Source organism: Parasteatoda tepidariorum, chromosome 10, assembly GCF_982258835.1.
Source record: "Parasteatoda tepidariorum strain Cologne lab strain chromosome 10, Ptep-v5.0, whole genome shotgun sequence".
Lineage (NCBI taxonomy): Eukaryota > Metazoa > Arthropoda > Arachnida > Araneae > Theridiidae > Parasteatoda > Parasteatoda tepidariorum.
The window spans coordinates 85,900,139-86,188,496 of NC_141764.1; the positions used below are offsets into that span (position 1 = coordinate 85,900,139).

Below are 288,358 nucleotides of genomic sequence, written 5' to 3' on the forward strand. Positions count from 1 at the left end.
CTAATTTAATTTAGCTATATAAACCATTTTGCTTTATTATCTCCCTAATTCTTATAGTTTTTGAATATTTTCTGTTGTGTTGTATAATATATGGTAAATATGTAAGGATCTAAAATATTTCTATTTATACCAGAACTATATTTTAGAGGAATTATGATTATACACTAAAAAATTAAAGAGAATTATAATAAGACTTTGAAGTTTATAGGTAAACGCCAATTTACAAATAACTGTCCTACCACAAGTGATCTTTTTTTATTTTAAGCATAAAATGCTAAAAAAGTTTTTTTGTATTTTAGGTTCATTTTGATGATGACCAGTGGGAGCTCGACACAAAAAATGACAAAAGAAAGCTAAAAAGGAATGCTGTTCCGACACTTTTTAGTTATTCTCCTTTGCATGTGAAAAGGAAGCTTCCCATTGTAAGACCACTCCCTCAAATTTTCACAGAAACTGTTGTTTCACCAAATGACACGATAAGTGGGCTGAAAACTGAGCTGCATAAGTCTCAATCTGAAAATAAAAAATTGAAGACTGCAAATTTACTCTTAAAAGCTAGACTGAAAAAAAAATCCCTAGAGCTATTTAAACTTAAAAGAAAACTAAAACAAAACTTCCAGCCTCTGGAAAAAGTTTTTAACGTAGACCAAATAGAAGCTCTTGGTCAATCAAAAGTATCGAAATGGTCTAATACAACCATTCAAACTGCTTTGGGCCTAAAATTTTCTTGTGGAACTAGTGGCTATGACGCTTTGTTGGCGAATAATCTTCCCTATCCGTCAAAGCGCACGCTCCAAAGGAGGATTGAAAGCATAAAGTTTCCTTCTGGAATTTTGAAAGAAGTTTTGCAGCTCTTGGAAGTAAAAGTGAAAAACTTTAAGTATAGCCAGGAAAAGCTGAGTAATTTAGCCATTGATGAGATGGCTATAACTCCTAGCGTTGAATATGACCCTTCTTCGGGAACATACTTTGGGGATGTGACATACCCCTCTCAAGAAGGAAAAGCCAAAAATGCTTTGGTTTTTATGCTAGGAGGAATTAGCACGCGCTGGAAGCAGGTTATTGCTTATTATTTTAGCAATGGTAAAGGGCTGGGTATTGATTTTAAAAACATCATCATAGAAATCATACAAGAATGTCACAAGATAGGTATCTGTGTTGTTAATGTTACAACAGACATGGGGTCCTCAAATAGAGCCACTTGGAAAGACTTCGGCATAAAGTGCAGCCGAAACGGTGTTGATAAATCATCCATACCCCATCCTTGTGATTCCACAAAGATGTTGACTTTTATGGCTGATGTGCCTCACCTTATAAAGAACATCAACTCGTGCCTTCTAGCAAATAAGTATTTTCTTCTACCTGAATATTTTTTAAACAAGTATGATTTGTCCTATCCTAAGGTACAATCAAGGCATTTGCCACAATATAAAATTAAAGATAATTCAACGTTTTGTCAGCTTCAGATTAAAAATATTTGGAATGAAGAAAAATAGGGATTTGAAAAAAATAGTTAGAATGAGCAGTAAAAGTTGTGCTATGCGTGATATAGTTGGTAACTTATAAAAATTTTATTATTAATTTTTTTTACTATTCATTTTTATTTTTAATTTCTGAAAACATTTATTATTAATTTTTTTTCCAAATACTTTTTTTTATGAGAAATTTATGTGCTACTGATTTTTCTGCAATCTTCTATTCAAAATAAATTTGAATTAATTAAATTAATAAAATTATTTAAATTCAAATAAATTTAAGTTGAGTAGTATCCTGTGGTTTATACTTCAGGTTGGTTGAAATTAATATATATGTCTTCTTTTTTAAATGTGACTTCTCTTTGGTACTTTTAATTAAATTACTTGTGAAATATAACTGTTTTGAATCTGCTTCTCTTGTGGTAATTAAGGTTAACTGACTTTAAAATGTTTTACTAGTAACAAAATTATTATTTTTTTCGAAATATAGAATTTCTTTGAATTGGAAATTATGTTTTTTATAATAAGCTTTCCCAATGAGTTTTAGAGAATTAATTAGTATTTCAGAGGGAAAATGTCAGCTGGAGAATTAGGTTTTATATAAATTTTAAAAACTATTTTTTACTATTATTAATTATTAAATTTGTCATTTTTCTTTGCCCTCCATTGTGCGAGACTGAAACATATTTCTAAATCTTAAAACAAAGGTAGAAGTAAATACTTATTTGAACAATTTTCATTTTACTTTTCACTTAAAAATACATTGAAGTAAAAGGTCAAGCTATTGATTGTACTGAATTAATTATTTTGTAAATAATGTAAATACTTTGTACCATTTCTTTAATATGTTATTAATATGTAATAAACTTTGATTTTATTTATATAATTTCACTTCATAATATTTCAATATTGTTACTTGCTATTTCAATAAATGTGTAAATACTGGTAGTTGTAATAAATATAGTTTTCGAAATATAGAATTTCTTTAAATTGGAAATTATGTTTTTTATAATAAGCTTTCCCAATGAGTTTTGGAGAATTAATTAATATTTCAGAGGGAAAATGTCAGCTGGAGAATTAGATTTTATATAAATTTTAAAAACTATTTTTTACTATTATTAATTATTAAATTTGTCATTTTTCTTTGCCCTCCATTGTGCGAGACTGAAACATATTTCTAAATCTTAAAACAAAGGTAGAAGTAAATACTTATTTGAACAATTTTCATTTTACTTTTCACTTAAAAATACATTGAAGTAAAAGGTCAAGCTATTGATTGTACTGAATTAATTATTTTGTAAATAATGTAAATACTTTGTACCATTTCTTTAATATGTTATTAATATGTAATAAACTTTGATTTTATTTATATAATTTCACTTCATAATATTTCAATATTGTTACTTGCTATTTCAATAAATGTGTAAATACTGGTAGTTGTAATAAATATAGTTTTCGAAATATAGAATTTCTTTAAATTGGAAATTATGTTTTTTATAATAAGCTTTCCCAATGAGTTTTGGAGAATTAATTAATATTTCAGAGGGAAAATGTCAGCTGGAGAATTAGGTTTTATATAAATTTTAAAAACTATTTTTTACTATTATTAATTATTAAATTTGTCATTTTTCTTTGCCCTCCATTGTGTGAGACTGAAACATATATATATTTCTAAATCTTAAAACAAAGGTAGAAGTAAATACTTATTTGAATAATTTTCATTTTACTTTTCACTTAAAAATACATTGAAGTAAAAGGTCAAGCTATTGATTGTACTGAATTAATTATTTTGTAAATAATGTAAATAATTTGTACCATTTCTTTAATATGTTATTAATATGTAATAAACTTTGATTTTATTTATATAATTTCACTTCATAAATATCAATATTGTTGCTTGCTATTTCAATAAATGTGTAAATACAAGTAGTTGTAATACCAATTTAAATAAATACTTATTTCTATAGTTTTCTCTTCACTTGAAAATACATTGATGTAAAAGGCCAAATTATTTTGTAAATAATGTAAATACCTTGTGCTGTTTGTTTAAAATGTTATTAAACTTTGATTTTAATGATAAAATTTCACTTCATAAGTATCAATCTTGTAGCTCGTTATTTCAAAGAATGTGTAATTACGAGCAATTAGGCTTGCATACTATGAACTATGTAATAAAGTTTACTAGAATAAAAATTTGTGCTGATTTTTTTTTCCACTTATAAATTTGGAGCTTCATCATAGAAGGTAATGTTTTATATAAGATAAAGTAAGTTATCATTTATTAAAATATGTCTTTTTTTGTCCTGAAAAACCCAGATGCAAATATCGCTAAATAATTTTTGTATGAAAATATTAAAAAAAAATTTATATTTAAAGAAACATTTCATAAGAAAAAATTATGGTATCGAATTGCATTACAGCTCAATTATTTTTCAATAATAAAATGCAATTAGGCTATCAAAACTAGATCATTGCATTTGGGAATAAAATTTTTAAAAAAAATAGTGAAAATCATATGTGTTATATTTGATATGAACCCTACAGTACAGATTGCAGTGCTATTAAATTTAATTTCTTAAACTAATACAGTTAACAGGTTATAGATCTAGCTCTTCATTAAAATGCTTAACTTTGATTTCTAATTGAGTTGTAAAGTAACTTTTTTTTCACTCAAATATAAAAGAATGACTTTACATTATATTTTGTAGAATTTATTTTTAAAAACATTTGATAGAAAGTTTCAGAAGGAGACTTTCTTTTCATTCATTTATCTTTTGATAAATTTTACTTATTTTAGCATGATTATTAACTTAGGTGAAATTTGAAATACTTAAGTGGAATGCTCGCTTTTTTTTAACTCAATAAATCAAATCAATATATTTTTTTTACCTGAATATATTTTCTAAATACAAACATATTTAAAAATACTTCTTCTCAGATTAAGGTTCCTATGCTCCATAAGTTATATCTCTTAACTTTTTAATGAAATGTGTTTTTAATATCAAAATTTCATGCATGTCATTAATAATAATGTATTATCCATTTTGTATTACAATTCAGTTCAATTCTTCACACACTGTATTTTTTTCCCTCTGAAATGTTTCAATACAAAATGAAAGTAAATTAAAACAAAAATATTTATCTCTTCTATGTTTTTAATTCTCCAAAATTTATTTCTGCATAAAAAAAGTCAGGAAACTTAAATGTAAAACTATTTGTCAGTATATATCAAGCCATAGTTAAAATTTAAGGTCTAATTTTTTTCTTTCTATTAATAAGAATTAGAAGTTCTATAAAAAAAATTTTTATCTTGTATCATTTATACAGAAAAATAGAAAAAGGGGTGTGTAATGTGGGTTTATGATACCTTCAAATAATTTTTCACAGTTTGTTTTTATCAAAATTTAAAATTTTAAAAGTCCTTCGGAATAACACCAAATAAGCGAATGGCGCCAATTGCGGTGTATCATCTGGCAACCCCCTTGGACAAAAATATGACGGCGGCGCATGCGCTCTTGGGTATTGTCATCACTCTTTTCAATACAGGCACTCTAACTATAGCCTACGTCACAGGTTGTGTTATTCCTACTAAATTTAACCCATGAACGGCATTTTCTGCGAGCCTAACTTCAAGCCACAAATAAACAAACGAAGTGTTTGATCGTTTAAATAGCTGCTCGCCAGATTTTATTGCATTATAAAGAAAAGTAATTGATATTCGATTTTTGATTAATAATTGATTTATCTGGATAGTGGCATTTATGTGGATAGTGGCATTGCGTCATGGTAAATGTTATTCCTACTAAGTGGAAGTAGTTGTGTTTTTTTTATATTATACCCAATTTAACATATTTCAATGAATAAAGTGTAGCAGAAAATAGTCGAAAATATTACTTAATTACTTAATAAATAAGGGAATAGCGTTCACACACGCACATAATGCTCCGCAAGTTAACATGGAAGTAGAGTTCCTTTTTTGTCTGAAAGAGACCCTTAAAAACAAGAAGCATCTAATGAAAATAAACGTTTATTTAATGTAAATTTCAAGATGGCGGCTAAAGAGAGCTCTTCAGTTCTTCCATTTATTCTTCAAACAAATATTACTCACCGTTAAAAAAAAATCAAAATTCTCAATTTTCAAAAACCAATAAGAGCTACACAGGAGGAATATTTTTTATCGTTCATATTTGCATTTAAATTGCTTTTGATCAACATTTTTCGACAAAATTCTCCAATTTTTAAAAAAAAAATTAAGAACATCTTTGCATACCACAATTATGAAACCATTTACATTTTTTAAGAAAATAAGTTTTTTCTAATAAATATTTTTAACATTTCTATCAAGCTTTTATTCTAATGACCACGAGAAAAAAGTCTCCCCATTTAAATTAACGGTGACTTCATAAAGTGGATTTAAATTTCCGCATTATATTACACTTTCCGCGCAATGAACATGCATGAAAATATCCATTTGGATAATATTTTTCAACCTCTTCACAACTCTTAATAACTGTAAAAGCAATTTACTAATGACTTGGAACGGGGCAAAAGTAATTCGAAAGAAAAAAAAAAGTGTCGAGTTTCACTTTTCTATGGACATTATCTAAATAGCTTGAGAACTCATAGAATAAAGCATATTGCTTTTCTGTTTACAAAAACCAATTGCTGCAAAACAGCGATAAACTTTAATTTAAATATATTTACTTACTCTGGATTTAATAGTATGAACTGAAAATAATTGCCTTAAACATTATCAAGTATTCCATATACAATTAATTTAATAAAATCCTTCGCGAAATTTGAAAAGTTCTTGAAATTTGATTACTTCTTCTCTGTAAGAAATAGAAATAAAATGCTTAAAATTCATTTGAAGGAATGTTTAAGAAGATTATTTCAAAATAATGAGTATTTTTTCCTTTACATTTAATCAGTTTAAAGGATTGAATAAAATAAGTTATAGATGAATAAATACATAAAAAATTGTTTTACTTATTTCCTTCACAAGATGTACGGCTGTTGTTTGATTTTTAACTCTGGCGGGAAATTTTCTGGTAAAACCTAACCAATAGAATAGCTCTTGATTTTCTAAAATGATTAATTATAAATTATATCAGGAATTCAAAAATAAATAAGAAATAAGGAAAGGTTTTAATCAAATTATTACTTTTTGTTAAACTTGAACTTTTATATGTATATGCGACAATTATTGTTGTAACTTTCTTAATTAATGTACAGTGCATAAAAAATAAATGGACCACCCCCAAAATAACTTTTGATCTAACAATCCGATCTTCACGTTCTAGGACTCAATCTTGAAGGTTTGAGAGGGTGACCACAAACATACTAATTATTTAGTGCAGACGATATTTTAAGTTATGAAATCAGACACTAAAACGTACTTTAGCTTAATAAACATACCTTTTTTAGTACTGATTTGGATTTCTGAACTCCAAAATATAAGGGGTAGCCGCAATCGGGGAAATATGGTTCCTATTGTTTGGTCGAGAAAACATTAACATTAAGGTGTCCAAACATTAACAATTAACATTAAAGTGCTCAACAATTAACATTAAGGAGTCCAAAGTTTGAAGACCTTAATGTTAATTTTACTTTTTGTGTTGTTTACCATATCTTGAATATTTTTTAAGCGAATAGCGCATCATTATAAAATTTATTTATTCAAAGATTCTGCGCAAAAGATAACTTTTAATAAATATTTATTATTTTCGATTATTTTATTTAATATTAGTCGAAAAAAATTTTGAATTGTAAGGTATATAATTTTTTACATCATTTTAAAGAGTATAATATTACATGGCATATAATATTATATTCTAATATAATATAATATATAGAATATAATATAATATAGAGAATATAATATTATAGGTTGAATAGATCCTAAGAAATCGAATATAAAAAAAGTCATGTTTTATTAAAATTAGTGTGTCACATCACTATCCTGACTCAATTATTGGGACCATATTTCCCCGATTGCGACTAACTCCCCTATATTGGAGTCAAAAATCCGAATCCTTCGAACAGAAAGTCATGTTTATTTGAAGAAAGTTCGTTTTTGTGACTGATTTCTTAACTTAAAATATCTTCTGCGCTATTTAATTAGTGCATTTAAAGTTAACCTTTCGAAACTGTAAAGTTGTGTCCTATAACGTGAAGATCCGATCATTAGATCAAAAGTTATTCAGGCCGGGCCGTTTTTTAGTTTGCGCACTATACTCAAGAGAAAATTGTTAAGATCATCTTTATCCAATGCTGGGGAAAAAGTTTTTTCAAAACTACTCAATATGGTAAAATTTAACGCGTTTATGGCTCTATGGGGACACCAAAATGCTCGGAAACTTGTATCCAAGAGCTTTGGTGAAATTTTACTTAAATAATATTATTATTTTCTTAACATTATGTTATAGTATAATTTATATTATGCGAAGTTGAAACGGAGTAAATTAATGATTGTTTCTTTTTCTTCTCTTTCTTTTTTTTTTTTTTTTTTTTTTTTTTTGAATTTACCGAATATCTATAAATGAGAATTTAAAGAGTTCGTGAGTTCGGTCCCCGCCGGTCGATACTCCCCGCGTAGTAAATGGTGACTGATGCACGTTAAAACTGTCGAGTCTCAAAGTCCTCCATGTTCCCATAACAAATCAATACCTCTGGGGGTACTGATCCCGGAATTTCCTTGTCTTCTGGATTGGTTCAAAATTACAAGGCTACGGCGTTGAGCATTAGTAGTCGTAAACCCAAAAGTTGGTTCGGCTGTTCAACGGCGAACATAAAAATAAAAAAAATTAGAATTTAAGGAAGATAAAGCTTATTTTTAATAATATTTAAATTACGTCAATAGCTTTTTAACCAAATATACTACTTGAATACGACATATATTTATTATAAAAAGTAAAATAACTAAAAAACATTATGTGAAATTGTATTTAAATGATTTTTATCAGCATTCAATGATTTACAACGAATCGAAAATACAGCGACGAAAGATCGATTAAGTTTGAGACATAATAAAACGTGCTCTCGGGAATGCATGACTTTATACGCCTACTAACCTTTTGCAGAATAAAAGTTGTACTAGAAAATAGAATGTAATTAAAGCAGCAAAACTTACATGGAATAGAGCATAAGACATGCATTTATATGCATGTCTTATTTGCAACCCACCTTATTATAAACCCACTTATTATAAACCCACCATGGGGCTCCACCTTTGCACAAAAATATCAAGTTTTTTAAAGCTTATTCTCTTTTAATCATTCAGAAAATTTACAGTTTAGTTTTTATGAATTAAAGAAATATATAAGTAATATCATGGTACTATTTAAAATAAAATACATGAATTTAAATATGAAAAATAGCTCATACTTATAAGAAAACACATGTTTGAAACCGCACTTTGTGTTGACATCAAATAATTAAGAATAAAAAATTTGTAGCTCGTCTTACTTTCAAAAAATCGATAGAAGCAATGTAAAATTAAAAATATCACTTTGAATTCAATCATTCTAAGTAAATTAACAATGATGGGGGACCAATTTTACTCTCCATTTCAGCTTTCTTATGGAAATTTTTTTTTTTAAATTATTTATGATTTCAGAGTTTTTATTTGTAAATACTAAATTAACTTAAGATTCGAAATCACAAAATTAAAAGTATTAAGTCAAGATTAACAAAAAACTATTCTAATAACAATAGAAAAGGATTACTATTTAATTAAAAAGAGTAGTTTTTACAATTCAAAGATGATCCTTTGCTGGTTTTTTAAGAAATGGCAATAAATAATATTATTTTGCTCAACAAAAATATACAATAATCATTATAATTTATAACAGTTATTTTTTGCATATTTTTTAAATGAGGGCGTTCAAGATTAGTTATAGTTACTATTTGAGTTGAATAGTTAAGAACAGCATTATTTTAGATTTAATACTGGTTGTTTATTTTTTTATCTCTTCTAAAATGATATTTTCATCTTTATGATTATATTTTTTTTTCCATTTTTTAAACTATATTGATTGACAAAAAATATTCTTCTTTTGTACTTGTGAATCAATTCTTTTTTTTGTTATTATTTAAAGTAGATAAAATATAAATAAAAACGTTCGAAATATTTTAAATTAATTTTTTTTCAGTTATTGAGGTACGAACCATTCTCAGCACAAATCAATTAACTCGAACTGTACGTGCAAGAAATTAAGATTCCGATTAGCTCCTATTCAATTTATTGAACACACATTAAATAGAGCACAGATAACAGTTACAAAAAGAAACCCATAACACCTTAACATATACTTAAAAATGAAATGGAACATTAACCGTTCTGAGGAACACGAGCATTGGACAAACTCAAAATTTAGCGGTTGGAGATGGACTGGCTAATATATCGCCAGATGGCGCTCTGTAACAAAGTATATTTGAGGTATGAATAATTTCACCCGATTTCAGCTAAAATTGTTACTAGCTTATATATGAGATGTTGAGTTTCAGAAGTGTAAATGAGGTTAAAATTGAGATTTATTAATGAGGTTATTATCGGTTCCAAATATAACTAAATTTTGAAAAAATATATTTTTTAATAAAATAAAAATAATAATAATAATAATAGAAATGATAATAATAATTTTATTCATCTTCAATATAAGCGTATCCTAAGATTGATTGTGCTCTATAATACGGGCGTTATTTCATTTACTTTTATATTTTTTTATCACTGCCATAAGATTCAGAGACCAACTCTTGACAAAACCAAATTAAAATCTCTTATTATAGTTTCTATTTCCAATTAGATGAACCGGGTTCGAATCCCAGCGAGGACTGGTCGATACGAATTCTGCAGCCGGCTTGCACCAACCTCAGTGCTAACGTAAAATATCCTCAGTGGTAGACGGATCATGGGTAAGAGTCCCCTTGCCGTCTCCCGACGGCATGGGAGGTTTTTGTGGTATTCCTCTCCACGTAACACAAATGCGGGTTAGTTCCATCAAAAAGTCCTCCACGTAGTTTCTAATAAATAAAAACTTTAGCAATATATTTATTCTTCGCTAGTTTTGCGTGAAAACAATAGTGATGAAAAGTATGATCTTAAAACCTATAATCATATTATGTATTATTGTTTTTATTATTTTATTTTATAACCAGCGTTAAACGGCCAACCTAATTCTGAGTTTACGACTTTCAATGTTCAACTCCATGATCTTGTATTTTGAATCCAACCCAGAAGACAAGGGATCTCCTGAATTAAGTATTGGGACAAACTTGTTTTCATGGAGAACTTTGTAATGGAACTAACCAACAGTTACGTTACATGGAGATGAAAATCACGAAAACCTCCCACTGTCAGGCCGATGGCAAGGGGATGCTAACGGCGAACGTTGTACCCCCTGATCCACCACAACTCTATTATTATTATTATTATCACTATTATTATTATTATTATTATTATTTTATAATTAAGAATTTAGTAGCATGCGATACGATCATACTAATCTGTATAAAACAATTTCGTAAAAATTTTTATTCCTTAGCAATTGAAAGCAATATATATTCTATTTTTATTCCTAACTAGCTGAATCTGCCTTCTTCATACATAGAGAGTGAGAAAAAGTAAACCATCAATATATTAGAACTGAACAGCACTACGAAATCCTGCACAAGATTAATAGACCTATACCAACAGAGTGAATAAGCTATGATAATTACTTTTTTTATTTTATTACTACGTTATTAGATTAAGCAAAACACATTTTCAGTACTTCATCCCATCTAAATTAAGATTAACTGTATTCAATATCATTTGTCATGATGCCTACTAATTATAGTCTAAATTTACCACATAATTAAGTGACTTTCATTGGCACTTATTTCTCTAGAAAGACCATAAGAAACCTCTTTCCATAATATCTATATTTTAGCTTCTATGTATTAATGAAGTTTTAATCTATGTCAAATATTCTAGTACAATACATTGTACCTGTATTAGCATGTTTGGTACACATTAAAACTGGACCAATTAACTTAATACCTATAACCAGAATTAATAAATCATCACTGGTGTCAGTAATAGTTAGGTGATTTTTTACGCTTCTCAAAAACGAATTAGAACTTTTTTACCATTAATTCTTCTTTTTATAGTACATAGAGTACTAGCTTGATCTTTCTCTTTTAATAAGTACTTATTACCAAAATTAATAAGGCATCATTGGCATTAAAAATAGAACATGGTGATTTTTTACTTTCCTCCTAAAAAAATTAGCACCGTTTCTCCAGTCACATTGCTTCCTAGTGCATAGCTTATTTTTTTATTTCAATGATTACTTATTACCGAAACTAATTAAGCGTCAATAGCGTCAAATCAATGGCAACAGCATTGTGATTTTTTAAGATCCTCCTAAACAAATTACCACTTCTTTATTAATTTTGCTTTTTAGCAAATAGTTTTTTTTTTTAATTTCTATTTACCAAAATTAATTAAGCATCATTGGTGTCGATAATAGTATAGCGATTTTCCTTACTCCTCCTAAATAAATAAGTTACATTTCTCCATTAATTTTGCTTTTTAGCCTACATGGTTTATTTCAATTTGTATCTATCACCAAAATTAATCAAGAATCATTTTCGTCAATATTATTATGATGATATTTTAAGTTTCTTCTAAATGAATTATTAGCATTATTTCTCTGATAATTTGGCTTATCAGTATATAACTTATTCTTTTTATTTCAATAACTGTTGATTTTATATTACTTAGTTTTATAGAAGCGATTTTAAAAACGTAACTATAAACGAGATAAAAACACGGATTAATTAAATTCAGGAGTACTAGTTTAGTGACGTAGCACACCTATACTATGGCGTTCGCGTTGATCATTGAGTTAATTTGAAACAACGAATAAAAAATAATTTAATATTAAAGGATGTGCAGGAAATTTCTTTTCTTTTTAATATATATATATATATATATATATATATATACCTAAAAACTTCGTATTTTTAAATGAGTGGAATTCCGTATGTTACAAAATAATTTTAACAAAAACAAATTGAATTTTAATAAAGCAAGTTTAAATAAAATTTTAATACATTTTTGTAACAAAATAATGTGTAATTAACTAATTTTATTTTACATTACACATGGAAGTCATTTAAATCAATGCGAAATAAAAATGACTTTATTTTTTTTTTCTAATAATTTATTGAAAAATATACCATTTGAAACTAATATAAAATATCATTATCTCTAAGTCGAAATCTAAAGAACTTTGATATGTTCTTTTCCTATTTATAAAAATTAAAACGAAAGGAAGAAAAAAATATCTGAGTAATATCGATAAAAATTTAAAGCCATTAGACAGGAGCACGTAAAGGAAAAGCCTCTAAAAACCGTTGCAATATAGGGTTCGAGTCCCTTTGGGGCCCCTTTATCCTCCCCCCGATCAACGTTCTCTCGTTTGGCTAGCGTTGCGAATACGCTCGAAATATCACATGTCACAGAGAAAAGCCGAAGAAGGGCTCTCACTCTTTCCCCCACTACCCATGCAGAAGGAATTCGTTACCATGGTGACTGATTCAAAACTCTATGTGCAATAGAAAGACTGTATCTCTTTCTTTATGCAGAGAAAATTGTTTTATTTCAATGCATGAAAACTTATCTTTTGTTCAAATAATATTTGAACCCATATGATTATTAGAAATATTTTTGGTATTGTTAGACAATAAATTGAGGGTTGTAAATCGAGCATCGAATTCTAAACTGAAAATATATTAAACGGAATGTTTTAATCAATACATATTTCTAAATGAATTGATTAACACATTTTGTTTTTTCGTGGTTTAATTTCGAACAAATTATTATTTATAATTAAAAAAAAATTTCAAATATTTGAACCCAGATGATTATTAGAAATATTTTTCATATTGTTAGACAACAAATTGAGGGCTATAAATCGAGCATCAAATTCTGACCTGAAAATATGTTTAACGGAATGTTTTAATCAATGTTTCTAAATGCATAACATTTTGCTTTTTCGTGGTTTATTTCGAACAAATTATTATTAATAATAAAAAAAAAAAATTCAAATAATATTTGAACCTAGATGATTATTAGAAATATTTTTGATATTGTTAGACAACAAATTGAGGGTTGTAAATCGAGCATCGAATTCTAAACTAAAAATATATTAAACGGAATGTTTTAATCAATACATATTTCTAAATGAATTGATTAACACATTTTGTTTTTTCGTGGTTTAATTTCGTACAAATTATTATTTATAATTTAAAAAAAATTTCAAATATTTGAGCCCAGATGATTATTAGAAATATTTTTCATATTGTTAGACAACAAATTGAGGGCTATAAATCGAGCATCAAATTCTGACCTGAAAATATGTTTAACGGAATGTTTTAATCAATGTTTCTAAATGCATAACATTTTGCTTTTTCGTGGTTTATTTCGAACAAATTATTATTAATAATAAAAAAAAAATTTTCAAATAATATTTGAACCTAGATGATTATTAGAAATATTTTTGATATTGTTAGACAACAAATTGAGGACTATAAATGCAGCATCAAATACTGAACTGAAAATATATTTAACGGAATGTTTTAATCAATATTTCTAAATGCAAAACATTTTGCTTTTTCGTGGTTTATTTCGAACAAATTATTATTAGTAATAAAAATTTTTGTTCAAATAATATTTGAACCCAGATGATAATTGGAAATATTTTTGATAACGCTAGACAACAAATTGAGGGCTATAAATCGAGCATCAAACTCTGAACTGAAAATATTTTTAACGGAATGTTTTAATCAATGTTTCTAAATGCTAAACATTTTGCTTTTACGTGGTTTATTTCGAACAAATTATTATTAATAATAATAAAAAAATTTGTTCAAATAATATTTGACCTCAGATGATTATTAGAAATATTTTTGATATTGTTTGACAACAAATTGAGGGTTGTAAATCGAGCATCAAATTCTAAACTGAAAATATATTAAATGAAATGTTTTAATCAATATTTCTAAATGAATTGATTAATACATTTTGCTTTTTCGTGGTTTAATTTCGACCAAATTATTATTAATAATACAATTTTTTGCTCAAATAATATTTGAACCCAGATGATTATCAGAAATATTTTTGATTTTTGATATGTTTAGACAACAAATTTAGGATCATAAATTGAGCATCAAATTCTGAACTGAAAATATATTTAACGGAATTTTTTAACCAATATTTCTAAATTAATTGGTTAATACATTTCGCTTTCTTCATGGTTTAATTTCGGGCAAATTATTATTAATAATACGATCGAGCCTCGGTCATTTTTTCCTGCATATTTCGTTTTCCCGTATGCGTCGTCTGATTTAAATGTCACAAATGCTTTTCTTATAATTTTAAAAGTACCCGTTTTGGATCGTTTTTAAGACTAGCAGATTCGTTTATCTCTTAGAAATTCTACTGACATTGAAAAAAAAAATATTTCGTTTGAGAAACAATGTCTCCTGGTAAAATAAAATTAATGATTGTTGAAACTTTGGCCGATTCAAGACAATTACAGGAGCTTAAGAGAATAGTGATCCGGATAAAGATAGCAAAATAGAACCAAAATCAGGCCCATAATCTACTGAAAGCCTTGAAGCAACAAATTTCGAAACAAATATCGAAATACTGTTACAAATATCGACAATTTATTGTTTGCTGTGAGATTAAAAAGAATGTTAAAAACCAAAATTTCTATAAATAAATGAGTTTATTCGTTCTTCTTTTGCATAGTAATATATCTGCATACTATTAAATAATCGTTTTCAATTTAAATGTTTATGTATTAGGGGGACCGGAAAGTAATGTCGTTTCGGCGCATTAAATATTCCTTATTTTAAAAACTAATTCAGTTTTTCGAACCATTTCGATTCATTTTCTATCTGGCATTGAAAGGTTGTTGCTAACGAGGGTGAATACATTATTGATTAAAAATAAAATATTGATAGCAAATGTCAAGTGCACCGAGGCATTACTTTCTGGTCCCCCTAATACTTGCTATATATTTATTAATTTTTATGTCCATCACTTGTTTATTAGTTCTTGTTAGATATAGTTATACGGACCCCATTCGTCGTTTTTCCGTATTTCTTGAGAAGCGATCGGTCCAGGATTTTCTGAAATAATTAATTTAATTTATTTAGAAATATTATAGACATATAATATCGTGAAAAAATGAATTTAATATTATAAATTTAGTATTAAATTTCATACTAACTTTATTTAGTGGAATGTTTTTTTCGATGATAATTGCATAAAAGAAATTGTATATTCCATTTATTTGTCATTGTTATTAGTAGTAGTAGGCGAAGTATAGTGAAAGTTTGGTTTAGTTTTTTTAGTATAAAAAAAAAATAAACTTAGCATTTATTCGCGAAGCACTAAAAATATGTATTTTAAAATTTTTCGTTAATTTTCTAAATAAATAATCTATTAATAATCTGCATACTTAACATTTTTGATTTTATTAAAATTTTTGAGACATGTTTTTTATATAAATTATTAGACACGCGCATTTTTTTCTTTTTTTAATTCCACAAAAGAAAAAAAAAATTCAAAGATTTGGGGGGTCGAAACTCCAGATCATATGAAATTTTCAGTAAAACACATCAACTTACAAGGGGTAATGCTTTTTGTGAAGCATTAATCACAACACTGGCCATTATTTTATTACTTACCACATTATTTCAGAACAATGGCCATTACGTGCACATTAACTATTAAGACACAAATACTTCAATGAACCTTTATATCGACAGACAAAGTTGACAAAGTGACAGACAGATAGAAAAGTTGGATTTTTTTTAAGATGTCCTTTGGCATTTGATGCAAAGGTCCACTGAAAGTACTTAGGTTCTAAAAGTTAGCGTCAGCGTAGTACAGGGCTCTCCAACTGGCGGCCCCGCCAACTTCTTATTCAGGCTGATCGGCCTCAGTTTTCCCATTAAAATGTAAGCAATTTGTTTTATAATCGTTCTGTTCTATTGCTTTGTAATTAAGAATTCAACTATTAATTGCTATTGTATAAGAGGTAAGAGGTTATTGTTCAACTTTTTCAAACAGTGGCCCGCCAGGTGATCAGTGACAGGAATTCTGGCCCGTGGGCTCTTTGCAGTTGGGCAGCCCAGGCGTAGTAGAACATAAAATAGTGATCAATGTCATGATTCACTCCTCGAGCAAAAAGTCTTGCATTCAATGTTAGTTTGTTTTGGTTTTTTATTTATTTATTTATTTATTTATTTATTTTTTTCAAAATTTCAGACTATTTTCAGTTTTGCCTCCTCACCCTCACAAAAAAACTGGCACTTAACATTGAATTGAATTGCAATATTTTTTATCATAATTAGAATTTTATATTCCTAACTTCGTTAGAATCATTTAAAGCTGCATTGATCTTAGCCAAAATTTGAAGAAATGTATGTTATGAGATCAATTATACACGGCATTTATATTTCATATGAAAAAAAAATACTTCTTGTTAGGAAGGTGTACTTGCTAGTAAGGATTTTTCTGCATCACGATTTGCAACCACTGAATCAATATTGAATTCATGTCGAATAAATTACTTTTTTTGCAAATGAAATGTCAACATGGATTCATCAGACAAACAGAAGAAATTTTAAAGGAATGCTCGACAAAAGTTCATTATCTCCTTTCTTCTCGCTATTCTCCTGTATTATATTCACATTTTTAATACTCTTAGCATAAAATTATATGCGTACTGTAACTCGATTAAAAACTGAAGTTATCTTTATTTACTTTTTCTTTAAAGTTGCGAAAGAAAGAAATATATATGTTCCTTTTTGCAATTATTTAATTTAAGAAAATAAAAATAATAATTAGATTTTGATGAGCATAAGTTTTTTTTAAGCCAAAATTTATAAACTAATTGTTGCATAGGTAAATTATTGTATAAAAAATATAACCAATATAATTGTTGATTAAATTAATAATCCCAAGAAATTGAAACGGATATTACCTGATTAAAGGCTTCATTCTCTTCAAAAACATATAAATAGGAAATTACAATAGGTTTTCCAGCGTTCAAAAACATACACCCATTTTCAGGCTTAAATGAGAAGAAAAAGTAATTTGAAATGTAAAAAATATTCATTGGCATTGGCGAAAACATTCATTTTCGTTTCAGATTTCAAATCACTTTTGTTTTATTCATTCACATCTGGTCTTTGTTTCTTCTCATTCAAGCCCTTTTCAAGATCTTGAAAATGGGTACCTGTTTTTGAGTGATTGAAACATGTCGACTTTTACTTCCTACTTATATATTTTTTAAGAGAATGAAGTTTTTAATTTGGAAGTAATTCTTAGTTATTATCTTTAATGACCTATTAAACCTAATCTCAAGTTATACAAATTAGAGAATAGTTAGACTAGAATAAAATATTAAAAGAATAGAATTTACTTTCCGAGATTTGACGATATCATTTTTTTCCAATACCAACATTTTTTTAATACAATCTTGTAAACATTGCTAAAATTATTAAAATTTATCTTTATTTTTAGTATTTTGATGATAACAAACATCAAAATACTTGTCTCTAAATCCATTAAAAACACAAGAAGCAACAGAACTTAGAAGAATTTAATTACATACATTAACATTACATTACATAACATTAATTACATACTTTAATAAGATATAAAAAACTATTTGAAATTACAGACAAAGAAAAGATGAGAATTAATTTTACAGTTTTATTTTACAATGTTAACATAATTGAATTATTTTTCAATTTAAGTCATTTCAATTCTACTTTCGAAAATTAATGAACACAATATTAAAAAAAAACTGGACGAAATATTAAAATTTGCAATATTTTTCATCAGTATTGATCAATAGCTTTTTCTTTGTTGCAGATTCATATAAGTATACGAAGAAAAAGAATTCTGACAAAATCACTGTACTATATGGTTAAAAAAATCTTAATTCTGGTAATAAAGCCCAAAATATGTGGTATTTAAATCATTCATTTCATAAATTTTCCGTTAATGTGTTAACGGTTTATCAGAAATTCTGATTTTTAGATTTAAATTCTTATTATTACACATTTAGCGAAAAATGCAAAACCAAAAAGCAAATTCAACCGAATAAATGGTTATTAGGCAATGCTCTTAGGTATCATGATAAAACCAAACAGAGTTATCATAAGGTATTATGATTACCTAATTTTTTCACATTTACCAAATTTTCTCACATGTTAAAAAAACATGTTTTATAGTTAATTTAATCAAAATCATTGCCAAAGCCCTTTAGTAGAAACTACCAAGTGTTTTGATGTTTCCATAGAGCCAGAAACACGGTAAAATTTACCATATTCTGGTAGTTGTGACCATGATTTTTTTCTCGGTGTAAGAAGTCTCCGGCTTATAGAGTTTGGAATAAAAGAAGACCTGAAACGTTTTCATTAATCATGCTACATGAATGCATATCATAAATTTCTAGTTTGAGTAACAATTAGTAATTTATCTTAATCATCATTGATTCAGCATTAAACCACTATTCTGAAATTTATGAAACCGAAACTCACTTTCAACCTCAATAAACCATGTAAACTTTTATCGAATCCGTCTACTTTCTAAACATTTTGTATTTATTTCTAATTTGATTCAGCATTAAAAAGCAACCACAATTCTAAAATTTATGAAACTCTACCGAAACCCACTTTCAACCTCAATCAACCATGTAAACATTCATCGAATCCGTCTACTTCCTAAACACTTTATATTTGTTTCTTATCTGAGTCAGCATTAAAAAGTAACCACATTTCTAAAATTTATGAAACTCAACCGAAACCCACTTTCAACCTCAATCAACCATACCAAAATACTGCTAAAGATAAGGTGTAAACAAGTTAATGAATTTCGAAATCTTTCTTTTACTTATTCTTAAAGTTAAATTACATAATTTTAAAACGAAAAGGTTTTTGGTTTATGCATGTTTGTTGTTGTGCTTTTGTTTTGTTTTGAACAGAAAAATATCTACTAAAAATATTCTAATCTTCACAGTACGAGATAAGTGCACCAAATTGTATGTGGCATTAAACTAAAATAGGATAGAGTATGGTACAAAATGCAGACTAACTTATTTAGAACTTAGAAATAAAGAAAAAAATTTATTTAATTTCGACCAATAACAGGTTGATTCTTTTACTATCATTCTATTTACAAACGTATTGCACACGACCAGCAGATACTTGCTGTCCAATTTGTCCAATGATTTGATCAAATATTTTATGTACAAACTCTCGTGAAGATTGGTATGTGTTGTTCTCGATGACTTACTCCACCCTACCAAAAGATAAATAAATAAATAAAATTTTAAAAAATTGGTTTAAAGTTAATGACGTTTGGTACAATTTTTTCATGAGGATTCAGAATTAGGAATTACACAACGATACTATTCTTTGACATTTTGATCTTATGAGCGAGAACAGGATCTTACTGAAAACATCAGTGACTTATCTCTGGAAGATTCTTCCATTATTGTCTTGATTTTTGACTGTAAGATTTTAAACCTCGAAATATTTGAAATTCTACTTACTTAAATAGGCGAACCAGGTTGCCGCCCGCTGCTAGTAGAATATAAACAAAAAATTTATGTGTTTAAGTTTTTTTACCTATTTATTCATGAAATCAAAATCACTTGTTCATGGAAAAATATTTTATGAATATCATTTCTGATAATCCGCATTTTGTCTTGTTATAAAATTATCTATGAAACTAATCATCGAGTTATGGAATAAGCTCAATTGAAATAACTTTAATTTCCTCAGATTCGACTATATCATTTCCATTAACACACTGTATTGCAATATAATCTTAAAGATATCCCTCCATGACTAACATATTAAATGCAATTGCATTTCCCTTTGTGAATATCAAAATACTTTTACATAACTCATCTAGCCTTCTATTTAGCTTATAACAAGCCGATAATATGTCATTCCTACTCAGATGAACTAGTTCAATTAGGAACGATAACAGCCTTCGTCAAAATTTATTCTGGCTCTCGTTCTATTCGATCAATTAGACACGCAGGAGACATCTCATTAGTGATAGAACTCTATATCAAAACACATTTCCAATAGTACCCCGAAATATAGACAGGGAACTAGATGGACTAGAGTTTGCACATCGAGAGAGAAGAAACTGTCGCGGTCATTTTAGAGTACGTGTAACTAATGTGAGATAGTTGTAATTGAAAAAGAGCTTTTCTTGGTTTTTATCATGTAATAAGTTAATTGAGGATAGTGTTGAACAAATTGGCGGGAAAGGATTAGAATTCTCATAAGTCATTTAGACAGTATACTTTCGATACTTTAAGTCATTTTTTAATGTAGACAAATTAAAATTAGTTTTATTTATACATATACCAACTAAATACCAGTTTTCACAAAAGTCAATAATTAAAAAGACTGTAAAACATTAATTAATTAATAAAAACTTATAACTAATTAATGAAAACTTATTAATTAATTAATAAAAACTTATTAACTAATTGATAAAATTTATTAAGTATTATTAATGCAAACGTAATTACAAATTAATAAAACTTATTAATTAGTTAATGAAACTTATTAATTAATTAATTGATTAATTAAACTTATTAATTAATTAATGAAACTTATTCATTAATAAGTTTGCACTTCGAGAGAGAAAAAACTACCGAGGACATTTTAGAGTACAATCAACCAATGTGAGATTTTTGCAATTGAAAAAGAGCTTTTCTTCATTTTTACCATGTAATGAATTAATTAAGGATAGTGTCGAACAAGCTGATTTGAAAGAATTAGAATTCACAAAAGTCATTTAGACAGTATATTTTCGATACTTAGCGTCATTTTTTAATGTAGACAAATTAAAATTAGTTTTATTTATTAATATACTAGCTAAATACCAGTTTTTGCAAAAGTGAATAATTAAAACAGACATTAATTAATTAATAAAAACTTATAACTAATTAACAAAAATGTATTAACTAATAAATAAAAACTTATTAACCAATTGATAAAACTTATTAATTGTTATTAATACAAACTTAATTATTAATTAATAAAACTTAATCATTAATTAATAAAACTTAATTATTAATTAATAAAACTAATGAATTAATTAATAAGTTTGCACTTCGAGAGAAAAGAAACTACAGAGGACATTTTAGAGTACAATCAACCAATGTGAGATTTTTGTAATTGAAAAAGAGCTTTTTTTCATTTTTACCATGTAATTAGTTAATTAAGGATAGTTTCGAACAAGCTAGTTTGAAAGGATTAGAATTCACAAAAGTCATTTAGACGGTATATTTTAAATACTTTACGACGTTTTTAATAAAGACAAATCAAAATTAGTAAATAAATTAAAATAATTTCATTTATTAATATTTTATTAATATACTAGCTAAACACCAGTTCCTACAGGAAAGTCAATAGTTAAAAAGACGATCAGACATTAATTATTTAATAAAAAAGTCAATAATTAATTATTATAATAATTCAGTCAAGCACAAAACTGAAAGCCATACATTCTCTCAATTAAAACAAATAGTACTAATTTCTTTGCATTATTATTTGTTGCCCTTCTCGGAGACTTTACGTTATTAGATTAAGCAAAAACTATTTTAAGAAGTAGTACTCATGAAAATAAAAAATAATAATGCTTGGTATAATCAAATAATTTCAAAAGCACAATATCCTTCTGTACAACATCAAAATCCAGTATGCTATTTTAAGATCGCTAATGAAGCTTAATACACAATATACAAGCAAAACAAATGACAGATCTTTATTTTCCACAAAAATACATGCAGTTAAAACAATGCCCTTCCTAACATTAAAATATCAATTAAATTAAATACAAAAAAATATTATTTCAATATTTTGCTGCTAAGGCAACTAAAATACGTTTCCAGAGGACATAGTTTAATATGTTATGAAACGTAAACGACATTTTTTTTTTTTTTTTTTTTTTGGTAATTGTTGATAACCCCTAAATTGTTAGAGCTGAGATGTTAAAACTGGCTAAACTTATGTAATGCGCAAACATTTATACAAACGATTGCAATCAAATTACGCCTTAACCTGACATAAGGAATCAAAAATGAAATTTCAAGAACGTGCAATAGAATCCCAATGAAACTCGTTTTTAACCAAACAGAGCTGAAAGCTAGCAGACAACACTGATGTTACCTTTATTCAGAAGATTTTTTAAAAAAATGAAATTTTTGAACGGTTTTTAGAGTCGGCAGCTGAAATTTCTTCTTACACTTTAAATATTGGAGGAAAAAAATTGTCTACGGTTAAATCTAAAACAATGTCTAATGTTTAACCAATGAAAAAAAAAATCCCTTTTCAAACTGGATAAATGGGATTTTTAGAAATTAAATTCCTTCTTGTCTGAGATTCGAAATTTCAACAGACATCAATTCAAATTCAATTAATATTCAATAAATTAATTAAATTTAAATTGATATTTATTAACCTTATCACGAATGGTTCTAGAATTATGAAAGAAAGACACAGCACAAACTCTTACCTTTATTGTAAGTTCAAATCAAAATAGGACTGCATAACACATGAAACATATTTAACATATTTTATTGTTATATATAGATAAATGTGTGTAAATAAAAATATGGAATATTTGTGTTTTCAAAAATAAGCAATGACATTTTCTTCTAAGTTCAATGATATTGTACAACTGTTAAAAATGTACTACCTGTATACAAATAGGAAATTATTGTTTAAGCTATAACTATTCAGTAAATAATAAGAAAAGCATCATTATTTGTGGACTCTTTTCTTAAAAATTATCTAAAATATAAATGAAATTAGCCAAAGGAATGAAGTTTTTAACAAGTTTGCCTCTTCATTGCCTCATTAATTTATCTATTTACTGATTAGATCCTCCTTTCTACTTTTTTATTCCATAACTTTACTCTTATATTCACTTTATCAAGAATTAATATATTATTTGTTAAACTATATAAGAATCAAACAGTTGTTTTAATAACAAAAAATAACACTAAATTTTAGCCTGATTTTTGATATTCCCGCCTTTAGACTAATTCCTCCATTTATAGAATTTACCTCAATAAAGCTTCGTATTCTTACGATAACGTTTCGATTTTTGCTTTTCAAATAAATATTGATGACAAGGATTTTATAAATATACACTGTTAAAAGCATTTTGGAAAAGATGGTTAAATAACAATTTATTCCATTGTTATTTTACCGCAATTCAGACAGTCAAATAACCATAAATAAGATGGTATTTACACTGTTAACTGTGAGAAAAACCGTTTATTTAATGCTCTCGCCTAATATGCTAAGCAACCAGAGTTTTATCGCAGCAACTAGGCCCACTTAATGAAGCCACTTAGTACCTTGCAACTGGGTATATATTATAGCAGAGAGGGCTAATCTGTCAATCTCATGACTGACAAAACAAGGGTTCGAGTCCCGGCGTTCACACCACAATATTTCTTCCATTTCCTTCAACAACTGAAAAGTTCTCAGTGTCCTGCACTCCCCAATTTCTGAAACATGACTATTAGAATACGATACTCTCATACACGCATAGGTGACAGCACCCTAAATCTGCTTAACACAAAAAGTTTATTTACTCACATCTCTTGCGGTTGGTGAAACAATCAAATAAACTAATTTAACTAACCTCCACGGTTCATTTGAGAAAACACAACTCAACCACAACCTAACTCCAATGCCCAGTAAAGAAAAGCCTTGCTCCAATGTCCAGTTAAATATCTTTTTTACGGTTTTTTAACTATGCTAGTCGCAAATGGTTAAAAAATCATATAGTTTTGTATTCATGGTTTTTTAACTATACTAGCTGAAAAAGGTTTCAAAATCGTAAAAGGTAAACTTTAGGTTAGTTAGATGGAGAGATTGCTTCAGGTGGATAATTATTAGATGGAGTTAATTAGATGGAGAGATTGTTTCAGGTGGATAATTATTAGATGGAGTTAATTAGATGGAGAGATTGCTTCAAGTGGATAATTATTAGATGGAGAGATTGTTTCAGGTGGATAATTATCAGATGGGGTTAACTAGATGGAGAGATTGCTTCAGGTGGATAATTATTAGATGGAGTTAATTAGATGGAGGGATTGTTTCAGGTGGATAATTATTAGATGGAGTTAATTAGATGGAGAGATTGCTTCAGGTGGATAATTATTAGATGGAGTTAATTAGATGGAGAGATTGTTTCAGGTGGATAATTATTAGATGGAGTTAATTGGATGGAGTTAATTAGATGGAGAGATTGCTTCAAGTGAATAATTATTAGATGGAGTTAATTAGATGGAGAGATTGCTTCAGGTGGATAATTATTAGATGGAGTTAATTGGATGGAGTTAATTAGATGGAGAGATTGCTTCAAGTGAATAATTATTAGATGGAGTTAATTAGATAGAGAGATTGTTTCAGGTGGATAATTATTAGATGGAGTTAATTAGGTCGAGAGATTTTAGAACGAAAATTCTGACAGTGCATATTAAAGTAGGTTACTGCAGAACATGCTTTACATCGATTGAGAACACAAACTGCATCCGAATTAAAATTCATTATTTTATGAATGGCAACAAAATATTTCAGCTTATCATATTCCTATCAGCCTAAAACGTTTTGGCCAAAAGCACAATCACAATCGATAATTGAACTGGCTTTTACCACTTTGTAACGAGTTAATAAGGCGATGAATAAATTGTAACAGCTAACTTAATTCACTTTAAACTGAAACATTACTTAAAACATACAACATACTAGAAATCTTCTATTAATCTGCTTTTATTATGTGCCATATTGTTATTAAATCAAAAACTTGCAACGAATTTTTATACTTTGCTTAAAACAAAAAGCCATTTATCAACTGCTCAAAAATAACTTTGAAAAAAGTCAATTATCAATTCAGGAGTAAAGAAAAATAAATTATTGGTTAAAGAATGAGTAAAACTTTCTTACATTTTTACAAATTTGCCTCGCCTTTCCAAAGAAAGAATAACACCAGATTTAATCTTCTGTTAAACCTAATGTTGTTGCAAACCTTCTTTTTAATAAAATCATGAAAGGAAAAACAAGCTTATTTAATCTCTTCAACTTCTCAAGTTTTAATGAAGTCTGGAAGTAAAAGTCAGTCAAATTAAACAGCCCTTAGGACTAGAGTTCAACTTATTAATTTCTGTCGCCATTTTTTTTTTCGTTTTACCGTTAAAATTCTTTTTCTTAGATAAAAAAAAAGAGGAGAATTAATTATCAAAATATAATCTATCTGCGTCTTTTAATGCATTACCAATGCAAACCAAATGAAGAAATTTAATTTTTATCAAATTAACGGAATTAATAAGAATTCAATGGAATTCGAGGTTTGCTTTTTTTTTAACAAATTCCTCGAGTGAAAAAAGCTGAAATTAATTCTATATTTTTTTAAGGAAAAATTAAAGTGAAAAATTTAAATTATTCTGGTATTTCATTGTGGTATTTTGGTTTAATCTTGCTAATTAAAATGAATAGCATCTTTTTAATTAGAAAACTAAGTTAGTTGATTTTCTATATTAATGTGATAAAAATATATTATAAAAAAAATTCAATTAAAAGTAGGAATAATAACTGTTGTAAAATTAAAAAAATAGGTGTATGAATAAAGTAATGTCTAAAACTGCTTAAAGATTGATCAAGAACAAAGAAAAACTTCATTTTCGTCAATGTTTTACTTTTAACTTTTTCACTAAGCATCATTTAATTTATGCCTATAGAATATTTTTATTGCAAAAACTAGGATGGAGATTTTTGATCAATTCCAAAGATTAAAGGAAATTCTTTTTTTTTTTCTTTTAAATGGAGTATTTATGTCTTAGTTTACGCATTCAGGAAACTGCGAAATAGTGTAAACTTTTTTATGTTTTACAATTTTTAAACAACAAAATACCCAATATTTTTAGCTAATTTATAAAGTTTGTTGAGCTGTACAGTTATTAAATTCTATAAATTTAAATGCGAATCATAGGGTTTAGAAAAATGAAGTTTTTATTTTTTCCCTAGTGAATAATAAAGGATGTTATTTAAGGCTTCTCTAAATATATATTTTAGAATCCTTTTTTAACATTAAAACGAAAAACATATTCATACTATTTATACACAGCGATACATTTCAATGCTTATCAAAAAGCACTAATGGAATCTATCTAATCCTTACACTGTAAAAAATTCCTTACCAAATTACAGTGAAAAATACTGGCACCTTGAGTTCAACATTCGTAAAATCCCTTCTACCATGAAATCCATTTTTACTGTTAAATTTTATACCATAACTTTTACAGTAATATTTATTTCAATAAAGTGTTTCAGTGATTTTAACGTAAATATTATGGTAAAATGTATTTTATGATAAGATGTACTGGCACTCTGAGTGCCGGTACTTTTTACCGTGATTTGATCGACATTTTTTACAGTGTAATACTTAAGACGAGTAGAAAAGTTTTAAAACCAGTTTCATTGCATGATGAAGTTCTTAGTGTAACGGTAAAAAAAAAATGTATTCCTCTCTTCTTCCGTCGGAGCTTAAGCAAGTTTTGATATTTCAGCCCCAATTTCCTCAATAGTATTTCCTTAGATTCCGTTAACAATTTTGTTCTTTTAGGGCTTAAATAATAATAAATAATTCTCAGTGTATGCACTTTTTTCTATTTCTCATTCGACAAGGGTTCTAAAAAACTTACACTTCACCTTGTAAAGTATACATTAGACTTCTCAATGTGAAGCTGGGTACATTATAGACCATACTTCAATTTTCCATTCATAGTTTCTGAAAAAATAATCCTTTCAACAGTTTCCCTTTTTATTTTCTGTTCGTAATTGTATTTTTATTATTCCGAGAACTATCATTACACCCCAAAACATATTTCAAAATTTAAAGTTTTGTTATCACCTGGAATTTTTGTGGGGAAAAAATGCTTTTACTTCGTTATCTGCCTATTCCGTTTCATTACTATCTACGCATCTTAGAACAATAAGAACATATTAGGAAAGCTAACTCTTAAAAATAATGGCGGGATATGAATAGAAATTTTATACTTATTCAAGAAATGAAATATGTATTCAAAAAATGAAGTTCATATTAGACCCCAGTACATTCTGCGAAATGCAATTTAGTAGCTGTTTGGATAATTTCGATTATATTAATTTATATTTACATCAAATGAAAAATTATTTTTCAACTAAGTCACTTTGGATCTATCAGATAACTGCAAGTGACGCCATATTAGGTAAATCGTCGATTCAGAAGCCAATCAGTTTCGACACTCACGCGTGACGTCACTTGCAGGTATCCAATTAATCCGATTTAAATCTCATGATTTGGTATAATCACTTCACTTGTTCTTGAGTTGCAAGTACCCGATTAATGATTTACTACATTATTTTTATGGTCGCATAACAGAAAAATATTGAACCTTTTTCGGGTTGACACTTAACTTTGAGTTTAAAGGACTATCTATCATTACGAAGCATCTTGCCTATTTTTTCTAATAAACACTGTTTTAATTCTTTAAGAGAGTTTTGTGAGAAACTAATCACCTTAACATATCAAAAATCTCTCAGTGGTATATGTATTATGTACCGTATATTCTTAGAAATAAATATTTTCTAATTTTAAAAAAAACACTTGTTTTCTGGCTACTTTTCTTTATCGGTTAGTGTTGTACAGTGCGCAAACTTAAAAACTGGCCTGCCTGAATAACTTTTGATCTAATGATCGGATCTTCACGTTCTAGTACTCAATATCAATAGTTCGAGGGGGTGACCTCAAATATTCTAATTAATTTGTGTAAATGATATTTTAAGTTACGAAATCAGACACAAAAATGTATTTTCTCTGAATGAACGAACTTTCTTCTTCGACTGATTTAGATTATGTATACAGGGGAAAGTCGCAATCTAGGAAATATGTTAGATCAGGAGACGGTCCAAAGATTGCACCCATTAATTTTACTTTTTGCGTATTTCACTCAATCTAAGGAACTTTTTAAGCGAATTGGAGAATTTTTGCACACAATTATTAAATTCCCTTATCCAAAGATAATTATGTGCAAAATATAACACTTTTAGTAAATATTTATTACTTTTATTATTTTATTTAACAATAGTTGTGAAAATTTCAACTGTAAGGTATACAAACTTTAACATTATTTTAAATAATGCAAATTTTAGTTGGCAAAATACAGCATTTGAGGAATATCAGTCTAATAGTTCTTGAGAAATTGAATTTTGAAAAAGTTGTAATTTTAAAAGCCGTAAATGTTTTAAATTACAATATTACAAACTCAAAAAAAAACGTGAAAATCAAGTTGCCGTAATTGTAAAAACAAAATTTAATTACACCTGATTTAGATAGATGGTATGACAATTTTTACACTGATAATATTTTTTATAATACTGCTAAATTAGACATATTATAGACATTTTCATATGAAATACATAACAATATGCATAACATCCCCCTGCATTATGTTAAAAATCTTGCAAAAAATTATCAAATGTTAAATCTAAAAAGCAAAATTCGAAACAAGCAATTTCGTAGATAATTTATTAAAATAAAGTAATCAAAATATCTAACTTTGAATAATTCTTTTTTATCATGAAGTAAGCTAATTTACTAATTCCATTAAATGGAAACTAGACTAGACTCAAACTTAATCTTCTTTAATAAAATGGAATAGTAAAAATGGGGTTAACCTCGGTGAACATATTCAAGATATTAAGATGAAACATTTGAGATATTAAAATTTCAAACAAAAGGAAAACTTGAAACTGTGACTAAAATTTTAAATAATTGATTATAGTAACAGCACGTTTGTTTGCCTACTGCATTGTAAGTTTTAATTATAGGCATTATTAGTGTTTTATTTTTCTTATCTCTTAAAGGTGAACAAAAAATGATCGCCGAAACGTGAATATCAAAACAATTCAAATATATTTTTTATCTGCCTCCGGAAATAAAGAGAATGTCCTTGCTCGGAACCTTATCGCCATCTATCGGCCTTTTTAAAAGATAATCTTTTTGCATGAATAACGGAAATCGAACATTTTTGTCTAAATTTAATCCTAAAACCTTTTCAAACCGACAAAAATTAGATGTTAATTTAATTTTACTCTTCTGTGCTTTTAAATATTAAGTAAATATCAGGAAGGATGCGTATTTAAAACGGTTTTTCCCTACTGAAAAATCTGTTATTTAGCAGCTCTCATGTTCTTTTTTTAATTAAAAATAAATTGTTGCATAAGTCAGCAAACCATAAATAAATTGATCAGTGATTCGTCATATTTCGATTGCATTTATTTTTTATTTTTTAAATATCAATTTGCAATCCCTCATGCGCTTTTTTTTTGGGGGGGGGGGGTTATTTTTGAAAAGGATTGTAACAATATATTAATAAAGGTTATCATTACAAAACACCCTGTATTGACAGCGCAATATGAAAAAATTAACTTATTCAACTCTTATATAAAATTTAATCGTAACTGCGTTTTTGTACTTGCTGATACATTAACATGATAACTCATTCAGAATTCGTAAGATTTAATAAAAAATTAAACATTAGATAAAAAAAACAACAAAAAAAAACTTGGTGTAGTGACTACAAAAATAAAGGGCAAAGGCGTTTAACCCTTAAAAAAACGTATCAGAATACCGGGTAATGGCTAACAGAAAAAAAATTTCATCTATCATTATCGAACTAAATAAAACAAGGAAGATATTAATCACTTTATAGATGTTCAGCAGATTTCAATTTTTTTTCTTTTTTGTTATGAATGAAATTAAGAAAACTAGTGTGACAAAGTGTTTTAATTTCACCCTCCTTAAAAAAAAGTGGGATATAATCGCCGTCCAACTCTTTTCTGTTTCTTTCAGCAATCAAACAAGTTTTGGTGTTTTCCTTTTCGCCCTCTTCATTGGTTATTAAAAATATTTCGGTAGCATTTTATTTGTTTTGTTTGTTTAAATGTGAATTTGCGATCCCTAATGCAGAGGCTTTTTTTTTTACTTCAATTCAGACAAGAAACTAAAAAAATATGGATTAAGAGCAATCATTATGGAACAACCAGTAACAGCGTATAAAAAAATGGAAAAAGAAACCTGCGCAAGTTAGGCGTCTCAAATTTAAGAAAGAAAAGAGAAAAAAATCTTCTGAACTCTGACTCATCTTAATCAATATAAACAAAAGAGGGATCAAAATCAACTAAAACCAGTTTATTTGAGGATCAAGCTAAGGGTTCAAAAGGCAAATAAACCGGTTTTTGAAAATTTTAATCCTTCCTTCACGTTTCCCGTTCTCAGTATTAATTGGTTATAGTTTGAATTTTTTTTTTTTTTAATTATTTGAATAATCATTATTTGAGGACTCCTAATATGCATACTTTCTTAACATAATTTTTACATAGATTCTAAACACATGTTTTAAGGACAGTCATTACGAAAATTGTTTATGTGAATTAAAAAAAAAATCAGAAGATAGCTATTTCTCCCGCCCCCCCCCCCTTCCCTTTTTTACACTTTCATTTAAAAATTATCATTATTATTATTTGCCTTATGGAAGACTTCAATAAGAAAAAATACAAAAGTGAAAAAATAAAAATAAAAATTTACTGACTATGAATATAAAATAAATTGATATGATATTCATATTACTTATAATTCTTTCTGGTAGATATTGCAGCTAATGTGAGTAGGCAAACTTTTTTTTAAGTTTATATAAGGTTTTTCGAATATCTTATCGCAAAACTCGACTCAAATTAAATTTTTTCGACTGTCTGAGAACCTTTTATTCAAATATATTTATTGATTCCTTTTTCCCCGTTCTTTTTAGGAACGGGAACAGAAAAAAAAAATCTTCCCCTCGCATGTGATCATCTCTATCAAATTCTAGCTAGAAAAGGGATCAGTAGTATGGCAGCGCTTGCATCATCAATCACTCGGGCCTACTCAGCTTCTAGCTCTATAGTCCTTCCTTTGTGCAAAACCTCTTCTTTTGAATTCAAATATGCAAATGACAATCATGTAACAGTAAAAGCATTTATTTATTTACTGTGTTTTTTGCAGTTTAAAGACATGCTCTGAATATTCTATCATTTCATTAGTCATTTCAATGAATATTTGCATTTGGGGCACCTAAATGTAAATAAAAAATATGCCTATTTCATAATAAATTTTTGTATCCACATCCAAGTTTGGATGAATCAAATTTCGTGAAAAGAATATGCATCGGGAGAAAATTTCGGAATGCAAGAATTTTATTTCAAGAAACATTTAATCTTCTCTCTACTTAAGAATGACAAGCAGTTCCCTGTAATGTGATTGATGTATGATATTTTTACCATGATATATTTGTTTAATTGTAAGCAATAGTGTTATTACCGCTTTAGACTATAGACTCTGAATATTCTATCATTTCATTAGTCAATTCAGTTAATATTTGCATTTGGGATACCTAAATGTAAATAAAAAATATGCCTATTTCGTTATAAATTTTTGTATCCACATCCATATTTGGATTAATCAAATTTCGTAAAAAGAATATGCATAAACAGAAAATATAGGATTTTTTTTTTTTTTTTTTTTTAGGAACATTATTTTTTACTTTCTAATTACTAAATAATGACAAACATTTTCCTGCAATATGATTGATATATAATATTTTTACCATGATATATTAATTTAATTGTAAGTAATTGTATTACTACAGCTTTAAACTATAGGTAAATTTCTTGGATAGGTTTAGAAAGTCTGCCATAATTACTGTCCTAAATCAATGTTGTTAATAATTTATCACATGTCCATCGAGATAAATATTTATTACGGATTACTGTATTCATAATTTACAAATCAGGTTCAAATACTCTTGATTTGTAATGTAAGTCCGACATATTTGTTAATACGGATATTAGCTAGTGATCCATTAGTGTTGGAATCAATTTTACATTACTTTTGAAACATTACATTGGAAGTTTGATAGGAAATTTAAAATCACTTGGGATCTCTTTTTAAATGATCAGTGTTTCTCAACCCGATTTGCAAGAAGGAACCCGTAAAATATTTCAGTATTTTATCACGGACCGATAAAATTAGTAATTTGTATTAAAATGGTATAATTTTTACATAGGGAATGCTCAGAATAGCTGACCATAATTTCTTAAAATCTAAAGAAAAATACTAAGAATAGAGATGGAATAAACGTTTTCGTGAATTTTAAATTCTCATAAAATTATTGCAAAAATATTCGGAAAAATTTTTCAAAAATTTTGTCCTTACCTCTTCTTAAAAACCTCTCCATAATGTCGAGGAGAGTTGGCCATAAAATACAATAAAGGAAAAAAAATGGATTGGAAAAAATTTTCATACATTGTAGTACATGTCTTATAGAACCATCATACGCCTTATACAGTATACCTTTTTAGTTGTGATATTTTATTCTTTTCTCCAAAACCAACGCAGTGGTCTTAACCAAATTCTGCGTCTGCAGAAAGGGATAATTTCAAATATTTTTCCTGTTTTTCGCTGATTAAAGTGTCTATCTTTTCTTTTTGTTTTTCTCAAGTTAAGACTTTTTTACGTTTTTAGACTTACTTACTTCTTTTGTCTTTGGTTGCACATATTTTTAATTATAGTTTACATATTAACAGCAGAAAATATTACAAATATGCAATATTACGAAGAATTTTTGTAGGTATGTGTGCAATATCTATTTGTGATGCGTTTCCTTCCATAATTTTGGACGGTTGCGGCCACCCCTTAATTCACCGATCCAACTTTTCCCAGAAATTTTCTATAGGGCTCATATCTGGATTCTGGGCAGACCAGTTCAACCCATTGTCATCATACCAATCAATGGTGGACCTCGCAGCATGACAAGTGACATTGTCATTCTGGAAGTTACATTGATCCAACCCGTAGAATTGCAAAACCGTAGGAAACACATTGTTTCCTAGAATAGTGGAATGGACGGCGTTGAGCCTACCATAAATAGGGATCATTGGTCCCAGTCCATACCATACGAAACATCTCCGCACCATAATTCCACCTTCGCAAAACTGTACGATAGGTACAGTGCATTCTGGCAAAAGGCGTTTCCAGGCATGCGCCAAACCCAAACACTACCATCCGGTTCATGGAGATTGAACCTTGATTCATCGCTCTAGGGAGAACCTGCTTCCACTCATCTATGATCCAGTTTTGATATGCCGCGCACCATCTCAACTGAGCAGATCAAGATCATGGAAACCAAGCAAATGTGCATTCTTTTGGATGATATTTATCGAAACAACAGTCCCAGGTGCTTGTTGGAACTCTTGGAATATTGAGAGCCATCGGTTTGGTGCGGTTTTTTGTGAATTTCTTTGGACAGCATTCTTTGGTCTCTATTTGTTAGTTTCGTAGATCTGCCGGAACGAAGAACATTCCGACAATCCTCTCTCCCCTTTCACTGCTTACTCACAAAAACCACTGTCAGTTTTGATATGTTTAACTCACTAGATATGACCCTTGAGGATAAGCCGTTTCTGTGACATCCGACAATTACGGCTTTCTCGAAGTCAGGCAGCTCCTTGTTTCGTTGTATTTTGCATGCGACTAATACCAATGTTTCCTGTACGTTAATTAAGTACACAAAGTGTACACTGACGAAATGTATCTATAGGCATTAATATAAAGTGACCATCACTTCTCTATTTCATGTGGCCGTCTCTCCCAAAAATAAAGGTGAAATGACCATCTGATTCATACCGTCACTCCATTCTAATATGCTTTTGATTTTTACTCAGGAACAAAGATTAGACCATATATATATCTGGAAGCATATAACGAACGTATTGAAAAACCACTAAACTCAACAACAAAACGTTGACCCCTAAGTAAAATGAATAATAAAATTTGTCTTACTTCGTATTGTCGCAAAAAAAACAACGTTTCGCCTCAATTTGTAAACAAGATGAACTTGCTTCTTGTACAGTTGCTTCTGCCCCCACCTATATGGGAGATATTTTAGCTGGCCATCTCTCCTCCATGAATATCTAACCTAGACTTTCCCTACAAGTTTGAAGTTAATATGTTGAAAAAAATAATAGCGTTAATTTTTAATTTTAATCTCGAACATCCAAATTTTCAAACTGCAAAAATTCTCATTAAAGTATTCAAGAAAAATAAAGAATCTGAAAAGAAAATGTATTCGGACATTTTTGGCAAGAATTGTTCAACTAAGATTCCATTCAATCTTTTGATGAGAAAACTTTTTTTAATTTTAAATTTCTTTGGCAATAGCTTAAGTATTTCAGTTTTAAAAATCCCCTGCCTTTAAATATTCAAAGTAAATCACGATCAACAAAAAGAAATTTTTAAATAAGTTAAGCTTTTGAAAATTGATTTCGTTAGAAAAATGCTTCAAAACTTAGCCATGCCAAAGAAATTTTTTCTTTAAATTTTTAATCACAAATTTTTTTTGATAAATTCTTCTATCTTTTCTATCAAGCTCTTTTTTTTAAAAAAAATTCTACAATTTCGAATTTTGGGTGCCAAAAATCCAAATTTTGGAATTTAAAAAACCACTTTATAATTCAGGTTTTCAGTAACAGTAAAGAATTTTTAAAAAAATTGTTCAAAAATCAATTCCACGCAGTTTCTCAAAATTAACAATTTTAACCTTTTTCTTTCATTTTAAACTATTGATTTTTAATACCCGTTAAAAATCTATGTTTTAACAAAAAGAAATAATAAATTCTTAAATTTCAATTTAAAAATTTAAAAAAAAATCCTTAGCAACAGAAACGTACTCCATGTTGACAAAAAAATAAATAAAAAGTTAATTTCGTAGTTCTCAAGAAAAACGATCTTAATGTTAATCTTTATAACATGGATTGTATAGAAATAATCGTTCCTCTAAACAAATAAGAACAAAAATTTCTCAAATACTGCAATATTAAAACTAACGTGCTTTTTTTATTAGATACTGAATTAACGATTTATTATAAAACTTTAATAGGCTAAAATTAAAATCAACTTTGTAAGGACAATACCTGAACATTCCCTCCCCCCCATTCCATGTAATGTTTAGCTAACTCAAACATATTTATTCCCTAGGATTACAATTTTATTCATAAAGAGAGAAAGATATAAATACATAACCATAAAATATACATAAGACAGAAAAAAATCAAAATAAATTTTTGAAATATACCTACTAAAATGTCTACAAAATAATCCTTTGATGCTACGTGAAATATTTCAACATTAGGCATAACAGAAAGTACATAGCTCTGAGAATTAAACTTAGCGAATACCATGATCCTATTTGTTATTCCGAAATCAAGACTTCCAAACAATTGGCTTATTGTCTCGGTTATTTGTTAGAAAAGAATTAGAATGAAATGCGCATTTTATAAATTATTCATAAAGTGTTTCTTTATAATAATTTAATAATAATAAAAAAGCAAACGTTTTGCTTTGAACGGAATAGAAATAAAATGTTGAAACCAACAAGAGATTAAAAGATTTTTGTAAGAGGATTTTTTTTATGTGCTAAAAGCGCTTTTAGAAAAAAAGCATTCTGAATTTTTAAAAAATTATTGACTTTTTTTATTATTAGTTTCATTATTTTTTATTATTATTTTTATCACTGTCTTTTATCATCATTTTTTTATAAATTGACAGTGCTCGAAAACATTTTCCAAACAACTAAATAAAGCTCATTAAAGTGGCAACAATACAACGATACTTAGGGACTATCCATAAATGACGTCACGCTTTTTTTTCTATAATTTTGATCACCCTCATTCTGTCACAAAGTGACATACTTTATTTTCCCCCTATCACGCTACATTATATAAGCATATTTGAGCAGTTCAGATTCAACTGATTTAACTCATTAAAGTAACAACATTACAACGATACTTAGGGATTGTCCATAAATGACGTCACGCTTCTTTTCATAATTTTTATCCCCCTCATTCTGTCACAAAGTGACAGACTTCATCATCCCCCTATCACGCTACAGTATATAAGCATATTTGAGCAGTTTAAATGCAACTGATTCAACTCATTAAAGTAACAGCAATACAACGATACTTAGGGATTGTCCATAAATGACGTCACGCTTCTTTTCATAATTTTTATTCCCCTCATTCTGTCACAAAGTGACAGACTTCATCATCCCCCTATCACGCTACAGTATATAAGCATATTTGAGCAGTTTAGATTCAACTGATTCAACTCATTAAAGTAACAACAATACAACGATACTTAGGGACTATCCATTAATGATGTCACGCTTTTTTTCTGTAATTTTGATCACCCTCATTCTGTCACAAAGTGACATACTTTATCATCCCCCTATTACGCTACATTATATAAGCATATTCAAGCAGTTTAGATTCAACTCATTAAAGTAACAATGAGTTGTAACCATTCAGTAAACAAATGAGTAATAGACATTCAAAAAATGATATGACTGATTGATATAACTAAGAACCGCAGCTGCTCGGGGGATAGAGCGCTTGCCTCGGTGATCTGGGTTCGAATCCCAGCGATGGTTGGTCGATACGAATTCCGCAACCGGTTCACACCGACCACAGTGCTGACGTAAAATATCCTCAGTGCTAGACAGATCATGGATTAGAGTCCCCTTGACGCCAGGTTAACCATGGGAGGTTTTCGTGGTTTTTCTCCCCATATAACGCAATTACAGTTAGTTCCATCAAAAAGAGATTAATTAGCCATAGTGTAAAATAATAGAATAATAATACCGATAATATTACTTTAGGATTTTAAATAGCTATTTTGCATTTAATATTTAAATTGGATATTTTGGTTGAACACAGCTTAATATAAAATTTATTACAAAAGTAATTGTAACCCTTTAACAAGTAAATATAACTTATTTACTTTTTTTAACTTAAGACGGTTACTAAATTCTTTATCAAAAAACATTGCATTATAAATTATTCATAGCGTTTGGTTTTTTGTAATAAAGAAACAACACTTTCAGTTTTAACCCTTAATTGAGTCATCAGAAACAAAAACCTAAAGATAGCAAATAATATTATTAAGAAGGGATGATAAACAAATATTACTAATGGATATCGTTAAATAAGGGATAAATAAATAAATTACAGAAAACTTTTATTGATTTTATGCAGGTTGGTAAGAAATCTAAATTTTCTTGTGTATTAAGGATCTCATCATGTTATATTTCTGTCCAATGAGAATGCACGAAATGATGAGTCGACTTTTATCTTTTTATGATACATGGAAAAAAAATCTGCTTTTCCGCATCATATTTCCTTTACTAAACCAAAATCCCCTTTTAAAAAAAAGGAAACACTTTTATAAAAGAATTTTTACTTACTATTAAAATTTGGGGAGCGATCATTGCTTATTTTTAAGCAAATTTTTAAATAGTGACAGATTTATAGACTGTTTTCAGTTGTCATAGAGAAAAAAAATCTCACGCGAATAAATTGCGTGTCGTAGTTATCTTAGAACGTGGCTGGGTAGCGCAGTTGGTTTGTCATCGGCCTTCTAAACCCAAATCTGCGTGTTCGATCCCCAGCCCAGACACCAGATTTTCGGGATGCAGAAAATCCTCAGCGGCCATGTCGTATGATTAGTCGTCATGTAAAAGATCCCTGGAGTGCCTTATTGGCTCTCGGCGTTTCCGGCAAAATTAAATTCCTAGTGCACTTTAGCATCCAAATAGAGTCTCGGTGCTGCCATCTAGTGTGGCAGAATCTAGAAGTCCAAATTAAAATGACCAACGGCATCTCATCCTTTGTGGTGGTCCTGAAAAAGTGGATACCACCTCTGGAGAACGCACTTGGTCTGCTCATCGGCAAGACCGATTGTACAGCTCATTGGAAATAAAAAAAAATTTAAAAAAAGTCATCTTAGAACGCTGCTTATAAAAAAAAATTCATCAAACGAAAACTTCTGTGATCTCCAAATCACTTGTTTATCAAACTGAATAGAAACAAAAGGATTTGTAAAAAAAAGTTCTTCAAGCGAAAGCTTCTGTGATCTCCAAATTACTTCTTTAGCAAACTGAATAAAAACGGAAGGATTTATTTTAAAAAAATTTCATCAAACGAAAACTTCTGTGATCTCCAAATTACTTGTTTAGCAAACTGAATAAAAACAGAAGGATTAATTTTAAAAAAAATTTCAGCAAACGAAAACTTCTATGATCTCCAAATCACTTGTTTAGCAAACTGAATGAAAACAGAAGGATTTATAAAAAAAAAATTTCATCAAACGAAAACTTCTATGATCTCCGAATTAATTGTTTAGCAAACTGAATAAAAACAGAAGGATTTATAGAGTCACGTGTTTTCAGATGACTCCAAAAAATTGACCACCCTTTTCTTTTTTTCCCCCTCAGTTAAAGTTGAAGTTTTAAAAAACATTAAAATAAATCTATTAAAATAAAACTTAAAGTCATTATCTATTAAAATAACTTTCATTATGAAAAAACTTTTCTTCACATTTAAACCAAACCATATGAAATATTTCTTTTCTAAACTTACTTTTTTATTGTAAACTGCACCAATAAGAATTTTCGATTATAAGAAATGGAAAGAAAAAAAAGACATTTCTTCAAAGATTACAATTTAGCCCACACTATTATATTTAGACTAAAAACACATATATGTAATGCAGCATTAGGTGAAGATTGTTTTAACAATAATTATTCGGTAATTATACAATAATTATGTAATATTATAACATTGATTTCAGTTAACTGATATCAATGCTTAATATAAAGGTTAATATGCTGAATGTGAGAAGGGAATTATATTGTCTTTATAAATCAATGCATCTCAGTTTCATAAATTAATTGTGCACGCTTAGGGCACAATCATAATTATGCTTCCAGACATTTGCTATTCAAACAACTACAAATTAATATTTTAAGACTTTATGAATATTATAACTCGATTTTCAATAACAATTTTTAAATATAATTTGTTTAAAAAAGGTTTTAATTTGGCTTGGCAATGTTACTAATTAAAAAGTATAGTGTCGTTATTGTTTTAAAGTAAACTTCACAATAAAAAGAAAGAGAGAGATTTTCTCTTCTTTTCTACAAGGCTACGGAGTTGAATATTAGTAGTCGTAGGCCCAAAATTGGGTCGGCTGTTCAACGACGGATATAAAAAACAAATTTAAAAAAAAAAACGGAGTATGTTCGGTTACATAATCTTATGCAAAATAAACATGACCGAAGATTCTAAATAATCGTAAACTAGGCCGACAGTGCATCATTGGAAAAAGGACCTTTTTAGCTCATTTTCTAAAAGGTAGGCTGGTAGACATTTTATTTATGCTGCACCAGAGCTGCACAATGGGCTATTGGCGACGGTCTACGAAACATCCCTGAGGATTATCCGAAGACATGCCATCACAATTTTGATTCTATGCAGTGAGGATGACTCCTCCACTTTTGCAGCCCGACTGACTTGCACATGAAGTCAAGCACTTTAACCCCTTCCCTCTCGCTCCCGTGAAAATGACAGGGTGATGTTTCGCCCTCTATTTCTCGCTCTCGTGAAATTTGCGGGCTGGAGTGCTCAGTAGTAACGCGCCAATAAGAATAAAATAATTCATTTCCTTTGCCCGGAAAACATTTTATTTCTCATTTTACACACCAGATGGCAGTAGCAGGATATTTTTAAGTTAATTGTAGGTAGTTAGTTTACTTTAAACTAGATGTCAACACTAATCAAATACGTGTATTTGGCAAAATAGGCACTTTTATGACCGTTTACTTAAAAATTAACCAATCATTAAAGGGTTAAAGTAGAACAGTTTAATAAGGACCGATACCACGTTTTGACGATCCCTACGCGGGTTGATCAAAGAGATCCACTCGCTTACTGACCGCAGGCAGTGGTGCTTAACTTTGTATTCTACTGGAAACCGTGTCTTTACGATCAGTTCTCAACGATACCATTTTCTGAAAGACCATGCAATACTAAATTAGTTAAAATAGCTAGAATATGAAGGTGAATCTTACTACCTCAAATTTAATTCTGGGATACGTTTTTTATCGACATAAATAATATATGAAAAAATAAATTAAATAATATTTGTTTTCAATGGAAATATTTATTTCGTGACGAGCGATGAAAATCGTTGTGAAGCAAAAACAAAAGTTGGGAAGAAAAGCTGGCCTTACAAATGCAATGGGCATAGTGTTAAATAAATAAATTTTAAAAAAAGAACTTTTTTTCTATTATAATTTCACTTTTTCATACATTTATTTTTAAAATTGAAAAAATCGAAATATTACTTTCGAATCCCTGCGTAATTCATTTAAAGTGTAACAAGGCTCTTGAATTCAATTATTTCCAATATTACCCCCCCCCCCACAAGAAAACGTTTCACCGAAATTTAAACCATGGAAATGGGTACTTACAGCTCGAGAAGAAGAGGATCACTGATACCCAGAAGCGTGACCTCATGACCTCAGCGCCAACTGATCATTTTATTTCATTTTATAACCATCGTTGCACAGCCGACCCAATTTTATGGGTTTACGACTACTAATGTTCAACTCCGTAGCCTTGCAATTTTGAGCACAAACGAAAGACAAGGGAACTCCTGGATCGAGTTTTGGGAGAAATTTGCCTTCGTGGAGGACTTTTTGATGGAGCTAACCCACATTTGTGTTACATGGAGAGGAAGACCACGAGCCTGACGGCAAGGAGACTCTAACCCATGATTCGTCGACCACTGAGGATATTTCACGTCAGCAGTGTGGTCGGTGCAAGCCGGATGCGGAATTCGTATCGATTGGGATTCGAGGCCGGTTCGCCACATTGGAAAGCGAACGCTCTATCCCTTGAGCCATCACGGCTCCAACTGATCATTTATAAACAAGAAGGAGTGTTAAAGTCAAGTTAAGCTTCTCCACATAAGTAAAAATGCTAATTAACGTGAAGTTAAATAAATACAACGCCGTGTCAAGGATCAAAATTCTTAAATTATAATTCTTCCTTTTCTACGCCTTTTACTTAACATGGCTTTATTGTTTGTTTCTGTATTTTAAACTAACCGTGATTATTTTTGTTTCCTGTATCTGGAAACTTCAATGCATAATTATTTTGTTAATGCTCTTCATAGGTTTGTGCCTCGCTTTGTGTTAAGTTAGAAATAAATTGTAAAAGAATTTAAATCTTTGTGAAAAATATCAAGTGTGTCACTTAAGAAAATTGATACTTAACGGCTTGGCTTACTCGAAATAGAATGAAAAAGCAAAGAACAGTTGCTAACATAAACAAATGCTGCGTTCCATCAGCCAATCAGGATCGATATACACACACTACGTCACTTGCAAACATCCAATTAGAAAATAAAATATATTGAAGCATTTTAAGACGATTAATAAATTTGGTCTTTTAAACACAAAATTCCTCACTTCCACTTTAAAGTGTCTCGTAACCTGTTAAACTTAAAAGATCATATTTGAAAAAATAAAGATGTCTAAGCTGACGTGACTTCGCTTACCTGCCAACTGGCTATCAATCAGATAAATAGCAACCAAAAGCAATACGTTTCTGTTGAGATTGGAATATATATTGTCTAATAGAAATAGTTGCCATTCACAATCACAAAACAATTGATTAATTTATTCCACTTTATTACGACAATTGATTAATTTCTTCCACTCTAGGATGTAGTTTAACCTCTTGCTTGGACATCTTTACAGAATTTAAAAAATAATTTTGAAATAATAATAATAATAAATAAAAAAAATACTCGAAAAAGTATCAAGAGTGGCTCTAAAAAAATATAAGAAATAAGTAACACTGCTGCCTTTTTATTTTTTTTTTATTTCAACCAGTAGAGTTTTATTTTTGTATTTTAAGTGGTAGTAAATTTATATTTAAAATTAGATTCAAAATGTTGTTGATCATCATTATACCTAAATTTAATCTTATATGAACTATCTGAAAATCATCGCTGTGGTTTTAGTAGCTGATGAAATTTAAGAAATTTCTGCTTACAGTTATTGTTGTAGTTTTTATTTAACTATCACTAGAAAAAAAACTTCTTAAAATAGTGGAAGTGTTGGCAGCTAGGAAATAAGTATGATTTGTCTAATATAACTAGCGCTAGAAATGGGCTGCAGGTGGCGTAGAGCAGAACTCACTACCTATGGCAACACTTCGCATGCTTTCCCCATTAGCGTGTGGAGAGTCATAGAGGAAGTACGTTAGTTTCTCTCTTGATTTTCATATAGATTAAAATCTTTAAGTTGGAAAACTATATGGAACTGAAAACTGCATTAAACCTAGTTCTAAAGAAAAGCTTCATGGAAATTTTAAAAAATATTTTTATTAAAGAAAAAGGAAAAATATCGTAGTACATCCCTATACAACTGAAAAGAGGAGGAGAGGGAAGGGAGAAGGGCCAAAGGCATGAAACCGGTTTCTCCCCAGATGGCGTATTCGAGCGTTGCGATCGCCAATATCAATAAACAACCATATTTTTAAAATGTTTATCTATTGTAAACTCAAGTTCGGTAACAGTTAAGCAAATAGATTTGTTCTAGTCCAAGGGCGCCGGCAGCGGGGTGCAAGGGGGTGCACTTGCACCCCCCTGGCTTTTTTTTTAAAAAACAATTAAAGAGATACAGAAAAAAATTTTTATAAATTTTTTTGTTAAACATATTTTTATGGAAAAACAAATAATTAAGTAATTATTGATACATAACAATTAAGAAATTGTTTAATCAAACAAGAATTGTAATCGTCTTGTTTGCTGTCCAAATCTGTTTTTAACTTTTTCAATGAATTCTGAGTCATCTTTTATTCTTTTCTTATGCACACTGAGCATTCACAAACTTGGCAGATATCTAAGCTATATTTTTAAATTTCATTTAAAAAAATGTAAATAATATATTTTCTATTAGTTATTCAGTTTAACAAAGGTGTATAACACAAGCTGACTTCTCGCAACTGTAAAACTTCATCAACACAATGAATACCAATGTTAAGCGTGCACAAACACGTTAGTATACGAAACTACTGTTTGTAGTTATTTGTGCTTCAAAGTCAGTAGCTATGCCAGCGCGATCGCTTCTGGGCAAAATTTGTAAGTACAAGAAATTCGTACTTTTTTTTAAATATCTTGCTAACAATGAAGAAACGTATCTTGAAAAAATGAACAGATGAAAGTATATGTAATAAAAATCAAAGTGCAATAGCAGAATATTTAAATTTTTTTTCGGGGGGAGGGGAGGGTAGTTTGTTAGAGGGTTGCACCCCCTTTTATATTATTCTGCCGGCGCCCTTGTTCTAGTCAAAGGCAATCTACATAAAGAGGAATCTATTTATGTAGAAAATTAATGGAACTTTATTCGTTTCATTTATTTATTATTCGAAAAACGAACAATGTGATATTCATTTCCTAAAACGTGATCGAATATTCATTATAAATTTATTTAAATCTTTTAAAATACATCTATTTGTCAAATTCGAAAAAGAACAACAACAAAGCAGCATTTGTAGAATGAAATATATAAAAAGCCGTAATTAGTTTGCTTTATTAAAGAGAAATAAATTATTTTAGTGCTCTTGTTTTGTTGCTTTTACACAACATGTTAATTTTTCTACCACTATAATACTGATTTAAAGATTTTAACTAAATTATTCTAGTCACTAAATAAAATAAAAAATAAAAAATTCGCTAAATAAGTGTAAAAAAAGGAAATAAATTAATTCGTAGTTAAGAAGAAGACATAATTTTTCACTATCCTACGAACCAAACAGTTTAGTAATCGACAATTCTCGTCGTAAACCGAATAGAAATACTAGTATATTATTCGAATCGTGGCCCATCGTTAAAGTAAACTTCATTCTTTTTATTATTATTTTTAATGAAAAAAGAATATTTGAGACATTTATAGTGTCTAACTGAGTAAATCTTTCATGCTTTTCAAGATTTTATTAATAAAAATAATAAAAAAAACAAATAAAAAAGAACCCACTAAAATTTTTAAAACCTATTAAAAATTTTAATTAAACTATAAAAAAAAATATTATTATTTTAAGGGAGGCAATTAATTTTCCTAATACTCCGAAAAACCATCAAGATAAACTATTAATTGAAAGCTAATTCGAAATTTAAACAAAGTGATACAAGTTACCCATTTACAGACTGCAAAAAAGTAAATTAACAAAATAAAATCAATTTTCTCTGCCTACTATGTTTTTTATGCGTATGAAAACCTGGTTTGAGAGTTTTTCTATTGTAAAAATATTTCACTAATCAGGTTCTCATTCGCATGCTATGTTTTAGCTTGCAAATTTTTCACATCTAGTAAGAACGCTTCCTAAATTGTGGTAGTGCAGTGCCAGCATGCACTAATATTGTCTTTAAACTATTACTAAGACGCCTTTTTTCCTTCATCCGATTTGCTTTCAATTGCGAATGATTAGAAACTGCAAGAGCATTCTCACCAAATGCAGTTGCCACAAATCCAATCACGGTTGAGAAAATAAAAGAGCCTGCTGCTGAAATTTATTTTTCATGTAGAAACTCCCTAATCAGGATCATTTTTCTCTCGGTGGTAATTGGAGGTGCAGCAACTGCAATCAGTAAGAATGCTCCTTTCTGTGGAACTCCTTGTCCGATTCCAAGTCAGATGAAGTGCAAATGCCCTCTAAAGGATAGTTAAAAATTTGCAGACATAAATTCGGAGATGTGAATGAGAGCCTGATTGATGAAATATACCCATAAAAGATTTGCCGATCAAATTCTCGTTTGTATTGTCGAACTCACATCCCGGAAAGATTTCAAGTGAACAGTTCCTGAAAATGAATCCTAGAAAATCGCAACTGATCTTAACATTCTAACTGCATTCGAATTGGACGATGTGATTTTTTTTGTACCCTTACTCTAATCAAGTTTACTCTTTTCTTCGATTGCTAATGAAAACAAATTGTTATTGTGTAAGTATAAAATGCGATACTCACATGCGATGCTGGCATCGACTGAGGTCCGTGCCGTACCAAACAGAGACGGTAAAGGTTCATTCTCACTGTATGCTAACACATTGCTGAAAGTAGCAAACGAGAATCTGAATGGAGGGTTCTTTGAGGGAAATATATTATACCAATCAGGCTCAAAGTCGCTTATGCGAATTTTTTCTTACAGCGAGAAAGGTCCCTTAGAATTGCTCTTTATGAAATTTTAGTGCGTTAAGACTCAAACCAAAAAACTCCGACAACTTATTTATGTAAGTTTTTTTCGAATATAGTGATACGAAAAAATCGTAAATGTCAATTCATGGATGGAAACAGGAACTTGGTTGAAATTTTTAGGCTGGTAAATATGTTTCACTAATCAGGCTTTGAATCGCATCTTCGAAATCACATATGCAAACTTTTTCATGCAGTGTAAACAATCCTTTAAGCCGGATCATACACATTGCACCAATCACATTCTCAATCACCCTCATTGCATGCGCGATTGCGGAAACATCTGACCTCACATTCAAAATACTTTAACTTTTACTTTTAGATTAATAATGCCATCTAGTGAGTAATTTTTTTACCCTGAATGTTCTATTGAATTCCTCTTTTTTTTTAATTCAAAATACTAAATAGTTGTGCATATAAGAGTTATTTTATATTTATTACGTATCTTACTAGAATTAATTCTTATTCATTGTCTAAAATTAACTCAATTATATTGCTTTCTATTGAAAACCTGCAAGCAGTGTATATGTAGTGCCATCTGTTGGGAATTCTGGTTTTTTCTGTTTTTATCAACGGCCTCTTTTTAGTAGATTTTGATCCCCTGGTGACGCGGCGAGCAAAGAGGCGGCTAGATTCTTGTTAAGTGTGTACGTGTTTTAGAAGAAGGGTAGAATGGCTCAAGCTACGGATTCCGGACCTGTGTTCTTTACAAAAGCAACTCCAGAACAGTGGAATTACGTTCTGTCGCAGTACAAGGAAGTACTTAAAGAAAAGGCATCTAAAAGGACCAAAAAAGGTGGACCTGAAGAGCTCATACGTCTGGATACATGGTATGTAAAAAACCTTTGTTCGACTGGTTCAAGGCCATTCACCCTCTTGCCCCTTTGTTAATCTTTTAGGTGTCTTCTGTCCGTCCGTGTGAAAAAATTGACAGGCACATTTAAACTCAGGCGGGATTACAGATCTTTGACACACGTGCTATTAAAGCGCATGTTTTGGTTAGCTTTGTTTTTCTTCGTTAGTAGATCGGTCTGAAGTATTGGGGGGCAGCGCAAACAACCTCTGTGTCTGCTCATTCTAGTGTAACCGGGCTTAAGAATTCGTTGTCCTTCCTTGTTAAGCTACATTTTTTTATAAAAGCTTAAAAATTTTACATAAAGTATAATTGAAATAAAAAAAGGGCTATTATCTTATTTAATAATATTTTCTTCTGGTAAAGTCATCTGATCTTTTTTTTTAAAAAAATACAAGAACATAATTTTTTTAATAGTAATTAGTGAAACATAATTTGTTCGACTAACAGTCGATGTAATTGAGCATATATAATGATAAAGTCCTTCTCCTCAACTGTTATTTAACATTTTATATTCTTTTAAAGGAGTTTTAGTTTCATAAATTATGAAAGAGACACTTTGCATAACAGAGAACAAAATGGACGCCAAAGTTTTTTTCAAAACAGCACTTATATGATTTTCTTGTTAGTTCTCTGAAAAGTAATTAAATTAAAAACCAATCATTAAGAAAATAATTTAATACTTATGATTTGGGATTATTATTATTTTATAGATTAGAAATAAGAATTTTTTTTTTTTAAATTTGCCTTTTTTACGCTTCCGTCATAACTTCTTTAATTTGATTTTTTTTTTTCCCTACAAACCATTATTTTATTGATTAGCTAGTGTGGTATTCATTTATTCAAATGAATTTACATATTTTATCCTCAAACAAAAATTAATTTCCTATTTATTAATTAGTTTGTTGTGCAGTATACTAAGTAATTTAAACAGAAGTTTTTTTTACTGACTATTGCATTACGTAAAATAAAGGTTAAAACTCACAAGTGATCTTTTTGTCTGGTGAAAATTCTTATTTTGGCACCTGCACATCTTGGTTGTCATGATTCTTATTGTCTTTAAAAATTGTAGTTCTTGTGCTTACTTTTTTCAAATACTTCTCAATCTAATTCTCCTCTATAATGTTTAAATACAATAGTTATATTAGGTATATTAAACTTAATTTGCAATTTTGATTGCATATTCTGAAATAAAATTTCATGCTGGTTTGTTTTAAGGACAGTTAAGCAATATTAATGAGTTTACAGTGTTGATGTGAAATCACTTAATTGTTATTCTCTTTTAAAGAATTCATGTGTTTTATAATTTCCCATATAATATTTATTACTTGGCTTTAAAGATATACTTCATTTAAACTTATTTAATATAGATTTAATCAGACCAGAAATGTAAGTGTTTTTAAGCTTTTAACAATTGACTATCCAGATAAGTCTAGACTTTTCTTGAAAGGTCCTCTTTGTATGAGATTCTGACAAATCTACTCTAAATTTTGGGGGCAGATTTTTTTTGTATTTTAAAAAAGTGTTTTCTTCTATCAAAAATACATATAAAATTGTCTTTCGAAAATAATTGCATATAAATACAAAATGAAACCCAACACTATAAAGTCATAATTGTAAAATAAAAAATAAAAAAATCGCGTATTATTTCTAAAAAATACAGATTGTTGCTAACGAAGTTGAAGAATCTCAGCTTATATATACAAAGCTGGTATAAGTCTATTGCCGTCAAATTTGAAACTTTCATTATATAGCCATATAATCAATCACTTTTTACGCCCCTATTTATCATAATGTTTAGATGGATAATATTATAAAATGGTCCATTGTTTTGATAAAAAAAATTTGTTGAGGGTTCATTCTGACAGGAAATTTACTTAAAGCAGTGTTTTCACTACAGCGCGAGAATCTCGCATATTTTTTTCTTTTCTCGCATCAAAAAATTATTACTGCAAAAAATTCGTGCATTCTATAAATCAATTTCAAAATTCGCGAATTTCTCGCATTTTGGAAGAAGCTTCAAATTACACTATTTAGAATAAAATCCGTTTCACTTTTCTTCCTGGATCTTTCATTATTTTCAACATTTGCTCCGTTATCTAGCTTCCCTATTTACAAGTATTGTTCAGAACTTTTTTGAACAACAGAACACAACCGAACCATGGAACCCCTTTCAGAACACATTTCTCTGCAACCACGTGTTTACCGTAGGTAAGGTTTTTTCATGTAAGACGTACAAATTTTTTATGCACTAATGTAAAATGGACAAATACCTAGTAAAGGCAAAATCTTCTATAATGATGCAGCAAGAATATTCAATGCTTTAAAAAATAGAAGACGTTAAAAATGTATTATAATAAAAGAAATGAATTTTTTTTCAAGTCTATTTGTGTTTTTTTAGTTTTTAGAAATCTCACTTAACTTTTTGAAATCTCACCCTGTTTTTGAGAAAGGGTGAGAAATTCTCACCCATTTTTTTTCTGTGATGAAAACACTGCTTAAAGACAGCTAATAATTGAGATGAATGTTAAAATGATTTCCGCATAATGATCTGCTGCAGAATAAATGCTATGTCTTGGCAATTTCCAGGCTGCAGCCTGCAAAAAAAAAAAAAAAAAAAAAAAGCGCTCAAAGGGGCCAACTCAAAAGGTATAACTCGTAGCCATCCTCAGGTAAACGTCTGTGTTTTCATAATACAAGAAAAATTTTGCTAGTTAAAAGTTCATTTGTCGGTTGTAGTTCACACAACTGACCAAGATACAGAAATGAAATCGTTGAGAAAAGATTTCCATTTTGTGGTCTGTGCAGAATAATCACCAAGTCTAGAGAAACTGGAAGGGGGGAAAATGCAAATTGTCCATTTGGTGATTGCAGTTGGTGCTTCAGATCATGATAGAGAAATATTCCCCCCATATTTCTGGAGTGGCTTGAAATTTTATAACCAATGTTGAACAGCAATGTTAAACCCCATATCCTTGTAACATTGAACAAGTCAAAAAAGCTCCAGAATCAAGCATTAAGATAAATTAGACTTCGTGTAAGATTTTTTGATTGAACTAACCTATATTTATGTTACATGGAGAGGAAAATAACGAAAATCTCTCACTGTTAGCCTAGAACCAACAGATTCTAACTCATGATCCGTCGTCCTCCGAGGATATTTCACTTAAGCACTGTGGTTATTGCAAGCCGATAGCTGCTATCGGCGGCCACTGCCGGGATTCACACTTAAGTAGTCACTTTAAATATAACCATCGTTGAACAGCTAAACCAATTTGGAGTTCACAACTACTAATGTTCAACTCCATAGCCTTGTAATTTTGAACCTAATCCAGGAGAGAAGGAAACTTCTGGATCAAGTATTGGGAAAAATTTGCCCTCTATCCCCTAAGCTACCACGACTCTGCCTCAAATATTATGAAAATTGACTGGTGCACCTAAATTTAATTTATTAAAGAACTGATTAGCTACGAAATTCAGAAAAAAATTATGAGGCATTTACCACCAACTCTAGGAATCAACTATTGTCCTGAAGATATTAACTTCGATTTGGATGCTTGTGTTACCAAAATAGATGGGACCTGTGATAGAACTACAAATTTTAGAATCAGAAATGACTTTTTAAAAAAATTATTCTAACTTTTTAATTTAACTTAATTTAGGTGTACACAACCTGCAGCTCTTGAATCATGAATTTTTATGAATAAAAATATTTAATTTTCTACAAATATGTTACTAAGTTTACTGATAAAGACTGTTAGTGGTTAGAACACTAATTATCATATTTGCAATTATCATGACTAAGTAGGCATGCAGCCCTTCGTTGGTCAACTTGCTTTGCAAGTGGCCCTTCACTTGAAAAGGTTGTGCACTCCTACTTTAATTGTTAATTGCTTAATTGAAATTTAAAAGCAAACAGTTGTTTTTCATTAAAATAAGGTAAAAATAAAGATTTGGAAGACATTGTCATCTAATTAGTAAGTTTTTGTTTCTTTTAAAATTGTTATGGGCTCAAATTAAGAGTCCACTACGATTTTATTAAGTTATGTAAACCATTTGTTTTATGTATTTAAATATGTATAAATAATTGTCTTAGATATAGTTTACTTATTGTTATACGATTTAATTAATATACTATTCAGAATACGTATTTTAAGTTTTACAAATCAGTTATTATTTAATAAACTATAGTGTTACAGATTTCTAGCCTAACAAATTTTTGAACTTCCCCTTGAATTTTTTGAGAAGGTTCCTTAAAATACCTTGAAATTTTTAAGTCCTCTACTCCTGATTAAGTTATGTCTAGCATTTAAATTTTTGTTGTATGGTTAAATTGAAAATTATATTAAATAATAAGCTGGAAAGTGATATTAAAATAAGCTAAATTTTGATTTTGTTGAAATGAGAAATAAAAACTGTTATAAGTGTTAAGTAGTCAACGGTACATGTAACATAATTCTTTATTGTTAAGTTTATTTTATTTTTGAATTGAAAACTTCAAATGTCAATGCAATTTTTTTTTTAATGCATGTTCTTTTCTTCCATTCAAAATTTTGTTGGTAAGACTTTCGTAAATGTACTTACTTACTTTTTTTTTTTGTTTTTTTAAGCCTAACATAAATTTTGTTTTAACAGAAATTTAAGGTTTAAACAAAGTATCTCTTTTTTTTTTTTTTTTTTTCTTGCATTTTAATTATGGAAATTTTAACTTCTGCAAATATGGTTTTAAAACATATTGGTGAGGCTAGATAACATATTCTTGAGAAAGATGAAAGTATCTAATATCTTTCATTTAATGAAATACCTTATTCACCTACTACTAATAAACAAACAAGAAAGTTCACCTTTTTTCAATAAAAACCAATCAAAGGTAATTAACAAATTTTAAAATTAGAAAAATCACAGGTATTGGGTGCCAAATCTTTCTTGCTATCACAATGCATTTTTATAAGTTATTTATTCATTTGACACTATGCATGAAAATCAGGATTGCCCAGTTCTATGATAATTGCCGGTTTTATCCAATTTTAACTATCAGGGGTCTGTCTAATAAAAATCATTTATGACTGGTAAATTTCTTTATATTTTTCCCCATATATTCAAAAATAATTTTGCTGTTGTAAAATCTTGCACTTAAAATTGTACCCAAATTTAAAATCATTGTCCATAGTTAAATTTCAGTGTTCAAATTTTGACTTCCTGTAGAGTTTGTAGAGGACTCTTAGTTTAATTTTAAAAAACTCAGCTGAAAAATGGTTTGCTTTGCCAGTTAGGCTTACCAAATTGCACTATCTGAACAAATGCGTGCAACCTTTTTGTATAAGAAAGCTGCCAGAAAAGCTCCTCTTTTCTGTAGATTGCAGCAAGAAAGTGGTTGCATAAGAACTTTTTTTTTTTTGTGAAACTGCAATTTTTCCTAAAGTTGAATTTGTGAAGATACCGCTAAACGGTAGTAAATTTACCCTGGACAGACTCCTGACTATGGTTTTAAACGTTATGTCGAAAAACCTTTTTGATATAGTTTTTAACAATTGTCAGAAACCTAATTGAATATGAATATTATTGAATATGAAATTTACTATTATTGAATATGAAATAATTATAAATAAAATCACAGGTGATCAATAAGGTATGTTCTTTTATCATTTTGGCGGGGGGGAGGGGGACTTAGTTTTGACAATTACTGTTAAAAGCCTAATATTTTGGTGTAGAAAATCAGTCTATTGTATTAAATATATTGAATAATTATAAATAAAAGTGTGTAAAATTATAATTTACCCAATCTTTAAATTTTTTATTTACTCCCAAATTAAGCATTCGTTTATGAAACAGAAGTTTTGAATAAATGAGACCGAAATTTGAAAATATTCTTTTAATCAATGCTGAGCTACATGGACTAAAATGTAGGTGTGCCAAAGCTTTTACTGTAACATAATAAAATTATGTGTGTTAGGAAATTTATTCTTATAATTGTGCACTTGAAATGATTAATTAAAAAAAAAGTAGTTTTAAAAAATTATATATTTTTTGTACATTATAATTAGTTTACTTATCAGGAAATATATAAGCATGATTTCTAGGCAATGTTCATATACATATAAGTATTATTAACAACGAATACTGAGTATCAAAAATTTTTGTTGGAACAAAATTTATGTTAGCCTTTAAAAAAAAGAAAAGTAAGTTTACGAAAGTCTTACCCACAAAATAATTTCTAAAACAATGGGTAACAAATTGCAACAGTGGTTGCAAAAAATTATTCTGTGGAACCCTAGGGTTCCACTGATGATTTACAGAGGTTCTGAGATATAAAACATTTTTTAACCAACAATGATCTTTGTAACTTGCAGGGAGATCAGATGGCTATTGGTAACCACTCTAGTTTTACTCAAGCTAAAAAACCTGCCTAAATTGTGGAATAAAAGAAAATCAATATTTAGAGCTATAACAATTAATGACTCATTACATGTAATATGAATTGAATGGTTATTATATGGCAAATAATATTGATCTTAAATTATAAATATTACAATGTTTATAAAAATTGAAAAATAAATATATAAATAAAAAAAACACACAGTTAATAGTTTCAATAATTTTGACAGTATTTTTTGATATGAAATATAATATAAATAATTATCGTGCAAGTATTGTGCATGATTTAAGTACTAATAAAATGTCCCCAATGACAAAAAAGGAACTTTCCCCTGTTTTTTGTGAGATTAAGACAATTTTTAATGTTAAAAACCCACCCCTGCAAAAGGTCATGTTGGCACTTAATTTTGAAAGTCACTCACTTAACACTGTAAAAGTTTGTCAAACTGTGTAATATTCTGTAATAACTGAATTTGATCCACAACAATATTTAAATTACCCTCTTATAATATTGTGTATATTTCAAAAAGTAATTCTTATTCATTATTAAAATACGAGAAAAATTTGTAGTTTATAAAAAAATAATTTAAGGCATACTAAAAGAAAAATCACTGAGTGCACAATTTTTTTTTTAAAAGTAAACTCAAGAAGAAATGTTGAATGATAAATGACTTGAAAGCTATAATTTAAACTGAAAATTGTGAGAAAAAATTTAAAGATGCCTTCTTTAAAAAAAAAGGGGGGGTATTAAAAGCAATTTTAACATTTAAAATCACTTATAAAAATTGTATCAGTTGAGAATAATCCAGACAAATAATCGGAATTAAACCTATAAACACAGATTAAATTAGCTTATTTTTAATCAAATTAAATCAGCTTATTTTTACAAAAGGGTGCATCAAAGGGCAGGCAGGGCAGACTGCCCTTCTAAAAACGCAATATTTCAATTTTATTCTGCTCTCTGTTGTAATTCAGACAACTATATAAATTCTTGTATCTGTCTATGACTTTAGAATTTCCAAGGAAATAAATCAAAAGTATAAAACTATATACAGGGTGTAGAAGAAAAAAAGATTTGGAAACAGTCAAATATCTAGAAATATGTATTGAATCTTGAAAGTAAAAATATAAGCGTTCAATTTTTAAAAATTTAAAAAAAAACAAAACTCAAATTTTACCAAACTCTTTCAGCTCTTGAGGGCAGGGTTGAATAAACTTTGATACCCTAATTTAAATTATGCATAGGTCTATACATTTTGCTTCACAAATAACTGACTAAAATAATTAAAGTACAAACTGTTTAAAATGGTAGTATTTTAAGACAAAAAAAAAATATTTTTTTTTAAAAGGCAATTTTTGAAATAATTTTAATGTCAATTTTTATGTTAATATTATGACTCTCATGATTCACAATTTTACCCTCTATTAGTTTTCTCATTACAGCGCCAACTGTGAAATGCATAAATTTATATGTCACATAGGATTACTTTTTAATGAAGAATCCTAATCTGCAATAAAAAATAGGATTTACAATTAAGATTTCAAAGTTGCTTCTACGGGGATGAGGAGGGAGATAATTTGGTATTTTTTTAGGATTTAAAAAAAATATATATTGATTGTGTATTTTTTCACTTTTTTTTTGTTCTATGTATATTTCTACAGATATTTGAAAATTTTCATTCTTTTTTTTTTTTTAACACTCTGTGTAAAACAAATACAACCGGTCTTAGTTTCCAGACTGTATGAATTGCTTACAAGACAGTTACATTGAAAATTTTACCATTACGTTTAGAGGAAAGAAAAATTAAGTGAACTGTAAAAAATTTCAACCTTTTCATTGTATGCTCTTTATTTTTATTACCCGTATGTGTATTGAATATTCATCAAGAAAAAATGTTTGAGTAAATTAGTTAATAAAAAAAATTGCGTGGAGCTTTCATACGAAAACAAACAATCATCGTTCATTTTTGTCGATTTTAAAACTTTTAATAAGAAAATAAACTTTTTTGCATCATTTTTGTTTCACTGCTTTATTAATGCGGCATGCGCCATCCTGCAAGTAAACTTTTATTTTGATGTTAATTGACTCAAAAAGAAATCTATTGAAATAACAGTCGAACTAAAACCTTCATTTTAATTGGTTTTTTTTTTTTTTTTTTTTTTTTTTTTTTTTTTTTTGGTAAAGTAGGTTAGGTATTTTAAACTCTTCATTAATTTTTGAGAAAGCTTTCTTTCATTTGCTTAGTTTTTGGTCTGTAAAATATTTAGCTTTTGTTAGAAGGAAATAAGTTAACCATTTTTTCGAATCTTCTTTCATTTTGTGAACTGTGTGCAGTTTCGACACACAGTTTGTATGACATAATTCAGAACAAATGTTGCAATTAGAAAGCAAAGAGCATGCAAATAAAGCATCAAGAAAAAATGCTACTTTAAATTTATATTTCCGGAATATCAATACAAAAAATTTAATTGCAATATTATTACAGCCTAGATTATGGTATCTGTTTTTCAAATATTTATTTTCCTTTTAATAAAAATTGTTTCGAAATTTGGAAAGATTCCTGTAATATAAATCTTTCGTTTTGCTTATTGAATTTTCACGTTCTGGCTGCCAATCTGAATGATTTGTAGGATTGACAATAAATATGCTAAGTATTAATAAGTTATAATCTATGAAATCTTAACCATCAAATTATGAGATGCATTTGTTACCTGGAAAATATGGTTCTAGTAGTTCAATCAGGGGAGCGATTGAAAGTTTGGCTTCCTTAATATTTTATTAAATTCACGTTTTGCGTACGTCACCGTATCTAGGTAAATTTTTAAACTAAACAAGAAATTTATCTTAAAATAATTCCGTGTAAAAAAAGTTATTTTTAATAATTAACTATTATTCTATTGGCGAAAAAAAAAATTAATTGTTTGTAAGTCGTGCTAATTTTTACCGCGATTTAAACTGCGATACTAAATGACAAGATATAAAATTTTATCAAAATTCGTCTCCAAATGCAATAAAAATCAAGTAGTTAAAAATTCGAATTCAATACAATACAATATTGTCTTTTAAAAAACTAGTTTTATAAAACCCTGCTAAATACTAAAAATCGCTTAAAAAGTTCCTGAAATTATTGTGAAATATGCTAAAATTGAAATTATCATTTTGGTACTCTTATTTGGTTGAATGTTCAAAAACCCTTATTTGACGAAATAAAAACATGTATATGCTGAGGAAGTGCGTTTTTCTTTTTCTCTTATTTCGTAATTCAAATTGGCATGCATACATGAGGTCAACCTTTCGAAGATCGAAATTTGAATTGAATTCGTGAAAATCCCAATCAGTAGGACATAAGTTGTTACTCAAGGTTTCTTTTTTCCCTCACTTCCCCTTAATTTTATCTTTTTTATGGCGTCCGTCCGTAAGTTTGAAATTGATATTATAAAAATGGAAAAATAATTGATAAAATTTAGCTTTCTGATAACTATAATTGGACGGGAAAAAAATCATTAATATTTTTAAAACATAAATTAGTTAAGTCATTATTGAAAAATAATCGAAACTTAGCTGTATTACCGGTATGGGGTAAAAGGGAGAAAAAAAACTAACAGCTATTATAAAAAAAAAGTGTTGAGTTAAATACAAGAGAAATAGGGGGAAAAAACTTTAATGCTAAAGTAATGTTATTCGAAAAAGTGAGTCCGTAAAATGTTAAGAAATATAATCTATCGGAACCACTTTTAAAAATTCTGCGTTATCATAAAAAATAAATAAAAATTTATACAAGAACGAAACAGGAAAAATAAAAATCAATCTTCATTTTTGAAAGAAAATTATAAACCTGAACATCTCAGTTTTCTAAAATCCGTATTTTCTAGAAAAAGTGAATCAAAAGAATGAAAATAGAAACATTCTTAATTGTCGCGTCATAATAAAAACTTTGATAAAAAAAACAAGTTTTTTTTTATAAAAGAAAAATCTAGATTGAAACCAAAACAATCATTCTTAATTTTTAAACTTTAAAATCTAAATTTCTCTTTTCCACAAAAGTGAAGACGTTCATAAGAAACACTCATTAAAGAATGCTGTGTCATAATAAAAATTTTGGTTAAAACAAAAGTAAGAAAAGCAAAAGAAGAACAGAAAAAATTGTTCTTTCCTAAAATGTAACTTTAACGAAGAAAATCAGTTTTCTTTATTACCGATCTTAGCATACAGGAAAAAAATGCTGGTAAAAGAATAAGTCTGTTGGAAGCGCCCTGCTAAAATGCTATTCTATAATAAAAACAACAAAAAGAAAACTGCGAAATTGGTGTTATACCACTGAGTATAATTTTAAAAAATATATATAATATAAGCAACGCAAAACTCTTTGTTCAGTATTAATCTAGTTTCAGTTCTTCAAATTTCGATTTTCCATTTGTCTTTCAGAACATAAATTTGGAAGTTTTAGAACTTAACATATATGAGTAAAAACTATTTATATTAATGTATAGTTTATAGGTCCTATAAATTAATTATACGGTATCAAATTCATGTTGTACAAGTTTTAATTTTTAAAAAGCACTTAATCATTTAGTATTCTGAATGCGATCGACCCCAAAGTCTAAGACTTAGCCCCATAATGAATATGCTTAGTGTTTAAAAAAGTAGGAAAACTAAGTGCTTATGTTTCGTTGTTAAATTTGAGTTGAGCATTGTAAAGGCTCATTTTTACTGTCCAATTTTTTAAGCACGCATTTTGAACTGTCTATTTTTTAAAATACTCATTTTTGAGCTGTGTTCCGAATAAATAACTTGCCAACGTTTTAAAACCGCGTTAAATAACGTATTGGGGAGAAAACTTTCAGTAGCGCTCCTGACTAAATGACACTAATTTCCTATTTGCCGCTGTTCCTTATTTTAAGGGTCAAGAATATCCCAGTTTTCCAATTTGTCGCTTATCCAAATTTTGAGAATCGAAGAATTCATTAAGTATATTTTTTGTTTCTGATACTATTCTATACCTATAAGATGACACTAATTGTCATATTTAAAACCAAAAATTGTGTGTAATCTGACAACTAAATCAAAAGTTATTCACTGTGTTTTTTTTTTTTTTTTCCTCCCCTTAGTTTATTTTAACGTTTACTTCACGTTTGACAAACTTACTTCGAAATTAAAATTTTCAACACATTTTGACAGTCAAAGAATCGAATGGGAAAGATCCTTATCATTCGAACTATTGTTTTTGTTTACGCTACTATTCTATACCTAATAGATGGCGCTAATTGTCATATTTCAAAGCCAAAAATGTCTTATATGAAAATCTGACAACTAAATCAAAAGTTATTCGCCATGATTTTTCCCCCTTTCTGTTTATTTTAACTTTTACTTGACGTTAGCTGAATTTTTAAATAAAATTTTCAAAATTGTGTATAATTCACGTTTTAGAGGCCTTTCTATAAGTTGAGACCGATAGATGGATATTATTTAAATTTATTATCTTTATTGTGAAGATTTATGTTTTTCTAAAAGACTTGTAATCCCAAAAGGTTTTCCTCCACTAAAATTTTTTGTCATCCTCTTTTCTCATTTAACCATCTTAAGTTTCATGAAAGTTAAAAAATAAAAAAAATTTCTCAAACAAGAAAGGAAGGGAAGATGGTAAAAAGTAAAATGCCATTATGTATTCCTGTTTATTTGATGCCTCTCTACCAAAAGGAGTTTTGCATTTTTCTGAATGTCTTCTAAAATGAGATGCTTGCTCATTATGATATTGATTTTCTTCAACTGCACAATGTATTGATCTTGAGTTTTCTCTTTCCCCTTCCTAAAAAAAAAAATAATAAAATGGGGTTGGAAAGGGGTTTCAAATTTGCTTGTCATTTTCTTCTTTCTCTCTCTCTCTTTTTAATCTCATTTTCTTCTGTTTTGTATTATTGGCTCTATTTTTGAAGAAAAATAGTCAATAGAATTTTAATATCCCTCTTTGTATTTCAAGACAGTGTCTTCAATCTGTCTGGTTTTAAGATTTTACAAAGATTGGCAGGATTTAAATCAACTGGTTTAATAAGTCAAGATATATTTATGCAGAATTATAATTTTTTTTTTTTTAAAAATTGTTTCTAAGCTTTATTTTTTTGATAATGATGGTTTATAAAGGAACTAAAAAGAAGGTACTGTATTAGAATATGTTCATTATTGTTCAAAATAGGAAGCAAATTTTAAGTTTATGTAACACTGGTGTAAAAAAAAAAACTTTTAAATTATAGTTTTTTATTAGCCTTATGTCTGCAGAATATTTTAATGTTCAAGTCCATTTTAATAGCTTTCAAAATTTTAATATTTTTGGAATTATAAATAGGACTAATAACTTTAAAATGGCTGTATATATAAGTGTATTTAGAATAGTTAGTATTTGTATTGATCCTAATTATTTTATAATAAAGAGTAAAGTGTTTTTTTTTTTATTATTATTATGTAATGAAGATAAAGATTGTATTTTGAAAATATTACAATCATAAAAATTAAAAGAGAACAGAAAGAAAATTTAAAAATAAAGTTTAAAGAAGGGCCTTATTCCCATTTATGCTTTTGATTTTAACTTATCAATTTGATATTTCTAATTTTAAAAACTAATGAAACATAAAATTTGTCATCTGATTTATTTTAAGCTGTTTTTATGACTTGAAATTTTGTTGACATTATTTTTAATATATTTTTGCAGAAGCCCAATGATATATAAACATTTAAAAATTGCTTAATAGTGTTTATTCAAAGTAACACACTCTCATATTGTTATTGAACTCAAAATTATAAAGAATTTTAAGGAAAAATTAATTTTTTTATAGTCAAAGCATTTAAATATAGAAAATTAAACTAAGATTTACTTACTTTCAAAAAAAAAAAAGTTGGACTTTTTACCCTGGCAAGATAAGATCTCTGATTATTTTCTAGATACTTTTTTAATGCAGACTTATTGGTATAGTAGTGCCCTGATTCTTTATTGTAAATTTCTTAATTTTTGCCAAAAATTTATAAATTCTTTAAAAATTGAATTTTTTACTTTAAAGGAATTTCCTATGATAAAAACATTTTGAATTAAATAAATTTACTAATACTTTAATAATTAATTCTAAGATTTAATAAAATTTGAAATTTTGTTGACAACTTACCTAGTTTTCTCTTCATTATGGCCAATCTCCTTGGATATTCGCTCTTTTTATCACCATATGTTGGTATTATAATACCCCAAATTTTTTTTTATCTTTATTAAGCTGGTTTACATATTTTTTTAAAAAAATATCATTCATCAGTTTTAAAATACTTCGTCATTGATGCACTTATTTAACTTGATTATTCAAATTGTTAAACTGTTCATAACAAGTATTTTAATTATAGGTATCAAGAACAATTACCAAAAATTATTCAGTCTAGAAAACCACCTCACATAGTTCATGAAGAATTAATTCAAATTGTAAAATGGAAATTAATGGTAAGTCATAAAAATCATTTATATTACCAATATTTAAAATTCATTTTAAGCCATTTTAAATCTTAATTTTATTTCCTTCCAGCGTGGAAAATTCCGTCCAAGATTAACGGATCTAGTCCGTATCAATACGGAAACTGCAGTTTTGCAAACCAGCAAGAAAGCTTTCAGAAAAAAACCATCTGAGTTATCCCAAGCGATAACTGCACTTACCAATTTAAAAGGAGTTGGGCCTGCTACAGCATCTGGTGAGAATAAGACATAAATCTCCCTTATAATGTGTTACATTTTTTCAGCACACTAAAAACCAGTATAATTGCAGTTTTAGTGAGCTTTATTCTAAGAAATAAACTGTTACCTGCAAAAATTTATAAGTGTCCAATCTGGCTTGTTTAAATGAATATTGAATGAATGACAAATTTTAAAGAATGGTTGAAATCATACACCAGACTAAACTAATTTAAACTCTGATACAAAGCTTATTCAAAACAGGCACCTATTTAAATAAGTTACTAAAGATCTGAACAAAATAAGTGTATTTTCTCTCAATCAGGATTTAAGTTCAAAATAGTAATAAAACAGGGTGTGTAGCATTTTTAAAAAGGTGCTTTTTTCCATGGGTGTTTTTAAAAATTGCTTAATTTTCCCTTTTCCGAAATGTGATATTTTTCTTTAACATGTTGATTTTCGCCAGAAATTATGCAAAAAGACATTGTCATATTCAACGTTTTAACAATTAATTCAACCGCAATCTATTTCGGCATACCGCTGGTCTGTAGTGTATGAAAACACCTTTTGTTTTGCATGTTTGATGAAATACTTGCGTATACTGAGCTGGATTCAGTGGCAAGGATTTTTGACCCTGCTGCATTTTGCAAGACTAGTCTCACTTTCAGACTTCATTTTCCGCCCTCTGTAATAGGATCGTAAAATATCTCGAATTTTTGCTGATTACGGGAACTAACTAAACATTGTTGTCCCCCCCCCCCTCTTTTAGCGATAGAAAATTTGATTTCTCTTGTTAATTTCATCGTTGGTGACGCTTCATCATCTTTGTCATTGTAAATAAAACCTTCAATTGCCGAAAACATGCATACCCTGTCTAATTATGATATTTTTCAAAGTGCTTAAAAATATTTTTTGAGTGCTTGAAAAGTGCTTAACAGGTACTTATTTTTTGTTGAAAAATTTGGCTACCCACCCTGTAAAAAAAAAAATTATAAAGCTATGAAAATAGAATTTAACACTTCCGTTTCTGGATACAATATGTAGTTCCTTCCTAACAGAAGCCATGCAGCTGGGGCTACATATTATTTGCACATCTATCAATAATTTTCAAACTTTTTTTCATTTTTTATTTTCAAAAAAAAAAATAAAGTAAAGGTCAGTCTCTGTGATTGTATGGGAATGAATTTCTTTTGAAGATTTAAATAGAGTTAATTAAAAAAATCCAAGTTTGTCTTTAATTAACCAGAATATTTGGCATAAATTCTAAAAATTTTAACTGTATTTAGTTTTTTCTCTAGATGCGACAGAGATTAATTTAAAAAAATAAAGTTAATGTTTATTAGGATCTTTTTTAATATAATTTTTATCTACCTTGTGTTAACAAATTTTTCTATGTATTTAATGTTACTGTAATTTTTACCATTATCTGTTATACTATGTTTGTGTCACTGAAATATTCATATTTTTGAAGTTAATGCTGCAGTTTGGCTAAAGAAATTTTGCTACCAGACTTTGTTTACTATTCCTTAAATCAAAATCATTATATTTTGGCTCTTTTTATAATGAGTTTTTATTTAAGTGTTAAAAACTGATTTAAGTATTATACATCAGACTTGAATAATGTTCGAAAAAAATGTAAAAGGAGTTAGAATGATATTTGTAATGCATTTCAAATTCATATTAAATTTAATGTGTAATAATTGTGTTGAAATTACTAATTATGTCTTTGAAAATGTATACACACTTCAATTGATGCAATATTCTGTTTATTGCAAAGTGTTACATCATTGAATACATATATTTTTTCATTGTTATTTTCTAAAATTTAGAATTTGAGCTTGTTAAAAATAATAAATTTAAAAAAAACTCTTAATTTAATATCATGAATTGTTTCCAATAAATATATTTAAAAAATTCCGCTGTTTAAAAATAATTAAACTGTTAAAAGTTATCTTTAATAAAAATTGACTGTTTAGACTTGAAAAAGAAAGAAAAATCAGAACTAAACTGACAATGATCTATACTCAGTACATGGGACATGTTGTAGACATTTGCACTTAGCATTTATTTGCAGTTTTAAATTGGTGTTGTATGGTGGTTTGTTTTCCCACCTCTCAGCTTTTTCAGAATTGCTGAATTTTTATAATCTACTTAACATTCTTTTACTTGCTGTGTTGGAAATGCTTTGGTCCAATTATAAATTTTAAAAAAATAGTTGTCCATAAAAATTAAAATTGTGAATTAAAGTGTTAGAATCTATATACAGTAGTTCTTTGTAATGCAAACCATAAAATCTTAAAGTTTGGCGTACATTGAAATTTAACATGATATATATAGTTTGTTCACCAGTAGTTAGCACTTGGCTCTACCTCCTCGGACGCCGAGTTCAATAAATACCTCAGCATGGGAGTAAGAGGAGAAACATCTCTGCACTAGAAAATAAGACAGCCCTTAATGCTCACCAAGAATTAATTCTTTTTCAGTCACTTACTTCGCTTTATCATCTGCTATTATACCTTTTGTTTCTCTAGCTAGTTGAATAATTTTAAATTTAAAAACTGCTATTATCCCTGCAAAATGTCTCAAAAGGGACAAACTATTCACTCAGAAGAGAGAAATATCAAATTAAAGACATATTTATAGTTAACAAAATACACATAAAATTTGTGAAATAAATATTTTTGTCAAATGATTGCCAAAGTATCGTCGTATACCACGTGATGAACGCGCATTCAAGTCCCTACTCCTGGTGAACGAACTATAATTGTAACTCTATACTACTTCTACTTTTTGTTACTCCATTCATTCTTAACATTAAAGCTTTAATGATAGTTTTTAATTATGATGTGATGAATTGATTTCTAGTTCAGAAAATTCTGGTTCTCTTTTATAAATTTTCCTTCAGACTTGTTTTAGCGTTTTATATGAGTTTGTATTTCACTTACCTGAGCTAATAACTTTCCTCGACCACTTATAGCTATTCTAGCTGCTGCCTTTCCTGATAATGTTCCATACATGGCAGATGAGAGTATGTTGTCTACACCTGGTATCGAAGCCACCGATTATACATTAGCAGAATATCTTAATTATGCTGAGCATATCAAGAAATGTACCGAGCGCCTTCAAAGTTTGGGTTTGTATTAAAATTTTTAAACTTTTTTGTTTGTTTTCCTAGTTTCAAAGAAGCAACTTACTCTTTTTGTTATGCTGAGGTTTTTAGTCTCTGCAACAAGATTGTGAGCAGACTTTGACTTACAAATTTATTTTAAAATTTATATTTGTTGTTTTGTAAAATGGTAATAAAAGTAGAAGTTGGATAAGCAATAAAGTGAGTTATCTTAAAGTAGTACTGCTTGAATATTTAAAATTTGAAAACTATTTCTAATAATAGTATTGATGAATTGAATACAGTTAAAGCTTGATATCGCAAAAATCTGAATTTTCTAATCATTACTATTCTGATTATAGAAAAAAAATCTTTTAATTGAATAAGTTTCTCATTTCATCTTTATTTCTGAAAGAATTCTGCTCAAAAAATTTATTGTAACAGTTCTCATCAATTAAGGTTTTCCTTGAATAATATTGAGATTTGCATATTCCTTTATATAATTATGGTTTAAAGAATAATAATTCGTAAGAGCAAATGAAACTAAAAGTATAACATAAAGTAGAAATCTTAAAACAACTCAACAAGACAACTTAAAAAAACTCTCCCAGCAGCCTTTGAAACACTAGGTCCTGTGCTTCCAATTTTTAATCTATAGAATGAATTTGGTTCCTTGTCTATAGAAGTCAATATGACAGGTATAAGTATTTTGCAATTTAATTTATACATTAGAATAAGGCATTTAAAAAAAATATTAAAATTTATGCCATCAGTGAAAAAATAAGGTAAAATCAGTCTTGAAAGTAAAAATATTTTTTTTCTCCTTGTGTCAGGGCTCGAAAAAACTTTACCGGTCCCTGAGGTCGGCTTGTCCAACAATGAACCCGTCCTCCTTTGAAACTAACCCCCGTAGCTTCTAAATAAATGAAAAATATTATTTTCTCCTATTCATTACAAACATTTATATAAATTACGCAATGAATTAGTAATTACTAGGATTACAAATACTATGAATACATTATACAGTAATAAAAAAATACTAGTTTATTAACAGTAACCTAGTATTTCTTTTATTAAATAATTTAAATGACAAAGGTCAAGTTATCTGGAATGTCAATTTATCGTTTTTTAAATGAATCATATGACGTTTGACAGTTCCGCAATCAAGCCAATGAAATACAGAGGTTTCTGCACAGAAATCTGAAAGGGGTTTTGTATTTAGGTAGATGTTCATAATTGCATTTAATGCTTTTTGTTTAAGACCAGTACGTAATGTGTTTTTTTGTAAGTTCATTGCTGAAAAGCCCCCTTTCGACCGCTGCAGTACTCACAGACACAGAAAACATCAATTCCACCATGCGCAGTATGTTGCTGTATTATGGGTCATTTTTCTGCATTAGATCTTTATAAATAGCTTGGGCTTAGAGGGCTGAAGTTTTCTGTCTTTAACAATGTTATGTGTCTTAAATTTTAATGACACCCATTCTTGAGAAAAAATTTCTTTATCTACTCTGATTAGAGGGTCATTTTAGAAGTGAGGCGCTAGACTCTTGTAAGATAACAAAAATTGAAAATGAATCGTGACAATTTATGGGAAAATGGCCTTCCGTTCGGATGTCTGATTCGAGAAATTTGTTGACCGCCGAAGATGTGCGGTTTTTCGAGCCCTGCCTTGTGTGTTAATCGCCACCCTATTTTTTCTTGGTAACTAACTTATATCTCATAACATGCAATTTATGTTCGTTTTTGTTAAAATTTAGAATAGATAAACTAAATAATTTGCTAGTTTAAACTTCTAAGTACTTAACTAATTCCAAAATTTCTAAGTTCTATGCTAAATTAAAACACGGTATTTATTATATATATAAATGTATCTTGCAATGATATTTATGTTTGTATTGTTTTGAGAAAGAAAATTTGTTGATTGCAGACCCTAAAAGTCATTGGACACCTCATAAAGTAGAGCTAACATTGTGGACCCATTATTTGGCCAGAGATCTAAAGCCATCCATTTTAGAAGGAATGCCCCATGCGAAGTCTGAGACCTCCGAAAATGGTGACCATGCTGATGATAATGCTATCGAAAATGGTAGTGAGCCTTCTTCTGAGGGTGTAATATCAAATCCTCCTGTTTCTACAGATGATGAGAAAGAGCTACCTTCAGAGGAAAATACCAATGATTCCCACGCTGACTCTGGCAAAGAGAATGTCGGAGAGTCTGCTGATGGTGCCGACGACGAAGAACCCGGCGATTCTGAAAAGACTTCTCCCGATGAACCTCCTGCCAAAAAGCTGTGTGTGGAGCAGTAATTCCGAGACTCTCGGCAATTAGTTTGCACAATTTTATTCAGGACTTGCAATGGTTTAAAAAATAAAACAGGGAAATTAAAAAAATAATAATAAACAAAAAAAACTCCTATTTTTATACATAGGCTTTCTTGTATTTTTGCTCTTCATCATCTGTGTGTGCCATTGTCTGAAATTATATTTATTGCATGTAAGTGTCCTGGTTGATTATGCAGATGCATTTTAAAATTTCTAATAGCTTTTTAATGAAATTTTAAAATTAGTTGCCAGCATGAATTCAAGTGAAAATTATTTAAACTTTATGTTCATTTCCCATCTTCGAAGTGTATACCCTTTAATTTGTTACTGCACCATACAGTAATATTTTTTACATTTAATCTTAATGTAGATTTTTTCTATTAAAGTTACTATTAAGTCACAAAAGAGACTTTATTCAATGTCTTTCTATTAGCCCTAGAATGATCTAAAGCATTGATCATAGTATTATTTTTTAATCCAAAATCCCTTCTCAAATAATGTTATTTTGTCCAAGCTTTAGAATTTATTATTTTCAGCTTTTCCTGTTAAGTCTTGGTTTTAGATACGTGGTTTCGGATGTGAAACATCCCAAAATCATTCTGGGGTTAATCTTTGTCAATGTTGTCTTGAACATAAGTCATAAGACTATAAATGAGCAGTGTAACCTATTTATAATACGTATTTTCAAATTTAATAGCTGTAACTTTTTGACATCAAATTTACTTGTATCATATCTTTAAAAGTGTTTCATTTTTATGCTTGAAATTTTTATTGGATCCAATTCCTTTTCCTTAGATTTTAAAAACATAAGGATCTATTTATTATCTTCTTTTTTTTATATATTAAGTTCCTGCTATTTATAAAACAGCCTATATAGGAGTTCATTGAATTATGAACCCAATTTGAATGGTGTGTAAGGAAATTAAATTTAAATTGGACCAATATATTGAGTATTAGTTGTTGGGAAAATCTTATTTTTATTTTATAAATTAAAATTTTATTGCAATATTAAACATTGTAATGATTGATTGATTACATATATATATATATTTAGTGCTCAAAGGTATAAATAATGTACTTAATGTTTTGTGAATGAAAACTTTTCTCTTCAAGAAATATTTGTTATTTTTTTATGAGATTTAGAATTATGCATTATGTCTCTGTTCCGCTTAAATGTTAACCCTTTCATTTGCATATGTACATACATATATATTCATTTACATATGTACTTTCTCAAAATTTGCTGACATAAATCATTGTTGCAGCTTGACAAGATGGTACCTGTACCTTATTAATTAGTGGTCTTGGATTTTGGCACTTCTCAATCTAAAAATTATATAGGCTATTAATATTTCATTCTATGCTTACACAGCCCAAAGTATATCATAAACTTTTTATGTGTGTCGGTGTTTTTTCTTATTAACCTGATCTTTTTGTCTGTACATTTCAACTTGTACTGACAGCTAAATTATGTGCATTTGCATAGAGCTTATTTAAATAACATCTGGTCTTGGTGAATTAATTCAAGTGTATTAGATATGACTTTGTGAGTCCAAAGACAGCCAGTGAATACCACTGCCTTTATTTAATTTAGCTGCAATCTTGGGAGTTTCCCGGATTTGAGATAGCTATTCTATTTTAAATTTATTCTTTTGCTTTGTTTCATGTTTTTATCATTTCATTGGCTTGAAGATTGCTTTTATTTTCCACTTGTTCTGTGTAGAATTGGGCACTAAATTGGTTATTCTGATCAACAAATTGAATCTTTCTTAAGCATTGCTTTGAATCAGTTTATTCAAAGTAAAAATTGATTTTAATTCCAATTAGAACATCTGTTATGTTACTTTTGTGTGAAGTATTAAACTAATGGTCACAACTCTAAGGATGTAATAACTTACCCCCCCCCCCTCAAAAATAATTTCACCATAGAAGATGAAGGCAGAAAACAAAAGATTTGGTAAAAATGAGAAATAAAAAGAATCTTTTATTGAGAACTTATACAGAAAATATTCAAAGAAGTGAGCACCTGGTGCAATAAAGGCTTCACATTGGCGAGAAGGTGAAAAATGCAGTGATCAACATTTATCATCATTCCTGACATTTAGCATCAGTAATGCATAGCTGCCACCAACCCTACTGGATTTTGCTGTTTCTTTTGGTGTGCTAGTTAAATAAAAATAAAAAATTTAAAAATTTTCTTTTTTAAGAAAATTCCCTACATCCTATTCCCTCTCCTAGGAAAAAATTACTATCGAAATAGAATTTTTACACAATTTATTGCTTTCTTGTATATTTAAAAAATAAGTATTACTAATAATGAAAGCAAGCCTCATTTTTACAAATCAGTTTAAAGCTTTTTTTTAAAAAAAAAAATTCGATTTATTTTTTAAAACTACTTTTTTAAATTAAATATAAAAAAAATCTTTTGAACCTTTTCTGCATTAAAATATTGCTGCATATCTTGCTATAATTAGCAGTTTAATTACAGGTCCTACTAAAAGCAAAGTATTCGTTCACTCAAGGAAAAGTGCCCTCTTGTGGCACATATGATTAACGTCTCCCTACATTGTGGTGTGGAAGTTATATCAGCCCTATAGTTCTTACCATTAGTTTTTTTAACTTCCTGTGCAAGTTAATTTAAGACTTGGTTCACTGATCATATTTTAAATGCTGAAATGAACGGATTCATTTGATTTAAATCACTTTGCTGATTACTTTTGCCCAACTCTAGTTCTGTGTGTCTGTCGTATAACATTTAAAAACAAAAAGATCTGTTTAGTTTGTCATCACTCTTTGCTGATCAATTATTTGTTGCAGATTCTGTGGCAGCAATATGCACACAAGAAAGCATTCCAAACTGAAAATAGATAATCTTCAACAATGGCACATTCCATTGTAGATGTTTTCACGTGTAATTGCTATATTCTTTTTTTCAATAATGTGTGTTCTTTGATTCTGTTTGTATATAAAAAGAAGTAATGTGGTTCTCAAAGTTTTATATATATATATATCAATCTATATCTCTTTAAAATATTGCTTTTTGACTTGAATGCCACTATATATTCCTCTTGATAGTTGTGACATATTGAAAACCCGAGCAATTTTGCTAGATTTTGAAATATTATTTTTGGCACTTTGAAACAATAAATGAGAGTCATCTCTGTTGTTCGGCTCGGGTAGTAGTCACAGTGCCAAATATAGTATTTTTGAAAACTTGCAAGTTTCTTCTGGTTTGATGTTAGTGTTTATGGTTTTCTAATTCAGCCTATCACTCAGTTGTGGTTTCATTTTTTACAAAAAGTGGTGTTGGAATGTAAGTTTAGATGATAAAATATGTTACTTAATCTCAGGAATTCCATGTTCACTATCTGCAACACTTGTAGTATTTTTAGATAGTATTCCACTTATATTTGTGTTTTTTTTTTTCCTTTGAATTATTTTTTTTAATTTTTCAAATTTTGTATGAGAAAGTGATTTCTAAAAACTTTTAATGTAAACTTCAGTCTGCAAGTGTTGAAATTTGCTCAGGAAATACCGATTATAGAATCACTTAGATGTTATTAGCAGTATAAAAATGTAAAAGTGTGCAATGTTGTTTACTGAAATTTAACTAATGCCACATAGCTGTGTTATATAACTTACGTTGTATAAATTGGTATTGTTCCAAGGTTTTTAAAGATATTTTCAATTTAAAATCTTTCAAGGCCTAAAGTATTCAAACTAGAAAATATAAATGAAAATAATTTTAAAATATGTTGTGTTTTGATTTGGCTAGTTTTATGATTATTTAATTAAACGAATAAAACAGACTATTTGGTAATGTAGCGTGTTAAATCTTTATTTTGCTAAATAAATTGAATCGTTAGTACAATATGAAAACTTAATTTTGAAATTCAACGTTAATGACTTATTAAGCTATAAGATTTGTATAAGAACATACTTTAGACATAAATCTGTTTGAAGTAATTTTTTTATTTATATATAGGCTACAAGAATTTTACTATCGCCTTGAATATTTACTGTGAACAACTTTTTGGTAAAGTTTTAAAAGAAAACAAATTACCCTCTGCTATTGCTGTTCTTATTCAGAAATGTGCTAATGATTTTTATTAGAGAGATTACATTTAGATATTAAAACATGAATCTGTTATAAAGTTTGTTTTAATTGTCCTATTATCTTAATCAAAAGTCTGATTCTGATGTTTAATTCTGTCATTTTAAAAGTTAACATTTTATTTAATGTTATACCTTTAACTGTAACCTACTTCTCTATGGAAAAAAAAAACTTGTGATGGATTCCTCATAAAAAATTTTAGCTTTGAGAACCACTGTGAATTTGTATATTACAGTGTGAGTGTGTCTGTTTGTGTACACGTCCCATAATTTGAATAAATACTTTTTTAAGAACGAGATTGACGACTTCTGCTAATGATGACAAAATCCCTGAAACCAAGATCTGAAACAAACGGGTCATTGTAGTGCCCTTAATATAAAAGAAATGCCTTTTAATATGAAAAAAAAATGCATAAAATGGAAGCCTTTACAATGATACCTCATTAGATTTTAAGCTCGAACTTTTCACACTGTTAGACATGAATGTTTCTGTGACGTTTTTAAGTGGTTAATTTTGTGTATCATTTTTTATCTTATTAGACTAAAGTGGACTTTCCTGAAAATTTTTTGAAATAAAATTTTCTTGAAGTGGAATGTTCTTTTGGTAGATAGACCTATTTATTATATTGGTTTAAAAAAAAAAAAGCATTTTATTCACTGTAGTGTTTATCAAAACTTTCCTTTCAGTGACTTTAGTTGTTCCTGCTACTGTTTATGTAAGATCAAGTTTATGTATAAAATAAACTGTTTCTATTATGTTTGTGGAGTTTTTATTATATTCGGTCATTTTTAGAGTATTGAAATTCTGATAAAGTTGTTTTTAATATGTTAGAACAACATTTAATATGCTACTCTTTGCTTAACAATCCCTCAAACGAAAGCTTGTGCCTTAAGCATTGGATGAAAGATTTCATCTTCAATATGGAGGAAAACCATTTTTTTTTTCTTTTAAGGATAAGTTTGTTAAATATCCATCATTATTTGGACTTATAATAGGCGATTATAATGAATTTCACCATGTTTTCTTTCAGATTTTTTTTTTCTTTCTTTAGACAATTCAGTGAGATAATATATTGAGTATAAAACTAAAGCTTTGAAAAGTTGAAACTATGACTTTTTATTTCCTATAACAGAAAATTCTTTACAAAACACCAGATTCCTCAGTGCAAAATGATTTAAAGTCTGGTGCTGTATGAATCTTTTTTATTAGAAAATTGTTTGCTCAAACAAAAGAATGTCAAATATTTATTGCAGACCATAGTAACTAGGTTCTGTTTTCCGTATAAATCTAAAATCCGATAATTCAAATACTGTGTAAATTTGCTTTGGAATGACTGCTTGGAAAATTTCTGACCCCCTCCCTTATCAGCTATTGCAAGTTAATTTGTGTTCATTAATAAATACTGACTTATATTGGAAGCCTTTAAAATTATAAAAACATAAATGAATCCCTGGTAAGTCTTACGTTGTAATAGTACTTTATTTACTTCGGACTAAAGCTGCTCAATGAGCTATTGGGAAACATTGCTGGGGATGATACAAAAACGTGCCTTCACAATTTTGATCCTCTTCGAAGGAGATGGCTCCCTATGCTTAGTAGCCTGGCAACCTGAGTGCGAAGTCGAGCACTTGTTGGTAGAACAGTTAAACAAGGACTGATACCACGTAACCTTTGTTAATCTTTTTTTTTATTGGAATAATTGGACAAAAAATCGCAACACCAGTATCTACTTTATTGTTCACTGTTAAAATTCAACAGATGAATTTTAAATGAGTTCAGAAAATGTTATATTTATAAATTTTTTATTTATTTATTTTTTTTTTAAATTTTTAACTACACTCTTACCTATATTTTCAATATAAAGCTATTTCCGGAGTTTTTTCTTTTCCTATTCGATATTAGTCAATTACCTCATTTATTATTCAATTCACCGTATAGTGAAAGTTTAAATAAATTGTTTTTTTTTTTTACATTTATTTATATATTAAACCGTTCATTATTTATTGACTACAATAAAAGTAAAGCATCTTGAACCCATTGTGGGCCACGAAGTCCATGGAGAAAAGTTAAGGCTATTAGCAATGTATGTCATCAATGCGCACAGTCGGGTTATTTTTACTTCTTAAACAAGCTCGCGTTCAAGCCGCCACTGGGAATCGAACACCAATTCAGTGACTTGACCAATCACGACTCATGGACTTGAGTATAAGATCGTTAAATCAGTAATATGCTGGTGGAAAAAAATGACATCGTCAATGAATTAAATACTTTTATTTGGTTAAATTGGGAATTTCCTTCGGTAAATGGGAATTATCCCCTCACAAAAATAAAAGTTTGCGGTGTCCCTGCATTCATTTAATAATAAAAAACAAATAAAATATCATTTATTTTTTTCTTTCTTCAAGAATTAAATTTGTTTGCTGTTATAAATGAATTTTAATTTACTAATAGTTTTTTAAAAAAGAAAATAAGATATTCCTAAAATAGCAAGAGGCTGAAAATCAAATACATATTTATTTTTAAAATTTTCTAAATATCATGCTACTTCGAATGTTTTGAAATGCGTGTTACTGATTCATTCAGGCATTTCATAATAGGATTATGAAAATTTGAAATTATAAATAGTGCTTTTAGCCTTAGCGAACTAATAGTTAATAAGGGTTATTTAATTGATCAAAATTTTATAACTTACTATTTACAACTATTTTATTCTTTATAAACATATTATTTTTGATTATTTATTGTCATATATCATTATTTTATTTCATATTTGCAATTGATAAAATGCGCAACGTTATACTATTAAAATAGTATAATGTTTTAAAGTTACGCTAAGTCTCAAAATAATGAGTAATAAATAAACTTTAATATAAAGGTAGAATACATCAAATGAGCTTCCTAATTAATTTTTTAAATAGTCGTTAATTTACGTAGTAGTATATTTTTAAAATACTTGTTAGTTAAATAATCTGAAAGAAAAAGAAAAATAAAAAGATTTGAATAACAATTCAACAAAACTGCTCTTTTTATTTTTTTTTCTTCTTTCATGTTACTATGACTTTTTTTACACAATTGCAAGCTTATACATTTTACAAAATAAACAAATTAATCGTTAGTTTTTCAAAAATCATTTTCTTCTTTATAAGATTTTTTAAAATAAGTTACAATTTGCAAACATAAACAATGCAATATTTTTATTTTGAAAGTAGTTAATTTCTCTCTTTTTTTTGAAAATTGTGTTTTTAATTGATGTGCATTATTGAACTAGATTTGAAAAAAAATTCTCTTCAATTAAATTTTGGATTTTTATTACCCTCTTACATTGAACCCAACTCAGAAGACAATGGTGCCACGTAGTCACATTTTTTTCGTCATTTAACTATTTCATGTTAGAAATTTTAGTTATACAATTTCAATGTTGTCGCTCTAGCCATAAGAGTTATTCGGATTTTTTTTTATTTATTGTTATTATTTTTTTAAGTATTACAAATTCTTGTTAGTAGTTTGACTTGATGCAAATATTTGTAATACTTTTAATTAAACAACTTTCCAATTACAAAATACTCCCAATTGTTTTTATTTTTTACTCGATTTTTTTTTTTTTTTTTTTGTTTTGTCATTTACTCTTGTGTTAATAAATAAATTATTCAAAAGTTATTCCGAATAATTTCTTCATTTTTTTTTTCAGGTGTTGCAAAAGATTTTTTTTAAATTGGAACTAATCGCATCAAGTAAGATAATGTAAAATGTTATTTGATTAAAGCCAAAAAACGCTAGTATGAAAATAACCAATGAATATAACAAGTTATCTTTAGAAATACTTAGCTAATATTTAAAAAAGAATCTGAAAGCAAAGAGAACAAAATTATGCTTCAGTTTTTTTTCCTTCTTAAAAATTTGTAATTTATCATTTTTCTAACAATGAGTATTTTTAAAACTTCAAATGTCAAACAACAGATTATGAACTGAAAAAATTTCCTTAGTCAAGCATCATTTTAATACAATTTCTAAAAAAAAAAAAAAAAATTTTAAGAAAAACGTGATTTTGAAATTTTTAATGTTAATTCTTAACTAATTTTATTCCTTAAATATTTAATTATTTTTAAAAAACAAATTTTTGAAGTATATCTTGCTATAGATATAGGCTTAAAAGTATCTTTTTGTCTTAGAATATTTAAATGAAAAGTTTTGTAATTTCAAAATATAAACAGAAAAATAAAGGAAAGAAATAAAACTATGTTTCTTAATTATACGAATTAATTTATCAGTAACTTTATAATAATTATCTTTAGTCACACAATATCATTACTGTTAGTCAAGGCATAAAGGTTGTTAGTGATTTTTTTTCCTTTTTTTATTTTCTTACAGATTCGTGTTATATAAACTGCTGTTTGTAGAAAATGCAACACCATGAAGGAATCATCAGAATCAAATGAAATTCGCAGCAAATGTCAATTATAGGATATTATGCAAATTAATAAAGTTTCAGAGCCATCGCGCGTGCGTGGCGCGCGCAGCGCCCTCTGAATTGATGCTGAAAGCGTATAAATAAAGTGCTGTAGCGGGACGTTGAAAATAGTCTATGATTATTTGTTAGTGGCAAACGTTTAGTGAGACCTGAGTATGCCTCCACGACGGAAGAATAAGAAATTCAAGCAACTTACGGAGTTTGAACGAGGGAGGATAATCGGCCTTCGAGAAGGAGTATTTTCCTATCGCGCAATAGCAGCTCGTATGCAGCGGAACAGTTCCACAGTGATGCGAGTTTGGAAGCAGTGGACCGACGAGCACCGAACAACTCGAAAAACAGGCACTGGACGACAGAAGGTGACGTCAGAGCGCGATTATCGACACCTGCTCCGCATGGCGGTGAATGATCGCACAGCTTCCTCCAGGCAGCTGGCAGCACATTGGTCTACTGCTACAGGTGTACAATTGTCGGCTTCGTCAATTCGTCGTCGTCTGCTGCGCCGTGGATTGCGTGCAAGGGTGCCATTATACAGGATTCCCCTCACGGCGGATCATCGACGGCTGCGTCGGCAGTGGGCTCTTGCAGTGGGCTCACAGAGACTGGCGAGCTGATTGGCACCAAGTTGTCTTTTCAGATGAATCACGCTTCAATTTGTGGACCCATGATGGCCGTGTTCGTGTTAGACGTTATGCCGGTCAACGCTGCCTTCCTGAGTGTATTATTGAACGACATAGTGGTCGAACACCCGGAGTTATGGTCTGGGGTGCGATTTCGTATCATGGACGATCCAATTTGATACGAATTGAGGGTAATCTCAATAGCAACAGATACGTCCGTGAAGTGCTACAGCCCGAAGTCGTTCCTTTCCTTCAAGGCATCCCTGGAGCTATCTTTCAGCAGGATAATGCACGCCCACATGTTGCGCGGACTGTTAGAGACATCTGTTCAGCACAACGCATGCAACTTCTTCCTTGGCCTGCTTATTCGCCGGATATGTCGCCTATTGAGCACGTGTGGGATATGGTTGGTCGGCGTCTCACTCGTGATCCGCGTCCTGCAGTTTCCAAAGACGAACTTTGGTTGCGCATACAAGCGATATGGAATTCTCTTCCTCAAGCAGATATTCAACATCTGTTTTACTCCATGCCACGTCGTATAGCAGCACTTATTGCAGCGCGTGGTGGCTGCACCAAATACTGATTTCGGACGCTTAATTTGTTTCTTTTGTTTTGAAAATTTCATCATTTATTTGTATCAGTACAAGTCGTTTCTGCATTAAATTTCATTTGATTCTGATGATTCTTTCATGGTGTTGCATTTTCTACAAACAGCAGTTTAGTAGTTAAACACGATGCTAATAGTTTTCAGTGAACAAATTTTTGTTTACAAAATAGTATTCTCAAATGTTTTTCTGATTGTCGCCGGATTTTTTTTCTTGTGATTTACCATTCTGTATGCAAAAGTCTTTCGAAATAGTTTTATCTTTTTCATATGTCGCATAAATTCGTTAAAAATTTTTAGAAGTAGAATTAATAGCTTACATTAGGTTAATCTAAAATATTATTTGAATTTTAAAAAAATAACGATAGTTTAATAATAACAAATGAATATGACTGAATATCTTTTAACTTAGTGATATTCAATGGAGAATCTCAAAACGAGAAAAAGTTGTGCTTAAGTTTTTTTCTTTTTTTTTTCTCCCTAAAATTTGCAATTAACCATTTTATTAAAAGAAGCATTTTTGAAAAGTCAAGTGTGAAACTACAAATTAAGAAGTAACTACAAAGTTTTTCTTATTCAAGGATTTTTTATTAGAATTTATTATTTCTAACAAAAAATTCAAAAAAAGTTGATTTTGGAATTTTTTTTAATGTTAATCTCAACAAATATTGTTATTAGAATATTACACAATTAAAAAAATTATTGAATTTATTTCGGTATTATAGATATAATAGTAAGAATATCTTTTTCAAAATATGAGCAGAAAAATAAGGAGAAGAAATCGAAATATATTTCTTAATTATACATTAAAAGTTATTAGCAACTTTATAATAATTTTAGAAACAATTATATTGTAAAAGTTTCTGTACCTTCATGTTCCGTTCTTCTTATTACCCTGTTATATCGACCCCAACTCAGACGACAAGCAGCCGTACTTTGTTTGTTATTTAACTATTTTAGGTTAGAAATTTTCAGTTTTACAATTTCATCACTTTTGGCTCAGCCATAAGGGTAATTCGTGATTTTTTTTCTTTCTTTTGACTATGATAATTAATGTTAGTAATTAAGTACGATTAAAATATTTTTAACCGGTTAAATTAAAAAAAAAATTTACTACAAATTACTCTCGATTGTTTTCTTTTTTTTTCCCGTATAATTAACCATTGCGCATGAAAATTAATTATGCAAAATTCATTCGAAAGAAATTCTTCTTTACGCATGTCGCATAAATTCGTTAAAAACTTTTTGAAATAAAATTAATTGCATTCATTAGGATAATTTAAAATATTATTTAAATAAAGCCAAACAACTCTAGATTATTAATAACAAATGAATATCTTTGGAATAACTTAGCTAATGCTTAATAAAGAATCTCAAAACAGAAGAAAAAAAACTATATCCAAGTTTTTTTTTAATTTTGAATTTGTAATCCCCTAAAATTTGTAATTTACCATTTTGTTAAAAATTAATATTTTTAAAAGGGCAAATGTCAAACAACAAACTAAGAAACAACAACAAAAAAATTCTTTATTAATTTTTTAATACAATTTTTAACAAAAAATTTAAAATCATCATGTAAATTTTTAAATGCTAACTTACCAAATTTCGTTCTTAAAATATCAGACAATTTTAAAATATATATCTATCGAGTTTATTTCGGTATTATAGATATAAGAGTAAAAATAACTTTTTGTCTTGTTATATTTTGATGAGAACTTTCGCATATGCAAAAAGGACAGAAAAATAAAGAAAAGAAATGATAACCTGTTTCTTAATTATGCATCTAAAATTATCAGCAACTTTATTAATTACAAAAATGATTATATTCAATAAGCTTCTGTTCTTTCAAATTTCTTGTAATTTTTTTTCTTACAGAAAGTTGTACAGTGGATGAAAAATACGCATGTAAATTATAGTAAATCTTTTTCATATTTTATACGAATAGTTATCTTGTTTATTTATTATATACCAATCTCATTTATAACTAACCTATTTGTTTCTTCTTTTCAATATAGAAAAAATTGCAAGATATTTATATAACTACGAAGCATATTACAAGGTAACTAAAATAAAATTTGATAAAAATAAGGTATTCATTATAGTATACATATATGACCATCAAGAGTACAGAAAATTTTGAATTTATAAAATGTTCACGTTTCATTTCGAAATAAGTTGTGCAAGAAACTAACTTTATTTAGTCTATTTATTATATGAAACAAGGGTGGAAAAACTGAATTCTTGATGGTAAAAATTATGTTTGTTAAATATATTCGTAAAATACCTGAGTAAATGTCAACAAATCATCTTTAAAATCGGAAATCTAATTTTATCCCAGCATTAAATACATCTTATTCGAAACCAATATTTTTTATTAGAGAGTCAATCTCAATGTATGCGATTAACGCACAACCCATCGCTACCGTTCGGGGATGCGTGAATTTATATTTAGTGAAGACGGTTCGTAACTCATTGTCCACAGAACTATAAAGGTATGCTATGAAAAGTAACTGTAACTGTAACAAAACTAAAAATATTTTGTTTGTTTGTTTGAATCGTCTGTCATTTTATATTTGGTCCATGAAAATTTTATGAATTAGCCTAGAATAAATCAAGAAGAAAATAATTTACATACGAATATTTTTTTAAACATTGAAATACAAATCTTATTCAATCGGAAAAATGAGGTATTTGGAATAATTATTAAACTATATTTTGAATATTCAGAAGAAAAAAAAATTCTCATTTGTTTTGGTTAAATCATATTTGTTTATTATTTCTCTGTTTTGATGTAATAATGTGTGCATCAATTATTATATGCAATTATTGGTAGCATTTACTTTTTCATTTGTAAAATTAATGTTATTTATGATAAAGTTTTAATTAATTAGCAATTTTTTTGATAATTAGAGCAGTATACACAGTTGAATTAGAAGCGTAACAGAGGGGAAATCGCACAAGTATTTTATTCTATTAAATATGTTAAATATTTTTGCAAACAAAAATTCTACTAAACTATGCTACTTTAGGGTGCAGTGTTTAATTAATTGGCGTAAAATTATAAAAGAGCCTCATAATTAAATTACAACTTATTTAAAAGTACTTGTAACAGAGGGGACAAATAAAATCCCACATTTTTGACATGCACTGTTATTTTGCTAAATTCTGTGATTTAGACCATCCTAAACATTATCCGCAATTTTTTTTTAAATTATCACATTTCAAGGTAAAATAAGTTATTTGAAAACTTTTAAAATTGCAAACACATTTTTTTAATGTCCAAATAATGCATCATAACAGAGAGAACATGGAATGTAACAGAGGGGACATCTTACAAAATTGACAAAAAGTTAAAGGGAAATATCACTGTTAAAAGTGACACTTCGGTTGTTTAGAGTTGGAGTTGGCAGCACTGCTATATTTGAAACCCATGCTACTTCTTTGTAGTTTTGAAAGTTTGAAAGTTTTTATTTTACCAGACTGTGTTAAAAAAAAAAACGCTATTGCATTGTTTGTTTCGTTCTCAATTTCAGTTATTTGGGCAACAAAATTAACTATCCTCCTTTTTCCTTGAACTTTTAACACTTAAAAAACTATCTATTGCACGTTAAATATAACTGTTTATTTAACCAGTAAAAATATTTTAACCATATTATATATTTATTAAAATAATTTTTTCCGGAAGATTTTTAATTGGTACCTGCACCAAAATTATCAGCAAATTTTGGTAACTTCTAGGTCCATGAGAAACGAAGGGGAAAAAAAATCATAAAAGAGGTCCAACTAAGAGGGTAACTCATTGCTATACCCTGGCAAACCTCTACATATTTTTCTTTGATAATTTTTTATAAGCTTAAAATTTCTTTGGCACCCTAGTGATTGAAGTTGGTAAGAACAGATGAACAGATATTGATATTAAAAGGGCTTGATAAAGGTGTATTTGCATAGAACTTTTAGCTTATGCACCATGGGATGTGCTTCCCTGTGTTAGGGAATTAATTGCATCTAAAACATGCATAATTAAATTTCCTGCATCTAGTTTTCTCTAATAAATTTAAGTTATGTAGGTATATTCACATTTAGTGCAATTTTTATTTATTTATTTATTATTTTTTTTATCATTTATATTATAGTATATAAAGATACAGGTGGTTATCAAAGTAATGGAAACACATCTGTGACAAATGGCTTGGGAATTGCTGTTCTGCCATAAATGTTCTCTTTATGAAGGTTTCTCCTAACTTTAATTGTTGACACTAGAGAATTCAGTTGCAGATTGAGCTCTGCGGTCACTTTGGCTGCAGTTGTTTTCTTTTTAGACATTACAATCCGCTTCATTACCCGTCGGTCTCTTTCACTCAACTTCTCCTTCTGTCCACTATTTTGCTTTGCTGAGCTTGTCTTTCTGTGCTGTGTGTATGCTGTCATGTCTTTAGACATCGTACCTCTAGAAACGCCTAAAAGCTGGGATGTTTCGGTCACTGTTGCTCCAACTAGTCGGGCTCCTACAATTTGGCCGCTCTGAAAATCTGTGAGGTCTGACGTTTTATGCTTCTGACAAAAAATCAAAACGTAGACAACTCTGCTAAAGCTCTCTCTTACCACCTAATATATTTACTTTTTATATAAAAAAAAAAACTGGTAGCTAAGATTATATTTTAATGCTTATGAAGCGAATTCTAAAATGTCCCTTTTATTCACAAGTGTTTCCATTATTTTGATAACTTGCTACTGTACTTTAATGTATGCCTTTCAATTTTTTTTATCACTCTCTTGTTTACATTATAAAAGTTCTTATCTTCTACCACAGTGTTTCCCAAACTTATGACTTTTGCGTACCCTTTCTAAATTTTTCGTAACTCAGTGTACCACTAATAAAAAAATTAATGTATTCTTTTAAAGACATTTTTCGTTTTTGGTTCAAAGGTTTTTTAGATACTAACCAGCCATCCATATTCTATGTTAGGGATAAATATTATATTTTATAAAAATAATCAAAATAAGTAGAATTTATTACAAATCTTTACTATGAAGAAATTGCACAAAAATAAAAATCACAACTATCTGTCGACATCACCCACTAATTATTAGCCGTTAACTCTGCAAAAAATAGCCAATAGAAAAATACGCATTCGAAAATTTTCATGGCTAGCTTTGTTTTCAAATAAATTTTTTTGAAATTTTCGTTTGTTGCAAGATATTTCGCTTAAGAACGCGTACCCCCGCTAAACAGTTCCCGTACCCCGGGGGGTACGCGTACCACACTTTGGGAAACACTGTTATACCATTTCAAATCTTCTACCATTTTTATCTAGCATAAAATGTTGCATGTTACCTCACCAAAATATTAATTGTATTCAAACTTAGTTTTTTTAGTAAAAGAGGGTATATTTTTGTAGCAGTATTTGTTTGAAACAACTAAATGTATCAAGAGCCACTGAGCAGCTCTTGTATAAACTTGCAGTTAAAATTTTTTAGTGGTTTGCTTGAGAGAGGCTGAGACTTTTGCCCTATGCTGTGATTTCTGTAATTTTTTCTGTTGCTACTACCCTGTTGTTGCCAAAGCTATGTTACTATTTTGCACAGGTACCAACACATAAATCTTCTTCTAAAAGAACTTGTTTATTCAATTAAAGGTAATTAAACACATTTGATCAATAAATATAATTGGACTAAAATAACCCTGTTGTTGCCAAGTTATGTAGAAAATTTATTGTAGATAGCAAAAACTGACTATCTACAGTATGAGAATTATCTATTTGAAAATAGGTTATTTCTATGAGAATAACCTAATTTCAGACTCAATGATTTAATTTTAAGTCTTCAAACTTATGTTCTTTATTATCTATTTTTGAGGTGGTTGGTCTTAGACTTTGATCTTAGTATTGATTCTGAGTGACAATGGATTCATAAATGTACCACAGATTTCCCGTGTCTTATATACTAGTGAATTGGAATTGTATTTTTGTAGTGGTAGATACACTACAGTAGTAGCAATTATTTATAATAATGAGAAAAATAGAAGGTTAAAATTTCTACTAAGTAGTATTTGACAAATAAGTAACTACCATAAGGCCTTCGTCCTTTTGAATAAAATTGTTAAAGTTACTATTGGTGGTAGAAAAATGTTCTATTTGTAACTCTTTTTATGTTAGTTATTAGAAAAGAAGTAACATGTTTAAAAAATGTAAAATACATGAACTAACTGTTACTTTTTTGTTGCTTGCTGTCTCTCTCTTAGAGCATTGAATGTTTAAGAGGATTTTAAATCATGTTTAAATTTATAAAACTTTATTACTTTCAATGTATTACATAATTTCTAATTTTTTAAGTTCTAGACCTTCTTTCCACCAAGTAAATGGAAGAAGACAATATGTGCAAAGACCCTCGCCTCCTGAATCTTCTCAAGCTGAAATAATTAAATATGTTCAAGAAAGTAAGTTTATATTTTTTCTATGTTGTCACCTAAAAAATAATATTAAAATTTTTTGTTTTTGTTTGATAATACTAAAGAACCTTTTACAAAGTGAGAAGTAAAAATATATTTAGATTTTCCATCATTGGTTGGAATCTTTCATTACAATGAAAAATTTCAATTAGAGTAATCTTTTGGACAGTTATATGTATTTGTAAGTATGTTATTATTTGAGTCTTGTGGGTTTAATTTTATGACCAAATTTTAAAAGAAATACACTAAAATTGTATTTAAGAAGTATTTTTTTAAATAAATTATTTTCCCATTTCATTGAATGGTGATTTAGTATATATCTCAGGGCTCGAAAAACCGCCCGTCCTCGGCGGCCAAAAATTCCTGCGGACAACGAATTTCTCGAATCCGACGTCCGCGCGGATGGCCATTTTCCCGTTAATGTTCGTGATACATTTTCAATTTTTATTATCTTACAAGCGTCTAGCGCCTCACTTCTAAAATGACACTCTAATCTATAAATACAGCAGCATACTGCGCATGGTGGAATTGATGTTTTCTCTGTCTGGGAGTACTGCAGCGGTTGAAAGGGGCTTTTCATCAATGAACTTAAAAATTAAAAAAACACATTACGTACTGGGTGGCGATTAACACACAAGGCAGGGCTCGAAAAACCGCCCATCTTCGGCAGTCAACGAATTTCTCGAATCAGACATCCGAGCGGAAGGCTATTCGCCATAAATTGTCATGATACATTTTCAATTTTTGTTATCTTACAAGAGTCTAGCGCCTCACTTCTAAAATGACCATCTAATCGGAGAAAGAAATTTTTTCTCAGTAATGGGTGTCATTAAAATTTAAGATACATAACATTGTTAAACACAGAAAACATCAGCCCTCTGAGCCCAAGCTATTTATAAAGATCTAATGCAGAAAAATGACCCATAATACAGCAACATACAGCACATGGTGAAATTGATGTTTTCTGTGTCTGGGAGTACTGCAGCGGTCGAAAGGAGGCTTTTCAGCAATGAATTTACAAAAAAACACATTACGTACTGGTCTTAATCAAGAAACGTTAAATGCAATTATGAACATCTACCTAAATGGAAAACCCCTTTCAGATTTATGTGTCAAAACCTCTGTAAATCATAGGCTTCATTGTGGAACTGGAAAACGTCGTATTTGATTCATTTAAAAAACGCATTACCCTCATTAAATTGACACATTAAATTGACCTTTGTCATTTAAATTATTTCATAAAAGAAATACTAGGTTACTGTTAGTAACCTAGTATTTCTTTTATTACTGTATATTGCAATTCTAGTATTTCTAATCCTAGTTACTACTAATTTATTGCGCAATTTATATAAATGTTTGTAATAAATAAGAGAAAATTATATTATTATTTATTTAGAAGCTACGGGGGTTAGTTTCAAAGGAGGACGGGTTCATTGTTGGACAAGCCGTCCTCTGGGACGGGTAAAATTTCTGAGTTTTTTCGAGCCCTGTTGTATCTTGTTGTAACAGTAATTTCAATTGTATTGTGAATAAGAATCTCAAATTTTTGTGAGAATATCTTATTTAATTATTTCCAATTTTTAATAATACATGTTTTCAAAAAAATTAATTAAAAATTTTAAAGCACGGAATAATGAAGTAATGGAAATATAAATACTTTTTGTATGTAGTTTCTATTTTATTTTTAACTTAATAACTTATTATTAATTAGTTATTGTTATCTAAATATCTAGAACTAATTTGTTAATAATAAAATGCAATTATTAAAAAATCCATTTGGGTTTTTTCAGGTTGGGTAAAATCATAACAACCCTGATTGTAATGTAATTTTCTATTACAAATAAGTAAAATAAAAATTTTAAGTTCTACATGCGGGATTTATAAACAATAAAATTATTACAGCATGCTTAATTAACAAACCATGAAGTTTAGTACAACAATTGCGATTTATAAACCATAAAGATTATTGTCCTTAAAAGGTCAATTTTTTAAATTCTACTTCATTTTCAGTAAACCTTAAGTTTGATCATAATCAAATTTAACTTCAGTTTAAGAATAAGTCTATAATTAAAGATGACGAGTCAGTTATGAAAATTATATTTGCTTTCATAGTCTCTTTCTAATACAGCATTTCTTTGCCTGATTTAAGATTAGCATTATTTAGCATTGTTCTTTGACATTGTGTTATACTTTATTCTCAAAAGCATAGATTTTTAAAGTGAAAAAATTAGTTTATTATGTGAAGAATCTTGCAATTTAACTTTATTTACTATAGTATTTATTTTAACATTATGGAATGCTATTTTTTAAAAAAAAAAAAAAGATTTAATTCATTAATTAGAAATATATAAGAATAGGATGTGAATTATTAAAATTTATCATCAACTGTATAAAACCTATTTGGCTAAATCTGTTAAATATTCTTAGAGATAATCAAGCAAGCAATTTCTACATAACTCTTCACTGCTGTAAAAAATGAAGTTTGATTGAGATGCTAAAAATTTTAACAAAAATTTCGGCTTGCATTATAAAAATAACAGTAATTAAATTTTCAGTTATTGCAGTACCACATAATCAATACTTAGTATCCAAAAAAATTTATTTACAAAGTAATTTTTATGAAAAATAATTTCTTATAAAGGTTTTGTATATACTGAATTAGTGCAATTAAATGTAATAATCATTCTGTGTTGTTTGCTATACAACATTAATCTATGCACAATTTAAATTTTAGGCTGGAAAAATATTCTAAGAGAAATAGAGTATAGCCGTTCTCAGGTTGCTGAAGGCAAAGGTATGCTTGTTTTTTGTTTTAATTTATTATTTATATTGTTATTAGTTCAAATTTTATACTTTTAGATGACTGCAAATTTAAAAATATGCTTGCTGCAAATGCTTTAAGGGAAAAATTTTAGAATTTTTGTGATTCTATAATTCTGTAACCTTAGTAACAAAAGCTTATCTTATAACAAAAGCAATCCTTAGCTATCTAATAACAAAAGCATTTAAATTTGTTTTTAACAGAATAGAAATTAAATATTTTACAATTTTGTACAAAATATTAATTATATTAAAATTTTTATATGTTGCTTACTTAAAATATAATTGCTGCATATGTTGTTCTTTAAAATAAAGTTGTTTCAGTATTATTACTATTGGAACTATTGCTACAGAATTATTACTATTTTGTTTTAGATATTTTTATTTATGTATCTTTTCTTTATTTCTATTAATTAATACAATTTCATTTTCTTTTAATAAGAAATTTTACTTTTTGGTAAATAGCATGTGGGAAAGTTAGCATAAATATTCGTCAAAATATTAATTAACTTGACTAAAGCTGGTGTTACTACCTTTTTTGAATGTAAAACTGTAAGAAAAATTTTCTACTTTTTTTAAAAAACGCATTTTGCATTCTTAGATTACCGCAATTATAACTACTCATTTTGAAATAAACTCCATGGCATTGCAATATATTTTCCCCCAAAATCTAAGTATATATATTTTTTTTTGAAAAAACCGATTAATATTTTTAGTTTTTATTCAGTTAGTACAGAGAAAAAACTAATACTTCCTAAATTAGATTTATTTTATTGTTTTTCATTCTAATTTTATTGTTATTCATAGCATTACTAAGTGTATTGAATGTATAATTAGTTTTTTTTAAAATTTAAACAAGTCCTCAGTTTTGAATAACGGCGAAGATTTTTATTTCAGAAATCTTAGGCACAATGATGCAACAGTGTGGCACAGTGACAGTAAAATTTAATCAACTCTACTAAAACTAGTATATCTTAATTTCTTCTCACAATTCTAAATTTTTTATTGGAAAATAACAGTAATTTAAACTATTAAATGAAAGGATAATTTGCAATTAAAATTTGAATTTATCCTTAATGTCATGAAGAAATAAAATCAATTTTATGCCTAAATCATAGAAGTTAATTGCCTGTGAGAATTAACAGCCTTGAAATGTTTTTCCCCCGCACTTGCTATTTGTAGCTAAAAATCCGAGTGAAAATCACTCTCTACCAAGTCTAGACTGTATGGTTAATTTGTTTCCGTCCAAGAGATCTGATCAGATATTAGTTGTAAATCATAAAAATAAGTCTGACATTGTCATGTAAAGGCAAAACTTCATAAGTCAGATGGTCATTTCTCTTACCTATTGGTAAATTCACACTGAGAAAATGTTCCTTGCTGTCAGAATGAAATCACTGACCTTTTGCACAGTCGGTAAGTTAATCAATTGCTTTGTACTGACATTGTACACTGCAATAATAACGCTGTGAATGACGTGGTTTGATGAGCACTGTAAAGGGCCATTCTAAGAGCATGCAAAGACAATTTTGATGATGAGTTTGTGAACCTGATTAAAGAAATACTTTTAACAGCAAAAAACTAGCCAACCAGGTTTGCATCTCCGAATTTGTATCTGCGACCTGTTTTGCATGCTGCGAGTAGTACGGGGCAATGCATCGATGCATCAGAAAATGTCTATGTTACGCTATCAACGCCAATCCTGTGTTTGAATTACCTTTCTTTTTCAAAGCATCAGAAATTAAGATTCACCCATGAATCATCAAGCAGAGATATATGTTTTGCTGGCAGATGAATTTTGATTAGACTACAATTAATTGAGAATTGAAGTGTTGTTGAATCTCTGTTATTGAAACTGTGCAAATCCTCTGATGTTGATTTTAATACAGTCTTTTATCTTTGTTTTTTATCATCATCCATGTCTTTAATTTGTTTAAAAATATAAAAACAAAACAGTGTTTAACCCCATAGCGATCGGTTAATTTTCAAGAAAATGGTTATGAAAGTGCCTATTTTTTTGGCTTTTATATTCGTATTACGTATTTGATTAGTGCTGCAACTAGTTTAAAATAATCTAACTATCTACAATTACCTTAAAAATATCCTGGTACTGCCATCTGGTGTGTTAAATTAGAAATAAAATGTTTCCTGGGCAAAAGAAATGAATTAGTTTTATTCTTATTGGCACGTTACTACTGAACACTCCAGCCCGTCAATATCACGGGAGCGAGAAGGAGAGGGTGAAACCTCACCCCGTCATTTTTACGGGAGCGAGAAGGAAGGGGTTAGTAAAAAAAATTTCAACTTTTATAATGCAAATATTTCATATTTTCTTTTTATTCAGTGATTTGTTTTACTTTTTAAGGCATTCCTATTTTTGTTTAATGTCGATATGCTAAATTTACGAGAGGGGGGGGGAAGGTTAGTCTGAAGTTATAGGTGCCTCTTGGTGCCAGCTGTTCTTAAGTTTTTAATCTTTTTCAATACATCATCAAAGTTTTTTTCTTTTTATAACGACTTTCATTAAAGATTATACTAATTGCTGGCTCAATATGTGTGTTCATTTTTGATTTTATATTTATGTTTACTAAATTAACGACATAGTCCGCAGCAGGCTATGTTCTCCCGCGTTCTCGCAATCTTATCATTTTCACTTTTTATTATCTTGTTTTCCTCATTGATGTGATTTATTGATTTTTTTTAAATACTATTGATTATTAATAACTAGACAAATTCATAAAATTTTTTTTTTTGTAGGATGACTGAGAAATTAGTTTTTTTACAAGTTTATAATTGCCTTAATCAACCAATCGAAAAGTGGAAGAATTTAAAATCAAGAAATATGCACTAAATGTAAAACATTAACGTAAAGAAATATCGTAATGTTATTGTGATGATGATAAAATCTTAACAATTCCCTGTCCTAGCTGTGAGAATAGCTCTTAATGTTTATGTGACATTCCATTATGTTGGTCAATGCAGATTCTAGTTTCTGAATAATTTAAGTAAATATTTCAAGTAAAGAAAAATTAACACCCACGCTCAAATTTATTGTGAATTTATATAGTGTGATGAGTGATTTATGTATAGTTTTTTCATATAACCTCTGTGTAAAATGAAAATATGCTTTTCTAGTTTTTTTTTTTAACTTAGAATTTTTTCTTCTTTTAATTAGCCCCAAGCATTTCATATTATTGTAGCAACATGCCTGAAGAACAAAGCCCTCACCCAGGTAAATTTGTTTGTTTACATTTTTATAAATTTATAAAATGTTATAGATTTAGGTGTCAAATATGCTTCAAAAATCCTAAACTGGTTTTGATGAAAGAGCAAATATTATTCTTTATTATAATAAAAGTGGCTTCAGATGATGGAAACAAGAAAAGTGCAAAATTACTTCCTTTTAAATTTTTGAAATCTTTAGGAAATATGAAAAGTCAAGTAATATTTAACTTTTATTAATTGTATTTAATGTACGAGAGATTTATTTTTAACTAATAATTGGGTATTATTATTCTTAACTAATGTTTTGTTTGTACAAGAATATGTTTTTTACACTTTTTTTTTAAAAATTTAATAAAAAAAAAGAAAAATTCTGCTTTTTTTTTCTTTCAAATTCCCGAAAAAAGATAATTTTTTCCCTCCTATGTAAACATAATTTAAAATTGCATTTTCACTATTTAAAGTTACAGAACTTGATTCATAGCTATTCAATTTGAAAATACACTCATAATTCATATTCTTGGAATCAAAAGTTATTAAGCTTGATTCACATTCTAATGATTTAAAGATCTTAAAACGGGATTCATATTCGTTCAATTTTAAAATAACACATTGAGATCTGCATCAACACAATTTTATTAAAACTTAAGTAATATTATGATATATGTTTCCTACTTGCATTTTTTTTCTTGCTAGAATTTCAGGTATTTTTTCAAGTATTTAAAATGTGTTTTGCTCATAAAATTTTTGGACTTGTATTTTCAGCTTTTTACCTGACTTATCCTTTGCAATGTCAAACTGTAAACTTAACTGCAATTAACATTGTGTTGGCATTAATATGTCCTAATTCATACAAGCGACTTATACTTCAGAGGATTTATTTATTTTTAATATCTCGTCAAGGCTTAACAAATTTTTATTATATTTAAGGTATGTCTTCATTATATGTACCTTCTAGGCAAGGCCGTAGCCAGGATATTTTTTCGGGGGGGGGGGGATATGGTAAGAAGGGGAGGGATATGGTTCGGGGTGGGATATATAAGCAAGGACAGTTTCAGAGATGCAAAGTAGGGGAAAAACATTATAACAAATATTGTTTATTCTGTTGTTTGCAAAAGTTAAACTAGTAATTAAAAAATATTACATAATAATTGTTTTTTAATTAATTACATAATAACTATAATCAATTTGTAAACAAAGACCTGCGACGGGGATTTGAAGAAAAATTTTTAATTACTTTTTTAAGACAAACTGGAATATCCCAAAATATGCTTAATAAAGTTAGCCCTGTTAGCCTTTCTTCTTTAGTAGCATTTCTTGTTGCTGTTTTTACGTGTTTAAGAGTAGAAAAAGTTTTTCTGCAGTTGCTGTGGTGATTGGCAACGTAGCCAATATTGATAACAAGCAATAAATGTTTGGGAAAAAGATACTGTCACATTCTTCCATTGCTGAAAGTACTGTATCTGGTCTACTAAGGGGTTCACGCAGGTTCCACTTTGACACCCATACTTCCATTTCTCCCATGAGATTTTCGATGTCAATGAAATCTGCGTAGATTCGGAAATTGCATAAATTAATATGCTGAAAAACGATTGATTTCGGGGGAGGAGTTAACCGAAGGAAAGATGAGTCACAAGGTCAAGAGAAGATGATGCACTAGCGAAGGTGGCGTAATGGGAAAAGGTTTGATTTGACAGTTTTTGTTTTTCTTTTTCTTTTTACTGAGAGGCTCAAAGAAAGACTAAAAAGTTTGAATCCCAGAATTTCGGGAGGGGGGGATTTGTCCCGACGGTCCCCCCCTCCTGGCTACGGGCCTGCTTCTAGGAAAATATTCTCCTAGAAGAATAGAACCAAGAATTTTACATCTCAAGGTGTTAATTTATAAACCACCTCATTAATATTTGAAAATTGCAATAAAATCATTATTCAAATTTGTGTATCTGTGTTTCAGTTATTAAGGTATACACAGAAAGAGAGAGACCTTCATTTATGTATGTACAGTGTGCAAAATGGACCACCCTGAATAACTTTTGATCAAATGATCAGATTTTCGCATTCTGGAACTCAATCTTAAAGGTGAAAGGGTGACCTCAAACATGCTATTTAATTAGTGCAGACAACATTTTAAGTTAAAAAATCGGGCACAAACATGCACTTTCTTTTAATAAGCATACTTTTTTTTGATGGATGATTTTTAACCCTCAAAATATAGGGGATAGTGCAATCTGGAAAATATGTTATCCATAGTTTGGTCAGTAGAGCAGTCTAAAGTTTGGACCCCTTAATATTAATCTTATTTTTTTGTATATTTCACCACATTGCGAACTTTTTGAGCGAATTGAAATTTTTTTGCACACAATTATAAAATCTGTGTAGCCAAGGATAATTCCATGCAAAAAATAAAGTTTAGTAAATATATACTATTTTTTATTTAATAAGACTTGAAAAAGTTTTTTGCTCTGAACATAAATAAAAATTTTAATTAGTAGCATTTAAATTCAAAGGCGCCAAAAACTATAAATGGTTATCAATAAATTGTGATTTCTTTTGTACAATTCAGTTCATGGAAAATTCAGTGTGTTATAAAATTTTATTTTATTTTAGATTTTAAGCGATTTGACCTAGATGGCTTTTTGGAAAGAAGATCTTTACATATGCAAGCAAATAAGCAGTCATCTCAATAAATCATTAGTTGAAAGGGGTGGTGGAGAATTAGAGAAAAATCTTCATACAATAGGAACATATTTTGAAAAAACTTCACATCCATTTTAAGGACTGCATATTTTATTTTGAGACCAATAACACTTATGTTAGGTATATAAAATTGTTAATCGTCATTTAATTTTTTTAAAAAAAATATTTTGCTTGTACAAATGCATATTTTGTAAAGGCAAATCATTTGTAAAGTCAGAAAGATTTGCTAGTTATTTACAGATTACTTTTTATACTTTAATGAAGCATATGTGTAATCTATTATAAAAAATGAATTTATTTTGTCACCAAATCCCTATATATTCTAATACAAAAGCAATAATATTTATTCTGTGTTTTCCTTTTACTGTTGTGTTATGTAATGTCTCACGGTTTTTGTTACTGTCATTGTATTATAATTTAATTGTTAAGTATTAACTTATTAAAGTCTCTTTTCCATAATCTGTGTTCTTATTGTTCTCTTTTCTAACTGCTACTAATCCAGTTAACATACATAAGGGGTCTGTCCAGGGAAAATTTACTACTGTTTAGCAGTACCTTCATAAATTCTACTTAAGGAAAATTTTATGTAATGCCTTAAAATTTTATTTTTGTATCCCCGTAAAGAGAAGGTAGCACATGTTTCGTCAGATAGTGCTGTGTGGTAAGCCTAACCGGTAGCTTACGCCATATTATAGCAAGCTTTTTTTTTGCAGTTTTTTTTTTTTAAAGAAATTAAAAAATGTGGTACTTCCTCTGTAAACTTTACAAGAAGTTGAAATTCAGACATTCTTAACATTTGAACATTGTTCTAAATTTATTCTAACATACCTTTATTTTTTCTCTGAAATTTGTTTCTATATGACTCTACGGGGAAATGTTCTCATAATGAAAATAACTTTTAGTGCAAGTACTGCTAAATGCATGTTTTTTTTTTTTTTTAAAATTCAAGTTGAAATTTAACAATGATTTTTAAATTTGGATACAATTTAAGCCCAAAATTATTTTTGAATATACGTTGAAAAATATATAAAAATTTACCAATCAAACGATTTTTATTTATAGTGCAAAGTTTTGAAAATACCTTTTTACTTTACCATATTTTTGTGTTGATTTTTTAATTTTCACAAAATAGGTACCTCTTATAAAATGCTAGACCCCTGTACATTTAATTTTTAAGTTCTGAATAATAATAATTCTGAATTATTTAAGGGCTTGGAGCTATATTATAATAAACCACATTTTCAAATTGTTCAAGAAAGCATTTTTGGTAAAAAACAGAATTTTCCTGTAGACTATTAGCTGTTTCTGTACGAAGTGCTGTTATCTAGTGGAAATTCACAAAAACTAATTGGAAACAATAATATGAGACAGTGGAAAAATTACTTCATTGCTAAAAACCATGTTAGATGTATAAATATTTTATTTAATTTGTTGCACATATTTTTAATAATTCTGTAGGGAAAAAGTGTGCCGGGAAAATAAAATATGCACACTCCACATTTATTGAAGTACTTAAGGTTTTACGTAAAAAGGCATTGAATCAAATTAAAACACCTATTTACGAACAAACTGTGATCCAACCAAATATAAATTGAGAGAAACCACTTAACTAGCAAAAACAATATGTACATATTATAACTTAAGTTTTATGATATAAAAAATATAGCTATAGAAATATTAAGTTTATAAATTTTATAACTGTTTTCCTTAAAGTTATAAACCTGATGCCTATTTTGATTAAAAGTGAGTAAAACTTCAAACATTTTTAATTCTAAAATGTTATACATATAAATTTGTTTTAAAAAGTAACTGACAAAGAATATGCCCCTAGTAACAGAATTTACAGAGTAAATTTGCAACATTACCTTCACAAATTCTAATTCTAGACTACTACTGTAAAAATTCAGTCTAATCCAGCATAAGTGAAGCAACATTTCTATTATGACTGATGAAAATTATGAAAAGAAAAAAATTATATTGTAAAAACACAATTTTTTTACTTTCAATATTTTTAAATAAAATGGAATATTTTTTATATAGCCCTTGTAATAAATAATAGTGCTCCAGTATATAAAACAATAAATGCTTATATATAACTCAAAAATGAATAAAGATAATATAGAAATAAATTGTTTATTAAACATAATAAATACAAAATTTTTATAAGTTACATTATCAAGTGTACATTTTATTTTATATTTTTTTATTAGTATAAAAGTACAAAATGTAAATCGAAACTGAATTCCTGTTTAAATCCATAAAACAATGTACAAAATTCCATCTCACAATAATTCAACTTGCTGAAATATCGTTCTACATATCTTTAAATTTTTTCATTGCTACCTTTGAAATATCTTCACAATCATCTCTGAATTTTCTATTTATATCCAGCATCTGTAAAAGAAAATTAAAAAGTGCTTAAAGAAGTTTATTTATGTATTTGGATTTCTAAAAGGTGCTTTTTTTCATTGGATGATTGTAAAAAGTGATAAATTTACATGGTTGATGAATTGCCTGCGCTTCACTGAGCTGGATTCAGTTGGAAGAATTCCTGCACTCACACGCAACTCTGCTACATTTTGCGAGAGGTTCTTGATTTTAGACTTTACCTCGATCTCTCAAATTTTTGTTAACCCTGGAGACCAGCTAAACATCGTTAAATATTTCCTTCAATCGCAAATTTTTTAAAAATTTTATTTTAGGTCAGTAAGAGAATTTAAAGATCATACACTAATTAAGAATTTTCACATGAGTTTAAAGCAGTCAACTATCACAGAGCTTAGAAATTTTTGTATCCCTTTTATTGATTTTGATTTAATGAGATAATTAATTGAGATTGGTTAATCGTTGGATTTTGTGCCAGAGCGACAATTGTATAAAATACTTAAAGCTTATTATAGTCTTATTTTACTGGATTTGTTAAGAAAAATAAATTCAATAATTTTTAGTGGTAAGATTTTAAAAAGTATGAACTGGGGAGGGGAAAGACTTCACTCTTTTAACATCTAGCAAATGTAGCAAAAAATTCAATGCAATTCAAATGTCATTTTAAAATAATATGACCTCTTTATCATTTAAGTTAAAAATAATCTAAATGAAAATATCAATGGTTCTTATATTTTTTAAATATGATAAATATAGGGACCCTGTAATAATTTACTTCTGACAAAAAAGTTAAGCTTCAATAGTTATTGTATTTTCAATTCAAAATTATTGAAAATTTATTTGTTTCATTAAAGAAATACTGAACCAAAATAAATATTTGAATACATTTTTTTTGGGTCATTCTCTTATTTATGAATTTATTCGGTTTTCTTAGCTTGCTTATTTTTCTATAACTCTTTATCAATTAAGAGTGCTTTAGTTGAGTATGCATTTATAAGTATTTTTTACTCAAATCTATTAAAAATTAATCTTTAACAAATTGAAATTTATTTTCAATTTGACAAAATGGAATAAAATTAATTTAAAAAATCCAATGAGCAACTCTAAGCTGAATATATTTTTTAAAATTGAGCATAAAATGTTTTTATAATGGCTACGAAATTAAGAATAAAGTTCTTTGCTAGAAATAATTTATTTTATCATGATTATAAGGTCTTTGACAATATTTTTGCATTTTAATTACTTTACGCACACATATATGAAGAAGTTTCATTGATTCGAAGTGAAAGTTTTTATAAGAATGCATATCTGATTTTTTGCTGAAAAATCAGGCTAAGCACTTCAATAATACATAATGAATTGAATGAGACCTGAGGAGCAACCACAGAGGATTGTTAATGTAACGAGCAGAAAGCAAAGTCTCCTAAATTGTAAGTGCTTTTATGCTATAATTAAAACTTATACTTTCTTAAGAGTTGAAACACTTAAAAAATGAACTATTTTTTAAAAAAAATTTAAACTTTAAGATACGAATTGATTAATATCCCTAGACTTTTTTTTATAACCGTCGTAGGACAGCCAACCTTATTTCAGATTTACGATTGCTAATATTCAACTCTATAGTCTTGTAATTTTAAACCCAATTCGGAAGACAAGAGTAAATCCTGGACCAAGTATTGGTAGAAATTTGCTTTCGTGGAGGACTTTTTGTTGAAACTAACTAACATTTGCGTTACATGAAGAGTAAAACCACGAAAACCTCCCACAGGTAGCCTAACGGCAAGGGGATCCGTCCACCACCGAGGATATTTTACGCCAGCACTGTGGTCGGTGCAAAGCAGAGTGCGGAATTCCTATAGACCAGCAATCTCTGGGATTCGAACCAGATTCACTTAATTGGAAGGTGAAAGCTCTATCCCTGAGGTATTTGTGTTAAATTTTCCCGATTTTTCTGATTGATAAAATTCCCTGACTTTACCCTATTGCACAGTCAACCTGTATATAGCAAATTATATTTTGCTTTTGAAAAACTTATGCATTTATTTTTTAGTAACATGTCATAGAATTTTCAACACATGCTAACATACTTTTATCATTAAGTTTATGAATTAAATCTCACACAAATTTAAAAAATGAACATATTTATTTGGATTAATTTAAATAAATTTTGATTGATTAAGTAAAATTGTTCCTCTTTGAATTTTGGTCATTTTTAAATATAGGTTTCTTTTTATCCATGATGTATAAAACATAATTTTTTTAAATCTCATTATGATTAAATGTATCTTAGATTTAGGAAATAAATACATTTTAATTCATAAGAAGGGCGAGCTAACTACTACATGTAAGCGAAAAAATGGGTATTGTGCAGGCTCAATTTTTGAGGGGAGGGGGAACAAAATTAAATTACACAGTCACAAGATTTATAAATTTTACACACGAGAAAATTTTTTTTTTAATGTACTTAATACCTGCAAAAAGATGAATTACTTTTACATTTTTCTTGTTTTTTCTCCCTCTCCAACAACGCTCATGGGATAAAAAAATTTCAAATAATGTTAAGAGATTCATAACTTGATTTCAGAAGAAAAACATGATAAATTTTCCTAAATTTACTGGATTAGAAAAATTCCTTTTATGCTAAATTTCATGAAAGGATCACCTGTTGTTTGAATTGAGATATATATTCGTCAGTTTCTTTTTCTGCATTTTTACAGCGGTTGACAATAGAAAATATTGATTCAATCTCCTTGTCAATATTCTTTTGTAATTCATCTATAGATGTATCCAATTTATGATGACATTGCTTCTCTTCAGACAACTGCCTATAATTAATGAAAAAATAAAGTAAGAAATAATTTTAAAAAAAATACAGTTTGGATGTACCCCAAAATAACAAATAAAAGAAAAACAGCTACATAACCGAAAAATAACAGCTTAACTTAGTATAGCTCCACTTTTTCAATAACCTAAATTTTTGATCAATCTTGTGCCTATATCTATAATAAACTGAAGAATTTGTGTGTCCCTCTTATAACTCCAGAACTGTTAACGTTAGCCTTTTGAAATTTAGACAATGGGTGAAAGGGGTAATTTTAGACCCCCAATTTTAGAAATTATTCATAAATTTCAATTATATTGTTCAGGAGAAATATTTAAAAAATGAAACTTTCTCATTGGTTTAGAGCAGAGGTTCCCAAACTTTTTTTTCTCATGGACCACTTTCAAAGTTTTACTATTTTCGGTAGACCCCCTGCTGCTACATTTCTACTGTATTCCCAAAACTCCTAAAAAATATCACCCTAAATTGGGGGTGCTAAGAAAAAAAAGCAGCACATTTTCTTGTGTCCTATATATTAAAATAATACTTGTGGTTAGACAAAATTATAAACATTTATTATTACTATCAATCAACAATTGACAAAAAATCAATAATGAACTCTGAATTGTAAATTAACAATAAAAAATAGTCATACTTTCAATGAGACGGATGTACTTGATGAATTGACAGCAAATTATGAATATTTGGCTTCAGTTTTGTAAGAAGTAATCTCAAATCTCCCCGTTCTGTGATGTTCAATCTGCTCCTTTTTTTTGTTAACAGGTTGGTAACGGCACTAAAACTTCTTTCGACAAGATATGACGAGAGAAACGCTATCAAAAATTTTCTTGCATTTTCCCACAACCCAGGATATTTTTCGGGGATTTCTGCCTGCAGTCAAAATGTTTGATATTCTTTTTTTAATTTCACCTTCAGTTCCTCGTTGGTGCTGAGCTCAAGTAGCTCCTTTTGTAATACCACATTCGCCTCTTCCGTTTCATCAAATGGGGTTATGATCCATGGTGATATTTCCATCGTCAGAATATCTTCAAATCTATTTTTGAAGTCATCACGCTGGGTATTTAAATGCGAGCGGGCGCACGGGTGGCACTTTGCAAGTCTCGACATGTGGTGTACACTTGTACTATTATCTATTCAATTCTGTGTTTGAACTGAGTCTCGAATATTTTTGAATACCTACCTAGAGGGCCGGGATAGCCTGGTCGGTAGGGCACTGGGCCCAAGTCCAAGAGGTCGTGGGTTCGATCCTCGCCGGCCGAAGACTCCCCGTGTAGTAAATGGTGACTGATGCACGTTAAATCTGACGAGTCTCAAAGTCCTCCATGTTCCCATAACAAATCAATACCTCTGGGGGTACTGATCTAAGAGTTTCCTTGTCTTCTGGATTGGTTCAAAATTACAAGGCTACGGAGTTGAACATTAGTAGTTGTAAACCCATTAAATTGGGTCGGCTGTTTAACGACGGTTATAAAATAAAATAGAATACCTACCTAGAGAATGATGCTACCTGCCTACGTTGATAAGTAAATCCAAGCCAAAATTTTTGTTCTTTACTATGAAAACCAGAAAATGTTTCGTGGACCCCCACTTGCAACTTGTGAACCCCTGTTTTCGTTTCACGTCTACGTGGACCCCTGTGTGGTCTCCTATGGACCCCTGGGGGTCCACCTGGACCACTTCGGGAACCTATGGTTTAGAGCTAGCAAGATTAATACAAAAGAAAGTGCTGACAATTTCAAAGATAGTGTCAGTGATGTTAGCTTATAGCTCCCATTACTAAAAAAATTGTTGCACATTGCTTATTGCACGTTCTTAGACATTTATTTTTTTATTGAATAAATCAGATAAACTAAATGATCAATGTGAGCTTAGTAGTAGTATAGGTGGACTTTGTCACCAAACTAGTATTCCTAAAGTAATCTGAAATTATGATTATTTTTTTATAATTATGCTTTTTAACCGTACTTCTATAAAATTTATAATTTAAAATCAACGATACTATGTACTGAATAAATTATGTACTGAAAAGCACAATTAAATGATACCAATTCAATTAGGAGAAGCCTAGTAAATCATCATACTATTATTGACGCCTATGATGTTATATAAATTTTGGTAAAAGGTATTAATTGTAATAAAAACTATGTACTAAAAAGCAAAATTATTAGAGATATGGTACTAATTCGTTCAAGAGAAAAGTAAAAAATTGCCATACTATTATTTAAGCGAATGATGCTTAATTAATTTTAGTAATCAGTACTATTTAAAATAAATTGATAGTATTAGCAAACGTGTTCTCAATTTATTCCCAGTTTTCACTTAGATATGGATTAAAGTCAACTATAATAAAAAATTTTATTTGCACAGTAATATTTTTTGCTTTTTGAAGAATACATGCATATTTTTCAAGTTACAACATGATTATTTAAATAAAAGTTGAGAGAACAAATTTTATTCTTTTGAAATTTACGGCAATTAACTACAGTTCTTTTAATTATAGTGTATAAAATATAAAAATGTTAAAAAATTTTTTAGTATTGTTATCTTTATGAGATAAATTGATCTGTATAAGATTTAGTTTTTATTTTAAAAACTGAAAAGCACTGAATTTATTATTTGGCTATCTCCAGGATTCATACTTATCATTATTTTTTTAAAATAAAAACAACCTATCTTTCTTACATAACACTGGTAAAGATGAACTCAATTGGAAGTTAAACAATATTTTAACAGAATAAATAAATACCTTTGCAGCATGTCATAAGTTCCATTAATTTCTTCAATCTGCTTCTTTTTAAGGTTAAGAATCTTAGCACCCTTCTCATCATAAAAATTAGCCATATCTTCTTTTGTTTCCAGAGCTGATTGCAATTCTTGAAGTTCTTTATTCTCTTCTACGCACTTATCATTCACTGAGGATAGAGTTTGAATAAATTCCCTGAAAAAAATTAGGAAATAAAATAAAAAACATTCATACATTTATCTAAAATTCAATATGCATAACTATTTTACTTTATAAATATTTATTTTACCAAAAAAAAAAAAAAAAACTTAAAACGTTAGACACTTAAAAAATGATTGACAAAATGCTTTCATCATCCCATCATTTCTAGTGTAGAAAAACCAGTTTTTCTGTTTTAATTAAAATTGCATTTATGTGAAATATCACTTATAGTGGGAAAAATAACTAGTATATCTTGAATGGCTGTTTTTTCCCTTCTCTATAATTAAGTCAATAACAATACACACTAATTTTAAAAATTGAAGCAGTACATAGATGCCAATTCATTAAGAAAATTACATTGATGTCGGTGGTCTTTGAATAGTGTTCCGCGAAACCATAGGGTACTGTGGAAAAGCCACAGGAGTTCTGTGAGTTAGGACATTTTCTTTTAGCCAGAAATGATTTTTTGAAACCTGTCACAGGTTTGTATCCAACCAATAACCTATCATTTGTTTCACAGCAAGGTTATTTTTATCAAATTATATAAGTAAAATTGCAATAAATTTTTAACAATACATATTCTGAATAACAATACATACATATTCTGAATAAATTGCTAAGGGATATGCTTTTACAAAATATTGCACCAGTATCTCACATTGAATTTTGAAATTTAAAATAAAATAACCAAATTCTAAAATAAATAAGTTTTCTCTCACAACCTTTCTCATAATTTATAACAATTCTTAATCAAAATTATAATTTAGCTTTATTTTATTCAATTTTCACTTGAAGGGCAAAAACTACTAGATTTAACTTACACAGGAAAAAATGTAGCCTCTACAGACTTAGGATTTTAACTTCTTAACATAAAATAAAATTTTAAGACTTATTGATGAAACTGAGAAAAAACTTCATTCACAAATTATGTTACTGAATTACTTTTATTTAGTCCACCAAAAGATTATTTGACTGTTTAGGGTTCTGTGGCTGAAAAAAATTGGGAACCGCTGATATAAGCAACAAAGCATAGAAAAAGTCAAATAAAGTATTGTGGTCACTTGTTTTTAATGGAAGATTACAACCCCACAGAGCTTTTAACATTCAACAATCTAGGTGTAATTAGAAAACAGGGAAGATCTCCATTGGAATCGTTTGATGACATCTAAAAATTAAAAGTAACTAATCGAGAAAAAAAAAAAAAAAAAAGCACATGACTACCGTTGTTGGAAGAAATTCATTGTATCGGCCCAGGCCAACTCTGGGTAATAATGCAAAGCACATAAAATTTCTATTTAGCTTTCAGAATTTATAACAGTGAATACAGTAAAGTAATTTTTTCTTCTTTTTTATAACAACATTACGGTCATAAAAGAATGTCTGAGTCCAGTTACGAGCTGTCCACTTTGCAGAGAGAGCACACAATGGTTTATTCATAAAGGATATACGCGAAATGTGACCATAATGAGAGGCATTCGTTTTGTAAGAGTGTTGTAACATGAGGTTTCCCTATATATAAAGTTTTTGAGGAAGGGAAGGATAAAAAGTCTGAAAGAGAGAAAAAAAAGGCCATTAATGTTTATTTAACCTCTTGAATAAAAATGAGAGAAAATTATGCAAAATAGTCTTGTAATATAGTACTTCTTAGGGAAAGAGGGGAAACCTGAGTATGTTGGTCCATTAAACAGGTCAAGGGTAAAGTATGTTTCTCAAACTTAGTAAATGTTTATTCATACATACTTGAGATCTAAATCAGGGTTGGGTTTTTGACGTCAAAAAGTGGTTTTTGACATGACAAGGGTATAATACTGGTTTAAACCGTCAAAAATGTCAAAAACTGAAGTTTGCCAAGAAAATATATAAACTTCAAAACTACCAACAGTTGCCATGCATTATATTGAAATTTAATTATACTATAGGTAATCAGCAGGTTTTAAAATATTTTTTAATTAAAATTAAGGTAAAATAACAGATTTAAAATCTCAGAAATTTATATTCAAATGCATGTGCAGAAAAATTTTGCACAAAAATTGGTTAAATATTTATATTTAAAAAAATTTTTTTCTTCTTTTTGATACTTAAGAAAATTAAAAGTTTATTACTATGCATTTTTGACATATAAGGAACATATAACTAATATTTATAAGGAACTTACAAGTTATGTTGTATAAATACAAACTTGATATAAGATACAAGTGTATAAAAAAATTTTTTTTAATGTTATACCGAATATCTTTATTATCCAGTATGTTAATTTGAATTTAAAAGTAGTTATATTTATGAATAATGATAAATATAATTCATATTGTTTATTATATTTATTTATAATTATTACACTTATCATTTTAAAACAATTTTTATCTCTTAATTTTTTTTTTCTCCACTTGTATAGAGAATGCAAATAATGCATATCTTGAAAGCAAGAAGTAATTATTCAACAGCTGAATATTTAGATATTCAACAAAACTATATCGTATTCAGCAAAATGAAATTCACAAGTATTTGGATAAACTAAATTTTCAGCATAGCAAATGAATAGGCTGAATATACTGTAAATCGACACTAACTACTCTGTGTATTTAACAGAAAGTACTTAAATTTGTATTGCCTTATGTTAAAAAGATTATTAAGAAGATTTAAAAGAATATTAAAAAGATTTTTCTTTAAAAGAAGATGTCTAATGTACAAAACTGCTAATGTTTATCTTTAAAAATGTCTAATTTTTAGTATAATCTATACTATACACTAAATTTGGTTATAAATAAATTTCTTAATAATATCACTGCAGATTTTCAATAACACATGAAAAGGAATACATAATATTACAAAAGATGTGAGTTTTCAAAAGTACAAGATTTTGGTTACTATTCAAAATATAAGTGTTTCTTCAAAATTTTAAATTTATTTTTTCTAGAACATATTTAGAAACACTATCCTTTAAAAAATTTATAAATTTTATGTATTAATTAAATTTCACATATGAATATAGGTTTTTGACATTTTCGACATTTTTGACAGTGAGGTTTTTGACGTGACGGTTTAAACCATGGTTTAAACTGTCAAAAACTGTCACATGTCAAAAACCTGCCAACCCTGATCTAAATATAGAATACGAAAAAGAGGATGTAAATAAATTTTAGAAAGCGTTTAGTTTTGAAAAATAAATGAAAAAGATTTAGATATAGGAATAACATAAAGATTAGTTGAAACTTTGTATGTTACATCCCCCTCCCTGAAAATTTTAGCTATCACGTAAAAATTTAAAACAAATTATCTATTTGCAATACTTTTCCTATGTTAGAAATACAATTAACATGACAAGAATAAAATTTGTAATCTTAATATACAATCAATGTATAAATATAATACGGATTATAAAAAAAAAACACTTTTGAAAAATTCCAAAAATTAACACACAAGATAAATGTTTGTGACTTACTTTTCAAATAAAAATGTTTTTAAAAAGAACTAATAGTTTTTCTGACTGTCAGTCTTTTGTTCAAAATCATATTATATATCTTAATGGCAGTTCTTTACTAATAAATACTCTTCTACTTTCATAGAACTTTCCAAAATAAATAATATAAAAAGCAATAAAATTTGAAATTAGACTTACATTAATGATTGAATTTCACTGTAAAGCTTTTCCATTTTCGCATTTATTTTCAGTAATTCTTCTTGAGAAGATGTTTGGTTCTGATTTTCTTTCTTTTTCTCTTTTTTCTCTTGATCTTTTTCTAGGATTTTTTCGTCAACGTCTTTTATCATATCTTTTAATTTTTGCACATCAGTTTTTATCTTTTCAGGGGATGATAAAATAAGTTGATCCAATTCACTCAATTTTTCTTTATTTGTAGCAATCATAAGATCCAAATTTACCTAATTATAAAAATTTTAGATAAATAAATAGAACATAAATGCTCAAAATAATTTCCAAATTATACCATTTTATGAGATGTTCTTTTTATTAAAGTTTAAGACCATCAATAAATAAATATGTCAGATTCATTGGCAAAATTTAGGGCCCATCCTTAGCGCATTCAGCTTCATCAGATTTGTCAGGCAAAGATTATTATAGTAAAAAATGTACAAAAGAATTTCAAAATTATGCCATTTTATGAGATGTTTTTTTTATCCAAGTTTAAGACCATCAATAAATAAATATGTCAGATTCATTGGCAAAACTTACAGAGTCCATTCTTAGCGCATTCAGCTTCATCAGATTTGTCAGGCAAAGATTATTGTAAAAAATTAAGTTTAATCAAACATAGATTTAAGCATATCTTGCAAACAATAAATATACACACAAAAGCTTTGTTACTTAAATTTAATTTGAATTTTATACACTCATACTTTACCTTTGCCTAAGAGGGGAGGGGAAAGAGAAAAGAAAAAATGATGCTTATACTAAGCCCTATAAAGAACTCAGAAAGAAATGATTAGTTTGCAATAGTAATATGAAATCTGGTCATTTTAAAGGAAGAAATTAAAATAATTGTAATTTAGTATGTTCTGATTAGTGCCAAATCTTAAACTTCAAATAAAATTAATTACCATATCATCATAACAACGTAGCAGACTAAAAGAATAGTAACTAGAAAAAATGAACATTAAATAACTTTGTTGGTAACAAATTTGAAACTATTCCTTATTTTTCATAAACAAAGATAGAAAAATCTTTTCTTTTTTGTATTATTTGTCCTTTTTACTTGATGTTTTTTTCTGCTGCCAATTATTTCTCCATTAAATTCATAATTTTTTTTTTTAAATATCTAAGGTGCAGATGGTGTGCATTCCTGCAACATTTACTGCTGTACTGGAGGTTTTCTGCTAATGGATCTAGTTGGAGAATTCGCGTCTTAGCAAACTGCAAACCTCACATCAAATTGCTATGTGCCTTTGCATGAGGCTCAAAAAATGCCTAACGTCGTCTGCAGTTTGCAAAGAGTAAGACTTTCTAATTAGTTAACAATATATGAGCAACTAATTTTGAAAGTGGAATAAGTATATATTTTTTTCATATATTGAAGGATAGTGTTTGAATGAAATTAAAAAATATTGGCAAATTTTCATCATTTTGGGTTATTTTTTTAACACCATAAGATTAAATTTAAAAATTTAATAATGATTACTAAAATTGTAAAATAAAATAAATTTTTCTTTACTCCAAATGGATGAAAACGAGAGGAAAGTTAAGCCCATATTTTTTATATGCTTTACTGAAATGGATTCTTTAGTGTAAAAAATAATTAAATCAAAACATTAATTAATTTTATTACTGATAAAAATTAAGTATTCATGGTAAGTAGGTGGTACGTAAAATGATAAATTCATATTACTGTACTTCTCTCTTGTTCTAGATCTTGTTAAAAAAAACTTTAATTAATTTTTTCATTAATCCTTGGTCCTTTATAATGAGAGTCGAGTGCCTTAAACACTGAGTTATCATAGCTAATGTTGCAATAATGTTTAAGAAAAATAACAAAGTAATGGTCATCTGCAGTTTTATTTTAATTCAAACATGTGGTACAATTTTCAAAAGATTTTAAATAGGTTTTTTTAAAATTTAATTATCTTTAAAAAAATGTGAAAGATCTGTTTTTAAAATGAAAAATATTGAAAAAGGTCTGTTGTTACTTAAATTTCTCCAAAACAATATGCTAAGTTTATAAATAATTAATAAAAACTTCATAAAAAGTTATTTAAAAAGTAAAAGAAATTTCTAATAATGAATCACAATAGAAAATTAATTTCATAATAAATTGAAAGTAGAATATAAAATCTCACTTTTTCAGTCTGTAATTGATTCTCTTTTTCTTTTAATTGCTGATATTCATTAACCATAGTTCTCTGAAGGAAAAAAAAGCAACATACAATTGATTAAACTTTTGTAAAAGCAGGGGAATTTCTCAGTTATGAGATATTAAACTACCTAAAAATAATTTTTCAAATCAATTGAAAAGAATTTTTTTTTAGCAGTGCTAGCAAAATTGCAATTAATTTATTTTTCTTACTGTGTTTTCAATTTTATGATAGAATAACTGAATAGCAAAAAAACACATATCATTAAACTTATTATTTATAATTACTAATAAATTTTAATCTATTATGAACACTGAAATATGAATAAATTTTTTTTTGCAATCCCGTGCAAGCCAAGAGCAGAACTCGTATCATCCAGCCATTGCTGGGATTCGAACCAGAGTCCCCTCATTAAAAGAAAAACACTCTATACAATAAGCCACAGAATACAAGGTGCGTAGCCAAATCTTTGAATCAAAAATAAGCACTTTTTAAAAACTTTTCAAGCACTTTACAAAAATTTTCAATCACTCAAAAAATTCCTATTCAAACTGTGATATCATTGAAAAACAAAAACTTTTTATAAACAGTTTTAGCGTTAACCCCCCCCAAAAAAAAACGGGCGTGAATCGAAACAATCAGTACTTTCCCACATCACCGAGTGAATTCAACTTGACCCTGAACTCAGAACAATTTGTACCCTTACCCCCTACGTCAAAAAAAGTGTTAGGTAAAATAAAATAAACAAGAACAAAATTAAAAGAAATTAAAAAGAAAAACATTTCATAAGGATCTGATATTCTTTATCCGAATTGGAGCACTCGGGTTTCGGTTTAGAGTGTGCGCGCATGCACAAATCATAACGTGGGTACGACATGAATCCGCATGAATGATTACATAGCAAACTCCCCATTTTTTGTGAAATGCATGGGATCCACCAGATATCACTGAAGGGAGAAGAAAAAAATTTCGGAAAAAAAAGCACTTTTTAAAAACGCCAGCTGAAAAAAGCACCTTTAAAAGCTTTTAAAAACGAAATCCCCAAAAAAGCACCTTTAAGTACTTTTTACAAATGCTACGCACCCTGGAATAGATGCATATTGGACGTGTGCTATTTTTAAATATAATTTTGATAATCAGATGTAAATGGAACGTATGCCATTATTAAATATAGTTTTGTGTCTCAAATTTCTGTTTTTGTACGTTATACACTCCTTTTTCTCACCTGGTAGTAAAAATTTCAACTAGTTTTTCTCTCAATGGATCATATAATGTGCATACTAAATTTTATTGACAACCATAAAGCTTAATCGATACTATATTACCTTAAACAGGGTAACTCAAATTATAAACATTTTGCATATAAAAATGTATAAATCAAAGTCTAAATAAATAATTTAAAAGTTTCATTCCTTAAAAGTATGGTTGGTATCTTACAACATCAGCTAAGAGAGCTACATTTAATTGCTTACACTTTTCTTGTTGCTATTTTGTGCTCTGAAATAAACACATCTTTGAAGAACAGTTTAATGATAGACTACTCAAACTTATTATAGTGAAACTTCGCCTTACAGACATTTCTGAAGGGCAGACACCTTACATTAAGGAGACAATGTTTGATATCTTGATTTAGTTATCAAATTTTAACATAGAAAGATGCAATCTTAATGGTAACTAAGGTAAAAGTAATCTAACTAATTTATTTGTCCAGATTCCAAAAAATAAACATAAGAACATATTTTTAATGAATCCCTATCAACAATTTTAGATTCTGTGATCTTCAAAATATGGGGGAAGTTATAATTGGAAAAATTTTATATCAATGTGAGAAGTCTAAGTGTACCAGGGGTCTGTCCAGAAATTTTGTGAAAGGACCGTTTTTGCAAAATTGTGAAAAAATTTCTTGTAATTTGTGAATATAAAATAAACGTTAAGTCACATTCTTTCAACCAAGGTCCGCTTTTGTGAATTTGTGCAAATAGGGTCCGTTATTGCAAAAAAACATTTTCAAGGAGTTTTTAAATTGTAAAGACATACAAGATTATGCTCAACACTGTAAAATTATTATTAATAAAATTAAATTTTAAAAAATAAACAGCAATTGCAGCTACTAAATTACGGATGCAACACACAAATATTTGGTATTTAGCCTATACTGCTGAACATAGAATATTCATTTCGGACGAATAAAGGAGGAAAAGCATCTGCCGAAGACATAACTTAATTTGTTTACATCCATATTTCTTGTTTTCTGCCCTGGGTTTATTCAATTAACAAAACTATTATGAAGATAAACAAATTTGTGAAGAGTCCGATTAAAAGAAAAAGAATTTTGTGAAGGGTCTGTTTTTATGAAAAGATATTTTGTGAAGGGTCCGTTTTTATGAAAAGTTATTTTGTGAAAGACCCAAACTTCTTCTAAACAGACCCCTGTATACTTTTAACATATTTCGAGATATCTTTTAATTAATTATGCCAAAAATTTTTTTTTTAACACAATTATAAAACTTATTTATTCTAGAGCCCCATCTATACAAAAGAACTTAATACTAGTCGAAAAAATATGAATTAAAATATAGCCTGCTCATAGTAAATTCAAGATTAAAGCCTCAAACCATTAAAATTGCATGTTAGTACGTAAAATTTTAGTCGTTAGATCAAAAGTTATAAAGGTGTTCAAAGTTTTTACTCTGGTAGTGGAATTTACAGAGCGCATCCAGTAGCACAATTTCACAAATTCAGATCTTTTAATGACCATAACACGGGCAGACAGGAACTATTTTTTTCCTAATCTAACATGCATATTCTGCAAAATTTGCATGTACATAAAGCAGATAAAGCTTTACACAAAAACCAAATTGTCAAAAATATATATATATTTTCTTAAAAAAATTTTCTTGTTTAAATTTTCTTTATTTCATAAAGCTCCACAAAATAATTTGGAAATTTTGAAACATTACAATTTTTAGCCTACATATCTGCAAACAAATATAATAGAGATACGATTTTTCTGTTTCTCCTATCTTGAGCTTCTTTTTTAATTAATGAGATGAAAAATAACTTGCAGCATCCAGCAGATCTACTACTGAGCTGCATGGTTTTGGCTCCCAAGTTATGTGCTTTATACTTCTAAATGTAAATTGGTCAGTATTTTTAAGCAGTACCCAGAATCTCTTTAAAAGCATAGCAAATTGTTGAAGTTTGTGATAAAAGCTGCCAATTTCAGTAAATGGTTAATGTATCTATAAATATATTAACCAATGACTTAAATCTTTGTGTTTAAAACATGTAGGTATGCATTTATGTTAAAGAAAAAAAAAAGAGCTTTACTCACTTGAGTTCCCTCATATTTTTTGATTATTTCATCCTTTGCAGCAGCTACTTTAAGGAGCTTAAAAACAAATAAACACTCATATAAGTATTCAAAAACTATTTTTATAATCAAAAAAATTTTTAGTTTCTTGACTAATCATTATAGCTAAAAAAAAAATTAGCTATTTAATTAAAGTTATTAAATTGATCAAAGCTCAATGAAGTCAAAATGAATGACCTGCCTTCATCAGTGCACTGTGCAAAATGCAGAAAATGTATTCATTAAAAATGTACTTGTAGAGTAGCGACCCGCAGACCATAGGTTGTGCACCCCTATTGTAGAGGTAATATAAACAAGTTTTGAATGCCCTCTTTTAAAATTAGCTTCTTTTGTTACATGGCATACATCAAGTCTGAACAGTAACTTTTGCCAAACTTTGTGCAGGATGTCTGTATCAATGTTGGCGATTGCTTTCAGATCAGTCATAGTAGTTGGATTTCGAGGAATAAACACCAAATTTTTTATGAGCCCCCACCAAGCCAACATTGTGGAAACGTGTTATTATTAAAATAATTTCCCCCTGCTTATCTTGTTTTCGGAGAAATTTTGATGACCACTGGACTGCCAGCAGCATTTATTGCCGACTTTTTAAGTTTTTGTTGCATTACTCTAGCATGTATTTACATTTAATAAATGCCTTTATTACATGTTGCGTAGTACACCTATGAAATTGGGACAGTCATTTTGAAATATAATAATTGACATAAAAAAATGAAAGAGTCATATAACAAAATGTTTTGGCACATGGGATCGAAATGCTAAGCAATAACCATTTCAATCCTGCAATAAGGAATTGTTCAACAGTGTGTAATAGAAACAGCATCAAGATTCAACCACATTGTTCAAAGTTTTCACAAATTCCTTCACAATATTTACTGAATCATAAAACAATAAAATTTCTCTTCACAGCTTGTAAAACCTACAAAAACTACTATCTTTAATTTTCTATTTTTTATAGTAAGTTAAACTTAAAATACCTTAAAAAAGTTTTTCATTTTTTTAAATAATGAATTTATTTAAATTTAAAGTATAATACACAAATAAAACCAATGTTAATTTCAAACATTTGTCGAAAAAAAAAGTAATAGATACCTTTTGAGTAATTATTTCAGTAATAGTTTGCAAGTAACGTAAAATATTAAACTTAATTTAAACAAATTTCTAAAAGAAAATTTTAAATGTTGTTTAAAACTAACGAAAAAAGATAAAATAGTCATTTATTTAAATAATATTGAACGAATTTAATTTTTCTTCTCAAAAAAAAATAATTTATTCTCTAATTTATAATAGGACTTCATCCTATATATTTAAAACATAACTTCAAGGCTTAAAAAAGATAAACATATGCTATTAAAATATTTTAAAAGAAAATTACAGCATTTATAAAACATGATAAAATATAATTCTGTGATACTCGTGGCAGAACTAAATACTTAGTAGCATACGTAGATAACTTATATACATAGTAACATAAAACAAGAGAATTTTGAACCATAATTTTGTTTGTGATAAGTATGTTAATCAGAATAAATGTTTTAAAAATTGAATCTTTACTTCATATTTTAAGAGTCTGTGGTAACACATACCATTACTGAGAAATTCCCTATGTAAAAGATATTTTTATTAATAACTAGAAATTAATATTTAGAGTTAATTATTACATCATTGTGGAAATCAGCGCTGTATAATGAAATCCTGTTTGCATTCTTTAGGTAAAAAAAGATGCATCCTCATTTTTCATAAATTTCTGTTTAAAGGCAACTTTTTTCATCCATAATGCATTTTTAAAAGACATTTCAATGTATATACCAGGGATGGCGAACCAGTGGCACGCCACCGATCACGAAGTTTGCTATGAAGCATATTAACAATTCAATTAAAATTCACAAAAAAAGAACAATTAATGCCAAAAAAGCAATTAATAACCACAAAAAAACAAGCGAACAATAAATAACTATCAAAAAAAATTAACAGTTCTTAAACTAACATCTTATAACCCTAATATAAGTTATTTGTCATCTAATATGCAACAACAGAAGACACACTGATGTTACTTTAAAGTTGAATTACGCGTATAACTGAGACATTGCAAAAGTTGAGAATTGCATTTTTTCGTAGTAAATAAAGAGTTTTGAGTTGATAAAATTTAGGATTATTATTTACCAAATAATCGCGAAGTCAAAACTATTTCTCGGCACATCTATGACCTCATTACAATATATTTGAGAAAAAATGGCATGTTGGTGCATGAAGGTTCGCCACCCCTGGTATATACTATTCACAGAAGAAAAAAACAACAAAAAAAGTTGCAACATTGATATTTCTGTTACCTTTCCGACATTCCTAATGTATACCACATTTAGTCAAAGTTAATGAAGCAATTTTTAATTAGGAGCAAATATTTATGGTCTTTTTGAGCATTCTCAATATTAAAACCAGACATTATAACGTCAATTGTTTGAAGGAAGTGGATGCTGTATCAAGCAACGATTACTGATACATAAAAAATTGGGTTAACAACAAATCATTCCAAACAAAGAAAAGTACAAATATGTTACATAAATTCTCATGTTTATATAAACAACAAACATCTAACATTAACAAACCTCTTCTTTGGGTATCTTAATATTGTTAAGCTTTTCAAGGCATTCCTGATACTGTTCATCCAATTTTTCAATTTCCCTTTTGGTATCCTCACATTTTTGTATCTCAGGTTGCTGGAAATACACATTTTATTACTAAGTTATTATTAAAATGTGGTTAACTTTAAAAAAAAAAATTAAGTTTATGAAAAAAATAAAATAGTATTAAAAGTATAAAAATGAAGGTGGTATTTACTTTTTAATCCAAAAATAAAGCTAGTTATCAGTTATAGGGTCTTTGCGTGGGTAATTGTTTCTCATTTGCTGCCCCCAAAAAAAACCATAGTAGGGGTCCGTGTCGTTTTTTTTATATTTTTTTTTAAAGAGGTGCCTATTTTGTTAAATTTTAGACCTAATTTGTGAAAATTAAAAAATCAACTCAAAAATATGGTAAAGTAAGAAAATATTTTCAAAAATTTCGCTATTGTAAATTTTGGGATAAAAATTTTTTATCTAAATTACAAAATCCATAAAAATGATTATTCATAGTTAAATTCCAATTTAATAAAAACATGCATTTAGCAGTACTAGTACTAAAAGTTAGTACATTTTCAACTGGGTCATACAGAAAAAAGCTTGACAGAGAAAAAAATGGTTCATAAAAAAATAAAGGTTAGTTAGAATAAATTTACAATAGTGCTTAAGATAATGTTAGAATTTTGACTCCCTGTGAAGTTTACAGAGGAATAGCCTCACGGTTTTGTTTTAAAAAAACTCAGCAAAGAAAAAAAAGAGCTCACTTTGATATGGCATAAGCGACCGGTTAAGCTTACCATATCCACTATCTGACTGAACGTGTGCTACCTTTTCTCAAAACACAGCTGGCAGAAAAACTCCTCTTTTCCATAGACTGCAATGAGAACAGCATTTGCATGAGAATTTGCTTTTTTATTTGTGAAACTGCCGTTTTCCCTTAAGTTGAACTTGTGAAGGTACTGCTACATGGTAGTAAATTTACCCTGGACAGACGCCTGCATAGGCATATAATATTACACCCAATGTAATTAATCTGTTATATTAATAATTTTTGGTTATTACTATTAATTATAACTGATTATAATAAATAGCTAGCTTTATTTCTTCATTTACATATAAATACAAGACGTCTAATAAATATTGGTACAAGCTTTAAGGAAAGGCTAGAGAATTGAATTATGAAATACTCCACTAAGGATGCTCCTATTGTGAACATTCTGGTTCGTGTTCCTTTGAAACAGTACTTCAATTTACATAAAATATCCTTACTTTATGTTAATTTCAGGTAATTATTGTCGAAAATAGCATTAAAATAGGATTCTGAATATTTATAAAAGAGTCAATAGATAATATTTGCAAAGCATTATTACTATTCTTGAAACATTAAACAACATTAAGAAAAATAAAATATGCATTAATATTACCATAAAAGTTTATTGAATAAAATACATACAAGAGTGTTTCGGACATATGAAAATAATTCTTGCTTCCGTAAGACATAGTTCCAAAAAACTACAAGATAATTCAGTATCTTCTTTGTTTTCTTAGGTTCTGGGGTAGAAAATGAAGACTAATAAAATAAAGCTTTCAAACATCTTTAATATAAGCATATACAATATAAGATATATGAATTCTTCCCTAATTGAAAATTTACTTTCAACAGATTGCTTGTTAATTTAAGAATATTCATACCTATAAATAAATATATAAGTATGAATATTTCTATTGTATTTATATTCGATTAGGCCAATAAAATTTATAATAAAAGCATATAAGATTTAGGATAAATGAATTCTTCCCAAATTGAAAATTTACTTTCAATAGATTGCTAGTTAATTTAAGAACATTCATACCTGTAAATAAATGTATAAGTATTAATATTTATACTGTATAGATACTTGATTATGCCAATAAAATTATACAAATAAAACAGATTCCTTTAAATAAATAATAAAATTTATTAATTGTGTACTTTTTTTTTGGTTTATAACAGAAAATTCCGGGAACTAACAGGTTTATTGCTAAAAAAAAAACTAAACATTGACAAAATATATTCATGGTTTTAATCATTAAACAATTAACAGGAACGAACCTGGTTTGATTTTGGACTGGTGTTTCACTGCAAAAATTAAATTTTATACGAGAATTTTTAACTAGCTGTATAGTTAAATAATTTATTAAAGTTAGCAACATTATGGTCATTTACCCATAACATACATAAAACTTTCTTCTTGGAAAGAAACAACTGTTGTAGTAAATCAATGTTTAAAAAAAAAATTCTAGCTAGTTAAGTCGTAACTTACTATATAATAAACTATACAGTACAGGATGTTTAATAAATTAAAATAAAATTCTTACTAGGTGCAACTACATCATTTAGCGTAATTGGCACAGGGCAATGACAAAAATTTTTCAAAATGTTATTCCTGAAATAAAAATTTAAATTGTATTACAAATAAACCTAAATATTCATGTCAAATATATTTTGTGAGTAAAGAAAGAATAAAAACCACATGAATTTTTAACAAAAAATACTGCTTCTTACTATATAAGATTTTTTTTTGTCTGAAACTTTACCAAAATCTTTTTGTTAATAATTAGTATTTAAAAATATACTGTAACAGTTAGTTAATTTGTAGTAGCAGATGAAATTGCCATTAAAACAAGCTTGTCCTCTATATCTTGTAATTTATAAGCAAATACACATATTTAATGTTAAATAGCAATAAAAAACTAAAAAATGAAATAGAATGATCAATAACATTTCAAGTAGTTAAAAATAAAATTTTGTTCACAAAAACTAAATCTATATTTAATAAGAATGGATTATATTTAACACAAAAACTAATAAATGAACATAACCATAACACTATGTAAATTGCATTTCTTTTAAAGATTATAGAATTTTTTTTTAAATAACTAAAAAAAAAACTAAACTCAGTGGCTTGACAGCCCATACAGGGCCAAGGCCTACTATGCCCATCTCAGTTTTCTTGACCTTGGGCTTTGGGGTGTAGGAGTAGATGTTTTGGTTAGGTGGTCAGCTGAATGCGAAACCCCCAGTGTCTAGTTCCCAAGCATACTTGGTACTCACTTATCGACCCACTGAAGGGACGAAAGGCTGAGTCAACCTTGCCCGGCCCGAGGATCAAACCCAAAACCTGTGGCCAGGGAGCACCAAGCGCTACCACTCAGCCATCGGGAGTCTTTTTTAAATATCAAAATGGAAAATAAATTCAACATGTCAATGTCAAGATTTAAACTGAAAGATCATTACCAGTGATTTCAATAATCTTATTTTTTGATAAATAAAATAATCATTGTAAATGTAATGCAAAAATTAATTAAGAAAATTTGTTTATGCTTTAAAAAGAAATTATTTTTAATTCTTAACTTGGCCAAAAATCTCTGTTTTATACAACACTTAACATAATTAACACTTATTCTATGAAGTTTTGTGAATAAAGCAAAAAGGAAACATACAAAAAATCCTATTACCTAACATATGTAAATTAATGAATGGTCCCAGTTAAATTTTCCTTTATTATTGCATCAATTTAATACTATTATAATATAACGTAAGAATTACAAAGCTGGAAAATATATTATGTAGATAAAAAAATAAAAACTTGGATTGAAAAATATCCCACCAATTTAAAAATTTAATATTTAATTAAAAAATAGTAATCGAGATCAATATATCTTTATGAAATATCTAAAAAAAAAAATTTTTTTTAAAAACAATTTTGTGGAAAAAAACACAACTTTTGAGCAGCTAAACATTTTTGCTAACAAGAATATGGCCCTTTTTCTCAATTTATCATTTTGATACATTTGTGATCATTGAATTCTTAATATCAATCGTTTATAAATAAAATTGTAAAGAAACATTGTCCATTATTTACACTAGTGTTTTAAAATCAAATCGGGTTGAAAAAGTTTTAAAATGGACAATTCCTAAATTAGATAATTATTGCCATAGAAATAAAGAATTCAAAATGAAAAAAATCATACAAAATACTTATTTACATTGTGGGAAGAAGTATGCTATAGCGTGGAGCTCCTTCATATAACTCAGGATTTTCAATATTTTTCATGCATTCAAATGGTAGCTAGAAATAGCAAATAAAGAATATAACTTATTGAGAAAAAAGTAAACTAAAAAAAAAATTAAAAAAAATATTTATCAATGTATGAAAAGCAAGGAATTTTACTAGTTTATTCATAACGCTTTTACTAGTACTTTTTAAAGTGCATGAAAGGAGAATTTCAGAAAGTAAATAGTAAAATTTTAAAAACATAAATATTTAAAAACTTACAATAATATTTAAAAACATAAATATTTAAAAGTATACAATAATATTTAAAAACATAGTAATAGAAGCTGGACCAATCATTTTAGCTAACAAGCAGGGAAACGAGGACCCTAATTACTAAAAATGTTTTGATTCACTTGAAAAAGTTAGAGATGTGCAGCAAGTAAAATTGACATTAAGGGGTTCAAACTTTGGAGCGCTCTCCTGACCAAACTATAGTTACCATATTTCTCATATTGCGGCGACCCCCTATATTTTGAAAGTTACAAATCCGAATCTGTTTAAAAGCATGCATGTTTATTCAGAAAAGGTAAGTTTCTGTGTCTGATTTTGTTACTTAAAAGATCATCTGCTCTAATTAACATATTTAAGGTAAGGCTTAAACCATTCAGATTAAGTCCTTAGTAAGTGGAAATCTAATCAGTGGATCAAATCGTTATTCATGTTTTGTTTTTTTCTTTTTCACAGTAAATTTAAGCATTTACAACAAATATTTAGTCAGAAAAAATTTCACAAGATGAGACAAACAATTATAAGAAACCACTTCAGTTTTTTTAAATAAGCTAAACAATTGTGGCATGAAAGAAGTAATATCAATGTTTAAATTAGTAATTGTTATTTTGTATTAAACAATAATGTACTTAAGTATAAATATTACCATATATTTTGAAAAAGTAGATAATAATTCATTATAATATTAGCGATATTTTTTTATACATGCCATAAGGTATAATAAGAATCATAATTATTGTAGTAATTATCGTGTAAGCATTGCAACTGATTTAAACAGTTTTGCTGCTTAACCACCAATAAAATGTTCTTAAAGATAGAAAAAAAACTTGCCCGGGTTGCATTTGACATTATGACAGCTTCTAACACTTTGCAATAAGTTTTTATGAATCATGTCAAAAACAAAATTTTGGCGCCACCAGCACAATTTTTTCAATCTTTGTGAAGTTTTTGAAGCATTGAAGTCAGTATTGCAAAAAACTCAGGTTTTTGTAAAAAAACCTAACCCGGGTGGGTTTTTCTGGGTTCTATTGGGTCTTTCGGGGTTTTTCATGTTTTTATGGTGGGTTTTCAAAAGAGAAGGCAGGGATAGGTACCTTTTTTAAAAAAAAGCTTATTTCAATATAATAATTAAGTTTAATTTTATAAATTGACTTCATATAGATAATTAATACAAATAAATTGATGTGAAAGTCTGAAAAAAGTTTCTTCTGACATCACGATACAAAATGTTATATGTACACACATATATCACACATTTGAAACTTATTTTAACACAGGATTACTTTTTATATATATTTTATTCTTAAAAAATATTTTAGGAAAATTTTTAACTTGCGAATCAAAGGCACTGAATAATCAATGGCCATACAGTCAAATCTAGCCAGCAAGATGACTCTCCAGTCTCCAACACAATTAGTTTCTTCACTATAGGTTAATTTTTTTTAGGCTAGACTACATATATATTTCAATAGAATAGCTCTTTAATATAACAGAGCATAAAAAAAGACATAAATCTTAGAAAAACCCAGTAAAACTCGGGCGGGTTTTATTGGGCAGGTGGGTTTTTTGCAACCCTGATTGAAGTTTGCTTTTATTACTTTAATTTTATCATTATTTTTATGTCTGTAAACACAAATAAATAAATTATACTGAATATTATTATTGATTGCAATTTATTTTTAATGCTATGGGGGTAACTCAATTTTAGTGCTGGCGTGTCAGTGCCGTGATGAGTGTTCACAGTGCTGTTATGGCTCATTTGTTTTAAATTTAATTTAGATTATTCCTAACTCTAAATTCTGATTCCACAATACACATTTAAAAAGAAAACAAATCAATAATTTGCAAAATCATATAATTGTGTAACTCTAAAGAGGAACTTACAGCTGAATTACTGGAAAGATCGATGTGAAGATCGCTCAGAAATGTATCAAAAACTCGTAACACAAAATCTTTCTGGAATAAATTTAAAATGATTTTACACAAGATAAAAAATCAAAATTAATTTTTTATGCAATGAAAACAATAACAGGGTGCGTAATCAAATTTTTGAACAAAAAATAAGTACATATTAAGAACTTTTCAAACACTCAACAACAAAAAAAAAAAATCTTAAACTCTTTATTAAAAATATATATATGTAAGGGGATGTCTCTGTATCATGATCTGTCACGCCAACTACAATAGCCAAGGAGTTAAATTTAAAAAAAAAAAAAAAAAATATGGAGACGTTTGCCCCCGGGTGAATACAATTTAGAGTTAGTCCCTTTCTTTCAGTTTATTTATTTTTTTTTCAGTTTCTCACAGGGCGCAACTCTGAAGTTGAAAAGACTTGGCGATTATTCTGCTACAGATTGCGATACGAAAATCCCCCCAAATATAAGTAGGATATTCTCAGTAAGAAATATTTTCCTTCCTATTACTGAAAGTTTTTATTTATGTGTATATACATACATGTATTTACACATACATACTAACTTGCAATAATAGAAAGAAATATTTTTCATTAGAGCGCATATTCTAATATTATTGATGTGGTTATATGAATTGAGAAAACATTGAATAGAATAATGTGAAAACACAACACTTTTGGCATAATTCGTGACAAAAACCAACCTGATAAAAATAATTAACTTACTTTGAAAAAGAGAACATTAAGGACTTGGGCTTTAAAAAAACAAAAATAAGCACATTAAAGTGCTTTTTAAAAATGCTACGCAACCTGAATAATTATCATAATTAAATAAATTATAAACAATTATCCACAGAAGTTACACCTGTCAATTTAACTAGAAAATATTCAACACACTTTTAGCTATCTTCTAAACATTTTAAATAGATCTTAACAATAATCATATCACGAATTTATTTCAAACTGGAGTGGGCACAAGATGTATATGAAGACTATTCAAAGCCAACGTTGCCATTTCAATCTTTATAAAACTATTGAATGCTCGATCATCAGATTTCCACATGAAAATTCCACTTGTTTCTCAAGTGCATTCATTACAAACGATAGAGGGGAGGGTAAGGAGGAATGTAGGTCTAAAACATCATATAATAACTAAAAAATGTATGAAAATTAATAAATTAATGCTATAAAAATTTCAGCTAAAAAAATTAAGTAATTTCTAAAAGAATATTTACAATACAAAAAAAAGGATAAATAAATATTTGAAAGTTATAGTTTTTTTTACTTCTCAATGCAAAATTTTTCTAGACTTTTGCTATAGATTGCTGTTCATTTCCTGAAAGCAATAAAAGTTCCTCATTGTTTTAAAGGCTTTGAGGCCTTCTGCAAATGTTTTCTCTAATTAGTTGCGCTAAGTTCAGATTTCATTGGAATCACTCTGCACTTCTTCAGCTTCTGCAACCATTTCTTTAACCGATAGCACCTTAAGTTTCAAATTTTTTTGCAAATGGTGCGTAAACACCTATTGTTTGAGACATTTTACCTGAATTGTAACAAATCCACATTTTCTGCATTAGCCTCAGGTGTTACTGTTTTTCTTCTTTAAACAAATTAACTCCAATCTCTCAATTCAGAAGAATATCTGAAGGACAAAAACGGGAATCTGACAGTTTAAAAAACGGCCTATGGGTAATATTAACAAAAAAATATGGTATAACAGTATATATGTATAATTTGAAACCAATATAATTAATTTTATTAAAGACTCCAACAAGACAGTTGAAGTCATCACCTTCATGTATTTCATGTTAATTTGTCACTTATTTCAACTGTGAAAAATATTTAAATTTTCTGATTTTTTTTTTAAATTTTTGTTAAATTGAATACAATATTTTACAGTTAAATATATGGATTATTTTAAAGGTATTTAAGAAAACAAAGTAATTTCTGCTTGACTGTTACAACAGTTATCTTTCAATTTTAATGTTTTAAAGAACTTATTATAGCATTTGTTGAAATAAATAAAAACATTACTTAAACTATACATGCAAGTAAATTAGTTATCAATATGATACATACTGTTGGAGTCTTCAATTCACTTGGATGTACAGGAACATTGAGACTTTTGAAGCATTCAAAGAGTTTTTCTTCAGTTAATTTTGCACTTTCATTCATGATGTAATCTACAAAATTGAATATGCTGATCTTATAATTTTAGAAATGCAGTCAACTTATATGTAGCTCTATTTCTGATCAAGGTAAAAAAAATGTCCGATAATATGGATCAAAATGTAGAAAACTAGATGAAAGTTTTAAGAAAGTGAAGTCATTTTTATGCAATTTATTACCGCCTGGTCAGAAAAAAAAAAAGCTATCGACTAAAGGAAATATCTTCAATCAAAATTAGAGTAACTAAAAATAAAAGAAACATCAGCAATTTCAATAAACTAAACAGGGAATACAGAATCTTTCTTCTTGTTCAATATTTAATTTTATTTCTTTAGAATTAAACTGTCAGTTATCATTTCATCCAGTATCTCTTCATTTTAAAAATTGCTTATATCTTTCAAGAAAATAATGACCATCATAAAATTTTAGTATCAAAAAATTATGCCCCAACTTACCAAGATGTGAATACCACTTTTACACTTGGAGTCTAACCTGTTTTGTGACTCCACCCCCTTAAATTCTAATTAAAAATAAAAAAATATTAACTTTGAAAATAAACCTATAAAGTAGGTATCTGTCGCTATCCCTTATAAACAGATAAAATATACTGTGCTTTTAGGTTAAACTGTTGAAAAATGGAATTCTGAAGTGTCTACTGGGAAAAAAATATTTACAAAAAAGAAAGTTGCAAGATAAAATTCATACTTCTAATTTAAATACAACATACTGGAATTTTTATACATTAATTCAGTAGCAGCATTAATATCAAACCTAAAATTTACATTCAGCTTTGACTTATACAGTATATCAGATCCAATAACTGCAATGAATCAATAAAAAGGTAAATAAGACTAAGGGAATTTACAGAGCAACAAAAAAAAAAAAAACTATTTTTAAAACTAAAAATCTATAAAAATCATCAAATTAACTAATACAAAATAAAATTAATGATTAAAAAATACAATATATTTCATACATAATTACAAGTTTAAAAAAGATGAAAAAAGAAAAACTTCTAAAAAGGGCACTTAAAAAATTACCAAACGGAAACTATAGTTGAAATCTATCTAAAAATCCTATTTTAACCAACTTAATGAGTACAAAGTTTTGAACGGAATAAAACATAAAACGCAGAGGAATTAAAAATTTATAAAAAAAAGAGAAAGCTGCACTCTGCTTATTAAAATAATAGTCTGTTTTTAGTAATAAATTATAGTCTACGCTTATTAATAAACAATCTTCCTTTATTTCTTTATAAAAGTAGACGTGCTTCCACATTATGCAAAACTTGCTAATGATACTGCACCTCTGAGGAATCAGAATTTATTCAATTAAAAAAAAGTTCTTTGATATCAAATAAACATAGCCGATGAAAAATATTTTGTTCGAAACAATTAATGTATAATCCGAAATTACGAAAAAATAATGTCATATAAACAAAGGATAGCAAAAATTGAGAAGTAATAATAGATTTTAAAACGCATGTCAATAGTCTCAGAGCAGAATTTTTTTTTCTTTTAACTCGGAAAGCCAACTGACTACGCTCCAAAAGCGCTTAAGAATAACAGAAGAATCTTGAAGATGCACTTAATGACAATCAATCTGGAAGGGGAAAAAAATTGATTTTTTTTTTAAATTTTCGATTTTGCAAGTGAAAATTATAGTATTTAAAACGGAAAATTGAAATCTTGCAAATTAAGTTATCAAAAACGTACAAGTACGTTACAAGTTAAAATTACATTTTGAAAAATGCCCATAAAAGTGATTCAGAAGACAATTCTAATACTTTTTTCTTTCAAATCTGGTTACCCCGACAATTCCTGGCGCGTACGAACCCTGTCAGTAAGAGAAATAAAATAAAACGATAAAAGTAATTACAAATTATTATAATGCAAATAAATAAAATTAATAGGAAAGATTTATTTGTGAGCCCAGCACTTAATATTGTATTTAAACGAACATTTTAAGTTTTAAGAACCGAAATAAAAATTTGCTTATTGTATTAAAATAAATTCAAATTTATAATATTTATGACGTGCTATCTTACAAACGTAAAATTAGAGAAAGCATTGACATAAAAAATAAATTCATAAATAAATGCATGACTGAAAAATATTAGATGAAAAAATTTTTGAACTTCAATTAATCTACCTAATATTACAATGCGCTATCAAATCATCACAGCATGTGAAAAAGATTATGACCAAAATTGTGATAAGAGCCAAAATAAAGACTAAACTTTTACAATACCCCCCCCCCCCCAAAAAAAAAAATCACTTAGAAAGTAACAATAAAGAAGTTTCATGTATAAATAAATCGAAAGTACAACACAGAGCCATTGATCAGAGTGGTTAATTGTGATAGTGTCGAATTAAAAACCTCATTTGAAAATTATTGCTCAAAAAACGAGTTACTATTAAAGAAAGAAAATCATTTCTTAATCTATAAATTAATTTTGTTTTATTTACAATGTGCGGCTAAATTAAGGATACATTGTGATCATTTAAAAAAGAAGAAACAAATGTGTGATGCTGCATCTTCAAATTAAATTTCATTTTTCAATATTTTTGAGATACAAGCATATAGCTGTAAATAAATTTAATAATATTAAATAGAGAAAAACTTCGCATTTAAATGAACAGATTTAATTACATAATTCGTAATATGTCCGTACATTTGTTATCTATTATCGCACGCAGTGTTCCCCATCCCCCGGTCCGTGGATCAATTGGTACCGGGCCACACATTTCATTGAAACTGAATTTTAATTCCTAGGTTTATACGCCAAATTAAAAATATTTGAGTTCATTAAAATTTTATTTATTTAAAAGAAAGGGGCTCCCGAAGGTAGTGACATTAATTTTTTAATGCTTTAAAAAGTAAAAAAAAAAAAAGAAAGAAAACCACCGCAACTATTCTCTTTCAATTAGTTTTAATAAAAATAAAAATCAATCATTATAACTGTAAATATCATAAATAAAACACGAAATCGCGAAATTTACATTGGAACTAATGAAGAACTTTGTCTTCTCTCTCGGTCGCGACTCATTGATTTAACGTTCTAGAAAGTTAAAATGTTGAATCACTTTATATTTATTTTTTGGTGTAACTGTATTTTATTTTGAAGGCCTGTTTAAAGACAATAAAATTAAAATTAATAAATCAAAATTATCTAAAATATTAACAATTAACATTGCAAATATGAAATCAAGATAAGTTTTGTACAGTAATGTAAATTTTAATTAATCATTAGGCATATATGCGTAATAATAGTAAATAGTAACTGTCATGTTAAAAAAGTCATAAGGAATTGTAAACAAGTATCTTAACAGTTTTTTTTATTTATAGGAAAAATAGCTCCTTCAAAATAATTGTTTTCTTTCTTTTTCCTCCATCTCTCAGTCCCTGTCTCTTATCATTAATTTAAAATAAATGTTTAAAGTTAAATTATATTTCTTACTAAATGCTGAAGGGGTTTTGTTTTAATTTTAATCATTTTTAACCCTATAAAATCTTTCTTTAAATCAAAGTATTTAAATTGCATTTATTTTAATAAACTGAAATATTTCTTACTAAATGCTGAAGGGGTTTTGTTTTAATTTTAATCATTTTTAACCCTATAAAATCTTTCTTTAAATCAAAGTATTTAAATTGCATTTATTTTAATAAACTGAAATATTTCTTACTAAATGCTGAAGGGGTTTTGTTTTAATTTTAATCATTTTTAACCCTATAAAATCTTTCTTTAAATCAAAGTATTTAAATTGCATTTATTTTAATAAACTGAAATATTTCTTACTAAATGCTGAAGGGGTTTTGTTTTAATTTTAATCATTTTTAACCCTATAAAATCTTTCTTTAATTCAAAGTATTTAAATTGCATTTATTTTAATAAACTGAAATATTTCTTACTAAATGCTGAAGGGGTTTTGTTTTAATTTTAATCATTTTTAACCCTATAAAATCTTTCTTTAAATCAAAGTATTTAAATTGCATTTATTTTAATAAACTGAAATATTTCTTACTAAATGCTGAAGGGGTTTTGTTTTAATTTTAATCATTTTTAACCCTATAAAATCTTTCTTTAAATCAAAGTATTTAAATTGCATTTATTTTAATAAACTGAAATATTTCTTACTAAATGCTGAAGGGGTTTTGTTTTAATTTTAATCATTTTTAACCCTATAAAATCTTTCTTTAATTCAAAGTATTTAAATTGCATTTATTTTAATAAACTGAAATATTTCTTACTAAATGCTGAAGGGGTTTTGTTTTAATTTTAATCATTTTTAACCCTATAAAATCTTTCTTTAAATCAAAGTATTTAAATTGCATTTATTTTAATAAACTGAAATATTTCTTACTAAATGCTGAAGGGGTTTTGTTTTAATTTTAATCATTTTTAACCCTATAAAATCTTTCTTTAAATCAAAGTATTTAAATTGCATTTATTTTAATAAACTGAAATATTTATTTTTTAAATTTAATTCTATAAAAAAAATTTAATGTCAAAATTTACTTTGATTAAAATGGACTTTTGTGATATGATATAAAAAAAACATGAATTTTCCCACATTTTTTAATTATTTCAAATTATCTAAACTTTTTTTTGATAAATTGATTCTGATTTTCTGACTGTTTTTTCCCTAAGCAATCAGTTTTGCAGTTTTTAATTACTAATTAAATACTTTTAAACATTTGAAAGTATTTAATTTTATGCAAACATATTACAAAGTTAACTGACAAAAGTAATTTAGTGCCTAGAACAATGTTGTTTATTAAACAATTACTATCAACAATTGCAGTCAACATGTCTGTCTAAGTACGCGGTTTGCAGGACCATCGGAAGTTGGTAGAGCTAAGAAAATCTTTCCAATATTTGTAACTTGATTTTCTAGACTTTGCAACACTAAAATCTTTTACAATATTTCATTATTGGCAAGGTTTAGGACAGAATGGATTAATCCAAGGCTTGAACCGTTCTGTCCAAAACCCTTTTACTCAAATTATGTCACAATTTTATCTGAACGATATTTAAAAGGTAAAATAAACATAGAACTAATAATATATTGATAATTAAATCTACTAGAGAATATCTGTTTTTAAAAGTATAATGTTTTATTAATATTGTTTGACTCTTCAATTTAAATCAGTAATCAAGTTCAATTGGTCCTCTCATTCAATAGTACATAACTGAACCACACAGGTTAAGCTATTAGGGGCTAAGTGCTTGGTTAGTCATAAACAGGTTTATTTATCTACAGTACTATTCAAAAATACTTTTATTTCATTAATGTTCGATTCTTTTAGCATAGTGGTGATACATCACTAGTGTCAGTAACTGAAACTGATGTTATGCCCTTCAAAACTGTTAGGTAATATTAAAATATATTTAAGTTAAAATGTCTTTTTTATCATCCTGTAAAGCAGAAATTATAACATTTTGTTTTACAAAAATATTGTGAAAAATAAAAGGTTAATTTTTAAACAAATTTAGTATTTAAAAAAAAAATTATTTTTTAATATTGCATTATTTATCTTTATGCAAAAACATTATTTATCAGTATTAAAAGCATATTTATATTTAAAGGATTAGGTATTCACTTTTGTTGTTCAATGAATTGTGGAGCTTTTAAAATTATAAACCTTTTCTATTACATTACATTATTTTCCTCTAATAAGTTAAAATAAATTGCATAAAAAATATCAAATATTTATTGATACATGTAATTATTATGCGTACAATGGTTACACCTATAGAATTTTTACCTTTTACCAAAGTTCAAGGTTTTGGACACTTTAAGACAGTCCTGTCCAAAACCCCAACCCTGCAATATTCACTTGCTGTACCAATAATAATAGAAGTAAGAACAAGTAAAATATACAGATTCTTAAGATTTAAAACAAAATAAAGAGTAAAAATAAAGTAAGTTTATAACTTCGGACTTTCAAGCCTAGTTAAATCAGTTTAATTAAAAAGTGGATTTATTATGACGTTCCATCCAAAAAATTATAATAAAAATAAGACTAAATCTATTAGAATAATAATTAATATTCGAATTTTTGAACAAAAGATTTCACCTTTTTAAGACCAGAGTGAAGAAATCTACTAATCTGCGAAAAGGACTGTTTTGACAGAAAACGAATAAACAAAATAACCGCTTTTTAGTTTAGTTTCAAGTTGTAGTACAAGTTAAAGTATTTTCACAAGCGTGCGGTTCTTCAAAAAATAGAAAACTTAACTGTAAAAATAAAAATGAGCAATGTTATCAAATAAGCACTATCACTTTAATTTGTAAATACATTCTTAAAAAATTAATGGCAACATTACTTGTAATTGACATATGATTGGTAGTGACGTAGATTTTCGCCTAAGATTAGAAGGAAGTGAAGGTCCTATCTTCCCGGTGGCAACGAAATTCCAAGAACTTACCCTCTTTCAGGTTTACCTTAGTCGAGTGGTTTATCTCATTATTGGCGAATCTTTAGTGAGCGCAAAAATCTGAAATTTCATGCCCTGTCTATGATTGGACAGATTTATTACTGTCTCTAGGCTTTAGAACATCTTACGTCGAAGTATCTTGCACACGTGACTGTCATTAATGATGTACTATTTCTTAACTTGGAAATAAATTAGCAGTTGCACAAAGATATTATTTAGTCTTACTCAATTAAGTCATTTTATTATGATATTGAACACAATAAAATTATATTACTTCACCATTTATGTCTTTTAAAATCACATTAAAAGGTGAATTTTATTAAACATGATTTTAACATTCATATCGCTTGATTGTTATCGTTAAAAAAAATTTAAAATTGATGTTAAAATAAATTTAGACTATCATTTAACAAACATTGAAGATGTTTGTTAATTAAGCTCTTAGAAAAACAGTTGTTTGTTCATTTATTTTTTTTTAAAGGGAAAATATTTATTTTCAGGAAATATTTGCTAGGCAAAAGTATTAATGTTTCATTTTGCTATAAAATTTAACTACGTCAACTTCTCTCAATAGAGTAAAAATCTAAAACACATTATAAATTAATGAAGATTTTTAAAAATAATAAGTGAAAGAAATTAAAAAAACAACATAATTTTTAAAAGATTTAACTCTGTAAAGCGCTGTAGGCAAGAAAACTTGATTGCGCATATATTTCCAAAGATTTAAAATCTTTCTCCATCGAGTTTAACAACTAAATTGGATTTAAAATGAAATTCTATCAAATAAAATTTCATTCGGAGGAAAAAAATCTACTGGAAAGAGAAATGTTTGCTTCAACTTGTAAATTTTTAAGGTACTTTTTATTTCCATAAGTACAAGTACAATTACAGCAGATTTTTTTCTTCTTCTTTTTCCAAAGAGGAAAAAATCATGTTAATTAAAATCGTTAGCTTTTTAGGAAGATGTTCTACTATACAAATAATTTAAAATGTTGTCTCCAACTTAGCTGAACCCGGATTTAGCATTAATATTAAGAAAATCTCTGATACAAAAATAAATAAATAAATTCCCAAGACTCGATAGTAATTCAAGATTCGATAGTAACTTTTCCTTCGAAAATTTATCCCATTTTATTATTTTTATTAAAAAAAAAAGGTGAAATTGTTAAAAATACTTTATAATATTGCGAAATTTGGTTTTTTATTTCAAGTTTAAAATTATTCTTTTTTCGAAATCATCCTTATAAATTTTACCATGCTTACTTTAAGAAATGCTTTAAAAGAATTGCCTTATAATATGAAGCTTTTTTTAATCATTTAAAACTTTCAAATTCTGTAAAAATGGCCTCTGTTAAAAATGTTACAACCAACCACTGGAGTGAAATTTCCGAAATTCGTCATATATCCTATAAGAATGAATACAACTTTTTCCAAAAGTAATATTTTAACCTTAAACTGCTCTTTAGTATAATTTTCAAAGACCTACCAAAGAAATTACCAAAAGTTTCATTAGATAACATTAAAAAAGACATTGTCTATTTCTTACTTAGAGACTGTATTTTGTTTTTAAAAAATTCCAAAAGCTTTTCTTTAGCAATTTGGAACCATACTTAACTCACTTATTTTGACGAAGAAATAGACTAATCTTGTATTCCTTCACGAAATATTAAAAAGTATTACCTCGAAAGTTTGTTATAAGTCACTAAAACTCAATTCTGGGTTCCCATTTTTTTAGCAAAAAAAAAAAAAATTAGGAACTCTTTAGGACTTTTTTTGAAAAAAATTAAATAATTGTTTTGAAAAACTAAGGGCATTAAATATAGTATAATTGTTCATCCTGAAATTTACATATGTATGCCCCCAGTGACAATGCCAATTTTTGCATTTAAAAAATAAATAAATAAATACTAAGAGAGCAATTTCATTATAATTCAAGCACTGATACCATTGTATTTATTACCAGGAAAATTTCGCGAACCCGAGCTTGGTTTTTTCGAGTGGGCCTATTTAAAGAAAGAAACGCACATCTTTCCAAGGTGGTGTTTTTTGAAAATTAATTAAACGAGATCATTAAGCATAATAATTGTCCTTAGAGCAATACTTTTTAAAAATTAAAGAAAAATGAACTTGATACATAAATTGGTATAGATTCAACTCATTCTAAGCGCATACTAATGTGCCGTTAATTATAATGGAAAAATGAAGTAACCGTCCTTTATAAAACATCCAGGATTCTTAAACCTTGCGAATATTTTTTAATTTATATAAAATAACTGTTGTTGTTAATAAAATTTCCATTACAAGTGCTTAACTTTTAATATGATAACTAATATTGCATTTTTTTTCAAATATTTAGACGTATTACAGTGATTTAAATTAAAAATTAAACTACTTCATTAATAAAAAATTATCTATTTTTATGAAGTGAAATATGTAAATTAGGGGTGTGCAACCAGCGGCCTGACAAACTTTAATGTGTGAACAGCTGTAGCAACTTGAACAAAATAAAAAGATCAATTCAATTTTTTTTTTTTTTTTTTGAAAATAAAAAAATAATTCGAAAATTTATAATAGCGCATCTAGGTTTTTGACTCACCCTATCTCTCTTAATGTAGTTTTTCGATTGCTTTTTTTCCGGTGGTTAATGCTACAAATTTACGCATAGTTTTGAAAATCCCAATATTTTTAATACTATACATAATTTCGAATTTTATTTGTCACTATTGACTATCTTCATGTATGCCGATTTTATGATAAATCCAATGACTTTTCGCTAGTTATTACGCTTTTCTCCGTGATTTAAAAAATCCTGACATTTTTAGTACTACATTTTCACAGCACATGGGTTATGAATTACGCATTAAAATAATGATTTTTTACGTGCTCTAATTGTGCCGATTTTGACATAAATATAAGAGGTGAAACGTTATTTTCTTCTTCCTTTTTTGGCAGTTATTGATGTATTGTGATTTTGATTATCCCGATATTTAAACAAAGATTAGAGCTCATGATATTTGACTCTTTCTTTTCTTCTTCATTTTAGTTAATTTAAAAAGTACTTACGTATTTCAGCGAAATCGATTCCTTTCCAAAGAGAATAATAATAATAAAGAAATAAAACGAGATATATAAATTTATATTAAGCGCGAATCCCTTATGCAAGGGAACATTTCAATACACTTTCCCAATTCTTTAGTTTCATGAACATGTGCATGTTTAGCAACACATATCCAACCTATTCTCTTTCGTGATCACATGATTTAAAAATCACATGTCGTGATTCGTGCGTTTTTAAAATTATTTGGTTTGATTCTTCTCGTAATTAAGTCACCCATCGTGATTCGTATTCTGGCGTTTAAAATATCATACACTGTGAATCTTCTCGCAATTTAAAAATCACGCATCTCGATTTGTGTTCATGCATCGAGTGTTTTATTCACGCTGTTTAAATATCACACATAACAATTCGTAAATTGATTTAAAAATCACACATCGCTACTCGTATTCACGCGATTCAAAAATTAGAAAAGGAAGAGCACCATGTGGGACAAATTCCAAAAACTGATTAAGTTATTTGCCTTAAGTTTAAAGCAGATCACAAGATCAGATTCTGCAGAAAGACTGTTTTCCAGAATGAATTGGGCTTGTTCTAGAGATTGTGGAGCAGTCTTTAAACAAAATTATTAATTTTTCATTTAATATCCCGAAAAAGCTATCAGATGATCAAGTAGATAAAATTATCACAATATTTGAAAATTTGCATATCGCAGGTTAAACCGTAAGACATTTTTTAAGCCAATTGCTATCTACAACATGGACCATCTTGTATCATTTATCATCATATGCTGGGAAATTTGTATATCCTTAAATTTTAACAGAAAAAAAAAGTTTAATCAAGATGAGTAGCGTAATGTAAATTTTAATTAGCTGTTAATATATATGTGTATTAATTGTAAGTAGTAACATGTTAAAAAAGTATTGGTCATAAAGAGTTGTAAACAAGTATCTTAATAGTTTTTTATTATTAAGGAAAATAATTCCTTCAAAATTAATGTTTTATTTTATTTTCTCTTATAATTTATTTAAAATGTTTTAAAGTTGGAGTACTAATTTGCCTACTAAATGTTGAATCTTATAATTCCCTGCAAGGGTTTTGTTTTAATTTAACATCATTTTTAGTCCCGCAAACTTTCTTTAAATTATTCAACTTGCATTTAATTTATCAATTAGTATATTTAATTTTTAAAAATTTTAATTGTATGAAAATTACAAATTTTTAATGTTAAATATACTTTATTATGTAATGTGATGAAACAAAAAAACATGAATTTTCTCATTATTTTTCACTTTATCTGAAATTTTTTTCTGATAATTGATTCTGTTCTTTCCCTAAGTAATCAGCTATTAATTTTAAGCACTTAAAGATATTCAATTTTATGCAAACATATTACATGATTAACATGTCTTTCTAAATACTTGGCATGCAGCACTTCAATGGTCAATTTGCTGTGAATGTGGCCCTTCACTCAAAAAGGTTGTGCATCCCTATGCAAATTACTGTAAAGCTTTTTTCACATCATCAAAAAAAAAAGAATTTTTTTCGTCTATTTATAAAATGTTTCATTTATAAGGGTATATAATAAAAGGATTCGTGATGTTACGCATGAGAATTTTCTTAATTATGTCATGTTAAATTAAGTTTCATTCCAAGTAAATACAAGACTCTACTAATATCCAAACACCTTAATTTGTTCTACTTCTTTTTTTACCCACAAGCCCTAATTTTACATTTTTTAAATTCATTGCATTAAATATCTTATGAAACTTTATACAGGATAAAAGTACGATTAAGCTTGAGAGGATTTATAATTTTCAAACTAAGATATTTCATATATTAGTTTTCAATGTTATAGATTAATTAAATAGTCTAAAACGATTTTTCATGGTCAGAAAATTTTTAAGGTTCCTTAATTAAAATATAAATTTATGTTTTCATAATTTTCTTGTCACTCTTTTGTACAATAATTCTCTACTATTGTTATGATTCAGTTCATTAAAAATAGTAAGTGATTGAAATATTTTGAAATTATTACTGAATGGCAAATACATTACATTAATTTTTATAATTAGCTATATATAAAATTATTTCCAGCCAAAACTGTTATTAGGAATTAATATCACATGTTACTAAGTAATCTAGAAAAAAACATTTATCTTTTACTAACAGCTGGTACAATGGTGCACCCTAAGCAAAAGGATTAACTAATTTTAATGCAACCATTTTTTACCATAAAGGGTACCATCTTAAGCAAAAGTAAGAATTTATAAAAAGAACCAATATATTAATGAAATGACATCTCTGCCTGTCTCGCTAAAATGTTTTACTCTTAATGCATGGTCTCATTCCAGGAGATAAAAGAACGAATTGTTTCTAATATTTTTGTAAGACTAAAAAATTGTTTCTATCAACTATAATGATACTGAAATTTGAGGAATTTTTACTAAAATCTTGCACCATAGTAAAATTTAAGCAGTATTCAAGGACCAAGGGAACCCTGTAAATAACGTTGAATTAGAGCTTCAATAATTAATAAGAGATTATTGCATAAAACGATTTTTTTTTTAATTGGTGCTTATTTAAAATTGAAACAGTTTTTAAAATTTAACAGTTTCGTATACTGGAGATTCGATTGTAATTTGAATAATAATAAAAAATGGAATCAATTTGAAGTGAATATGAGCTTTTAACAACTTATTAATGTCAAGGAAAAATATTACAGGGGAAAAGTTAATTGATATTCTAAATACATAATTTATTAATATAAATAGTTTTTTTTTTTTTTCCAGTTAGAATTCTGTAAAATGATGCACAAAGTTTTGATGAGATAGAATCTTAACTAAACATTCTCTCTTTAAAAAAAAAAAAAACTTTTTTTAAAAATTATACACCTTGCAAAAAAAAAAAAAAAGCGGGTGCTGCTTAAAGGATATATTATTAAAAGGTACATTAACTCTGCAGTGTGAGAACAGAAAATTTGTTAAAAACGTGCATATAAACACAGTAATTGTTGAGCAAAAACCAAACACAATAGTTTTATTATATACAGCTTAAAGATGACATACAAATACATTCTAAAAATATTGAGTTGCCCTTCAAAAGGTAAGACTGAAGTTTTAAACATGCTCTTCGTTCAAAAATTAAACAAATTTGAATATACAGCTGATTGAACCAATTTTCATCACCTAGGACAGACAAGATGTTTAATAATGACAGGCTGCTCCAGTTTCCACCTCTAGGTTTAGTAAATGCTTGTAAATTTGGCTCTCCTCAGAATAATGAAAAGAACAGATCTGAAATTCAACTTTTAAAACATGCATGATTGCAACCATTTTCCACATCACCTAAGAGCAGGGCTGTAAACTCTCTATGCTTTTTTGAAGTGAAACTTCAAATAATTATTTTCATTTTATTCTTACAATAATCTTAAATGAAACTCTTAACACTTTACAAATAAGCAAAGTAAATACAGCTCTGCTCAAGAGGTACGGTTGCATAGATGCGTTGACCCCTTTTATTAGGTTGTTCCAAAAACATATTTAAAAACAGATTATTATAGTACTTAAAAACCTAAACATGCTATAATTTAGCTCACTTTCTTTTAATTTCAAATGATTAAATATCTAAAAAAAAAAAATTAAAACATTGCTTAGGGTTTAACATTTTATAAAATCTATTATTATATATAGAAAACCAGAAACAAGTAATAAGTACACTATAATCATAATTCAATACGGAACAACCTAACAGCATATAGCAAGGCGGGTTCCCCAAGAGGCATATATTCCTTTTGTGTCATGACCATTAAATATTTTAAATCACTTAAATCTTAGAATTTTTTTTATCCTTAACTTGAAGGGAAGAATGGTTTACATTCTATAAATATCTTATGCCTTACATTACTTGGTTTTACAAAATTCTTAATCATGAATGGCACACTTGTTCAAATTTATTAAAAAAGGTAAAGAATGTTACGGATTTTATAAACTCCTTAGGCACTTATTGTTGGTTAAAATGGCCATGACACTATACAAAAGTACACCATTTATAAATCTTCTAATACAAGAATTAAAATGCAAAAATATTAATGAACATTTTCTTTATACTATACCCTTCTAGGATTGTTCAACAAAATCTCTTAATCTTTCAGACTGTTATATTGGCCCTACCATCCACAGAACCTGAAATTAATGTTAAACACTTACAAAATATTTAAAACGATTATGTAAAACTGCTTCTATTACAGCAGTTTGAAGTCTTTAAAAATATAGGAGAAAAAAAAACCCCCAGCAGGGTAGCATTATAAAAATAATATCTAAAGACAATAGGGAGTTTATTAACAAATTAAAGTATATTATATTCTGAAAACATAAAATAAGAGGAATGAAATTATTTTGATTCATTAATAATTACAAATCAGAATTTGTGTTTGGCAGTTGAATGCACATTCGTAAAGTTTTTGGTATATATACAAGAGCTGATAATTAAATGAACAGGGAGAAATATGGTTCACATTGAAACGGGAGCTAAAAAAGTATAAACATTGAAAAGATTGTTAGAAAATCACATTCTTTCTTAACAAATTTAGCTATCCTATTTCAATTTGAAAAGCGTAACAGAAAATACATATATTCTCAAGAACCTTCTCAAAATTTATTCAAGATATAACAACTAAAAAACAAAATTCTTTTTATTCATAGAAAACCCATTTATTAAATAACCACTGAGTTCTATTATCTAAAAGGATAACGGCATAGCCAATTTATGTGAAATTAGACGAGGTACTTTCCAATATGTAGAACAGTCACACCAAATCTACTAAACTCTTTTATTTTCTCCATTAAACATTTAATTTTAAATCCTGGGAAGTTTTGAAGCTGCACATTGCGACCCAGAATTACATCAGGAAGATGGGGTTTCAAATAATTCAACTTTTAATCCTGGATTACTGAAGCCTTAACCACCTAAATGAAAAAAAATATATATTAGAAGAAATACTATAACATGCTTAAACAAATACTAGATCACTGAGTGTGATAACTAATGAAATTCTTTCAGTTTATTTGTATTTCTTTTACATTCATTAAAATTATTTAAATGTAGTAAATTATAAAACACTTTTGATTTTATGCATACAATATTACTTGTATTATTATACAATTCTGAGTTATAAATTAGACCACATGTTTTCTGTAAGCGAATGCATTCCTGCAACCTAAACACATTTTACTGTAACAGTCTAAATTGTGATATCCGAAGATACAACACAGGAGATTTATATACTATAATATGTAGCAGAATTATAGTCATATGTTAATTACTGCACACTTACACGTTTATACATAATGTTAACAATCAAGCGACTACACTCACTATTTATTACCAAAAAAGGTTACACGTATATGAATTGAATAGTACGGAATAGAATATTTAAAATCCAAAACTATAAATAAAACTTTTGAAATTAATAAAACCCTACAACGTACCATAACAAATCTGATAACATGCTTACGGAATTAAATATAATCGTAGTAAGTTTCTTTATATTAGCTATACGTTGTTTATTCAACATTTACACGAGCATAGGAAGAAAAAATAAACACTTAGCTATATCAATAATCGAGCGATTATAATATGTATAAATATAAGATTTAACACGGGATGTAACATACAACAACATAAAAGTTGAATATTTTCAAAATTCAAAACTTATATAAATAGTTAAACTTACCATAAGAGATTTAATAGATTATCCAAGTCTTAAAATGAAGAATTAAGTACTAAAATTAATAAAATCAATGTTTATCACTAGTGATTCTAACACGTGCTGCACTGAACTGCTACTTTACAATGGAGCCAAAGCACAAAGCAGGGCAAAAGCAAAGCGCTGGTTGGCGACTAAAACAGCAAATAATGTAGCCACGAGAATTAAAATAGTAACCTTTTAATCGTTGCCAACATATAAAACAGACCTTCACTTCCTATTAATCTTAGGCGAAAATCTACAAAAATCTATGATTGGAACGAAATGAAAATATAAACAAATGAAATACATTATCCGGTGTGTCCTGTGTTAATTTGTGAATTAGAATCATGGCTGCTGTAGGCGTTGTTCGTCGTGCAAGCAGGCCTCCACCTGTTCCAGATTTTGGAAACTTAAACAAAACTAATAAGGTGATTACGAAACATTATTAAAAATTGGGAACAATTGAATTTTTTAATCCTAAGGGAGATTTTGAAAGTTACTATTTTTCAAAAATCCTAATGGTTATTTAAAAATATATTTTGTTGAAATTTGTGAATAATTGAAAATAAATTTCAGCATATTTTAAAAATTCAATTTATTTATCATCCATTCATTATTAAGTTTACTAAGTAAAAATATGCTTTTACATTTTCGGTGATTTTGGTCAAAACTCCCCAGTAACTGTTAAGTTACTTCCAAATTTTATTCAAAAAATAATACTGTTTAATAGGCTATCAACTGTTAAAGAAGTACTTTTCTTCTTCTTCACAATTTCCGTTTCCAATTTTTAGAATGCATTTAAAAACCGAAATGGTGTGAACAATTATTGTATGAATTATTAAAGGTTTGTCTTATAGTATTCATGTATTTACAGCCAAATTTTGGCATATTTAAACCTTTTTTTCCATGGTGAAAAATAAATGTTAAAAAACTTTTCATTCTTTTTTTCATCAATTTTGTTTATAAATTTTGTTTCCATTGTAAGAAACCAATTTAACAAAATTTCCATTCCATATATATCTAGGAACAATTTCCATATTCTGATCCATGGTAAAATAATTTTAAAGTCTAGGCGACTTCTGATCAGTGGCCCTGGAGCAATTAAACAGAAAGGGACAAACTTTAAGAGTAAAACTTGTAGCCACTCCTGGGCAAACCTCTACATGTTTTTGTTTCGAATTTTTCTCATTTAAAAACAATTTAGCACTTTTGTGATTGTAGTTGACGTGGCAGATCACAATGCGGAAATATCACTTGTATGTATATATATATATATGTATTGCAATATATTATTGTTTTACTTTAAATTTCTAAACCCTTTTCACTAATAAATATATGTTTTTCCGGAAATTAAAGCATTTTGAGATCTGAGCCTGACGAATTTTAATCTGCACCAACCAAATCCCGCGATGCAAAAGATATAGATTGTGAGTAAATGAAAATCTTGGTTCTTGACAACTTCCTGGCAGTGGCCTTCGAGAAACCTAAAAAAAGAAGAAAAAAATCATAACGATAGGCGACCAACTCAAAGGGTATAACTAGTAGCCGCACCAGGGAAAACCTTTATACATGTTATTTTAAAAATATTTGCAAGTTTAAAATTCATTTGGCAACTTGAGGATTGTAATTGGTGCCACAGTTTATGATGCAGAAATACCCCAGGATCAACTTGTAATCATACTATGCAAACCTTTATAAGTTTTTTTTTTCTTACCAAAAGCTTTTATTAGAAAAATCTCTTTAGCGATAATAGTTGGCGCAAACAGTCACCATCATGTGTCCGAAGTCATTTGAAATTATATTTTACATTAAAAACTGAATCCATCATGTTAAACTAAATGAAATTTTAACTATCTTGTTCTTAAAGAAATAATGAACTAAGGTAGTAACTTATTAATACAGTACAGAACCCTTTATCCGGAAATTAGAAAACCGGAAAACCAAAAAACCGGAACGAAATTCGATAAATTTTCCCGCCATTTAATTTTTTTTTTTTCCTCTTAAGATTTTAGGATTTTTCTTTCTTTTTTGAAAGATGTTTACCTTACCATCATTTTGGAAATAATCATTAGTATATTACTTCACCGTTTTTTCTTCTTTTTAAGATTATTTCCAAGTATTTTTTTTTAGTTGGGTTTAACAATAAAAAAAACGGCTTTTTGTAGCGATTCAGAAAACCGGAAAAATCAGTTATCCGGAATAGCGATGGTCCCGATCGTTCCGGATAATCGGTTCCCTACTGTACAAAGAACTGATTAAAAATGATTTTAAATGCAGAAATTTTTCTGTAACTTTCTTCAGTAAATTAGCCTATGAATAAATATGGTAAATGAGTCTATCTCATCTTTATTCACCATAGCATGAACTTGTGATTTTAAACATGTTAGTGATCTTTACCTTTTTTTATCAAATGTTTCAAAAATTTAGCATACAACTGAAATAAGCATTTAGAAAGACATTTTATGTATATTTTTATATAAATATTTCTTTTCATTACTGTGAAAGAATTATAACTGTATTGAGAAATAATTAGGTTTCTTTGAATATTCTGAATTAAATTTTCTAATTTAAATCTTATACTCAAAATACCTTTTTTTTCTTCAATTGCTTATGACACTCCTTTATTCCATTATTTTATAGTTCTTTAATTTATTTTTATGAGAAAGGTAGAAGTTCGAGAAGATGAAGAACAAGAAAAAAAGTTCCTAGAAATTATTGAGTTGCTTCTTGCTGCTGGTTATTTCAGAGCTAGGATCAAAGGATTGTCCCCTTTCGATAAAGTATGCTTATTTTGTAATTAATTATTTTCTTGAAGTACTCTGCATTTTGTCATTGCTAATTGCAAAAATTATTTAGAACATATTCTTAATCCAGATCTTTTAAATTAAATTTAGAATCGGTTAAAGACTTCAGACTAAGTGAGTGACCACAATTTAGTTTTTCTCTCACTTTGTCAATCATGTTATTCTTTACTAAAGTCTATAACTTTAAATGGGGCCTAAAACACTTGTATCATTTTTTTTTTTACATACATTTTGCATCTTGTTATCAATTACTAAATATTGATCTAGACTAGGATGGCTTTTCCATGTGACCATTAGATATAGTCTCCCATAAGAGTTATTGAAGTGTGTCCGCCAGGGAAGCTGCAAGTGAGAAACTGGGGGGGGGGGGCATCACCAAAAAGGGTTTCTCTAAGCAAGTCAATTTATTCATAATTTAATTTTTTTACAAATAGAAGAACAATGTAGTGACAAGTTTGTTTTATTTAGACCTATTTTATGTTAGAATGTTCTTGCACAATACCTTTTTGAGATGGCATGGTTTTTACTGTATTATGTTGAAGCTCAGTTAGTGTTGTATATCCGATTCAAAAATTATTTTTAGTTTTATTGAGTTTCCAGTATCACTAATTGATTAGAAATTTTTTTTTGTTTTACAAAAATATTTAAAACTAAAAGTTCGTCTTTCTTTTGCTTAGAATGAGACTAGTTTTGAGGTCAGAGCGTTTTGAGAGACAAGAATGAGAGTGGCTATAGGCAAAAGGAAGAAAACATGCCCTTCGTTCATTGTTATAATAATTAATTTATTAGTTCTTTCGTTTATACAATCTTCCTTTCACCTAGAATGAGACCCTGTGTTGAGAGTAGAGTATCCTAAAAGCAAAAATATAGTGTGAGGGTAGAGGTAGCTGGATATTTTGCATGAAAAAGATCATGCATATTTTATTTTTTTTTGACAGTTCTAAGGTCTCTACCCATATTTACCTTCAAAATCAACTGAGTTCAAGAAGTTTAATTTTACTGCTACCACACGTGCTTATTGAAAAGAATTTTATTTAGAAGATAAATCATTGGCAATGTTACTGTGGATGCATATTTGATGATTAACAATTAATATACTATTTTAAGGTCCTTAATTTTTTCAAAAAAGGTCCTTAAAAGCACTTAATTTTTGCTTTGATAAAAGACTGGGAACCTTGAATATATTTAGTGGATATCTACATTAAAATTTTAACTGCATATTTTACATGCATGAGGCTATAAAGTTTTATGAAACTAACAGTATTTCCTTGTAATATTCCTTCTTTGTTTTGTATTATTGAATAGATTAATATAGAATAAATATTATTTAAAAGAAAAACAATTTCTTTTAATAGGTTGTTGGTGGAATGACGTGGTGTATTGAAGTTTGCAATGTTGATATCGATATTGATCTTCTTTTTCAAGAAAATTTAACAATTGGTCAAAAAATGTAAGAGTCTTATAAAGAAAATACAGTAGATCTTGATAGTTTAATCTATAAATGACATTTCACAATAACATGTATTGCAATTTTTCAAAAATTACGTAAAAAAACAGAATTACATTTCTCATTTATTTCTCTCCTGTTACAGTTTTTCATTTTATTTGAAGAAAAACTGTTTATCAGAACATAGAAACGGATATAATCATTTTGAGCATTTTACTTAGTGAAAACATGAACAATAAATTTGACTAGGAGGCTTTGCCCCCTTCTCGCTGGCGCTCGCCAACCCCCGGAACTCCGCAATCCGATGCTCGCTCATTGGATACGTTCTTAATGCCTAGCTTTTGTATACTTTTTTGAACACTGAAGTTCCAAAAACTTTTCACTGTAGATAATTATAAACCTGTGCAATTCAATATTAATTTGAAATTGCAAACAGTTCACATATTTTTCTTAATTACACTATTCTAAATTTCTATTGTTGAGAAAAGTAACTGTTGTAAGTTTTGCTTTAAAGTCTTTCCCACCAGAGGGCTAAAACCATTTGTTGTGAAACAATATGAAATAGTACTGAACGCCGGTTGTAAAACATCGGCTTTGATGAAGATAATTTTGTGAGAATTGTTTTGATAATTCGGTGAGAATTCACCCGATTAGACATATGATGCTCACTACGTGCTCTTGCACGCCGAAGCCTATCAATTAAAATGTATTAGCGTTTTATATAATATAGATTAGCCATATGATGCTCGCTACGTGTTCTTGCGCGCCGAAGCCTATCAATTAAAAATGAAAACTGTTGCCATCGCGAGAAAAAAAATATCATCGGTTTTATTGATACATACGTATTAGCGTTTTATATAATATAGATTAAAAAGATGTGATTACTAGGGATGTAAGGAATATTTGGCCAAATATTCGGCAAAGAATTATTTGGAAAATTATTTTTGGACAAAATTTTTATGGGGAAATTTTAATAGATTTTTATTCTATGAACATAAATTTACAAATTTTTGCTTTTTCTTAGATAAAAATATTGGCAATAGAACTGACCTAGATTTTTCATTAATTTTACATTTATTTCGTAATTGCAAAGATAATAATAAGAAAAAAAACACTACTTTGAGATGTTTTTTATTCTAAAAGCTCAGTTTTTGTATAACATTTATTTTTAACAGTTTGTTTCTCATAAAAATGATTTGTTATTTTTATATGAAAGAAAGCTCTTGAAAATGTGATCTAGATATCATTATTTCTTTAAAATAGTATAGTGCACACAAAAGAACACTTACATTATTTTAGCTTTTAAATTGTATATTAATTTTTACAAATTATTGCTAACAATGTAGACTTTCATTTTTTAAAATTTTAGGTTAAAAGATAAGACACGAAAGTATACGTTTTCTTAATTTTTTTCTTCCTCTTTTTGACGAATTAAGACATTTTATTACTAGTCTAAAATAAGAATACAACTTATTACATATTTCATAATGGCTTAAGTTAAACAGAAAATTTTGAAAATGATTTTTGGAAAAATTTATGTCTATTTATTTTAATAATTCTACAGTCATTTTTTTTTTAAATGCATAGTGTGAAAAAATTTAAAAACTTGTATAACATAATAATTTAATCTCTTTATTCATTATTAAATTAAATAGTATATAATTATTAAAAAAATTGCATTATATTTATAAATGAGTTTCATAACTGTGTGTAAATGTTCTTTAATTCACTTTGTTGGTTCTAGAAATATGGGGTGACAGTCATTTTTTTTTAAATGAATAGTGTGAAAAAATTTAAAAACTTGTATAACATAATAATTTAATCTCTTTATTCATTATTAAATTAAATAGTATATAATTATTAAAAAAATTGCATTATATTTATAAATGAGTTTCATAACTGTGTGTAAATGTTCTTTAATTCACTTTGTTGGTTCTTGAAATATGGCGCAACATAACTGTGTGTAAATGTTCTTTAATTCACTTTGTTGGTTCTAGAAATATGGGGTGACAGTCATTTTTTTTTAAATGAATAGTGTGAAAAAATTTAAAAACTTGTATAACATAATAATTTAATCTCTTTATTCATTATTAAATTAAATAGTATATAATTATTAAAAAAATTGCATTATATTTATAAATGAGTTTCATAACTGTGTGTAAATGTTCTTTAATTCACTTTGTTGGTTCTTGAAATATGGCGCAACATAACTGTGTGTAAATGTTCTTTAATTCACTTTGTTGGTTCTAGAAATATGGGGTGACAGTCATTTTTTTTTAAATGAATAGTGTGAAAAAATTTAAAAACTTGTATAACATAATAATTTAATCTCTTTATTCATTATTAAATTAAATAGTATATAATTATTAAAAAAATTGCATTATATTTATAAATGAGTTTCATAACTGTGTGTAAATGTTCTTTAATTCACTTTGTTGGTTCTTGAAATATGGCGCAACATAACTGTGTGTAAATGTTCTTTAATTCACTTTGTTGGTTCTAGAAATATGGGGTGACAGTCATTTTTTTTTAAATGAATAGTGTGAAAAAATTTAAAAACTTGTATAACATAATAATTTAATCTCTTTATTCATTATTAAATTAAATAGTATATAATTATTAAAAAAATTGCATTATATTTATAAATGAGTTTCATAACTGTGTGTAAATGTTCTTTAATTCACTTTGTTGGTTCTTGAAATATGGCGCAACATAACTGTGTGTAAATGTTCTTTAATTCACTTTGTTGGTTCTAGAAATATGGGGTGACAGTCATTTTTTTTTAAATGAATAGTGTGAAAAAATTTAAAAACTTGTATAACATAATAATTTAATCTCTTTATTCATTATTAAATTAAATAGTATATAATTATTAAAAAAATTGCATTATATTTATAAATGAGTTTCATAACTGTGTGTAAATGTTCTTTAATTCACTTTGTTGGTTCTTGAAATATGGCGCAACATAACTGTGTGTAAATGTTCTTTAATTCACTTTGTTGGTTCTAGAAATATGGGGTGACAGTCATTTTTTTTTAAATGAATAGTGTGAAAAAATTTAAAAACTTGTATAACATAATAATTTAATCTCTTTATTCATTATTAAATTAAATAGTATATAATTATTAAAAAAATTGCATTATATTTATAAATGAGTTTCATAACTGTGTGTAAATGTTCTTTAATTCACTTTGTTGGTTCTTGAAATATGGCGCAACATAACTGTGTGTAAATGTTCTTTAATTCACTTTGTTGGTTCTAGAAATATGGGGTGACAGTCATTTTTTTTTAAATGAATAGTGTGAAAAAATTTAAAAACTTGTATAACATAATAATTTAATCTCTTTATTCATTATTAAATTAAATAGTATATAATTATTAAAAAAATTGCATTATATTTATAAATGAGTTTCATAACTGTGTGTAAATGTTCTTTAATTCACTTTGTTGGTTCTTGAAATATGGCGCAACATAACTGTGTGTAAATGTTCTTTAATTCACTTTGTTGGTTCTAGAAATATGGGGTGACAGTCATTTTTTTTTAAATGAATAGTGTGAAAAAATTTAAAAACTTGTATAACATAATAATTTAATCTCTTTATTCATTATTAAATTAAATAGTATATAATTATTAAAAAAATTGCATTATATTTATAAATGAGTTTCATAACTGTGTGTAAATGTTCTTTAATTCACTTTGTTGGTTCTTGAAATATGGCGCAACATAACTGTGTGTAAATGTTCTTTAATTCACTTTGTTGGTTCTAGAAATATGGGGTGACAGTCATTTTTTTTTAAATGAATAGTGTGAAAAAATTTAAAAACTTGTATAACATAATAATTTAATCTCTTTATTCATTATTAAATTAAATAGTATATAATTATTAAAAAAATTGCATTATATTTATAAATGAGTTTCATAACTGTGTGTAAATGTTCTTTAATTCACTTTGTTGGTTCTTGAAATATGGCGCAACATAACTGTGTGTAAATGTTCTTTAATTCACTTTGTTGGTTCTAGAAATATGGGGTGACAGTCATTTTTTTTTAAATGAATAGTGTGAAAAAATTTAAAAACTTGTATAACATAATAATTTAATCTCTTTATTCATTATTAAATTAAATAGTATATAATTATTAAAAAAATTGCATTATATTTATAAATGAGTTTCATAACTGTGTGTAAATGTTCTTTAATTCACTTTGTTGGTTCTTGAAATATGGCGCAACATAACTGTGTGTAAATGTTCTTTAATTCACTTTGTTGGTTCTAGAAATATGGGGTGACAGTCATTTTTTTTTAAATGAATAGTGTGAAAAAATTTAAAAACTTGTATAACATAATAATTTAATCTCTTTATTCATTATTAAATTAAATAGTATATAATTATTAAAAAAATTGCATTATATTTATAAATGAGTTTCATAACTGTGTGTAAATGTTCTTTAATTCACTTTGTTGGTTCTTGAAATATGGCGCAACATAACTGTGTGTAAATGTTCTTTAATTCACTTTGTTGGTTCTAGAAATATGGGGTGACAGTCATTTTTTTTTAAATGAATAGTGTGAAAAAATTTAAAAACTTGTATAACATAATAATTTAATCTCTTTATTCATTATTAAATTAAATAGTATATAATTATTAAAAAAATTGCATTATATTTATAAATGAGTTTCATAACTGTGTGTAAATGTTCTTTAATTCACTTTGTTGGTTCTTGAAATATGGCGCAACATAACTGTGTGTAAATGTTCTTTAATTCACTTTGTTGGTTCTAGAAATATGGGGTGACAGTCATTTTTTTTTAAATGAATAGTGTGAAAAAATTTAAAAACTTGTATAACATAATAATTTAATCTCTTTATTCATTATTAAATTAAATAGTATATAATTATTAAAAAAATTGCATTATATTTATAAATGAGTTTCATAACTGTGTGTAAATGTTCTTTAATTCACTTTGTTGGTTCTTGAAATATGGCGCAACATAACTGTGTGTAAATGTTCTTTAATTCACTTTGTTGGTTCTAGAAATATGGGGTGACAGTCATTTTTTTTTAAATGAATAGTGTGAAAAAATTTAAAAACTTGTATAACATAATAATTTAATCTCTTTATTCATTATTAAATTAAATAGTATATAATTATTAAAAAAATTGCATTATATTTATAAATGAGTTTCATAACTGTGTGTAAATGTTCTTTAATTCACTTTGTTGGTTCTTGAAATATGGCGCAACATAACTGTGTGTAAATGTTCTTTAATTCACTTTGTTGGTTCTAGAAATATGGGGTGACAGTCATTTTTTTTTAAATGAATAGTGTGAAAAAATTTAAAAACTTGTATAACATAATAATTTAATCTCTTTATTCATTATTAAATTAAATAGTATATAATTATTAAAAAAATTGCATTATATTTATAAATGAGTTTCATAACTGTGTGTAAATGTTCTTTAATTCACTTTGTTGGTTCTTGAAATATGGCGCAACATAACTGTGTGTAAATGTTCTTTAATTCACTTTGTTGGTTCTAGAAATATGGGGTGACAGTCATTTTTTTTTAAATGAATAGTGTGAAAAAATTTAAAAACTTGTATAACATAATAATTTAATCTCTTTATTCATTATTAAATTAAATAGTATATAATTATTAAAAAAATTGCATTATATTTATAAATGAGTTTCATAACTGTGTGTAAATGTTCTTTAATTCACTTTGTTGGTTCTTGAAATATGGCGCAACATAACTGTGTGTAAATGTTCTTTAATTCACTTTGTTGGTTCTAGAAATATGGGGTGACAGTCATTTTTTTTTAAATGAATAGTGTGAAAAAATTTAAAAACTTGTATAACATAATAATTTAATCTCTTTATTCATTATTAAATTAAATAGTATATAATTATTAAAAAAATTGCATTATATTTATAAATGAGTTTCATAACTGTGTGTAAATGTTCTTTAATTCACTTTGTTGGTTCTTGAAATATGGCGCAACATAACTGTGTGTAAATGTTCTTTAATTCACTTTGTTGGTTCTAGAAATATGGGGTGACAGTCATTTTTTTTTAAATGAATAGTGTGAAAAAATTTAAAAACTTGTATAACATAATAATTTAATCTCTTTATTCATTATTAAATTAAATAGTATATAATTATTAAAAAAATTGCATTATATTTATAAATGAGTTTCATAACTGTGTGTAAATGTTCTTTAATTCACTTTGTTGGTTCTTGAAATATGGCGCAACATAACTGTGTGTAAATGTTCTTTAATTCACTTTGTTGGTTCTAGAAATATGGCGCAACATATAAAGTTAACATAAATGAGCTCAAATTTTGAACATCCATCCTGACTAAACTATCAGGATTATATTTTACAGATTGTGTCTCTTTTCCATATTTTTATGAATCCAAACTGCAAAAAGAAAAAAGATATAAAGTAAATTGTTTCTGTCTGATTTTTGACTTGCACTAATTAATTAATATATTTAACATCTATTACACTAACCATTAATATTGCATCAATTAAACATCTATTCCACTAACTAAGATTGTATCCATTAAACATCTATTCCACAAACCATTAAGATTGCATTCATTAAACATCTATTCCACTAACCATTAAGACTGTATCCATTAAATATCTATTTCACTAAACATTAAGATTGGATCCATTAAGCATCTATTTCAGTGGTTCCCAACCTTTTATGGACCATCGCCCCCCTCTTGGGGTTGGCTGACACATATCGCCCCTTTCTCTTTTTGCTCAAAAAACCATTCATTGTTGCTTGTGTGCAACCAAACACTGAATATATGCAATGTTATTTGATTTTAATTTAAATGTAATGCAAATAAGGAGGCACATTTAGCCTGTCATTTTTATTAATTAAAATAAAATTGTGCATCTTTTTTTTCAAAAAGAAATGATTTTTGAAACGGAATAATCAAAACAAAAGTACATTTTTTTTAATTCATATATTAATGTAATCAAGAAAAAGTTAAAATGTTAACAACTGAAATTTCAGAAAAAAATGAAGATTGAGAAAGTACATTTTTACCACTTCAATGACTGCCCTGTGCTTGGTGTATTTCAAGTTAAAGCTTGAATGTCAGGTTTTATGCTCCTCAGATTTAAACGCGGGTCTCCTTTGAAGCAAATATTCAATCTTTTCTCTTTGCATTGTGAGCAGCTGGAAGACAGAACTAAATCCTGTCTCTACTAAATATGTTGACGGGAACGAGATAAGAAGCGGCTCAGTTTGTTTCCACAATTGTGGATAAATGTCCATAAGCTTTACCCAAGCTAACTTGTAACCGTATTTTTTAAAGACGACTTTAGCCTCACAGTCATACTTCAAATCTAAAATCTCAGTCTACAAAGAGGAAGTGAGCTTATCCACAACTTCAAAAGAGAAAGGATCAAAAATCCAATCTGGAATTTCTAATTTCATTAAATCTTTAAATCTTGATTCCATAACTGATCAAGGTGATCAGTAAAAATTAAGATTTTATTTTCGAGAATCTCGATATCTGCCATTGAACACTTTTTAAGAGTTGGAAGTTGCTTTAGCTCTTTGCAACCAATGTTTGACTTGTAGATATCAAACTTGGAGATGAATGAAGATATGATTCCCTTAGCCTTGATAATGTTCATTTTATTTCCTTGAAGTTTCACGTTGATTTCCTTCATTTTTTCAAGACTATGAGTGAGGTACGCAGTTTCCAACTTGCGATGCTTCAAATTCTCACTTAAAACAGGATCAATGGTGTAACTCAGTAACCGAATCCAGCAATTCGAAGAAACGGCTCAGTTTCCTTTTGAAAGCCATCTCACAGCTGTATGTAGGAGCAGAAATTCGAAATCTTCATCATTTTCATGGCAAAGTTCTTGGAACAAACGGTTATTAGGAGAATTAGCTTTTATTTTATTGATGCCAGAAATAACCAATTTTTCGCAGTCAAAAGTTGACGATGAATGGTGAGATAACTTCCGGTACTTCTTTTTTAAGGTGACCCAGAAACCCAGTATGACAACCAGACATGGTTGGAGCACCATCTGTTGCACAAGCACTTACATTTGTGAGGGGAATTTATTTTACCTCAAAATAATCTTTGACCAATTTAAAAATCGAGGATCCTTTTGTATTTGTGTTCAAAGTTCTTGTAAACAACATTTCCTCGTTAATCTCCTTACTCTCATTTATGAATCTCACGTCAGCTAAAACAGCTTTGTTATCTATCACAGTGATTCATCAATCTGCAACGCAAATTTACCTTCTTTCAGAAATGTGATGAGTTTTGATTCACCGTCGGCGGCCATCTCATCAATACGCCTGGAAACAGTATTATTGCTCAGAGGAACAGAATGATTTATCAGATTTCCGACTGCGATACCAAAACGTATGACGAAAACGATCCTGCACTTGAATTTTTTTTAATTTTTAACTATCATAATTCTTTGTCTACACCAGAACCATAGGTTTCATATATATTTTCAATTTCAATCTCAAATAGCTTTTATTATTAATATTATTAGCAATTTTTATCTTTTGAGTACTCGTCGCCCCCCTAAGGATTATCGCCCCCTTGAGAAGCTCTATCGCCCCCGGGGGCGATCGCCCCCAGGTTGGGAACCACTGATCTATTTCATTAAACATTAAGATTGCATCCATTAAACATCTATTCCACTAACCATTAAGATTGTATCCATTAAGCATTAAACATCTATTCCACCAACCATTAAGAATGCATTCATTAAAAATCAGTGCTGGTTAACCAAACCATTAAAATTTAGTACCTGCAACTCTAAAAATTATACAAAGTGTTCTGTTTTTTTTTTTTTTTAAATTTGTTTATTTTGCAGACTCTATTAGAAAAAAAAAGTGACACAATAAAATATCTATTTGTGTTGTTTGGAAAGATCTTTTTAAAATGAAGTAACTTCTGTAAAACTTAAAATAAATAAAAAATGATTGTTAAGTTTTACAAGTAAAATTCTAATAATACTTTTAAAATCCTATTCTGAAATTTCTCACCCGAACTAAATAAGAAAAATTAAATGCTCTGAATTTCTCCTTTGCTTTTATAATGTTTGAACTTTGATTATTTTGTACTTTTCCATAGTATTTTTTTAGGTTATTTTGTAAAACTTTTGTACTTATATTTAGTGCTTTAACTGAAAAAATTGTGGCTGTTTTACCAAGAATGAAATGCCCACATCGGATTGAACCACATCAAATTCAAGGATTGGATTTTATTCATATTTTCCCAGTAATACAAGTAAGTCTAATCATTTCTATTTAATTTTATTAATGAAATATAATACAGTTTTTTCTTAATAGTTAATTTTTTTTTAATAAAAAGTAATGCAATTTTGTAGAAAAAAGAAAAAGAACAGTAAGTGAAAAAACTAAGAAATAACTAATTCAATATATTTATGTTATATTATTCTATACTTTGCTTATTCTAAAATTGTTCATTTTTAATTATTGTATATCTTAATAACTAGTAAATGCACAGCTTTTACCTTGTATATTTTGATTTTTAGTTTTGTCTGTTAATTTAAGATTTAATTAATTATTAAAAGTTGCTGCCGCTTGTTTGTTATGTATTACAGTATATACTGTTATGTTGAATAATATTTCAAATTTGACATTAATGACAAATAATTTGTTATGTCATATATTTTATTTTGCTTGTGCTAAAGGTTTAAAAAATAAATTATTCTGAAAATGCTCGCTTTTAAGAATCATTTGCGTAAAGAATTTTTTTCCCCTTATTGAAAATATTTTCTTTAATGAAATCTGGTATATCAGGATATTTTTGTGTTACATAAATTATTGTACAAGAATAGTTTATTAATTGCAATTTGGGTTTGTTCATTGCAAATAGTTGGCAAATTGAAATGCTAATCTTAACATATTTTTTTCCTATAGAAAATATGAAAGTAGATTTTTTTTAGAGACTTCAGTTTAACACATATAACTATTGTTGCAAAATATATGTAATTTATTATATTTTTAATTTATTGAATTTTAATATTTGTCTTTCATTATTGCAAGTAAACTTATTGTTTATTTCATCCTCATTTTGTTATTAATTTTACACTTTGAATTTCAAAATATTTTAATGATATATGTATATAAATTTACAATTTAAATTTGTGTTGTCTTGTTCATCTGCGATATCGTAAAGTATGAGGGGTTTTTATGTAATTTTCTCTTTGATTTTCTGAAGTCTGATTTTATTATTATTATTTTTACTTGAAACAGTTATTTATTTTTGTGGTTAATTTTTTTTTTTTTTTTTAGTGGCTAGTTAAAAGAGCAATTGAAACCAGAGAAGAAACTGGAGACTATATCAGAGCATTCTCTGTCTATCAATTTCACAAAAATTTTGAAATGCCTGAGGTATACTAATTCCTTTTCCTTTGTAGCTTTTTTTTTTTAATTATTTATAAATAGTGATAATCACTATTTATAATTATAGGTTTTGCTATAATTATAAATAGTGACTAGTATAATAGTACTATTTATAATTATAATTTATCTAAAAAAATTTTAAATAAATTATTGTACTATTTTCTTTGTTTTTATAGATAATTTCTTCTGCTATACTTTTTCTGTATTCAAAATGTTTGAATCTGTTTATATATTTTTGCGCATAATGCATAAATATTTTTTTTTTATCATTAATATTTTACTTCTTATATCTATATGATTTTTTTTTATCACTTAACACTTTTTATATCAGTAAGATTTTTCTATTACTAAATAGTATAATATAAAATACTTATACTTTAAATACTTATACCAAGTATAAAATACTTATCCACTTATTTATACTTTTCCTATAAACTTAAAACTTATAATATTAGCAATGTTATTTATTTGAATAATTATAAAAACTTTCTGGAAGTCTTATAAAATTTAATAATTCTATAACAAAAGATAACAAGAACATTAAAATAATCATGTATTTTAATTTTGACCTACATTTGTATAATATTTCAATTCTATATTTAATTAAGATTATCTATTGTATATTTAGCTTTAGGATGTAAGCAGACATATATATTTGTACATTTACATTTGTATCACATTTTAATTTTATATTCAGTGTAAATTTTCTGTTATATATTTATATTTAGGATGTAGGTGTGAATATATTGAAATATGATACTTATGTGAACATTTACATTTGTATTATATTTCAACGGATAAAATTGTGTATTATATATGTATTTATTTTTAGGATGCTGCTGCAAGTACATTAAAAGAGAAAATGGCTGTTTCATACAAGAATATTAAAGTAAATGTTTTATTATCTACTTGTTTTATGTTATCTGCCATTTTTTTGTGAATTGTTGCACAATATAATTTCATTATATAGAATGGTTCTAGATCATTTTATTAGTCTTTTTTAATCTAATTCCATCATTTGTATGCTAACTAATAGTTATATTTACGATATATTCATCTTTATGAAATGTTTTGCATTTTTAATGAGTACTCATTAGGCTAGTTAAAAGATAAATAAGTATTTTCTTTCTTTAACTCATAAAATTTTTCATAATCATACACTTGTTTTAATTAATTGCCAAAACTAAAGACTTTTCATTGAGATATAATTAAATAATAATTGTTTTTTAAATAAATCATTTTTTTGTTGTCTTTTCTGTTTCTAAGTATGCAATAAATTTTATAGTCAAACTTATCTTAAACATTTATTGGAAAGAGGAAAAAAAACTTTAAAAAAAAACATGTTATCAACAGTTGAATAAAGAAAAAAATTCTTTACAAGAAAAGTAATAAGCGATCCATTTTTTATTAAGATGAACATTAATAAAATAAAATATATTAGTCTTGCTCTCGATAAGAGATATATTTGACAATATTTATTCAACCACGTATTTCTATGCATATTTTGGCAACCTTAGTTTCTAAGTAGCTTTAAACTAGATTGATTTGATTGCTTCTTCAGTATTAAGCTTATTTAATTTTTGTTTATTAATCATTTTGAACTGAGGACTAAACTCTTTTTGCAATAGTTTGGATGATTCTACATACTGCTTCAAAGCTATCAAGGATAAATCCCTATCAACAATCATTCAATTAATCAATTCAAAGCCACGTACTTATTCGCTGTTTTTTCAAAAGACACACCTTTGGAATTCTGGAGTAAAAGGAGAGGATAGAATGAATGGCTGATCACAGTATATACATTACAACTGACTAAAAAAAGATTAAACACGACTTTGAACTCCTAATTTGGGGGTCAATCGAAGTTAAGTTTCATTATGTTATTTGCAAGCATTGCATCTTCTCATTTTAAAAATTTTGCAGGTTTTTCTTAACATATTTCTAAACAGCTTTTCGATTTTATTAAAATTTCTGTTTCTCTGATTTTTTTTTCCTTCCAAATTTCACACAAAGTATTATAAATGTAGAAGAAAAAAAATTTAAGTTACCCTGGTAAGAGCCAAAAGAAGTTTTGTCAAAACAATCTTGCTTTAACATTTAGTGCTTAGGAATTTCAGAAATTTTTTAAAATTTTTATTGGAGTAATTGAAAAATTTGTAGAGTGGCATAAAAACAGAGGAGTTAGGGAATTTTATCAATCCGGAAAAGTTGGAGAATTTTATGTATCTGGAAATATCAGAGAATTTTCAGGGAATTTAAAGTACAGTCCAGGAAATTTAATGAAAATTACCTAAATAGTCAGGGAGTTAATTTGAGCTTCCTAAAAGTCCAATATTTTTTTTTTTGAACTAACAGTTCTCTTAACTATGAAAAAATAAATAAATTACATATTTCAATTTTAACAGCAAATTTAAGTGTTCCATAATAAATATTATGCATAAAAATAAGGCATAATTTAGAAATTAATAAGAACATTTATGTCATCGCAGGACAATTTGATAAATTAGTCTCGAAAAATCAGGGAATTTTTTTTCTTCTTAGTGTTTGTAATCACCTTATTTTTCATGACTAAAGTTGGAGTTAGTGAGGTTTAATTGTACTAAAAATAGCATACATAATAATATGATTTAGGTTAATGATATGTAATATAAATTTATTTTTACTATAAGCTATTAAAAGATTATGCGTAATGAAAATAATGATTTAGCGCTAATTATTCTTTAAAATTCAAGGAAAAACTTAAAATTTTGTTTTTAAAAACTTAAGTTTTAGAAATAGTCTATGAAATTTTATGCAATGTCATTTTTTTTCTCAATTTGACCACAAGTTTTATGAATGTTTTACTCAGTCTGAAGCTTTAAATATTTCTTTATTACTTAATGTTAATTAGTAAGCAGTTTGAAACTAAAGTTGTCTTCTCGAAATATTTTCAGTTTTTGTTTTTCTACAGTTGATAGTATTTTTTTATTTCTGAATGAGATTTTGCATAACATATATACATCATATATTTTTTTCAATAATTTAAATCAAGAAAAATGCTTTTTTTTTCTAATTATTTTATAATTTGGTTTCAATGAGAGATAAAACAAAAATGTAACTATAAGCAGGGTAAAATATTCAGTTTTTTTTTAAAGCAAATAAAAGGTTTTATATGTTACATATTGTTTTATTTATTATGAAGTTGCTTGTGTAAATTGCGTGAAGCCTTGTGTAACTAATCTTATTGAAATATAGGCTGTTCATTTTAATTTTTGAATGAATTGAATCTTATAGGAAGTGTATCGTCCTCAAAGGTTATTTCGTTATCATGCTCCACATAAGTTGAGGGAAGAAGAAGAACGAGTACAAACTACATTGTTAGAATATGGAAAGTAAGCTTTTAGTTTTAAGAAATGGTGTTTTTTATTTTTTTTGCTGAAATTACTTAATGATGCGGATGACATTTAATTTTTTAAAAATACTTTTCTTTTTTTAATGTATTTTTTTGAGATTTTGGAGCTTTTTTTTTTATTTAAGAAAATTTTTTTTTTACATTTTTGGATATTTTTTTTTCATTTTAGAACTTTGTGACAGGAATTAATTTTTTTTTGTATAAAACTTCTCTAAATATTATTATTATTATTTTTTCTTTAGTCGTCAGTTTTCACTTCGAACGTTTATTTCAAACTTTAATGAAACATTAATTTTTCTTAATATGCATATTTCAATATAATTATATGTTACATATAAGTTTAGGATAAAAATGTGTCAGATTGAAATTCATGTGAGTGCTTTTTTTTAAGCTATTTTTATTGTGTTTTTAGATTATCAAGATCATATTCATAAAATGTTGAATAGGGTTTCTCTTACATTTCACTGCAATGAGTTTTATACAATTTTGTTAGAGCATAGAAATGTTTCAGAAGTTTAAGAAATAAAAAAAAAGAAAATTATTTAGATAATTATTTTGTTTTCTTAAGTTTATTTTAGAATTCAAGTCTTAGAAAATGGAGGAAATTTTTAAATGTTATGTATTGAACATGTGTATTAATCTTGTTTTTTACAGGAAAAGAAAAAAGAATTAAAAAAAAATTTTTTATTGCTTTTTTTTTTTAAATTTTGCTATTTTTTATTTATTTATTATTTTTTTTGGTATCAATTTCAAAGAAATTTGCAAATTAAACACAATTTGAAAATATTTGAACTCCACATTCACATTTGTTCAGTTCATAAAGTCTATACTTTTCATCAATTGTACAATTATTTTTTTATTGTTATAGCTATTTTAAGGAAAAGTGAAAATAATGTACTTTTTCTGCATTAAAAAACATTTTTTAAGCAATTTAGCAACGTTTATTTCTAAAAGACTTAATGATTTTCACATAATACAGATTGTTACTTTTTTTAGGAAACTTGGTGGTACAAAAATTGCCGAAAGTAAGGTAAGACTTATCAATAAACTTTTATAATAATATAACTTAATATAATAATATAACTTGCAATATAACTGATATAATATAACTTCTTTATTAATGTCTATATTTCTTGGTAATATAAAATTTATTATGCATTAGTTTTTTTGGTACATCAAAAAATATGTTTTAGAGTTACTCCAATTTAAAAAAAATTGTTAGTTGGTTGTTTAATTGAATGATAAAAAGATAAGTAAAGAAAAATAAGTAAAAAAGGAAAAGTTAATTCCTTTTCCTACTTTGCCAATATCTATTATGCATAAAAATTATATAGTTTTAATTATTTATAACAAATAGCATAATGGCATGTATTGCAGTGTCTTACTGTTTTTAAAATTTATTAAAATATATTTTACATATACATCAAAGTTATTTAAAATGTCTTTTTGATAATTAGCTTTTGTGATAACTATGAAAGGTATTTGGTACCTATCACATAGTTTAATAATAGTAGTAATTTGACAGTGTTTTGGAGCTCAGTGCTTCATAAATGTCTAGGCATGTTTCATTCTTTGATAAACTTTAATTCCATAATAAATTGAGAAATAAATTAAAAATTTATCACTTCAGAAATTGCATCAATTTTTCTTAAGATGCTAAACTTTTCAATTTTAGCTTGAAAAACTGCATGGAATTTTTTTATTATTTAAGTTTGAAACTTTTTTTTAAAATCTTTTTTGAGATTTTAGTTTTTTTTAAAAATCTGGCAAATACAGCTGTTAGTTTTATTTATTTTTAACTTGTAAGTTTTTATTTCTGACATATCATGTGTAAATGAAAGTTTTCTGTGGGTTTAATTTTTATATCAAATTAAAATGGATTGCCAAAATAAAGTTCAAATCGAATATTTTAAGACCATATAGTTGTTTTGATGTCATAAATAATCATCCTTCTTTGTAATGAAAAATATGCATAATTTAATTTTATCGCCATTATTTTATCTATTAATTTTTTTTATACCACAATTTCGAAAAGGGAAGGAATTTTGTTCTGCAGTACTGAAATTTCTTTCTAATATTTAAATAATTGTATGTTTCTGATTTTATTATATGATTTATGCTTTTTGTCTGTATTTGATTTATTTTTAACATTCTATTTCCTTTTAAAATTTCAAAAAAAAAAAAAAAATTAGATTACATAAATACAATTTATATTTTTTTTCACATTGTTTCTTATTATTTATTTTTGTCAGAAATAAATTTTACCTTTTCTTAAATTTCTGTCAAAAATTAATTTTGAAAATGCGTGTTTTTTGTGCAATCATTTGGCATAACTGACTCTTTCTCAATATGTTTTTCAGGGGCAAGATCAGTCTGCTGAAGCTGAGCAATCTAATCAAGCATCTGCAGAAGATGAGGTTTAACAATTACTTAACTTTTTTGCTTGATTGCATTCCTTTTTCTTTTTCAAATTTGCAACCGCTCTTTTCTTACATAAATTGCTTTTGTATTGTGCTTTTTTAAATACTTAAAAACATTTTTGTGTAAAGTCTGACTAGCCTTAAATCAGTAATGAAATAGTTGTAATTGAAATAATTAGTAGTTTTTAATATATTTTTTTTATTATACAAATCCTATCTGATACAAATTATATTTTTTTACCTGTTACTTATTGATGAATAAAATAGATTTTGTTTCTCTCTTTTTTTAAATTCACTATATTTGAATATGCTAAAGTTCATTATTTATTCATTTAGTTTAAGTTTCTTTTTATAACTTTTTTTAGTGTATTAATTCTTAATCTCATTTATTGTTCATACATTGCTCTATAGCATTTTTTTATAATCATAAGTATAAGTTTAGTAATTAAGTTGAGTTTAATATTCATATTGAATAAATATCAACATATTTTGTTACCTTTCTATTTATATTGTCTACCTTTTTATATAACTGTTTTAAACTTCAATTTTAGTTTTTTGAAAGATGCTTGAGGTTTTATTACTTCACCTTAACATTTTAACGAACTTATTAAAGTTTCAAACTGGTTTACTAAGTTTTGTTACCTTTTTCTTAATATTGTCTACCTTTTTAGATAACTGCTTTAGCCTTCAATTTTAGTTTTTTGAAAGATGCTTGAGGTTTTATTACTGCACCTTAATATTTTAACGAACTTAGTAAAGTTACAAACTGGTTTACTAATTTTTGTTACCTTTTTATTTATATTGTCTACCTTTTTAGATAACTGCTTTAACCTTCAATTTTAGTTTTTTGAAAGATACTTGAGGTTTTATTACTTAACCTTAATATTTTAACGAACTTAGTAAAGTTACAAACTGGTTCACTAGCTTATTTTGTTCTTGTTAATAGGTTCTTTAAATGTGTATTCATACTTAACCACTTAACGCAATTATTAAGTTCATTTATTTTTTGATACAATTTTTATAATTTTGTAATTTTATATCAAGAGTTTTTTTTTAAATATACGCTGCTTTTAATTGAATCAATATTTTAAAATTATTCTGCCATTTTCAGTGTATAATCATTTTCTATCTTTCATTTGGTTATTATAATAGAGCTTTCATTTCTAGTTTTGACTGAAATTATTCTTAACTTTAAGAGAAAAATTAAATCAAAAATTGCTGCATAACCTTTGATGCAAATGTCCAAATATTAAATCAGTCCAAAAGGTTTTTTTTTCCGAGAAATTACTATTTTTTTTATTTATATTACTTTTACATAAATAAAAATTATTAAATTTCTTAGTAAATAATAATTTTTTAAAAAATACCTACTTTTTTTTTTTTTTTTGCTTTAGCCTTGCATTATCCTTTCTAACTGTTATTATGCATAAAGATTGTATTTATACTAATCAGTTATGTGACTTTGAAATATATTTTCTAATTCTTTAAATTTCTGCTATACTTGCATGCTATTCTAATAGAGTCGGATTCAGAATTTGATGAAAAGCATGTCTGTTGCTCACGAGCATGAGGTTAGTATTTTTTTTTTCTAATTTATTGAGCTATGTATGTGTTACTCTACATAGTTTAAATAATTTTCAAAGTGTTTTTATTTACGAAACATTTTATTACAAGATTATATTTGAATATAAATTTGATGAGCAAGTTATTAAAATATAAATTTTTAGAGGTAGTCGGCCTGTAGATTTAAGGAATTGTAGTTATTCTTTAGAATCCATGCTACATAAATTTATGAAATAAAACTTCAAATAATTTAAAGTTTAGATTAACTGCATAAAGTGTTATAGGTTTTGTAATTTTTATTTTTTGATAAAAAGTAGCTTGGTGTATTTATTTTGTGGGCAATTCTTGAAATGCTTACTTTGTTTCAAGAGTTTTTTTATGTTTATTGGGTAAATAATTCATTTGTATAATTGGTATTGTTAAAATGTAACTCTATTAAACACCTATTATTTTATTAAATCTGATTTGCATAATGTATTCATTGATAGCTTTGTACAACAAATGTGAACATTTTGTTGTTGTCCTTTAGATGAAACTGTAATTATGTAAAAAAAAAAAAAAAAAAGGTGCTTCATATACATATCAAAACAAAAATGGTCCATTATGTATTGTTTGTAGGAGAAAAGTTTCCGTTTCTGAGTTTTTGAATATCTTGCTTTCTAATGTATCTAGAGCCTGAAACATTTTGGAAAGATAGAAAAAGCTCTTGTTGCTAAAATGGTCGTCAATTTAGAGACTCTTTCACTATTAATGAGAACATTTTACCATTGCCTGTAAATTATGACATGCTGTTAAAATATCTGATATCAACAATCTTAAGTATGAATTTTTGGTAAAATGGCATATTGCAAACAAAAGATAGTAACAGATACTTTATTTTCAGATAAAAATATACAAAAAATACATATTTTCATCTAAAGAACATTTTCATGTTGTATAGTGTGGTCATTAATTTTAAATCCTTATATTATTGTTCTTTATACAGTTATATGATTTAAAAAACTCAGACTGGTAAGTAAGTAATAAACTAACTTTAGTGTTTTTAGAAGGAAAAAGGAAATAAAAAAATGATACTTAATGTTAATTTATTCAGGGAAAAAAAACGATAAGTTTTTATGTGTTTTCAAAATTTAAATATGTATATCATATTTAAATTTCGAAGATAATACTGTCAAGACTTTTAAAAATAAAATTTAGCGAGACTGACAAAAGCAAGAAAATTAATGAAACATGCAAAGCCAATATAAAAAATTTTGATTGTTATTTTAATTTATTTTAGAACAGAACTGGCTTTTATTTTGAATAGGTTGTAAATTGTTTTGGATGTACTTAATGTGCAGCTTAGTGAAAGAATATGTTTTTTTTTAAAAATTTTATTTCCCAATTGCACTGTCTGTGATACGATAGTCTGTTGTGTCTTGAAAGAAGAACAAGTGAAATTGCTTGAGGTGATTGTTAGATTGGTTATCAATTAATTACATTGAAAATTAGGCCTCCCTGCTTTGCAAATTAAATTAAGAAAAATAGTTTTATTATCTTACTGAAAATGATAAATGGTATTATGCGCTTCCTCATATGAGTTCAAATAATAATGAGGTAGGGACTAATAATTACAGGACAGTAGGATAGTTAATCATTGACTTCTTGATGGAAAGTTTGAAAGTGTTATTTTATAAAAGACAAAAATATACTCTTTCATCTTCCTTGTACTGTATATTATACTCAAATATTTGTTTTTTTTTTAACCAAAATAAATTTTAAATTTCAGGGTAAACTCACTGCAAGCCAAGTTGGTTCAATCGTGGGATTGCAGTCTGGAGAAATTCAACAAATTGCATCAGAGTTTGCAGAAAAAGTAAAGTTTGCAATTTCTAAATGCTATTGAGGAAAGATAATCATAGATATCTTTCTACAAAAATAATAAAATATCAATGCATTTCAGCAAGCAGAATTAGCTAATGAAGAGCTGGGAGAGAGAGGCTTGAGTGGAAAACAGTATCATAAGCGTACTATTGCATCACTTACAAAGCAAATTAAAGATAAAGGAGATAAAGTAGCTGAGGTATGTATAAGCAAGGTATCCGCGCATCTGGAAAGTCATAAAAAATCATGGAAGGTCATGAATTTCGGTATTGAACAAAATTTGTCATGAAATGTCATGATTTTAACTAGTACTTGTTCAAAAAAAAATCATGGAAAGTCATGGATTTAGGTCGGCAATTTTTTTTTAATATAAAATGGAATTCCACTCCCCCAATTTCTTGGTGCTCCGAATATCTGAATTTGAATAATATTTTATTAAAATATGAAAAGATATTATCATGTTCTTTAAAAATTATGGTTTTTTCAAAAAATGAAAGAAAAAACATCATTTCTAGAGCGAAGTATCTTTTAAACTTCTGTGATTTCAGAATTATTATCTTTTTATTTTTATTTTATCAATTTAAAATTCTAGCTGAAGAAAGCCAATCATTGGCGAATTTTTTTTATTCCGAAATGAGAACAGAAAAATAAGGAGTATTTCTTTCCTTTCTGATGAACAGGAAAAGTATCTTTAGAATATAATTCTGCAGAAAAAAGGAAGAAAAAATTATTTGCTCAGCTATTTTATTGCTTCAACTCTTTTTTTTACTGTTTTTTAAATTTAAAATCAATAAATATGAAGATGCAGAGTATAACAGTTTTGGTTATACCTATCATTTTAATTAATGTTATTATAATGCTTTTTAAATTTATTATTCCGTTTTTGTTGGAGAAAATAATAACTTCGTTAAGTCATGAAAAGTTCTTGGAATTAGTCATGGAAAGTCATGAATTTGAAAATCTAAAATGTAACAGATACCCTGTATAAATGAACATTTTAAGGATTCTTAGAGAATTTCATATTTATGCTATAATTAATCATTATATGGTTTATGAATTTGTTTGGAAGTTCTGTTACTAGAGTTTCTATGTTGCGTCATATATTTCTATGCTCATATATCTATGAGTTTATGCTAAGTGTGAGAAAAATAGCTCTAAATATTAGATGTGACACTTTAGAAACCACCTCAAATAGAATTGGGTTTAGTATTTATTAACATATTCACAGCTAGCCTAGTACTGATGGTTATGCTGTATCTATCATTAAAAGTGGTATTTGATAAAAATATAGTTAAAGTTAGATTTATTTCTGCAACTGCTTTAGTTTTTGAAATTCACAATAAGTTTAATTTAATAAGCAATGTATTATTGTCTGGAGAAAACTTCATATTTTCTGTAAAAATAGTTGGATGATTATATGCGCTTGATCTGTTTAATCGACATAAACTGTTAAAAAGAACTTCGTCTCGTGCTGGTGCGGGATTAGCAGCAAAAGTGTTAATATGAAGATCTTTCAGTGCCATTTATCACTATTCCATAGTGATAAATAAGGTCTTCAAATTGCTTTGTTATATGGGACTAATTTTAAATTTACATATACAAATCTACAATATTTTGTTAGTGTTTCAGTGTTTATACGAATTTATATGAACTGTTGTTATATCATTCATATTTATGCAAATTTAGATATACTATATGACACCCACCCGGTGGCTGAGTGGTAGCGTCTCGCACTCCCGTGCCAGAGGGCCTAGTTCGGGCCTTACGCGGCTCGAGGATCTTTCATCCCTTCAGTGGGTCGATAAATTAGTACCAAGCATGCTTGGGAACTAAACACTGGGTTAAAGACTAATTTTAGTCACAAAATCTAATTTTGGTATTGCAAATTAAATAAAGTTTTCACCAAAAAGTTTTTTCAAAAGTACATAGTCTTGATTTTCATTAAAATTTAACTGATATACCTGGAAAATTCAGGGAATTTTTTCTAATATCTGCATTCTATTGATATGGCTAATGCTGCTGTGTTTTGTTCCCTCTTAAAGAATCTGCTCACTTTTTTGCAACTTTTGAATTGCAATATATTTTCTTTTATTTCTGATCATTTTAAAACTATAGGCTAATTTTTATTAGGCTACAAGAATGCTTATAACTGACAAAGACATTTTGATTGTGTGATTCAGGTGAAAAATAAAAAAAAATGTTCCATTTCATGACATGTTGGGACACAAGATCTTAATCCATGTAACTTTCATATCTAAAATTAACCATTTAGTTTGAAATTGTAACCTTAAAAATGTAATTTGCCAGCTCTTCCTTAATTTTTATTTTAATATGATCTTAAAATTATTTTTCCATCTTTTTTTTAAATTTAGAAATTTTATTTGTTATCATATTCATTTGAAAGTTTTTGGTAGTAGATTTATCTCATTCTCACAGAATGTGTATTATAAGTTTCTGCATATTTTATGTTTATTTTCTTAATAGGCTGAAAGTCGAAATGCCCAACTGAAAAGCGCCTATCAAGATTCACAAAATAGACAGAAAACCGTAAGTAGTTCTAACCGTATCTAAACGATTGTTTGTGCTTATTTTACTAAATTTTAAAATGTTTTTAAATGAGCTATCTCTATCATTTTATATATTCTTAATGTCAATTTGGAACATTAATCATTGAAGCATGTTATTTCATTTCTTCAGCTGCAAAAAGAATATAACACCATGCTAAAAGAAATGGAAGCATTAGAAGGAGCTGAAAATGATGATAATAAAAAGTTTGTAGTATTTTTTGCATTATAAATATAAATTATACTTATTGAGATTCATTCAATAGTTTATATATTATTATATTAGGTACAGAAAATTTCCTATAAATTTTTCTGAACTAAATATCTTCACTTCATTAACACTAAATATTTTGTTTTATCTTTTAAATTCCATATGAGAATAATTTAATCAACCTTGTTCTATAGTCATTTTAATTTTTAAATGGCACCATCCGCTGCCTCCTTCCACTCTTAGCCCCATGGTTACTTCTCACTCATCATTTTCGTATCTTAATAGTTCTTTTTTTAATTAAGTCAATTTTGTTAATAAAATTATGTAATTTTACGTAAGACCATTTTGTGAAAACTTTAACATTTTAACAAAATGAACGATTACCTGGATTTAAAAAATGAATTATATATTTAGGAACACTGAGTGTGTGCCGCAATGAGAAGCAATTTTTCTTGTTAACAATATATAACAATTACTTTATATCAGGGTAACAGCTAATTTTTTTTAAAAGTTCCAAGTAATTGTTATTTTAAAATAACTTTGACAGAAGTTAAAATCTCCAGTCTTTTTACTTTTCATTATTTCTAATTATCTGTTTTCTGTAGTATTTTTTTTTCTCTTAGTTTAATAAGAAATTATTTTAAAAAAAAAATTTATAAGGCATTATTAGGTATATAGCATAGTGGTACAAAATATTAATGTAAACTTTAGTCATAAATATTAATTCAACATTAATGCTCTGGATTGAATTCTAAACTTTAATTGATTATTAACCTTAAAATTATTGTTTGTGTCGTTTTAGTTTGGTATTTTGATTCTATGCTTATTCACATCTTGGAACAACCTAAATATTTTCAAGAACTCTGTGTAGATAATCATTATTTTCTTGTATTTATTTCAGTTTATTGGAAACACTTCGATCCCTTGTAGCTACAAATGAAACTCTAAAGAAACAAGAGCAGGAATTCCGAGCTCACTGTAAAGAAGAACTTGCTAGATTAAAATCGGAAATTGAAGAATTAAAAGCATCTTCGGAACAAGGAACATCTGAAGACAATGTAATGCCTCTATTTTAAAAAATTTAATTTTTTTTTAATATAAAGTCTTCAAATTAAAGCATTTTTTTTCTTCTTAATTTTAAGCCTTTTTTATGAGGTTTGGAATTTTAATAGTGGAAGCATTACTATAGAGAGGCTGTGTAATAGAGAAAATAAACTCTCCCTACAAATATCACTCGCACAATGCTGATGACTACATTAAAAGACAATATTAAAGTTACAACACCTATACTTAATATAGTATTTGAGTAAGATTTGTTTTTAATATTTTTTGTGCTGTTTTTATGTATTAAAAAAAACAGAAAAATAATATTTAATAATTACAGTTCTAAGTAAATAAAAGATCGCATGTAAATTGTGTAGACATTGGATTTTTAATGGAACTGTATAAAAATGAAATGACATATATTTATTTCATTCTTTAATTCGTTGCATTGTTTTTTTTTTTTTAATAAAACTGATTTGCCTGCATCCCATTATGCAAAATTTTTTAAGAATAATATTGAAACTATATTTTTTATAAAATGATATATTTCTTAAAAATTCAACATAAATAGGAATAGGCCTGAAATTCTAAAAATGAACTTTCCTTTCAATTTTTTCCCTCCCTGAATCTAGTAGTAAAAAGTTATTTTCATGTAGGATAATTTTGATGTGACTTAATTGTATTTATTTATAACAGTTTTTCAATGACTTAATTAAGGGATATTAATTAAAAAAAATTTTAATGCATATATATTATTAATAATAATAATATTTAATTATCTAAAATTGAATTAAATATAAATCACCAACCTGTATAATTTTACTGAGCATTAACCCTTTGGTGCACTCACTTTACCAGATATTAGCAACAGGTAAAGTCTAAAATAAAATCAGTAAAAATTACAAAAAAATGTGCTTTTGTCAGAATTTTTCTCACATTTAATGATTTTTTTAAAAGCTTTGTCAAATTCTGTTTCCATATTACTAAGTTTTGTTTCAAAAAACAGTTACTTTATTTAAATATGAAAAAAATAGTGTATATAATACTATGTGATAAACTTTCTTGTGATAAAATTTCATCTTTAAAAAATCATCTTCCAGTCTTGCTATACAAACATTATAGAATATAATATTTGTTTACTAATACATTTTAATTCAGTGTATTATTAAAATAAGTCATAGATGCAAGAAAAAAATTAGTAATCACAAATATTTTTTGCAGGAACACACAGAGATGGTTGAAAAACAGTACAATTTAGATAAGGAAAAACTACAAAAAATAAGAATGCTTTTAGTAAGTTGTTAAGAATTGTCTAATTTTCTAAATTTGTAATTATCTCTATACTATTTGTAATATACTATATGTAATTATCTACTATTTACTAATATACTACTTGTAATTATCCCTCTTATTCTCTATACTATTTATATCCTTATTTATGTTTATAAAAAGAAAAAGTCTTAAGTATTAATAAAAAGTTCCTTCTAAACTCTGGAAACAAGACTACTTTTATTATTTTATCTGCTAAGTCTGGTAAAATAATTATTAATTTTACTACATACTATTTTGGTGTGATAGTTTCATAAAATCACCAATTATTGATTTATATTTAGTAAATATAAATGTCATAAAGTTTTTATCTTATTAAGTTTTTATTGTTTACGCGGATTCCATGAATGCTTACTACTATGTATTTCTATATCTTGTGTTTGGTCAATTGTATTCAGTTTAAACACATTCTATAATGTTCTTATTCTTTATAATTATTTCCATTTTATTTCGTATAGACTTGGAAATTCAGTTTAAGTGTGTTTCACAAAATTTGAATTTTTTTAAAACAGTATCTCTATTTTATTTCTTCTGTTGATGGAATTTGACTAAACTGCATTTCAATAAGTTATTATTTTTTTTTTAACCTTTTGTGCATTTTTTATTGGATAATATTTCCATTTTTTTTAGAGTTTTAGGGAGAGTGAAAAGATTTCATTATTAAATTAAGTAATGAATTTTTGTATCAGTTCTTTGGCATAATTCTGTTGCAAATTTTAATAAAGTAAATGAGTTTAATCTGCTTTGCCTTACTTGATTTCCAGGTATTTTCAATTATTTTCTTAATTTTTGTGGATACAAACACAATTTAAAACATTTATTTTTTATTATTTTTGCTACCACTTTAAAAATGCCCCCCCCCCTCAAAAAAAAACATGCATTAAATGAAAAACTTATTAATTTACAAAAAATTTACGTTTATGTGAGTTGTTCTATGCAGTGATAATGAGAAAACCTAAATTTACACAATGTGTACTTTAAATCTTAATGAAAAATTATTGAATAATGCACATACATTGATTATTTGATAATATTAGGAATTCTTTTATGATTAAATTTTTAGTAAAGTTTTATTTTTGATGAAGGACAAATGTCTTATTGCTTGCAGTAATTTTGGCATAAGCACCATATTACAGTCGAACTTCTGTTTAACGAACTTCCATTTCGTGAATTTCTCTATTTAGCGAATTTTTTCGAAGAACCAAGAACATTTTGGAAATTTCTTCATAAGATAACTTCCAAATAGCGAAGTGAATTTTCTATTTAATGAAATTTTCATTGAGATCCACTTTCCCTACTTTCCGAAATATTTCAGAACATTTCAAACTTGTTACGCATTTCATGGGGGAAATTACCTTTCGAAGCCACTGCTTTATGTAATGCTTTACTGCTTTCTCTAAAAGCTCTAGTAATGCTTTTCCTTTCCCTTTTTGTTTGCATTTCAAACCAAAAACTCAGGAAAAATTAACAGATTTTATCAGTAGCAATTAAACTTAAGAACGCATGTGGTATAATGTATGTTTAAAATTACTTTTGTAATAAATGCAGCTATAATTTTATACATAAATTTAGCTTTTTTTTAGGTAAAAATTTATGTAGCATAATAGTGTAACACTGGATAATGTTTTGCTCTATTCTTGCTTTCCATGCAAATTTCTTTTATGATTAAGATTTATAAGATAAATAGTAGATACTAGTTTGCAAGATAACGGTGCATCAATTAATGCCTAGTGTTCATGAATTTAAAACCTGTTTTGTGTTGTTTATGTATTTTAGAAACGAATTTTCCATATAACGAACTTATTATCTGGATTTAGTGACTTCGTTAAATAGAGGTCCGACTGTATTTGTATTCACAAACTTCATATTTCCTTAAAAAGTATTAGTTTCACTCATCATATTCATATTATTAGGAAGGTATTGGCTCACATTGGACTGTCTGGCCAACTATGGTGATGATGATGATTCATATTATTATTGTTATTAATTTTGTTTCGACTTTTATTATAGGATTTTGACTATATAGTATTTAGAAAATAATTCTTGCATTTCAGATATTTTTTTTTTAAATTTCAGATTTTTTTCTTCAAATTGTTAAAAGCCTATTAAGTTGAATTAATACCTAATTGAATTATTAAATTAATCATTTAATTACATTTTAGTTTAATTTTTCTGCAAAATCTAATGCACTACATACGTTTTAGGCTAGAAAAAACAAAGAAATAGCTATCATTCAAAGAAAATTTGATGAAGTTCCTTCAAGAGCTGAGTTGAGTCAGTATCAGAAACGTTTTGTTGAATTATATAATCAAGGTGAGTGGAAAAAAAAGTTTTATAAATATTTCATTCAAAATTGCCACAAAATAAATTCATCATTTTCAACATTAGTTTTTTTTCTTCTTTTCTTTTTATCTAAACTTAAGGTTTCCTGTAAATAGATTAAATTTTTTTTTACCTGTCTGCATTTTTTGCTTATTAATCTATTATGTATTAAATATTTTGTTACTTATATTTTTTAGTGGCAGCTAAGCATAAAGAAACAAAACAGTTTTATACTTTGTACAATACATTAGAGGATACAAGAATGTATATTACCAAGGAGGTATGCTGCATCTTATTTATTTTAATTTTTTCAATATATCTATTGTTATTACTAAAAAGTTCTTTTGGCTGATTCTTTCTTCACAAAGACCCATGTTTGCTTTACAATCATATTTGCTTTACAATCATATGTACAATAACCACATTGTAACACCAAAATTAAAAAAAATTATTCCATTAAAGGATCCCAAAATTTTCTTACACATCTACTCTGATTTAGTTTCTGAATCTATTGGGATAAAATTTAAACATAATAATTACCATTACAATTTCCTCCACCAATATGTTTTTATATTCTTATTTGAATTTTGGATACTTTGAAAATTCATTAAATATTATTTTAGTTATTTGGTTTGGTTATATAAAATATTATTTAATTGCTTATTTAACAAAAGTATTAAAATTAATTCATATTGTTTTAGAATTTTAAATATTTATTTTGTTTTCAATATTTTAGCTGTACATAATAACTGAGTATAATTTTCCAGGAAATGTGTTAATAGAAGTAAATGTAACTAATTTATCTTTGAATAACTGTAAAATCATAACTAAATATATTATCATAAAATGTAGCAAAATAAGGTAATATCTTGTTATTATATTATAGTAAAATAATAACTCTTATATTTTTATGCCTTTAATTTTGAATAATAAATTAAAAAAATATAATAATGTTACGAAGAATGAATGAATAGATATTACTTGTAAATACCATTCAATTAGGGATAAGTAAATAATTCACAGATTAATATTGTTACAACGTTTATTATTTTATCTGATTGCAACACACAATATCTGGATTTATTACTTTTATTTATTAATGATTATTTAAAGTGATTTTTACGCCCATTGAGTTGATCCATAAAGTGACAAGAAGTCAATTATCTTTTTATGATAGAAAGAGTTATTTAAATTATTAATTATTGATATCTAATATGTCACAACTTTAATGCTAAGTGTAAGTTCTGCTTTTAATATTATGTGCAAGAATTTATTATTTGTTTTACTAAAAATTTAAGAGCATTTCATGTTCATATGGAATAGATTATCTTGTTTGTTAAAAAATCATCCCGTTATTTAAATTTTAAAAATAAAGTTTTATTCTTATATGAATTTGCAAGGACCTTACATCACTTAAACACAGAAACACTTTTATTTCCTGGAAAATATGTAAGGCTAATGTTCTTCATCTCTTATGTTCACAAAATTTCCACTTTCTTGTACAAAGGTGTATTTTGTTACTCAAATTTGCGGACACACATCAGATTTTTTCTTTAAATTAGGAGTGGTTATGAAACATGTGCATTATAAGTTAGACTTTAAAAAATTTGCATAACTAATTTAAAATCAAATTGAGTAGCATCAGATGAAATGGCTGTCCCATTATTAATGTAATTTGAGCAGCGATACAGATGAAATATGTTTTATACAGTATGTAGAACGAATAAATAAAAAAGAAGTTTAATAATTTTTGATATAAGGGACTGAACTATAACATGCAGCCTGAATTTCCCTATTTTCACACTGAATAGTATCAAGGAAAACAATTTTAAATTTTCATTTCTTAAGAACTATTTTAATAATTGCATTAAAATTTTGGATTTTTTTTATTTAAAATTACAATGTTTAAAATAATGTAAGAACTCTGCATACCTTATGATTCAAAATATTTTGGCTTGTTATTAAAATTGATAATAAAAATAATAAATAATTATAAAATTTTATTTTAAAATTTTTATAATTGCGTGAATAAAGTTTTGATTGTCTCAAATAGTTTTATAGATATGGTGAAATAAGTAAAAGTGAAATTAACATTATGTTGCCCAAACTTCCGACTACCCTCCCCTATATTTTGATGGTTAAGGATCCAAATCGATTGAAACAAGGCTATGTTTATTTAGAGAAAGAATGTTCCCGTGCCTGATTTTGTAGTTTAAAATATCATCTGCACAAATATTTAATCACATTTAAGCTTAATCCTTCAAATTATTGAGATGGCATCTTAACTTTAGCAGACTTTACACTGTATAAAATTTTGCTTAATATTATAAAGAGACATGTAATACTATTGGTTGCAAAAAGAAATTTTAAATTCTCGTGACTGAGATCTATTTCAGAATAAATATTTATTTAGTTGTATTTTGCCTAAAAGATATGATAAAGACTGATAATTTTATTTTTAATATTTTTTGTTTGTTTTGTTTTTCCAAGGTGGATTTATTGAATTCTATTCAAGAGAATTTTACTGAGTAAGTATTTATCATTTAAGTACTTTATTTTCATGATACTCTAAACATATACTGATTGCTGATTTTAATTTGACCTTAGAGCAATGTCATCTTCATCATCTAGAGGAGAATTTTTAACTAAATTAGAGCAAATTGTTGAAAGGATTATCCAGAATAAGGCTAAAGTTAGTATTTATTTTTAATAAATACTTTAATTTCTGTAACACATTTTTATTTTTTTATTTTACAACTTTATATTTTATTTTTATTAATACTAACCGAGTACAAATTCTTCCTACGGTTTGGGAAAAAAAGTGAATCAATAAATCAGTATTGATTAACAATACAAAATTATGCACAAAATTGAGGGACATATACTGACAAAGTTAATTAGGCTAAAACATATTCAATTTCTTGTGATCTAACCAATATTTAAAAAAAAAAATCCTCTCTTTCCTATCTCTTAATTTATACACTTTTAAATGTTTGTAATTACCCAGTTATTATTTTTTTTAATAATGATTATTAAAAGTATCTTAGAAAAAAAAATTCTTTTTCTTCTTCTTCATTTCGGCAGGAAAATTGTCTAATATAAACTAAACGTAAATTGGTTATATTGAAAATGTAGTAACATATTAATATTTTCTGACCCTATTTAAATTAAATTCCAATATCACTCAGGGCTATAGATATCTATTTTTCTGATTTTAGATTAATTTAAATTTTTCATATAGTTAGTAGATAAAGTTGCAATATTAAAAAGAACCTATATGAGTGTTTCTTAATTTTTTTTCCTTCTTCCTTACTCAAGTCTACTGATGTTCATGTTTTAATACTTATATAACTTTTAACATTTAAATTCACTGAACGAAGCTTAAAAGAAATTTTTATTAATGTTAACTTTCAGGCAACTTGAGTACAATCTTTTGAATATTAAAATATATTTATTTAAAAAAAAAACAAGTATTGAAAATACAATTTAGCATTTCAGTCATAGTTTGCATTAGTTTTTTTCTACTGATCATTTATGTAATGTAATATTTTATTATTTTAGGTTGAAAAGAAAAAACTTGAACTTAAAGACCAGCGAGATAAACTTAATGATCACCTTGTTGACTTAATAGAAAAGCAAAGACTTTATTTCAAGACTGTTAAAGACTTCAAAGAGGTAGGACCTTAAATTTTATTACAGTACACTCTCGATTATCCGTGCGAGGATTATCCGGTTTGCGGTTTATCCGTGCTCCTTTCGGAGTCACAAAAAAAATTTTAAAGAGAAAAATTTTCAAAATTATCATGCATGTAAAATATATGTTGATATGAATGGAAATCTTGTCAAATCAGTCTCGCCATTTATTAACAGAATATGAATCTAATGTTTTTTATTGATAATAATCTCTGCAATAGTAAGTAATGAAGTTATAACACCTTTTGAAAGCAATATTCATTATTGAATGCAGTATATTAGCAGCATGGTCAAAGGTAAAATCGTCTACGTTATCACGATCGTGGAGAAAGATCATACCGCTTGATGAACAATCTTCTTCAGATATTGAAGAATATGATAACAGTATTTTTGAAAAAGGAAAAGAAATTGTAGGCTTAGAGATTCTTGATGAGGAAAATTTAGATGATTCGTTTCAAAGTGATGTATGTGAGCTTGACTTCCAGTATTTAACAGATGAGGAAATTGTTACTAACTGTGTTGTTAAATCAAATAGTGATGATAGTTCTGATGCAGAAGTTGTAATAAATGAAGGAAGTACAATTCCTGATTCTGCTGCTCTACAATCTGCGGAAACTTTATTAGATTGATTATATGGGAGAACGAGGATTTGATTACGGTGACATTACTACGGCGAGTAAAATATGTGTCAATATATGGCAAGAGATGAACAAACAGCAGAAGCAAAGACGCATTACAATTTTTTTAAGCAGTAAGTGTTAAATTCCTAGTTTGATGTTATACAACATGCAAATGTAAGTAATTTTTATATTTTTTGTACTGATGTTCATTTGATGTTTTCGGATTATCCGTGTTTTTCGATTGTTCGTAGACCCGTCCCGGTGATTAACCTGGATAATCGGGAGTGCACTGTATTTGATTTCCAGAAACATGTTTGTTTGCTGTTTTTTACACAAAATACTAGTAGAAAATGCATTGTTAAACTTAAGAGCTTTTGATCCAGAAATTTTCGCCATTTCAACTTGATTAATTTCTGCATAACAGTTTGGTTTCACTCTGTAATATTTATTAGGAAAGTGGCATATAGAGAATAAATTTCTCCATCCAACACTTAATGTTTTGAGGGTTGAATTTTTAAAAAATTAAGAAACTACAACTGAATTTATATTTGTTTAAATTTGTCAGCCGAATAAAATATCTTAAGACAGATTCAACGAATCTCAATCCTTTAATTTTATATTAGCTTTCTATATTGTAATTTTATAAAATTTTTTTCTTCAAAAATGTAAATTATAGTAGTATGTTATAATAAAATATATATTCATCATGGAGCGTAGCATTTTTAAGAAGTGCTTAAAGGTACTTATTTTCGATTAAAGTCCTTAAAGGTGCTTGTTTCATTTGGTGTTTTTAAAGAGTGCTTAATTTTTCTCTTTTCAAAAATGATATTTTTTTTCTTTACCATGTCGATTTTTGCCGCATATTATACAAAAGCGTTCTTTTCACATTGTTCTATTTAACGTTTTCACAAATCATTCAACCACAATCCATTTCGGCCTACCGTGGGTCCATAGCTTATGAAAGAGCCAATCACTTTACATGTTTGATGAAATACTTGCTAGTCCGCATATGCGCCTACTGAGCTGAGTTCGGTGAGATTCTAGCACTCTTATGTGCAACTCTGTTGTATTTTGTAAGAGATTCTCAATTTCAGGCTTCATTTTCCATCCTCTGAAATCAAACCGAAAAATCTCTCGATATTTTTATGGTGGCTAATATGATCAAGAAAAGAGTTCTTTGTCAGAAACTAGTTGTTTTATCATAATCATGTAAAGTCTATTCATGATTCTAGAGTCATGTAAAATTGTTTTGCATTTTGTTATTGTATATAGTGCTTAAAAATATTTTTAGTGCTTAAAAAATACTTAAAAGGGGCTTATTTTTAGTTGAAAGATTTGGCGACGCTCCCTGTTCATGTCTTACTGTTTTTAACATTCAGTTTATAAATTTCATGCATTGGTATTGAATTATTTGTTTTGATTTTTATAGGAATGTAGAAAGAATGAGATTCTTGTTGCTAAACTAAAAGAAAAAAGTAGAGGGCATTAGTAAAGGTATTAAAGAAGATGAAATGCAAGAATGTTTGTTGAGGAATTTGTGATTTTGAATGATTGTTTAAAAAATTGTTTTTGTCTTTTTTTTAATAAAAATAATATATTTATGCATTTTATGTTCCTCATTATTATCAATTAAAACTGAAAATTTGTCTTTATAAAGATAAGGTATATATTGTGATACACATGAATCGAGCTAAACAATGTGAATAAAGCACAGATAATGTTACAAAAACAGACATACTAAAGTTTTAGTTCTATAAGCAAGAGCCTTCCTCAGTGCAGAAACCCAGAATGACAGAACAAAACGTGAGGCAAGCAAGATATAACAAGGAAAAAGGTGGTTTAAGCAATAGGAGAGGAGGAACAAGCTTGAATTTCATGTTTTCCTAACATTTGAAATTTTATTTTAATTTCTACATTTCGCTTATTTGGGGTTCTCACCCTACTTTTCCTACACACCTGTTTTTTTTTCTTTCTTTTTTTTTAAATTTCTCTTTATTTGGTTATCTTAATCAAGCTCCTTCCCTATTAAGTTAAATCACTCTTTCCTTGCTGTAATTTATTTGTCTCTTGTTTTCTTCTGTGTTTTGACACTGAGGAAGGCTTTAGTTTACTGAACCGTATGCCAGTTACTGTGCAATATTCACTTTGGTTTTATTCGGGATAGTTTGTGTTTACTTGATATCATTCTGAGTTAAAATTCAAATTTTACCAAATATTTTATCTTAAAATTTTATGTTCTTAAACTGTGAAATTTAAAATTGCCTTATAAATTTCATGCAATTGCAAGATATTGATTGCTTTAGTATTTTAAAAGAAGCAGGAAGTCTGCCTCTAAAAAATCTATTCATATCTTTATCTTTTAAATTAAAATATTTATTTCATTATTCCTTAGAATATTTTATTTTACTACACACATAGCATCAGTTCTGATAACAATCGTTTGTTCATATTACTTTATAATCTCTATTAAAATTTAATTGACTTTTAAACGAATATCCAGTAACTTGATCAAAATGAAGGAATGCTTTGAAAATCAATTTTTAATAAATTTTTTTATGTAGTTTTAACTTCCTAGAATGGCGATAAGATAAGAAAACTTTGTTTTCTTGTTTTGATCGCTCTTGAGTGAGCAAGTGTTGTCAGTCGGTGTTAATGAAACTTGAAATATTTTTTATACAAAAGGATAATTTTTAACCCCCTGACAAGCCAACACATTCCGCAACTTTCATCTAATTGTATTACATGGTGCTATCATTTTTAAAACGTGCCTAAAGGTACTTATTCTCGTTTTTTAAAGCCCTTAAAAGTGCTTTTTCTATTGGGTGTTTTTGAAAAGTACTTAATTTTCCCTTTTCGAAAATGAAAATTTTTTATATACCAAGTCGATTTTCGCCACGTATTATGTAACAGCGTACTTTTCACATTGTTCTATTCAATCACAATTCAGCGCCAATCATTTTACATGTTTGATAAAATACTTTGGATTCCGCAGGTGCCTCTACTGCTGCATTTTGTAAGATATTCTCAATTTCAGGCTTCTTTTTGCACTCTCTGATATCAAACTGAAAAATCTCTTGATCATTTTATAATGGCTAATATAATCAGGAAAAGAGTTCTTTGAAGAATTCTCTCAATATTTCATTTAGCAATTCTTTACATGTGAAATTAATAAAAAAGTTTGGTTATAGTTTTTGGTATTCAAAATGATGTAAAATTAATAGGATTAAGCAGCTGTTCTCAAATGGTGTTCTGCCGATCCCTAGGATTCCTAAGTTGTATGTTGAAGTTTGGTTGCAACGGTTCCATGAGTTAGGATTTTTTTAAACTAGCAAATGTTTTTTGAAACCTGTAACAGGTGTACCTCCAACTAATAATTAATTATTTATTTAATATTAAGGTTATTTTTTTTTAAAATTATTTTTGTAAAAATGCTAAAAAATTTTTTAAAAAGAAATAGCAAATAAACTTTTTCTGTAACAGTATATTTAATACGTTACTAAAGACATATGCGTTTACTAATGATTGCATCAGCATTTCTCATTGAACTTAGAAATTCACAATAAAATAAACAAATTGGAGAATGCAGAATTATTTTTTTTGGATAACCATTCTCTCAGTTTATAACAGTTCTTTTTAAAAAGTATAATTCAGCTTATTTTATTCAATTTCAAATTATACGGCAAAGCTACTAGACTTAACTTATATAGCAAAACAGTAGCTATAGTAGACTTGCAAATTCAACTACCTAACATAAATTCTAATTTTAAAGATCTGTTGATCTGGTTTAAAGAATTCTTATATTCCTAATAGCAGTTTTAAGCTGTTTTTACAGGAAAACTATCAGTTTTTTTTTCATTTAGAACTTATCCACAAAATTTTATAAAATCATATGCAAAATTTTTATATTATAATGGTTTTAAAAGTTATTTGTTATTGCTGATTTTTAAAGTATTTTGATATTACTACATCATTTTTCTCTTCTTTTCTGATCTTACTTTGTTGTTACTCATACCACTTGACAATACTAGCAAGCCTGCTTAAAATCAATTTTTTCAGTGGCGCCATCTATGGCTAAGAATACTACTTCAGCCACACACGTCACAGCCCGTTTCAAGGAAAGGACCCAATCATATTCCATTCATCCAAAGATCGTACTTTTGATCTGAACCAGAGAACAATCAATCTCCAAATTAGTACTTCAGAGGTATTGATTTGTTGTGGGAACTTGGAGGACATTGTGACCGCTACAGACTTAACATGCATCAGCCTATCCTATTTTAACTGCGCTGTTGTATTTAAAATATTTAGAAACTAATTTAATTCTACACTATTGTGAATCATTGTTTTTCTCCATAGCTTAGGTAAATGTTGTTGTCTAGTAAATTCGTCAATTTTAATTATAGGAAAATTATAATATAGAACTTTTAATTATAGAATAATAGTTAAACGTTTGAATTAATATATTAAGCAATAATAAATTAAATACATTTATTTTGAAGGGAAAGAAGTTTTTTTTTCTTCTGAAATTAGTATTTTTGCCAATTTAACTTTTATAACTATAATTATTTTCTCTTTTTACGTCCTTCAACATTTGCTCTTTCGAACTTATGAAGATTTACAGTTTAAACGAACATTCTGGAGGGCGGGTTTCACTTACAATAGTTAAGTGGGGGAAAGAAATGTCACACTGAATAACTTGTGTTTTATAATGGAACAATTTTGCTTACTGAGAGCCTATCTTAATGATTCAAGGGTGCTGTAATGGTTAAAATATGCTAATTAATTAGTACTAATTAGCAGATGCATCAAAAGCGTACTTTCCTTGAACAAACGTTCAATTTTGTCGATTCGTTTCGCTCAAATATTTGACCGATTTCGTAAAATTTTCCTTTTTTATAGTTTAAAACTACACAGTTTAAATAAAATGGCTTAAAAATTTGTAAACCATACTAATCCCAAAAACCTCTGACCCTTGATAAATGAAAGAAGTAATTATTCAAAATTATTTTTATGTGGAGTTATCCTTGGTTAAACTAATTTTTGTGTGCCAAAAGTTTGCGATGCATAAAAATTTCCCTTAGCGAAATATGCAAAAAGTAAATATTTAACAATAACAGGCCCAAACTATCGATCACTCTCTTGCCTAAATCATGGTGCGTGGTGTTTTAAAAGAGTACTTAACGGTGCTTATTTCCGTTTTTTAAAAGCCCTTAAAGGTGCTTAATTTTCACTTTTCCAAAATGAGATTTTTTTTCTCTTTACCTTGTCGATTTTCAGCCCGTATTATGCAAAAGCGTGCTTTTCACATTGTTCTATTCAATGTTTTCACAATTCATTCAACCACAATCTATATCGGCGTACCGTCGGTCCATAGCATATGAAAGCTCCAATCATTTTACAAGTTTGATGAAATACTTGGAAGTCCGCATGTGCGTCTACTGAGTTGGTTCGGTAAGATTATTGTAGGTACTCTTATGCGCAACTTAGCTGCATTTTCCAAGCTATTCTCAGTTTCAGGCTTCATTTTCCACTTTCTGATATCGAACCGAAAAATTTCTCAAGCATTTTATAATGGCTAATATAATCAAGAAAAGAGTTCTTTGTCAGAAACTGGTTATTTTATCATGATCATGTAAAGTCTTTGAACGTTATTTTACATTTTGTAAATGTGTATTGTGCTTAAAAATTTTTTTGAGTGCTTATTTTTTGTTGAAAGATTTGGCTACGCACCCTGTAAACTATTGGGACCATATTTTCCAAATAGCGACTACCGCCTGACCCCCTTTATTTTAATGGTTAAATATATAAATCTGATTAGAAAAAGTATGTTTTTCTATCTGATCTTTTTAAGTTAATTAACCGATAGCACTTATTAATCACCATATTTGAATTCACCCCTTTGAATCTTTAAGCTTGGCACTTAGTTTGTAAAAATTTGATTATTAAAACAACTTTTTTTTCTTGTTGGTTATTGTTCACGCACTGATACAAATTAAGTAAATAGATATAAATAATTTTCTTTCTACTTTGCTTGGAAAAAATTTACATAATTTAAAATTTTAATTAAATTTTTTGCAAGCCATATTTTGTTGCAGCCTTAAGTATTTTCGTCTTTTTTTTCTGGTTGATAATGATTGTACGTGCCTCATTAAGAAAGAAAAAAACGAAAAGTTAAACTTTTTGCTCGTAATTTTTTTAAAACAAAATTTCCTTTATATTGTTCATATTTTGAATATAAGAAGTTGGTTAGAATGGTCCATTATATAAAGTGATCCACTTTTTCTCCCTTAAAAAAAAAAAAAAAAAAAAAAAACAATTTAATGTTAGAAACCACGTTTGCCGGCATGATAAGAATATTATCTTATTCTTTTAACGGAATAGTAGAAAAGAAAGTAACTTTTTAAACGAGTTTTTCAGAGGTTTTATTTTCATAATGGCTCTTTTGATTTTTTTTTCCAACAAGATGTTTATACTTTATAGTTCTGATTCTAGAAGTGATTGAGATTATTTTTTTAAAAAAGAAAATGAATAAGAACACGCATAATAATGGCTCTTTTCTGTATATTATGTTTGGGATAATTAAAATTCATAGTTTTTTATTATTGAATAGCTTGATAAGAAAATGCTCTAAATGCATTTTAAAACCTATTACCCTTTATAAAATCTATTAACAGAAAGAAGCTGCTTGCACAACATATTTTTCGCATAAAATCCTATTTATTCAATGACCTTGTAGAAAAAAAGTTAAGTTTTAGAACTCAACTTATACATAACATGCACCTTACCATAACATGTTTATAAAGTCCAATATTTTACGCTTTTTTAGAATGTTACTTGGAGCTTTCCTCTACTACGCTCTCCAATTTTCTTCTTTAACAGCACTGCAGCCTAGTGCAGGCCAAGGCTTTCTCAATCTGCTTCTTCCAGACAAATCGACTTGTAACTAGATTTAGGTTAACAAACTTTATATTCTTATAAAACGTACTGGAAAAGTATTAAATTTCTGATCTATCTGATTAATTCTGACAAAAAATTTTATTTCAAAATGAAGATAAGAGATTTTATTGTTTTCGAATTCTTAGTCGTCGATTAGACTCTCCCTTTGGCTAGATGGCAGGGGTCATTCTATTCTTCATCCTCACTTGTACACCACTCAGTGACGATTGTTAAATTTCATATTGGTTAAAAAATATTGATAGTTAAATAGGGAACGATCACGATAAATCTTGAAATATCAATATTTCTCAACAATGTATTGTGTTGTTGAAATTGAGATATTATCTTGCAATATACAAACCTTATTTAGCATTATTATAAACTCTAACCTACAATAATGGAAGAGGCGCTTTCAGTTTTTGATAATTTCTTGAACTTCTCAAGAAGTACATAGAAAACTTTTTTTTCGTAAATTTAGAAGTATTTAGTACACGTTATTTTAAATACTTTGCAATAAAGCTTTCAGAGGTAAATAATACCGACAATAAATTATGAAGAAAACAAGTATTTTCAAACACCCTAAGCCAGAAGATCAATTTTTCTCTTATGTATTTTACTATAACTTACATATTCAGTGAAATCAAACAATATTTTTAAACAATTTAAAATTACTTACAAAATTATTGTTTTAAATTGTTGAAAAATACGCAAGATATGAATATTTAAAGTAGTTCTTTTGTACTGCGCATTCGCGGAAAAAATTTAAAATTGTTTTTTTTCTTCATAATTTTATAGTGAATCGTATTTGGCAACTAATGGAAAGAATCTGATTTAAATATCTTAAAAATGTTAAAAGTTTTAAGTAATTTTCTAAGTAGTTTTTGTACTTTTTAAAAGAAAGCTCAAAATAATCAGGGACTTTTCACAAATTTATGATGTAGTATTGCAAATTACAATTCCTATGACTGGAAAAAATAATTTCAAATTTTCTCCGTTCATGCGCAGTGCAAAAGAACTACTTTAAATACTCTTACCTTACACGTTTTTTAACAATTTTTTTTCAATTTTAAAGCAAATTTATTTTAAATTGCTGCAAAAATTTTGTTTAATTTTACAGAATATTTCTGAAGAACAGAATATTTTTGAAAAAAAAAAAAAAAAAAACATGATACAAAATAAACATGTTCATATTCTCATAAATATTCAAACTAGATTTGCGAAATTTTATGCAGTCATTGAACAAAAAAATAACAACCAAAGTAATCGACACAATTTACAAGTTAATTGCTTGATTTTTTGGCATAGAGTGTTCAAAAAAATACTTGCTTTCTCTTGTAATTTATTGTCGGTCCCTAAAAGTCCTGAAAGTTTTAAATTTTATTGGAAAGTATGAAAAATCGAATGAACCAAACAGTTCTAAAATTACAAAATAGTCCTCCAAGTATTTCTTAAGAAATTCAAAAAAATATCAAAAACCGAACGAAAGTGTCTCTTCCATTATTGGGGAGATTTCCGTATCGTGATCTGTGGCAGAATAATCGCCAAGTGCTGGAAACTTTCAGGCAGTGGTCCACGAGAAACTAAAAAAAAAAAAAAAATAAAAAAAAAAAAAAAAATTTAAAAAAATCACAGAAAGGAACCGACTTGAAAGTATAACTCGTAACCACCCTCAGGGAAATATCTACATGTTTTTTTTTTTTTTTAAATTTGTTAAGTTTTTAAATTGGTAAGTTTAAAATCTATTTGGCACTTGGCGATAGTAGTTGGCGCAACAGATCACGATACGGAAATATCCCTCCTTTATTGTAGGGTAATGTATATAATTATAGATACGTTTATCATTTTAAAATAATTTAGTAAGTGAACGTCAGAAAAGGTAAAGGCATGATATGTGAGAATAGGATATGATGCAGTTAAGTTATCAGCAGTCTTTCACTTTATATTTAAATCTACCATCAAATTTATGGACCATGTGTAAGGCCTTGCAAATAAAACGTTGTGTGATTTGGAGAGTTTTCATTTACCTTTGTTACCAAAAAATCGCAAATCACTTAGGCTTAAGTAATGTTTTTGAAAATTAATGATCGGCTGATTATTTTAAGTTAGGATACTATTAAAGGAAATAAAAGTCAGCATTGTTTATTAATTAGTAGGATAAAGTCTTAGGTGAGGTGCCATCGTAAATTCAGTTCTCTTTTGCATTCGTAAAATCACTTTTTGACGTAAGAACATTTGAAAGTTAGAATAACTAATAAGAGAGTCACGGTGGCTCAGGAGATAGTGCGTACACCTTCCTATGAGGTGACTCAAGTTCGAATTACAGCGGTGGCTGATCGATACGAATTCTGCTCACAGACCACAGTGCTGACGTAAAATATTCTCAGTAACGGAGATGCGGGTTAGTTCCATCAAAAAGTTCTCCATGAAGGCTAGTTTGTCCCAATGCTTGCTTCAGGAGTTCCTTTGTCTTCTGGGTTGGATTCAAAATTACAAGGCTACGAAGCTTAACATTGATAGTCATTATCTCAAAATCGGGTCGGCTGTTCAACGCTGTTTATAAAGTTAAATAAAATGAGTAATAAAAGAGCTATGCGATAGAGCGTTCGCTTTCCAATGAGTTGACCCAGGTTCGAGTCCCAGCAGTGGTTGATACGGATTCTGCTCCCGGTTCATACGCAAATGACGAGTACTGACGTAAAACATCCTCAGTCGTAAGCGGATCATGTGTTAGAATCTCTTTGGCGTCGGGCTAATCGTGGGAGGTTTTCTTCTCCATGAAACGCAGATGTGGATTGGTACCATTGAAAAGTCCACCAAGAAATCTAGTTTACCGCAATGCTTGATCTAGGAGGACCCTTGTCTTCTGGGGTGGTTTAAAATTTACAAGGCTATGGAGTTGAACACTCATCACCGTTAATTTAGAATTGGATCGGCTATTTATCATAGGTTATAAAATAAAATAAATTGACTAGTAAGTCAGTTGAGTAATATATAAATTGTAAAATTCTAACTTTAACTGCACTCATTCATTCTCTACAATATGCTTAAGATATTTTTTTTTCGTTTTTTTTTGTATTTCCATTTTTGAATTTTAAGAATAAAAATTATAAGAGTTAGGGGAGAGTCGGGCATAATAAATTCCCCACTGTCAATTTCATATGTATAGACTATTTTTTCAAGTCAATGGACCATCGGACATTAATTGTTATATTAAAAAAAGATTATTTTCAAAGTTTCAAATATTTATGCAGCTGTTAACATGGTAAACAATAGTTTTGAAAATATGTTGAATGCAGTAGTCATGAAATTAAGAAAAATTGGTTAAATGTTTCGATTAAACTTCATTTTAATACTAAAAAAATAATTTTTTCTTTACATACAGCATTAAAGTATGTAATCTCAAGTTTAATTTGCACAAAGAAAGAAGTCTATATGTGAAAAATTGTTCGAGTAATTACAAATTTACAAAAAAATTGGATTTAGGGTACACATGAATGTCGGGTATCAAAGACCAATTTTATTTCGTTGATAAATGTACGGTTGCAAGGATTATTATTTTATTGCTTCAAATTGGAATGTTATATGCGTTTTTAACAACAAATATTGTTGTTATTAAATGGTTGTTATTAAATGATAGAATTCACTATAAGTATATAAATATGTAATAAATAAAATAATTTTGTGATAAAAATGATAAATGAGGTTTATCATTGGTCATTTTCATTTACACCTGAAAAAACAGTCAAAAAACATAATTTTTGTAACTGGGCGGGGCTACCCGACACATTTTGAAAAGAGCTGAAAAACATGTTTTTTTAAATTTCTATTTTTTAAAGTTAAACTATTCTTTTTTTGGTTTATTCTTTTTGCATTATTTAATTAGATGATAAAGCAATAGAAACATACAAAAATATTGATTATTACTCAATATTATACAGAAATATAAGCAATACTTCTTAAGTGAGCGGGGCTACCCGACTCTCCTTTACTTTTATGAAAACTATCATTTTTCATGATATTTTTAGTTTTCCTTAAAATATTTTATTTTACTGCAATTATACGTCATTCTATCATATGATGTGCTTAACGTTAATAAATTTAAAACTATCTTAACTAGTCTTTATTAAACAATAAAACCCCATATCCTATTTAATCAAAATTAAATTTTATGCTCTAATTGCTGGGTTCTTTAAAGAATTACATTCACGGTGGATTTTTTTTCCACGAAGAATTCCGAATAATTCAGAATTAACTTTTTGTAATTTTCTGACTTTCACGTGAATCCTATTTAGGGTGACGATTTTTTATTCTCGTGCCCAGACTTTATTAATAAATTCTAATCTAATACAAATGCTTAGATGAATAAATACGAAACATTGCTCAATTATTGCTCACCAACTGTAAAAGCTATTTTAAAATTAGATTCAAATAATAAATTAAGAAAAGAAATTGACGAACAAATATAGTTTTTTTTTATATTATTTTTTCTAGATCAGCGCTTTCAGACTCATTATTTTTCGTATGTCATTTTACAAACTTTTAAGAATTTCGCGCATCATTTGAGCGAAGATTCCTTTAAAACATGAATACTGTATGCTTTTTTTTCTTCTTTTGTTCAGAAACGGAAGAATGCTTTTAGATGAAGGTTTTATAGCTGAATAAATTGAACAATCAAAATTATAAATGGCAGAAAGTAAAATGATCAAAAAGGTTTAAAATTTACAGCAGTTAAGTTTTCATATTGAGAAAGCATTAAAATCTCAAAGCTTAGGAGAAAGCAAACTATTAAAAACTCGGAATAGTTCAAATATTACACAAGCACGGTGGTTCTGATTTACTTTTTTTTTTTTTGCTGAAAGGGAGAGTAAAAGCAAATATATCTATTTACGGCACTAAATTCCGTATATCTGACAAAATCCCTTCAATCAAAATATTCAAAAATAATCAAAACCTGAAAAACGATCTAACGTAACGTAATGTAAGATCTAACGTAAGCATCAGAGGAGGAGTGAAGATCAAAATATATGAAATATGCTAATTGATTGTTGTTTCTAATGGCACTTGCCACACGGGCAAGCCTGCTTGGTGAAACCGAGCAAATTTAAGACGGAGTGTGCGTTTCTTGTTTTTCAGTGGCGCCATCTATGACCAAGAATTCGACTTTTGCCACACCATACGTCGCACCTGTTTATAGGGCTGACCATTCATAAACCCATTCATTCATCCACAGATCGTAAGTTTCACCTGAATCAGAGAACGAACCAGTACCCCCAGAGGCATTGATTTGTTATGGGAACATGGAGGACTTTTGCGATGCGATGGATTTAACGTGCATCAGTCACTTTACTACACGGGGAGTCTTCGGCCGTCGGGGTTCGAGCCCACGAACTCTTGGACATGGGCCCAGCACCCTACCGACCAGGCTATCCCGGCCTACGTATGCTATTCTATGCTATTTGAACAACCTCTTAGTTAGAAAAAAACTTTTAATTCAATTGTTGCAATAAGATTCATAGTTTTTAAGGCTCTTATGTTGTAGTGGCTTGTTACTCCTCTGAACACATTAAATTAACAGATTTAAGTTTCGGTCGTGTGTTGGCAACTGATAATTTTTTTTCAGATAACGAAAGTGACGTCATTCGTACCTATTACGGAATCAGTATACTAGATATGCGTTGTTGAAAGCAGATGTCACTTCACAATGTTATTGGTTGTGTGATGATGCACCATATTTTGTTAAGCTGTATTCTAAGTAATTATATTTAGTTGTTTGCTGTATCGAGATGGTACTGTATGTAAAAACTAAAAAAAAAAAAACTATTTAAAATCTACAAGTTTTCTCTAAATCAATACCTCTGGGGGTACTGGATTGGAGATCGATCGTTCTCTGATTCAGGTCAAACTTACGATCTGTGGATAAATGAATGGGTCCGCCTTATAAACAGGTGTGACGTATGGTGTGGCGAAGTCGAATTCTTAGCCATAGATGGCTTCACAGAAAAACAAGAATCGCACACTCTGGTATAAATCTGCTCGGTTTCACCAAGCAGGCTTGCTCGTGTGGCAAGTGGCATTAGAACCAACCAACCCAACCACAAGTTTTCTCATATGAGTTAACACACTCACTAACGCATGCTCTGCTAACATCATTCTATGTTCATTTGCTTTAAAATTAGACACAGATAACAGGTTGTACCTTAGCATTTGGAGCGCAGTATAGTTGAACAAATGATCAAAAGCATTGGTAGGAAAAACTACATTTGAAAACTATGGAAAAACTTTGTAGTTAACTACAATTGCTTTATTACAATTGTAGTTGACTATAACTACAATTACTTTTTTTTTTTTTGAAAATATAGCGACTACAAACTACTTTCGAAATATAGTTACTACTTCACTACTTTTAGAAGACATACATACTATACTGGAGAGCATAATTCACACCGTTGTTCGAAATGGTTTTGAATAAAAAATTGGCTTAGGCAGGAGAAGTTATTAAGGAAGTTAATTTATCTTTAAATGAGATAGTTTGTTATTCTAAAGGACTTTTTACGAATTTATTCGCTTTATCTTCAATCTCAATACTCAGCTAGAGATAAATATTTAATTTAAGAAATGATAAGAAATTATCAAATATTTGGGATTTAAGTGATTAATGTTTTTCCATCCATATCCTCCGAGAAATAAAGAACAGTGCACAAAATAAAAATAAAAAATGGAACACCCTGAGTAACTCTAATCATCGGATCTTCGCGTTCTATGACTCAATCTTAATGGCTCGATTTCCAATGATTCCTTCGTTTACAAAATTACCAATATTAATGAACGAAATAAATTAAGAACATGAAAGAAATATCTGCGGCCAACCAAAATTTTTTTTAAAAAAAAGAAGTTTTTACTCTGGAGTATTGGACGAAATATTTTTTTGCGTTTGAACTTAGTTTCTTTACTAAACTTTAAAAGTAGACTACAAACTACTATTTTTTTTGTATCGCATTACACGCTTCACTACTTCTTTTAAGAAGTAGCGCGCGACAATATAAACAACGAAAAACAGTAGCGACTACAGTAGTTTCGTTACTTGTAACTCGCTACACTACAAACTACGAAAAAAAGTAGCGATTACAGTAGTTTCGTTACTTGTAGTGCTCTACACTACAAACAACGAAAAGAAGTAGCGACTACAGTAGTTTCGTTACTTGTAGCGCTCTACACTACAAACTACGAAAAAAAGTAGCGATTACAGTAGTTTCGTTACTTGTAGCGCTCTACACTACAAACTACGAAAAGAAATAGCGACTACAGTAGTTTCGTTACTTGTAACTCGCTACACTACAAACTACGAAAAAAAGTAGCGATTACAGTAGTTTAGTTACTTGTAGCGCTCTACACTACAAACTACGAAAAGAAGTAGCGACTACAGTAGTTTCGTTACTTGTAGCGCTCTACACTACAAACTACGAAAAGAAATAGCGATTACAGTAGTTTCGTTACTTGTAGCGCGCTACACTACAAACTACGAAAAAAAGTAGCGATTACAGTAGTTTCGTTACTTGTAGCGCTCTACAAACTACGAAAAGAAGTAGCGACTACAGTAGTTTCGTTATTTGTAGCAAGCTACTTCCGACCACTGATCAAAAGGATTAAAATTTACTGAATTAGATTCAGCAAACGCTTACGGACAGTTGGGGTGCTTTAGATCTTAAAGCTTAACTGTCAGGAACAAGCAGCAGTGGTTTTAGAGAAGAGTACATTCCAAGGTTTTTCCGTTGAAAGATGTGTTCATGTTCGTGTTTACGCTGAATACAGAGCCATGGTTAAGCTCTGACGCAGATGCAAAGTCGCTTCACGGAGGAAGAACTTGAAAATCCTAGCAATTTCCAACTTAGCTGAATGAAATCCCAAGTTCCCAGAAGCTTTTCTCAATATCAATCAATATCGAAGTATAATGATACGGAATCAATATCCATTTATGTCATTTTAAAAGAACAATAATAAGCAGTTGAAAGTCCCGCTGTAAGAACAAGATGAAAGAACTGTGGACAAAACGTAAAACGATTTCATTCCTGCGGCGTTTATAGTGTGTGGGAAAACTGTTTAAAATGCCGTCTTCTTAAATTTTATCACTTCACTGCGATATACATTTTTCATCCTCATTTGCTTTATCCCAGTTTCTTCTTTCTGTCTTATAATTTAAATTCTCTGTTTTTAAATAAATAATGTTAAATTCTGCTCTAATTTTATTTAATTTCATGTCTCATTGGATTTTAGATATGTCTAGAGATTATTCTGTTGTTCTACCATTAGGAAATAAAGGCCACGTAAGAGAAGATAGTCATTTATTGAGATTATCTGAGTATAACGGATTGCTTACTTGTTTGTGGATGAGTATATAGTTAAATTGTGATACTTTATTATATAGTAACTTTGTAAATGATATGTAATCGCATGTTTACAAAAATGGGTATCTAGAAAAAAAAACTCAAATTTTTATTCTAAATTTTTTTTGCAACTCAGTTCAATTTCCTCCTTCAATTCATATATATTCTCCCACAGGTAGCATTAATTACGGAAATACGTGAAGATTTGAATAAGGTACGAAAACTCGTGTTTTCAGTGTGATTTCATTTTAAATAAATGGGTTGTTAAAAATATCGGATTTTTTAAATGATAGGCAAAATTTGACTTATTTATTATATTGAATGAAATTTTGACTGAATGACTTTTGTTGTTTAAATCAGGTAATCGGGGTAGCATTTAACTTCTCTTCAACGCTCATATGAGGGCAATTCTAAAAGTACACGGTTCCTTTTGACATATAAAGCCCGTTTATACTCAATAATATCATGTCATTTTAGTGATCGAACATTTTTTTTTAACTTTCTGCAACGACTGACCATTACTCGACTACCACCTATTCTCTAAGCAAATTAAAAAAAATAAAAAAATAAATACTTGCTCGGAAGGATATTTAGCTCCGAGGTAAAAGATAGAGTTCAATACAAGGACATGAGCCGCGATGGCTCAGGGGATAGAGCGTTCGCCTTCCAATGGGGCGAACCGAGTTCGAATCCCAGTCAATACGAATTCCGTATCCGGCTTTCACCGACCACAGTGCTGACGTGAAATATCCTCAGTGGTAGACGGATCATGGGCTACAGTCCCCTTGCCGTCAGGCTAACCGTGGGAGGCTCCGTGGTCTTCCTTTCCATGTAACGCAAATGCGGGTTAGTTCCATCAAAGACTCCTCCACGAAGGCAAATTTTTCCCAATACTCGATCCAGGACTTTCCTTGTCTTCTGGATTGGGTTCAAAATTACAAGGCTGCAGAATTGAGCATTAGTAGTCGTAAACCCGTAAATTTGGGTTGGCTGTTCAACGACGGTTATAAAGTCAAATAAAATACAAGGACATAGTGGGGAGCTGGTATGACACAGACATACAAAACTATCACAACTTGCTCAAAGATACATTGAACCAAAGGAGTCATTATGTAGAAAATTAGACAAAATTTCAACTTTTTAAATAATGTAAAATTAGAGAAGATGAACAGATTTTTGAAAATAAAGAATAAGAAGAGATTAATTTTTATACTTTCTTTTGTAGTAGATGATAAAAAGCGTATCTAGAAGTCATTCAAAGGTTATAGAAGGGAATTAATTTATATATAATTATAGAGAAGCCTTATAATTATATTTATATATAATTATAAGGCTTTTGAATTAAATTCTTAAATTGCGTGGCGTTTATAATTCGTAATTTTAGAAAATAGTCATAAAAAATGTAAAACGCGGAAATGAGAAACACATTTATTTCAAAATAGTTTTATACATTTCTAATACATGTCACTGTCCGTTTAACTATCTCAAACAAGTTAGTTCCCTTTTTAATTTTACTGTACTGCATACTATAAATCAAAATCTCAGCAACGAAAACCTGCACAACAGCTTTTATTTTTTTATAATTTCCTTTTAAATAGGAAATTAGAATAAACATGAAAAGAGCAAGAGCAGTTTGACAATGTTGACATGCAATTTTAGGTTTTTGGAATGACCTATTTGTTCAATTGAACTGGTGAAAGTTAAATAAAATAAACTTTTACGACTTCGTTGAAGTTCGTTCCGTTTATCGTAAAATCCACTTAGCCTTCTATTAGACAATAAAATTCTCATTTGCGTTTTATAGGAACAAAGAGCCCTAATGGACTTTTACCTCTTAATTTGAAGACGAATCGAAATCATAAGGATAGAAATATGAACAGTCTAATTGTAGTGTTGAGTCCCCAAAAACTCTTCAAGCATTTAGGAAACAACATTATGATCAGTGAAAAAGATATTTGACCCCTGCTGTTACACACGCAATCTTGAAAGCGCTGTTTGATGGCCGATTGTGGAGAACAATTTCTGTATGCTTTTTCATTTACTTAAAATATGAGCTAAAGAAGGTAAACGGAATCAAGAAGATTGGACTCATTGTTTTATATAAAGTATGAAAACTTCATTTATTTGTTAGAGGAACCGACAGTTATATTTTTAACATTTCTAAAGAAAAAGTTAAGCCTAGTTTATGTTCTTTTTCCCTTACAAATAATAAACAATAACAATATAGTTCTTTTTACTTAACTTAGGGTTTCCCAACAAATGGTATTTATTTTACCAATATTACTTATTATTCGGTATGTGGTATAGGTATAATTGACTCCTGTTGTTAGACACATAATCTTGAAAACATTGCTTCATGACTGAACTTGGACATCAATTTCGGTATTTATCGCGGTCTACTTAAAATATGAACTGGTAAAATGAACCAAGAAGGTTGGACTCATTGTTTCATACAAAGTATCAAACACTTCATTCATTTGTTAGAGGAAACACCAGTTATATTTCTAGTACTTCTAAAGAAACAGTTAAGCCTAATTTAGGATTTTTTTTCTTCTTAAAAATAATAAACAATAACTCATTTTATGTAACTTAGGGTATCCCAACAAATGGTGTTTGTTCCACCAATATTACTTGTTATTTGGTATATGGCATAGGTATAACTGACTCCTACTGTTGAACACATAATCCTGAGAACGTAGCTTCATGACTGAATTTCTGTATTTATCGCAGTCTACTTACAAATATGAGAATGAAGGAAAAAGATTAATTTTTTTTATAAATCTAGAATAGAAAAACTTTTTTTAAAAATTTTTTTGTAAGAGGGATTAACAGATGCATTTTTAGCACTTCTGAAATTTTTTTTTATGTCTTTTTATTTTACCTAGTGCACTAAATTTTTTTCTTGAAAACAATAACAATGTAATAACGTTTTAAAGTTTTCAATGGTCCTTCACAAGTTGTTTATGTCAGTACCAGTAGTGATAAGTCGCAAGATCGTAAATGGTCTTCCGAGAAAAATAAATACTTCTGATTTTGAGTTTCTTAAGAAAAATATAAGCAGAAAAATTTTAAGAGAATTGTTGCTTTGATTGAAACCTATTTATAACAAACTAATAATTCATTGATTCAATATTTTTCATTCAGAGAAGACTAGCTAAGAAAAAAATCAAAGAAGAAAAAAGGAAAAAAAAAGAAGAAGAATAAAAAGGTCAGCTTTGTACTAACTATAAAATATCCATCAATATAAAGTCCATTTATACAACATTAAAAACAAATGTAGAAAATATCCTAAATTTGATTCTTCGAATTTGTTTCGATTGAAGAATTTTCTGTGCAGTAATGCTTCCTCCTTCACTTTTGATAATTTAATTTTTAATACAACTTTTCGATCATTTGTTCAATTATTTTTTCTGAAATAAAAGTCATCTCTGAGCTTATAAATATTCTATAGATACATAGTAGTTTTCAGGATTCACACCAGCAATGAAAATTTAGTGGTCTAATAGGACCACCTAGGTATTAATTTTGTGAACCAAAAACTTATGGTAGACATACTTGAGAGAAAAAAAAAATCGAACTTTACAATTACATAATTCATGTTATGGTATACATAAAAAATTATCCTGAAACTAATTAGGTTCATTACCCTATAAGGATTGAAGATTAGGATTTATTAAAATTAAGTGAAAAAGAAAGCTAAAATAATATTATCAAATAGATTCAAAATGCAGATTAAAAATAAATAATTAAATGAGGGAAACAGAGAAAGTAAGAGCTGACAAAATATTACGTTAAAATTTCACAATCCGGAAATTATAAATTTTATATAAAGTCAGTTCTGAAAGAGAAAAAAATATTATTTTATTGAGGAACAATTATGCTGTCAGTGCATGAATGCATAGCTTAGCACAAAATGTAAATTTAAAATTTTAAGAATCAAATTTAAAATTTGTACTAGATGCTTTCTGTTATTCCTTTTAATACCTGAATTAAGTACTTCGCGGAGAACAATAAAATTAATTAAAAAAAATATTTTTTTTATGGAATTTCATATAAAAATTTTTTTCCGTATATATCTTATAAATTCCAAACATATTTTAAGGAGACAAATTTTGTCGCCAAGACGTAATTATTTAGCTACATTTGACGACAACTGTCGCCATACTGGTTACGGAGTTGAACACTAGTAGTCGCAAACTCAAAATTATACAACCTATTGGGGGCAGTTCTACGATGGATATAAAATTATATATATATGTACATATATATATATATATATATATATATATATATATATATATATATATATATATATATATATATATATATATATATATATGAGTTCAAAATGAAGAATAAAACAAAGAAAAATTATAGACATATGAAAAAAAGGGGGTGGGAAATAATAAGTAAAAAAAAAAACAACAAACAATATTTTATTTGAAAAAAAAAAAAAAAAAAAAAAAAAAAGTGAAATGTTAATTAAAAAACCGGAAAAAAAGCCGGAAAAAAAAAGATATAATCTTTTCTTCAGCCCACACGATTATATCCGCAAAACAGAGTGCTTTCTGATATTGTATCAATAAAGCCAAAGCAAAATATATTAATACAATAGTGTGAGGAGCACTCAAAAAAATTTTTTTTATAAAATAACTACGTAAAAATAGATCATAAAAAGTAAATATAACATGTAAAAACAGATAATAAAATAAAAGAAAAAGAAAAAATAAAATAAAAATAAAAAACATTAAAAAGGGGGTCTATAAAGCGAGTAGCAAAATCATAACAACTTACATGGACAGTTATTTTTCAAGAATGATTTAAAAATGTTTTCGCAGAAAGATTGCCAGATTACAAAATATGAAAACAAAAGATGAAAACAAAAGCGCAAATTGAGTGTAACAAAAGGGTTCTAAAGTGTCGTTCTTACTGCACTGCTGAAGTGATTTGTTATTCTGAGTTTTGATTTGTTAGTTACCAAGGATGGGCCCGAAATGGATGTGCACAAGGTAATATTATACTGGATAATTTTAAAAATTTATCATAAATAGTTTTAGAAGATAGATGTTTATTTAAGAAAAAATATAAAATAGAAAAGAGAAACATAAATTGCCTGCTTTGTAAATAATTTTAGCCGCGGATTTGCACGATATGGATTAGTACATAGAAAAATTATTTAAATTATCAAAGAAAAAATTTTAATAGATAATTTTTAACACGGATTTGCCCGAAATGGATTTGCACATGGAAAAATTAACAAAGAAAAAATTTTAGCAGATAATTTTAACCACGGATTTGCCCGAAATGGATTTGCACATGGAATTGTATAAATTAATAAAGAAATTTTTAGCAAACAATTTATCCACGGATTTGCCCGAAATGGATTTGCACATGAAAAAACTGTATAGATTAACAAGGGAAATTATTTAGCAAAGGAATTTTTAGTAAATAATTCTAACCACGGATTTGCCCGAAATGGATTTGCACATGGAAAGATTAACAAAGAAAAAATTTTAGTACATAATTATAGCCACGGATTTGCCCGAAATGGATTTGCACATGGAAAAATTACATAAATTAACAAAGAAATTATTTAGTAAATAATTTTGGCAATGAATTTTGGCCTGAAATGGATTTGCACATGGGAAAATCATAAAAATTAACAAAAAAAATGTTTAGAAAATATATCCACCAAAATATACGATTAATTCAATGATTTTATATAAAATTTTATTACATTAGTTGGGTATCCATTGTTTTTTATCAGATTTTGAAAGAGTTTATCGATTTGTATTTTGGATAAATAAATATTACTACATATTCTTTTAATTCTGTTTATTTCATTAAAAGTGGTATTTAAATAGATGCTCCTAGAAACATTAGAATTCCAAGTAACTAGTTTATTAATATTAAAATTAAAATCATTTCTTTTATCGTATAAATCAACAAAGCAGATATTTTCAACTTTCATAATACCCAAATCCAAAAAATTGAAATTAATATTATCATCATGATTACGAAGTAAGATTAATTCCTCAGGGTATATATCACTCAATAAAACAGTAAAATCTTGGAAATTAAAGATAATTAAGTCATCAATATATCTAAAAACAAATTTAATACTCAGAGTAAAATTTTTTTCATAATAATGCAAAAATAAGTTAGCTAAGAGACATGAATAATTAGATCCCTGTGGTATTCCATTAATTTGAAGAAAGATATCCCTTCCATTGTAAAGATAATTACTAAAAAGACAAAAATTAATCAGAATTTCCCAATAATCAAAATCGCAACAAAGGATATTTGTTTTTCTTATTGTTTTTCTTAACTTTCTTAGTGTTTTCTTGTATTTATTATATATATATATATATATATATATATATATATATATATATATATATATATATATATATATATATATATATATATATATATATATATATATATATATATATATATATATATATATATATATATATATATATATATATATATTATATTAATACAATATTAGAACGCACTCCTTTTTGCGGATATAATAATCGTGTGGGTTGGTGAAGAGATTATATCTTTTCTTTGTTTTGTTTTCCGGATTTTTAATTTCTTTCTTCTACTTTTTTTTTTTTTTTAGTTATCATTTTTTTAAATACTTTTGAAAAATTATTTTTAATAATTTTCTTCTCTTGTCATTTTTTTTATTAATTTCCACATTTTCTCAATATTTAGCTTATTTCATAAGTTCTATATACTTGCAGCTTATGCGCAGTTAATAAAACTTTTTAATTTTCTTCGTTTTTCTCTTTTTTTTTATTTTGCTATATATATATATATATATATATGCATATTGAACATCATTATCCTTTAATTAAGAAAATTCCATTAATAATGATCCCGAATCTCACGAAATTTTTTCATCAATTCCTCGACAAAATAAGTTCTAATGAGAATTGGATTTATCTGAACTAAATATTAAAAGTTTTTCCTAACTTATCCTGATTTGGATGATCAAAGAAAGCAATCACAACCCACCTTTAAAAGAAAACATAGACGATGCACACAAAAAAACTCCGTCCTCCGTGGTCAACGGAACGAGACGAATATCCCATTAAAAAAAAAACGAATATCCAGTAAACGTCCCTTAAAAGTTAGCCGGTTAAAAGAAAGAAGAAAAAAAAGTCAAATTTCCCACTTAACCATTCTACCGTCACACGCGAAGGCCTAAGGCGGAACAAAATATCATAAGCAGTAAACGAGGAAAACATAAAACTGAGAAAGAAAAACCACTGCCTCGCTCTAAAATCAAAGCATTAGGTTGTTTAGCGCTCGAAGAGTCGACTTCAAAGATGATAGTCTACTCAATCGCGACTTATCAATGGTCATCTCAAACAGAGATTATTAGTAATGAGTAATAATTGGGATTGAAGACTATGACTTTGTGACTCTGACTATGACTTTGTTTTTAGTGTGTGATACAATTGGATTGGTTTAGTTTGCATTTTAGCTCATATTGTGTCAGATGAGGAGTTCTAGACACCCCGGACCGCCTTCCACGCTGTCCGGGTCTTCAGCATCCGGGAGAACTTTGGTACGGGGTTCTCGTCGTAGAGGTGCACCAACTGATGTTTTTGTACCCAATGACCCTGTTAAAACTTCGTCTGGAAGAAAAACCAAAATTATACTAATATTAGGAATAGCTTTACCTGTATTGGCTTGTATAATAGGTTCGTACATCTTTTTTTCATTAAACAGTCACTTAACTTGCTAAATATAGATATTAGGATATTTTTAGAATTACGAAACCTAAATGAGTAAAATTATAAGTAAATTACGAAGCCCTGTCTATCTTTAATCAAAAGAGTTATTTGCATATTCTGTTATACCTAATTATATTTTATTTCTTAAGCCAGGTTATCTGAATGATCCACGTGATCGTGGTAGCACACACAAACTACACCACCAAATTATTATGTCTAAGGTTATCTGAAACCACGTGCTTATGTTGTTTATAGTTATTCCTTTAAAACGTGTTTTTATAAAACTGAATAATTTAAAATCGGTGGTAATTGAAATAAAAAAATAAGTTTTGAAAGGAAAAGCAAATTTTTTAAAAAAAAACGTGACTAAATTCGTTGTGGAATAAGCGTAAAAAAGATCAATATTATTATTGATGGCAACAATAATTAATTTTGGCAAAGTAAAACAATAAGCTATGTATTAAAAGGCAAAATTATAGGAGAAATGTTACCCACTTCGCTTAAGAGAGCGTAAAAAATCTGCAAGCATTATTAGAGTCAATGATGCTTACTGAACTTTGGTAATAAGTACTAAATTGAGATAATAAAAAAATAGGCTAAGAACTGAAAAGAAAACTCAATAGAGAAAATGTACTTATTCGTTAAAGGGGTACCATAAAAAGTCGCCATGCTGTTATTAACACCAATTATGAATAACTTTAGTTTTGGGCACTACTGGCATCAGAGTAATTGGTGTAATATTAATAGGTATCAAATATTCTCTCATATAAATCGAACGTATTTTAGAGTAAATTTAGTGCCGAATACAGCTGCATAATTACTGTACATTTTTATTATACAATTATTATATAGATAGATAAGTAGAGGAGAAATAAGCTTGACTGTGGTAAATTTGAAATATTATGAGTGGCCATGAGCAACAGTATTATGCCAGATAATACTATATACAGTTAATCTTTATTTTGAGAGGATGGACTGCTAAAAATGAATTTTTGCTTAATCTAATAAAATGAAGTAACCGAGAAGGGCAACAAATAATAATAAATAAATAAAAAATTGGAATCATTTTAACTTTATGATTTGTGTCAGTATTTGTCTGAAAGTTTTGCGCATGACTTTGTAGTGGTGTTCAATATGGATTAGTCGATGTTTTTTTCACCCCGCACTAAGAACGGGTATTCAACTAGTATATCATATGATTATAGTGACATATAAGACGCACATAGACAATTTTTACAAATTATTAGTAGAATAATTTGTAAAAAGTACTTAGAATGTAGATATGTTTTATTTATCATCTAATCTATCAGTCATATATAAGATATATCTAGTATGGATATATCATTTAAACACATCTAAATAATTTTTTGAAAATATTCTATGACCATAGATTTTAAGCTGTGCAAATTTCGCACAACTTCCGATCAGTTGTTAAATAATAATTTGGAAATATAATGTCAAATGTATTATTTTATTCAAAAGCAGCAATTTAAATGTAAAATTGGAAGACGACTTAGAAAATTCTTTCATTATAGAAGCGGTTTTTCAAAAAAACGTGTCAACTTTTTTAAGTTTGAGTACTTTTTTATTTTATAACCATCGTTGAACAGTTTTGGGTTTACGATTACTAATGTTCAACTCCGTAGCCTTGTAATTTTGAACCCAATCCAGAAGACAAGGGAATTCCTGGACCAAGTATTGGGAGAAATTTGCCTTCGTGGAAAACTTTTTGGTGCAACTAACCCGCATTTGCGTTACATGGAGAGAAGACCACGAAAACCTCGCACGGTTAACCCGCCAGCAAGGGGACTCTAACCCATCATCCGTCTACCACTGAGGATATTTCACGTCAGGATTGTGGTCGGTGTAAGCCGGATGCGGAATTCGTATTGACAAGTTATCGCTGGGAATCGAACCCGGTTCACCTCATGGGAAGGCGAACGCTCTATCCTCTGAGCCATCGAGGCTCAAACTTGAGTACTGTTAAAAAGAGAGAAGAAAAAGTACTGAGAAGAAAAAATAGACATATAAGGGTATTAATTAGTCAATAGATATTTCAATTCGCGCAGATTCAAAAACAATTACAATTTTCAAACAATAAAACCAACAATATGTAAACCAACAATATATTATAAAACCAACAACAACAATATTAACATTTTCAAGCACTAAAATCAATATTAAGTGCTGTATATAGACTACTTTAATTATTAAACAATCAAACCTATAATTAGTGCTATAAAGTGACAATTACAATTTTCAAACAATAAAACCAATACTATATGCTATATAGGGACTATTCCAATAATCAAACAATCGAACCTATAATTTAGTGCTGTATAGAGACTATTACAATTTTCACACAATAGAAAAAAAATTAAGTGCTATATAGAGACTATTCCAATTATCAAACATTGAAACCAATCTTTGCGCCATATCCACTTACTCCTCCAATTATCAAACAATATTTTGTGCTATATCGAGACTATTCCAATAATCAAACAATGAAACTAATATTAAAAAATATATGTATGTTTGGAATTTTTTTAAATTATACAAAAAATAATATATATTACGTATTATGTAATATGTTTGAAATTTCAATTCGTAAATTTTCTTGTATTACATGCAGTTTTTAGCACGCATTTTAAAATTATGATCATTTTTACTTCAATTAAAAGTAAAGTAAACAATGTAAAAGATATAATTTAAGAAGCAACTATACACTATAAAACTATATCAAACTATAAAACTATATCAAACAGTCAATAAAAAATGCAATAGGTATTATCTTTTTCTCTTGCAAAAAAAAAGAAGAAAAGAAACAGTTGACATAATTTTTATTTTATTTTATTTATTTTTTTCAAATTTTCTTACTCGAATCAAGGTTATTTCTATATTAATAAAACATATTACTTAAGAAAACATAAAATTATAGAATAAATTTAAATACTGTTTAAAAAATATAAATTTTAGAAGAATAGAAAATTTATAAATCTGAAATAAATAATAAAAAAAACGTGTAAACAAAAATAGGATATTTATAAATATTTCTATGGCTATTTTCATAAGTCTGAGACATAAAAGAAAAATTAAAAAAAAAAAAAGATTCTTATTCAAGCGAAACATTGTTGTCAATATTTGTCACGAAATAGAACTAAGTTCCGGTATTTTCACACTGTTATTAACATTAAAAAAAATAGATTTCAATTTGCAAACTAATGGGCGAAAAGGTGTAAACAAAATATCAAGAGGTTGCAAAAAAGAAGCGCAGGTTTCTTTTCAATTTTCTTGCAAATTAAATTGCAATAAATGCCAATTTGCATAAAAAATTGTTTAGTTAAGTCTTGAATTGACGAAAAAAGTTTTAATAAATTTTTTATAATTAATTTAATATTTTATAGGTTGCTATAACGTTACGTTAAAAAATTTTCTTTTATTTTCATCACGTTAAAATTTTTTCATTTAATATCGATTTTTTTCTATTTTTAAAGTATAAAGTAAAAAAGACTTTTATGCGTAAAGTAAAAAGTAAAAAAGCCTTTTATGCTTAAAAATATTGAATTCTTGAAAAGAAAAATATTCGTATACATTGATAATTAAATATAGCATCCATTAGGAATATTTGGCAAACTTTCGAAAATTCATTTTGTTTGTTTTGTTGTTTGACCAGCATAATAACTATTAAAACAAATGTATCAGACCTGAAAATTGTGCCGTAAAGTTTTCAAGCGCTGGTAAAATTGAACAAATTTCCACTTACCTTAATTGTTTTCAAAATATCACTTTAAATATTTTAAGGAATTGGTTGCAGCATCTTCCAAGTTAATAACTATGTTGAAACTGACTGCAATAAATTTTTTTTTTAATATTTAGTAGAAATAAAATGTTACTTTATTTTACTGCATTATGTGCAGTAGTAAAACAGATACAATAGTAAAACCGTATACAATAGTAAAACTATTTACAATATGAAACATACGATGCAAGATTGGACAAAATCAGTTTATTTAAAAAGATGATAAATATAAAATGAAAAAATATACACGTAGTTAAACGATTTTTGTAATTTAGTTTGTCTATTCTAAGTTTCTAATTCTATTCTAATTCTAAATTTTATCACTTGGTTTAAAACCGACTTGTTTTTTATCGGGGCGAAAGCCGCCGATAAGATATGAAGTATTATTTTAAGTTACTATACATTTTGAAAGTGAGAACTATTTACAATATGTAAGAAAACTACTTACAATAGTAAAATTATTTACAATATGAAACATACGATAAGAGATTGTACAAAATTAGTTTATTTGAAAAGATGCTGTGTTTGTATATTAATAAAAAAATATACTCGCAGTTAAACGATTCTTGTAATTTAATCGAAGTTTCTATCTATTCTAAGTTCCTAATTCTATTCTATTCTATTCTAATTCTGAATTTTATCACTTGATTTAAAGCCGGATTTGTTTTTAAATCGGAGCGAAAGCCGCCGAAAAGATATGAAGTATTATTTTAAATTACTATAATTTTTGAAAGTGAGAACTATTTACAATAGTAAAACTATTTACAATATGAAATATGCGATAAGAGATTGTACAAAATCAGTTTATTTAAAAAGATACTGTGTTTTTACATTAATAAAAAAATATACACGTAGTTAAACGATTGTTGTAATTTAATCGAATAACTATCTATTCGAAGTTTCTAATTCTATTCTATTCTATTCAACTCTATTCTATTCTAATTCTAAATTTTATCACTTGGTTTGAAGGCGGATTTTTTTTTAAATCGAAGCGAAAGCCGCCGATGAGATATAAAGTATTATTTTAAATTACTATAATTTTTGAAAGTGAGAACACGGACGCTTTAGAAAAGATTAATATCTGTAAAATACGTTTTATAGGTCATGTTAGAAACTAACCACAACAATTTTCTAGATGTTCCTCTTAAGAAAGTCACTGAAAGGTTGACGCCCTAACTATTATTTGATGACAATCTTAACATGTTTAAGATATCAACAATATTTTAAACGTAAGGCGATAGCTCTAATTGATAAATAGTGTCAAAACACAGGAAACTCGGCTAGGGAGTTCTTGATTTTTTTAAATGTTTATTTAAATATTAATTATAAAAACTCATGATTTTCTTAATGGTAACTTTTAAATCAAGACGAAATTTTGTTCGAAAATTGTCCAAGTGACATGACGATGAAAAGATATTCAAATCTTAAGAATATACTTATTCTTACGATCTAAATATCTTAATCGTTATTAATGAATTAACATTAATTATACAATAAATCTTAACAAAACAAAAGAATTGAGCTATTAATTTTCCTTTTTTAACAAAAAGAAACAGACAAAAGAACAAGTCGAACAGCTGTAACATAAAAGAGCCATCTTGTTAATTAACAACCAGCTGGCGCTGATGTTACTGGTCAGGTGGCTTGCATAAGTTGTCTTCATTTTCTCGAACTGAAAATATCACATTCTTAACTTATAAACTAATATTAAATGAATAATTTGAATGGCAAAACTTATATTTGATTGATTAGAGCTGCAAGCTAGCAAATCACTTATCTGTCTATCAAATTCAAAGAAAAACACTTTTTTAATTTTTTTTTTGAAAAGTAGCGCGTGATTTGATAGTGAAAGAGGCTGTTAAAGAAAAAAAATTGTCGTGTCTTCGAGCATTTACACATCAAATTTAACATGTTGTTATTTTATGTATATTTATCGCTTTGAAATTATAATTTCCTCATCTTTGACAAGGCGAAATACAATTAACATTATGAATATTTATAAGCTATTGTATATGAAAAGTTTTTCTCAATATATTTTTTGAATAAATTTGAATTAAACTAAAATGACTTTTTAGGCGATTGAGAATAAAAATAATTAGAACTAATCATTTTAAAATTAAAAAAAAATATATAAATTTCTCTTAAATTTAAATTTCCATAACCTTGTAAAATAAACTCTTTTTATTATTTGTGTCGGAGTTTAACTGTGATTCTAATATTTTTAGATTATTGATCAACCACATAAAATTGTATTAATTAAATGACTCAAATGACATTTCAAAATTTAAGAGACTATTTAATTACTTTACGGTAAATACTTAAAGAAAAAAGTATGAAATCAGCATAAAACTCATTTTATTTAACTACAAAATAAGGATTAAAAGACTTTTATAAACCAGCTTGTACAAACTGTGTGTGATTTAATTTTAAAGTGAATTAAAAATTAACTAATTCATTTTCAATGAATTAGTTAATAGTTTAATTGTTTATTATAGAAATTAAATCAAATTGAATAACGAATTGAATTGAAATTAAAAAATCTAATTAATTAATATTATTAATAATATAATAATAATGTAATTAATTAATGCAATTAATTAACATAATTAATTAATATTATAAATAATATGATATCATTTCTCAAAGAGCAGAAGACAACTATTTGAGAACATGATCTCAAGAAAAAATATGCATCTATTTTAAAAACAAAGTAAATTATAAAAATACTTTCTTTAAAATGAGAGATTATTATTCCATATTTCCTGGTTTTTATTTGCGGCACTTTTAATCGGAAAAAAGTATTAAATTTCTGCAAACAGAAATGATAAAAATGAAGGAAATAATGATTTTTTTAAATCCATTCTTAAAGAAGGTATGATAAGCGTTTTAAATAAAATAAAAATTGTAGATCTCAGATTAGTGATGGATGATTTAATTTACTTTATGATAAAAAGAGTTAGAATATCCGTAATTTATTTCCCACCAATGCAATAATCTTCTTTATATAATGTTCTTATATTCTTTTACTTTTGAAAGGAGTTATGGAAAAAGCGTTTTTTTCCCACGATTTAATTTAAATAAAATAATAGCCCTGAATATATTTTATGTTTTGTACGATTGACTTCATTAATTCTAACTGATGATTTTTTCAAAAATGAGTTTTGAACATATTTGATACACTATTAAAAATTCCGAACCTCATTGCACCAAAAATTAGTATTCATTTGCTGGCTACATAAAATGGAATTCAATTTTACCATATTTTGGTATTTTTACTAGTTCCAAATATCAGTAAAAGCTCGCACCAAAAAGAGGTGTTTTGAAGAAATAAATACCTATATTCATTTTTTTTTCTTTTATAAAAGTAGAGGAAAGTTGCATCATTATTAGGTATTTTAAAAGCGCTCAAACGCAGGTCAGGGTATAGCTATTTACCGTAACAAAACTATTTACCGTGAGAAATTATTTTATGACATACCTCTAACCATTTTATACCGTTAACCAAATTTAAAAAGGCAACATAAAAAAAGAACTTTAATTCATACAAATAAGCCATTTACCTAACTAAATATGTAGAAACTTGAAACAACATGCATTAGTCGTCCCGATACACCGAGACCGAGTTGTAAATAAAACATGGCGTCGTGAACAAATACCGTTTAGTTTACAGTCACCGTCAAAGTTTTGTGTCTTTTACCAAATTTTGGTGCAGTCAGTTGCACCGTGGAAGCATTTCTCGATCATACTTCACAATTTATGGTGCAACTGAAATAAAATGATCTTTCATTTAACTAAACTTTGGGATAATAAGAAACTTCGCACCAAATACTGGTTAAAGATTTACCGAGTTTTTTTTTACAGTGTATACACATAGAGTTTAATTTAACTTGACAAAACGATAAACATAGATACTGAATGGCCTAAAAGCTACTGAAAAAATTATTAAACCATATGCCCAAACAAAAAATTTAAAGAATACGATTAAAAAGATTTTCTCATAAAAATGAAAAAGTCAATTACCTTGTTATTTAAAAAAATAATGATTTTTAAAACTAGAAAAGTATTTGATACTCCAATCCTCCCTCTGGGGTAATGCAAATACGTGGTAAAATCACACAAAGAAAAAAAGTCTGGTAAAATTATAAATTTTTCTGTAAATTTTACCACGTTTATTACCAAACAGCATGGTAATAAAACCATATTTTATCGTTAATTTTATCAAAATTCATCACCAAATCGTTTGGTGAAAATTATTTTTTTTAATTTTATTTTATAACCGTCGTTGAACAGCCGACCCAACTTCATGGGTTTACGACTACTAACGTTCAACTCCGTAGCCTTGTAATTTTGAACTAATCCAGAAGACAAGGAAACTCCTGGATCAGTACCCCCAGAGGTGTTGATTTGTTGTGGGAACATGGAGGACTTTGAGACTCGACAGATTTAACGTGCATCAGTCACCATTTACTATACGGGGAGTCTTCGGCCGGCGAGGATCGAACCCACGACCTCTTGGATATAGGCCCAGCGCCCTACCGACCAGGCTATCCCGGCCCCTGGTGAAAATTATTTTTATTTTTATTTTATAACCGTCGTTGAACAGCCGACCCAATTTCATGGGTTTACGACAACTAATGTTCAACTCCGTATCCTTGTAATTTTGAACCAATCCAGAAGACAAGGAAACTCCTGGATCAGTACCCCCAGAGGTATTGATTTGTTATGGGAACATGGAGGACTTTGAGACTCGACAGATTTAACGTGCATCAGTCACCATTTACTACACGGGGAGTCTTCGACCGGCGGGGATCGAACCCACGACCTCTTGGACATGGGCCCAGCACCCTACTGACCAGGCTATCCCGGCCCTGGTGAAAATTATTCTACTTTTTCATGTTACCATACAGCCAAAAATACTGTAAATTTTACCATATTCAGAAAGTGTTGACCATAAATTTCTTTTTCAACGCATGATAGTTTCAAAATTATAAATAACTGTTTGTGTGTAGCAATTATTTAATTACAGACATTAAATGTTATATATATTCTTTTGGCTTACAGTATGATTTGAGTTGGAGAAAAGTTTTCTATTTTCAAAAACTTACGGTCACACAAGATCGAAAGTTTAAAAGCTGGCACTATTAGAGTACCACAGTCATGCGATTGAAAGTGGTTCCCGAACTTTTAAGATTAGCAATGTTTCCAAGTTTTAATTTAAAAAAATGTTATGAAATAGAAATTTTTTATGCAATAGAATTCCTGTCAATGAACTCTCACCCTCTATCAAGGATCCATTTTTCTGAACTACCGAGCTACAATATATGGTATTATTAATTATATTTTGTTTGTATTATCTAGATTTTGTTTGTATAATCTAGATTTTTCGTTCTTCGATGATCATGAATTCTTTTTTAATACTAATCCTCGGTACCTTAATGTTTTTAAGTACTGAATAAGACAAATCTCTGCTTTGTAACACTTGAAAGTTTTAAAAAGGCTTTAAAATTTCTCATCTAAAAAAAAAGAAAGAAAAAGGATATTAAAGAAAATGTTCAATACATTTGTTTCAGCCATTAAATAACACTATGAATTTTAGTTTTAGTTTTTTCTTGATTTGCCCGTGACTATAGACTGTATACTAAAACCAAGTCTCCACACTGAGAAGAAAATTATGGCTAAAACTACCAGAATATGATAAAATTTACCGTGTTTTTAATCATGTGGGAACACCAAAAAACATGATAACTTTTACGATTTTGATAAAATTCATAATAAAATGTTTATAGTATGTGTCGAAATTTCGTAAATGTGGCAAAATTTGGTAATTTTATCATGATACGTTAGAGCATGGCATAAAAACCATTTATTCGGTCAAATTTATTTTTCTATTTTGCATTTTTACTAAATGCATGATAATAAGAACTATATAATATTGAAAACCAGAATTTCCGGTAAACCATTACTATATGAAAGGACAAATTAAAAAATGAATGGTTTAAATATCGTATATTCTGGTTTTATTATTAGAATTACGTTTTTTTTTTTACTAGAAAGGCTTTTATCAAGCAGTACGGTAATTTTACCAAAGTTTTTTTTTAATTACCAGAATTACCTTGATTTTTAGTTTTGCAACAACAACAAAAAAAATCAACGGAAACTAAATCAGATGAATACGATGAATGATTTTATGTGCAGTTTTACTCTCCAAACATTTACGAAATTGTGACTAGATACATTTTTATAAGTATAGTAATAGCCGGGGTATATGCGGCGGAAGAGACGTCATCGTGGAAAGTCAAGGGGTGCTTATTTCGCCCTGATAATGTGGACTTCGAAAATCTGTCGTAAACCGGAAGTTGATTATTTCTGCCCTCCTGTAGTTTTAGTTTCGGTTTTTTTCCGGTTTACGACAAACTTTCGCTTTCCACCCGGGCAGAAATAAGCACCCCCTTGACTTTCACTGATGACGTCACTTATATATAAAACATTTCTTTTCTTTTTCGTACAAACGAGATAAATTTTCACCATCCAACGTTTCGTTTGGAGAATAATTATTAAGATTAGTTTGTAAGCGTGGAATATATTTTGTTGGTAATCTTGCTATCAGAAAATTAGAAGAAAATTATTTCATTTTAAATAAAGCTTTACTTGATGTATATATTTTTTTTCACTTTCATTTCGTATTTTGTTTCCTTATTTTTTAAGATCAATTTTGATATGATGTTTTTTATTATTTGAAAACAAAAAAATTAAATTTTATTTTGTAGCCACGTCTGCAGCAATGAATAATAAAAACAGATATTATGTTTGCAATTGATACATAATTTAAAATTTTGCTTAAAGTGTTTTAATGCGTTTATAATTTGAATTCGGAATATGAATTTCTACGAATTAGACTCAAACTATTATAAAAACGCGAGTTTTTGAATAAAAATTCAAAGTTTTCTTAACAGGATAAAACAGGGTTGCCACACAAATCTGGAAAAAAAATATACCTGTGTTTTCCCTGTACATATCATACACAATATATTAAGTGGAAACACACAATGACTGTTCTCGTGAGAGAACTATATTAGACTAACGATACTAGTTTTAATTGTTGGAAAAATTTAAAGAAATAAGGAAACAAATAATACAAACTTGAAACAAATAATTACATAGTAAACGAATAAGGTTAATATAGCTGAAATATCATCTTTAAATATCCCATTGGTTGCTATGATATTGGTTGCTAAGTTGTGCTATGAGTGGTCACATTCTTAAAAGACGAAAATAAAAAATAAAATTCCATGTACTTTCGCAGTTTGTAAGGAAGAACTCAAAATTCCCTGAATTTTCCCTGTTATTTTAGGTGCCCTTCAAATTGTCTGTATTTTCCAGGTTTTTCCTACACTCTATGTAAAATGGCAATCTTGTAAAAGGTTTCGTTAGTTATTGAATAGTGAAAGCACATAGATACAAACTCTTAGAGAACACGAGTTTGTGATTGAATGTATTTTTCTATATTTATGCGTCAAATAAACAAGTAAAAAGAAATAAAAAAGACATGAAATTAAAACTTGTTGAATATAGTAAATTGTTTCTTTACATGGTCAATTTTCTGCTGAAAGGAATACCAAAAGTTAGAAAAGAAAAAAATTAATTGCATCATTGTTTTAGGTTATAAATATAATTTTATTACACTGTACCACTGGACCGTGCAACAACTTTTGAAGAAAGCAAAATATTTCCGTATTTTTTAAAAACAATAGCCTGTATGATAGCGCATGTTTTTTGATCCAAAGAACATGTCTTACAACTGAAAATAAGTTCTAAAAGCTTCCAATTGGGATAAAATTATTTAAAAACAACATTTGGAAAATGATTATGTCTGCCAACGAACAACTTCGGCGTAATATTAGCTCTTTGAAACCGATTTTCGTATTTATTCATTCATAAACATTTATTTGCATGAATTAAGCGTTTTATTGTAAATTTATATATATCTTTTATTTATATATATTATTTATATATACTTATATATATTGAAGCTTTTAGAAATTGCGTCCTTATTAACCGTGCAAAACTCGCATCGATCAAATTGAGCGTAGGAAGTTAAAAGTTAATTTCCCTTTTCAATCAATCATAATTCATTTGGAAATTTTTAATCATAAATTATCAAAAAAGAATTCTTTTATAAATTTTGCAATCCTGCAGAATGATTTCAAAATTGTGGTAATGAAGCTAGAAAGAAGTTATTAACTTCAATTTGTTCATTTTGGTCGATCCGAATTTTGCACGGGTAAAAATGACATCATTTCTAAAAACTTCAAGCATGATCTTTCAAAGTGTGCCAATAGTAAAAACTCGCCATACTATTTTTGACACCAATGATGATTAATTGATTTTAGTAGGAGATACTAATTGCAATAAACAAAATGAATTATGCACTTAAATGCAATATTAATGAAGAAATGGTTTAAATTCATTTAGGAGAAACAAAAAATATTGCAATGATACCCAATTAATTTTGGGAACAGGCACTACAGGTAATTGTTGAAGTTTTTATCGATACCAAATATAGTAATATAGATACATTTAGTACATTTGGTACCGAATAAAAACACATCAGTAATGTTCAGTCTTAATATCGATACTGTGGAAAGAAAATTTTACGGGTCCTTGAAAAGGATAAGTACCAAAGAAAATCGCTTAGTTATGGTTAATTTTGACTATCATGAGTAAGTCTCTGTAATAGCATGACGCGAAATCATAATGCATGCAGTTAATTTTTATTTTGATGGGATAAACTACTAAAAAACGCGTTTCGCTTAATCTAATAATGCAAATGAGGTGATCCGGGTTCAAATCCTAGCGATGGCTGTTGGATACGAATGGTGCTCTCGGCTCGTACCGACTACAGTGCTGATATAAAATATTCTCAGTGGTAGACAGATCATGAGTTAAAATCTCCTTGATATTAGGCTAACCGTGGAAAGTTTTAGTGGTTTTCCTCTCCATGTAACGCAAATATGAGTGAGTTCTATCAAAAAGTCCGATTGGCAAATTTCTCCCGATACTTGATCCAGAAGTTCCATTGTCTTCTGAATTGGGTTCAAAATTGTAATGCTACCGAGTTGAACATTGGTAGTCGTAAACTCAAAATTGGGTCGGCTGTTCAACGACGGTTATAAAATATAAAATGTAAGAAAGCAAATTCACTGGAAAGAATAAAAGTAATAACAATTATTAATAAATTAAAACAATTCTAATTATTTTAACTTTATTAATTGTGTCTTTCAGTTTCGTGCAGGATTTCGTAATTCATTACTAGAGTAATACACATATATCGCATTTACCCGTAATTTATTACGAGAGTACTACTCATATATCGCATTTACCCGTAACTCATTGCGAGAGTACTACTCATACATCGCATTTACCCGTAATTCATTACGAGAGTACTACTCATTCGCATTTACCCGTAATTCATTACGAGAGTACTACTCATATATCGCATTTACCCGTAATTCATTACGAGAGTAATACACATATATCGCATTTACGCGTAATTCATTACGAGAGTAATACACATGTATCGCATTTACCAGCAGTTATCTTTTAATTTTATGCATTATGATTTTATTGACTTTAAAGAATATCAATATACGTAATTCCTTATTTCTAATTTACTATTCATTTAACTTTCGCATTATTTTTGTAATTTAGTGCTCAATGTTGGATTTCTGAATTTTCATGATTTTTAGAACTGATCATTGATCGTTTACTTAATTTTCACTTCATACAAAGAAAAGGTATTCAGCTAGTATATATATATATATATATATATATATATATATATATATATATATATATATATATATATATATATATATATATATATATATATATATATATATATATATATATATATATATATATATATATATTTCGACTGTTCGTGTGTATGTCACTGAACTCCTCCTAAACGGCTGGACTGATTTAAATGAAATTTTCTGTGTACCTTCAGTAGGATTCGAGAATGGTTTAGATTCACAATAGAACATTCTGCCACAAACCGTTCCAGCGGTATCAGCGAAAATCGAAATGGAATTTTCTGATTGGTTAAAAGTTAGCCATTGTTTTAAATTTTGCTGTACACGAATCAGTTTTCAAATATCTTGAAGATAACAACAGTGATATTTTCTATCTTATAGCTCTATTCTTTTAGAAATGTAAATTACATATACTTTAATATTTAATCATAATTCGGTTCCTTATTTCAGGTGAGCACAAGCACGTAAAATCAACGAGAATAAGTTTCGTAATTATTGGTCGTATCACGGATTTAGTATTGTGAAAACTGTTTAATAAAAATCAAGGCAAAAGCAAATTTTATTCATCTTGCACGCTTTTAATAATTATTTATATTTAGTATGCAATTTTAGCTCAATTCAGTATGCAATTTTTCATTGCTGACAGCTGTCAGTTGAAAACTATTAGATTGTTTATTATTACAAAGTTTGCGAATTCACATTCATTTTAATTATTTCATTTAAAAAATAGGAGTAGACTATATTTGAGGGTGCCCCTTGACTCTCACCAAGTTGTGATAGCGGTTGATCTCCAAGCTGGCCGATGTTGAATCCCAATCGTGATTCTGATTCGTTTAAATTTCAGCGTTATTTTTAAATGTTCAACGGTATATGTAATTTCAGAAGTCCGTTAGTTCTATGTTGGATACCGGCTGGTTAGGTTACTTTTGCTTCTGATCAATAGGATCGAAGGTATGTGGGCAGTCATAAAAAAAAGGACTTTAGAAAAAAATGTCACCGCCATTCCGATACCACAGACGCCATTTTCAATTCGTATTTCGCCGAATTTATGTGGCGATGGAGGAACACAGATTCTATTCATGATAAATTTAGACAGTATCTAACTGCTATTAGAGAATTCTGTGCACCTAAAACTGAGGAAATTCAAGCTTAATGAATAAGTGAGATGTTTTTTTTTTCCTTTTCTTTCTGTGCTTACTCCATTAATTTTTATTTCGATTCAAAATGCATTTTATTGGGTTTATTAATTTTGCTTACATTGGGTTCATTGCAATTTTATAAAGTTTTGGCCGATGTCTTGCTGAAATTTTCCAATGTATTATTAAAATATCATTATGTTTTGGCAGCCATTCCTGTTACCGCGGTGTTCCGCGCAAACAGGAATGGTGATAAACATAAGTTACCAATTTCGTCAAGGGGCACCCACAAGTATATTTTTACCAAAAATAGATTTTTGTTTTAAATTTTATCATTATTATATTTCTTATTTAATTTATTTCATTTCTTATTGCTTTTTTATTATTTAAAATAAATACGTGAATTTTCGAATTAGCAAATTTGCGACCACTGTCAACTTCTACATTTCTTTTTGTTTGAAAGAGAATATTTGCAAAAATATGCCGCCTAAACGAATCGCTCTTAGTCGATCAACATCTCAAGCACTCAAGAAGAGAACTAACCGTGTTTCAGAAAAATCGGAGCAACGGGAAGAAAGACTTGAAACTAATCGAGAACACAATGCTTTAGCCCGTTCCTTAGAAACGTCTGAGAAACAGGAAAGAAGACTGTTAACAAATCAACTACGCACTTATCAAGACCGTTCGTCGGAAACATCAGAGCAACGGGATGCAAGAATAAAAATCAATCAAGAACGCACTTCGCTATTCAGACGCTGCCAATACTCTGATTTGAATCTCAGTGCATTTCACTATGATCCGACAACCAACTATAGTCTTTCACCCAAGCGTCATCATCGAAAAAATGGATCAATTATGTATGTTTTGTAGTGCTCTCAAATTTAAGAATGAAACAGCTGGAATTTGCTGTTCTGGAGGCAAAGTGTAACTACCAGATTTAACGTCGCCAGCTGAGCCATTATCAACGTTGTTATCGGGTCAAGCAAATCAATAGAAACTTTTCTTGGCGAATATAGGTCAGTACATTCGTGTTTCCAAATGACTTCATTCGGTGCTGCTACAAGTATCGGTGCGCATATGGACAGCTAGAGTTATTTATTACATTCACATGCAATCCTGCTTGAGCTAAAATTAAAGAGCTTTAGTAACTTAGGCAAACATCATCGGATCTTCATTATGCATTATCACACGTGAGTTAAAACAAATATTAAGCTCTAAACTTGGTTTTATTGCGAAAAGTCATGTTTTTAGCGAGACACGGTGTTTGATGCATTCTATTGAACGGCAGAAAAAGAGAATTGCCACATGATTTGGCTTATTGAAAAACTCACACCAGGACAAATTGGTCAGCTCATATCAGCAGAAATATTCATGACGCCATTGATCCAGAATTATTTCAGATCATCATCCAAAATATGTTTCATGGTCGGTGTGCATCACCATACATGTCTGTTTGAAAATGCACTAACGATATCCTAGAGAATTAACTGTTGAGACTATCACTGGTTTTTTCACCATTAAATAAAATTCTCTATTCAAATCATAATCTCAAATCTCATTTACACACTTAAGTACAAAATTTAAATTCAAACTGAAAGCTTTGCAACGCACGCAGGGTACAGCTAGTATATATATATATATATATATATATATATATATATATATATATATATATATATATATATATATATATATATATATATATATATATATATATATATATATATATATATATATATATATATATATATATATATATATATATATATATATATATATATATATATATATATATATATATATATATATATATTTATATATATATATATATATATATATATATATATATATATATATATATATATATATATATATATATATTTATATATATATATATATATATATATATATATATATATATATATATATATATATATATATAAAAGTTAAATCATTGCCTAGTGCATTATTCAAGCTTTCATTTAACACTTTCACATGCTCGAATTTTTCATCGTAATTAATAAGAAGCGTATATTACAGTGTATTTTTGTATTATGCGTTGTAACACAGAATATTTTAATTTGCAGGAATCACTGCGTGGGCTGTAACGACTGATGTATTAAGAATTAGTCCAAGAGCCCATGAAAATATTGTACACAGTTTTAGACCAAGAGGAAAATCAAGGGTATGTATTCAGTTTTTTTTATAAATTAAAACTTAATTAATTCGTGAATACCAATTAATTATCAATTCTACCATGAAATAATATATCAAGTTTAACTAAAGTGTAATTTAATATATAGATACATTACACATAAAAATCTGATTTTTAATCTATTTTAAATTCATAGTTTAACTATCTGTCATGTTATTAAAAGTAAATATAGTAGATAGAATTTAAATACTTGATTTCGTTTTATATGAACTCAATTATAGCACATTTAATCATATAGTAAAAGTTGACAAATTTTAAAAAATAAGACATTTAAAAGGAAGAATGATATTACTGAAAAATAAAAAGAGATAATATCATTTTGAGTACATTGCTTTAAAAATAAAGCTTTCATAAATCTTTGAATGAAATTTTAAGGATGGTATATTTGTAATTTGAGAGCCATATGGTTTTTGTGAGGATTTTAAAAACTAGAATTAAAATAGTATAACATTTCCTGAATATTTGCAAAGATTAAGTGTTTTAGAAATGCAGACAGTCAGGAAAAATATGTTTCCCCCTACAATGTCACCTAACATAAAAATAAATAAATAGATAAGATCAACAAGTGTTAAGTGAATAGATTTTTTAATAATTTAAGTGAGTAGAAGAGTTAAGTGAATAGATTTATGAAAATGTTGTTCGTGTGCCTTTGAACTTGCACTTTTATTTCTCTAAAATATTTTAATTTCATGTTACTATTACTATATATATCAGTCGTTGAACAGCCGACCCAGTTTTCGTGTTTACGACTACTAATATTCAACTCCGTAGCCTTGTAATTTTGAACCAATCCAGAAGACAAGGAAATTCCTGAACCAGTACCCCCAGAGGTTTGATTTGTTATGGGAACATAGAGGACTTTGAAATTCGACAAATTTAAATTGCATTAGTCACCATTTACTACACGGGGAGTCTTCGGCCGGTGGGAATCGAACCCACGAACTCTTGAACATAGGACCAGTGCCCTACCAACCAGGCTATCCCGGCCTCTATGTTACTATTAGTTATTGTCAAGAGTTCCATTAAAATAGGTTCTCTCAGAAATTCTGTTTTATCGTAATTTAATAATTAGGCGAGCTTGTATGGTCAGTCGCCAAATCATTATATTACGATAAAACGGCTAATAATCTACCTATAAGAAAGCAGTTTTTGATAATAATTTATAGAAACAAAAAATTAAGATAATTTATATAAATAAAAGTACTTGATATTGAAAAGCAAACGATATAGCAGTTCATAATAGGAAAGCGACTTTAGCGGCATACGATATTATTTCGGTCGTGGTTTCCAAGGTAATTCTTAATCCATATGATCCTACTTCCCCTAGAAGTTTGTCGCAACATTTAGGGACACCCTATATATTAGAATAAAATTTTTCAATGAAATAAATATCGCCATTTCTCAGAACATGACACCGCTCTTAAAAATTTCATAAAAATTGTGATTCTTTCAAAAGAGAGAGAGAGAGAGAGAGAGTATACATTATTTACAATGGAAATGCATACTAAGGTATGAGTATAATTTAAAGAACCACGGCCTTATGCTCGATTATATTTCCTTAAAGACAGGACGACTTATTTTGAATTGGGGGAAAAAATGAGCTCATTTTCTAGAAATTTCTTCATTGAAAAGACAGAAGGACTTGACCCATAAATATACGACCAAACTTTACAAAAATGAAAAGCTTTCATCTTCCGTGAGTAGAGAGTATTGGAAAACGAAAAAAAAAATGACCACTGGTATTAAATCTTACTGAGTGTGTCAAATGGTCTTTTAAAGCGACCCGGTTTTCATTCGCGTGTCAATTTGCAAGGATTATTTACCCAAGAGCACTCTTCATAAACATGTGTAAACTGTTCCAGGGAATGTAAAAGTAGTTGTTATTATTCCGAACTACTTTTGCCTTTCATTGAATGAAGAAAAACCTACAAATACGAATAGATTCGACTAACTTTCTCACAAGCATTTAGAAAGTTTTTTTTTATATTTATTTTTGTATAAAATGTTATTTTGTTTTAAAGAATTGGTGACAGAATGTAGTAATAACTTGTTTAAAAAATAAAACATAATTTTATACTTTTAAAATTGATATCTAAAGATGTAAAAATACTAAATTTTGAACTATTTATAGTAATTTATTCAATTGTAAAGAGTATAGTAAATATTAACCTTGGAATACTAAATTCAAAAACTTGGAATTAATCAAAGATTAATGAAAAGAGAAGAAGAAAAATATTATTAAAATAAAATAAAATTTTAAAAAAATAAAAAAAAATAATATTAAAAAGCCGGGAAACAAAAAAATTCAAATATGTAATATCTTCATCAGCTCTCACGATTATATCAGCAAAAAGAAGTTCGTTTTGTTTTGTGTCGTGCTCGTTTCGTTTTGTGTTTTGTTCTGTTTTTTCTTTATATTTTATTATATGTTTTTTACGTGATATGTTTTTTTTTTCACTTAATATGTTCGTTTTTGTTTCAAAAAAATTATTTTGAGTGCTCCTCCCATTAATATATTTATAATATTGATATATTTTGCTTTGCTCACGATTCTTCTCACGATTATATCAGCAAAAAGAAGTTCGTTTTGTTTTGTGTCGTGCTCGTTTCGTTTTGTGTTTTGTTCTGTTTTTTCTTTATATTTTATTATATGTTTTTTACGTGATATGTTTTTTTTTTCACTTAATGTGTTCGTTTTTGTTTCAAAAAAATTATTTTGAGTGCTCCTCCCATTAATATATTTATAATATTGATATATTTTGCTTTGCCTATATTGATACAATATTAGAAAGTCCTCTAATAGTGATAATATATTAGAAGTACCTGTTGTTTCTTGACGATCCATTTTATGGTTATTAGAGAGTATTTTCAAATTTACGTTAGATTCCGTAAGATTTGAAGCAAATTTGCATGCTCACGTTTTTTTAGATTCGCGTTTTTTTCTGCGTTTTTATACGTTTTGTTGTCGTGGATTTACAAACCAACAAGTACGCTGTTTGCAGCTTTTTATTTAAGAAGAAATAGAATTAACAACATGGACATGTTATAGATAGATCAAGAAAAACGCCAACACAATGGCTTGATTTAATAAAAAAGATTTATTGGTTTAGTTAAAATTACGGTTGTCTAATTGCACTAGATCCATAATAAACTACATATTTCTTCGTCATTTAAAATTATCAAATATGTTTATTTTAGTTGTACATTTTAGTTGTATAAAGTTTAACTTCCATAATCTCCATGTCCATTGTAAATATTTGTTTTGATTTCGTGGTTTGAGTAAGAATGATATTCTATTACGTTAGCGTTTTTAATTAACAGGTTTTTTCAAAATCTCTTATTTCGATTCACGTGAAATTGCTATTCTTTCACGGGCACACGCCCATTTCACCAGAATTAACGAACACGCATTTCAAGTGCGTTTGTGCTGCTGTTACTTCAAATCTTAAGTTTGGGAGCGTACGAAACGTAACTTAAAAAGTGCAAAATCTCCCTACTGCAAATAATAAATAATACTGGGCCGGGATAGCCTGGTTGGTAGGGCACTGGGCCCATGTCTAAGAGTTCGTGTATTCGATCTCAGCCGGCCAAAGACGTGTAGTAAATGGTGACTGATGCACGTTAGATCTGCTGAGTCTCAAAGTCCTCTATGTTCCCATAACAAAACAATACCTCTGCGGGTACTAATCCAAGAGTTTCCTTGTCTTCTGGATTGGTTCAAAATTATAAGGCTACGGAGTCGAACATTGGTAGTCGTAAGCCCAAAATTGGGTCGGTTGTTCAACGACGGATATAAAAAAGTAATAAATAATACTTCAAAAAATAAATAAATAAATAAATTTAAAAAAAATCGAAACACTTGTTTTAATAGGGAATGAAATTGAAATCATTTTCTAGATTTATAAATAGATGATAGCCGCTAATGTATGAAGATTCATAAACTGTTAGCCACTGATTCACTCATGTTTTTTTCAAGTTTATGTATAATACTAAATTATGTGTGACTTGCTAAATTTTATGGAGCATAAAATATTATGAAAAGTGTTAAAAAATGAAAGCAGTGATAAAATCAAATAGCATTTTATTTTATCTATGTTTTTCTGACCTCAATCAACGAACTTGAAATATATGGTGTGAAAATAGTACGAAAGCGAACACCAAATTGATTTCAAGATTTACGAACCATTCATTTTTTTTATCTTCTTCTAGAGGTCAAAAGTCTTGAAGAATGCAATGGCGTGAACGTTATTCAAGAAATAAACTAATTTATTTACTTCATTTTGCTAGACTTGCGTGATTCAATAAAAATATGCAAATTTGTAAACAAGGAAGAAGCCGTTTGAGAATAAAGAAGACTACTAGGTGTTATACGCTGACCACGCTTATATTTTATTTCCAAATACTGTCCTGCATGGAATATGTGGATACTTATTTGTCAAAATTTTCGTTTTTATATCTTGAAAATGTCGCCAATTTATTTCAAAACCCTTGATTGGTTTCAATTTAATTGGACGAGTAGTTTGGATTTTCTTATGAAGCATTGTATACTGACCCTAAATCTAGGGTGCTGAATGCTGAAATCTAGGCACTCAGCATATTTTATGCTGAAATCTAGGCACTCAGCATAAAATAAAGTATCAACAACTTGGAGAAAAAATTACGATGGCTGACCGAATCGAATTCTGCTTCCACTTGCTCCGACCGCAGTGCAACGTAAAATATTCTCAGTGGTAGACGGGTCATGGGTAATAATCCCCTTGCAGTCTGGCTAACAGTGGAAAGGTTTTCGTGATTTTACTCTCCGTGTAACGCAAATGTGATCTCAAAAATCTAGTTCCATCCAAAAGTCCTGAAGGCTAGTTTCTTCCAATGGTTGATCCAGAAATTCCCTTGTCTTCTGGGTTACATTCAATACTACAAGGCCGCAAGGTTAAACGTTGATATCCACAAATTCAAAAATGGGTCAGCTGTACAACGTCGTAGGCTATGAAATAAAGTGAAATTACTTGAATTATTATTGCTATTATTTAAATTATTAATCATTATAAATTATTTAATTATTATTGCATTAAAATATTAGGGTAAAGTAAGCTAAATGGATAAAAATCTCCCTTAAATTGGAATATTCTTTGCTATATTGTACTTATGTGCGAAAATGAATCAAGTTTTGTTAGTAAAACGGACACTGTAAAAATTTTCAGTGAATCTCAACACCAGAAATGTAGCAACTACTTTGCATTTAAGTGGTATTCTATTACACTCACAACCAAAGGTAGTTCCTGATATAGTACAGCACTAAGAATACTCTTTTTACACTACTTGGTGTAGAGCCGATACCATGTTTGTTATTCATTAACACTAAAATTCAGAATTAAAAAAATAATGCATATAAGAGTCAAGAAAGTTGTTTTTAAGATGCAATTTAATGTGAGAATCTTTAACTTAAGATGTGACCGTCTACAATATTTTATTTTATTTTATAAATGTCGTTGAACAGCAGACCCAATTTATTGGGTTTACGTCTACTAATGCTCAACTCCGAAGTAATTTTGAACTCAATCCAGAAGACAAGGTAAGTCCTGGATCAAGTATTGGGAGAAGTTTACTATCGTTGAGGACTTTTTGATTCAACTAACCCGAATTTGAGTTACACGGAGAGGAAAACCACGAAAATCTCCCATGGTTACCCTGACGGCAAGGGGACTGAAACTCATGATCCGTCTATCACCGAGAATATTTTATGTCAGCTCTGTGGTCGGTGCGAGCAGGGGGCAGAATTCGAGTCTACCATTCATATATCGCTGGGATTCGAACCCGGGTTACCTCAAAGAAAGGCGAGTGCTGTATCCCCTGATCCACTACGGCGCTGTATACAATATTACAATACATAAAAAAGTGGAGAAAAAAAGCATATTAAATGTGTGATGAATGAAAAATTGTTATTGTCGCCATGGGGAAAATAGTTCGCCAATTGTTTCGTAAAATGCTTTTTATTTCTATTATTATTGCTTGTCCATTGCTGATGTACTATGTTGAGCGTCCTGTAATAAGGACCATAGATAGTAATTAAATGTTTGTTAATTTTGATATTCAATAAGAGCCAGCATGAATAAAAAATGCAACGATATTTAATTCGACAGTCCACTCTTTAATCTTCGCCAGCGGAACGATTAAATCTATTTTCATTAATTTTTCACTCAAAAAAAGATTTGAGAAGAGCAGTAAACGTGCTTACGCTCTGTTAACTTTACGAACAGAAGATGATTAATTGTAATGATAATATCCAAAATTCCAATCAATTAAGGGATAACGTAACTGAAATTGTGATCTAACTTTGCTTAGTTTCGTTGCCAGAAACGACATGCAAAAGTTAAAAATAAAATTGCACGTTTAAATGACACGTTTGGCCTCTTTTGCGGGAGAGGAAAGATCTACCACAAAATCACAATATCCACATGACAATCGTAAACTTACAACCTGAGGCACATTTCACACCGACACGCTTCGCTTAACCTAGGTTTACAAACTGCTTTATGATTCATCGAAACTAATTATGTGAAAGTAATTACCAATATGAATGTGGAACATTTTTTTTTTCTTCTCTGAAACACAATGTGTCTAGAAAGTGTACGGTACTGATTTGTAAAATTCACTTTTAATAAGAGGAAAGTTTTTAATTGTTTATATGATTTCAATTAATAATTAGATTATTGCGTTATGTTTCCCTGCATATTATATAACTGACACTGCTGAATTACAATATGGTCAATGGGTGTAAAAATTTATTTCATAATTTATTTTTCCAACAAAAGGAAAATCTTTGATTGTTTTTTTTTTCCTCTCATCAATTAATAATTTTTTTATGGAGCCGAAGTTTATTTCATCGATGCTTAGTAAGTCAAGGTAGAATGGTCGTCAAAACTGCTTTTTTTTTTAATTTTTCGGACTGTAACTGAGAAGAGGTGTTAAAAAATGTCTAATTCTTTTGTTATTTTACATTAGATTTTTCAGAGTAAATAAAATTACATTTAATAAAGCTTTTTTTACCCAATAATTATTTTCTAAATTTCTTTCTAGTAAGACTTCTTAAAAACTGAGGTGGGTTAAAGAGAAAAGTGGAAAGTATAGCCCTAAAGTAGTTGTTGGATGTAAATAAATTTTTATTTAGATTACACAGAGGTACAATTATTTTACTTTAGGGGTCACAGTACCTTTGCAACAACTTTTTTTAAAAATAAAGTCATAATCATTCATTTTGTGGATTCTTTACATGCTCATTTAACTTATAATCAATAATTTAGATTCAAAAAATAATTAAACTGTTTAATTTTTTTAAAATTTAAAAAAAAAATTGAAAAAATTCAACATTTTTAAATTCTTAAGGCTTTTTTATTTTAACATATTTTCAAAAAAAAATTTTTCTTAGTGTTCTTATTTTAATTCTTGTTTCTTATTTTAATATTTATTTTAACAATTTTGTGCATTCATTTGCTGATATAGATATTAGAATATTTTTCATTGATTATTTTGTAAAAAAGTAGAAAAAAAGGTTAAAAATTCCTGTTAGGTATATATAACATGATGTAAAAATTGTAATACCTCATAAAATGCTTTTTCCATGCACACTTTAAATAAGTGTATTATACTTAAGATAAAAAAGTTTACTTCAAAGCTTTATCTAAAATAAAAAAAATTCCTTTCTTAAGATTAAAACACAAAATTTTCATCTGTGAGAAAAAGCACTTTCAAGCCTGTCTGCTGAGCAAGTTTCAGTATTAGAACAATCTAAAATCATTCATAACTTTTTTAAAAATGTAGATATAGAGATGATTTTTTTTTCAGTACATTTGAAATAGTTTGAAGTTTATTATAAGCAAAAATTTTTCTCTCGATGTTTTGGTCATTTTTTGGGTATTGTGACCCCTTTTGTTGACAAATTCGCAAATCTGTATAAGTCAAAGAAAAATTTATTATTAATTGACATAAATATTATCATACATGATATTTTTCCCATTCTTTCTTATATATGATTATTTTTGTTAAGAATTATAACCAAATCTAATTTTTATTCACTGATATTAAGTACTACGTTTTTTTCTTAATGTGTTCCGTACTATCGATTAAGTTGCAAAAGACACATCTCCAATCTGCTTTACGCTACACGCAGCTTCATAAGTCTATAAGCGTCTAATAACTTATTTCTCTTATCTAAAAAAAGCTTTGATAAGATAAACTGAAAACAAAACATTTACAAAATGCTTAAGTCAGTTATTTTACAAACATTAATTAGATATTTAGTATTTTACTATGTTTAGATATCCGAAGATATTTCGTCCCCTTCTGTTAAATCCTAACCGAATGTAATAAAATATTTTAAATATTGTTTGACATAAATAATGCTTCATCGTTTGAAACGAATAATCACCCCCCCCCCCAAAAAAAAAAAAATACTGAAGAGGGAGGATATAGTTTTAAATTAAAAAATTATTTGCCTTATAATATTAAAAAAATGGTTTCGAGAGCTAATACGGAGTGCACTGTGAAAAACCCCGGATCAAATTACGGTAAAAATTAGCAGCACTCAGTTTGCCAGAATTTTTTATGGTAATATGATCAGAATTTATTTTACGGTATACTTGCTCTCATATCAACAGTACGTGATCGGAATCTAACCAATTTAAATGTGTCAATAAAAAGATGAATATCAATTACCTAATCCGAATAGCTAAAAATAAGTAACTTTTTGATAAATTTGAAACCGAACAAAAGCAAAGAAAATAACTAAAATGAAAAACTCACAGCTTACTTTTCATACTTACTAACCATTTACGAAATACTAAATCTACATTACGAAATACTAAATCTTCTCATCCAATAGCTGGGAAATTATCAATGAATATAAAGATTCTAAATAGTAATTTATTCTAAAAATGTTACGAAATACTAAATCTTCTCATCCAATAGGTGGGAAATTATCAATGAATATAAAGATTCTAAATAGTAATTTATTCTAAAAATGCTACGAAATACTAAATCTTCTCATCCAATAGGTGGGAAATTATCAATGAATATAAAGATTCTAAATAGTCATTTATTTTAAAAATGTTACGAAATACTAAATCTTCTCATTCAATAGCTGGAAAATTATCAATGAATATACAGATTCTAAATAACAATTTATTCTAAAAATGTAACACATCCTTAAAAAAATCCCTCAGCTAGAAATGATATTTCTTCTCATTTAAATACTTTATCTAATCTTTAATCATTCAGAACTAGCATCAAAACGACAAAAAATAAATCGTTATACTCGAAATTTTGTCTTTTTTTTTAGAGTCAAAAACCTTTAAGACGAGGTGAGACTTCATTACAAAAACTTTTACTTGAAATTAACTTTAAAATTAGGGATTATCTGACCTATTATTTTGATTATTATAAGATTTAAAACGATAAAAACCAGATAATATTCCAATGTTCTGAACGAAAAAGATAATTTCTTTCCAAAGCATTAGCATCAAGCTGTCAACAATTCTTCTTCCATGTTCTAAAAATGTCTAAACAGAACAGTCGTGCTTAAAGGAATAAAAGGGAGAATAACATAAATGCTGCAGTTATAAGAATGAGCGAAGCATGACTGGGTTATCTGTTTTAAGTTCGAATCATTGTTGATTATGTAGTTATGGTAAGTGGTAAGGCAAATGGGAACATTTACTCATCATTATTCATCTAAAGGAAGGATTTAAAATTATATATTTCTTTTAGATACATTTTCCCAACCTGAAGAAAATATAGCCAAAGACATAAAATTCGTATACCAATATAATTGTGAGGATTATAAATTCTGCATTGAAAGACCTCTTATCCTTTGCAGAATTTTGAAAAGCCATTAAATACATTGGATTTCGGAAAATCGAAGAAAACTGTGGTTTTTTTCCCAAGACCATAGTTGTTTAGAGTCGTTGATCTATTTTCCTCTAGCACTAATCATTAAATGTGGGTCTTTATTATTATTTTCACAACACAGTGGTTCCATAATGATTTAATATTTACTTTAGAAATATAATTTAGCTTTTGAACTTTTTTATTCTTCATACTCTGCTCAGATTATGAATAATGTTGATGCTTATTTCTATATCATTACAATTTGTTCAAAAAATCCTTATCTCCAGTACACTGCGTGAAAGTTATTACAACACTCTGAATGATGCTTGATCGAATGTTGGGGTTCTCACGTAATAAGAGGCAATCTTTCGTATTAATTTACACATTGGATTTGTTAATTAATTAGTTTTAACTATTAAAGAAATTACGCACTTACATAAAACGTATTTTTTCTCTCTATATATATTTTCATCGGGTTTGGATGATTCTGTGAAATAATAATTTGAGTATGTGACCACGATGGTTTAGTTCAGGAAACATGTCCCTATAGTTTAGTGCAGGAGACTGGTTCAAATAGTTTAGTTCAACAAAAAAAAAAGATCCCAATAGTTTTACACAAGAGAGAGGTCCCAATATTTTTATTAAGGAGATAGGTCTCCATAATTTAGTTCAGGAGAGATGTTTCAATAGTTTAGTTCGAGAAAGAAGTCCCAATAGTTTAGTTCAGGAGAGAGATCTCAATAATTTAATTAAGGTGATAGGTCTCAATAGTTTAACTATAGAGATAGATCTCCATAATTTAGTTCAGGAGAGATGTTTCAATAGTTTAGTTCGAGAAAGAAGTCCCAATAGTTTAGTTCAGGAGAGTGATCTCAATAGTTTAGTTAAGGTGGTTGGTCTCAAAAGTTTAGTTAAGGTGGTTGGTCTCAATAGTTTAACACTGGAGACAGGTCTCTATAGTTTAATTGAGGAGAGAAGTCCCAATAGTTTAGTTCAATAGAGAAGTCCCAATAGTTTAGTTCAGGAGAGAGGTCCTGATAGTTTAAGGAAATTGATTTCAATAGTTTAGTTGGGAAGAGGGGTTTCAAAAATTTAGCTCAAGATAGAGACTCCAGGTATTTTACTTCAAGAGAGAAGTCTCAATCGGTAATTAATTTGAGAGAGAGGTCCCAATAGTTTAATTCAGGAGAGAAATCCCTATAGTTTAGTTAAGAGAATAGGTTTTAATAGGAGAGAGGTCTCAATAGTTTTATTCTCGTAAATCTGGGCCACTAAAGGGGAAACACATTTGTGAAATTTCCCTGAGTAGATTTAATTTGTAATGAAAATTTTTTAATAAGCAGTGTTTCACAAATATGACCATTCAAAAGTCACCTAACCTTCTTAATTTAACAAAATTATAGAAGTGATATTTTTCTTTTTATTAATTAATTAATAAACCGTCACAAAAAATGTATGAGCCTTCTGAAAAATTATAATTTTGTTTCTTAAATTGTCAGAAACCAAATTGATATCATGTGCCTGAATATAAAAGTTAGGCTTCGGTTCGGTGAGGGCATCCGTTGTTTGAATTCTGTAACTAACTTTCAATTATAGCCTACTTTAACACTAGATTTCCCAAAGAAGATATTTTGACTGCTTTTTAATTTAAATTAGAAAAACAATGATGTATATAATGACACAATTTCTTAGAATTTTCTGGCTTTTACAATTATTTTTATTGTTGATATTTACTAATAACTTGTTATATAACTGAAAACAATGTCAAAAATATTAAAAATTAAAATTTAAAAAAAATTTCTTTATGCATTACTGATTGTTTCACAATGCAATCATTTTGACTGCCTTTGGGCAATATAGGTATTTCAGTCTTTCAAGTGTTAAAATGTTACCAGAATCGGGTAAATCTTATATGTAAAAGTTACATTGCTGTCGAAAAACATCAAGAAGAAATTTTTCTAAGAAGAGATAACTAAGCCGGAGAGATGGGATAAAGTAGAAATTTTATGAATCGCAAAATTATCGCTCGCTAAAACCGAGATTTGCTTGTTAAAGTTAGCTATGATCAAATAGACTTAATGATATACAAACCGAATATTTCCAATATCTGTTAAATCCAAATTTTTGAAAAATCAGGGCTCGTTATAAGATATTTCAACTGTATATTTTAGTTCCAAAAATATAAAATAACACTTTTAATGTTAAAAAATAAATGTATTTTGTTCATTAATTACATGCAATTAATGCAACGCATTTTTATATTTTAAATCTAATTTTTGTTTGAAAATTTTGCGTCAATCCTAGAAAATGCAGTCTACGCTCTTCAGCACGACTCCCCCCATTAGTGCGACCCTTCCGCGATAAAGACCACAACGTGGACCCTTCCGTTTTAAAGACCACTACATGGAGTCCCCCGTTCGCTGTTTCATAGACGCAATGTTATTTTAGCATCCATTAGAATGTTCGAAGTTAACCATTAATTTCAATATAGCGACAAAATTTTGTTTTACTTTTTTTATAATTCCCAAAAAATCACACTAAAAACAAGTCTTAGACATTTTCGCGTTTTCAAAACTAAAATTATTCCAATCACATAGAGTCAATTGGTAACAGGGCCGTGATAGCACAGTGATTAGAGATTCGGACCGGAGGGGCAGAGGTTCAATCCTCGACTCAGCTAAGACCCACCAAATACGTGTTATATACGTGCTCGTAAAATCTGTGGAATCGAAAAAGTCCTGCGGTCAGTTGCTGAGCAGTACCATTGGTACAGGGATCTGGAAAAAATTTCCTTCCCTTTCAGATATATGCCTAAATTGAGGAAGCGGCCTCACGAATTGTGGCGGCATGCGTTTCGATCATCTTCAGAGATGTTTCCCAGACCGTCGCACAATAACCATTGTGCAGAAAGTGATGTTAATAAAATGCCTACCTACCAATTGGTAACAAAAGTATTTGATAAAACCATTTAAACCACGATTTCTTTTGATGTTACTGCTCAATAAACATAAAACATACTTAATTATCTGAGAATGAAGAAAGAGTGACAGAACCACATTAGAAGTCCTGCTGGATGTAATCAATGATTAAAAGAATAGTGAAATCTGGATTGCTTACCCATATTGAGAATATGAGGTGTATATTGCATCATCATTTAGAAATCGGAGTTTCCTGTATATTCATTAATCGTATTGAAAACTGTGTTCACGCTTTTTGAAAAATGCTGTAAAATTGCTCTATTTTGCTCTATTATAAAAATGCTCTATTTTGGAATTGAAGCAAATGGTATTATTCGCATTATTTTTTATTTATTTATTTTTTTCTTGTTCTCTGGACGTATGTTACTTAGCGAAAATGGTTGTTCTTAACCAATGTAATGCTCAGAGTGGAAATAAATTTTTTTTAGGGGTAGTGGATAGAAGAATAACACAAATTGTCAAAAGATCCCGAAAAACTCTTTGTTTGCAATATTTAAAAATCGTGATATAATTCTAAAGACTGAACCTAAAATAATTCTTTTACTCTATTGACATAAGAAAATTGCTTATTACTCAGTTTCATAATTCTATTTAAAGTGTAGCATGTTTTTGCCAATATAAATCCGGTACTTGTGATATATAATTAAATATTTGCACTAATTTTATGTAGTTATGATAAAGAGACTTCCCTTTATAACGTCCGTTTTCGTTTGGATCACTGTTACCGTTATATCGAGCGTCGATTGTATAGATTTTCTTTTTATGTTAATATCTTCTTCATTCCAGTTTCATTGCCAATTCTTTAAAATCCTACTTTTTTCCCCTGATATTTAGATCCGATTCTCAAGAATCGAGCTTTTTTTTTTCTTCTCTTTACGGTCCAGTTATTTAGATTAGAAAAACACTTAATATTAAACGATTATTTAAATCAAAGAAGAAAAACACTGAGTTAAATACTATTTTTAAACTTTGCTCATTAAATTACTAGTGGTTTTAAATGAATAATAGGAAAAAAATAGTATTTTTTTAAAAAAAAAATTATGCATCACTTAATGCGCAGTTATCTGATTTCAATGCTTACTTAAGACAATGATTTAAATTTCTGATTTCAATGTTAGACAAGAAAAAATTTAAAAAAAAAATTCCTAAATATCTAGTTGCTGTTTATATAGACCGTAAAGGAATTTTACGTCTTTTAAATCTCAATTATTCCATTTAATTGAATGTGCATAAAATATGCTAACAAATTTTTTATATTGTTTTGTTCAGAATTTTTATCTACCTTATGTGTGCTAGTTTTACTGTACACATGTTAGATTAGGCCTAATTTTTAAAATAATAGTCTCTGCGTCTGACTGAGTCAGAGTTGCAGACAAATTTGAATTTATGAAGATTGTGTAGCAGATTGACTCTGTAAATTCTGCTCCTTGCTTTGGTCATAAAAATGAGTAAAAAAACGTTTTTGGTACGTTGTACCAAAACGAAAATTCTAAACCTAGGTTTTGATATTGATGTTAGGGGATTTAGTTTGACAAATGTATTAAAAGTATAAATATATTACAGGTCGAAATTATGTATGAACAACTAGAGATTCTAAATGGTTATATATTGATATAATCGGAATAATTGCTGATCACAATTTTTGGTCAAATAAACCAATAAAAAGTCCCAAGTGTGTGTGGGTGGGTGAGAATAGCATCTAAATTAGGTTTAATTAAGCGAAGATTTAAAGCCTAATTCTTGTATTCATGCTGAGGTCACCAGATCTCCACAAATCTTGAGAACTATCCTCAAATTTCATTGATTGTCCTCAAAACTCCCAAACTCATAAGGGACAAGAAATATTTCCAAATTTTTACAAGTCTTCTCAAATATACTCGAATTTCTCCAATAATTCATCTACTGATAAATTTTCAAAAATATTCGAAATGTGCTTGATTGTTAAGCAAGATAATTTTGCCTTACAGTGAAAACAAACGAAAAGCAAAGAAAAAAAAACCTTGCTAAAAGAAGCAGATGAAAACGCAACACTCGTCTTCAAATAATTCTAACAAAAAAATTTAAAATTTTTTATATAACAGCATATTATACGATATTTCAATATTACAGAGTAATGAAATCAAGTGTGATGCATCTGATATCAGTCATAAGTCAAAAAAAAAATCTTTGCATACATAGGTTGACATTGTTCTTAAATATTTGGTGTCCTAAAATCATATAATGGTAATAGTAAATTTGCTCTTAAATCATGGTTTATAAATCTGGTCACCTTAACGTATGCCAAATTATGTAAAAAAAATACTTCTTTTAGTAATATTTATAATATTTATAAAAAATAAATATTTATAATAATATTTAAAAGTTAAAATAATAATTTAAAAATAATATTTATAAAGTCCAATTTTTATAAAAAATATATACTATAAAAAATATATACTATAAAAAAAGGTAATATTCACATGAGAGTTCGTAAGATATTTGAAATATTATTAGGGTGAGTATTATAGGCATTATAAGTTAATTTATAAGTATGATATTTGTGGCTTATTATTATTTAGTGCAAGTAATTAGTACTACTCTAATAATAAATTATAATTTTGTTTCTTCGACAGGGGGACAACTTGCGAACTAGACAGGATGAAGATGTTGATGTTTTCATGCTAAATAGTCTTTCACAAGAAGATAATTCTTCAAAAAAACCTTCATCAACGAAACGGTTCACTGAAATGAAAAATGCAGCGAAAGAATCAAAAAGTTTTCCCGTCCAAGAAAATACAACTTCACAAACGCCTTCCAAACAGCCATCACCTTCGGATATTTTATCAAAGCTCATATCAGATATGCCTATTCCAAAGAATTCAAAAAACTTTGTTGTATTTGCGCCGGTAGCTGATACAAAGAATGATAAGAAATCACTTCAGGCCAGAAGATTCGACGGTAAGGTTCACATATCTGATGGAGAAGATTTACTTGTCCAAGAGAGCATTGCCTCAGAAGCCATGTCTCAAGAGGCACCAGAAACAAGAAATACATACATTAGAAAACGAAAATCACATAAAGATACATATTTCGAGCACACATCTGTCGAGCACGATCAGAACGGAAAGAGGCAGCAAGAACCACCAGGTTCTTCTACCAGAAAGTTCAACAAAAATGAAAGAATTAGTTTGCAACCAATTCCTTCTGGAAATATTCTTAACAATAATCCTAGTATGTTTGGGCTCGTGAATAAAAACACTAATTTCCAGCAGCTTCCGCAAAGTCTTCTTTTGCCTGGCATAAATAGCCAAGAAAATTCTAAATCAATGCAGCAATCAGCCCTACGAGGTAAATTTCCACATATGTCATTCAATGCCCCATCTCAGCAGTTACAAGCACTTCCTGCCAACCCTTCTTTGCATTTGTCTCAAAACTTACCTCAACAAATGCAGCAACAAGCTGTCAATCAAAACGTGCATTTTTCACCAACAGGGTCCCAACAATCTCAATTTTCAGGCAGCCAAAGGACGTCTCCATATCATATGCAGCAAAATTTGTCACCATCGCCTGCTCAGTCATCATATTTTAACTCACCTACTGCTACTCAACCGAATTCTCAAATTTTCCAGTCCAATTCGTATGCTCCAGAAAATTCGAATGTTCCTGGTGCTCCCCAATACTTTGCTCCACCCCCACAAACTTTCCACACCAAAGTAAACTATGAAAATTCAAATAAATTAGGATCACTTTCTTCGTATGAAAGAATCGCTCAAACCACAGCAGCTGAGTCTTCCAAAGATGGTGGCCAACATCATCACCATCACCACCACCATCATCATGAACCTATGCCGATGGGGTCAGATCCCATAGGGGACATTAACTTGTCCGATGCTCCCCACAAAAATGATGCTGATCGTTTGGGAACTATTGGACTCGGACTTGGCACACCAGGAAGAGGAATCACAGTTCAAATAGGAGGAAGTCCTGGAGGGCTAGGCGGAGGAGGTCTGTTACCTCTAAGTGCGCTGGGAATGGCTAGAAATATAGTATCAGCCTTAATGCCTCGACCTGCACTAGGACTTAACTCTAAAGTTTTCGTTGGCTTAGAACTAGGCAGGGGAAGAGGTCTTCGATTGTTAGGATAGTTTTATTCGATCTCTTGAAGTTAATATAGTGATACACATGAAAAAATCTTAGAGTGATTGAACACTTAAATAGGCCTAGTAGTGTTAAAGAAGTATTTTAAGGGCATAAAATAGAGTTGTTTGTGTGATAACAAAATGCTGTGATTTTTTTTCAAAAAATATCTTTATTATAAATTGTGAATTTTTTTATTTAAATGCATGTTTGTATTTTCAAAATATTTATAGAATATTATAACATGTAGAGATTATTCTTTTATAAAGATATTTACGTATTGGCTGTTTGTAAGTTATTTTCCTTGTATGATACATAATGAATAATTTTAAATAAACTATTTAAGGTAGTTGCAGTAAGGAAATTTAAAATATTACAAGTTTTTAATAAGAGATTATCGATAAGACGAAAAAAAAGTAATTAAAGTAGACGTAATAAAAGTAATTTACAATTTGTAGGAATTATTACGATAGCTCATACCAAAGTTTCATCTTCATCAAGCCCTCATGCATCAAAAAGTTTAATCACATCCTATGAAATTAGCTGGAACGACGTTATTTCAATTTTTTTCTATTTGAAGCTAAAAACTATAGATAATAATTTTGTAAGTTTTATGCATTCCTTTGTAAATAATAACAAACTCCAAGAGAAATGAAATAAAAGGAAAACATTTGTCTTAAATACAGCACAATTGTTGAAAGAATAAAATACAGTCAACAGTATAGTGAATATACAGTAATACAGTATAAAATACAGTATAGTGAACAAAAAAATTTATTTAAAATTAATTTTTAATATTTTTGATATTATTTACAGTTCTATAACAAGTTATTAGTAAATATCAACAATAAAAATAATTATAAAAGTCACAAAATTCTAAGAAATTGAGTCATTATATACATAATTGTTTTTCTAATTGAAATTAAAAAGCAGTCAAAATGACTTCTTTGGGCAATCCAGTGTTAACTAAGTGCAATTTTGACCACGTGATATTTGTGTAAGTGATATTTGACTAGGTGATAATTGACTAGGTGACAATAGATGAACTTGTAGGTGATAAAGATCTTACATAATCTGCCACAAGAGTGAAACTTAATTTCATGAAAAATATTCGTTGATGTGCCCATGGAAGATTTTTTCCCACGTGAATTTTGCAAAGTGAAGTCTAAAGCGACATCTAAAGTGAATCTAAAGTATCCATGATCTAAAGTGAAATTCGTGATAAAAAGCAGCGGAATTAAACATATCCAATCTGGTACTAGTTCCAGGTAATAGATAAATATTATGTGGTAAAAGCTTTGCATAGACTTTGTGTCAAGATAAAATTTGATAAAGAAGAAATATTCCATGGCATCTTTTTTCCCACTCGAGTTTTCCAGACGCGTCTAAATTTACATTCGTAATTAAATATCTATCATATCAAATCATAATCATATAATATCTATCATAATCGTAATCAAATATCTATATTAAATATATTCGTAATTAAATATCTAATCTATGAATTCAAATGCCTTTGAAATCTAAACAGGCACGCATTTAAAGATGAGCAAAAATGAAAACACTTCCAATCCTTGGCTAGTTCTAGGTAAAATGCAAATATTATGTGGTAAACGCTTTGCATAGTCATTATATCAGGATGAAATTTGATGAAGAAAAAGTATTCATTGATATGTCTGGAGAAAATTTTTTCAAAGTTAGTTGTTTTCATTCATATTGAAAAATTTGTTAATCGATTTTGTAAATTAAAGAAATTTCTATGATGAATAACTGTTTCTCTCAGATCTAAATAACTGTTCAATAAGATGCAAATTTGAAGAAAAAAAATATTGATTCCGAGTGATCTGTGTTTGGTAGATGTTACCTTTAACGTAAAGAAAGACACCGGTATTCCATGATATATTTCATAGCAATAAATTGTAAAAATGCTAAAAATAATATTTTTCACTTATTTTGACCTAAATTATTAGAAAATAAGGAAAAGTATGAAAAATATATTTTATAAAAATTCTGCGTCAAAGGATAAGGGAACATTTAAAACGCAGAGAAACTCGAAACACTCCAAATCTCTGAAAAAAGTATGAAGAATATATTTTATAAAAATTCTGCGTCAAAGGGTTAAGGAACATTTAAAACTCAGAGAAATTCTAAACACTCCCAATCTTTTACTAGTTCCGTGTGCAATAGATAAAAACGGATTGATAAAAGCCAAGCCTTACATAATCTTTCCCATGAGGAAAAATTACATCCTGAGAAAAATATATGTCATCTGCAAAAATCAGTGAAATGGAGTGTTTAGCTTAAGGGCAAAAATGATTTGAATTAGAGCAAGTTTTGTGTCTGTCCCCACCCCGTACGTGGGAGTGTAAAAAAAGAGAAATACGAACCAGTTTTCAGATTGGAACAATAGATGATGGTGCACACTTATATCTAATTATTAAAAAAAGATTTCTCTTTAAGATTTAATTACCGAATCGAACACAAAGCGAATGTTTAGTTAATGGTCTTAATGGAGAAAGTAACGAGATAAACATATTCTCTTAAAATAGAGGTTAAGATGTATTAGTTTTGTATCAATTGATTTTCTATGGATTATAATTGTACTTCACTGTGCAGTTTTTCCTCATATTGTTTGTATTTTCTATTTATTTTTTTATTTACATGCATTAAGACAATATTATCTGTACCAGTTTGTTAAAGTGACTGGTATTATTATTTAAACAAACATTAATATTTTGTTTAGTGTGTTAAATATGTTTAATGTAATATATTTAATATTGCGTTAAATTAAATTCAAATTTTGAAATTCTAACTGTTTAAATACCATTATAAAACACTAGTTACAGGAACTTGAAATAATATCTTAAGCGTATCCAAGAGAAAAATGTTAACATTTATTGCACTGTAATTACTTTTAATCATTTTTGCTTTGAATACATAAAATAAGCGGAAACATATAATCTTATACATTCAGGTTTTAAAATTTCCTTGAATTTTTTTATAGTAATTAAAATAATCTGTTCCGCAAAGATGAATATTTTCTATGCAATACTCCAACGAAAAACAAATACACTGAAAAAAATATGGTCAAAATTACCAGAATATGGTAAAACTTATCCTGTTTCTGGCTCTATGGGAACACCAAAAAGTTCGGTAATATTCATCGAAGCGCTTTATATTGGTTTTGGTAAAATTAACAATAAAATATGGTTTCATAGTACGTGATAAAATTTGGTAATTTTTCTGTTTGGTTTAATTTACTTTTTAGTTTTGTATTTTTAACTAAAAGAGTGGTAATAGAGGAATTGTAAGTTTGAGAACCGGAATTTTCGATTAGCCGTTACCATACGATCGGAAAAACTACCAAATGAATTCAAATACCGTACATTTTGGTTTTTGATACCAGAATTACCAGAATGTTGCTGTTTTTTTTTTTTTTTTTCTTCGGAAATGTCAATACCTTCCGTAATTAGAGCAGAATTTTTTTTCACCGTGCATATAGTGCTGATGGATTCCTAATCAAGTTTAACTTAAACCATGCATTTTAATTAAAATTTATTTTCTTAGATATCATTATCTTAACTCCCTAACAACTCAAACTCTCGTAATCTCATATGTGCTCTTCCTTCAAAATGCTAAAAAATTGGTTATTCAATTATTTAATTAATTAAATTTTCTTTCCGGGAAACAAAAATTCACATTCTCGTCCCTTAAGCCTTTTCAGTGAAGTGTTACTAGTCTGTCAACATTTAATCCATAAAAAATCACTATAAATGTAAAACTATGTATTTGCTTCAAAACGTTCACCAATTTTCGCCGCCTGTGGTCGAAGTGGCTTAAGGGTTGCTGGAACAAAATTTGCTGCCGAAACTTGCTGTTCTGCAAAGGGTTAAAATATATTAGTAATATAAATAGAATTTTTTGATTTGAAAAAAATTGTTTGAAATATTTTTTATACTAAAGTGTTTGTGTTATTAGAAATTATACACTTAGATTTAGTGCTAGTTCTTTACCCACCTTTTTCAAAAAGGAACTTCTTAAATCACCACCATAAAGGATCCCCTATATTAGTCCCTGATCACCACTAAAGGTCTGGTTTCTTAGGACAGGACGCAGTCAGCTGGAAATCAGCGCTAACCTCTGATTTGTCCATTTGTGAGTTTGATAGTATGCGTTCGATGACGTATACTATCAAACTCACAAATGGACAAATCAGAGGTTAGCGCTGATTTCCAGCAGACGGCGTCCTGTCCTAAGAAACCAGGCCTTAAGTGTTCGTAAACGACGTCTAGTTAGAAAAAATTTCATTTTTAAATTTTCTTTCATTTTTTTTACAGCGTCTAAATTGACGCTTTTCAAATAAAGTTCTTCTATGTATTATTTATAGAACTTTTAAACATAATGGGTTCAAGTATATTTTTTTAATAAAAATGTTAACGCATGCTTACGACCAAAAGTATCATTAATGCATAAAAAAAATTTCGATCGAATTTATAGTTAGGTAACTCAAAATTTCATCTGGTAAATAACAAAAATATGAAAAAGGATTTGTATTAAAAAGGTATAATAATAAGAGTCAAAAGGATTTTTTTTTACTCAAAAAAATATTCTTCTATTTTTCTTAAGAAAGTTTAATATTATTTTAGGTATTACGTTTTGGAAGCAACTAAGATTTTTACATCGGGGAAGCAACTATCTTTTGGATGGTAATTGCGATAGTAGTGCGAAATTGCGATAACCTTACTATTGTAATTGTTTCAACAGTTCCGGTGCAGACTTCCCACCCAAAATAAGTTCATAAATAAAATATTGTACATTTAGAATAACTGTTACTCTTGTGATTTTGCTTTCCAAGACCAAATAATATCTTTAAGAAATTATAAAAGTAAGATTTAGACTTTTAAGGAGGTACATCGAAGAAAAGAATCTCGGTATTTAACTGTAATTTTTTTTTCTCTTGAATTGCGCACACAGTTAAAAACTACATATTTACAGAGGCACGAAGTAAAAGATACTGATAACTTCACCAGCTTCGAGAGTTGTTAAAAATACTTAAATCGAATTATTTAATAAAAGTACTATTCAGAATAGGATGTTGCAGAGTGTACTATCGTAGGCTATATATATATATATATATATATATATATATAAATTAGTTAATTAATGGATCAGTTCAGTAGTTTTTTCATTGAAACTTTTAATGAAAAGGCTACTTTATGCTTGTTCATGAAAAAGGCTTTAACAGTCGCATTTTTCCCAAGTAGACGTGAAATCAAGTTTCAGTTTTAGGCAGAAATACATTTTTTCATTTTTTTAATGTAACTGTCATGCACTTATGTAGTTCATATGTTTCTATAAATTGGTCATTTTATGCTAATTTTTTAAATTGAAAAATATTCATTTTTCAACCTCTTTTAATGTTTTGTTGAAACTGCGGAGAATGTGCACAAAATTACAGAAATGCATTAATAGTTTTTGAATATATAAATATTTTTTTGTTGATTATGGTTTCTTAGTAATGAAAACGTATTTTATGACAACGTCTAAAATTTCAGTTTCTATACTTAACTAACGAAACAAATTCTTAGTTAAAAACTATGAGCGTTAACTTTAATTCGTTTTTTTTACTAAAGCTCAACTTCTCAAACTTTATATTTATTCGAACAAGTCCAATCAATCAATGTAAATCACACAGTGATCAATAAACTACTTTTTATGTATTAGAATCTCTCTCTATAAATGCGTACTAACAGTATCTCAATATAGCAATATCTCAATTCGAACATATTGAATTAAAGATCATGAGAAAATTCTCACACTTGTGGAAGAGTCTGAAAACTGTAAAGTGCCGTGATACGGGCAAAAGAAAAGAAACATCTTTGTTATTTCCTATTCTGTGGGAAATTAGAGAAAAGAAAAACTTTTTTTCTCACTGTATCACCACGATGTTCAACAGGTATTATTTTCATTTAAACTGGGTTGCTGCCTACATTGGTAACTAATCATATGAATCATAGGATTTTCCAAGTTCAGTTAACACACTAAGTTAAAAGAGAGCAACGACGTATATCGTAAACAGTCTTTTTTTCTTTTCTTCTTGTTCTTTTCTTCTTTTTTCTTCTTGTTCTTTTCTTCTTTTTTCTTCTTGTTCTTTTTTCTTCTTGTTCTTTTCTTTTCAGAATGCCTAATATTAGGTTTACGATAAAACCAGTAGACATAATCAGGCAATGGCAAATGTATTAGTACATAGAGAAAAAAAAAATTTCCGGCAAGATTACAGCACTGTATAGTAATAATAATATTTCTGATAAAATATATAGGAATGAATGTTAATGAAATCAAAATACGGTATTTAAGCCATATATTTGGAAATTTTTCTCTTGATATGGCAACGATTTACCGGAAATTCTAGTTTTCACAATTATAGTTCTTATTACCACATTTTCAGTAAAAAATTAAAAAGGTGTAAAGCACATTTAACTACATATAGTGTTTTTACGTCGTGTTCTAAAGTATCATGACATAATTACCACATCTACCAAATTTTATCACATATTATAAAGCCATATATTATTTTAATTTTTCCAAAATCATTAACCAAAGCGCTTCGGTGAAAATAACCGAGCTTTTTGTTGTTCCCATAGAGCCAGGTTTTGACAATACCTTTTTTCTCAAAGTAGAATGATAAACAAGTGATAAATCTTTGTGATAAATGTATATATGCGCAATGATGTTATCATTAGAAAAATAATGATATTTTCACTAGAAATGATATCTGAAAATGATATTATCACTAGAAAACGAAAAGTTTTGAGAAATTTAGAAATTGAATCTATGAAGCACAGTGTAGAAAACCAAAGGGGAACTCTTTAATAAATACTCACGCTCTAGCATGCAATCTCAATGGTTTAAAGTAGGTATTATATTCCTTATTTTACCTTAAATACGGTAAGTAAGGAGTGTAAATTTGAAATTAGGAATCACCTTTTTTTTTCTGCCGTGAACTTTGATTTTGCAACTAAACTCGTTTTCTATTGCATAAAAATTTCATAGATATTTCAATACAAAAATTATTTTTTTGTAATCGCTTTATATCACTTAATTTAATAATGATCAAAAGATTTTCGAATAAAATTTTTTAAAAGTCGTAATTTTAAATTTTTTTCTTCTTAAGAACAAATTGGGTAATTGCAACTCGAAAAGAAGTAAAGCGATAAATCTTAATCATGCTATTTAAATCTTATTTAATTTGATGACTGTTAACGACGTCACGTGTGTCCGCGCCCTCATTGGCGAAATTGTAATGCGCCAAGCCTAGCTTTCTAGCGTTCTTTTCTCTTTCAATAAAAAATTATTAAACATATCAGTCCACTTGACTCTATTAGTTCCGACAACGTGTGTGAGTAGAGCCCGATTTGTTTTTGAATCGACAAATGCACACGATTTACCTAAGGTGACAGGCATCCTCCTCCATTAATTTTTTTTTCCCTTTTTTTTTTTTTTTTTTTTGTCTTAACAAAAATAACATAGTTTAAAATGACGCAAAAATTTTTCAACTATAGTACTCAATAATAGTTTTTGCTTTTTATTTACTCGAATATTTTTTTCCACGGTATTAAATTTGGATAAACGAGTTTTATAAATTTATGCTGAAAGCTTGTGATTTACTTTAATAGTTCCAGGACAAAACTATTCGGCACCATATTTTCCATGTTGCTATTGGGAAAACAAAAATATGAATACGAGGAAAAAAGAAAATAGCTATGTTTACTGAGTATGCAAGTACGTTTTTGTATCCGAATTCATAACGTAAAATACAAACTGCACTGATTATTTGGCATATTTAAGGTCCGTCTATCAGTCAAAACAAAGCGTTCGCCTCCGAATGAGGTGTCCCTGGTTCGAATCGTAGCGGTGGATGGTTGATACCAACTCTGCTCCCGACTCGCACTGACAACAATTCTAACGTAAAATATCCTCAGTGGTAGACGGTTAATGGGTCAGAATCCCCTTGTTGTCGGACTGACCGAGCGAGATTTTCGTTGTTTTACTCTCCATGTAACGTAATTGCTGGTAAGTTCTATCCAAAAGGCCTCCGCGAAGACTAGCTTGTTCCAATTCTTGATCCAGGAGTTCCCTTGTCTTTTGGATTGTATTCAAAGCTACAGGGTTGAACATTAGCAGTCGTAAACTCAAATTGGGTCTTCTGTTCAACGTCAGTTATTATTATTTTTTTAAAGAAAGCAGTTAAAGTCTAATATATATAATTCTCTTACGTGGCTCCCAAATTTTGGCTGTATTTCTTTTCCGCCGGTGGCAACGTTTGCTTTGTTTTGTTTACGTTGATATTTCTCTTACACGGCGAATCGATCAATGATTGCCGCTAAAAATGTCACATGCCAAATCTAGCTGAGGTGGCTCAACATATAGCGCTTTTAAAAACGGAAACTGAAATAACTAGAGAGCATCAGCTGCGGCAATCTCATACTATTAAGCTAGGCAGAAGTGAGTAGTCTTTGTCGATAGATCTCTATTTTAGTATTTTGTCGAAAGCGCTTTTTTTCACGAATTTATATATTACGAATTTATTTGACGATTTTTGATTTATATCACGAATTATACTATAGCACATTTTTAATAGGTTTAACGAATTACATGTCATTTATTTGAATTAAAATTTATTTTAATGACTTACTATTTACTAAAAAGATGTAATTTTTTTTAAAAAAGAAAAATTTTATATGGATTTGAATGATTGTTTTGAATTCTTAGAATTTTGTGCATTTGCAATGTACCTAAGTTAGTAGCGAGCGAAGCGAGCTTGGTTTGCGAAGTAAACCATATAAGATTGCGTGGCAATTTTCGGGAGTTGGCGAGCGTTAGCGAGCAGGGGGCGCAAACCACTAGTAAAAATAAAAACACTAAGATAGCATTGCATATTAACTGAAAATCTGATTAATAGTAGAAATATTCTGCAGATTGGTCCGTTTTAAATAATCGAATAATAACATTGAAAGTACCTTCGTTCTTTATTCTTTAAAACAATACAAAGGAAATGAACGGAAATACAATGTGATGATCAACTTAGAAATCATCGATGCTTGTAGTTTTTAACTTATAAGTAAATATCTAGGTCAAGGTAAACGTAAATGACTGCTTCCATGTATCATTTAAATCCAGGCCAATTGGAAAGAAAGGGAAAACTTCTGTTAAATTCATCTTGATCTTTTTTCTTTTTCTTTTTTTGCGTTAAAACTTACTTAAAGAATAAACAACGAATGATTACAGCAGTTTTGCCTATAAACTGATAAATGATGAATAAACTTGTGTCAATTGATGGGAATTGAAATTTCAATTAAAATCTGACGTTTTCATTAGAGATAATTTAAAGAAATTCGAAGATTCTTCTAAACTTAAAATGCGATGCTCAAGAGTTTAATATGTGATTTTTTTCTTGCACTAATAATATCGATCTAAACAGTATTTATCAAGAAAAATACTTTTGCTTACACATTTTAAGTACACTATTTTAAATATATTGCATTAATAATATTTTTTAAATGAGTTGCATTAATAATATTTTTTAAATGAGTTGAATTAATAATATTAATCTAAACAGTGTCGATTTATTATCATGAAAAATACTTTTGTTTACACATTTTAAGTACACTATTTTTAATACATTGCGTTAATAATATTTTTTAATGAGTTGCATTAATAATATTAACCTAAACAGTGTCGATTATCATGAAAAATACTTTTGTTTACACATTTTAAGTACACTATTTTTAATATGTTGCATTAATAATATTTTTTAATGAGTTGCATTAATAATATTGATCTAAACAGTGTCGATTATCATGAAATATACTTTGGTTAGCATATTTTCAGTACACGTATTTTTGATGAGTTTCATTGATAATATTATTTTTTAATGTGTTGCATTAATAATATTAATCTGAATACTGTCAACAGTCGTGAAAAGTACTTTGGTTTACTCATTTTAAGTATACATATTTTTATCGAGTTTCATTAATAACATTATTTATTAATGAGGTGCATTAATAATATTAATCTAAACAGTGTCGATTATCATGAAAAATACTTTGGTTAGCACATTTTCAGTACACATATTTTTGATGAGTTTCATTAATAATATTATTTTTTAATGAGTTGCATTAATAATATTAATCTAAATACTGTCAACAGTCATGAAAAATACTTTAATTTGCATATTTTAAGTATACATATTTTTATTGATTTGCATTAATAATTTTATAATTTTAATGAGTTGCCTTAATAATATCAATCTAAAAATTATCATGAAAAAAACTTTGACACATTATCAGGATACATATCATTCATTTTGTGAGGTAATTGATTTTTAATTAGTTGAAGAATGGACAAAATATTTAAAATATATTTTAAAGGTGACAGTTGCGAAGGGAAGATATGTGACTAGTGATCTGTTAAGTGATTTGTTAGTGAACTTTTCAAATCTATTTTTTTCCGTAGTCCTTTTAATTAACTTACAGTTGACAGACTTATTAATTTCGTATTAAAAATTTTTGACATTTAAAACTTTAACCTTAATATACTAATTCTTAAAAAAAAAAATGGAAATGAAACAAATTTTAAAGGGAAGAAAAGGAAGAAATTAAAACTTTTCTAGGTCTCAGGCATTGATGTTGCCATCTATCGTGAAAAGTAAGTACTTATCAATGAAATATGAATCATACTTATCAACGAGAAAGAAGTTAAGATAATTTGTTTTAGGTATCTACGAATGCCAATTAAACTATACTGTTGATATTCCATAGGATATATGTTGAAATTGGTTTTAAAATTATAAAATACTACAACTTAAAATATATTTGCATTAAACATATTGCAAAATACTTTACTGAAAAATAAGAACTTAAAATACACCTGGCTAAAGATTTTTTAACAATCTTGCATGCGAAGCCGCATTTTAAAAATTAAATAGAAACAAATTCTAACCTAATAAAAAGAGAAAAATAAGGACAGTAATCTCAATAAAAAGTTATAGAATATCAGTTTTGGTATCTCTCAGAATTTCGAATTTTTTAGTTTCTTTTCCAATTTTCTGAACGTGAAATTTTGTGACCTATCCTCTTCTTTTATAGCAAAAAATCCTTAAACTGTCTAATTGACAGTCTTACATTTCAGAAAATTAAATCGATGTCACAGTAAAAGGAAAAAAGTTTTTTTTTTTAAATAGCAACCTAGTTTTATATACTATAGATGGCAGCACTACGTAAAATTGCACTCCAAAGAAATACATTTGATTTTATTTTGTATTTATTATTGATTTTATTTTAATGTAAAAACAATGATGGTATGATTTTGATTATTTCATAGCGAAGAATGTCTTTGAAGTTCATTCAAAGATAAAGATAAAAAAAAAGAAACAGCAAATCTGCGTGAATAAAGCTCAATAAAAGTTACAAAAAAGAGAAAACCAAAGAAGTTCTAAAAATTATCAAACGCTATTTCTTCTAATCTAATAAAGCGATGGACGAGTTTATTTCCCACTTTTTTTCAAATTGCTGTCGAATAATACTTTATCATCAAAAACTTTTTAAGCACAAAGAAACCCTCAAGGGAAAAAAAAAAAAAAAAAAAGCGAAATTTAATTTAAAATCCGAAATGGTCTGTTCCAAAATCCAAAAATTAATCTAAATCCAAATGAGGGCTCTTAACCTTTTGAAGCAGATGGGACATCGGTGCCAGTTCTATACATTTTTTTTCTGATACTCTAATTACAAGTAAAAAAATATTTTGGTATTTCTTATTGTAGTAGTTTTGGTACTGTAATAGTTACTAGAAAGATCTGTTAGATTGTCGGAATTGTATTTGCACAAAACTTTAAAATCCACAGAAAGTAGTTAGAAAAAGAAAATTCTTTCCTTTTTTAAAAAAATTATCAATAATTGATTTTGCAAATTAAAGAAATTTCAATGATGAATACCTGCTTCTCTTCGATCTAAATAACTGCAAATAAGTAAACATTTCAAAAATATTTGTTTGGAAGTTAGCCGTGTATGGAAATTTTTATTTTTACAGCAGAAAAAGACAGCGGTGTTTCAGGTTGTATTTCATAACTATAAATTATTACAATGTTAAATATATTATTTTTCACTTAATTTGACCAAAATTAATTCAAAATAATGAAAAAAAGTATGAAAAATATGTTTGATAAAAATTCTGCGGCAAAGAGTGAGAGAATTTCACCCATTTGAGTAAAAACATCTTTCTTGAAAGTAGTAACTTTCTAGTAAAAGCAAGTTCATAAGGTCGTATGGTCGTCACTCATTGATATCGATTATGATTAATTCATATTTAAATTTCTCACAAAAAAAGAAGGGTGTCGATTTATTTACCGAAAATAGAAATAAAATAATTATTATCACAGGGAAAACATTTGCTTGGATGTTGACATTTCTTTTATGGGAATTGAATACTTCCCAACATAGATACATTAATATCAGAATTATAATTATGTTTATGAATATAAATAATACGCATGCTAAGTTCAGAGTCATAGAGCAAAGGTTTTCAATAAAAGGTCTGACAGACAAGGTCAATAAGGAGTGCTAGATTTTCTTGCTTTCCTTTCAGTTGTCTATTTTAAGACTTTGCGAGCTTGTCACAAAGAAATAAAACAGACAATCTTCATACTAATTCTTTCGTATGCACAAACGGGGATTACAATAAGAATATAATTTTTTTTCTCTTTGGATCAGTCGGAAATCGGAATATGGGGTGCTCTAACTAATTTAAGCTAATGTGAGATACGTTAGGGTAAAGTTCAGATTTATATATTAATAAATATTTGATCTAACTTATATACATTACACACACAAACACATACACACACACATATATATATATATATAGGTGATTCTTTCTAATCATGACAATTCGGACCAAAAAATTTCTTCAAATTTAAAGTCTTCAAAATAATCTAAAAAAATTTTTGTATACTTCTTTAGTTACATTTATTAATATCTTACAGACAGCAGTGTAGTTTATTGACACTTACTCGAGAAAAAAATTAAATAGAAATTCACCAAATCTTGAATGCCAGGAAAATGACAGAATAGCTCAGAAGTGTAAAAAACAGTCATTTTAAGTTATATAATGTAACTTAACTTAACCCTTTATGTCAGATGGACCATAAATTGCTTCAATTAATTATTTTTATCCACTGTAGAAGGAATAAATTTTTTTTTGTTGCTGATACGTACAGAATAAAATTGTGTATAATAATCAATCATTAAATAAATAAATGACTTTGATTACATCCAACCATATTACAATCATACATAAACTTGGTATTAGATTAATATTTGCTTTTCCTCCTTACAGTATTAGCAGTTAAAGAAAATTTCTGGTAACACTTCAATGCCCTGGAATTCATAAGCCAGGAAAATGACAGCCAGGATAATGACAAATTCGCCATTTTATAGCATATAACTTTACTTTAATTTAATATTTTGACCTAAGACGTTTACATTCTGCAAAAAACAACAGGATTTCTTAAAATTACTCAGATAAATCTATGTAGTTTATGTTATTAATGATTTCAAGAAGCCAGGAAAATGACAACACAAAAACCTACTCATCTTGAAAAATTTTTTGAAATAGATTTTGAACCAGAAAATTGGTTCTTTATTCATGCAACAAGACATGTTCATATAGGAGGGTATCTAATCAATCTATTAACATAAGATATTGATTGCTGGCTCTATCTATTTTGGTTATAAACCGCGAAATAAAAGTAGCTAGGAAAATGACAGATTTTCTTGGGACAAACAAATTATTGACAGAAAAAATTATTTTAAACTAAGTTTTTGTAAATAATACCCTCTGCGTATATTCTAGAAATGCTTACACCGGTTGAGATAAAAAAAATTAGATATTGAGAAATTCATTATTTATTTGAAGCTAATTATTATTGGAAGCATTGTTTGGGACATGCCAGGAAAATGACATTTTGAAGTTCAATTAAATTTTTTAACTATACAAAACAGTCAATGTTTGTGCGAAGTCATTTTAAAATGCTAACAGCAATGCAATTTATTAATTTTTTTTTAAAAAAGGTATTAAGTATTATAGTATTCGATCTTGGAGCAAGGGACAGTGAATTGTCATATTTCGTGAGAATCACCCATATATATATATATATATATATGTCAAGTTTCCAAAGAATCACCCATATAACACAATAAATAAGTTCAAAATGTAGAGAAAACATGGAAAAAATTACAGAACAATGAAAAAAAGAGAAGAAAAAAAATATATTAAAAAACATTTATTAAAAAAAACGAAAAAAATTCATAAAAATCAGGAAAAAAAAGACATAATCTTTTCATCAGCTCACACGACTATATGCACTAAAAGGAGTGTTTTCAAATATTGTTTCGATATAGCCGAGAACTCAATATGAGGAGCATTAAAAAACAATTTTTTATTACACTTTTTAATTAAGAGAAAAAGAAAAAAAATATAATAAAAAGATTTTTTTATTATATATTCCTTTTGTAATTCGTTTAATTACTTCAACAATCTGTCACACAGTAATCCTGAATGGTATTTTAAAACGGATTTAAGCAAAAATAATATGGTACTTCTCTCTCAATTATATATTATTAGAAAAAAAAACATTGCTCAGGAAAACGAGATCGAGCACCTCATGAAGCAATCCTGTATATGTAGAGCAAGAGACACACAAATTCATACATTATATGTATTATGTAATAAATATTATATGGAAGACAAATATTATGCGACTGGAGTGCCGTGAAATGATTTCAAATATCGCCAGGGTTCCACATTTCGGAAAAGTCGGGGAACCAAACGCAACAACTTTCTCAAATATAATCTTAACAAACAGACAATTAGGGAAAATGGTATAAAATATTTACAAGCAAATAATGAGGTAGAAAGTAGTTAATATTAGGTAGATAATCACATACTTTCCTTATTTGTTGATCTTAAAATAATATTCTAAGCAAGCATTCTTATTGGCGATGAAAAAGATAAGTATGGATGCTTCACGTTTCCTCTTTATCCTGTTGTGAAACGTGACGTTTGTAGGAAATGTTGCCAAATCAAATGTGGTTTCTTTTTTCCACATCACATCAAATCTGACAACAGCGGACTACAAACGAGTGAAATAATTTTAGATCGGAAGTAACATTTGCTCTTTAGTTGTATCTTTCTTTTACTGAGGGGTTCATTATTTCTTACTTGACCACAGGCGGAAGTGTAAAACATCAAAAGCTCTTAAAAGAAATCGAGCGTAATTTTAACTCTTTTCATAAGCAGAGGAAGTTTTTTTTTGTTTTCCCGTTTGATGCGTTGTTAAATGGAATAAAATAAAAAAGAAGCCGAGCACAGTGAAACAACTCTTTGTGTAGAACTTATTGGTGCTATTGCATTAAATTCATCGAATTTAATTTGTCGTAAGTTTGAAATATTGGTTCTGTGAGGAAATGAAACCTACGATGAAATAAAACAAATTCTCCAATTTTTTTCCCCCAAGGATCTATGGAATTAAAATAAATTTATAAATCAAACCTAAGATTGCTAGGGGTGCAAATTTAAACTAAGCGTACACATTACATTAAAAAAAAATCGTTTTTTTTTTCGATGGATCTAATGGAAAATATAATGCGTACATAAATCAAAAGCCTTAGATTGCTATGAATGCGAAAATCAAATTGAACGTACTCAATCCATAAAAACACATTTTCCATTATTTTCATGGGATCTATGGAAATTAAAATGATGGGTACAGAAAATATTTTATTATAATTTATTTGATAGATTATTTTATTTTATTTTTTGTTCTGTGAATTTTTACAAGCGTACAACATTATAGAACCCTACGATAAGCATTTACTTAAAAGCACTATTTTTTGTAGCTCAAAATTTGTATTCTGAATTCATTTCATGATGAGGAATAGTTTAAGATCATGGTTCTAAAATCTTACTGTTAAGCTTATTGTTCTATTCTTTCTTATTTTCTTTTCTATTTAAATGAGGAAGCTTTTTATCTCCTTTAGAAAATTTTTCTAAATTTTTCATTAGTATTTATTTAGTCTTATGTATTTATTAGTATTCTTATTTAAGTCGTTGCCGAATTCAAACTCCCGAATGGTACTGGCTCTTGCAAAAGCAGAACTCAAATCAAGCATACTCAATCTATAGAATAAAATTTTCAAATATTTCTCATAGCAAGTATGGAAATAATACGGTGGGTCAAAAATACTTTTGTAGTCTTATTCATTATAATAATCTTTACATTATTTTATAACACCACGGTAAATATAACCTTAAGTTAAAGTTAAGTTATATTTAGTTTAAGTTAAATATTCTGTCATAAATATGCGTTCTTTTCAAAGTGAGGAGTTATTTACTAAAATAATACCATAGTTTAGATTATCCCTCCCTTTAAATTTAGCCTATGTTATTAAAAATCTTAAAACCTTTTGAGAGTAATTTTTCCTAAGGAAGTTGAAATTTTATAATATGTTTTGGGGACATTCGTAACATTGTTAAAAAATTTTTTTTTGCATGATGTAGAATTCTATAAAATTTAATTTAGTTTCTATAAATGCCACAAATCACTATTTTTTTTTAAAAAAAATTTCTAATAAAATTAAAAGAACTAAAATACATGATTTTCCTAAGAAACTAATTTTCATGTTAAAATTACAGTTTGTTTATGCATACGTGTACTCCTATAGTTTTAAAAATGTAAATTTTTGCAAGTTTTATACACATTTTCATGTAGCACTTAAAAATAACTACTCACCACCTGGTGAGTCAGCAACAGAAAAAAAAGCAAAAAAAAAGTGGTGACTTAAATTAAACACACGCTTTTCACATTTAAGTAGCTTCGGGACTCTTCACAGTCTAAACTAATTTTCAAATCTCGAATACCTAAATGCTTCATTTTAAAAGCATTTGCTCAGTTGTAAATCATCCAAATAGTAAGCCAAAATCAACTTGTCAAAAACCTAAATTTCAAAGTCTTGAATTTATGACTCTTACCTGCACTTAAATACTGTTAATCATTTGACAATACACAAACATTCATAGAACAATAACTAATAATCTTTTTTATTTAACAGAATTTAATTTCTGTTTTTTTTATGTTTAGGGAATGACATAATTTTTCAACAACTTCTCACACCTTCATTAATGTAGCAAGTTTTAATTTCCGTGTTATTACAAACAAAATTCTCCATAACTTTTAAAAATAAGTTCTTTGAATTGCTTAATGGCTCCTTGCTTATCAGATAGCATTTGACTGAGAAAACAATTACGAGAAAAAACACACTTAAAGAAACTTTTTTATTTCGTTGTATTTGCCAATCTATATTTAACTTCTCCATTCTTTCTCACAAAAGAAAGTGAAATTGAAAAGAAAGTGAAATTTTAAAAGAAAGCAATATTTAAATAACGAACTGAGAAATTGACCCAAATACTATTTCTTCCGCTTTTCTTTCTCATTAGAAGAAATTGGTTGCCAATCACTAAATTTTTCAATTATTTTTTGTTTTCCTACTTTCTTCCGCTTGTTAGACTGAATTTCAATTTCGAGTAGAATAGTAAGAGATTACTAAAAAGTAAAGTATTAATTACAGGCTATAACAAAGCAACCCATTATCATTCAAATTACAAACGTTTCTTGGTTGAAATGTATTTGAATGTAAAAGCTTAGACAGACGAATTATATGCCTATTACCTATGTTATGTAAAGTTAATATTAATTGGTTTAATGGTTTGACGTTTTGATAGCAATTGAAAGATTTAGACATTTTGAGGTCTCGCAATAGAGATGTCTAGTATTTTTGGCTACAAGTATTTTATATCTGTAATTAAATTATATATGTTCCGAAAGAAGCATGTTTCATTCAAAGGTCTTTTAAATGCATTGTAACTTAGTGAAAATTGTGATTAAGTTGGATTGTCAAAACCTTATTTTAATGTGAGGGTACAACTGTTAATTGAAAATTTTCAGATTTCAGTGGTGTGCAATTGAAACACAATTTAATCATATTTATTAAACAAATGCCAGCCATTGACTATTAGGTCATTAGGCTTCTAGCTCTTCAGTACTTCTTAACAATACAGTCAGAGTCCATTAGTGCAGAGCACGCGTCCAAATGCGGAGCAGTCATGGCTTGTCCGGAGTTACATAAAAGACAATCTAATGAAGTTGTCAGCTTGAGGCGAAATAAATGAGAACGTAGACAATCATGTCCGATCAAAAGTCTAAACATGGCTGCCGCAGTACAATTTAATCATATTATGGGCATTATTTTTTAAAATAGTAGTGATAAAATAATTATACATGAATCAATAAAAATAATTATTTATTATTTACCATACAACTTTCTTACAATTCTCTTTATTTTGCTCATAATTAATCTTCTGCAACTTAAAAGACGTTTAGAAACTAATAAAATATTTCTACTATTATGAATCCACTTTTTTCGCTTATTTCCCGGATTGCGTAGGTAAATATAGTCGCTGAAAAAATTCTACTTACAACAATATATTTGATTTTTTCTTTATGTGGACCATAATACTAAATATTCGACTTTTTCGGATTTCAATTATGCTGTTTGAATTATTAATTTTAATTGGGTGCTTGCAACTCGAGAAGAAGACGATCACTGATACACAGACACGTGATTTATCACCTCAGTGCCACCTTACCGTTTATAAACAATATGGTGGGTTAAAGTCGAGCAAAGCCTCCTTTTTATAAGTTAGAATGTTAATTAACGTGGCATTAATTAAATACAAAGCTGTATCGCAAATCAGATTTGTTAAAATATAATTATTTCTCTTCCACGTCTTTTACTTAAATTAGATTTATTATTTTTTTCACGTATTTTATTTTGTTCGTGATATAGTTTTTTGTTTTGTGTACCTGGCAACTTCGCTCCGTTATTAGTTTGTTTATGTTCTACACGACTTTGTGCCTGCCGTTGTGTTGAGTAAGAAATTTATAGTGAAATAATTGAAATCTTTGCGAAAGAAAATCGAAGGTATCGCTTAAGAGAATTAATACTTGATCTGCTTGATTTACTCGTAATAGACTGGAAAGAACAGCTGATATCGTAAACAAATGCCACGTTTCAACAACCAATCAGGATCGAGATACCAACACTACATCACTTATAGGTATCCCAGTTAACACTTTCACTAATATATTTATCAGAATTGGGTATACTATAGCCTACGTCACAGATCGTGTTATTCCTACTAAATTTAACTAGTAAACAGCATTTTCTGCGAACCTGATTTCTAGCAACAAGTAAAAGCATCAAACGAAGTGTCTTGTTTATAAGTCGCTACTCGCCAGGTTGGAATTGTATTAAGTCTAGTTCCTTTGGAAATAACTTATATTGTTGTTTTACCGAAGTTTATGAATTTAGTAAACATATTTAAAACTCAGTTTATTAATTAAACTAAAAGGTAAATGTTATTCCTAGTAAGTGGAAGTAGTTGTGCTTTTTTCATATTATACCCAATTGAGATATTCAAATTATCTGCGATTTGAATTTTCTTAGCAAATATTTAAAAAAAGAAAGGAAGACAAAATGTAACTTTCTTTTTTGCAAGCAATAATTATAGGCGAAAAAAGAACTTGTCTATTACGAATTCAGTTATTTTCACTTTATTGCTATTACAACCCATTGGCTATACACAAATTATGATGTTAGTTCTTTAATAATTGGTTGATTTGGTGTCCCATTCTAGCATACTATAAAAAAAATTTACATTTGTCTTTTTGATATATTGACGTTGTATTTCAAAACCATTTTTTTTTCTTCAAATTATTAGTTATTCTCTATTTTTAAGCAAAGTCACTTGATTTAACTATTTATCGATCTGCTATTGGAATATGTGAGCCATTATAGTGAATATTCTCATTTACTATTGATAATTTCATCATTGATAATTTCATCTGTTTTTAAATTTACTTAGTTTATTTATTTCTATACATTATAAAAATTTAATCTGTTTTGTTTGTTTTTCAAAGTATTAGTTTCATGTTTTGGTATTCGTTTAAAAATGAAAATAATTTAGCATATTTTATTACACGAAAGCATCCCAAATCAGTTTTTAAGTTTTACTTGTAACTGCTTTTCAAAATGCCAATCAGTGACGAATACTTACATTCTCTATTCTGTTTTTTTTTTTTTTTTTTTTTTCCCCAATTTTTTTTTTAATATTTTAATCTTTCTGTTTGTATACTGATTTTAGTGTTCCTATTTAAGCTTGCTCTTAAAATAAATGCAGAACTAAACTAGTTAATGTTTGATTGACAATAGTCATTTATTACGATTTTAATATTAAAGAAAAAGATCATTTATCATCTATTTAAAATGAAGCAAGAAATAATATAAAGCATTAACAAAAAAGTAAAAAAATAAAACTTTTTACATTGTTATATACCTTTTGATGCTAATGTTGTATGTTTGGTCTAATTTTAAAGGAGTATTACGTATTTTTTTTTCTATCTATTGACAAGCAGTGAAAGGAATTGATGATTGATTATTTTACTAAATTTTGTTTCCTCCCTCTAATGTGTGGGCATTGTAGGCATCTTTGGTCTATACAAATAAAACTCATAACCTCAAAAATTGACGAACGAAATCGGCCAAATCAAACAAACTTTCTTTGAAAAGAAAAAAGAGCACCGTATGAAACTTTAAATTTTTTTGTTTGATTAGAACGGTAAGATGACAAGCTTTAAGTTCCGTATACTTACAAGTTTTGCTTTTTTAAATTAAAAAATATATAATTTATGTAATTTTTAAAGTCATTTTTCCCTCATAGGAGGGATCACAGAAAAATAAAAAAGTGGACATAATTTTCAGATCCATCCTCACCTTATCATTTCCAATTTTGATAAAACTTTATACTTAGAAGAGTATATGGATCCGATTCAATTTCAAAAACTTGTATCACTTTTCGCATTGGGAAAATATAAGTTTTGTATCAAATAAATTTTTTTTTATCACATTAAAAATTTTTTGTATAAAACAAAATCTTCTTTGTATCAATTTGAACAGTTTTGTTGCAGGAAAAATCACTTCGGTCGGATTCAGACACAAGTATAAAAGAAAAAATATCTTTTGAAAAAAACCAACTGTGAAAATGTAATAAAAGAGAAATTAATAGTTATTTCGAAAATCTACCACGTCAAAAATGACCATAAAAACCTTTTAACTGTTCTAGTTTTAAAGAAATTAGAGCATTAAAAAAAGATATTTTACTAATTGTATCATCAAATTTAACTTCAATGGTTACTAAAAGTTTGTGTATGCTATCTTCATCGAAAATTTCAATGGACAAACTATTCAGAAATCATTCTCTTTTTAAAAATAATCTATGATCATACTAGAGAAAATTTTTTATAAAATTCATAACAATAATTATCGATGTTGGTAGTTATCTAAATAAATATTTATTTCAGGACATATTACCATTTAATCCATGGCCATATTTGAGAGAATTTTTTATAAAATTCATAATAATAATTATCGATATTGACAGTTCTCTAAAAAAATATTTACTTCAAGGCATTTTACTATTATTCATTGACGAAGACGAAATGAACTAAAGCTTTCGACCATTCTAATGAAAATTGATTTTCCGTTACATTACAAAAGTATTTTCATTAGTCCTCCAATTTTTTAAAAACTAGATCAGATAAAAACTTTTTGTAGAGTAAATATTGAAAATTCAACTGGTTTTATTTTATTACACAATTTTTTTAATTTACTTTGTAACGTGTCATTCATTTTTACATTCTATGTAACAGGCATTTTATTACTTATGTCAAGTATTTCCTCTCTATATGGACACTGCTGTCTTAGGTGTTCAACTTATTTACATTTTGTTTAATTACCCTGAGATTATAAGACTTATAAACTTACAATTATAAAGGTTTATTAAAATAATTGTGCTAATAATGTTTTAAATTATCTATGAACAATTTATGCCCAGCTCAGAACTCAAAATTGCTATTAACCAATACATAGTAACATAAAAATACATTCAAGTAACAAAGTTAGTCAGTTCTATGTACTGATGATAAATCGATTACAGCCGACTGTTGTTACTTTCACCAGTTTTGAACTTAAGAAAATTTATGAATAACTGAATAGCCCAGAGTGTCAGCTTTTTTTTTCTGCTCTTTACATACTATCCCATTATTTTTAAAAATATTGAAAAATCTTTGTTAAAAAGTAATTTGCCCCTTTATTTCCTTAAAGATTGAGTTTTGAAAACTATGTGAAATAAAACTTTTCAGGTACATGTATTTTTTCAAATATAAATGATTGCTCTTTGAAAACATAAATGTTACAAATTTTTGTCGAAGTAATGTTTTAAATGCTTTGTTTAGTTTCAATTGTACTTTTTACATCAGACGTTACGGGTAGAAATGTCAGTACCTTGGTCAGTACATTTCTCACTACTCGTAGCTGTATCACATATTGACGCTTAGTCTTAACCATTTGGTGCAGAAGGGGAGCCGGTGTTCCTTTTGTATTTTTTTTTTCTGATACTCTAAATTCGAGCAAACATATATTTTGGTATTTTTTATTTATAAAAGAATAGTCTAATAGTTACTAAATAAAATCAGTTAGATTATCGGAACTATTGTTTTACTAAAATATAAAATACAGAAAAAAATACTTTGAATTTTTTTTTTCATAGTCAAAAATTTATCAACAATTGATTTTGTAAATTAAAAAAATTATTGCTTGGGAGTGAGTCGTGTTTTGAAGATTTGACTCATAACGCAGAAAACACAACGATGTTTAATGCTATATTTCATAATCACAAATTATTAAAATACTAAATATAATATTTTTCTGTTATTTTGACATAAATTAATACAAATTAATGAAAAAAGTATGAAAAATATGGTTAATAAAAATTCTGTTAAATAGTGAGAGGTTGGCAAAGTGACTTCCATTTTCCAGTGGATCATGGGGTAATATTGCACAACTTAAAAAAAAATTACATGCAATTTGATTTTCAAAAATTTAAAAATCATTATCCTTTGAGCCGTGGTGGTTTAGGAGATAGAGCGCTAGCCTCCCAATGAGGTGAACCTGGTTCGAATCTCAGCGATGGCTCACACTGACCACAGTGCTGGCCTGAAATATCCTCAGTGGTAGACGGATCATGGATCAAAGTCCCCTTGCCGTCAGGGTTAGGCGTGGGAGGCTTTCGTGGTTCGTTTCACCATGTAACGCAAATGTGGGTTAGTTCCATCAAAAAGTCCTTCACGAAGCAAATTTCTCCCAATACTTGATACAGGAGTTCCCTTGTCTTCTGGATCTGGTTCAAAATCACAAGGCTACGGAGCTTAACATTGGTAGTCGTAAACCCTAAATTGGATTGGCTGTTCAGCGATGATTAACAAAGTAAAATCAAATCATTATTCTTTTGATGTTTATTGAATGAGACAGAAATATAAATAATAAGAAAAAATTGCAATGCTTCAAAGATTTCTGATTCCAATTGCAGCGTTGCAATGGACATCAAGTTGATATGGTACTTGAATTGCTTGCTCACATTATAAATTAATCATTTTCATAATATTAAACTATGATTAAATGGAAAAACATCTACCTCAATCTTGTTAACATTACAGCTAATAGTCGTAATTTGCTGCAGAGTTCTCAAAAACCAATGAGTAAAATTTTTTTTGTTGCTCAAAGTGTTTTTAAAAGCATGCACAAAGTTACCCCGCTGTCCGAAGTAACTCCAGTTGATGGTACAAGTATTGTTAAATTATGTTCATTTAGTTTTAAGTGACGTATGAACTATTTATGTCCAGCTTACGATTATTTAAAAATCTAACAAACAATATCAAATGCAAAGTAACAAAGTCAGAGAATTTTTTATGTACTGTTGAATTCGTATACAAGTATTGTAAAAATGCGTTGCTATCGTTTTGAGTGACAGCTGAATTATTTATAATTGGCTCAGCACTGAAAACTGTAACTATTAATAGACTTCACAAACAGTATCATGAATACATCATACTGAATCATACTGTTAAATTCGATTATAAAAATGTACAAAAAATAGTCCAATTTTTCTGAAGCCATTATTCATTGATAGTTAGTTTTATAGATCACGTCTTCCTATATTGACATCTTCAAATTATTCATTCTGAATTTGTTGAATGCATTTTTGGCATACAACCAAACCTCGTCAAACTTTAAGTAGATCACATCACTCTAATACAGTTCTCTATTTTTTTTTTCTCAAATAAAAAATAACTTGTGTTTAAAAGGTGAAAAGCAAACAGGTTTAAATGGCTTGTTTTATGGTTTTTATGAGAGAATTTTTCTCGAATTAGGACATTCTGTAACTATGAGGAAGATCTCTTTTAGACTTGTAAGATATATAGTGACAATTATATGTTTCTATGTTTTTGTATCTTCATGAACTTAATAAAGCTGCCGCAGAAAATAAAGAGTTGAGGAAATTATATGTTTGACAAGAGAGATAATGATAATAGTATTACATCTGGTAGAGTAGATTAGACACTGAAAAGCAACTACAATCGCTACTGAAGTTACAGTTAATGGCATAAAGATAATTGTTTTTGCAAGTTTAAAAAGTAAAAGTGGTATATTGTTAAAATAAATTTTTTATTGTAAATATCATTGTTCGATAATCATGGCGGAAAACATCTTTTCAAGAGAAAAATAAAAAAGAAGTAAATTTAGTTCATAATGAATAAAAGGGAAATAATATTTTAAAATTTTTAATCTTTTTAAACTTTCTATGACATAAATTACTTTTATTGCAATTATTTATTCGATTTAATTGGTTGTAATATTAAAATAAAAAGTTCAAAGTAATAAGAGCGAGGAACAATTTTTTATAACGTCTTGGTTAAAACGGAAAGTATACTTAATACGGAAGTTTAAATAATACTCTTCGGAGTTCATTACACCACTATGAAAAAATTTGAGCAAAATTGAGTCAAAATAGTTCGGAAACAAACAAAAAAAAATTAGTTAAATTTGTAAACCCCGTGAATTTACAACTGAAGCAGAATATTCTTATTTTTGAGCAAAATGCTTAGTCTCAAAAGTGATGTGGAGGCAGAAATGTGAGAGATGTTCGTTGGCAACGGGAAGGATCGAACCAAGGACCTCCGATATTCTAACAACCACAGTTATACACCCAAAAACTGAATGAGCCTGGATGTTTTATAAAGTGGGCGTCGCAAGGACGCATCATGACATAATCGTTTTCAATTTCAATGGTACAAAGGGCCAAGTGTAACATATAACATTTGGAATACATGGACCCAATAGGTTAGTTAGTTGATCAATTATTTTGATTTCACTTTTTTGATTATTTCGTTATATCTTAAGAATATTTTACATGAACGGAATGTATGCCATTAAGTGTCATTATGGTGATCTACATAAAGTCTATTACAAAGTTTCCTATATACAACCCAGTATTTGGTTGATTAGAACATGTCCTGCTAAGGACTCTGAGACCCTTGGTTCTAATCCTTCTGACATCCAACGAAAGTTTCTTTCTCACACTTCTACTTTCACACCACTTTTGAAACTATATCTTTTGCTCAAAAATGAGTACATGCTGTTTCAATTTTAAATTCATGGTGCATATAAATTCGACTTTGATTTGTTTCGGAATTACTGTGACTCATTTTCTTTACAGTGATTATTCAAATTTATTGCATCCTTAAGTTCAACCATAATATCATACTTCATAAACTTAAGGTTGCAGCACTTTTCCCGTGTATTGCAAGGTACTGATATAATGATTCAGCTTTCAATCGATTTTTCTCAGAGTGTTGGATTTTTTTTAATTCAGCGAAATAATTTCCAAACGTTTGAAATTTGAAAATTTAAGTAATAAAAAGAGATTATGGGTTTCAAAATCAAGCATCAGTTTCAAAAATCACTATTGGTAACATAAGTGATGTATTGGTTATTTTATTACAGAAAAATATAATACATCGTTGGTGGCGGGAACATTCGTTAAAATTACCGACCCGGTTTTCATCGTGAGATCGAATCAGTCGATTCTGAGGCGAATTCCTGAATAAGTTTACTGGTGCTATTTGTTGTAATTATTGCCTACATTTACATTTTTTCCTGTTATGTTAAGGGAGTTACGACTAATCTAAAGATTGCAGTGGACATTTTAGACAACTTTGATTTCAGTATAAGTCGCTAAAAACTTAGTTTGATTTAATACATGCAATAATTCAAAAATTATTAATGACCAAAATGTTCAAGATTTTTTTGTTCTATAGCGAATTTGTACGCTTCAACATGACTTTCCGTAACTATTCAATAAAACCTTTAGTGTTTTTTAAAAAATTGAATTACAAAACATTTGATAAGGGTATCATTTCAAAATTCAAATTCCAATAAATTCCATCCAAATTTCATAGAATTCCAATTAATCAATTTCCGTACTATATGTTTTGGATATGTTCATTAAGAAACATCTCAAGAAAAGCAACATCTAAAACTTTCGTAAACTATTGAAATTTTAACAATAATTAAATCATGCTCTCCCAATATTTCTAATTTTCATAATTATATATATATATATATATATATATATATATATATATATATATATATATATATATATATATATATATATATATATATATATATATATATATATATATATATATATTATTTTTCTTTATTTAATATTTTCCTTATATTTTGATAAAATAAAGACCTTCATGTTTAATAATTCCCCTTGATTTTAGTTTTATTTATGAAAAATACATCGTTCTTCCTTCAAATTTCAAACAGCAACTTGTAATCTAAACACAGTTTGCCATAACACACATTCATTAAGAAAATAAAAAAAAATTTCATTATCAAAAAAACACTTATTGAAAATCAGCATCACTCCTGTCTGTATAAATTTAAAAGCATAAGGAAAAACCTTTCAGTATATAATGTACTTCCATCAACATATCGTTTTTTAGAACAAAATATTCTGATGGACATTTAGACAGAATGAGATTCTGCAACAGCATGCATGAAGACAGAACAAACAAGATAAGGTGAAAGTTCCATCAAGCGACGTAATTAAAATCTGCAATCAAAAATATTTTCTATTGACCACTGAAATATGTCTCCGCCAATGGAACATGGACGGCTACTTTTCTAAAAACATCTCATCCACTTTCGAAGCTTTCAAACTTGACACACATTTCGAATTCGGATGTGGAACAGGGCCTAAGGGTGGATCAGGGAGTCGTTGCACCTCAGAAGGGATGTTTCTGGATTAAAAGAAGAGTAGGACTTATTCCAAACCGGTGGCAGAAGGAATACCGTTCGGTCAACAGCACTAGTGCCAAAAAGTTTTAGTAAAGTGGACGATGGCTACTAGATACGAGCTGTTAGTGTGTTTTGTATTGGTCACTCTAAGTAAGTGTATGCTTTTGATATTGAAGTATAGATATTTTGTATATGATAATTGTTAAGAAAAAAGGATTTTTTTTTCATGTCATGCTTCATTGATTTTTAAGTCTGTTTAAGTTTTAATCCGTGTGAAAGTAAACTTTCACTTTCTGAAAATAAATAAAAATAAATCACAATGAAATTTTATTTATTTATTAGGTTAGTTGCTTTTCTACATTGGATATCTATAGAAAATGCATCAAATGTTACTACATTTTAAAACGAAATGGTAAAATAGTTTGTTCAAATTTTCCTGAATGGCTATTTTTGCTTTGAAATCAATCTTATCGGTTGATATTCATTTTTTAACAAAAAATAAAAGCATTATTTAAAAAACCGTAAATATATGTACCATTTCTTTTTACCCTATGTAGGTAAAGAAAAGTCGCCACAAATTTTCATAGTGAAATCTTTTAAAATGTAACGATACAAAAGAAATTACTAAAATAACTGTAAATTATGTAGTTATATACGAACTAATGAACTGAACGAAATAAAAAATTAATAAATTGCAATTTAATTGAAGACCAAATTTCTTTCATTGGTATAAATAGTGAGAGGTAATTTATAAAGGGGGTAATTTCATTTTTTTATTATTTCTATAATAATAAAGAATTCTTCCAGATTTTTATCCCTTATTCTTTTCCAGTTAAACAAAATGATGATTCAAATCGGTATAAAGTTTTTAATCATTTAGAGACGAAAGTTGATTTTTTTAATATTATTCCTGGACGCAAATATCCTACAAATGCTCACAAATTTTTATATGAAAATTTAAAACTCTTTATGAATGTATAAATTTTAAAAATTAATATCGTTTTTCTTCGTATTATTGCGCTTAATTCGCAAATAAGATTTAAAAACAAAGTTTATTGTAAGTGCAACAAAATATTTGTTTCCTAATGTAATAATTGTTAAAAAGCCGAAAAATTTTGAGAATTAAAAGCGAAAAATTTCAGTAGCAGACAAAATGGTTCTAAATAAAATAATAATAATAGTAATAATAATAATAGAAATAAAAAAAGTATAACACAAAGATGGCGGGTTTTCTGTTATATAACTCTGCACACAATTGATAATCTTATAATCATCAATTATCTTTTTTCTTATATCTTCTTATAAAAAAAAAATTTAAAAAACATGCTGAATTTTTCGATTTTTCTTTATTTGTGGAGAAATCAGATTTTATTTTTGTAGTTAAAATTTCCTTTGGGAATAATGAAAAATTCAAAATTACCCAAAAGTAGATCTGTGCATTTATGCATGGATTTTAAATAAACACATTTTTAAATACTGTAGAATTGATAACAACTTTATAAGAACAAAGTTATTTTTAAACTACCAGCCAGCTGTTCTTTAAGTCAATATATAGACAAGCACAAGAATAATAAACGATAAACGTGTCTAATAATAGTTCTTTCAAAGTTAGTTTAATAATTTCTACGAATTTAAATTCTAAATGGAACTCTATTTTTTGTTTCTTTTGTGCCAATTGTAGCTTACGTGTTTTTTTGCTTGTTGCCTTCTTCAAAAAAAAAAAAAAAAAAAAAAAAAAAGCTTACTGTTTATTAATATTTTTATTTTTATATTGTTTAATGTCGCAAGTGGATTTCGGTAACTACATTTTATGTTGAAAGGACAAAGCTTTAGTAAAAAAATCATAGAATTGTTGATATCCAAGTATTGGGAGAGAAAAAAAACACACAAAAAAAAAAACAATAGGGAAAAAAACAGTATGTCACACGTGAAAGTCATTCAATATTGAATGAAAAGCAGGAAGATTTGACAGTAAAAATGTCAATGAGGCAACTTCAGTCAAGCATGAACTTATTGATAAGCCGGTGCTATTTTCTATAAAATTTTAAAAAAATGGCTTACTTTGTTTGTGTGGCTACATCTAAATCTATTAAATAATTTTTTTCCCGCAATAACAGTGAATATAACGTTTTAATTAAAAATACTCAACTGAGGAAAAAATATTAATTCCATATGAAATGTTTTAACAGATTATTGTGACCCGCGTCTCCCTAAGTGTTTTCAGCAGGGCGGCTCGCCCTGCTTGCTCTTTGATCCTTGTAAATGCGCCTTCTTTGCCTTTTTTGTAAAAATAAGTGGAGATCCCTTAAAAACACTGCCTTTTTATTCATATTCCATTTTTAAGAAAAAAAATTATTAACTGTTAAAATAATAATTTCGCACAAAAATTATCTGTGTTTATAGGTTTAATTCTGATTACTGTTATAAATATTTACTTTGTTTGGATTATTCGGAGCTGGCTAAAGTTTTATACGTTTCTCTTTTTTCAAGAAGGTATATTAATAAAATTTTTAAATTATTTAAAATTTAAAATTGTTTTTTAAATAAATACTTCTTTTAAAAAAAATGCACCTTTAAATGTTCATTTTTCTAATAATTTTCAGCATAAAAAAATCTTTTAAACTGTTTATCAAAAAGTAATTTATTTAGTTTACGTTTTTTTGAAAAAGAAATGCATGCAGAGAGATTGTCTCTTAGCGTGCCTTTAATTATTATTTATAAACAACAAATTTTCTCTTATTTAGATAATGAATGAAGATTAATTTTTGAAATATACACATAAAATAATATAAGACGGTAACTCAAAAATTGTTGAGCCGCAAATTCAGTTATTACATGATATTACACATTTTGATACATTTTTACAGTGTTAAGTGAGTGCCCTTTCAAAACTCTAAGCGCCCTTTTCTGTGAAGAAGCATCCTACCCTTTTTTTTTATTCCAAGAGAGAATCCTGTATGACGTTTATAAAATTTCAACTTCCTATTCGTAAAACAGTAGGAATTAAATGTTCATACCTAAAAATTTTTTTATTGATAAATTAATTAAAGATAAATGTTTTTCTCTAGTTTAAACAACAAAAATTTAATCATTCAGTTTAACAGTAATGGAGAAAATTTACCGACCAGTTTAATAAAAAATTGCTAAACAAAAAATCATGTGAAGAAATTAAGAATAATCTTTATGATTCAAAAATTAACTAATTGATAAAATGAAACTTAGTTATCTATTAACTTGAAGTTTCAAATTGTATTTTAAAGTTAAGAACAAAAGAAAATATGCGAAGAGAAAAAACGCTATGCTTTGTTCAATATCTGGCTAATATAATTTCAAAGAAGTGTAAAATGATTCAATAAGATTAGGACAATGGTATTTTAAAATTGATTTTTTTTCAATTTTATTTTTAGCTTTCGATTAATTGCCTGGCTTGACGTGAGATGTTTCTAAAAACTATCGCTTTTAGAGTTTAATTCCGATTGACTTAAAACCTCGGGGAAAATATTCTTGACGTAATTAATAACAAACAAAAATATTATTAGATTAATTTTTTTTATAAAAACAATCCATTTTTTATTTGATTTCATTTCCATTTTTTATTTGATTTTATTTCTTTATTGAAATTTTAAAACTCATGTAATCCTTTTGAGCTTTTTGAAATCATCATTTTAACAATATTTATTATCATCAAATTCATTTTTGTCCTTAACAGCATTGTTTTCAATAACATTATTTTCAATAACGCCATTTTTTTATACATATAATTTTTTTTTATATCAAATGCAATTTTCAATCCAGTTATTGCGATTACAGTCATTAAAACATAAAATTTCATTATGCTATAAGACTTGAATTGAGGTCCCCTGTATTACGCCTATTTTAATCATTTTTACATACCTGAAATAATGTATCTATCTCTTTGCTTTTTCTTTGTGTAACTTAATAGTTTTGCTCTCGTTAAGGTTTCGGTAATTAAAATACATAAAATGTTTACTATTATCGTTAGAAGCGTCTAATTGTGTAAATATGGTAAAATATTTAAAGTTTAGTTTCATTTTATTCTAAAAATTTTACACCCAGCAGTTTTAGAATTAAAATACATCATTAGAATTGTTAAAATGTATTGGTCTCTAACAAATCTTGTTTGATCATAGAAATCGATAAATAATTTAACGGTCATTAAATTATAATAAGTTAATAATAAATTCAAAATTATGTAAACGATCATTGTTTTAATTTTTATAAAGGAACATAGTGAAACAACATTTCCATGGCTTTTTTTATGTTCATAAAAAAAGTTTTAAAAAAAAATAATTAAAAAAAAAAACAATGCTGGCTCAACTGTTTCTTTTTTAATCAGTTTATAAAGAATTAAGTATATAAAGTATTTAAAGTAAATATTGTATAATTTAAGTTTAACGTTCTCTTAATATCTTTTTGAATTTTTTCATAACACTTTAAAATACTTCAACTAGAAACTTTAAACTACTTAACCAAAACCTTTCTACAACATTTTTGATATTTTTAATTTTTCTTTTCTTAGCATTTTCACTGTTTTACCATAACAACTTTTATGTATTACATATAATAGCACATTTGGAAAATTTACTAAAAAGCTTTTTTTTTTTTAAATTTCATATTTTCTTGGTTTTCTTAAAAGCACTTTTTTTTTAAATATTTAGTAGTTTCGTGTTGAATTCTATGAAAAAAAAATTAGGAAGGATAATACTGAGTTATGTTATTATGTTTTCCTTATTTATCAAATCTCTTCCGGGAAGAAGTTGGCAAGTATTTTCTGGACAACTCAAATTTATTTGTATGCTATTATTATTATTTGTATGGTATTATTATTTTTTAAGCAATTAGTGCTCATGTTACTTTTTTTCAATAAAATTTCGTAACATAATGTTCAATGTCATAAAACAGGAAAATTACTTTAAAAAAAAATCTTGTCTGGTGGTTTTTGTTTTAGTTATGAAAAAGTCGAAAAATTTGCCAAATTTTGAAAAATAAATGTCATAAAAAAAGAAAGAAAAAAAACTAGCAAATTTATAATAATCTAAGATTTAAAAGAAAAAAAAGTATTCTTACAATCGTTAATTTTCTGAAATATTAGTTGAATACTAACTAATCATTCAATTAAGCATTAAAAAAACTTTACACTCCATCTATACGCTCGAAAATATACTTTCAAAACGGACCTGAAAACAAAATAAAATATATATTATAAAAAAGCGCTTGAATGTATACTAGACCTGAAAATAACCATTTCTCCACATGGCATAAAGAGCGGCGACATAAATTAAATAAACAACCTATTACTTTTTCCCATCGATTTTTTTTCTTCTTTTTTGAAAATTGTTTTATGATAAAAATACATCAATGCAGAAAGACTCAGGAAAACAGAATCGATAAAATGTCCTATGCAATGCAATAATTCTATGCAATAAAATCTTGTCTCTTCAGAGTCCATCAATTTGCGATGTAGAAATTTATGTGGAAAGAGAGTTCTTTAGCAATTCACATATTTTAAAGTTGTAGTGTAGGTATACATTAAATGTATTTTGCCTCCATAAATACTTTTAAATAAATGTATTTGCTTAGCTCATTATAGTTCTTTATTTAATTTATTGTTATTCAGTTTTCGCTGGCTAGTAACTGAAAATTTAAATCTTCTGGCCTATTGTATACGGTTTTTAAGCGAATTACTATTAATAAAATGTAAAATAAAAAAATACTGAAAATTAAATCAAGTCGGAAAAAATTTGCTTATCTTATTTGCTTATCGTGTATTTTTATAATCGCTCTTTAACACTAGAAAGATTGAAATACCTATTTTGCCATATAAAGAAATTTGTTTAAAATCAATTTTTAATATTTTTGATATTATTTTCAGTTATAAAACAAGTCATTAGTAAATATTACCAAAAAAAAAATATACGTTGTACAGAAAGTCACAAAATTGTATCATCGTTGTTGTTCTAATTGAGATTAAAAAGCAGTCCAAATGACTTCCTTGGGCAATTTTAGTGTTAAAAGAACTCGATAGCAGTAATGTGTTAATCATTACTTCTTCTTAGAAATGGTCAAAAATGAAGTAAACCTTCTTTTAAAGAAAATCAATTACAGGAGCAGGTATTTTTAGCTTTTGGACAAAGAATATTACCACATTTTTCTATTTTTTTCCTACATTAACTTCCGTGAGAGAAAGTAAATGCTTCATTACGAGCTTTATCTTCGATTGTTATGAATCGCTCAGATGCGGATGCTTGATAGGGTATGAAAGTAACAGCATGATGGCTCTTATGAAAGGGTGTTGTTTCCCGATCTTCATTAAAGAATAATCTGATCTGTTTGCTTGAGTGCTCAGCTGGGACAGAGAGTGGAATTCTAGAAGGTGTATGGGTACTTTATTATTAGAAATTTGATCAACACACCTCTGGACCAATAAGAGATAACTGATGCGTAGTTTTAATCATTGGTCTACAAATCCCGATTTCCTGATCACCAAGGCATCTAAAGTATTTTAGCTTTAACAGAGATTTTAGAAAAATAAACTTTTAGATTATGTGTAAAACTTCTTGAATAGTAGTAGCCGTTCTTACACAATTATTACTGGTTCCACTTTTCATGTAGTAAATATTTAAAAACTGCTTTACTGAAAAGACTAGCCAATGATTTTTCCAATTTATTATTTTTTAAGTTAGCTAAAATCACAGTTTCAAAATTACAGGCCTAATTTATAAATTTTATATTGTTAATATATAACCGTAGACAGATTTGTTTTGTCTTCTAGATAAAAGTTGCACTGGGGAACAAATTTTTTGTTGCCTATTACATATAAATGCAAATTTTTTGGTTGCATTGATACATATCGACAATAACATAGACAATGAGATTCGGAGTCGTCTAATTTGTTCAAATAAAGCTTTTTATGGTTTAAAATATTTTTTCAAATCCTCTTTTTTATCAAAAAATACAAAACTTTTACTCTATAAAACATTAATCAGGCCAATACTTACCTATGGCTCTGAGACCTGGAACTTAACTCAAGCTGGTGAAAATAAAATTGCCATTTTTGAGAGAAAAGTTTTGAGGGCCATCCTTGGTGGGATAAAAATAAATAATTCCTGGAGAAGACGATATAATACTGAACTGTATGAAATCTACAGAGAGCCAGATATTGTGAAATTCATTAAAATACATCGAATGAACATGGCAGCTCACATTTTCAGAAGGAATGATGACTCAAATTTTAAAAAAATCCTGTTATACAAACCCCTAACGAACAGGAAAAGTGGTAGACCCAGGCTAAGATGGCTGGATTTAGTTGAGACTGATTTCCTTACTCTAAAGGAGAAAAACTGGCGAACAAGTGTCAAAAGTAGAGAGAAGTGGATTCGAATTCAAAGGAAGGCACTGGCCCACCCTGGGCTGTCTAGCCAGATATGATGATGATACAAATACTTATCTTGAGTAATTTGCTTGTGGGGATTTCAAATCTGAAATTAGTTTTGCTTCTAAAGCTACAGATTTTTTTAAATAACATTTTTAGTCTATTTTTGTTGAAATGTACACGCTTAAAGGCGTTATAAATAACATGAGGTCGCTTGAATACTGAGACCAACTACTAGAAGAGTTACGGCATATTATCAAGATTAAAATTACATAAGAACCCAGGCCCGGAAAAGTCGTCATGCATCGTTCAGAGCACTTCTCTACAATGACCTGTTAAAAAAAAAAAGCACGAAGAAACAGTTCATAATAGGGATGCATATCTATCAGCATTTCATGCCATTACCGGGAATGGGTTCCTATGCAATTTTAATCCTGAAAATGTGCTTCAACTTTCCTATACGTTTGCTGCCGTATTATACATAACGTTTTTTAAACTTAAACATTTCGACTAAAAATTTCATTAGAAAAAACTGTAGCTTTTCGAGAGAAACCTACTTTCGAAATCAGCGATACGAAAGTATCTAAAATCTGCTTTAAAAAGTCTCATACAACAGAAAACAAAAAATAAATGAATTAAAAAAAAATACTCCCTAGTACTATTGATGAAATTATTATTTTTTCTTTTTTTAACGAAGAATTGGAGGATTATGCTTGTTGCTAACAAGTTAAGATAGTGGGTATTCTATAATGCGTGTAAAAATAGCCATATTTGATGTAATTTTTATGCAAAACTGCTAAATGCCTCTTGCTGCACACTTATAGACTTTTTTTTTCTTAATTTTTACTCGTGTTAGTCATTAAAGTTATTATTTAATTTACGTCTAATGTTTATTTTTTGCCCAAAAATATGGAATATTAAAACATTTGAGAGGCTATTTTAGATTCACCATAGTTAATTATTCTTACATGGGATGGAATAGATCATTCATTTAGCTTAAATTACTTTCATTTCATTTCCTTGATATTCTTTTGCAAATTTATCAGTTTTTGATGAAAAATTCTCCAAATATCTCTCTATATTATCAAGTTGTTTTGAGAGATCAGTAATACATTTCATTTTGTTTGGCTTAAAAGTAAGACTTAAATACAAGAAATTACGGAGATGTAAAACAAATGTGCACGAAATATCATTGAATAAAATACTTAAAAGTCGTAAATAGTTCGAAAATTATTTACTGTGAAACCTGTAGTCAAAAATACCGCAGGCTGCAGAAATGCAACTAGAGTCGAAATTTTAGTAGCTGAAAGAGTCAAATTTTGTTTATGAACTTAACATGAGTTTTTTTTCAGAAATTCCAATCTCTTCAAAAGTTATTGCAGATTTAAGTACTTTTTTGTGATTTTCATTTACTTTGTTTGATTTACCTTACATTTTGTTTTTCAGAGTAAAAACGAAAAAAACTTTAAAACTAGAAATTACAAAGGTGAATAGAAAAACAAGGAGTATGATAAATAAAATAAAATAAGATTTGATTATTAGTTCGGGAGTTATTATCTGTTAAACTTTTAAATAAAAAATATCATACGGTCGGATCTACATTCCGCTGAATTACAGCTACAAAGTAAAGACAATGAGTACCATGAAATTTAAAACATTTAACATTTGATAATTTTGTTCGAAAATTGAACATATTTAATCGAAAGTCATTGCTTCACTGCTTTTTGCTTTAAATATTAATTACTTATCCATAGTTTAAGGAAAAATCATTTATCTTTCGCAAGATTTTTCTCTTATATGCGAAAAAAGGATCAAAATGAAGAAATTAGATGTTGCCGGATATAAATCTTAGCATTCATATTGAAAACTTTATATTAGTAATTACTATAATTCAATTATAACCGTTTCCAATTTAAAATATTATAATGATATAAGTATCGTCAACGAGCAAAATTATTTCTTATTTATTTCTTCCTATTGTGTCACCATATTCTATACTAAGTGTAATTCTATGTGTCAAGTACATTTGATTATTTCTTAATGTAAATAATTACTCATTATGTTACGATTAAATCCTATTACGAAATCTTCTGATATAAAATTGTAATAGTTATAAATTTTATTAATTTATTTACCCTCAACAAATCTATAATCTATGAAATAGATTTAAAATTATTTGAATCAAATCCAAGCCTGTGTAATTCCTTTTTTTAAACTAGGAGAATTATAAGCTTGTTTTTAACTAGGTATGCATGCTTTTGCTTTAAAACATTAGACATAGAGTTTGTATTTTCAAATTTAATTTTGATTTTGCTTAAATCTTTGTTATAACGAAGCAAATAAATTTAAAACGTAAATTGTATTGAAACTTCAGCTAGTTTCAGAGCACTTCGATAGTATATGATAATGAAATAATTGCATGGTACTTCATTAAGGTATCTTCAAAGTATCTTTAAAGCATTCATCTTGCATTTTATTTTAATTAATTTATTTAACTTTCTTTCTATCAGGGAAAACTATTTCATCTTCACCATGATTATCTGAGGAAGTTGTTGATCAATTTTTGATTCAAATTTAATATGATTTTTCTAATGAAACTCTTTAATATACAATATAAACTTTCGCAAAAAAGAAAGTATTGCTCTAATTATGTAGCACCGAGAAAACAAAATTTTAAAGTTGAACTTCATAAAGAAATGAAATTATGCTGAAAAAATAATTAAACCACACAACCATGTGGTTTTATTCTTTAGAATAAAACAAATCTTACTAAACCCTTTCTGAAATAGTAATCATGAATTCCGTAACCATTGATTTTAATATAGAACTTAAAATCCTGATCAAAAATAAAATTTAAAAAAATGTACATTCACATGAGTTTGCAAATTAATTTTTGAGGTAAGAAAAAACAAAAACTTCATCAGATGTTGTGGAATCGCTATTGAGAAGACGGTATAACAAACTATAAAAATTAGTGACCATGAGTGACCTCTGTGACCATGAGTTCTAAAGAATTAAGTGGTACCTGGAATAACCAGTATATGCATCAGAAATTAGCAATAACACTACAGACTTAAAAGCTCATAAAATGAAATTAAATATTTTGTAAAATTATAAATAAAAGCTTCTTAAAACTAATTAATGTAATTTTTATAGGTTCTACAGTTTTTGCTTCAACATCCAGTTATCCAGATGAAAATCGCTTATCTGCAGAAGTAAGAATACAATTTTTTTCTTTGCTTTCTTAAACAAAATTAAGATATTATTATTTGCTTGTTTTTCGTTAACCTTTATTTACTACTACTGGGAAAAAATCTTGTACAAAAATTATAATAGCTAGCAGCCATGTGCAGTGGGTATAATCTAATAGCTGACAAAATTGGGGCATTTTAGCTCATTAAAATTTAGCCTCTTCGAAAAAGATAAAATAATCGCACTGAAATTGGATATTCTTTAATTCAATTATCACTTTAATTAACTTTTTAAAATTGAAGAGATAACCACAACGAACAAAATCATTACTATAAGTTAAAATTTATGTACCACTTTTTTTAATTTTATTTTTTGCCAATGTCTTACTAAAGGATCTTCAGAAAATACACTCTTCCTCCCCCTTTTTCTATTTAAAATGCAAAATTTCGAAATTTTTCGATTCGTTAAACGACAAAAAAGAAGAAGATGAAAAAAACACTACAGTATTTTGCACGAAAAAGCACAAGTATTTCAATCTGCTTCAGACAATGCTAATCACTTCGCTGTAATTAAATGCTATTAGATTAGCTAATTTGAGTTTGAAGCCAATGAACTGCATCTCATTAATTTCAAAAAACTAAATTTCTTTTCATTTATTTAAAAAATACTGATTCAAGGCTTGCTAGTTTTAATCAAACAAAAGCAGCTCTTCAAATGAATTGCCATAAACAAAACACGATTGAAATTAAAAGAAGAAATATTTTTAAAAGTTATTAAAACTTTATAGACCTAAATCAAAGGTAGCGATTTAAGATCGTTTGTCTACTAAGAATGTTCCCCGTTAAAGTAACGATCTTATCATTCACCTAATTTCTTGATTGCTGTACTTTAATGATTCCTTTGTTTCTTTAATTGTCAAAGACATTGCTCTAAAAATAAAGAGAGCTGCTTTTGTCTTTAGTTCCTTTTTCGCTAATCTTAGTTTATTGGCGTTAATAAGTTCAAGATTGAATTACTACTAGTTGTAATGAATAGTAAATTATGCTAATTTTGCAAATGTAACAAGTTTGGAAGGAAAATTATGATTAGCATTTATCTCTAAAGGTGTTTTGAAATTTTTCTTGTATTTCAGTTTCCTGAAGCGAAATTTCGCTGTAACCACATCTAGAAGGTATATAGCAAAATTATCTATGCAAAATAAAATCATGAAAGATACCTTACTAAGTGATTTTTTATGAACTTTACTGGTGTATTATAAGATTACATTGATAGTGAAGCTTCAACACTTTTAAATACCTCTCAAAAGAAGAAAAACAATCCTAAGACTTTCAAACATTTTTACCACAGTTTAAACTAATTTCTCTTCAAAGTAATCTAAAATTAAATTAACTCAAACTATTAAAAATAAATATTTTTGTTACTTTAAGTCGAACCAAGCCTAATAGCCATACCGGCATAACTTTTAATATGTTGTATCACTTGTAAAACTCCGTGCCGGTTCAAAATAATTAAGAAAGATTTCTCCAGAAATTTAAAATCCTTTTTTTTAATAATATATTTAAATGATTTTTTTAATGAACAATGGGCTTTAAAACAATTGTGATTAAGGGAGAAATTTCTAATTCATTTAAAAAAAAATTCAGTAATGAAATGAAAACTAAAAGCTCAGTTAGACATAATTTAATAGAACTTATTTTCAATAATTTGATAAAATAATAATCCATAAAAATGTTTCGAATCAAATAAAGACAATAAAACATTTTAATCTTAAATTATTAGAATTTTTAGACATCCTGTTGAAGATATTTTTTAAAATATGCTTTTGTACATTGTAAATAAACTTTCTTCCTCCAGTTAACAAAGTTCAGGCAGAGCATAGAAAATTTATAAAATGCATTATTTTTATTGAACTATACTTAAAATATATTCATTAAGACACAAAAAAAAGTTTCGCGTATGAAAATTATATTTTAGTTACGAAACAATATGGTGCGTATGGTTTTTATGGTGCCAAATCAATGGGCAAACAATTTAGTTGAACAATAGTTTTTTTTATGACAATTGTTATATTATTATTTTATTTACAGACTCTTCAACTTTAATCCATCATAAAAACACATTTTCATTCTCAATACACATTTTCAAAAAGTCGACAACCATTTCAAGTTTTAAAACTAGCGTAGTTCGAAAATTTCTCAACGGAAAGTGTTTACTCCAATTAAATTATTAATATTTTACACATGCTTTAAAAACTCATGAAAACGGCAGAAAAATAAAATTAGTGAAAAATATACATATTATTAGTGAAATATACATAAAATATACATAAAATTAGTGAAAAATATACAAATAAAAATTGTTCATTGAAATGGTGCTTTTACGCCCACGGAGATCCACGATTATCCTAAAATACACTTTCTCGTTCCTAGTTTGTAAAGGGTAAATATGTGTAAGAAAGTCAGAGGAAGCTAGGAAGAGAAAGTGAATGTTAAACGATTACCATTAATAGCAAGCATCAAAATGATTCCGTGGTCCTATTAAAATACAATTTAGCAAAAATTACAGGATTTTATGAATTGGCAATAAAATAATAGCATGCAAAAGAAAAGTTTTGCATGAAATAAAGACAATAACATTTTCATATACTAAATTATTTTATTTTATAATCGTCGTTGAACAGCCGACCTAATTTTAGGTTTACGACTACTAATGTTCAACTCCTAGTCTTGTAATTTTGAACTCAATCAAAAAGACGAGGGAGCTCGTGGATCAAGTATTGGGAGAACTTCGCCGTCTTAGAGGACTTTTTGATGGAGCTAACCTGCATTTGTGTTACATGGAGAGGAAAACCACGAGATCCTCCCACGGTTAGCCTGATGGCAAGGGGACTCCAACCCATGATCCGTCTACCTTTGAGGATATTTCACATCAGCACTGTGGTCGGTGCAAGATCGGATGCGGAATTCGTATCAATCAGCTAAAGCCGGGATCGAACCCGGTTCACCTCATTGGAATGCGAACACTCTATCCCCTGAGCCACCACAGCTCCATATACTAAATTTAATTTAAAAAAAAATTGCATTCAGTAGCAAATATTGTTTAAACGATGTTTTTTTTTCTTACATTGCGAATGGCTTATTATTGCACTAAAGTCACCCACACTTATAAACCACGACACTTTTTTTTAACAGTTTCCTCCACACAGTTATGCAACACTTAGATCATCAAAACATTCATCTTCTCTCAACCACAAAAACAAAACAAAAAATGAAATTAAGCGCAAATAGATTAAAGTGTTTCAGGAAATTGGAAAGTAAGAGAATGTGAACGTTAAGCAATTGTCATTAATGGCGAGCATTAAAAAGATCCTTTGGACTTGGGCCTATAAAATTTTAATTTAGTGAAAATTACAGGAATATTTTTTATAAATGAATTAGCAATAAAATAATAATGTGTAAAGGAAAAGTTTTATATGAAATGAAGACAATAACATATTCACATACTAAATTAGAAAGAAATTTTATGCCACCAGTTGCAGATATTGTTTAAACGATGTGTTTTTTCCCCCTTCTAAATTAACTAACTGCATTGTGAATGGACTATTATATTATTAGACTATAACTAAGATCTCCCACACTTACAAACCGCGATACTATTTTGATAGCCTCCTCCACACAGTTATGCAATACTTGGATCCGCTGTCATCAAAAGATACACTTTCTCTCAAAAAAAGTGAAGCGCAAATAGGTTAAAGTGTCTGAGGAAGTTGGGAAGTAAGTGAAGGTGGATATTAAACAATCGCCATTACACAGATCCGGTGGCATTAACCTTGTCTACTGCTCCGCTTAAAATATATAGACGCTGTCCTCAATTCTATTTTGCGGAGATAGAGAGAGAGAAAAAGTGAAAAGAAGTAAATAATCAAAATGCTGAGGGAAAGTTGCGACTTGTTTTGGGAAATTCCATTTTATTCGGTGATGAAAGCGGAGAATTATGGGAATTATGTAAAGTAACGGGTGTGAGCTGCGTATTGATGAATCATCTACATTGAGATCCATATCACAGTTACTTTTTTTTTCTTTCAGAGTATGTGATTGCATGTTGGAATTGTAAACACGTTGTTGAATTGCATAAAAAAAATAACAATGTCTTTTGATGCTCCATTTTTTTTCTTCAGACTTGCTTTTCTATTTTCCTATTTGCTGTAATTATGTCTTTATTCCTGATTCAGTTATCTATTTATATCCCGCGTTACACATGGGTGTTGTTACATTTTAAAGTGTAACCTCGATAAAATTTGAAGTTTTCGTTTCTTCTAGATCTTTTTCGCCTCTTTTGATGTACATCTTAATAATCAGCAATCAAGGGTAACCTCAAAAACTATTATGATTAAATTAATTCAACTTACCTCAGTACTATGCTATCAACAAACGGAGTTTTTTACAATACTCTTGTGGAATTTTTTATTTCTTTTTTTCATATTTTTTTAATTATTTATTTTTGTATATTTTTACTGTTATTTTTATTTTTTGTAGTAGTTCTAATTTCTTATAATTTTTTTTCTATTGATTTTTTAAATGCTAATAATTAGCAATTTAAGGTTGTAATTGAACCTCGATAATAAATAAGATTAAATTAATTTAATTTACCTCCGTTCTATCAACAACCGTAGTGTTTAAAAAAAAATTTCGTCGATTTTACTTATTTCTTGCTTTATTCCTTTAGCTTTAATAATCATACCTCTGGGGGTACTGAATTGGAGATTGGTCGTTCTCTGGGTCAGATTAAAATTACGATCTGTGGATGAATGGGTCTGACCTACAAATGGACAGTGATGCGTGTGTTGCTGAAGTCGTATTCTTGGCCATAGATGGCACTACTGAAAAACAAGAAACGCACCCTCTGCCTTAAATTCGCTTGGCTTCACGATGCAGGCTTGCTAGTATTGGCAATTGACATTAAAAACAACAACATTCCTTCATTCTATATTTCTTGTATATTTTTATACATTTATATTTTTTAAATTTCTACACAAGTTCTTCTTTCTTGTAGAATATTTTTCTTCTATTCATAGCTTAGATCTTAATAATCAGCAATCAAATGCTCTAAATGAACCTCAAAAAATAATAAGTTTAAATTAATATAATTACTTCTATGCAATCAACAAACGAAATGCTTAACATGATATTCTTGTAAAATTTTATTCTTCTTGTTTATTATTCTTTTGTTGTATTGTTCTTACGTCTTTTTTTATATTTTTGTTCGGTATTATTATTTTATTTTTTTTTCGAATTTTTTCCTTCTTTTGATAGTTTACTTAGTATGATACTTTTTGATAGTTCTTTTGATTAGTTCTTTTGATACCTGCAATAACCAGCAATAAAGAGTTGTTACTTCACTTCACAATAGTTTTTGAAATTGTTGTTTGAATTGTTATTACAACTCTGTATCATCAACAAACGAGGTGTTTTTTGTGATTAACTCGTAGAAAATTTTATTAATTGTTTTATTCTTTTATTGGATTTTTCTAGCGTCTTTTTATTTTTTGAAGCAATTCTCATTTCCGGTAGGATTTTTTCTTTAGAAAATTTAGACCTAAGTAATCTACACTCAGAGTTTATAATTTCGCCACAAAAATTAGTAGGGCCCAATTTTATTTACTTCTAAAAAAGAAGTTATTTATCACAAAAAGTATGGTACTATTAATTTATTATGCGTAATGCGAAATCTAGCTTTGTGGAAACTCCAAAAGCTAATTTTTCTAACATTTTTTTCAATCACGTAATCACTGCATCATATACAAAGCAGTAGTAGTCTATTATTGTCTATATTATTTCTAATTTATGTTCATTACACCAAAAAATCTACTGCAGATAGATGCCTAAAATTTTATTTGTATTAAAAAAATATATTTTAAGAAAGTTACTAACACTGTTTAAAAATTATATTTTTAACAAAAAATTTATTACGTTTTTGAATTTTTTTTATTTTTAAGTAAATAAATAAAGCAATATTAATGATTTGATATTTTTTTATTTTAGATAAACGTTTTTAAACATCTTAAGCTATCTTCAAAGTTGAAAACATAATTGGATTAAATATTAATATTTTTAGATCATAAAATTAGAGAATAATTTAGATCTCGATAACTAGTAATAAGGTATTGTATTTTTACCACAAAAATTATTAAGGTTTAATAAATTTAACTTATTACTATCAATAACTAGGTGTTCATTGCAACTTATCTTACCGTTTAAATTATTCTGTGTATTGTGATATCTAGTTTTTGTTGACATAAATAAATAAAAACCAAATTAATTTCTTCACGGACATTTGTTTCATTATAGCTAGAAGTTTTAAAGAAAAAATAAGAGTGTAAGATGTTTCTCTTCCAGAAAAGGTAAAGAGAGAATAATAAGATACTTTACTTTCTGTCAAGTAGCAAACAAAATTAAAGTTTAATAATTAAGTAAAAAAAATTTTTTTGATTAAAAGTAATTTATAGTGAAATATTTGGGAAATAATTTTTGCGGATCTGAGTGAAACCACTTTTCTGATCCTATTGAATTAATTTTTTAATGATGTCTAGAAAAATTATTTTACGATTCCATTTTTTTAACATCTTTCTTCACGAAATTATTCACAAATCTGTAATATTTCATAAAGAATCTAGTTAACGCAGTAAAAACTAGATGGCACTAGTGTTGTATTGAAACTTGAGAAAAATTTAGTGCAAATGAAAAAAAAGTAAGCGGAATAAAAATAATAATATATAAATTAATTTCTGAATTGTCGAAATTTACCGAAAGAAATGCTAACTTATGGAAGCAATTGTTATCTCACCTGTTTTTATTGCAATTATATAGGTACAATACTTATATTTTGAGATTAATAAAAAAAATTACTTAATAATATAAAAATAAATTCAAAATAAGGGAAAAAAAATAACTTAATGTACTTTGTTTATATATAACATATAATGGTATACCAACGTGCCGAAATAGCTCAGTTGGGAGAGCGTTAGACTGAAGATCTAAAGGTCCCTGGTTCGATCCCGGGTTTCGGCATAGTTGTATATCCTCGGTAGTATAGTGGTCAGTATCCCCGCCTGTCACGCGGGAGACCGGGGTTCGATTCCCCGCCGGGGAGTATTTTTTAATTAAAAGTGAATATTTTTTTTTTGAAATTTTAATAAATTCATTCCTTTCCATTATTCAAATGATAAGCCACACTCTTTCCACGGAAAAAATAATTTATGGATCAAGCTGCTATTTAATATTGTTTTCAAATAAGCACTTTACAAACATCCGTAATTTCTTCCTGAGACAGCCAAACGAGACTTAAAAAATACTCTGCATATCCAAAACAAATTTTGAAACTTTAAATCCTACTTTTCGTAGACTTCTATTTTCCAAAGTTAATAAAGAAAATATAATTAAAACTGAAAAATAAATCTGACAGAATTGCTGGGTTTGTTGATGTATATAGATTTTTTATACACATTCGTTGACTTTATTAATGACATTGTTTTGTGTGTAAAATAAAAATTATTATAAAATTTAAATAAACAAAAAGCGATGTATGGTACACTTGCCAAAATTTTAAAATAACTAACACAGCAGTTGCGAGCAGCTTGGCCACTTTTCAGAATTATCTTGTAGAACGTGCATACTTTAATGGTAAGCAAGTCGAATGCACAGCCCAACTTTATTTAAATATTAAAATTGTACAACCCCTACTCCAATACTAACAAATTAATTAATAACCAAATTTCCTCACCGTTTAGCTATGGTCCGCGTTTAAGTAATTTAATTTCAATTTTATTTACTTTCAAGATATGTTCGTGATAAAGTCAAAGTTGTCAAAGTTTGTAAAAAAAAATTTAAAAAAATAGCTTGTTTTAATTTGTTATGAAAAAATTTAGTTTTTCCTTCTAAAGCATGTTTACGGCAATCGTTACAAAGAAACAACGGCTTCATTTGGGCAATGGTTACATAGTATTCTTCTATAGTATCTTCATTCATAGTATTCTTCTATAGTATCTTCATTTAACTTTTCGCCCTTATGATAAATCTTTATTTAAACCAATTTTCATCATTATGATAATGTGGCTAGTTTTATAACGATTTTTCATATTAAGTGCCACAGAGTTATAAATAATGACAGTCACAACTATACGTGTATAGACAATTTAAAAAAAAGAAGAAAAAAAAAAACAGAAATAAACAAATTTAGGATGGTTATATACACTGCGTCATCCCTTAATTATAACTAATGTTAATTAACGTATTAATTTTTATGAGTAAATAATCAATGATTATTTTAGGGAAATCTCTAAAAATTTATTTATTTATTTTTCCTTTGTCCTTAAGCCTAGCTGATTATTTTCCAGTCACGCAGAACAGTTTTCAAGCAATACATAATAAATTCGTTACAATTCTCACGTTTGCGGCAAGTAGGCAATTTGAAAAAATTCTGCGTATGCGATTGTTTCCCAATAAACTTATACATTATTTTAGTTTATTTAAGCAAATAAGCTTGATGAGAGCAATTTATAAACTGCCGGAAATAAATAAATGAATTTCTTTGTAATAAGATTAAAATTTTGAGAAACGAAAAAAAAATACATATTTAAATTAATTACATATTTTTACTTATAGTACATATAATTACATAATAACATATAAAGATAATTACATATTTTTAAAATTTTGATTTGCTGCCATCTAGTGATGAGAAATCAATCGAGATACGTAATTTAGAAATAAAGTTTTTTTCAAGGTTTTATCAGAATAGTTCATTGAAAATACATTAATGCATTAAAATTGCTTGGAAATATTTATTTAAATAAATATGTTAATGCCCAAACTGTGAACAATTATATCCCATTAAAGATTCCATAACTATTCATTTTTCATGCCATAGCTTAAGTTTTACTGTGTTTAAATTTTTATTTATGGAAGATTATTACAATTTTCTGCAATATCAAATCAAATAAATGTTTATCTTTAAATATCACCTAAATTTTACTTTTTATTTGGTATAAAAATGGATGGAAATGTCACATTAGAAACACAGCTTTTGTAAAAATAAATAATAATAATATCTCATACTAGATGGCTCTAGAGGGCAGCATCAAGTACATTGAACAGCCTTAAAAACTGAAGGAATAAACAAACTTTTCCTGACTGCTATCGTTATCGCTATCATTTCTTCACTTACTTAGGGATTTTGAAGTTTCTCCCACCCACTAAATAATATTGTTATTACTAGTGGAAAAAAAATCACTTTTAAAAAAAAAATTCCTTTCATCAATAATAAATATTTCAATATTTACATTCAGCTTTTAAATCCAAATTGCATTATAAAATTTTTTGCATTATATCCGACACGTTTGAATAAATATATTAATGGCCAAACATTTTATGCACAGTTTTCTAATTTTAAGACGAAAAAAAACTGGTAAAGGGTAACAAACGGCCCCTGAAGTCCAACTCAACTCAAGAACTATGTTAAGGGTCAAATTATGAAAAGTTAAAAAATATCAAATGAAAAAGTGTGCACCATTATTATTTGAGAAAATCAGATTAAGAGTATTATTTAAGCTTTACACCACAAAACTAAAAAAATATTACATAGCAACTCAATTTAAAATTTAAACTTGTCCATTATTTTATCCAAAATTTAATTAAATATTTAACAAAATTATAAAAAATTTATATCAAAATTACACCATCCTTAAAATCACTTTTCAAAAAGTTATACTTCTTTTTTAGCTTTTTAAAATTGTTTTTGAATAAAATATCAAGTCTGAAACAATTGTGAAGCAGCAAGTCATTGATAAATTGAACAAAGTTTAAAAGCAATTTTGAGCATAATTATTATTAGTACTTTTTCTCTTAAGTAGCAATTATAGTGTTTTTCCTCTATTGTAGAGTATTCTAATGTATAGACATTAGAATTAGAGATAAATAACCTAAAATAACGAGGCTTAGGGCCCAAAGGTTATTCTTACACTGGGAAAGTAGACATTGGCTTGATAACGGAAAATAATTCATAGGCTAATCATTGGCGTTAGAAATATTTTTACTCAATTTCCCGTTTTTATTTATTCGTTTTCTTCTTTTTTTAAATGTACATAATTTTTTTTTTATCTTAATATGATACCTAAAGATAGAGCAGTGACAGTAAATTTTAGACTTAACATATATCAACGCACAATATCGTGCTCTAAAAAAATCTAGATTTCGGGATCAAAATATCGCGGAAATATCGAATATCAAATGGGAATCCAAATTCATCCTATACAGATTTTATTGCAAGAATAAGCTTTCAATATATAATTATTGTATTTAGTATAATTGATTAATATAATAATTTATGTATTCAAACTGAAGAAATTCAATTTATTTTGTACACCACATCTCTATTTTTCCTCAACTACATCAATATACATTTAATTACCTTCTGATTTTGAAATTATTTTCTAATTAGTATAATAATTACAAATTTTAAAAATCAAATTTCAAGAAATGCAAAGGAAAAAATAACTTTATGATTTAACATATTTTTATTTAAATCATCGGAACGATTATAAAATAAAAATATTTTCGCAAATTATATATTAAAAATATATCTTCAACATATTAGTAAAGAGATTCAACTTATGTTTATCACTCCACGCCTCCTTTTTTTATTGCTTATTGACGAATTTAGTTTCTGACTTTAGAGTGCATTAAATGTATTAAATTAATATGAGTGTATTAAATTTTAATTTTACAAAAAATAAAACTCACCTCATTCTTAATGAAATCATTTAGATGTACAAGTTTTAAAATAAGAGAATATTTACTTAAAATAATGAAAATGAATAGATTAAAAAGTGTAGAATTATACCTTTTAAATCAATCCTATTTAAGATATCTATCGCTTTGGCCTAATTTTAAAATCTAATCGCAGAAGAGTTATCTATTTTTAAAAATTAATAATCAACATGTCTTGAGGTATTAAATGTCATTTCTCCGCACGCATCCCTGTTAACACAATCAAAGTATCATGCTGTGGAACATGGAACTTTCGTCTTTTGTTTTTTAATTTTCCCGCCTCTTTGTTTTGTTCTGGTTACGGTTAATAACCTCATAACACGTTAAAGAAAAGAGAAATCGTTTTCATTTAAAGATCGACTTAAATTGAATGAGATGGTAAAGTAGGTCTTTGGTCAGCTGAGGGCTCTTTCTTTCCAATAAAACAGAAAAAACTGTGATATGAGAAGACATTGAAAGAGAAGTTGTGGGCCACAAGGTCGTTTTGTTAGATCACATGCCAGTTTTTTTGAGGAAATCGCGAGCTATAAAGAAGGAAATGGTCTGTAAATAAAATTATCGTTTGCGCTCGTTCTTATAAAGAGGAATTTTGTACTTTTTTTTAATAGTGCAACTAAGAAATAAGCTGATTCACAGATGTTACATTACCTATTACTAGCAATGATCTTTCAGACCTTAGGCCTAAATTTTTACAAAAAACGAGAAAGAAAAAAAATCTCGTTAAAGAAATAAATTTAATCAAGTAGATCTCACTGCTGTAAGGAAGTACATTCAATTGCTAGTTTGAAGTATATAACTAGCAACAAGTTTTATTCCATGAAAGTTACTTCAAAACGCAGACTTTTACCCTTGTTTAGAATCAATAAAAAAAGAAACGGGTACGGAAAAAGTAAAAATGTTGATATTTATAAATAGCTAAAACAATTGAGTTAAAATTGAATCTCTTTGAAGCAAACATTTTGCACTGAAGGTTTTGATGTTCAGATGCATGTCCCATTGGTTTAAATTTATTTATATCATTATAAATTTATTATTTTTCAAAATTTAATTCATCTTAGGAAACATAAATTTACCTAAATGAACAATATATTTTTTCAGCATGAAAATCATAAGATATATGTAATTGAAAAAATTAAAAATTTTTGGTAACCCAATGTAACATTATTTGAAATTAGTATCATAATCCTGGTATTTTTCTTTAATATGTTATTGAAGTTAGATAACGTTCTATAAAAATAATAATAAAAATAAAAAAGTGAATTAAATGGGGAGACTGATGAGAATACTGGTCTTGTTCGACTGAAAAGCAACAAAAAAACAGCATGTTTCCGCCCGGGATCGAACCGGGGACCTTGCGCGTGTGAAGCGCACGTGATAACCACTACACTACGGAAACGATACCGAATAGTGAGTAAATACGGCAATAAAAAATAATTTTTGTTTATAAATTTTTATTTTTTTTAAATGAAATTAGTTGAGGAAGCAAAAGCCCAAAATTTCCATAATCTATAAAAACTATTTCTTTATATATCTCTTTTCTTGCTTAAGCTAAGATTTTCAAATATTCAACATCTCTGAAAGAGGCAATTTAATTATTAAAGCGCAATATTGCAATTAAACACGATTTTATTCAATGATAAGATTTATTTGTTTAATATTAGAAACAATGTATTTGTTATTGTTGAATGAGGGGTGTTATAAAGTTCTGTATGGCAAAAAGTTGGAAGGTTTTGTTAGTATATGCATTAAAATTGGCAACTATTATGCAATGTCCAAAAATTTTAATTTCATTAATTTGTTCCAAATGTTTATTAATGACTTTATAGGCTTTAACATATGATATATACTTTAAAAAATAAATATAATAATATTAAATGCTACTTAATAATATTAAATATCACTAAAAAATTCCTTTTGTTAATTTACTTATATTTTGCCTTGTTTTTCGTATTATAAAGAGGAAAATAAAATTTCTGATGGTGCGTTTTTTAAAATGAAACTTCTTGTTAGAAAATTACGTAATAATTTTTTTAACATTTTTATAAAATTAAATTTGTGTTCAGTCCAATGGAATAAAAATGGTTATCACACATTTGACAGTATCGAAATGATCACATAAATATCAGAAATACCGAGTGTATTTTGAAGCATTACTCTCAACTGATAGTGCAAATGCATCACTTTACTCATTTTATTTTATGTGTTCCTTTTTTTTCTTATTTTGTGTAAAAAAAAATAAGTGTTAACTAATAAAAAGCTTTCAAAAAGAAGGAAAGGAAAAGTCAATTCAATAATTGAAAATTTATTTATTATGATAACTTAAATACATTTGTTCCTTTATTCAAGGAATGGTTGAAAAGAAAAAAATGAAGAGTAATTCCAGTAATTGAAAATTCATTGCTTGTGATAACGTAGATTAATTTGTTCTTTGTTTTCAAAAAATGAAAGAATGATTAAAAAGAATAAAATGAAGAGTAATTCCAGTAATTGAAAATTCATTGCTTGTGATAAAGTAGATTATTTTGCTCTTTTTTTTAAACAATGAAAGAATGACTATAAAAAAGAGAAATGAAAAATAATTCCAGTAATTGAAAATTCATTGCTTGTGATAACGTAGATTAATTTGTTCTTTGTTTACAAAAAATGAAAGAATGATTAAAAAGAATAAAATGAAGAGTAATTCCAGTAATTGAAAATTCATTGCTTGTGATAGCGTAGATTAATTTGCTCTTTTTTTTAAAACAATGAAAGAATGACTATTAAAAAGGGAAATGAAAAATAATTCCAGTAATTGAAAATTCATTGCTTGTGATAACGTAAATTAATTTGCTCTTTTTTTTTAAACAATGAAAGAATGATTATAAAAAAAAAGAAATGAAACGAAATTCCAGTAATTGAAAATCTATTGATAGTGATAACGTAGATTAATTTGTTCTTTGTTTTCTCAAAAATGAAAGAATGATTATTAAAAAAAGAAATGAAAAGTAATTCCAGTAAATGAAAATTCTTTTCTTATGCTAAAGGGCAAAAATTAGTCCCCCCCCCCACCGTTTGAGTTAGTATTCAATAAAAAATCGAATAGAAATATATGATTCATGTTTAATAATGCATACGTTTAGTCTCACTATTATTGAACTGTTATTATTATTAACTTTTAAAGAAGTTCTTAAACGTTTAATGTGTAATTAATTCCTTTTTTCTGCCAGTTCCCTTGTCGTTCGGGGCAGATTTTCATGCAAAAGTTGATTTAATCGCTGTTCATCGAGCTCGACTCGGTAACCAGAGCGAGGAGTGATATTTAAGTCAAAATGCTCCTTTTTAAACTTGATAGAAGAAATCATAAGCAGTTCTTCCAGCTATAGGTTCCTCTCCATACACAGCACAAATATCACGAGCAGATTTTGCGACTTTGGAACCTTGAATAAAAACAAAAAGAAGAAAGTTTCGAAAATGATCTTTTTTCTCAACTTGGCATATTCCATTTTAAGGGAATGTTCATTGAAAAAAAATCTTCGTTCGAATGATCTATAACAGTGATTATTAACTGGCTGCCCACGGGCCACGTCCAGCCCGCGAAGCCCTTTTTTGTGGCCCACGAACTAAAATATATTAGTTGTCATTTTTTACGAACAATTCCGTAAAAATTTAAAGTACTTTTCTTCGTTAAAAAAAAAAAAAAAAAAAAAAAAAAACCAATTTCTTCGTATCTGGAAAATTTAACATACCAACGGTGCAAAAAAAAGTTTTTCTCAGGTAAAAATTTACTTATTTTAATTTGTAATTCAATACTTTGTTTTGAACAACTTGATAAAAATCTAACAGTAACATTTAATGCTCCTTCAGGCATAAAAGAGTCCTACATAAAATTTTGATAATGTTGCGGTTCACCATTTGACTGGTGTTTTTAATTGCGGCCCCCGGCCTCATGTAAATTGGAAAACCCTGATCTATAATATTTTCCAAAAGCAAACAATGATTTAAAATATTATATCAATCATCGGTGTTGGTTGTCAACCATATCGCAAATAGATTCTTGTATCACATAGTTTCAATTTTAACAAGCAAATGTTAAATTTAGATGTGCATAATGCTAAATGATTAGATTGTAATGGTCAATAGAAAAAAAATCAGAATTCTTATTTCTATAATCTATTATTCTATAATCATTCTTTATAAAACCTGATTCATTACGACTGACCCTACAAAAAAAGGGGGGGGAAGCTTTGTACTATTTTGTTTACTCCAATCTCATAAAATTTTATCTTTCTTTTTAACAGGATGAAAACGACGCGAGGGAAGATTATCCCGATTTGGATGATTTGAGTTCTTTCTTCGACTTCGATCTCGTTCCTTCCAAAGAAGCAGGAAGTAACCGGAAGCGACCTGTTAGACTCCGGCCTAATCTAAGCAAGCATTACTATTACTACAAAGCAACAGATTCTTTCTACAGAGGCGACTCTCCTCCTCAAGACAAAAGCAAGCAAGTGGTGACATTAGGCTCACATTACAAACCTGAGAGCGAACCAGAAACCACTTCATCGGAGCAAAGCGCCAATGACTCAAAAGAAGCTATTAACAGATTTGTTATGGGTAATTACCAAGTTTCAGTTGTGAACGCCAACAGTCCAGTCCTCACTAAACTAGGACTGAATAAAGAAGATTTGGATAAACTATCGGTCTTGACCAAGCGCAGCGCTAATACTAACATCATGGGATCAGACTCGGTACACTCACCAACATATGCAGAGAATCCTCGAACTGATTACAATCACCCTACCTATTCCCATCCACCACCATCCTATGACTCATCAAGGTATGCACACCACTCTCCTCCAGAGCGACATCACAGACAGGGTGAATATTACCCAGAAGACAAGCCATCTTATTCTCATGGCCACAATCCTCCTTCATATTCCTATCAACCCTCGTCCCACTCCAGTCCTCCTCCGCAAGGATCATACGATCCTAAAAGTTACAAAGTAGTTCGTAACCCTCCTCATCGCGGTCCAAGCGGTTACAATCATCAACCTCCACGTTACGATTCATATCCTCCACCAGCCTCACATACTCCAAAAAGAGGATCCAGTGAGTCGTGGAAGCCTCGTGTAACGACTCATACTGATTGGGATGATAAAGATAGAAGGCAAGAATACCAGGAATCTGACTCCTATCCTCCTCATCCTTTACCATTACCACACAGAGAACCAACCTCTAATTCAGTTCCTTATTCAAAACCAGCCTACAGTTCCGATTCTTCTTCAGACAAACATGGTTATCACCACCCTTCCTCCTACAGTAAGCCCAAGACAACTTATGGTCCCTCATCTTCTAGTTCCGGTGACTACCATGCTTATAAGCCAAGTTATCAATCTTCTCCGAATTACTCCACTTCAAAATCAACTCCATCAAGAGCTGGATCTGCTGAATATCCTTCCTCATCATATCACAGTCATCACGAACCTTCAAAGCCGGCTGGAATCACAATAAAATTCAAAGGAAAAGCTCCAGGAGGACACAGTGGACTGAATATACCTCTAAGTTTCAGTCCTTTTGACGTTGCTAAAAAGTTATTGCCACAACTGAATCCCTTGAACAATAAAAAAATCACCATTGGAATAACTATTGAGAACAAGGAAAAACAACACCATGGTTATCATGCCTATTAATAATATAGTGATATATAATATAAATAGGCCAGAGGCCCTTTTGCAAGCCAATTATCCACTGTGATATTAAGTGATGAGTTAATGACTTATTTCGTCAGTCAGCAGTCAGTTAAAGAACAAAATATTGTATACAGTAAACGATCTCTACCTAAGTTTATTCAAAACTGGCATTAATCGAAGGATTTCAGAAAAGAATCTACGGAACATTTTACATTCTAATAAACTTTATTTGAAGTTGAATAGATTATCATGACAATGGGGGACACAATTCATAATTCCCAAGCTTTGGTGAAGTAAAAGATGTGATAGAGTAATAATATAAACTTAAATAAAGGTTAAGATCTTTATTATGGTTTAACGGGGAAATTACGACTTTCCTCGATGTAAATCGCGAAAATCAAACATTTCCCCGTTTACAACATCTCTACCATGAAAAATCGAGGAAATTAAGGTTTTTCTCGGCGTAAATCGCGAAAATCAAGGACTTCCCCATTAACAACATCTCTACCATGGTAAATCAAAGAAATTATGTTTTTCCTCGGTGTAAAGCGTGGAAATCAAGGATTCTCTCGTCGTTAACATCTCTACCGTGGTAAATCGTGATAATCTTGGTTTTCTTCGTTGTAAATCGTGAGAATCAAAGACTTTCCCCTCTAACAACACCTCTACCATGGTAAATCGAGGAAATCATGGTTTTTCTCATTGTAAATTGTGAAAATAACGTAAGAAAGGAACTTTTTCAAGCCAGGTTCTATTACTTTTTTTAAGGCCATATTTTTTAAAGGTGTGCTTAAATTGTTTAGTACTTATGTGGAAAAAAAAAATAGAAAATGGAAGATTGGAAATAAGCATTAAAAAAAAGAGTTTGAAAGTGCCAAATTATAAATTCGAAGTAAAATCGATTTCAAACTTAAATGAACACAATGTCAGATGATGCAATAAACTCAAAAACAAAGTAGCCATTTATGTACAAAACTTCAGCTTTATTTCATTACAATGCGTCAGTACATATAACCTCTTAAGTGATTAAAAGAATGAAGAAGTTTATAGAAGATTATTTTCTATTTATAATTGCGATACAAATATGAAAAGTAAAAATCTCAAAGTCAATAGACAGAAGAAAAGGGAAAGAAAAACGAAATGATGTGCAAAGATCGTATGTAGCTTGAATGACTTTATCACAAAACCAATAATCTTTTAATTTTATGTACGCGAGAGTTGTTCCCACTGAACTTTTAGTGTACGAGATATTGGTCCTCAAACCAAACTACACACGTGACACGGCTTAATTTGCAGGAATTGGGATAGGGTACTTACTAGCATTCTGGAATGTTTCAGATCGAAAAATCAATTATAATTATAATTATTAAATGACTTGATTATTTAGCATATTAAAACTAAAGAATATTTATAGTAAAATAATATGAATGTTCGTGATGAATAATTATTAAATAGTTTTTAGGTGATGGCCATCCTGAATATATTGGATCACCGCAGACTTCAATATATAAGGTGTTCTATAACCATTACCCTTTATATATGCTTTCAAAATCATTTTAAACAATTAACTGTAAATGTGAAAGGCGTTTGTAATTATTGCCGTTCATTTCCTTTTAGTTTAATCCGACAATCAGGCATATTCTGACGGTTTTAATTCTATATTCAGAGCATAGTTCGTTCACCAGGAGTTGGTACTTGGCTCCGCCTTCATCACGTGGTATCCGACCATACTATTTCGCTATTTTTGGGAGAAGGATGTGAACAATCCTGAACAGGGCTGCTATTTTGCGATCGTATGACAAAAATATTTATTTCGCAATCTTATTGTGCATTTTTTTTAATATTAAATATTTTATAAATTTGATGATACTTCTCTCTTTTAAGTGAATAGTTTGTCCTTTTTGAGACATTTTGTTTAGAAAATAGCAGTTTTTAAAATATATTTAATTTGCTAGAGTAACGAGAAGTATAATAGCGGATGGTAAAGCGAAGTAAGTGACTGAAAAAGAATTTATTGTTTGCGTTTGGCGCTCATTAAGGGTTGTCTCATTTTTAAGCGCGGAAATGTTTCTTTACTTAACTTTATTTACAAAATCTGGGCACCGAGGCCGCGCAATAGGCCCATATTTCATACATCATGAAATATTACAAAAAGTTAAAATAAAAAACACTTTGAGTTCAGCAGTCTATGGGGTGGCTTGAGATATTTCTCCTCTTACTCCCGCGGTGAAATGAACTCAGCGTCCGAGGAGGTGGAGGCACGTGCCAACCATAGAGTCTATGGTATCAGATATTGATATTTCATCATTTAATTATCAATTTAAATATATTTGAAATGAGAATATATATATAACTACATTCTAATTGTAATGTTTACGTAATATCCTATATTATGGCTTCAAGTCACAATGGTGAAATTCTGCATATCAAGTGTTGTGTGTGTATAGTTTGTAGTGTAACTATTATGTATATTCAGGTTTTTATAGATTTATCTCGTAGAAGTGTATAACTAAACTTCGATATGGGAAGTTTAAAAATAATAATAAAATTGAGCTTATTTTAATAATATTTTGTCTTTGAGTAGATTTGAGTTTCTTTCATTGCTATAAGTTTCTTAAATATTAAGTGTTTTAAATTTAAATCATTAAAATGAATCAACTTAATAATCTGGCATTATCTACGAGCACATGAGTGTCGCAGTTTAACGAAATTAAAATACACAATCACACTAGATCTCTAAATTTTATTCATAAAAAATTAATTAAAATAATTAATAAAAAATTAAAAATCAATAAGCTGGAATTATCTCTGAGCACATGAGTGTCGCAGTTTAACGAAATTAAAATACACAATCACGCTAGATCTCTAAATTTTATTCATAAAAAATTAATTAAAATAATTAATAAAAAATTAAAAATCAATAATCTCGAATTATCTCTGAGCACATGAGTGTCGCAGTTTAACGAAATTAAAATACACAATCACGCTAGATCTCTAAATTTTATTCATAAAAAATTAATTAAAATAATTAATAAAAAATTAAAAATCAATAATCTCGAATTATCTCTGAGCACATGAGTGTCGCAGTTTAACGAAATTAAAATACACAATCACGCTAGATCTCTAAATTTTATTCATAAAAAATTAATTAAAATAATTAATAAAAAATTAAAAATCAATAATCTCGAATTATCTCTGAGCACATGAGTGTCGCAGTTTAACGAAATTAAAATACACAATCACGCTAGATCTCTAAATTTTATTCATAAAAAATTAATTAAAATAATTAATAAAAAATTAAAAATCAATAATCTCGAATTATCTCTGAGCACATGAGTGTCGCAGTTTAACGAAATTAAAATACACAATCACGCTAGATCTCTAAATTTTATTCATAAAAAATTAATTAAAATAATTAATAAAAAATTAAAAATCAATAAGCTCGAATTATCTCTGAGCACATGAGTGTCGCAGTTTAATGAAATTAAAATACACAATCACGCTAGGTATCTAAATTTTATTCATAAAAAATTAATTAAAAATTAAAGATTAAAAAAAATTAAAATTAAAAAAATTAATAAAAAATTAAAATTAAAAAAATTAATAAAAATTTAAAATTAAAAAAGTGATTAAATACAAAAAAATCTTAAATTTTCTAAACATCTGTAAAAATCTTGTGTTTTTCTTTAATGAATTTAAATTGATAAGGATTGATTAGAATATTCTCTGTTTGTCCGAAATATTGAGGGGACTTTTAGAAAATGTTAATTATTGAGAAGGACATATACCCTTGCCTTGAATAGACATTTAAGATCAACTGAAACACTCTGTGTAACTGTAACTGTGCGTCTTTTGAATTTTATTTAGTTTCAATAAATTTATTCGATTCTAAACTGCTGATTTAATTTGTATAAACATGCGATCTCAATAGCTCATTTAATTCGAATTGCGCAGATTAATTCTATATTTCCGACATAACATCATAATCGAATTAACATAATTTTGAAGTGAAATTATTCAGTTAGTTTGAATTAATAAAGGTTTGATTCGAGTTAATTCAAATTTATATTAACTCGAATTTAAATCTATTTTAATGAATTCGAATTTTCTAATTACAGTTTATAAAAAAAATTATTGCTTGGTTTTTTGAAAAATGAATATGTCATTTGTCAATTTTATTGTAAGAGTCTGAACTTGTTTCCCTTTTTATATTTTGTACTATTTGATGGAGAAAGAAATTGTAGAATGTATTATTAAAAAATATATTTAAAATAAAGTGTTGTTTTTCTTAAATAAGGAAAAAAAAAGGAATTTGAACATTTAGTTTAGTGTCTTTTGTTTCCTACCTATTAAAATGAAGAAGAAAGCAAGCTTTTTTTTTCTTCTTTTTTGGTACTGATGAAAACAATTTTGCGTCTTACGTTAAATTTTTTTGAAATTTAAATCCATAATTGCCAGCTGAAATTACATTTTTTATTAAAATTTTAAAGTTGCTTGTGAATTTTTTTAAAAATATTTTTCAAAATTTCTAGCTAATGTTAGTTTTTTTTAATTGTTTTTTTTTAGTTTTAATTATTTATCTTATTTAGTAATCGAAATATTGATTTAAATTTTAAAACATGTTCTAAAATGCACTACAAAATTTCCTATACTATGTACCTTTTCTATAAATTTTTACGTAAAAAATTAAAAATAGTTCACCAAGTCAGTAGTGGTGCCATCTATCTTCTAAACCCTGAACTTAAATTTACAGCATTATTATTCTTTCTTAAAATTTTTTGCCACTTTATATTTACTAAAAATACTTTTTTTCTTTAAGAGAAAAAAAAGGAAATTACTGCTTTGTCTATTAAAATCCTTACAAAGGTTAAATTTTGAAATTTATCAAGGAAAATAATAAAAAACCTTTTTAATAAAGAAAATAGATTTTCTTATATAAAAAATCAAAATTTATTCCATTTTTGAAAAAAAAATTGTATGTAAACCATAAAAAGGATAAAATATAATTTTAACTTAACTGTATTTTGCAATAGTTTCATTTTAAATAAGAATTACTTATAAGTAGAGTTTCCTAATAATAATAGAATATATTCACTTTGACACAAATTGAATTTATTTTTTATTGAAATAAAAAAGTTTTTTCCAAATAGTGCAAGCAACTAAAAAAATTCATTTATATATTAATTATAGAATATTTCTTGAATTTCAAGAGGAAACCTTCCTTATTGTTTCCTTGATTTTAAATGTGTTAAAAACAAGAGTGGATGATATTTTATTTTAGTTTTTTTATGCTTTCGGTAGTTTGAATATTAATAGAAAATCTATAAAAACAATTAAATCTAGACAAGTGCATAAAATATGCTAAGTGGAATAATTAAATTTATGTGTCCAAAACAAATTCTTGTTTATATTTTGACACAAACCTACAGGCCCTTTTTTAGAAACAGATAAGTTAAAAATTGGGTTAATAAAAATAGTAGTGCACTTTTAGTATTAGCATTCACGTTACAGATTATTTGTGTTCAAAATATTACATAAATAATGCTTAATTCTTTATTTGTAGCTGAAAAAATATCGGAAGAAAACCATCCACTTACCATAGAATTTTAAATATTTTATAAAATATATTTTTGCAACATTTGTTTAATGTCAATTGAGGAAGCTAATTTGAAATAATGAACAAAAATTCGTTATTTTATTTATTTATTTCGTGAAATAAATTTGCAGCCTACGGCGGAATGACTTTCTGCCCCCTAACATTTATTATTGCATAACAGTTTATTATTGCACACTGCAAAACTTCTTGTTATTGTATATACAAATAAAAAATTTAAAAACAATCAAAAAAGTTACCTTCGACATCTATATTTTTAAAAAGTTTTTTGAGGGAGGAAAAATTCCAAAATAAAATATTAAATTTATTATTATAAGTACAAATAGCTAAATCATTAATTATATTATGATTCATCATATTATGATTCATTATATTATTGTTGTTATTATTATTATTTTACTTACATTGTAATTATAACTAATGAAACATAATAAAACAGCATCCAACTTAAGTTTTAAACTATTGGGGAAAAAAATGTTTTTTTTTTGGAAGTGTGATATGCTTTTTAAATTTCTTTAATACCAGACAATATCAGGTGATCCAATCAAAATCAACCCTTTTCCCTTTTTATAAGTATTCTCGTTGGGTGCATGTTTTTTGAAATACTACACAACGTAATTGCTGGTGTTTCGCAATCGGCTCAGAATGTTTTGCTCATCTTAATTTCTTTTACAAGTATTGCGAAGTCTACGAAAGAAACACAATCAGATAACAATTGTTGCAGTTCAAACACGAATCAGTAATAACAGAAAAATGGCAGGTATTTCAGAAGTCAATTCTACTCTAGATACTTT

The 288,358-nt window shown here is 28.0% G+C and overlaps 6 protein-coding genes, 1 long non-coding RNA gene and 3 other non-coding genes across 14 annotated transcripts; 7 read left to right on the forward strand and 3 right to left on the reverse strand.

Moving 5' to 3' along the window:
* The first annotated feature begins 46,392 nt into the window (after window positions 1–46,392).
* LOC107448618 (uncharacterized) lies at window positions 46,393–68,071 on the forward strand. The gene is made up of 5 exons (XM_016063886.5): window positions 46,393–46,651; window positions 60,428–60,521; window positions 60,604–60,766; window positions 63,724–63,879; window positions 65,783–68,071. The coding sequence occupies exons 1-5, from the start codon at window positions 46,494–46,496 to the stop codon at window positions 66,160–66,162; spliced, it is 951 nt and encodes a 316-aa protein (XP_015919372.1). The 5' UTR covers window positions 46,393–46,493; the 3' UTR covers window positions 66,163–68,071.
* Window positions 68,072–78,495: 10,424 nt separating this feature from the next.
* Window positions 78,496–91,626, forward strand: LOC107448624 (uncharacterized). The gene is made up of 5 exons (XM_016063894.3): window positions 78,496–78,670; window positions 82,316–82,419; window positions 85,166–85,225; window positions 88,427–88,483; window positions 91,078–91,626. The coding sequence occupies exons 1-5, from the start codon at window positions 78,666–78,668 to the stop codon at window positions 91,155–91,157; spliced, it is 306 nt and encodes a 101-aa protein (XP_015919380.1). The 5' UTR covers window positions 78,496–78,665; the 3' UTR covers window positions 91,158–91,626.
* A 1,660-nt stretch (window positions 91,627–93,286) lies between these two features.
* On the reverse strand, window positions 93,287–125,757 carry LOC107448621 (uncharacterized). Of its 3 annotated transcripts, XM_043045496.3 has the most exons (14): window positions 125,622–125,713; window positions 121,327–121,376; window positions 119,451–119,554; window positions 117,344–117,415; window positions 115,161–115,243; window positions 113,490–113,557; window positions 112,585–112,682; window positions 111,120–111,230; window positions 108,475–108,531; window positions 105,126–105,188; window positions 102,955–103,217; window positions 99,141–99,332; window positions 96,215–96,377; window positions 93,287–93,561 (listed from the first exon to the last, which is right to left on the reverse strand). In XM_043045496.3, the coding sequence occupies exons 3-14, from the start codon at window positions 119,544–119,546 to the stop codon at window positions 93,481–93,483; spliced, it is 1,347 nt and encodes a 448-aa protein (XP_042901430.2). In that variant the 5' UTR covers window positions 119,547–119,554; window positions 121,327–121,376; window positions 125,622–125,713; the 3' UTR covers window positions 93,287–93,480. The 3 variants fall into 3 exon arrangements, with proteins under 3 accessions (XP_042901430.2, XP_042901429.2, XP_087009394.1); XM_043045495.3 differs by lacking the exon at window positions 121,327–121,376 and having other exon boundaries at window positions 125,622–125,757; XM_087153268.1 differs by lacking the exons at window positions 119,451–119,554; window positions 121,327–121,376; window positions 125,622–125,713 and adding an exon at window positions 118,915–119,013.
* A 7,957-nt stretch (window positions 125,758–133,714) lies between these two features.
* LOC147803067 (uncharacterized) lies at window positions 133,715–134,900 on the reverse strand. The gene is made up of 2 exons (XR_015429721.1): window positions 134,772–134,900; window positions 133,715–134,004 (listed from the first exon to the last, which is right to left on the reverse strand). It is a non-coding gene; the product is annotated as an uncharacterized LOC147803067 (long non-coding RNA).
* Window positions 134,901–135,008: 108 nt separating this feature from the next.
* Window positions 135,009–172,089, forward strand: fidipidine (coiled-coil domain-containing protein 93). 3 transcript variants are annotated; one of them, XM_087153270.1, is made up of 22 exons: window positions 135,009–135,214; window positions 137,453–137,566; window positions 138,946–139,040; window positions 148,211–148,322; window positions 149,354–149,452; window positions 150,297–150,353; window positions 152,738–152,835; window positions 153,852–153,885; window positions 155,216–155,272; window positions 156,796–156,846; window positions 158,607–158,693; window positions 158,781–158,900; window positions 161,186–161,248; window positions 161,399–161,472; window positions 162,378–162,534; window positions 163,742–163,813; window positions 166,054–166,162; window positions 166,369–166,451; window positions 168,662–168,699; window positions 168,779–168,863; window positions 169,733–169,846; window positions 171,914–172,089. In XM_087153270.1, exons 1-22 carry the CDS (start codon window positions 135,134–135,136, stop codon window positions 171,971–171,973), a joined length of 1,860 nt encoding a protein of 619 aa, XP_087009396.1. In that variant the 5' UTR covers window positions 135,009–135,133; the 3' UTR covers window positions 171,974–172,089. The 3 variants fall into 3 exon arrangements, with proteins under 3 accessions (XP_087009396.1, XP_087009398.1, XP_087009397.1); XM_087153271.1 differs by having other exon boundaries at window positions 135,077–135,214; window positions 137,427–137,566; XM_087153272.1 differs by lacking the exon at window positions 168,779–168,863.
* A 20,994-nt stretch (window positions 172,090–193,083) lies between these two features.
* Window positions 193,084–227,778, forward strand: LOC107448603 (uncharacterized). The gene is made up of 3 exons (XM_016063865.4): window positions 193,084–193,522; window positions 210,393–210,490; window positions 225,993–227,778. Exons 1-3 carry the CDS (start codon window positions 193,318–193,320, stop codon window positions 227,502–227,504), a joined length of 1,815 nt encoding a protein of 604 aa, XP_015919351.3. The 5' UTR covers window positions 193,084–193,317; the 3' UTR covers window positions 227,505–227,778.
* A 27,122-nt stretch (window positions 227,779–254,900) lies between these two features.
* LOC107448622 (uncharacterized) lies at window positions 254,901–283,086 on the forward strand. Its single transcript, XM_016063892.4, has 3 exons — window positions 254,901–255,026; window positions 265,426–265,484; window positions 280,562–283,086. The coding sequence occupies exons 1-3, from the start codon at window positions 254,978–254,980 to the stop codon at window positions 281,948–281,950; spliced, it is 1,497 nt and encodes a 498-aa protein (XP_015919378.2). The 5' UTR covers window positions 254,901–254,977; the 3' UTR covers window positions 281,951–283,086.
* Window positions 272,456–272,528, forward strand: TRNAF-GAA (transfer RNA phenylalanine (anticodon GAA)). Its single transcript has one exon. It is a non-coding gene; the product is annotated as a tRNA-Phe (tRNA).
* On the forward strand, window positions 272,539–272,610 carry TRNAD-GUC (transfer RNA aspartic acid (anticodon GUC)). Its single transcript has one exon. It is a non-coding gene; the product is annotated as a tRNA-Asp (tRNA).
* Window positions 277,608–277,680, reverse strand: TRNAV-CAC (transfer RNA valine (anticodon CAC)). Its single transcript has one exon. It is a non-coding gene; the product is annotated as a tRNA-Val (tRNA).
* Window positions 283,087–288,358: the final 5,272 nt, after the last annotated feature.

Coding starts and splice junctions, on each gene's coding strand:
- LOC107448603 (XM_016063865.4), top strand. CDS start 193,318: ATGAGGAGTTCTAGACACCCCGGACCGCCTTCCACGCTGTCCGGGTCT. Junction 193,523..210,392: donor TGTATTGGCTTGTATAATAG/GTTCGTACATCT, acceptor TTTAATTTGCAG/GAATCACTGCGTGGGCTGTA. Junction 210,491..225,992: donor GACCAAGAGGAAAATCAAGG/GTATGTATTCAG, acceptor TTTCTTCGACAG/GGGGACAACTTGCGAACTAG.
- LOC107448621 (XM_043045495.3), bottom strand. CDS start 119,546: ATGAATGAAAGTGCAAAATTAACTGAAGAAAAACTCTTTGAATGCTTC. Junction 108,532..111,119: donor TTAAGATACCCAAAGAAGAG/GTTTGTTAATGT, acceptor TTTGTTTTTAAG/CTCCTTAAAGTAGCTGCTGC. Junction 105,189..108,474: donor AAAAATATGAGGGAACTCAA/GTGAGTAAAGCT, acceptor TTTTTCCTTCAG/AGAACTATGGTTAATGAATA.
- LOC107448618 (XM_016063886.5), top strand. CDS start 46,494: ATGGCTCAAGCTACGGATTCCGGACCTGTGTTCTTTACAAAAGCAACT. Junction 46,652..60,427: donor CTCATACGTCTGGATACATG/GTATGTAAAAAA, acceptor TTTTAATTATAG/GTATCAAGAACAATTACCAA. Junction 63,880..65,782: donor CGAGCGCCTTCAAAGTTTGG/GTTTGTATTAAA, acceptor TGTTGATTGCAG/ACCCTAAAAGTCATTGGACA.
- LOC107448622 (XM_016063892.4), top strand. CDS start 254,978: ATGGCTACTAGATACGAGCTGTTAGTGTGTTTTGTATTGGTCACTCTA. Junction 255,027..265,425: donor TTTTGTATTGGTCACTCTAA/GTAAGTGTATGC, acceptor TAATTTTTATAG/GTTCTACAGTTTTTGCTTCA. Junction 265,485..280,561: donor AAAATCGCTTATCTGCAGAA/GTAAGAATACAA, acceptor TCTTTTTAACAG/GATGAAAACGACGCGAGGGA.
- LOC107448624 (XM_016063894.3), top strand. Junction 82,420..85,165: donor AATTAAATATGTTCAAGAAA/GTAAGTTTATAT, acceptor TTTAAATTTTAG/GCTGGAAAAATATTCTAAGA. Junction 85,226..88,426: donor TCAGGTTGCTGAAGGCAAAG/GTATGCTTGTTT, acceptor TCTTTTAATTAG/CCCCAAGCATTTCATATTAT.
- fidipidine (XM_087153270.1), top strand. CDS start 135,134: ATGGCTGCTGTAGGCGTTGTTCGTCGTGCAAGCAGGCCTCCACCTGTT. Junction 152,836..153,851: donor ACATTGTTAGAATATGGAAA/GTAAGCTTTTAG, acceptor TACTTTTTTTAG/GAAACTTGGTGGTACAAAAA. Junction 153,886..155,215: donor CAAAAATTGCCGAAAGTAAG/GTAAGACTTATC, acceptor TATGTTTTTCAG/GGGCAAGATCAGTCTGCTGA.